This window comes from Indicator indicator, chromosome 7, assembly GCF_027791375.1.
Source record: "Indicator indicator isolate 239-I01 chromosome 7, UM_Iind_1.1, whole genome shotgun sequence".
In the NCBI taxonomy this organism is placed as follows: domain Eukaryota; kingdom Metazoa; phylum Chordata; class Aves; order Piciformes; family Indicatoridae; genus Indicator; species Indicator indicator.
This window is the reverse complement of record NC_072016.1, coordinates 14,078,440-14,340,581: the sequence shown is the minus strand read 5'-3', so window position 1 is coordinate 14,340,581 and position 262,142 is coordinate 14,078,440. Positions and strand designations below refer to the sequence as shown.

At 37.3% G+C, this 262,142-nt stretch overlaps 4 protein-coding genes across 11 annotated transcripts; 2 read left to right on the top strand and 2 right to left on the bottom strand.

Annotated features, from left to right (window-relative positions):
* The first annotated feature begins 1,112 nt into the window (after positions 1-1,112).
* IDE (insulin degrading enzyme) lies at positions 1,113-51,395 on the top strand. 3 transcript variants are annotated; one of them, XM_054382663.1, is made up of 24 exons: positions 1,113-1,290; positions 2,205-2,412; positions 3,232-3,401; positions 6,727-6,732; positions 8,103-8,215; positions 8,641-8,803; positions 9,609-9,701; positions 10,217-10,308; positions 12,154-12,234; positions 15,041-15,144; positions 24,648-24,750; positions 25,938-26,060; positions 28,328-28,410; positions 30,982-31,126; positions 33,950-34,060; positions 36,079-36,199; positions 38,582-38,673; positions 39,595-39,706; positions 40,756-40,923; positions 43,636-43,908; positions 45,178-45,239; positions 47,611-47,683; positions 49,534-49,601; positions 50,750-51,395. In XM_054382663.1, the coding sequence occupies exons 1-24, from the start codon at positions 1,131-1,133 to the stop codon at positions 50,843-50,845; spliced, it is 2,820 nt and encodes a 939-aa protein (XP_054238638.1). In that variant the 5' UTR covers positions 1,113-1,130; the 3' UTR covers positions 50,846-51,395. The 3 variants fall into 3 exon arrangements, with proteins under 3 accessions (XP_054238638.1, XP_054238637.1, XP_054238636.1); XM_054382662.1 differs by lacking the exon at positions 30,982-31,126 and adding an exon at positions 31,632-31,776 and having other exon boundaries at positions 1,116-1,290; positions 6,610-6,732; XM_054382661.1 differs by having other exon boundaries at positions 1,116-1,290; positions 6,610-6,732.
* A 20,403-nt stretch (positions 51,396-71,798) lies between these two features.
* Positions 71,799-100,726, bottom strand: MARCHF5 (membrane associated ring-CH-type finger 5). 3 transcript variants are annotated; one of them, XR_008489132.1, is made up of 7 exons: positions 100,435-100,726; positions 83,044-83,246; positions 78,296-78,426; positions 75,913-76,096; positions 75,312-75,478; positions 73,417-74,149; positions 72,617-72,630 (listed from the first exon to the last, which is right to left on the bottom strand). XR_008489132.1 is itself a non-coding variant. In XM_054382178.1 (6 exons), the coding sequence occupies exons 1-6, from the start codon at positions 100,476-100,478 to the stop codon at positions 74,033-74,035; spliced, it is 846 nt and encodes a 281-aa protein (XP_054238153.1). In that variant the 5' UTR covers positions 100,479-100,726; the 3' UTR covers positions 71,799-74,032. The 3 variants fall into 3 exon arrangements, 2 of the variants coding, with proteins under 2 accessions (XP_054238153.1, XP_054238154.1); XM_054382178.1 differs by having other exon boundaries at positions 71,799-74,149; XM_054382179.1 differs by having other exon boundaries at positions 71,799-74,149; positions 78,296-78,396.
* An 8,290-nt stretch (positions 100,727-109,016) lies between these two features.
* CPEB3 (cytoplasmic polyadenylation element binding protein 3) lies at positions 109,017-188,419 on the top strand. Of its 4 annotated transcripts, XM_054382177.1 has the most exons (11): positions 109,028-109,166; positions 109,215-109,924; positions 132,067-132,157; positions 143,623-143,679; positions 158,158-158,181; positions 162,717-162,884; positions 164,748-164,837; positions 181,707-181,825; positions 183,078-183,192; positions 185,095-185,276; positions 188,192-188,419. In XM_054382177.1, exons 1-11 carry the CDS (start codon positions 109,028-109,030, stop codon positions 188,417-188,419), a joined length of 1,923 nt encoding a protein of 640 aa, XP_054238152.1. The 4 variants fall into 4 exon arrangements, with proteins under 4 accessions (XP_054238149.1, XP_054238152.1, XP_054238151.1 ...); XM_054382174.1 differs by having other exon boundaries at positions 109,017-109,924; positions 132,067-132,226; XM_054382176.1 differs by lacking the exon at positions 158,158-158,181 and having other exon boundaries at positions 109,028-109,924.
* Positions 188,420-218,553: 30,134 nt separating this feature from the next.
* Positions 218,554-261,914, bottom strand: BTAF1 (B-TFIID TATA-box binding protein associated factor 1). The gene is made up of 38 exons (XM_054382112.1): positions 261,890-261,914; positions 252,375-252,498; positions 251,258-251,372; positions 248,649-248,795; positions 246,484-246,647; positions 246,062-246,198; positions 245,293-245,404; positions 243,928-243,996; positions 241,801-241,890; positions 240,698-240,793; positions 239,877-240,053; positions 239,202-239,342; positions 238,936-239,060; positions 237,785-237,905; positions 237,604-237,708; positions 237,225-237,374; positions 236,452-236,594; positions 236,103-236,277; positions 235,420-235,623; positions 232,894-233,320; positions 231,501-231,691; positions 230,420-230,573; positions 230,222-230,331; positions 228,989-229,190; positions 228,441-228,589; positions 226,310-226,462; positions 225,637-225,758; positions 225,277-225,444; positions 225,023-225,100; positions 224,816-224,945; positions 224,036-224,177; positions 223,731-223,861; positions 223,179-223,304; positions 222,294-222,446; positions 221,666-221,877; positions 221,346-221,505; positions 220,620-220,790; positions 218,554-220,384 (listed from the first exon to the last, which is right to left on the bottom strand). The coding sequence occupies exons 1-38, from the start codon at positions 261,901-261,903 to the stop codon at positions 220,238-220,240; spliced, it is 5,535 nt and encodes a 1,844-aa protein (XP_054238087.1). The 5' UTR covers positions 261,904-261,914; the 3' UTR covers positions 218,554-220,237.
* Between the last annotated feature and the right edge of the window lie 228 nt (positions 261,915-262,142).

The window sequence follows — 262,142 nt, the reverse complement described above, 5'->3', positions numbered from 1 at the left end:
GGCAATCAACACTTCAATTCAGGAAGAGATTGAGTTTGGTTGGTACCATATAACAGACCCTGTTCTAAACCTCTACTTGTAAACCAGGCTAAGAATTCAGGAATATGCCACGATTGGCTCAGAGCATAACTCTGATTTGCTGTTTCTGGGGTTTGCTTATTTTTTCTGTGTGTGGTTTGTTTGGTTGATTTTTTTGTTGTTGTTTTTGTTGTGTTGCAGGGTTTTTTTTAACATGCAGCCAAGTTATTCTACTCTACCTTCTCAAATATCCAAGTCTGAATATCTTACTTTTTCACATGGCGTTTGAAAAAAATTGAATAACGTCCCTGGGCAACCTGTTCCAATGCCTCACTACGCTCTCCATAACGAAGGTTTTCCTAATGTCCAATCTAAATCTTGCCTGGCACAACATAAACCCATTTCCTCTTGTCCTACTGCTAGTTACTTGGGAGAAGAGACTATATAAGTTCAGAACCACAGTATTTCAAAATTGTGCCATTAAAGAAGCATGTCTTAGAACATGTCTGTTAAAGTAATAGTAGAAGTTTAAACAGGTGAGACAGTGTGTTCCTCCTTCCCATGGCAGTTCTGCAGTGTGTTCGTATTTTTATGGCATTATTATACATGATGTCACATTTTCTTGCTTGCGTGTACAAATTCAGTAGTTTGTCAGATAAAATTTTACTAATAATTGTGAAGTTACAGCATTCATAATAAAAACACCAATTCAAACACATGAAGTACTTTCCTGAAGTTTGAAACTGTACTTGAGATAGCAATGTATGCTTCATTTAAATTAATTTTTACCATAATTGGAAGAGGGTTGATATTTCTTTACTGAGGTGTTTTTTTTTTAATTACCATTAATATGAATCTTGAAACATTCAACTAAAATTTTATCATACTGCTTGGTCTTTGGACTGTTCTGTTGTGTTTTAACAATTTCTCTTGGGATGCGAACTATAGTTTTAGGCCAATTGTGTGCGTTTTGTGAAGAATTAAATTTCTTGCTGTCAGTGTCACTCAGTATTCACTAATGTAATATTAAAATATTAGCAGGGCATAAGTAAAAATAGTAAGTGAAATTTCTTCTTTTTTCTTCAAGGTTTCAGAAAGAGACAAGCAACAAAATGAACAATCCAGCTATTAAGAGAATAACAAATGAAATTATCAAATCACCTGAGGATAAACGAGAATATCGTGGACTGGAATTGGCAAATGGCATTAAAGCTCTTCTCATTAGTGACCCCACCACAGATAAGTCTTCGGCGGCACTTGATGTACACATAGGTATTTAATGCATCTTGTGTTTGTTATGTCACATATAAAATTTCTTTATATTTGGGTATCCTAATGCAAATAAACTGACAGGAGCAGTATCCAGTTGGCAGCCTAGCTTTTTATTGTGACTTAAAGTTTGTTTAGTTCTTTGACACAGCAAGTTAAAAGTTATTAGAGCTAATTAAATTGTCATTTTGCTCTCTGTGTTTACTCAGGTGTAGCTCAGTCAGTGGAGAGTTTTAACCATTAAGTTTTGTGTTATGAAAGATCTTTTGTAAGCAGGAAAGGGGCGGGTGTGAGTGCAATTATTTCAGACAGCTCTGTCTGTCACGTCAGATTTTTTTGTTGTTGATGTGTAGAAATCAGAAAATGCTGTAGGAGTTGGAGAGGCACTCCCTAACTCCCAATTATACTTGTGTGCAAACAGAAATACTAGAAATAGAATAGAAATCTCTTGGCACATACTAGGTGGTCATCAATATCTGTTTGTGTTCAGGCGATTAAAGGTTATCAGTTGTCCTATAAACCGCAGGATAAATGCCTCCTTATAAATACCTCCTTAATTGTGGTTGGAAATTGCTGTGGTTTCTGAAGGTAAGGTATAGAAGTCAGACTATTGTGATCTGCCAGGTCTTTAAAATTATGAGTCATGGACTTAGGCTGAAAAATTGTCTCTATAAGGCAACACAGGCTGATCTGGAGAGGCAGTTTGAGACACTAATTAGTTCAGTTATTCATTCTAATTTTTTGGTTTTTTTGGTTTTTTTAAGACTGAATTTAGTTGACTATAGCTGCATGAGTGTCTGCTTACATATACAGACTTGATATACTTGCCCAAGGCAACACACTGTAGTATAAAGGACTTTAAAGGACTTAGTACTACTTTTTTATGAATGGTTATGTGAATTTTTTTACTTCTGCAGGATCCTTGTCTGATCCCCCCAACATTGCTGGACTTAGTCATTTTTGTGAGCATATGCTGTTCTTGGGAACCAAGAAATACCCAAAAGAGAATGAGTATAGCCAATTTCTTAGTGAACATGCTGGAAGCTCAAATGCTTTCACAAGTGGAGAACATACCAACTATTACTTTGATGTGTCACATGAACATCTAGAAGGTGCACTGGACAGGTAAATGCTTTTAATACTTCATTTTTTTTGTTTATATAGGTGCTGTTTGAAACTGTGTAAAAGTTTTTTGGTAGTTTCATAATCATGATATTAAAGAAAGGGTTGAGAGCACTGTCATCTGTTAAAACTGATATCAGACATTTTTCATTTCAAAAGCTTTGCTTGTATTTTTTTCAACTAGCAGAGCTCTTCACTGAGGCAGAATTTTTGACCTTCAAAGGTTATATTTACACTGAATGCTTTTGGAAGTGTGGGGCACAGAACATTACCATGAACTTACATGTTGTGCAAATACTCTCAATGTATAATCAAATACTACACTTCCTGTTGGATTTCTATTTAATTGATAGCAAAAGAAGGATGAACTCTAGAAATACATTGGGATGCCTTTTAGTAGGGGTGACTAACTTACTGAAATCTCTGCCTTTAGTGGGAAGGGCCAGAAATGGAAAGGTTTGTAGTCAGTGAGGTAAAGACAGGATTTTCCCTGAATTTTCTCTGGATGTCGAACAAGACAGATTTAATTCATGAGGTTAATGGCCTCTTGCAGCTAAACTTCAAACCAGTAGAAGTTTTCAGTGTATAAATTATGATGCAAGGTCTTTGATCTTATAGTACTTTGTATGATGAAAATACTGTTTTCTCCATGTAAAGGTAAAGAAGTAATGATAACAAATCAGTGTCAAAATTGTTACAGACTTTGAGTTCTGCATTAAAAAATAACATACTCAGCTGTTTTCAGGAGGTACCAAGCTTCATACTTTTCTGTTGCTATTTATGTACACTACTCTTGACTTGAATTAAAAATTTTCTGTTTAGATTTGCCCAGTTTTTCCTGTGCCCTTTGTTTGATGAAAGCTGCAAAGACAGGGAAGTGAATGCTGTTGATTCTGAGCATGAGAAGAATTTGATGAATGATGCCTGGAGGTTGTTTCAGTTGGAGAAGGCTACTGGAAACCCCAATCATCCCTTCAGTAAATTTGGAACAGGTTTGCCAGAATCTAATCATCCATTAGAGTTCTTTGTAACATACAAAGTATTACTGTTTATATAAAATTGTCAAAGACAGACAGAAACAATTGCCTTTTATCCTCTCCACACATGTTTATTGTGGTGTTTTATCACATTTTCCACATCATAAACCATATAGAGCTGGACAAAACATAGGAAACAGGGTGATCCAAGACTTGCAATAGAGTGATGAAGCATCCTTTATGATTCTGATAATTACTGCATGAACACTGTTTTCCAGTTACTGGATTTGTCGTAATTGGTACTCTTAAGTCTTTGTGCGTAACATAATGAATGAACTGTATTTATATCATTACTAACCATATACTCTCTTTGTTAAGTAGTACTGAATTAGGACTAGATGACAGTGACTAGGTCAAACTGGAAAGGTCAGCAAAGTAATGTGAAAATTACTGAGTAAAAGTACAAAACCAAATTCTTAAGCATAAAATGTGGTGGTAATAGATGAATAGATAGAACATGCTTGAACAAATCCCTATCTTACCACTGTAGGATTTTTTCAGGGTTTATTATTTATAGAATGCTTAGTAACAATTCAAAATAAATATCTCAAGACTCCAATTTAAAAAACGTTAAAATAAGATACCATAGTTATGGTCAGAATCACAATGTTTTATGTTTTGGCAGGTTTGCTGTTGTTGTTTTTGTTTTTGTTTTTTTAATGAAAGTTATTTTTTACGTTAATTCTTTTTTGAAACTATCAGTAATACAGCTATAAGCTTAGGCACTGCACTGTTTAATCTTGAGAGTGAACGTGTTTTGTGTCTAAGTCAGTTTGCTGGATGAATAGCTGATGAAAATATTTGGTACAGTAGGATGGCAGGAGGGCAGATAATAGGCTTTAAGGACTCTTTTTCCTCAGTCTCAAGAAAGAAGAATATTTTTACACCTGTTGATTAAGGGCATAGTTGAGGGGCTGGTAGCCAACTGCTGCAAGTACGTGTATTGCTTTGTCAATAGAGGCTGTCTTGATAGGGATGCTATAGAGGGCATTCTTCGAACAGTTAAACTTGAAAATAAAATCTTGGGAACTACATATTGATAGAGAGGCAAACATCCAAAGTGCATTCTGTCATTTCTACCACTGAAGAGTTAATATTTAATTTTTATATAGCACTCAGAAAATCTAAATGGAGGTTGCAGAAACAGTTTTCTGTAGTTTGTAATGTTTTATAGCTGACATAAATGAAGTGTTTGCATGGGAGAATACCCAAAAGGTGCACAAATTCAGTAACAGTAATCACATTCACCTCTTCTTAAATTAAGCTCTGATTCTGAAATTAAATTACAGCATTTAGTGTTCCTGTAGACCTGACTTTGCAGAAGCAGAGCCTAGCTTTGATGGCCTTTATTTACTAAAAGAGGTGACAACTGTAATATGGTTTTCACGACAGTTGCAGTTGTCATCTGTCTTACTGCTGCTGCCTTTTGATCAGCCGAGATTACGTTAGTCTAACAGAATACAAGAATGCTTCCATTTGATGCTTGAGGTCATTCCTTGTTGCTCTGAAGCCTGTTTAGGCAGCAAACTTTCTATTACTTTGCCCAGAAAATTGTACCTTAATCTTAGTTTTCTTATTAGGGTCTACATTTTATCCCCTGATAAATTCAGGATCTCCCTGAATAATGGTAATTCTCCATCTGTACCTGCAGTAGTGTCAAGTACTTTTCCAGACACCTTTTCACTGTCCAGTGTCATTTTTCTTACTTCTACAAGGTGTCTTCTGATTCTTGATGTACTCCAGTTCCGTAACAGCATAGTTACTGAGCTAAAGCATTTATTTTATTTTTGGTATTGATTCTGTGGGAATAAACACAATACTGTGTCTAAAACTTCCATGTTTCCTTTGTCTGCAGACAGTGAAGAATGTAGACACGTTTTAAATGTAATACCCTCATTTCCAGGTGTCATTTAGAGCTGTTGGGTTTATTCACATTTGAACTTTGAAACTTACAGCAATATATTACTTCAGACAGCCTCTCTATGATGATTTTTTTATTGTTGCAGTTGTAACTAGACTTGTAGCTAATCACCAAACATCTGAACAATATACTTCCTTTATTATTTATGTAGGTAATTTTGCCTCATTGATTTGTATTAATTTATGCCTGGGATTGATTGTAGGATTTGTTCACTGCTCATGCAGGCTTACAAAGCATGCTGTACCAGCATTTGCTCTCTTTCTTGCTATTTTTCCTATAAACACACAAGTCAACTTTCCTGCTACAATCTCTTAATCTTCTCTTCTGTACCTGGTCTGATTGTGGCTTAAGGAGTTACTGATCTCAAAATTATAAGATATAGTATGAGTTGGTCTGTATTCTGTTGTCCAGTTTGTGTATCCATGTGGTGAAGGAAAGTTGATTAAAATCCAGTGTGCTCTTAGTAGACTTTTAATTTTTCTGTTTCAACTTCTTATATTTACTAAACATGAGTTCTGCTTTAACTGTACATGTGGAGTATGGGTAAATGATTGAAAGCCTGATGTAGATGCAAAGATGGAACGAATTAACAGGAGGATAACAGTGTAGCAAATTCAGTATCTTCTGCTTATGGGCTTATTCAGGGAGAATTTGTAGTTCTTTTCCTCTCTAGTCCTGTTTTACTTTATCAGCAGCTCAGCTGTTATGAGGGAGAAGCTGAATGGTCACAATTTACAAATCATGTTTGTAAATTAGTAATTATTTATTTAGTTTAGTATACTAGGCTGTAATCTGTGGCACATAATGCCACAAATAATTTCAGGCAGTGATTTCCATGACAAAAATGTGTATGTGGGAGTAAAATATACTCAAAATGTGCCAATGAAATCCCCTCTTTTTTTTCTCTCTCTTTTTTTTTTCCTCTTTGTCCTTGTGAATTAGAGCCTGGGCTTACTTGCATTGCTTTGAAATAACCCCTTCGAATTAAAAACACTAATTTGGAAGACTAAACCATCCTCTCTTCTTCAGGAATGTGCTGGTTGAGATTGGAAGTATTTATTGTCTCTGATAAGCTGAGGCAGCGTCGATCCAATTTACTTATGATTCATAGTAATTATTTTACAATTACTATCTATCTAGAGAAAAGGAGATTTATTAGTTAATAATTTTCTTTTTGATTTCTAAACTCATAAACATCAAGTTTGTTTGTTTTGTTTTGGCTTGTTTGATTTTACATTACAGGGAACAAATTTACTCTGGAAACTAGACCAACTCAAGAAGGAATAGATGTAAGACAAGAGCTGTTGAAGTTCCATTCTACTTACTATTCATCAAATTTAATGGCTATTTGTGTCTTAGGAAGAGGTAAGTTGTGTTCTGTTCGTTGGTTAAGACTTTACATGTTTTTATGTTTGAAGAAAGTGAAGCATAGGCAAATGTCTGAAAATCTACAGAAAGGAAAAATTAAAAGTTGTATGTGATCAAACATAATTTTATGTTTAGTGGTCTCCAAAGCAACTTGCAATGTATAAATGTATGTGTGTGTGTGTTCATAAGCTTACAATAGGAAAAAAAGCAGAAAATTTAAAATCTGTTACTAAGTCACCAGCTGCTGTCATTGTATGGTTGTCTTATGAAGACTGATGCCTGTCTGTTTGCAGGTGGTGGGAGTGCTTTCAATGTTTTTTTCATATTTTAGAGTTATACTCCCATTACAAAACATTCCGTGTTATTGAAGGGTAAACCTAACCTAGCTTTTAGATAAAAATCCTTTACTTCAGTTCACTTTTAAATCTATTTAACATGAGACACCAACTGCTTAAAATCTTCCACAGTGAAGATGCTATTTTACATAGATTTGCAAAAAACTTAGTGTGTTGAAACTGCTTTTTGAAAATATGCTGGGAGATTGGTACCTGAATGGTGTTTTACAGTAGTGCTCAGATGGAGAGTGTGGATCGAATCGAATCAAATCAAATGAATTAGCAAAGTGAAATCTTCCTTTACAACTGTTTACAAGATCCAGAGTATGAGGCTGATTAACAAAATGTACCTGTTTAATTTCAAGTGTGGCATATACATGAATAATTTTTACAGGGGACAAACGCAGTAAGAGTTCTGCTTAATTTAATTGAAGTTCTGTGCATATACTCACTATCAAATCAGTTCCAGGGCACCTAATTCCTTTCAAACTATCACAACCTGAACAGTAAAATGCATTGCAAAATTTCTGTTTTTAAAGGTAGAGTATTAGATGTGTTACTAGTAGGTGTGTACATTCAGTGGGTACATTCAGTATACTGAAGGAGAGCTGAGGCTGAAGAAAGTCCCAAGATTTGGCAAAGATGCTTTCACTCTGGGAAACTTGCAGCTGTAATTCCATGTGCCTTAAGCTTTTGGTGGAAATTTTTGTTTTTGTTTGGTTGGCAATGTTCAATATCAGGCTTATCTTTTCTTCAGTTCCAGCTTTCATCACTTAAACTCAAAAGATGCGGTTTTCTCGTTACCAGATTTATTTTAATCATGGTTGAAGCTTTCCTTAATAAGTATGGTGAATATAGCACATTATAGTTAAAAAATTACATATTAATACAGATTTTCTTTCTGAAGCTATTAATCATCACACCATTAATACTGCTCTCTCTGTAATTCTTTCCCAAAGAAATTTACACAATCCAAATTTGCCAGAATCTTCAGATAGTGATTATACATTTTCTAATGTTTCTTTATTCTAGAGTCCTTGGATGAGTTGACTTGTTTAGTGGTAAAATTATTTTCAGAAGTAGAGAATAAAAACGTCCCTATACCAGAGTTTCCTGAACATCCTTTCCAAGAAGAACATCTCCGGGTACGTATAGAGAGACATCTTCCATCAGAAATTAACATCTTCAGTGGCATTTTTGTTACAGTAATACCTTGTGCACTTCATTACTTCCCTATGAATGTCCATGTTAAGTTCCGTATTTCTTTCTTAATTTTCCACTCACCTTTCCATGCTGAGTATAGCATAGATTTATGTTGTTTATAGTAAAGGTTGTACATTTGGTTATGGCTGTAAGCAACTGAGAGATAATTTGATTCCCTTTTTGTTTACATCATGAGTGGATAAAGTGCTGCTCTAGAGCATACCTTTCTAGAACATACCTTTACTTTTGAGATTTCATTCTGATAAACTGTGTGCATATGAAGAGAACATGATGTGTGCTCTGGAAATGAATAAAATGATGAGAGTTTCCTTTAGTTTATTATCTCCTTGTTTATTTTCCTTTGCAGCAACTTTACAAAGTGGTGCCTATTAAGGACATTAGAAATCTTTATGTCACATTTCCCATACCAGACCTTCAGAAGTACTATAAATCAAACCCTGGTCATTACCTTGGTCATCTGATTGGGCATGAAGGCCCCGGGAGTCTTCTATCGGAGCTTAAAGCCAAAGGTAAGTCCTTTGAAGGTAAAGAATCAAGAAGTAATTTATTGCACAACTTTCTAAAGCTTAGGTTCATTTCACTTAAAATTGACCCTTGTATGTTTAATTTATAGCCCCCAACTGTTCGAATTATTTGAGTTGTAAGTTGAGTTGCTTTACTTATGTTTCTGTGGAGGGTAAAAATAAATAACAGATGTTCTTGCACTCCCTTTTACCCCTGTTTTAGAGAGTTATATGAACTTGGGCATAATGATCTTGTCTCTATTCTGTCACTGACTCAAAGACTACTGTCCCTTGTTCTAAACAGAAATAAATTAGCCAGTAATCAAATAATTTTTAGTTGTCCTATCACTCTGAGCACAGTGTCAGTTAAGTCTGACTCATATTATGTTTAACTTGCACTGTTGCTTTAGGCATTAAAGAAGAAAAGAATCATAGAATAGTTTGGTTGGAAGGACCTTCAAAGGTCATCTAGTCCAACACCCCACCCCAGTCGACAGGAACATATTTAGCTAGATCAGGTTGCTCAGAGTCCTGTCCAACCTGACCTTGAATGTTTCCACCACCTCTCTGGGCAACCTCTTCCAGTGTTTCACCACTCTCCTCATAAAAAATGTCTTCCTTATATCTAGTCTGAAAGAACATGTAACGTTCTTACATCTAGAACATGTAAAGTAGTCAAAATGTTAAAAAATAAAAAGGAAAAATTGGGAAAAAAAGAGTAATGCTTCTGAAGCATTCAAAAAGTGGCATAAATTATTACAAATTTGTTTATGTAATACGTTTTCTTTTGGATTTCTTTTGGATTTCATAGGATGGGTAAATACTCTTGTTGGAGGACAGAAAGAAGGTGCTAGAGGTTTCATGTTTTTCATTATTAATGTGGACTTGACAGAAGAAGGACTTTGTAAGTGAAGCTCTGTGTCTTCATTCCATGTCATGATCTGATGAGTTTGTTTGTATCCAAAGAAAATAATTGTGTTCTTATCTTTAAAGCCAATTTATTTTAATTGTTAATTGTTTGTGTCTAGATAATCTCTAATGTGCTAACACACTTGATCTAATATAAGAACCAACGTAGTTGAGATTAAAGTATTTAGTGAAATATTTTAAAGCAAGTATCTTGAAAAGAGAAGCTGTTAAAACATTTGTGTACTAATTATTCATACTGTTTAGACCTGAATTAAATTATATTATAAATTTATATAGTAATATAAGACATATTCAATACAGTACTCAGAATTAGCTGGGGACCTAAATCTTAAATTCATATCTGAGTAAAAACATGTTTACCTTTGCTGGTGGGATTGCATGTGTGCTATATATCAGGGTGTAATTGAAAATAAAAATTCATGTGTTAGTGTTCATCAGAATTTTTTCTTTGTGCAGAACTGAGTAAATTAAGCATTTTTTTCTTTCCAGTGCATGTTGAAGATATTATTTTGCACATGTTTCAATATATTCAAAAACTACGTACGGAAGGACCTCAAGAATGGGTTTTCCAGGAGTGCAAGGTATAGTGACTGGTGCTTGAAATACGTGGTGATTGTATTTTTACAAATTTTTGGATTATAAGTAGAAGCAAATTCCTTGGCTGTGCAAATAGCCTTTAATAATTGCATGGTAATTAAATGTTTTAATTATAAAGGTGCAACATGACACAATTGACAAGTACACTCAGAATACATTGTCTTAATGTAGCTGTGAAATACTTCTATAGAATCATGGAATCTAAGACCATCAAGTTCAGCTGTTAACTGAGCACTGCTATGTCACCACTAAACCAAGTCCCTAAGTAGCATCTGGGTACACTGCTGGGTCATATTTAACAAGCTAACAACCAATACCTCCAGGTCTTTTTTCACTGGGCCATTCTTCCCTCAGCCTGTAGTATTGCTTGGGATTGTTGTGACCTAGGTGCAGAACCTGGTACTTGGCCTTGTTGAACCTCATACTACTGGCCTCAGCCCACTAATCCAGCCTTTCCAAATTCCTTTATAGAGTCTCCCTACCTTTAAGCAGCTTGACACACCCACATAACTTGGTGTCATCTGCAAATTTACTGAAGGAGCACTCAATCCTCTTGTCCAGATTACTTGGTAAAGGTATAAAAAATAGCCATCCCTCATGCTGAGCTGTGGGAACCACCACTTGTGATTTAACTCCATTCACCACCACTCTTTAGGCCCAGCCATCAAATAATGCACCAAACTGTATAGTTGAGATTTTAAATGCAGTAGGACATTCAATCTGCTGTTTGATCTCTCACCTTTTTGAGAGGTCAACTAAAACTTTCCATGGAGTATTTTTGTATACTTCAGCCTTTGCTAAACTATTAATGTCTCTTGAGTCTGTATGGCTCTGTGTGCACAGATTAAAATGTGAAGTATCCTGTTAGAATTAACTAGTACTGCACTTCCCAGTGACACTGTGAAATAAAACCAGTTTCATTTATATGTGTAGTCTGATTGGTTCACAACAATTACTTGATTAAATGTTTCTTATTTCATCTTCCAGTTGAAAACTGTTGATTCTCTTCTAAAAGTAGAAATGCTTCAGTTACTTTGTTTCTTGCATGTTCACACTGATACCTGTAAATGAAGTCTTCTTACCCTAGTGGAATAGTTTTACTGTTGTACGCAAATAGAAGATTCCATCCTCCCATCTCATCCCTGTGTCTCTTCCTGGCTCCACTTCTATCAGCCCTGGCACTCCCAAGGCTGTGGGGGAAGTCAGAAGAGCTGCTGAACTAGTTTGAAGAGAACCTTTTTTTGAATTTACTTCCAACCGCTGAACTAGCCAGACTCTGCATGTTTTCACAGACGGAAGGACTGTCCTTTTCATTGGTTTTGTAGTCTTACATCTCTTTAATTCACCCTTGCCATTGTATTCTAAGAACGACATGTTCTGTTTCTGTGGCTAAAATGGCATAAATACACTTTTTCTGGCTCTAAATTTACTTTTTGCCTGGCAGTGCGAAAGGGAGGAAAAAAGAAGAGGGAAGAGGCTTCAGTTCATTATCATGCAACAAACATTGCACTGCAACACTATTCATTTGTTGTATCAAAGTTGGTGTGTTTTCAGATTCTCCGGAAATTTAAACATGTGAGCCATGGGACAGATCTTACTATGAAGAGGATTTGCAGGAGTTGTAACATTTTGCATTGTGAGACTATGTGAAATTGCTTGTGAGTTTTATATTACTGAAAACTTTTAAATGTAGTTATGTACCAAGCATAAATGGATACAACAAAAGTCCTACCTCTTCTGAAATGATAAAAAGGAATTAACTACCCAATAATTAGTCTTAAAACAGTCTTTAATGTATGTTTTTCAACCTTTCTTGCATTGTTTCCTAGGATCTAAATGCTGTGGCGTTCAGATTTAAAGACAAAGAACGACCAAGAGGTTATACGTCAAAGCTTGGAGGAATGTTACATGTAAGTGTAGGGTTGGGGTTTTTAGTTTGTTTGGTTTGTTGGTTATTTTTGTTGCCCCCCCCTTTTTTTTAATAATATACTAATTTAGCAGTATGATTATAGTCTTAATAAAATGCAGCTATTTGCAAAGGTTCTTTGCACTTCTTGAGCTTAGGAAGCTAGTATCATACTGCATAGATCTTAGTTTTGGCAGTCAGTAAGTCACATTTCCTTCACTCTACCATTTTATACTTCTATACTTGGTAGAACTGATTTTACAGTTACTGGAGTTGCTATTTGACCTCTTCCAGTGTTTCTGAAGATGTGCTTTGTCATTCTGAGTCTACAATATAGCTGAATGTTCTCTAGGGAAATAAGGGAGAAACTAATTTTATCACAAACACAAGTACTGTGTTTCTAAACATTTCTGTAGTTAACAATATTGAAATACTTTAGTAAGCAGAAATGTTTGTATTAAGACAGCATATTAGAAATGTTTGACTCTACTAATCTAATAAAATGCTGGTGCTCAAAGAATGATGATGTAGCTTATATTTAGTCTTTGTATTTCTTGCAAAATTCAGTTACCTCATTTTGCACTGAAGGAAGATCTACACTGAAGGTTTTTGCCTAGTGAAATTCATGCAACTTTAATATGCTGCAGATGTTCTCCATTGCACAGCTTATGTCTACATGTACTCCAGAGGCATTTTTGGTTTCTTAGCAGGAATTCCTGTTAATGCCTCTACAGCATTAGTTTGTGAAGTCCAGATAGTGATCTTTAATTTTAGAGTTGTCTGTTTTCTAAAAAGATGTAACTGAAAACATTTAAGTGGATATTTTTAAGCGTTCCTATTGTCTGTCTTTTGTTCTGTTAGAGATTTTATGCGTTTGACAGACTTCTGAAACATTCTTTCAGTGGGCTATGTTTGTTGGATCATTCCTGATTACAGTTGCTGTCTCCAAAAATCAGGCCAGAAAGTTGCCAGCAGTGTTTCCAAAAGCAGAGTATTAATTCAGGACTTCTTTTTTTTCCTCCCTGCTTTTTTTCATAAGCTTGCTTTGCAGTATGAATGGTAGTTCAGGTTCTGCTGTTAGTTGCCTAAATAGTTATAGAAAAGTTACTTTTCTAGTTCTTTTTATTGCTTCTGAGTCATATAAAATTTATACTTTGAATTAACCAGGCCTAGAACTGTTGTTTGATTATTTCAGGCACTTAAAAGTACAAGCTGTTTTTTCATAACGTGGAGAAGAACCTGAGTATAAGTTAGCATGAGTAAATGTAGTGTCATAAGTTGTTACATTTACAAAAAAACATTTTTTAAACCTTTTTCTTCTGCAAAACACAAGTTCATCTTCAAAACATATTTGTGCTGTTCTAAGGAGTCACTGCTAATCTCTTGTTTTCAAATGATATTTTCTATGTCATGTGCAGGCTTGGTGATTTCTAGGTAGTTGTTCCCTGGTTTACAGTGCCCTTTTTCCTTTGTTTTGTCTCCTTAATAGTATAATTTTAAAAAATTGATTCTAATCTGATTGTTGTATCTAGATTGGTTTAGTCTATTTTGTTTTTACATGATGCTCCTGACATTGCTGAAAAGTAATCACAGAATCACAAAAAGGTTGAGGTAGGGTTGGACCTCTGGAGGTAATCTTCTCCAACTCGTGCTCAAAAAATACAAAGATAATAAAGTAAATGAGCATATTTTATGTTCAGTTCCAGTTTGTGGAAAGACTCTGGCCTGTGTGTATAGAGGAAATAAAGCGTAGACTTTAGGTCACTAAGTCTCTGTTGCCTTGGGAAATCCACATTAGAAGTGTGTAGAATACTTTAAAATCTCCCTTCAAGTTGCTTGGTCTGTTTAGCTGTTTATGCAGAATGACCGTGTGTGTGATGAATCTTTTGGATGAGACCTCTGAAATTCTGGATCTTTAGCATTCACATTTGAATTTTTTGTAACAAAGGTTTGGTTCATTGTCCTTGGTCTCCAGCTCTTTGTCCTTTCCAGAATCCTTTGTGAGGTACTCCCTGATCTGGAAATCATTTCACTGTAGTTTTTTTGTATATGTACACACTGCAGAAAGCCATTTCATAATTCTAGTCAAAGGAAGTACAAATATATGGTAAACAGCAAGCATCAGATGTTTAGGTCACCTAGTATTTTTCCTTTGTTAAATAGATGTTAATCAACAGAGTTTTCCTGTCAAACACAAAGGAATTTTAACATTGTTTTTTGCTGGACAAATTTTGCTTGTACCTTACAAGATTTTCAGTTTGATCCTAAATGCATAATTCCTAACATTTTAAAAATTTGTGTTATGCTTTTGGATAATTGAAATATACTTTCCTTTAAATCGCTATAAATAAAAAAGTAATGATTTTTTTTCTTTTATTTGTTTGCTTTTCTTGATTCTGTATTTCCCAAGTGCATTTGGTATACTCACCAGAGTATTTGGTGTTCTTTTAGCTTTAAAAATATCCTCCAGGGGTCAGCATTTACTGTGTTATTTTTTTCCTTTAGTTACTCCCAAAAAGTGTTTAAAGATGGGTTACTTTTTATATCAAGACATAAAATATCTTAAGTGAAAAGAGTGGTAATATGCAGTATAGAAAATTACCAACTGTAGCAGAAATATGATTACATTGTTAGAGTGCATTACCTTTTAGTTTTAAGATAAATATTTTAAATATTTCTAATTTGAAATTACCAAGGTAATACAGATTTAGTGAACAGATGTATATACTTTATTTCCTTTACAAAGCAGTAGCTTTTTGTGCTTTCCTTTTGTTTAATTCGTCTATATGTTTCTGGGCTCTGTTTTTCAGTATTATCCTATAGAAGAAGTATTGGCTGCTGAATATTTGCTTGAAGAATTCAGGCCTGATTTAATAGAGATGGTACTGGATAAACTGAGACCAGAAAACGTTCGGTAAGTTAAACTCCACAATAACTTGTATTTTAACCCAAACTTGGTAAGAAAGCAGATGAACTAATGTAAACACAAATTCTTAGGTGTGTCCTACAGCTCCAAAATAAATGTCACTGAAAAAGAGCTAATTGTTCTGTGTGCTAATATCTCTGCTCCCCATGGAAAATAAGCATTCTTAAATGCATGGAACTCTTGCTGCTCAGAGAGAAACATCCTTTCAGTCCTTTCTACGCAGGACGTTTTCTTCATACTGAAGTCTTTTTTAGGAACATACTTGGAATAGCTCAACTGCTACTGAGAAATAAAAACTAGTAAAATTATCCTGCCTCACTAAATTCTTAGGACATTTTATATGGAAGGCTCTTAGAACTAGGTCTGGAAATCTGTTAAGAGGATGACTTTTATCTGCTGTATATATTTTATTTTCCTTGTGGAATGCTATGAAACTTTGTAGATTAGTGGACCTTTTGAAAAAGTTATCAATTTATGTGGGCAGAAGTAATTGTGTCTTTTGCTGCTAAAATCTCTCAGACTTCCAGAACATGTCTTTGATATGAGAGTGACCAATACTGCACATGGGCTTTCTTTGCAGAATGTTCGTGCTTCAGTACAAATTTCAGGGCTCAGTAACTGACCAGACCAGATGTTGAAAGGAAAAAGGGAAGCCTCTCTTTCCTTTCTTTTGAGGAACTTGTGTTCTTACTCAAGATGGGCAGAAAAAAGGGACTGAAAGAGCAAATGTACCTAATGTCTGTTTGAATACCTAAAGACCAGCATAAGGGACATAATATTTTGCTGAGATGGTGATTTATAAGTGAAGGAATCAGGAAGCCATAGAGAAGATAATGGGGCTGGGCAAAAAAAAAAAGAGCTTATTAATAGAGGAGGAGGGAGGCCTGGCTAAAATGTTTAAGGAAGGAAAGGAGAGCCTGGGACCAAGAGAGCTGGAAAAGGAGGTCATGGAGGTAATTTAAGGGGTGTACTGATAGCTGTGGGGAGCTGGTGTCTTAGTCAAGGGTGGATAGAGAAGCTGGCTAGTGGCACTACTGGGAATGGTTAAGTCCAGGAGTAAACCTTGAGGAACCAAGCAGAAAAACCTGTGCAGACTAAATGCAGTGTAGCTCACAAAGGACAAATAAACTTTACTAAGTAGAGTTGCCTCTTTTTTTTTTTTTTTCCCCTCCCATACAAACTTCTGTTTCAGTTCTTAGAGAACAGAAATGTTGTGAAACTGCATTATAACATACCAGTGCCATGTATTGTTCTGCCTGACCTACCTGTGTAATTGGAAAATGTATAATGAAAGTAATAGGAAGTTGCAGAAAGGCAAAAAGCAGTGCTTCAAGGTTAAGCCTCTTTAATGCTGCCCAGGAGAAGTAACCTCTTCGCTTTGTCACGGGCTTCCTAAATTGCAGAAGACAAGCTCCTAAAACAGACTTACCACAGCAAACCAGTAATTACTCATTCCTTTTTGTTTTCTTGATCACACCTGAGATCGTAAAGCCTAACTTAGAGGGATTGCTGAGCATCTGAATCCACAAAAACTCAACATAATCTTTGCTTTTCATTTATGAGGTGTCATACAATGGAAATAATTAGAAAAATCTTCAAGTGAGCATCTAAAATGAATGGGTACATCATAATTTCATGGATCTCTATATGCCTCAGCTTCATATGAAAATGAATGTCTCTTACAATATCCAATGAAAGACAGGTTAGATGGGGCCTGGAGCAAGCTAGCTGAGTAGGAGGTATCCCTGTCAATGGCCAAGGGTATTGGAACTAGGTGGTCCTTAGGGTCCCCCCAACCCAAATAATTTAATGATTCTGTTTTTAAATGTGAAGTTAGTTCCTGTAACACTGAGTGCTGTGATAGGGACCTTTTAGTAATTCTGTGTCTTTAGAGGAAGTGGTGAATATTGGAAACAGAAGTCATCAGATCATGCATTGAGCAAAATATAAAATATGGAACAATGTTCTTAATTGTTCAGGGCACTGAACAAGGCAGAGATTCGGCAGGACGATATGTGAACTTGTGCATTTATACGTATGCATAATGTGCGTACAATCTTAATTACTAGAATGTTGCTTGGGCAACAGTTACAGTAGCACCTTAGAGCCTGAATTTTCTTTTCTTACTCTATTCTTTTTTTTTTTTCTTCCAATTGGTTCTTTTAATAGATCTTTGGTGTATATTGTAATAAATTGCACTATTAAATTAGTGGTGTAGAGATACTAAATGTATGGGAACACAGAACAAGCTCTTGGTTGTGATTCTGTACATCAGTCTTACTGTATTTGAACACCTACTCATCAGGGCTTTGGAAGCCAGATACATGATACAAAAAATATTTTTTGAGGGGTCTGTTTCTGAATGTGCTCCAAATTTATTTTTTCAGATAGTTTTGGATATAGAAGGCCAGAAAGGTATGCATTCATATATTTCTATATATGTTTGCATTTCACTGTTCTGAAATTACTGTGAATTACTTTGAAGTTTGAGCATGAATCTTCACTGTGTTTGTATGACAAAATCTCTCATGTTTAAGTAATTTCTGGATAAAGTAGGATAAAATTGGATTTTGAACTGTATTTGTAGATATGATGGGGTTCTGGTGTTTCCAGGGATAGACAAGTCATGATAAAATACATGGAGCTGCCTATGTCAGTGACAGTAGTTGCCATAGTAATAAATGCCCTTTAAAGAAGGGGCTTTATCTTTGTGTGTGGGTGTGCATCTGTGTGTAATGTGTGTAGGATATTGCAACTAAAGCTTAAATATTTCAAGAGATCGTATTTTGAGTAAAGAAAATTTCCAGGTTATCTTTCCTATTGTATTAAATATGTCTATTTAGAATGTACTTTCATGTTCATCTATGCCCCAGCTTCTTGAGAATTTGATACAAGAGCTTACCTTTAGCATAAAAAGACTGGTTTTACTAATTAAAAGGGAGAGTATATATTTACTTACTCACAGAAGAAATCTCAACCAAATTCCAAATAAATTCAAACTTCTAGCTGTTTTTTTAGTTGCATAGGAGCAATACATAAACCATTTTTTAATACTTATTTAATAAATGAGCTACAGATGCTTAATCAGTTCTGATGTTTATTAATGCTTCACATAGCTTTAAAATGCGGCTCTTCACATTGCAAGAAAACAATATTATCTTAGGGAAATAGAACCTTTCATAATGTAAATTGGGTGTTTGTTATCTGCCAAAGAGCTTCCAAAGCATGTGTTTATTTAAATTTTTAAAAGTTGTGAAAGAACATTAATATATGTAAATACAGTCATAGACTCTTTAAGCTTATGAGGTGCTGCTGGACACTACAGACCACTCATCAGTCTTTTGTGATACTCTTGTTGCTGGATGTGGCAGCCTTTCAACAGTCCCTTCCAGTTCACAGTAGTTCAGCACAAAATAGTCATAATTAAGCTTGTTCGAAAGTTATTAGTGTGAGAAAGGAAGACAGAGAATACAGGTAGGGGGAGAGAATTCAAGTCTGTAGAATGTGCTCAGAAGCACAGGAACAGCAGTGGCAATTTTTAGAAGAATTTAGAATGTTAAATGTGTAGTAAACAACTGTTTCTTGATGTTCTTCAGTTAATCTAAACCCATATTTGAACTTGCAGTTGTAATTCTGCATTCCGCTTTGTTCTTGGTGAAGGGCAAGAAAGAGCAAGATGAGCAAAAATCTTCTTAGAGGGAGAGAGAGGAAAAAGTAATTCTGAAAAGATACAGAATTTAGCCATAACTTATTTGAAACATTGTTGATCAAATAAAACAATTGTTTACAATTGTACATATCATTTATAGTCATTCTGTAGGATTGCATCAGTCTTCTCACTTTCGACAGTGACTTGGCTGGAGATGGAAATATTCTCTACACTTGGTAATTGTGGATTAATTTTAAATTTAAAAAAGCATTTATTTTGAACTAGAGCAAATACCAACTGAAGATGTTCAACTTCAGTATTTGAAGCAACTAGGAAGCTTTGATTCTTCAGGTAATGGAGATAGTATTTTCATCTCAGCTTTTCAAACACAGCCTGTTTTGAATGCTATTTTAGGTGACTTTTCAAATAGGAAAGTTTAGTATATTTAGACTGGAGAGTCACAGTGGTAGGAGTGTTTTGGAAACTAAATTTGACAGAATAGGTTTGCTTTTCTGTAGAGGAAGGTGTCAAAAGTTTTCATAGTGGAAGAGTAATGATGACTAAATCAAGAAAGCTTGTGATCAGAGAGGGATGGTCATCTAGTAACTTCTGTATATTTGACTCTTCAAGTAATCTTGGAATATAAATGTCTTAGGTCTCACCCCACTTTCTTCTAAGTTGTTTTTACTGTGCCTTTTTTTTTTTTTTTGGAGGCTGGAAGAAATGTTGCATTTGATCTTCCTGCAGGAATAATCACATTATCTCTTTGTTTCCCTTAGCTTAAGAAGTAGGTTACAATCAATACATAATTTTAAGCATTTTGATAAAAAAAGGGAGATAGAGACTTTCAAAACTAGAATATAATTATTTTATAGCTTCTTCAGCTTACCATTAAAGCAATTATATATTCTTTCTGTGGCAGAGATTTTAGTAGTGTTTCAAGATAGCAAATACAAGAAGGTTAGTTCTCTTAAATAATGCACAGCTATGCCTACAGCTGTCCTGTTAAGGCTTAAATATAAGTACATACAAACTAGAGATTGAGCAAAGACTGATTAAATGCAGTTTTGATATCAGAATTCAGCAAAACATCTATTTTAACATAGATTGAATGAGTCCTGCAGGAGTCTCATAGTGCTGCAGCAGCAGGCTTACCTGGAGTTTGAATGGTATGTGGCCAGAGGAATGATGGATCTACTGCTTATTATGTGTAGACTAAAACCATGCTAGCATTTGCTATTGCCCTCCAACCATACATTCACATCTTTGTTCTCTTTATGTTCAGACTATTTGTCTTCTCCAAAATTATTAAAAAAACCCCAAAACATCAAACCAAGTTGAAGATTCCTAAGTGTCGTGTGTTCTGGTTATCCACCATTTACTGCTGTTTATGCTTATGTATACCTTAGTATTATCCTTTTTATAAAAGGATTAGTATCCTAGCTTTATCGGTTGTTGGTTTGGGGTTTTTTTTCTTCTCTGTTTCCTTTTTCTTTCTTTTCCTCTTCATTTTTTTATCTTTTTGCTCTCTTTTGCTCTCTTCATAACTTGTGTGTTGTGGCAGTTTAGTTTCCATTGATCTGACTTTTTCCTTTTTATCATGTTTTTATTTATAATTTCTTCTTTGCAACTCTATTGGAATTCACCTGTACTAAGGACTTTTCTTGGCATCAATGTTGGGGTAGCTGCATTCCCAGTTAGATGATATTGTTCAGTGTCCTTCTTAAAAGTTTAGCTTTTCAAATGTTATTTTCTTAACAAACTGTGTTTTTAAAAAGTATGGAAAAATATCCATACTCACAGATGGTAGCAAGTATCCATATGTGCTTCTGTTTGACTGAACCATAACAGGAATTTTTCATATTCTCCTCCTCCCTCCCACCCCTGCACACTACTTGTTGCATTCAGTAGCTTGATTTCCCTGAGAGAGAAACCTTTTTAAGATGTAAGTATCATTTTTTACTTGTTTAAACTGCATTGGGTTTTGCCAGCCATCTGTGAAGATAAGGGAATAGACTTGGCATGTTTTGCAGTCTTAACTGAAAAGTGAAATATTCCCATCATTTCCAGTACAAATTTTCCCCTTCGTCATCTGCAGAATAAATGCTTTTATTAAAATTTAAGAAGCTAGTGACTCATCGGATTAAGCAACTAAAGAACATTTTCCCCTAGATAGCAAATGACCTTTTTTTTTTCTCTTGATAGCTGAAGTGCAGTGCTAGTACTATTCTAGAGGAAAGAAAAATAAAATGAGTGCCAAAAATGTTGATAGAGAAATTTCTAAGGCATAGAATTTCACAGATACTGAGCAGCTACTTCAATGCAGTCGGTGATGCTCATCCCCGATGTTAAACATGATACAAATATAGAACGTATGGTTTTTTTAATTGCTTCGTATTTGATTGAAGATCTTGAAAATCACTACTTTTTTTCACTGATTTCTCTCTACAAACCAGTGTGTTTATAGAAACTTAGTTTTGTTGAACCCTAACAAGTAACTTTTGTTTCTACAGAATGATTAGGATGCTGCACTCCCGCATTATCTCTCCACATGGAGTTCACCCTCTTACTCTGTGTCCTAATGAGATTTGTGTGGACGTGGCTTTGCATAGCCTATATTGCTTCACATCAGTTTACTGAGGATTTTGAAGGAAGTTATATGAAGGAAAACAGAACTAGGCTTTTGCTGGTTTTGTCTCGGTCACGTTGTTTTACACATTTGAATAAGATAATGTTTCATTTTTTCCCATTATGTGGCGTCATTTGGAAGAGAAAAGTTTAAATTAGTTCCTAAAACCCACAATTGTTTCTTAAGTATAATTTTTTTTTTTTTGGCTTTGACACATCTGTTACTAATACCACAAAGTCTGTTACTTTTTCACCCTTAGAAGCCTGGGTTTTGTTATGTAAATCTGGAATAGAACAGTTCATAATTTTTCCTGAAAGTACATTAATTTTAAAGCATGATTTCTCTTCCGATTAACATTCTTCTGTGGATCTGTCACTTGTAGTTCCATGTCAGATTTCAAGAAGGTCAAAACCAAGATGATACCAAGTAAATACATATCACGTTATAGAAATTGTGCTTCTTTTTGAAAATTGACCCTAACTGGGGACTACAGCTTGCATGTCCAAGAATACACATATAGAATTAAACTGCATTTATAATTTCAGCTGTGTTCCATGTTGATGAATGGCTTGGATGCTTAATTGCATTGGTTAAGTTTAAATATGATATAGACAGATCCTATTAAAGATCGTCTCTCTTGCTTTTCCAGTGCATTTCAGTGCTGTCTTAAACCATGTGGCTATTCATAGTGCTATACAGCACAACACAGAAATGAAAAGCAAAAGTAACATTATATAATTGGTAAATTGAAAGATGCATCATGGTGCATTTAAATAACTGCATGGCATTGTATTTCTGCCTGTGGCGCTCCTTTTCTCCTCTTTTCTGTCTTTGTGGTCATTGCAGTTGGTCATTGCTTGTGCCTTGGTTTAGGTTGTAATTCTCAGGCAGATGAGATGCCTTTTGGGTTGTTACTGCGCTTGTGGGCAGGTTTCTGAGTGCTCAAAATGTAAGTAATGATTCCAGTAGTAAATCGAAGTATAGGGAGGGCAGTAGGATCCCTTGAAGCAGAACTGCTTGAAGACTTGCAATCACAATTTCCACAATTTCCACAATTTCATATTTTTTATGTGTTGAGCAGACAGAATTATTTTTAGCTCTCTAATTTTAGTATGTTCTCACTGCAAATGTTTGGGTGCTTGGGTTGTCACTACTGCTTGAGCATTGGTGTATTGAAGAAGGGTAGGAGGAGGAAATGTTGAAGAACAGATGCCTGTATATTATAACATAAAACACCTTTGTCTTGCTGCTCAGATCACATGATTATTGGAATTTTATCAGGATAATCTTTTAGGTTAATCCTTTTTAAAATTATCTTTATTTTTTATTTAATTGATGGAAGGGCCTGGTGGGTTGCTCTGAAATTCTAGTAGACTTTGATTTTTATAGTCTCTTAGCAACTTCATCTGTACATGACAGAGCTTTTGCTCACCAGCTGTCCCAAGTTAAAATGCAAAACATGATAGCATATTACTATGGCTCATTTTAACATGAATGACAGACTGTCCAATAGATTTCACCCTGTTGACCAAGCTTAGTGTCTGCTGTGTTGCAAGAACAAATATTTTGTAGCATTGAAGTGCTTAGTTATTAGCTGAATATTCATTTAGTATTGTTCCTTTTGTATAAAAAGTGAACTAGCTGTAACATGTAAATAGATACAAAACCACAATAAAGTCACAATAAAAAATTTAACGATTTCTACTGCCATTTGCAATAAGAGATTAAATAATGTAGCCCAAAGGCAAATGTTTTCATTCTGGTTTGGATATTACTTCTGCAGAGAGAACAGGGGTTTTGTGCATGCACGTATGTGTTCATGGTAATCACGTGGATCTTTCAAAGGTAGGGAGTAAAAAGTTTTCCCTCCTCCAACCCAAGAAAGTCTGCATCCCTCAAAAGTGAGATTTGATTGCCCCTCTTTTTGTGTATGATTTAAAATACAGTCTCATGGTGCAAGTCCTGCTTCAGCTTTTTAATCTGTTGCCAGAGAATGTGTCTTCACAGTCCCTTGTGGCTCTTGAGATCTATTTGTCATTATTTAAATGCATCTGATGCTAGTTATTTAGCCCACTGCTCTCCAACTGTAATGCACAGATTTGAAAATCCTCATAATAGAGTAATTTAAAACTAAATACAGCAGAATCTTGTTTTCTCCAATTTTCTTAGATGTGAGTGATTTATTTGAAATGAAAGAGAAGGGATGGGGACATAGGCATTTACAATATTAGTAGTTCATGTATGTAAACTTTTCAGGGCTTTGCAGAATTCATCCCAGGTGTATTCTCCAGTACCATATTTGCTGTCCTGGTTTGAGTTAGAATAAAACTAATTCTGTGATTTTACTTTGCATCAGTCTTCTAAGTACTTGAATTTATTGGCTGGCCCAGTCCTAATCCTTGACATTTGTAAAGTAAAATATTATAGTTTCAGGCAAATTCATATGCCTGTTTTGATTTGTGCCACACTTTTCCATACACATTAGAAATACACAACAGAACGTTCCTGGCGTGAAAATACTGTGATTTAAAAAAGAATGCTTACATTTCATATAGTTTGATGTTTTAATGTTCGTTTTAGCCATCTGCACAAGATTTGATAAAGTTCATTACTGTGCTACTGAGCATCTGGTGATTGTCTAAATATACATAGGAGGTGATTGCACTAACTTCGACCATTTCAGAATTCTGAAATGAGAATATGAGAATGATTTAAAAAATGAAGAAATTCTCTTGTTGTCAGATTGCGTAGAAGAGTGACACTGCAGTAATGTAATTTAAAAAGCTAGGTCCAGAATAAATTTTCTATAGTCAATATTTTTATGTACCTTGAGTACTGATACAATTGGTATGAAAAATGTTGTTGTCACTTCAGTAATTCTGTAGAAGATCTTAAGAACCGCTTTCTCTGTTTTCTGGAACAAGTACTTAACCTAAAAAACAGAAGTTGCATGCAACAATAACTGTGTGTAACTCAGTTTTATCACTTCAGAAAAACAGTGAAAGTAAAGGATGCTGATAACCTGATTTCATGATTAATCTTAGTGTGAAGTTCAGCATACATATACTTGCTATCCAGATATACTCTAATTGTCCACGTACCATTTGCATAAATAAATACGTTCTAGTGATGGAACAGAAACAGTGTTCTGACTAATTTCTCAGTCTTCTCTTAGATACATTCATGACAAAATGCTTTGCTTCTTTTTTTCAGAGTTGCAATAGTTTCCAAGTCTTTTGAAGGAAAGACTGACCGAACAGAAGACTGGTATGGAACACAGTACAAGCAAGAAGCAATTTCTGATGAAGTTATTAAGGCATGTTAAAACTTTTAATGTATTCTAATATATTCAAGTGAAAGACAGTGGTAAATTCTTTGTCTGGTTTTCCATTTAGCTGAAGGGAGAAGTTAAATCTCCTGCTCTATATGGTACGAAAATTGCACAATAAGTCTGTTTAATATTATGAAAAGCATCTTATATTAGTCTTTAGATTGCAAATATTTATTGCATAGGACAGATACATTCTAATGATTTTAAACCATGCTAAGTACAGGGAATGCTATGCCATTTTTGCTATAAAAGATCATAATATGCAGCTGCTACTTAAAAATGTAAGCATTAATTTTTTTAGAACTTAGAGGTCTCTATTAAATGTTAATGAACTAATCTATTCTTAAGAAAGGAATATTTTTATGACTGCTCTATGTCACTGTGTTTCTGAAACTGATCAGAAAAGCATCTTAACTGTAAGGGTGACAGAGCACTGAAACAGGCTGCCCGGAGAGGTTGTGGAGTCTCCCTTCTCTGGAGACTTGCCAAACTGCTTGGATGTATTCCTGTGTAACCTGCCCCAGCTGATCCTGCTTTGGCAGGGAGGTTGGACTTGATCTCCAGAGGTCCCTTGCAACCCCTGACGTTCTATGATTGTATGACTTTCGCGAGTTAGAAAATTAGTACATTTTGCCAATTAAATAAGCTTCTAAAAATCAAAACTCCGAAAAAGAAGGTAGGCAGGTCCTTATTGAAATTGGTTTATTGATCTATTATTTTAAGAAGAGGTGGCTGTAAAATACACCCTAGAGCTAAACTGGACCAGCCAAACATACTTTGAACCAACACGGCATAGGAACACTTCAATTTCTTTAGCTTGTCCATGCCTATGGTCTTGAATAGTATTCTTGCTTATGTATATTGTTTTAATACCTTCATTTAGAATTCACAGTAGCAGAAAGTAGGAGACACAGAACCACCTTCTATTATACTGTAAACTTTTCAAAATAATTTTTATCTTTCATCTTCCTTCTTGGAGCCATACCATCCTGTTGATGACATACTTCAAGATGGATTCCTGGATATTTTTCTTTCCCTGTTATCCTAATAGCATTTATACATAAGTTAGTACTACATGTTCTAAAATACTTTGTTGTAGTATAAGATAAATAAGTATGTATCCGTTAGTCAGAAATTCTACTTAGCTTCATTGTTTTCTTCTACTTATCTAGAAATGGCAAAATGCTGACCTGAATGGGAAATTCAAGCTTCCAATGAAGAATGAGTTCATTCCTACTAACTTTGAGATTTTGCCATTGGAAAAAGATGCAACACAGTACCCTGCCCTTGTCAAGGTATGTTATATATATTTGTTCTACAGCTAACCTTCTGGGAAGTTAGAAGTAAATTCTAATGTGTTTTTAAAATGTAGATCATGTCATGATCCAAAGTGCAATAAACAAAGACATAGACAGCTTTGCAAGGTATTGCTAGAAAGGACAGTAGAGGGTCCATTCTTGCTAAACATTTAATTATGACTATTTGGGTTCCTACAAAAATGAATATACAAACACCTTGAATTCTGTTGTTTTCTAAGTGTGTTAACAATTCATAGAAATAGTATTAAAGCTGTTCGTTCAGCAGAAGGGTGGCTGCTGCTCTTAACATTTTTTTGGGCAGTTTTCAGTAAGGTGTGGATGTAGACAAGGCTATTCTTTCTTAACTATGTATGGAAAAAGCTTGTGATGACATGCAAAAAGTTAGAGATTTAAACTTGTAAATAAACATCACTGTCCAGTCTTCTGGAAGCATCATTTAATGATCTCAATATGTTTAACAAATCTCAGTTATCTTTGACAATGCCTGTCTCTGTTCTAGGCTTATTTGGAGGATAAGTAAGAAAAATGTTTGTCAGTTACATGTTGTTCTTCAGCATGAATATTCAATTCAGGGATACTTTTTGCATGCTGGAGTAATATGTCTAGTGCAGAGACAACCTTCAGGAAAACATTTATTTTTCTGCACATGGCATTTTAGGTATATACTTGAAGCAGTATCATTAATAGAGGACTTGGAGCACATGTTTGTGCTTGTCATGAACTAAAACCCTAAAGCTCAGCAGGGACACGTATTACAGCTGTATTCAGGAACACTAATTGGTTTGCTACAGAAACTTGATGGTTTTTCAGTGTCTCTGTAGCTAGGTAATTGCTCTACACAAAAACTTTAAGGCATGATTGCTTTGGAAATGTATTTGCTTTCAGTTTTTCCTTTTCACTTGTTTTCTGAAGGAATTTTTTTTTTTTTATCTTCTGTACCTGAGGAAAATAGATACTATTTTGCTTGCATGTTTTCTTCCCATCAGTACCATTTTTGCATTTGCCAGACTTCACAGCAAAACATTTCAATAACTAAATCAATAGAGATTAGCTGGAAAAAAAAAAACAAACAAAAGAAACCCCAAAACAAACAAACAAAAAACCCCAACAAAACCCAAACCAAACCAACCAAACCAAAAACCCAAACAACCCAAACCCAAGAAAACGCCACTATGAACTGGACCAGTGTTATTGTTGGTAATGTAGGTGCAGCATCGGGATGTCCGTTTTCACTGGCAGCATGCCACTAGAGTCACCTCTGTTGTAATAGCACATCTTGCCCTGAAAAAATCCTCAGGAAAGAGGGCGTTTAAGAGATGGGCTTTGGTCTGAGAGCCAGACTGCAGCTATTGATCTCCAGCCATTGGATCATGTCTCCAGTTACTACTGTTTCCAGCTCTACCATACAGTTATGTCTATGATGTGAGATGTATTCTAATCTGTACAGTAGCAATTTAACAGAAGAAAAAACTTTGTTATTTCAGGGAGAACAGTGATTTGGCTTTTTTAGTATGCATCAAATATTGTGTAGAGGGTATGGTGCAAGAGACAAGACTTACTTATATTATGCAAGAAAGGAGGAGAAAAGTATAATGCCAAATCCCTGATAAGCAATAAGCATCTGCTCAAAAACATGAGAAAGAGAAATAATTTTGCATTTACAAGTTCTTTCCAGTGTATAGCAATTTGAAGATGGATGTGGAGGGTTAAATGTAACTAGAATTGAAACAATCTATTTCACAGCTTTTGTGGGAGAAAAAGCAAAAGAGGATTGTTTTGATTCTGTATGAGGATATTACTCTAAAAAATGATTGTACGGATCCTTTAACTTCCAACTAGTTTTTACTACTTCATCTAAGTGTTTGTGGGTTTTGTTACTAATGTTACTTGAAAACAACATAAAATGAATTAATTGTTTTACTAAAAGCATTAAATACACCATTATATTCTTAGTCTAAAAGATGTAGCTGTAATGCTGCATAACGGAAAAGTAGTTGCCATTTGGATGAGAAGTTCAGTTCCAATGCTGAAGCCATTCAACTGCATGTTAAGGTGTTGTGATAAGAAGAGAGTCTCAACAAGGATAGATCAATGTATACACAAACGTATATAGCAAGAATATGAGTTCTATAATTCAAGGGGACAAGACTAAATTGAGATTTGAAGTGGTGAGGAGACTTTTAAAACAAATATGATATATTACAGTTAAAAGTTAGGTGACTTAACCTTTTTTCTTGACACAGGACACTGCTATGAGCAAACTATGGTTCAAGCAAGATGACAAATTTTTTTTGCCAAAAGCTTGTCTCAACTTTGAATTTTTCAGGTATGCAATATTAAGTATATAATAAATTGCTCTCCAAAAGTTTCTTGTTTGTTGAGGATCTGCTTTTCTGTGGCAAAAACTTCCTTGCACGTATTGAGGCTTTAAAAGGTTTGTCATTGGGAATATATTATAAGATCTAAATAGCAGAAAGGCTTCTGTAAGTTACATGATAGTGGAGTAGCAAGCAGTTTGAGGTGCTCCAGTTATATATTAACAGGAAAAGATTGTCTAAAAAGACTTTCTAAACAAACTTTCTTCTCTGTTTTATTTTCTATACCTGAAATATTCCTATGAATAGCACATACTACATATTGCAATATATCTCTTTGAAAACGGGTGTGTGTTATTTAAAGATAGTGCTTTCTTTATAAAATGCTGTTCTTGTAGTGGTTTTATGTTCCAATTATTTTTTTTTCAATTTGCATAATTACAAAATGTTAAGTGCTTAAAATTGTGAGATTTTATCTAACTGACACTAACAACTGATTTTTTTTTTTTAGAAGAACATTCTATTATCAATGAATGTGTGATTCTCACCACAAGATGCATGATAAAGTGCTGTAATGTTAGTTCTCATCTTGTGTTATTTTTGTCAGAGGAAAATTACTTTTTTTAAAGTGAGCATGATGAAGTACCTTCTTAGCATTTCTTTCAAGTGATAATTTTTGGCTTTTGAATTTGAAAAAATACTGCTGTCTTTAGAGTGCAGCTATTTCTGTGCAGGACTACTGAGAGTGGTGTAATTAAATGATTCAGTGATATCTGTGGAAAGACTGTTCTGTGGGCTCCATTAGATGCTCCTACACACAGTGTCGAGTCCTTGTTTGAATTGAATTATTTCTTGAGGATTTCAGAGAATTTATCAGAGAGCATCAGATCTTGGTTCTCATGTTGGTACTAGTTTGGGAAAATAGCTGTCGTCTTTATTTTTGCTTTTTGAAACCACAGGGCAAACACGACAACTGTTCTAACTTCAGTGTGTAATGAAATGGAAGAACTAAATGGTAACTGCCCATCTCTTATTCAGAGGACAACAGTTGCAATTCTTTGCTGTCTTTGTTTGTACTTGATGGCTTTCCCTTGTACTGTGTTTGTCCAAAATCCAGAATAAGAAGTTATGGATGGACACTGAATTTGTTATGGGTTGCCTGTTTTTGCCTTTTTTTAATCAATTCCAAACTGAGTGATCCAGTCTCTATGCCAGTGTATGAATGATTAAAAGGTAACGATTTTATGTAGAGCACACAAAGGTATGTGCACAGTATCACAGAGTTACAGAATGATTTGGTTTGGAAGGGTCCTTTAAAGGTCATCTAGTGCATCTAGAAGTTACTATCAGATTTGTCTGGTTTTGGTGCTTAATGAAGATTCTTAGTTTATCTCTCTCGAGAGTGGCGATGCTGTCATTGCTGGTCATGGGAGACACTGGTGAAATATGTAGTGTTTAGTCATAAGACTTGATAAAATCACCCATAGTTTTTGTGGCCAAGTGAACTGGTGAATAAAACCATTTTTATAACATGGGGTTTAATACAAGGTTTTAGCCCCAATTCTAGATTGAATTATGATAGCTATGCTGCCTTGTAGCAGATTCTTGTAATCTGCATGTCAGCATGTGTGTTGTGGCAATCTCATCTTCATTTTACTAAATTAATATTGGTATACACTATGCACTACAATGCTGTATAACTATAAACATATACATATTAGCAGGTGAATGTGACCGTTAGTGACTGCTTAGAAAAACAAATGCAAATAGTGTGGTTTTGAATTGCAGTCCATATCCTGCCAAATAATTGGTTTAGATACTGCTAATTTATTTCTGTGAAATTGACAATAAATTTATGTGCACTTCAGAAGTTTTAGAAATAAATATTCAGTTATGGTGCACATAACTTGTCTTTGCAAATCTGTAAAATACACAGGTATTTAACAATTAGCACCACTGAAACTTGGCTTGAGTCTTTGAGTTGTCTTTCTCTTTTTGTGACATTTTTGACAGTATTATTTGCGGTCGTACAACACTGGAGCTTGTGCAGTGGTTGCTATTAAAAAATCATTGCAATGGTATGAAAATGGATATGCCAGACTTTGTTCTGAGCTGAATGTAGCACATACTGCATATTTTTCATACCACAGATCGCTAATCATTTAATTTTCATAATAGAAACTACTTTGTTTTCTGATAGTGTGGAAGAATTAATTAGTGTTCAGTATGTGGGCTTTCATTTCAATGTACTAAATTGTTGATTATTCACAGTGTATTTAGTTTATTCTTGGTGAATTCTGACAGTGCAGCAAAGTAAATCTAATGTGTCTTGATTTGTGACCACAAATAATAGTATATCCCTGGAATCTTCAATATATTTCAACACCACTCAAACTGTAAGTGAGCTAAGTAACTATTTTCAGGTATGTTCATATTTGCCTTCAAAAATAGGAATTCTTCGTAATGGGATCCATCAGCATACTTGCAGTAAATATTATTTCCTTCAGATGAAACTTAAAAGGCCAAAAGAAACTGAGAAATAATTTTAAACTGCATGTTTTGCTTTCAACATTTTCTTCCAGCCCATTTGCTTACGTGGATCCCTTGCATTGTAACATGGCCTATTTGTACCTTGAACTACTCAAAGACTCCCTCAACGAGTATGCATATGCAGCAGAACTAGCTGGCTTGAACTATGATCTCCAAAATACCATCTATGGGATGTATGTAAGTACCCAAATCAAGGAAGAGCTTAGAGCCTTAAAACTACTTCCACTCATCAAGATTTTTATATTGATTTGATGGAAGGACTGCTATTTAAAAAAATGGGTCTAAGGCTGTACTCCTTTTGGTCTTGGTTATTAACCATCCTTTCTTTAATTTGAATTTTAAGTTGAATTTTATTCAAAGCCTTCAACAATTTTTCCATTCATATTAAGCAAATTTTCTTCTTTATTTTTATACCATTAATTAAATTAATTAGCTTTAAGATTTGTTCTTCCATTAAAAAAAAAGAAAGAAGAAAAAAGCAACCCTAATCCAAGCTTACATATTTATCTCAGTTTGTCAAATATTTTCATGCTGTTAAATAAAATGGTACACTTCAGCTTTCCTATTCAAGAACTACTGATCATGAGGCTGCATATACATACTCTTCAGTCATGTTTCTTCATCCATTACTTTGTCACTGCTTGAGGTATCAAAGCATTTCTTTTGTTTTTCTTTTTGTTAGTCGCTACATTTATGCTGATCCTCTCCATTGCAACATGACATACCTGTTTATCAGGTTATTGAAGGATGATTTAAAAGAGTATACATATGCAGCACGCCTCTCAGGTTTGGTCTATGGCATTGCATCAGGAATGAATGCAATACTTGTAAGTAAGAAAAAATGCAGGAGGAAATGAAACAGCTTGGGAGTTGTTGAGCTTGGAGAAAACATTCGACTTCTGCATTTCTAAATGAGATGGCTAATGTTTTTTTCCCTTGCATATAGCTCATGAATTAAAGGCAAAGCAAAACTATATTTTAATCAGTACTGAGTGATGTATTTAAAATTGCAGTGTCTTGTGGACATGTGTGCAGTGTAATGGTTGCATTCTAATTCACATTTCTCCTTGCTTGCATGATTATCTTGAACGGTAATATTGCTCATTTCTACATAAAAAGATTAACTTTTCTGTTGAGTGAATCTCAGCATTACAAATTTTGTTGTAATTCCCTAATTCTGCTGTAGTGAGCTGTGGAAATATATTGTGCATGTGTTCCTTAGAATGCAATGCTAGATACTTAATGGCTTCTTCTTATTAGTGTTTGGTTTTATTACACGTTTTATAATGTGTTTTAAAAAGCCAACAATACTTACCTGATAAGTACTAATATTATGGTAAATGGTTATTTCTTACTCAGCTTCTCCTGTGAGATTCATGATAGGTGATTTTTTAATAGTATCTCTTTAAATTCTATTAAAAGCTTTATTAAGCCTAATTTTATACCAAAATTTGTTTAAAATTTCCTATAGAATGATTATTTTTCAAAGCATCTTAGTAAAAAATATAGTATATATTGTCTTTACATTTTGTATATGAAAGAGGGTGCTGCAGTTTCTTGGTTTTGGTAATTTGTTTGTTTGTTTGTTTTTTTTAATCCAACGCAAATCTCATTTCCTGGTAGCATTCACTGAACTTACTGCAAACTTAATTATCTATTCTCAGTTTCAAAACTTGCTGATGTTTCCATGTCAAGAGTTAACTCCTTTAAAAAAATTCTAAAAAGAAAGAAAAATTAAAGAGAGGTGTGCATATGTGTAATTTTCTTCATTTTTAGTCACTGTTTAGAAGCTTAGAGTTATTTTAAGTATTAGCTGGGGGTTTCTGTAGAGTCTTTGTATTCTTTGTAAAGATTCTATTTCCACATACTAAAATAAATTTACTTGGTTTTGATAATCTGGGTACATCTTTTCTATATCATGGGAAGTTTTGTAGTCAGTAGGTGCAACTGTACAATGTTGATACTTCAAGGACAGATGCTACACTGAGAATCACTCATGATGATTGTTGGAACAGTTTGGGTTCTAATGCTATTTAGGATTCTAATGCTGTTTAGGATATCAGCCTTTGTCATAATTCCGTTTACGCTAGCTTTTTCTTCAAAGTCACGTTTCAGCTATGTTTCAGCAACTATACAAGAAAACATTATTCCTATCAGAAAGCAGGAATTCACCTGTATGTAGGTTTATGGCCTAAAATTTAGTTTTGTCCTTAATAACTAAACAGCACAGATCAATTAACTCCTGTTTCGAGGGCAAAATTTGGGTTTTTCCCCCTCCCCCCCAAAAAAGGCATTCTAATGCCTTTTTTCATTAGAATAACTTTCTATATGTTGCTGCAATCATGTAGTAATTTTTAAACTTTTGTGTTTTTTTAAATGGCCAGGTTTATTTTGTGTATACTTCGAAAAAAAATGTGCATGATCAGACCAATATTTCATTATGGTTGTAGACTAACTAACTACCTTGGTGTTTCAGCCCAGTGCCATCCTGGTTATGAATTGTGCTGCTGTTGACAGTATCCCTTTTCTTACAGTACAGCTTACTTCCATAAAGTATTTTTTGAGCCACAAGATAAATATGAATCAAGGTTAAAAGTAAATTGGAGAGAATATTTAAGAAGATGGTGCACCTAGATTTCTTTACTAAAATGAGAAACCTAGAGTAAAACAAATTCAGTACCTCAAATGTACAGTTTACTGAATGGACTGAATACTTGGTAATGATTAAAAATATGTATTCTGAATACAATTTGCTTACATTGACAGGAATTGACATGAATTCTCTACATTCATAACTCCTGAGAGTATGTGCAGTGTTACATTCATCAGTTATCTTTTGGTGGGTAAAGGGATTTTATTTCAGAATAAGTTAATGCTGAGTAATGTCGAGTGTAGAGTAAGTGTTGAAAAACATATTCTTCACTGAATTATATAAGACTTGATAATTGTTTTATTCTTTTATCTTCCACATTTAAAGCAAATTATGCATTTTTTCTATAGCTTTCTGTAAAAGGTTATAATGACAAGCAACATATCTTGCTCAAGAAGATCATTGAGAAAATGGCTACTTTTGAGATTGATGAAAAACGATTTGAAATTATCAAGGAAGCGGTAAGCTGCATGAGAAATCTACAGTTTGGAATGATTTAAAATTGAGTGCATTGACTTGAAATGAAATCTGAGGGCTGATTATCTGTGGAAATTCAGAGTGAAATTCTGCCTCATTTTGACTGCAGAAGTTTTTTCTTTTTAACTCTTGGCTTTTTTGTGCCCATGAGTTCCTTCGAGTGTTTATATTAGATCCTTTGGTTAAACATAGCTGGCCCTGAAATCATTTTCTTATGATTGATCAAGGGATTGCAACTTGCTTTGATAGGAGAGAAATCTAAGAAGGAGTCAAGGGGAAAGAAAATCTTAACTTCATAACTTTCCATTTGGAAAGGCTCCCATGGGATCTGGTCATAAAAGAAGGTGAAAATGGATGAAGAGGGAAAAGAAATGTTGAAAAGATTTTCAACATTTCTTCCCTTCACATGTGAAGAGGAGCTCTGCTCCTGGGCAAAGAACCTGTGATGCAAAACCTTGATTAAGTACATGCTGATGTTTGGAAGTCTCACTTTGTAAATATAATGGCAGATGTATATATAAATGGAACGTACATTAGATTATTTTTGTTCAGCTCCTGAGGTAAATTTATGGACAGTGATTACATTTCCTAGGCAAAAAAAAAAAAAGATAATTGTTCTTCTGGTGCTTTCTTTAGAACAAGACAGAGGTAAAACAAAGGAAATTAACAAATTAGATATTGACACTCATAGCAATGAGTTGTGGTGGAGGTATAAATGACTACACAAGGATTAGACAGTTGTAAGGGAACAGGCTGATTTCTGCCCCAGAAAGCTAGCAGATAGTCTGCAGTAGATGAGAGAGCTAAGACTGCAAGAAGGATCACTCCATGCTTGATACAATTTTATTTAATCCTCTGCTGTTGGTGATATGTGAACACATGATTGGCCTAGACAGACACCAGGGCCTTCTTGAGTTCATTACTATTTTGTAGGAAAGTTTAAGCAGATGGGACATCACATCAAACATGAGGTAGATTTATTGCAACAGCATTTTATTTAGGGCCATGTATCTGGGATACATTAATTATCTGAAAACTTTAACTGGACATGCCAAATGACAAAGTAAAAAAACCCACAACCTACATGAATGTGAAGGATCTGTTATGTATTATTTTCTTTAAGATCTTTCTCTGCTTGAACTGTTTTTCTGCATGTTTTGTCATTTCATAGACTTGTGTTACATAGGCGTTTTGTGTATATAAAATAAGGACAAAATACAAAAGTTTTTGGGAGACTGCAGTTTTCCCCCTCATGCATACATCTAACAGATAAGGGAGATAACAACTTTTGTCTTCAGTTTGGAACAGATAGAAGGTTGCACCCTTAGCAACCTCATGCTCGCTGTTTCTCACTCATGTGCCCTGAAATTAGTAACTTTTCTCCTGTATTGGAAATGATCCCAGCTTTCCAGAACTATTACCTTGCACTTTCCAGTTCCTCTGGTATAGGAGAAAGATTTTACTTATTTTTAAATGTGCAGCTGGATTCTCAAGGAGTTTCTTTGGTAGCGCTCACTGATGCTTATCTCATACCTCCTTTATCCCGGCATGGAGTGCAAAGAATTTCCCAGATGCTCCTGTATTTTTCTAATTGTCAGACAGGAAAGCAACTGAGAGAAAAATCCATTTTATGTTAGTGATATTCTCTTCACCTCCCCGGACAGTCATCATAAAATGTCTGTTTCCTTGGTTGAGCAACTCGATCTAAATGCTTACTTAGGTCTGACTGCATTAATTTAATTTCCAGTCATTAATTTTATGGAGAAGTGAGATTTCTTTCTCATTTTAACTCTCTTAATGATTACTGCTTAATCCATAGGCTCAGAAGCCCACATTATTACTAAGGTGATTTAACAATTTTTGAAGAGGTCTAACAAGCACGAGAACATTCTTGACATTTGAAGTGTATGTTTTTGACGGTACACAAAGTAAAGAGTATAAGATTAATATTTTATGTTTAGTAATAGAATTCTGTAATTTGAACTTAATTATTTTGTTTTAGTATATGAGATCACTTAACAACTTCAGAGCTGAACAGCCTCACCAGCATGCAATATATTATCTCCGACTCCTGATGACAGAAGTTGCTTGGACCAAAGATGAATTAAAAGAAGCTCTAGATGGTAATGTTCTGCCACTTTGAGACTTTATTATTTCTGGGTTTGCTTATGGAAAATGTCTTGTTACTAAACTAATTAAGGTACCTATTTTGAACTCTGATCATTATTCAAGTAAAGCCCCTGCAGTGCCAGACCTGAGCTGATGCTGGTGGGTGTCAGTGCCTTTGCAGTTGTCCTCCAGTTTCTAGAAAGAATAGTAATTCAGGCAAGTAGTTGAGTGCCCCAAAAGGCAAAAATTGCAGGTAAAAGTTCAGGCAAAACTCAAATGGGAAGTTCAGGTTGGATGTTAGGAAAAAATTATTCACAGAAAGGGTTATCAGGCATTGAAACATCCTGCCCAGGGAAGTGGTGGAGTCACAATCCCTGGAGGTATTTAAAAGATATGGATGTGGTGCTTAGGGACATGATTTAGTGGTAGTGGCTTAGCGGTGGTGGTGGGTTATGAGCCTAGTTATGGTGAATCCAGTGCTAAGCCAGAACTGCTAAAATAATTTGATTCTAGTTGACATCTTGCAGACACATTGGGAAGTACAGTGCAGATACATTTCAATGTGCATACTTGTTTTTTTCCATTATCAAGGAATCCTAACTTGGTAGAATATCCGTAGACAATAATAATAAAGAATGTTATGGTGCTTGACAAAGAGCAAGTGCCCCCTTGGGGGAAAAAGAAATTTCAGACTAAGATATTGAACTGATTTAAGCAAGAGCAGAAGTACTCTTCCCTACCTTTGTCTTGCTGTGTTACAACAAAAGGCAGTTACTGGGGCGATTTACAAAATATCTTGTAATACCTTTTCTGAATGCACCAAGACATTCTTTTCAAGAAGAATATCTGCTTTTGTATTTATTTGTATTTATTTGAGGGGGTGGATTCAGAATACGTATGCATAGTTGTGAAAGCCTGCTACTGCTTCATTAAGGTTGCCTCCTTAGATGCCTTGGGTGCACACAGGGCTTTGGTTTTTTTTCTGCAGGATTGCTCCAGGATAAAAGTTCAGTTGAATGGTTGCAGGTATCCCTGAGATTAGCAGTCATGCCAGTTTTTCCTGTGAAGTCAGTGACAGAACTAATGCTGATTTTCGTGGCAGTGGGTTCACCTATATGTAGGTCATTCCTGTTTTAATGACTACTGGATTTTGAAAAAATACAAGATTTTCTGTCCCGTGTGTAATTTGTCTTTATAAGATTAGTACTACTGTAGTCAGCATAAGGGTGACTAAAAATGGAATTCTGGAAAGGAATGCTGTCTACTTAGCACTGCTGGAAATCTGCTTGAAGTACAGGAAGTTTCCATGATTTCATTTTTTCTCTTTCCATCTCTTGCACTCAGTGTGATTGTAGTCTTTTGCACTATTAATAATTCATTCTTGAGGTAAAAATTCAGGTTAGGAGTATATAACAATAAAAAGTTGATTAGGAATTGGAAAAATATGGAAATGAATTTTTTACTGGTGGTCAGTTACCTCTTTTAAGAAAAAGAAAGACTGATAAGCACAGTATATATATATATATATATATATATATTATATATATATATATATATATATATATATATCACAAATCTGTGGGATATGTATGTATCCCCCACTGAATAACCAAGTGATCTCATAGTTCTGATTGCATTTGTCTTTTCAAAACACTTGTGAAATACACCACTATTGTTTTTATTTTAGTTGAGAAAATGACAAAAAGATATATTAATAGATTTGGTGATATAGTGTTGGTATTCTTGTAGAGTAAGGGAATTAATAATAGAGATAAGAACTGCTTCCATTCAACCATCCTTCCTCTCTTACTCCATTGATTCCATGCGTTAAATTATACTTTGCATTATATATGAAATCTGCTTTGCAAAGACAGACTAGCATACGATGTGTGTGTATGTGTACTCTGGAAAACATTGCAAAATGTTTTTCTTGTATATTGTTTGTTACAAAGATCCAATCAAAACACCATATTTGAGTTGACATTCTTTTTTCAGTTTGATGGTAAACGCACAGTGTAATTCTTGAGTGCTGCTTGTTTAGTTAATAACTAAGGCTTTGTCTTGGAACACCACCTGAATGATTGCAGCTGTTTTCTCTGCAGAATGAATATTTGTTCAGCATGATTGGGAAAAAGGCTTTTTTCTTTCCTCTTTTTTTTTCTTTTTAACTTTTCCTTTTGGAACTCATATCAGACTTTATGTGGAACGAACTGTGATGGGCACTGCTATTAAGACCTGGATGCTTTCCAATGTTGTATTTTTAAGGAGAGATTAATTTTTTTCATGATGATGAGTTTGTCCTCCTCTAAGGAATACAGCATATCTAACGATAAGTTAGGTATTTCTTAATGTTAAAATGTGTGTAATTGATTTAACTGTGTAAATATCTATTCTAGATGTCACTCTTCCCCGTCTCAAGGCCTTTATAGCTCAGTTGTTGTCACGGTTACATATTGAAGCTCTCGTCCATGGCAATATAACAAAACAGGTTGGTGTGATGCTTCTTTTTAATAAAACAATTTTTTATTCAAAAGCAGCAATAGAAAATGGAAGACTAGTTTAATCCCAGACGTTAAAGCAGTTTGATCATGTGATTTCATTATTCGACTTCATATTTTATTTTTATATGTGTGTCATAGTGTCATTTTTTTCTACTTCACATTTATGAGGCTAATTGCTGCCTTGTTTTGGTCTTCCAGGCTAAGTAACAAAGACTAGCCTTTTGCATGTTTTTGATAAAATCACTTGCGTCATGAGTTTGTGGAAGTACAGACTGAGAGATTTTGGCTTTCAGACAGAACTATTTTGTAGCAAATTGTTGTAATTTCCCATATGTAGGCTAGAAGAGCACCTAATCCTTAACAAATAAAGCTTTTGAAGTTAAAGCATGTTAAATTAAGGTATGATTGTTAATTACTGTTTTAATCCATCAAATAAAAGAAAGTAGGGCAGTGAATCCTAGTACTACTGGTACGTCAAAGGAATGCATGTTTGAACTTAACCATTAATTTATTTTCTTAAATTTCATCTGCTTAGATATCCTTTGTTTTGCAAATATACATTGTAGGTATCTCATTTTCAAACTCTGAGAGATGAGTACATCAAAGTGTTGAAGGGAAAGGAAAAAGAAGTTCATTGAACTTTAATTTCTGAAGGGTTGGAGAGGAGTAGTAGTAGTTAAACATGTAGGCAAGATAAATGTAAAAGAAAAATCCACAAAACCCTTGGCCCCCAGGCCACTACTTCCTGTCATCTACTTCTGTGTTTACACTAAATTACAGTATCCCTACTTCATATTCCTGGCTTAATTTTTTTCTTTTCTCTCATGTCACCATCAAAAATTGGAAAATGTTGCCCTGCTGTTAGGTACAGAATGAATGACTGTTGGAAATCCTCTTCTGTTTTTCAGGCTGCATTAGGAATTATGCAGATGGTTGAAGACACTCTCATTGAACATGCTCATACAAAGCCACTCCTTCCCAGTCAGCTAGTGAGATACAGAGAAGTGCAACTTCCTGACAGTAAGTCAAATTATTTTCTTTAACGCTTTTTAATGCATATTAAATTGAGATTCTCTGTTTGCTAATGAATTGAAACTATTACTCTGTTGCTAGGAGTTTGTTTGCAAAATCAGATTTTTTAAACTTTAACAAAGCCACCTCCTAATTATATCTTTATATTTAATAAAATTCTGTATTAATTTATGATCTTTCTGATATACTGGAAAATTAATTTTACTTCATTTTCAATCCATGGGTGTAAATGGGACTTCTTGGGGGTTGGGACTAAGTGATTGTTAAGGTCCCTTCCAAACCAAACCATTCTATGATTATGTGATTCAATCCTAATTCAGTTGGTGTGATTTGTGTCCCACTCCCTGTAACAAATAGCATACATGTTTGGATAAGCACCGTTTGAGCAGTTCAAGTGTTAATTGACCATTCAGTGAAGGATTATCCTAAATGACTGCATTTTGAGAAAACTAAAAGCTCTTACACAAGTAACTTCTTTGTTTTCTAAGATATTAATTATTTTGGTCTCATAGTGTCTATATATGATTTTACTAATACTATGCAAAAGAAATCATATGTAAGAAAGTCACTTTAAGGAATTGATGGGAATTTCACAGGAGTGATAACACATGTAGCTACAGCCAAAGCCTATTACATATATTTGATCATCAGCCTATGGAAACTACCATATATCAAAGAAGTTACTGGTATTAAACGCTGAATTATTTTTAATGTTCATAAGCGTTTCTGACAAATTGTCTTTTGTAACTATTTACACAATAGAGACAGTGCAGAATTCCAGTCCAATTCCAAAAATATTTGTTTGAGGAGAAACAGACAGTTTGAGTTTACTTGGTGATGTGTTCAAGCTGTGACATTTCATTGTGTTAATCTTTTCTTTACTTGTTTCATGAAAAGTATGCTGTAAGCAGAAATTCTGCTTTAACACTCCTAACCCATTTGTTATAATTTCCTTCCACAAGTGATAGACCACTTTTTTTTTTAATTGTGGACAATAAGAATGTATATATTTATAAACTGAAAACTTTGTCTTCTAGGAGGTTGGTTTGTATATCAACAGAGAAATGAAGTTCACAACAATTGTGGAATTGAAATATATTACCAAACAGACATGCAGAGCACTTCTGAGAATATGTTTCTGGAGCTCTTCTGTCAAATTATCTCAGAACCGTGCTTCAATACTCTTCGCACCAAGGAACAATTAGGTAAGTTTGCCCCTAGTGATTATGTGTCTGCATACAGACATGCAGGCATATTCATACACTTAAATGAGACATGTTGGGGTGTTCTTTCCCTGCTTAGTGAATGCCATTTAAAGGGCACTTAGTAAATCGTTTTGACTGCTGATGACTCAAAGGGATGTTACTGTTCACACACTCTAAATTGAGAAGAAGCAAGCCTGAACTATCTGAAACCAACTCTGGTTTATAAAAAAGTTTGATCACTGTACAGAAAATTTCCTATTTAGAATTTTTGCCACAAGGAGATTAGATCAGTTTCCTATATTTTAGATCTTCTTAAAACTTCAGTTCCATTAGTTTGGTCTTTCTGCTTCTAATCCTACTTTGAGGTGCACTTGATGGTTCATGAGCCCTGTCTCAGCAATACTGCTGTGAGGTTAATTGTAAGCTGCCACGTTGGTGAAGACCTAAATGCACTCCAGGCTTTTAAGAGTGCAGTGGTTTACCAATAAATACAAATAATTATTGCCTGAACCAGTAAGACTAAGAACAGGGTAACTTGCAAAAACAGGGACATTGCATGGGTGTTTTCATATTTGAAGCACTGATGAGGAGGAAGGAGTACTGTTTTCCTAGTGGTGAGAAGCAGGTGAATGTCTCAGTGTCATGACTACCCAGGATATCACCAAGATTAGACTTTTTTGAGAGCAACTAGCAGACCCAGCCAACATCATAGGGATTTTAACTGTTTAGGTAGCTGCTGAAAATAGGACAGAATCCTGGTTACTTAGCAGATTTTTGGAATATGCTGGTGTCAGGCTTTGTATAGAAATTGGAAGAAATGGCTAAAGAGGAGGTGAGGAACCAGTAAGGAAGAACTGGGTGAGTTTGTCCAGCACTAACTGACAAATGAGTTCACAAGACATAGGAGGGAAGACAGTAGAAATCTAGAAAAAATGAGTAAACTTCATCAACTATCAGTACAGTCTCTGAGACAGTAAAGGGAAGAAGAAGTTAATGAGTTACAAGTTTGCTAAACGGTAGAAGCAGTGACAAGAACTCATGCAATAAATGCTTTAGCAGTATGAAAAAGAGGAAAGGTTGTCTGTGATGGGGGAAGAAAAAAGTCAAGATGTTTTATGGTGGCTTTGTTAGTTTTCACTTCACATGTCAACTGTGACCAGATGACTTCCAAAATAAATACCAGTGATCAAAGTCCAAGGCTTACCTTTGAACAGGAAAATAACAGGTTAGAGGTTGTTCAGGTAAATTAGAAGCTTTTGAAGAGTTTGAGCATGATGAACTCTATATTACATTATATTTTTAAAAAACCAACAACATTAGGAAATTCTGAAATTAGAAGTCTTATAACTGAGAATTTGTGGGTTATAGGTGAGGTACTGGAAAAATAAACATGGATAAATGCTATATGTTTCCTTAAAGGAAGGAGGGAGGCAGGGAAATTACAGATCAGTCAGCTTAATTCTAATTCCTGGAAAATACAGCCTAAGTTATCAAACAAGTTCCAAATTCACAGAACGTAACTAAAAAACCATTACTTGGACAAACTCAAGTCAAACCGGTTTTTACGTACGAACAGTTTGGCTGGCTGGCTGGAAATGGTGATGTCATATATTTCTTCTTGAGAGTATGAAAGACATAGAATGGTCACAAACAGGCTAGAATGTGGTCATGAAGAAGTGCTACACATTTGCATGCACGACTATTTGGAAAGTCATGACTGCAAGAATTCGATAAGAATAGTTCATTTGAAAAATAGTGTTCTGTAGAGCTCTGGTGTGATCCAGCAAAACTCTGGAAGATAGAGTGGATATACTTACTAAATCTTCAGATAATACTAAGCTGGGAGAGGCTGCAAGTGTGTGGGAAGATAGAATTCAAAATTAGTTTGACATTTTGGAAACATGACTTGAGTAAAGATGAGGATGCAGTTTGATAGGAATAATTTGGCAGGAATAATCAGTGACACAGGTACAAGCTTGTAAGCACCTGGCAAGGTAGCATTTATGTAGAAAACAAATCTACAGGTTACAGTGGATCAGTAGAATGCAAATCAGTAGTGTCATGCTGCTGTTTCACATGCTGAGATATTTAAATAGGAGCTCCCAAGATGCACACACAATAGTACTCCTATATTGTTTAGGTCAGGACTTTGAGATGCTGTATCCAGTTTTGACATGAGCATCAAGGAATGGTTAGAGAGCCATAAAACAACATTTACAAGACTGAAAGGTGACAGATTTGTTGTTAGGAGATGGAGACTGAAGAAAAGCGTAGTGGTTCAGATAAGTAAACCTGCAACAAAAAGGAAGGCAATAATATTTTCTTTGTGTCTAGTTGACGAGAATTACTGGTCTTACATTGCAGCAAAGAGAAGTCAGACTAGATGCTATGAAAAAATAGTAATAAGTTTGTAGTGTTGAGTCTAATGAAGCACTGGAGTACAGCTTAATTTTTGGTTACCTAGTACTGATGGCAGAATTCCTTTTGTCTGCCTCATCTCCTCACCCCTCCCATGTACTGATACTAAGTGAAGTGAAACTGTTTTAAAAAAAACTATAGAGTGGCATATTTTGAAAATCTGCACTATGTGATTTACAATACAGAATTAAACTTAGCATAAAGTTGCATTCCTGTCAAACATGCCACATTTGACAAACTTAATTCTGGAACAGGGGATTGAATTTAATTTTTGACTACTGTTATTTTGCCAAGGTTACATTGTGTTCAGTGGTCCTCGTCGGGCAAATGGCATACAAGGACTAAGATTTATTATCCAATCTGAAAAGCCACCACACTATTTAGAAAGTAGAGTTGAAGCATTCTTGAAAACTATGGAGAAATGCATAGAAGATATGACAGAAGAGGCCTTCCAAAAACACATCCAAGCTTTAGCAATTCGTCGTCTAGACAAACCAAAGAAACTGTCTGCAGAGTGTGCTAAATACTGGGGAGAAATCATTTCCCAGCAGTATAACTTTGACAGAGGTAAGATAAGTTATAAATCCTTTAAAATAGAATGTCTACAATTCTGACTGTTGAGTGTCATATCGATTTGGGAATCATAGAATAGTTTTCGTTGGAAAAGACCTCTAAGATCGTTGAATCCAACCATTGATCTAGCATCACCATGGCCATTGAACTCTGTCCCGAACAACTTGAATTTTTAAATAAATTGTGCATATATTTTTTTTTCCTGGTGTTTTGTCCTTAAGTTGTATTTATTCCTTCTGCCCTGAGAAAATACATTTTTTCAGAGCTACTGACAAGGTTTCATGCCTGAGTATGAGGAGTACTGTGGAAACCTTATTCCCTCAAGTACTGTTTTTGTGTCTGATGAAACAGTTTAATTTTTCTTTGCCTTAAGTGTTCCTCTTTTTACCGTACTTGGATTTGTATTACCTCTCTGGAGTTTCTTGCTGGTAGCTGTAGGCTTATCTTTCATATCTACATCCCACTCAACTTATTATTTCCCTTGACTTTTGTATCTTTAATTCCCCTCTACCCACTGGTAATTTTATTTCATTAATGATTCTAATGTGACTAGAATTGTCAAAATCAGAAATTCACATTCCAGCCTTAAGAAGTGAGAGGGGTTTTTTTCAAGTTTTAACATTTTTATTTTTAGTTGGTTTACTTCATTTGAAATGTTTCTCCCAAATGTCATCCATTTTCCAAACTCTGTTCTGATGATTCCCCCTGCTCCCCATATAAGAACTTAATTACTTACAGCCTGCCCCACGGACACAGCTGCATATTTGTTCTCTTGCGTGCATTTCTTTTTGATCTTCCTGCTCTAGCCCAAAGAAGAGCAAGCAGGCCTCAACCAAAAACCTTCTGCCTCTGCAGCAATATTACATGATTAGTTCATGTGTGATGTAAGCTCCGGTAAAAGTATATTCTGCTGAAGTATGTCCTCTTAAAAGCCATTTAAGTTGGTCTGCATTAAAAATGTGTAATGTTGATTTGAAGAAGATAAAGAGAAGCAGACATATTTCTTTTTTAGCTACTGAATAACATAAGAATGCATTCAGTATTCTTCAAACATGCATTTTTTAGGAAATCAAATCAAATAGACTTATGAAAGTGCAATTTTCTCCAGGCTTCCAATGCCACTTTTAGTGATACAACCGTGAAAGTTAACAATAGAAAGCATATTATTTGCAGTAAATTACAGGGTATGAATTTGAAAAAGTAGTGTGCTAATAACCAGCTAAGAGTTGCAGACTTGTTTTATTTTTTACTGTTGTTGTACAGATAACATTGAAGTGGCTTATCTAAAGACCCTGACCAAGGATGATATTATTCAGTTCTACAAGGTAAGTTAGTTACGTAGTTAACATGTTACTTGGAAAGAGATGTAGATACAACTGGATGTTATTTGTGTGAATTACGAAAGCATATGCTTATGTCTGGTTTAGGCATATAATAAATGTATAAACATTGGAGGATTGCTTTTTGGTGTGGGTGGGTTTTTTCTTTTTGTTAGTTTGTGGGGTTTGTTTTGTTTTGTTTTGTTTTGTTTTTTCGTACCAGCTCTTACTCTCATTTATCCTTTCTTTATAAATTAAAAATATGCTACTGTATGACCAAGCTTGGCCAAAATTATAGATTTGTGCTTTTAATTCTTTTTCTTCAACCAGTAAATGATTAATTTTTTTTGCGTGCATGAATTGTGAATGAAACAGAAACTTTTAAAGCTTCCTTCACTGTAAATATATACTCATTTTTTATCGTCCCCCTGCTTCGGAGGGCTGTGGTAGTCGTAGGAGTAGCCCCTGATAACGGGATGCCGTTGGGTGACAAATGTAGGGACGTGAACCCTGCCACTGCTGAAAGCAGAATTCCAGAAATGCAGAGAGTAGAGAATCTCAGAAATCCTCTTAGAATTCCTTTATTATATAATTGTAGAATCCCCAGCATTACAGAGTTTGAGTCCCACTTACAGAAGAAGTCCTGGAAGCCCTTAACAGAAGTAGCTAACAGAGGTCCTGAGTATATCTCTAGCAGCATTCCTAAACCGAAGCCCTAGCTGAATTCCCGATCCAAAAATGCCTAGAAAAGCCCTAACCCCACAATGTCCCTACCCAAATATCTATTGCCCAAAGTACAATGCTTTTTTATATGCTTTATCTCTCACATTGACCCATCTAACCAGTAGGATTCAGCCATGTGTGTAAACTAAAGCCTGTTCTAATCAAAGGTGCCAACATGTAAGGAGGAATAAAACTGCCGCATTTATAAAGTAAATGCATTCTTCCAGTGAAAGGAGCCAGCATGTAAGGGGGCTGGTTTCTGCAGTATGCTGTTCTTGGCTCACATGAAATGTTACTGTTTTTCTCTTCATGGCATGCAATTGGTCAGCTAGAAAGCATTTTGCAATCCCATGCACTCTGCACGTGTCCCAGTTCTTGTTTGCAGAACAGTGGCTGCAACGTTTTTCTTCTTCCTTTCATAGCTAGGTAGGACAAAGGAACAGCTTACTGATACAATAATTGTGTACTGCAACTCAGCATAAAGTTGCTAGATAGATACCTAATAGAAACAATACTAGAGTAGTCCATCCCTCCCTCCCCCCCACCCCCCAGTAAATTTGGTCTCATTCTTTCTGGTTTGTGATAAATTTAATAGGCAGTGATAGTTCAGTATACTGCAAAGCATACATGTTGTTTATTACTTACAGAACAGTAATAGCTAATGGAATGCTTTGAAAAAATTATGCAGAGCTGTCTCTTTGGAACTTACTATTGGATGAAAAAAAATCTGACTATATGTATATTCTGAGTCTATTTCAGGCATTGGAATGGTCTGCCCAGGGAGGTGGTTGAGTGTTTAAAGGTTGTGTGGATGTGGTACTTGGGGATATGGTTTAGGGATGAACTTTGCAGAGTAGGGTTATCAGTTGGACTTGGTGATCCCGAGGGTCTTTTCCAACCTGAATGTTTCTGACTCCATCTGTGTGTTTGTTCTTGCTTCCTTGGTGCGAGGGTCCCTTTTCACTATCCAAGGGAAGTTTTACATTACTGTCTATTTTTCTGAGATTTAGTCCTAATGCTTAAAACTGCTGAGTATTTGCATGGCAGAGTGAACAATAAAAATCTTTGTTTTGTGGGTTTGGGTTTTTTTTAACTGTATGATAGAATGGGTGAAAATATGCAGCAAATACAAACTGAGTAAATGGGATTTCAGCAGCTGTTGTTTAATAAGCGATAACTGGAACAAGTATCCACGTTTTGTTTTTGTAGGAATCTGTACTCTTTTGCTTACATTAATGCTCATTACATGATTATCCATTATTCCAGAGCAGAATTAACTGTCTAGATTGGTGAGCTAGTCCAGCTGAGTTTAATAATTGTGTTCAGGGTGATGTACTTCCAGAAAGCTGCTAGGGATTGAAAATTCTGCAGGGATTTTAGGTTGCATTCCCGATACCATGATAGATACTGACTGAATTTCTATTATTTCCAGTTTTTCTGAGTCTCAAAACAATACGTTAATTCCTTGATTGTTAAATAATTCAAAGTACTGCATGGATTACTTTCAATAATTTTGGAAGGGACATCCCAAAATTCATCCCACATTATAAAGATTAAATTAAATTTAAATCCTCTTATTCTTTTCCTGTTTTAATAAACATAATGTCTGAGTCATATTTCCCATACCTGAAGGACTTGATGTTTTTTACTGTAGGTGTTGTTGGCAGTAGATGCTCCTAGGAGACATAAGGTATCAGTACATGTCCTTGCAAGAGAAATGGATTCCTGTAAGTATTGTGCTAAATATAGTATGTAATAAATTCCCATTCAGGCAAGTCCTAACTAAAGGCAGCCATGTTATATAGTACAAATGCACTATAAGAACAACTGAATTCTGGAGATTACATACCTTTCAGAGGAAAAAGTATTTGTTTTTATAGGTTTTCCTCACATGGATGCTTCAGATTTTCTGATTGTGACCAAGTTCTTCATCCACCCTGAAGTATATTGACACTAAAACAATATATCTTAAAATAGCACTTATTTTTTTAAGTGAGGTATTTTAAAACAAACCTGAAACTCTGTAATAGTCCTGCAGGGAAAAACAAAACTAGGATTTGCAGTTAGCACAACGTGGTGGGGTTTTTTCCGAACAAGCAATGAATGTATACAATTTTATTCAAGCGCCCTCAGAGGTAAAAATCAAACATCAACAGTAAACAAACAATGGGCAGCCCTCTGGGAAGGCCAAACATTACATTTGAACTTGGGAAAGAACAAAGTTTATTTAGATTTTATTTTCAACTAGTCTGGATTATTTGTGCATTGTAAACTGTGTTGTTCAATTTTATAATTTAATCAGGAAAATGTTCAAAGTGTTTCTGGGTAATATAAATAAACCAAGAGGAAAAACTTCTGTGTTGTTTTGTGTAGGTTTTTTACCAGTTTATACTGGACTTAAAGTCTAACATGTAACTGGTTGTAAAATCAAGAATATTCAAGTCTGGTCTGCACAACAGAACAAAGCAGGTAGCTGTGTGCCTGTCGTGAAACTCCTCCCAGACTCAGAATTTTTTTTTTTTTTATATATGGTACTGTGGAAATTACAACAACTCTGCAGCTGAATAAGGAAAACTTGCTTCAAACATTTTTTTTTCAGGTTTTGTGACTAATCATTGCTAAACAGAAATAGCTCTATACGTTTCCGATCCTATTCTAGTGTGTAGTAACTTCATTGCCAGAACAGTTTATTACTTGCTTGGAATGGTATCTTCCCAAGACAAGAGTGAGCATGGGAGACAACCTGACAAGTGTTTATTCTTAGAAGGATCATAGCAAGGTATTTTCTCCACATGCTCTGAGTCCTAAACCATTTAATTTGTCATGTGGCTTACTGTCTATCATGAAAGAAAAATTGAGATTTTAATGCAGTTCCCATAAGTCCAAGCGAGCATTCCTCCAACTCTAGGCTCCCGTCCAGTGTAAGACAAAGGAGGAAGGCCAAAAAGCTTCCCAGAGAGAACCCTTTCTCGCAGAGACAGACATCCAGTTTTCTCTGAGAACAGAAAAGAATATGAAGCAGTAGAGACAGGAGTATGGAGGTGGAAGGGAAGTTTAAGGAATTTAAGACTAGTTCTTACAGACAAGTGGATTGGATGCAGTAAGAATTTTCAAGGGGACTCAAGTAGAGCATGCCTGGGCACAGGCCGGGAAAACTTGGGGTTGCTAGCCAGAATTTTGGTACATGGAGTAAACCCAACACTTCCATAGGCATATCCTTACTAATGATGTGCTATTGTTGCATATGCCACTGATACTTACTCCTGTTCTCATAAATTGTACTGAAAAACAGTTTGAAGTATTCATTGAACAGCAGATTAGCAAATTTTATTCCTAAATTCTGTTTATGTGTGTTAGATGAATAAAAGCACATATTCGCAAGTCAGATCATGGATTAAGCTCTTGGTATTTCTAAAAGCAGGCCTGGAGTGAGTATAAAAGCAAAATATTCAGAAAAGGTTATTTAAAGATAAATTAATGACCTGTGATTTATATAGATACATTTCTTATAAGAGAAAACATTTTATTATGTAAGAACTACTAAGTGTGGTCCTGAATTAATTTTGATGTTAAATAGGCCCTGTTGTTGGAGAATTTCCATGCCAAAATGATGTGAACCTGGCACCAGCACCACCATTACCACAGGTAAAAGACATCAGATATAAAATCCCAGGCTGTATTCTTAATATGGATGTTTGGTATCAATAAAACTTCTTGAAATTCATGCTGTTGTGAGGCTAATATTTCAGCTCCTTTCTACATGCATTGTCATCCTCAGTAACAACAGGGATTTTCCTGGCATTTTTTTTTTCACAGTCTCTTCTGTTACCTTTGTTACTTTTCTTCCATTGAAATGAAAGCTAATAGTAGGAGTAAACTCCACTGAGTATCTATGGAGTAAACACAGCTTGCTACTGGCTGAAAATACTGATTGTGTAGTATTAGATGTGTCAGGTGTCAAGAGAAGAATGCATATGCATCAACAAATTTACCCTATTTCTTTTTAAAAAAAACAACAGAACAACCCAATCTCAAACTACCACAAAGTCTGCTCCTTATTTTAAACCCTAGAATTCCCCTAGGGAACCCTAGACATGTGCATTCCTGTCAATGTGTAGCCTGTGGAGGAAGCAATTTAACAGATTTTGTTCATGCAGATGTTGCAGATTTCACTGTATGGTTAGATATGATAGGACTGGGCCTTACTGCACCTTAAATGATTTTTCTTGAAGAAGGATGGTATTGTTTGTCTAACAGAGAATTTACTTTTCACAATGTGGTAGTAGATCTCTGTTCTTACTCAGTTGTTAAGGTAAAGTCATCATCATGGGTGGCAATTTCTGTATAAATTATAGGTGCATATATTAACCATTATGACTGAAGTATTAAAAAGTTTCTTTGTTCCTGCAACTCAAAGTAATAGCTCATTGAATTGCTGTTGTTCCTATGATCTCACCTCTGATAATCAAAGGACAGGTGGAACATTCTGAAGCAGAATTTTTAAATGAAAAGACAAGCTCTGCATTTATTTAAAGTTTCTGCTATTATTAGTAATGCAATTACTGCCTCATAGCTACTGTATTAAATTATCTAGAGTAAATATGAAACCATTTATTTTGTAAGAAGTTTTGGGGGAGATCCTGTAATAATGAAGTGTCAATTACTAATATTGTAGAAAAGAGCAGGAAATGTTTGTTTCTATGTAGCTGTAGCAGGTGTTAAAAGCAAGGGATGTCTCACTTCTCTGATGAGAGATACTGAGCAGGCTTTTTCTTGCGTATGCTTCTTTGCAGCCAAGCGTGATTGAAAACATGACAGAATTCAAGCGCAGTCTGCCACTCTTTCCACTGGTGAAACCACATATCAATTTCATGGCTGCAAAACTGTGAAGAACCCCAGTTGGATGAAGAAATGCAAATGATGAGTACTGACATGGTTTCAGGGGACTTCATGAGGAACATAAGGATAACTGGTTCTGTCTGTTATGAAAGTCCCAAATTCCTTCTCGGTTCATTTGACATTAGCTGTGTGTTAGGGATAGAGAGTATATAAAAATCAGTTGTGGTCATGTGTCATTTATACTTCAGACAACCTGTTGAAAACCAAAATCAATCAAAACAATAAAAAACTTGTAGATGCAATATATTTTTCAAATAGTATATCCCTTCAAATTTTCATTTTGATAAAATAACCCTCCAGAGCAAACAAAATTGCTTGAAATACCCTTGTTACTCCTGAAAAACGTTATTTAGTATCCTAATAATTCTCTTACTGGGGGCTGGAGGGGGTGAAAATGGCAGGTCCCTTTTGGGATGAAGTCAACAATTTTTCTTAAAAATAGAGACTTTAACATTTTTTGGAAGTGATGTGTTGAATGATATTTTTAATTGAACCTTAATGTAGCCAACATATTTTCTATTTAAGTTTTATGAAGACCAGTGTGGGTGGAAAATGAAAAAAAAAAAAAAAATAAGGAAATTTGAAAACATGATAGTAAATAAGAGAATTGTCTTAATGAGAATAATTGAAGATGTGGGCATGATTTTAATCTTTCTATACGAATTTGAGGACATTTTATATTAAAACTAGTAAAATGCTGGAAACACTTTAATAGGGCATCTTATTTTTGTTACCAAAAGCGTTGTCCCAGTCTCTTGATACTGTCAGCACCATGTTCATTTTTTCAGTGTTACTGTGAATTTTTTCTGTGTGGTACATAAAGTACTTTATTTGGTGCCATTTTTTTTGGTTTTAGTTGTGCATGTACTGATGGAGAACTCAAGTCTGTTTTGCCTGATGTGTTATGTCTCAGTCCAGGAGAGGACTTACTAGTGCAAATAACTTTAAGCACATGGTAGTTCCTGAGCCATCCTTGAGGTAAAAGTCAAATAGGGGCCCTATACTGAAACAGAAACATCATTGTTCTGATATATCTGTGTGGGTCGTCTTTGTCCTTGAGGAAGGCATTTGGGACGGTGCAGTAGTGGGTGTTCAGTACTGCTACAGCACAAGGTGTGGTTCAGGTTACATCACAACATGTGGGTTCCTACTTCTTTTAAGAAGGCTGTGCAAACCCTGGAAAGATCAAGAATTACACTCAAATACTATATGTAAATATATTCCATAATTTAGTAAAAGAATAAAACAATATATGGTGTTTAATCTTCACCAAGTTTACTGGCTTCTGCAGAGTGGTTTTGTGTTTGGGATAGCCCCCAAATAGGAAAAGGTAAGGAAGCATCTTATTAATTGCTAAGTTCTCCTACCTGTTTAATGAACAGAACTGATGGCAGTTACTCATACAGGATTAGAGTATGCAAGGCACAGAAGAGATACAGAATCTGATCATCAGGGGTGTTACTGTGAGTTTGCTTATTAAAAGAACCTGAAACTAAGGCTCTGATGTGACACACGTCATGTCAGAATCCTGGGATATTTGATAGGGTTATCCTGTCATTAAATCCATCTTCTTAGAGTGGCTCTGAAACCACATTAAATGAATGCTTGACAGGGTAAGGGCCATAAGCTGTGTTTATCTGAGAGTCTTTTCTAACTGAATAAACACAGTGTACTTAAAAGTTGTTTTAAAAGTTGACAGTACACGTTTCAACATCTTTTTAATAAATTTGCTGGTAGTTGGTGATCTAACCTGTTGCCAAAGAAGGCCGCTGACAGTTTTTTGTAGCCTCAGGAGAAAAAAAATTAAACATAAGCAAAACCCCAGTAAAGGTGTCTCTGTTCAAAACATTTTCATGGATCCTTCAGATCAAATGAGCTTTTTAGCTCTTACATTTAGCTTTTGTTTATAGTTTTCTTTAGTATAATATTTGTATTATATATATTAAAAGTTTTGACAACATATTATAAAAAGATATATTTTGGGATTTAGTATTTAAACATACCACTCTTACGGTAAATAAAATGAAACGGCTTCTATCATGGTTAAAAAATAAATATATATTCATGGAAGCACTATCGACTCTAAATCTAAATTATATAAATAAATTGGAATAACAGTGTATTTAACACAAGCTCACAAATCATGTTTTTCAGAAGGAAAAAAGACAGGATTTTAAAGTTCTGTGACTGGATGTGGAAACCCATGTCATTTTCCAGCAACTCTTAATTGCTTTAAGTGTTCTCCAGCATTTTACAGTTTCTGAGTTTGATATAGCAGTAAATTTTTATAAACTCAGGCATACTAATGGGTTCATTTTAATGGATCCAAAGCTGCAGTGTCTACAAGCAATAAAAAACTACCTAGAATACACTGTAATTCAATTTTAGTGCTTGTTAATTAGTTTATGTAAGAAACCATAAATTATTATTACATAACTGTAATTTTTGCAAGTGCTATTTTAAGCAGTTGATGTGGAATTGGGTGCATGTGACACAGCCAGTATGACAGAGTGCTAGAGTTATCCTGTTTACAATAAACAATCTGAATTTAATGTTTGGAGTTCTTAATTTGTTTCATTTTAAGTTTTTGCATACTAGTAATGCTATATCTGTCAGTCTGTGTGTGTATTTTGTTATAGGTTAATTGTGATTTTTTTTTTTTGCTATCCAGTTGCTTGGACTACGTAGGCTGAATAGTATTGCTGGGGAGGTGTTCCAGTCACACTAGGGAAGTTGTAGAAGACTTCCCCATATGGCATCCCACACCTTTTAGGTAGATTCACCTCTATTACTCTCTGAGTATATGAAAACTTAATAATATAAAGGTAGAAATACTTGCACAAGACAGGATTTTAATTATAAAATCTTAAATTGTAAATTCAGGGCATTGCTGCAGCCAGAATAAATGGTGCCTACTGCAGTTTTACAGTGTTGCTTGAGGAATTACTTTCCCTGGTCATTTTCTTTGTCTTAAGCACGCCAAAAGATTATGTTTGGAAAGGTTAGATGTAAATGTGACTATTAGAACAGCAAATAATGGCAGTTCTGAATTCTGACAATGCAGAGGCAGCCTAAATGGCACTCTTGTTGTTCTAATGGGACTTCTTGATAGTCAACAATGTTTTAAAAAGACAAATTTTGTCCTTGGCAGTGAGAAGAGTGGTTGGTACTTACAGCAAAGAAATAAAATGTCTGCAACCCACCTGGAAAATTATTTGTTCCTAGCATCAGGGTTCTCTTTTCTCCACTCCCAGCTGTTAGTGATTGTCATAAATCTTCACTCATTTGCTTTATTGTCTTTTGTTAAAAATGAAGCCATCTAAATGTTCTTAGGCCATTGCTGTTAGTCATATCAAAGTGTTTGAGCTTTGTCACAATACTGTTTAAGCACCTGGACACGAACAGCCTTTATTGGCAATGCGTAATCATAATGTGGGGAGAAAGCATTACACATCTCTTTAACTTCAGTTATTATTTTCTAGCTCTTGTTTTAACACAAGGTCAGCAAAATGAATTTTTTTCTACACCTTTCTTCATACACTTTTCCTATGCTTTTTCAGTAGCTGACCGTCAAACCGATGTGGTCGTCTACAGTGACACCTGGGTCCTTCCCTTGAGCTGATATCTAATTTTATATGCAAATCCAACTGAAATACTTCATTTTCAAGTCAGTTTTTTAATATTGTTGCTGCATGGTGCACAATGCAACGAGCTCTCTGTGCTAATTTTAAAGACATCAGAAACTCAGACACCTTTCTTTTCTTTAATGTAATTTCAAAAGAAGCCTGGCCTGGGCATAGACTTCTGAAAAGGTTTTATTTGAAACATTTCAGAGTCTATTTGCAATTCAAAGAATATACTTACAATTTACAGGATGTGGTGGAATATAACGCTAATAATATGTGAAATCTGAAGTGCAATTCAAAGGAAAAATGTGTGTTAAGGCCAAAGGCACAGCAGAGTGGGAAATGTCACAATTAAACCAACTTATTTAAACTCAAAGCATCTGAACTGAATTTAAGATTGAAAACATTTATGGCTTCTTAAACCAGTATTTCTCAGCCACCTCAAGGCTGTTAACTTAAAAGTGCAGCATTAAAGGATGTAGACACCCCACTGATGAACATTTGCTGCTGTTAACTTACAGGACATCCTCTTCAGTGATGCAATGCAAAATTCTGAATTAAATTTTTTGACAGCTTTTGCAATGGGGACTGGGAAAGATACAACAGCTCCGAGTAGACTTCAGGTTACTGTTGCACTGAGTGAGGAAGTGTGGCTAGGCTTAGCCAGTAGGAAACTCTAGTGAGAAGCACCCAAGTTTAAATCCTACATCTTTCTGAGGATTCATCACCACCTTTCTGTGTGTTGGATGTGCTTCCTTCTGTTGCAGATGCACATTGCAGCTCTTCACTGCCTGTTCCACTTCCCTTTCAAGAAGGGAAGTAGGGATTGGTGGTACTTTCCTAGTGACTGTCAAAGATAGTAAATTTCACTGGAGCTGCAGCTGGAATGAAGGGCTGCCTTCCATCCCTCCCCTCCACCCATACACAGAACTGGGTGTCCCATGGTACATGTGGGCTCATAAATGCATGTGCACTACATATTCTGGTGCTGAATGCTTGCTCTGCAAAATTAGAACAAGTTCAGCAAAAAGGATGTTATCAGCCTGCTGGGAAGTAGGAAAAATAGGCTACAGAAAATTTTGATAGAAGGTGGAAATGAAACTGATTTTGGTAACTTGCACTAACTGTTGACTTGTGGCATAGAGGAACATGCTTTTTAGATTAAGTCTTTCCTAAAGGGTGATCTGATGGGAGAGCTAGAAAAGAACTTGTTTGTGAATCCCAGGGAGATGCAGGGGTTCAGTACCAATGCATTTTACATGGTTAAGGTTTAGTCATTTCAGAGAATGCACAGAAATGGCATTTTAGGATATTAAATGTAGAAAATGTGGGTATGCACAAATGTTAGTGAAAGCTGAGACTGGGCTTTGAAGATCCAGAGTTTGGATGTGATACCTTTTAGTGGATCTTAATAGTCTTAAATTTGCTGAATAGTATGGAAGTGGTGCACTTGATAAAGCAACATTGGAACTGCTTTAAAACACCAGAAACGTGTAAACATTTCACAGCATTAGTGCTCAAAAATGGTTCACTTGGTAATTTTCAAACTTTTCAGCTTAGTTTGCAATGAAGTTTAGTAGGACAGGTTTTAACCCAAATTATTATTTGCATGTGTATGTGTAAAAGCCAGGGAAGTTCACAACAGATTAGTGCCCATCAGTGCTCTGGAATCAGTAAGCTGTCAAACAATTCAACTTTTGCCCACTTTTTTTTTTTTTTGGTTATTGCAATAACTTTTAGCCTGCCAATACTTGTGCATTCCAAGCCTTCTGTGTTTCAACTGTGAGACAACCAGTGCCATTCACTGGCATGTACCTGCTAATAGTGAAGCTTTGGGAATTTGAAAAACATCTATGCAGATTATTCTCCTGTTCATGGATTTCCAGATCAAATTATAGAAAGAGAAAGTAATTGTGACAATGCAACAGCATTAAGTATAGTTTGGGAAGACAGGAATCTGTATGTATAACTGGATCTGGTATCTCCACAAGCTGATTGTATAGGTTTGATACTCCATGCATCATCTACAATGGCAGAGACATCTGCTGTTCATCTTGCATTGCATCATGTCTTTCTGACCAAGGTGAGGTGACCAGATGCTCCCATTGTCACATAAGCCAAAAATGTTACTGATGTCCCTTTAGCATTGGCATGCACCATGGTCTGTGTGGGCTGCATGCATGTTCTGTGATACTTATTTCTATGATTAGAACTTACCCTCTAATTCTGGCAATTTTATACATAAAAAGATGCTATCTGCAGTATATCTAAACCTTGAGAGCCACACGTGGGCTGCTGCTGAAGTTCAGCAAAGTGGGAGATTAAAGGAAATAGAAATAATTTGAAAGCAGGTGCTCCTCAGCCTCAGCAGGAGACTGATCTGCTGTTGTATCCACAATATGATTTTATTGCTGTGAGTAGTCTAGTAAAAATGTACTTGATGCAGCCTTTTGCTGGAAGGTGATGTATTTAAGAGTGGAATAGCTTATAGGCTTTGTGTAACTTGAAGAATGCAGATACAAAGAATGCTTGTAGTTTGGGTTTTCTACTTTAAATGTCAGTATTCATTAGTTTAAAGATGTTATGAATGTGAAAATACAGAAGATTGTGTTAAATGTATACAAAATGTAAGTGTGAGCTGGGATACATGCCCACACTTAATAGAAACAGTGTTGAAATGGAAGATAATGCATATAAAATTGAAAGCAACTAGCTGCATGCCATTTTGCACTTCTTGTCTGATAATCATGTGTGTCTCTCATGTCATTGTGTATAAATTACAAATTCCTGTGAAAGGAGGTCATGTGTTGTGTCTGTAGACTACCAATGCACAACTGTGGTGTGTATAGCTAATACATGTTAAATCTTCTAAAATGTTGATTTGAGAAACTGAGAGTAAATACAAGACCTTATTTGCAGGACAGTTTGTAGTGTCTGAAAAGTAAGTTTATTTGAGCTTTGAAAGCAAGAGAATAAACATAGCAGAATCTTTCATTACTTTTCTCACATTAATTTGCTATACATTCTTTACCATACACACACACAAAAAAAGGCCCTTTTGAGATAATTAATAACTAAATACTTAATCTGGCCTGACAACTGGAGTAAATGTGTTGTCATGTAGGATATTGATAGCCCTAGATTATAAAATATGTATATTTCAACAATTCTTTTGGCATAAACTCTTGACCAGTTATTTAAAATAACCTTAAATATTGTTGGAATAAACTTAATAGTCCTGCATGTCTTGTTCCCTCTTTAATTGAGACCCAGATACAGGGTCTTCATCTTCTGTAGAAATAAACAAGGATCCTATCATTTGCTAGTTTATTGGCATGAGCTTTAATTTCACCATGCTGTTACAGAGATCTTCTGTGGCAGATATTTGTTAGAAATGTGCCAGAGGAGCTGCCTTATGTTCCCCAGGAGTCACTATATGCCATGCAAGCAAAAAGATAAATCCCAAGATAATGTATATCTACGTTTGTAAGGTATGCATTTGCAATTCTCAAAGCTGTGTGGGAAGATTAAATATATCTAGTTGTCCAGCAAGTCAGGAGGAGGTAACTGTCAGAAAATGGACTGCAACACAAAGTCAAAAGCGAGTGTAGATTTATGTGTACGATTAAGTATGACTATAAAGGATAGCACAGTCAGTAAGCTTAAACTGTTTTACTTACTCTGTTGGTAATTTCTGGTTAATTGAACATGCTGAGGAGCCCTGTTAAGTGAGACTACTGGTAACAATGTGCACAGTCCTGGTAGATGGCTATTGCAGCAAAGAGAGAGCATGATTTGGAGAGATGTAGTGAGAGTGGTCAGCACTACAGTATCCACAGGCAGCAGCTCATTGATAGAAAAAGCTGAATTCCTAATGTTTTGTCCTGGAAGTATGAACAGGTAAAGATATTGGGATGCATGAGTGAGCCTGTCTTTATTGGCTTCTTGCAATCTTGGATGACTTGGACAAAGATTAAAGTTCTGTGCTTGAGCAGCAGCCACATTGAATCTCCTTACTCACCAGGTCTTTACTTCAGTTCGATTTATTATTAAATGTTACTACCTTCTTGCCAGAAAGAAGTGTATTAGTCTCCTCTTGCAGTGCACTACCTATAGTGTGCTATTTAGTGCTATTTCAAACCAGTTGCCTGTGCCTCTGGGTAATGGCTATGCATATGTATTGGAAATTACCTGTCACATCTAATCCTTCATCTCTGGAATGAAAAGAACTGGGTGTTTTATTTATGGTGATGCAAAAGAATGAAAGACTTGAAGTTTCATATTTTTCCCCCCCCCCTTGTTGGGTCAGTAGAGCTGTTGTTTAGCAAACTTTTTTTTTTTAACCTGAGAAGTCAAAGCAGAAGGGACTTTAATTGACAGTAGATACTGAACTCTTCAGTACCACTTTTTGCAGTAATAAATTTAAGACTAGGATTCTGTGTATAATTTGCAGTGGAATGTTTTGGTTCAAGATGTAGTCATGCATATTCAGTAATGATTTCCTGCTCTTTGACCAGGATGGGGTAAGGGAAGACCAGGAAAAGAAGAATTATTTTTTTTAAGAAATCAAATTTCATAGTTTAATTTGTAGAAAATGTCAAATTTGTAACAGGTTTGGTTTTGTTTTAATGTAAAGTTTCCTTTGCATTGCTTGGAAAACAAAATCTACTTCAGAATAAAAGTATCAGCTTAAATGGATCACCATGAAACAAGGATCTTTCACAGCCTCTTCCTTTCACACTGTAATTAAAATTATTCTTGGTGCTATACAATGCAATGTTTGCTGTTATTCCCTGTAACAATGTGAAGAGCTGTGCACCTCATCTTTAAGCATGAAAATTATTTTGTTCATCTGCTGAGGAAAACTGTATGATTCTACAGATATAAAGAGAACTTTAAATGCTTAACTGGAGAAAATAAATCACTTCTAAATCGCAGAAACGGTCCGGATGTGTATTTTATAGGGAGCAAGACTGCACGAAGTCATAGAATCAGTCAGGGTTGGAAGGCACCACGAGGATCATCTAGTTCCAACCCCTCTGCCATGGGCAGGGACACCTCACACTAGATCAGGCTGGCCAGAGCCTCATCCAGCCTGGCCTTAAACACCTCCAGGGATGGGGCCTCAACCACCTCCCTGGACAACCCATTCCAGGGTCTTACCACTCAAATGGTGAAGAACTTCTTCCTCACATCCAGCCTCAATCTCCCCACTTCCAGCATTATTCCATTCCCCCCAGTCCTGTCACTACCTGATATCCTAAAAAGTCCCTCCCCAGCTTTCTTGTAGGTCCCCTTCAGCTACTGGAAGGCCACAATAAGGTCACCTCGGAGCCTTCTCTTCTCCAGACTGAACAGCCCCAACTCTCTCAGTCTGTCCTCATAGGAGAGGTGCTCCAGCCCCCTGATCATCCTGGTGGCCCTCCTCTGGACATGTTCCAGCATGTCCAGATCCCTCTTGTAATAGGGGCTCCAGAACTGGATGGAGTACTCCAGGTGGGGGTCTCACCAGAGCTGAGTAGAGGGGGAGAATCACCTCTCTTGACCTGCTGGCCACACTTCTCTTGATGCATCCCAGGCTCTGGTTGGCTTTCTGGGCTGCAAGTGCACATTGACAGCTCATGTTGAGCTTCTCTTCCACCAGCACCCCCAAATCCCTCTCCTCAGGGCTGCTTTCTAGCCAGTCCCTGCCCAGCCTGTGTTTGTGCTTGGGATTGCCTCGACCCAGATGCAGGACCCTGCACTTGGGCTTGTTGAACCTCATGAGGTTGGCTTGTGCCCACCTCTCCAGCCTGTCAAGGTCCCCCTGGATGGCATTCCTTCCCTCCAGTGTGTCTGCTGCACCACACAGCTTGGTGTCATCAGCAAACTTGCTGAGGGTGCACTCAATGCCACTGTCCATGTCACCAACAAAGATGTTGAACAAGACTGGTCCCAGGACTGATCCCTGAGCGACTCTGCTTGTCATTGGCCTCCACTGGGACATGGAGCCATTAACAGCCACTCTTTGGGTGCGGCCATCAAGCCAGTTCTTTATCCATCTCGTGGGCCAGCCATCAAACCCATGTGTCACCAGTTTTGGAGACCAGGATGTGGTGTGGGACAGTGTCGAAGGCTTTGCTCAGGTCCAGGTAAATGACATCAGTTGCTCTCCCCTCATCTATTAATGTTGTCACTTATTCATAGAAGGCCACCAGGTTTGTCAGGCAGGATGTGCCCTTGGTGAAGCCATGCTGACCGTACCCAATCACCTCTTCACTATTCTTCTGTCTCAGTAGTGCCTCCAGGAGAATCTGCTCCATGATCTTACCAGGCACAGAGGTGAGACTGACTGGCCTGTAGTTCCCTGGTTCTTCCTTCTTCCCCTTTTTGAAAATGGGAGTAATGTTTCCCCTTTTCCAGTCAGTGGGGAGTTCCCCAGACTGCCAGGACTTTTGGAATATAATAGAGAGGGGTTTAGCAACCTCATCTGCCAGTTTTCTCAGTACCCGTGGGCGTATCCCGTCGGGTCCCATGGACTTGAACACTTTCAGGTTCTTCAGGTGATTACGAACCTGAAGTCCTTGTCCTCACAAGTTTAGCATCTCGTTAGGCGCCCTAACCAGGTTGCTTTCTCAGGGCTTTCGAAGCGGGCGGCGCTTGCAGTTGGCCCTGGGACTCCCTTCTCGCGGCTGCCCTCAGCCGGCGGGGGCGCGCCTGCGGTAGGTGCCGCCATGCGGAGGCGCCGCGAGGCGGCGCCATGCTTATGCGGCGGGTAGGTGGGCGCCGGCCCGGCTGGGAGGGATGAGAAGGAGCTCGGTGAGGGAAAAGGGGCGGGGAATGCGGTCGGGAGCGTGTGTGCAGTTGGCCGGGGTCCGTATGGGAGGCACGGCTGGGCTGGGGCCAGGGGTCGCCGCTTGGCCTGCAACTGGGGGAGGGGGAAACACCGGGGGCAAGGTATGGGCTGGTGACCGGCGGCCTCTGGGCGGCTTCTGCGGGCGGAGAGGTGCTGCAGGCTCCGATTTATCTCACAGCCGCCTCTGTTTTTTTAAATGGGCTCTTGGGGCGTCCGTGAATTAAACGGGAATTAATTTGCAGCAGCCCCAAGCGGAGCCGCTTTTGCTGTGCATTGAACGTGTGGCTGACGCCATGCGCGTTACTCTGAGGGGAAAAAATTGCATCAGCCCATGCATGCCATGAGTGAGATTCTCCAAATGCGTCGGCACTGCAGACCTCTGGCGCTGCCCGCTTCCCACTCAGGTCGTACTTGTGGAGCACTTGGCACTGTAACAGCCACCACTGAGAAACTCATGGACACAGCCGCAGTTTCGCCTGGAGAGCATGCAGGGGGCTAGGGAAAAGAACGAACGGTCACATCACAGATCCTCTCACAAAAGAGGGCAGGTATAAGGTTTGTGACGGCCGTCACGGTTCTGCCTTGCACTTGAGATAATGGGGAGCTTGCCAGTAGAGCGTTGGTAGCACAGACCTGGGAGAGTAATTGCCGTGTTAAAAAGGAAACTGAAGGGGGAGAGGGTAGCTTTTGTTATGTGTTACCTTAGTGACACAGACAGAAGTTATCTCCTGGGGGAGGGACACAGAATCCAGCAGGCGCTGGATGTGCCAGCAGTGAGGACGCGTGTGTCTGTGCGATAAGCCCACGTCACTGGCATTTCCAGGTGCTGGAGAGCAGCAAAGCAGCTGAGACAGGCACTCAGCTTCAACTGAGTCTTCCTTCCGACCATGCCCTTCCCTGATTCTGGATCCACATCCTTCTCCCTTGGCCAGTCTCAGTCTTCATTTCCTCACCCATTTGTCACCTGTCTCTTTCACCCAATCTGTGATTCACAGCCTCCACACCCTCCTGCAGATCCTGAGCTCTGTGACACAAATTAATGCCCACAATCTCTTACCTGTTTTTGTCAGTGATTGCTCAGTCTCCAAGCTTCTTGTCCTTCATTCACTACACTTGTTGCTGAATCCACATAATACCTTTGCCTTTGAGCAGGACAGACTAAGCAAGGAAAACACTGAGAACTCTGGAGGACAGGTTTTCTGCTTTCAGGTCCAGCACTGCAGGTAGCATTAAGATCCATTTATTCTCCTATTGTGGCCCTTATACAAAACCCCCTTGGGAAATTCCAGTGCAGTTTCATCAAGTCCTAACTCAGTTAGCTTCTGCCTTTAGTTGTTCAATGTGTTTTGGAAGATTCCCCATACAGGTCCCAAAAGCTACCAACTCAACCACCAATCTGAAGGCCTCCCTATACTACCTTATTTTCAATTCCCTGCTTCAAACTTCAGGACTGTCAGAGACCTGCCATAATTTCCTGTTAAGTGAACAGACTATTACAGAAGAAATCTTCCATAGTTACTCACATGGTATTTAAAGTTTGATAAGGTTCTTAGAATTGGAAACATGGGCTTGTTAAATATCAGACAACCTGGTGAGGGTAACAGCCTTCCTCTGTCAGCTAGGAGTGGAGTAGGAGGAAACATTTCCTTGCAGAGATCTGTGACCTAAGGCTGGCATATCCTTGAACAGACATGGCCTTGTACATTAGTCTTCCAACCCTGTGTACTAATAGTTTCCTCTTGTCTCTAAATTTCCTAGTTCATGGAAGCTCTGCACCCACAGGGATGAGCATGCATGAGTGCTGGGGAAAGAGAACGAGCCTCCATTACAGAGCACCAGAAGAGAAATTGCTTTGGCAGCAGTAGGTAACTTTCATTAACTCCATACTTTGCATAGTGAATGAAGAACAGAATTACACAGCAATGCAGGAATTGTCTGCCCTTTTCTGTTCTTTGCTGTGCCGTCAGAGCTTCCTTTTTCCTTGAGTCAGGCTCACCACTGGGTGTGAGCAGCACCTGGCTGTGAGGGCTCACTAATACATCTGCCTGGAAGAGATGCCTGGTTTGCACATTGAAAGGATAAACTGCTTATCCTGTTTTCTGTAATTCTGTCACAAAAAGTCTCATCTGACTGGTTTAACGTAAGGGTAAATCAAAGGCAATGTGGTTGAAGGAGATACAAAATGGAGAGGGGACTCTGAGTCAGCTGATGTGTATTTTAAGGCTTTATTCTGCTTGCTCTCTTTCTAAAAATACTTCTTTTCTGGTTTGAAGAAATAAGATAAAAATGATACCCTGGCAAGAAGTGTATGAAATCTGACAGATTATTAAATGGTCCTCTCCAGAGCTGTAAGCTTGAAAAGAACATTTCAGAGATAATGCAAGTTCTTGGCTTGAGAGGTGTCCTGTCCATAAGAAATATACCCTTCTGAAGACTGATCTGAACTTTTGAGTTTTCGATTGAATAATTGCTCTGTGAGATTTGAAATATTTTGAATTATTTAATTTCCCATTCACCAAAATTGAATAACATTGCAGTTGGTGATTTAAGATGTTGTTGAATTAATGATGAGATTTTGTTAAATTCCCTTTTGTCTTTCCTTTGTCAATTTTTTATTTCAAAGACCTCTGCTAATGCAGAGTCTCACCCCAATGCAGAGGAGAGATGAGTCAGAGATTTGTCAGCTTGAATGGCCTTAGACCTACTAACCACTGTGATGCAAGTCTGAAGTGATGCAACTTGCATATTAAAGAGCAAGACTGAGAAAGCTAAAGCTTCCTTGCTAAGCTGTGCTCTTCTGACTGTCTCCACTGCAGCCTTTCATGGGGAACAGGTCATACTCACACTCACAGAGATGTAGTAAATTATCTAAATCTCAGAGCAAGGAAAAAGGTGAATTCAGGTAGGCAAATGGGTGTGAGTTTGAAAGTGAATTTTATGAGATGACTGCATCAGTCTCATGGCTGTTTTGAAAGGAGCAGGTGTGTCTCCACCCTTCACAGCCACCCAACTTGTTGTTGGGCCACTGTCAGGAGCTGGGAGCTGAAACAATTCCTGCCAGTAAAGATCGCACGAGCCATTACACTGGCTCGATTTAAGCTGTGCCCTTGGCCTACACAGATTTCTAGAAAATCAAATATGATATTACACAGCATGAAAAGAACAGATGAATCTTTTATTCCAGCATCTTCATTCACTTTCAAATTCTCCTTGAATTTGAATTTTAGGAATTACTTAAGTAAGACCAATATTTGAATAACAGCGTTTAGCCATGAATGTAGACCTCACACGTGACTTAGAACACGAGTGAACTCTGTACACAAACAGATGCTTTTGAAGCTGGACTACAAGGCTGCCTGAGTCAGGACTTTGACAGACAGCCTTGCACTCCTGCTGTCTGCTATACGTGCTCTCCAAGCAGAGTGGGTGCTGCCACCCCCTACCCTTTCTCATAGGACGCACCACGTCAGCTTAAGTGCAGCATTTTTAAGCTGGTACAAATATTGATGCCTCAGACCACAGGCAGTGTAAATGCCTACGGTCTGCCTCATCTCCAAGCTGCAAAAGCAAACTTGCCACCCCTATTAAAAGAAGAAAGGCCTGCAGCTGTGACTCAGAGAAAAAGAAAATTACACCCTTGCTGATGACAGTCCTGTCAGAAGCATTTATGTTGCAGCATCTTAGTCTGTAACATTTCAAATTTCAGCTACAGACAACTTTCTCCCTTGTCTCTAGCTTATTTTTGTGTCATTCCTCCAATTTTAATTTTCTCTGGTATGACTTAGAGCAAGCTATTTATGGGACTAGAATAACTGTCAGCTTGGAGAAGGGACATGGTTCCTCCTGTAACAGTGCAGGTTAGAAGGTTCCTGTCCCCAAATGGGTAGAGGTTCACCTGTACCTGAAAGGAGAAAAGATTTGCTTCATACTCCAGTTTCTTGCCACCCCCTACACTCTTGTACTGAATAGTCTTTAATTTAACTTTAGGATTACGCATCCTCTTTCTGGTTTAGGTATGCTATGCTGTATATTAACATCATCATCAATATAGCAAACATGCTCCTTTTTACTTGGATTTTCTCTGCCTAATGTTACAGTTGATTATTTTTAGATCATGAGAGAGTTAATTGCCCTTGTATAGCTCTCCCAGAAACACTGGTTTTCATTTAAGAAGGCAGGTGCATTTGTTTTGTTACTGCACTTATGCCTGCACTTCACTGGAGCAAATTTTTTTTCAAGACAAATGGTTCTTACATACTTTTATTTATATAAAAGGTTATCCTTTTATACACTTTTCACTAACTTGAAACATCTTTTGATGAGAGCAAATCAACAGGCTAAACAATAATTATCTCCCACAAATCAACTCTTCTTGATTGTAAATATGCCTTATTCTGTCTATTCACCAGTGTTTGGTGGCAACCACTTGATGATAAACCAGAGTGCTGTTTTTCTGTGTTACAATCCAAAGATAAGCTGTTACCAAGACAGGACTCCAAGATCATGATATGAAAATTTTAAACAAAAAGTGAATATATTTTGGGCTTTAAAAAAAAAAGTGAAGGTAGAAATCAGCATAATTAGAAACATCTATTGAAAAAGCACATATTTATCACCTTGATGCTTGCAGGTAGATTCAAGAAGTTCTCAGCTCAACAGCATGAGGGAAAAAAAGCAATGTTGCTCCAGGATTCAGGACTAAGCACCACCTGCTGTTTTTTGAGAGAAGAGTTATCCCTGGAACACGGCATTTGCATTGTGTTTGCAGATGTCAAGGCTTAGCACAGGACAAAACCATCATGAATTTAGCAGAACCACCAATTCAGATAAGTACAGGCTCAGCTGTTGCTAAATTGGCAATTATAACTAGATAGTCTCTGCTCCCCCACCACCATCATTGTACTGGAAGTTTTGTCTCAGTTCAGCGAGTATTCTATTTTGTAAGCTCTCATTTGTCTTCTGTTTGACAGCTTACAGTGATTTTGTTTAGCTGTAGCGATGAACTGCTGTCAGTGGAAAAACCTCCAACCACCAGAGGCATACAAGAAGGATTAGCCAAAAACTCCAATTCCTACACAGTTGGAAAATGGGGAGATTAACTATAAAACGCCTGAACCAGAATATGAGATCAGATCATCTTCCCAAATACTGCATGTGCTCTGGACTGCAAATCCATACCCAAGTACCTTTATCTCTGACCTTTACAAGTCATTTTTCAGCACAACCATAACTGCTGTCAGGACCAGTGGAAGCAGGGAAAGGCAAAATAAAGGAATGGTGGCAAGTTCTAGCATTTTACCTGCTGGGGGCCTAGATCTGCTTTTAGATAATGCAGAACTTTAGAATTCCAGCATCTGCTCTCGGTTTACATTGCAACCACAGCTGTGATAAGGAGGGATGGCCTTTTCCTAGACATGATATGAAATCTGTCTCTCTTTCTGCCAAGCAGTTGATACAGTTCCAGAATCCTCCCACAGTGCTCTCATTTATATGTTTTGTTATTTTGCAGACTCCAAGGCTAACCTGGTGGCTGTAAAACTGTTGTACTGTGGTCTGTCTCTATTTTTTTGTTGTCAGAGCCATAAAACGTATCACTAAAGACAGGGGATTTAAAAATAAAAATACTGTACCTGATGGGGGAAAGTAACTGCATTGAGCTTGTTCAGTAGAGCAGAGCAGTCTCAGCCCATCCTTACTTGAAGCAAGTTAACAGCGAACCCAGCTACTGCCTTTAGGCTACGCTTCCACTGTATGGTGATGGCAGAGGGCACCCTGTGCCCTTTGTGCCTTTGAGTCACTGGCCCTTTCTATGTCCTAGAACTGGACTTGGCTTCCTTCCCAGAGGACAAGAGGGCTACTATTCTGCTAGCTTGGTTCCAGTACAAATAACTTTCGGGTCAGCCTGAAGCTCAGTAGTTGCCTGGTGCCCCAAGAACAGACCTCCAGTGCAGGTATACAATAAGCTGTCACCCACCTCTGGTCTACAGATCCATTAAGTGCAAGGGAAAGAGTGTCTCAGCCCAGCTCTGAGCTTTCTCCCAGCAGTCTTCATACCTATCCTGCTGCTTGAGATGGGAGCAAGGTCACCCTGGCTGCCTGGATGAGCAGTGAGTCATGGTCAGGCCCCAGAACAGGGGCATCTGCTGTGCACTACAGGTACTTTCTGTGGAGGCAACTGAGGCTGAAGGCAGGAGCATGAGAGTCTCACCCAAAAGAATCCCACTAGCATCCAGCAATTGTAGGAAGCAGGAGCGGGCTGGATGCTGTATAACTTGAAAGATCAGGTGGCATATTCATGGATCATTCCATCACAACGTTGCTCTGTGTGCATCTGCCCATCCAGCAAAGAACATGCCCAAGCTGTGTAACAGCACTTCAAACCATCTGTGACAAATTTGTCAGCTATGCTCAAGATCCCCCACTCCTCCACTGGGACCACAGGTTATGTTGTCAAGCAGTTGCTTTGTTTTTATAGACAGAAATGAGTATTTGTTTGTAGAACTCCTGGGACTAAAAAATCAGATTGTACAGATAAAAGTGACCCTGCAGTCATTGCCTGTACCTTCCCACACACCTCAGTCACTAACTGATTTTGTTTCAAGTAATTCTTCACATCCTCTAGCTTTTTAGCATGCGCTGTTACCTCCAACCAGGGTGAGACCTTTGCACAAGACAAAGAGAATCCACAGCTGAATGAAGAAACACAAGCACCTGTACTTTTTGAAATCAGTTGTGAATTTACTCCTTAGGTTAGTTTGCATTTTCTTTCATCTTTTAAATGAGACGGGAAAACAAGCCTAGTTACCAGTAAGGTGATATGCAACTGAAATACATAGCACAATTCTGCCTCATAGAGACAGAGCTTGGTAATGTGGGAAGGTCAGTTGCATTACAGGAGATTTAATTTATGCTAAGTGGAAAGAACTTTCATTTTTATAGTACCTTGAAACTAAACAACACTCTGGGGTAGAGAAACCTGCAGTTAAAACAAACTGATTTGCTTTTTCAGAAGAAACCACTAAGATAACAAAACAAAACACGAAACCAACCAAAAAAACCAGAACAACCCCACTGCTTTGCATTTAAAAGGTATCAAATTACTTAATAAGAAATAGGAAAATTTTGTTTGATGAGGTTCAGTCTGAATATTTTCTGTGCCACTCTCAGCAAAAGAATTGCTATTGTGTTGGTTATGGAAGGCCTGCTAGCCATTCATAGCTTGATACTCAGGGAATGTGGTCCAAGTCAGATTCACTATGCCAAAAAGGTTTTTTTTTCCTGCCTCCAAAATGATCCTAAGTTTTATTTTTCCTTCAATACCCCCCCACCTCCAAAAGGCTTTCACTGTGTAACTTGTGTTCCATAAAGCTTCTGCAATGCTTCTCATCCAGAGGGAGTTATTACAATGTACATTTAACCAACATCTGTCTTGGGTTAAAATAAAATGTAAGTATCTGTAGCTGAAGTGCACATGTAAAGGAGAAGCAGGACCCTCTCCTGCACTGTGGGGGTGTTTGAAACAGAGTAATACAAGCAGCTCAGGCAAGAGTAATGCCACAAGTTGGGACTAGCAACAAACTCAGAATTACCCATGGGCTCTTAACCTATAACTGTGAAGGAGGTAAGGTGGTAAAGATTTTCTTCTATCTAGTCACATACTTCTGAACTACCTACCATTTTGCTTCAGAGAGAAAAAACCACAAAAAAAAAAAAAAAAAAAAAAAAACAACCCCAAGCAAACAGAAAACCCAACCCAAAACCCAGTCTTGGTTTTCATAAAACTATTTTTGATTCTGTGCTATCTTACGTACTCTACCTTCCATGCATAAGTATCTGATAGGCAGAGGCTCCTCCAGAGGCAGCGAATAGGGGCATTAGCTTCTTGTAATGATTCATGGCAGAGACGTGACAATTACTCACAAAATAGTCCTTAGGCACATTTGTGTGTTTCTTTCTCAGCTCCCATTAGATACAGGAAAGTGTTACTGAGATGGACCCGGAGTGAAGGAGCGATTGGAAAAGACAACACACTGAAAACATCAAGCTGTGCATGCTGTAGCACAGAGTCAGCTCAAGCTACAAGTTGTGCATTTTATATTTTTTATTCAAAAAAGCATAGTCCTTCCTATGGATGCCCACTGCTTAGGCAATTGCTTTTCCATGGCCTAGTCATCCAGCAACCAATGAGGTGACTGCAAGATGTGTTTTGACAGGTGCTGCTGAGCTGTTGAGTTGAGGCAGTTTCAAGTCATGCCTGCTATTTGCTTTTAGTGGTTCTGGAATGGAACTTTTCTACTGAATTACTTAGTATAGTACAACCAGAAATAACTGCTTTATGCTTGCAACAGTCAGAGGTGCAAAAGCAATTAAGTGCCCAGAGCATGTGAGTAACTACCTGGTAAAAGTGGACAAAAGAGACCACAGATCTTCAAGCTTTCTTGAAGGATGACCTAATGGAGATAGTCTACCCCTACTTACAGAACAGAACTTCTTTTCCACTCACAGTAATATTCTCTTTGCATATCTTGTGGCTGTTACCTTCCTGGAAAGTGAGGGTTTGAATGTCATCTTCAAATTAATTTAAAAAGCCTGTCTTGGACTTCTGTAAATTTGTAGAGCGGAAAGAAGCACACCACACCACCCCTGCCCCCAAAAACCCAGGCCAAAACAGTGAGAACAAATTTTAAGTCACAGTAAACCACAGAAAGGTAAGGGGTTGGAAGGGACCCCTAGGGATCATTTAGTCCAACACCCCCTGTTGAACCATTATGTTCTCCTCCACCCAACTCCAGCCTGTGGAGGTCCCACTGAATGGCAGCCCAGAATCACAGAAAACAAAAGAGCATCCAGTCCAACCTTCGACCCAGTTTAGGATCAATCCTAAACCATGTCCCTAAACAACAGATCCACATGCTGCTTAAACACCTTGAGGGACAGTGACTCCACCACTGCCGTGGGCAGACCATTCCAATGTCTGATAAGCATCTCTGTGAAGAATTATTTCCTAGCATCCAACCTGAACCTCCCCTGATATAGCTTGAAACCATTTCTTCTAGTCCTGTCCCTTGATAGTGAAAAGAAGGTGCCCCTTCCTGACTCCAACATCCCTTCAGCTAGTTGTAGAGAGTGATGAGGTCTCCCCTCAGCCTTCTCTTCTCCAGACTGAACAACCCCAGCTCACTGAGACACTCCTCATAGGCCATGTGCTCCAGGCCCTTCGCCTGCCTCACTGTCGTGCCCTAGACACACTCCAGAACCTCAATGTGAGGGGCCCAGAAATGAACACAGTACGAGGTGTGGCCTCACCAGTGCTGAGTACAAGAGGATGATCACCTCCCTGTTCCTGCTGGCCACCATGTTTCTAATAGAAGCCAGGATGCTACTGGCTTTCTTGGCCACCTGGGCACACTGCTGACTCATGTTTAATTGACAGAGAGGAACCGATACCACCAGGTCCCTCTCTGAGTCACAGCTTTCCAACCACACATCCCCAAGTCCATAGCTTACCATGGGGTTATGACCCAGGTGGAGGACCTGGCACTTGGTCTTGTTAAACTTCACCCAAGTTTCACAGTATGCCTTAAAAAAGAAAAAAATCCCCTCACAGCTGCCATACTAAACTTTATGCAGCTGAAATTCTAGTGAAAAATTGTCTTCACTTAAAATAGGTAATTGTGACTGAAGTCATAGTACCTAAGCATATCTTCTTACAAGCACAGAACTACTCTAGGTACTGGAGAGGTTTTTGACAGCTACATATTTGGATCCTTCTCTTGTAACCCAGGGAGACAATTAACCTTTGAGAAACAACTCTAGATGAGGAGGGAAGTAACACACTTCAAACCAGGCAACTGATGCATATTGTTACAAAGAAAACCTTTTGGGTGGCAAAGAGGATGCAGGGAAGACTCAAACGAAAAACTGAAAAAGTATAGTGGGGCTCCATCCAAATCTCATGATTTGAGATAGAAAGTGCTAGAAGGGGAGAAGTATCTCATGTATTTACATAATCACAGCTCAGATAATTTGTGCCTTTATGTTGACATAACAGAAGGCTAAGAGGGACCCAGTTACATGTAAAGCACACTGACAAATGCTGGATAATATTTCATATTCCTTGTTCTGAAAGTAATGAATGGGACATAAATTAGCCATTAGTGAAAAAAAATACTTCCTACAGTCAGCATTATCTTTTTCAGTGAAGAAGGGTCAGTGTATTCCAAGTAAATGCTGCACACCAGCCAGCACAGAGAGGTGTAGTAATCCCAACCCTGGTTGAGTATTCACCAGAAGTTGTTCATGTTGCAACAGCTTTTTTGCTTGCAACGTCTGAATAATGCATTCCTCCATATAATTTATTGATCACTAGAGAGGAAGAAATTAAGTGCAAACGTAAGTTTAAAATGTTATGGTAATTTTTCATTCATCTCCAAGGTATTTATTTAGGTTATCAACTTCTAATTTATTATATAAACCCTTAGATATGCATTAAAACAAAACATTTTTAATTCAGAAGTTCTGCTACAGGCTTTTGTTCAACTGACAAAATACACCAGGGAGTGTAAAAAATATTTATTCAACCTAATTGAACATAACTATAATTTGCAATACTTAAAAACAAGATTTACAACAGAGTAAAGACCTGCCACTCAGGTGAAATAATTTGATAATCTATACAGAATTTTTATAATTGTGTTTTTTTACAAGAGCTTTAACTTTCCAGAGGAGACAATGAGCTTTCCCAGGGAACAAGTTTCAAATCTACTAAGTGGCATCATTCAATTCTTCACAACACTTCAAAAATAGTTGGAAATATATACAGTGAAGACTACTGAAAAGCTGTTTTCTCAAAATGAAGAATTCTGTAAGAAATATGTATTATATTGTTTCAAGACTATCTTACAGAAAGCAGCAACTTTCAGTGGTTGCTATATAGTTTGTAGTTTTATATAAAAGTGAGCACACTAAGACAAATATAATCAGCAGACTCACAAGATTATAGTAACTGTTCAGTTACAGCAAGAACCTCAAAAGTATTCAATATCGCTTGAATGTATAATTTTTCAATACCTGTATAGTTTTTGAATACTAGCTGGCCATTATATACATTTTTGTACAGTTCTAAAATATTACATCTCAGTAATTAACATACTATAGAAAAGGTACCATATTTTTAATTTCTCTAACATACATTATTGCAGTCAAATGTGAAGTCCAGTCTTCACTCAATTTCTGGTGAAAAGAAATCTTTACTTATGAATACTTCCAGTGAAAGATTTTTTTTTTTAAAACCTTTCTCCAGGCATTTGACATACTAATATGAAGAAGGAAAAAAAAAAAACAAATTTGAGGAAAACAAATTGTTAATAAAACTTCTTGCTGAGTCTAAGTTAGGTCTGGTATGAATTGCAAATGGCCGTATTACGTTTGTCAAAATTTTACTTCACAAAACAGTTAATTTCTGTTGAAAGTATGTTTATAAACAGATCAGTAACTGAAGTGCTACTGTCTCCTTCAGATGGCTACTTTGAACACGCTGCAACAGTAAAGCTTACTGTGTAAACTAACTTAAATGACACATTTAAGTTTTATCCTCTAATCCTTTACAGAACAGATCCAAGTTGCCTTAAGAGTGTCTAGCCTACTGGTATGTACCACACGTTAGGTACCCAAAGTGTAGTGTCACACCCTTCAAGCCAGTCCTTCCACTAGGATCCATCCACTGCAGCTGGTATGGGCAGGAAAAGCCTAGTCCTGGCACAGAGATGAGTTATGCTCCCAGGTCTGGAAGTTCAGAAGGATGCCCCAGTCTGTCAGTTTATATATAGCCTTAGTGTCCAATGTTGTTTCCTCACACTTGTACTGCTCTTTTTACTTGCATGAATATTTACATAATCTAAAGGGACATGAAAATTAAACAAAGTGCTCTAATACTTAATTACAAAATAAGCAACTGAAATTGACTCCCCCATGTAATTATTTTAACTTGGGAGGAAGAAAGTGCTATCCAGCACCAGTTAAAAAGAACCATGAGAAGTAACGCTAGACACTGCAGAAGATACAACAGGACAGTAAAAACTATCAATAATAAAACAGTCACCTGGAAGCCATGCTGATTTCAACTTAGGTGGCTAGAGCTGACACACAAGTCCTGTAAGAGAACAGTCTGTCTTCTGCTGTCTCTGACCAGTCTTTTGAGTATTTTACACTTCCTGTTTAATACCAGCAAAAAACAAGAAAATCTTTATTGATTGCTGTCTTACAATTACTTCTTTGTAACAACTCATATTTTCTTTCTAAATGTCCCTTCCTTGTGTGAAATGAACAGGATGGTAGTGTGGGTATGAGAACACATAGAAAAGCCATTTGGATATAGCCTACATGAACTACACAATTTAAGTTTTCTTTTTTCGTTCTGTTGTTTATTTTTTTTGTCCTGTTCAGCATATTGGCTCAAATCCAATAATTCAGAAGCCTGTTGCACAACAAATACCCCAAAATAATGAAGGTCAAGACACATTCTTCAGTTTGGTGGTTGCTGAAAGGATTTACCCTGCTGTGATACAGTGCTTTATTAGGTTTAAAGGAAAAAAAACAAAAACAAAAAACAGGAGCAGCAACTTATCTCAATTCTCTACTACTGTGCAATAATGATGGAACCAATACAACAAGGAAACCTGTTAGGTGAGGCTGTATGACGTCTGGAGACCTCAGCCTTATGCTCCTTCTTGCTCAGGATAATTTAAAATTTTTCGGTGAGCTTGGCGCAAATACTGCTGCTGTTTGAAGTAAACCTTAAAAGCTCCTTTTATAGCAACAAAAGCAATTCCACCCTGAAATAAAAAGATAATTTGAAAACATGCACCATTCAGCACAACATTGCTGCAAATGTTCTTTAAAAAAAAATTCTGTTCAAAGAAGGTTTTCCAATTGTATGGCATTTTCTTTTAAGTTTAGCTAATTAGGACAACTAAATGAGTACCTCAAAGTTTTCTGTCACAATGCACCATTACAGAAGTTGATGCTACTTAAAAGGATTACACACTATCTATAAAACCTTTTGAAAGATTTTATCTGCTTTTAAGTCTAAAAAACTTTCTTTAAATCCATATCAAAATATATCCTATTTAAATAACAAAGTGAAATGCAGGTATGTATCTGATTTCCTCCCTTCTCTGAATATATACTCTACATGGCATAGGGAATTACACTAATTACCATTACGTAATCACAGTCAAATAGGCCACTTGGGGCTTTTTGTAAAACCTTTTTTCCAGAAAGTTTTACAATATGTTTATCTCAATTCTTTGAAAGAAGAGACACTGAGGAAAGTGTAGACTGTGTAAATAGTTATAACATCACAGTTTCTTCCCTATGAAAGGGGGCTTCATGAACATGCTAGAACTGAAAACAGAAGCTGAAATAAGTCAGATGTCCAGGGATACTGTTGTATGAAACTCAAGAGTGCCTCCCCTTGAAAGGCTGCAAGCCAGAGAGGTCATTCACAAAGGAGGAGATTGTCTCCTCTTTGTCCTCCGCCCCTCATTCACCTTCTACGGAGAGTTCACTTTTTTCTCTCTTTATTTTAATAAGTAACACAGATTCTTTCAAAAAACGAGTAAACGGAAGCTAATGTGACAAGGTTGATGTTATCAGGTCCTGTCAGCCCCTGCAGAGATTGCTCTTAGAAGATGCTGTTTCTCATCTTTCTTATGACCCTTAATTACTGCTAAGGTTTGCCTAGTACAGTACCAGATACAAGGTGTTGGCCTTGTCTTCAATTGAGATTAGTTTCAGCCATAAGGACAAAATCTCTCATAAACATGATGCCAGTCGACTGCCAAGATAGCCAACTTCAAAAAAACCCTTCCCTTAATCAAATGCTATCTTTAAGTTCTAGATCTATTTATGTTCCTTGTAACTTTTCTTCCTTCCACCCACAACACTTCTTTTTCCCATATTACAGTTGTTTATGAAGTAAACAGTGAATCTTACCAAGATGGTCCTTTGTAAATTTGAGTTCACACTGCTGAACATCAGCTTGCCAACTATCGTGGCAATAGTAGGGAAAACTAGAGCTCCACACAGAATACGTGTAGCAGAGACATGATCTGCCAAAGGGTTGGCCTCTGCTGGAATACGAGGAACAGGACACCCAATGCCTAAAGGGATGAGTTGGAGAAGAAAAGGTTACATAGCCCATAGCCACTGCTTCAAATAGAACTTGGAAAGCACATTAGTACCCACCCCCAACTCCCTGACAAAACTAGAGCCTGATTACTTTAAGAATCATCCCTTCTCTCAGGGAATATCCTTTTTCCATTAAATGACTATTCATTTTTACTCTCAAATAAGACCCATGATTTTCAGTAGCTTGTTTTGTTACTAAGGCTTTAATTGAAACCATGCTTCTGCTCCTCTTGCCCTACCTTTCTCACAAGGTACTACACAAACACTATCGAAACAGACTGAACATCAAATAGAAGAAAGGTGTTATAATCACCTTACTTAGGAACGGTGACAACTCCTCCCCTATCCCAATCTCCTAAGCTAACTATTCGAGTTTGATATTGCCTTTCAAATGAAATCACATTACCTGGAAATATGCTGTTCAAGATTTGTAGTTTATTAGAATATTTGCGCCACAGTCTGAGCACATAGTCCTCCCAACGAATCATCTTGCCCAGTATTAGCATGACTGGGATAGTGGGAAGCCCAATCAAAAGAAATAAAGGATCAGCTCTCTCCATGACATCAAGACCTTCTTTGTGACCCACAACCTGGTAAATACAAATATAGTTTACAAACGTAACAAAGGTCACAACTGAACAAAGAATACAGCTTCTTAAAAACTCTATAGTTTGTTTGGAGCGGCCCACACATTTTAAGTTAAAGAAAACAAAGAATACTGTTTCACCTAATGTACTCTGCTTTCGCTTTGCATCCTTGATTGCTTATCAAGTGTAACATAGGCCAGCTACCAGGCCTAGTTTGCAAGTCATTAATCTTGCAGAGAGCTGCAACAACTCTTTACTATCTTGAGAAGCTTGATGAGCTTCTGTGTAAACATCAAAACCATTCCATTTTATTCTTCTAGAAGTTATGTTACATACCACAGCCTCAAAAAGGCATAAAATCAATAATTTTGCCACCAAAAGTTTATTCCTAAAAAAAAGATTTCACATTTGTCTTCCAGCTTCTTCACTATCTTCCACCTAAACTGTGATGTCTGATGCTATCCTTGTCCCCTATAGTCCTTGTCCATCAAAAAAAAGCCACAGTACTCTGTCTCTTCTGCTTCAGATTACTGTCTCTCTCTTTTTTCAGTAAGCCCATATGATCTGTTACTTTTCTACCACTCGGAGTAACAATGTCAACTGTGTATTGAATATTTTTCTCCATCTGAAGCCTAACCTTTAAAAATAGCTTTTGTGCTTCTCTCTGGCCCTTCAATTGAAGGAGTTTGAAATGCAGCAGTTTCCATTCACTCCCAGTTTCATCTCCTCATTTTTCTCTTACCCATTGTGCCATCAATAGGATCAAGAAACACTGAATCAGAGGAAAACAGCTAACTCTTTATACCTGAGTATGAAGGAGGAAGCTAATTCTTCATTCTTGACCAGCTGTCTAAACTAATTCCAAAAGCAGAGCAGCTACAGAAAGGAGCTAAACAAGTCATGTAAGTCCCTATGGAAAAAGGCTCAGGGTAGCAGTGAGCAAGGAGATAAAGACTGGTACACTTCACAAAATGTAGTTGTATTACAGATGGTTGCAATGTTCCTGTAAGGGCCACAACACGAACAAAGTATCAGACAAGGAAATTAAGTGTACCACTCTGGAATTCAGAGATTCATCTAGTGGAATGGAAGAGATACTGCAAACCATTATAATCACATACGCAGCTGCTTGATCCTGCCCACACTGGTACCTGGGAGCCTGCATCCACTTATCTGGGCTCCACCAGAAGCAGCTGTCATACCTTTCTGCTATGAGTTCATGCACAAACAGACCTAAACTAGCACACAGCCTTGAGATTGAGTGACTTGTACAACTGCAGAACAGTACCACACAGCTAAAGCAGAAGTAGTAGCATGTGACTTACATGGATAAGGATATTAAAAATTAGAACTGCGTAGAGGAATACTTACAAGCATGTGGATTTGCTCATTTTGCCTACAACTGAATTAGCATTCTAATGTTTTGAGGCAAAACACAGGCTATGGGCTTGATATAAGAATCAACAACTGAAATCGTAATGAAGGTCCTTCTGTTCACACAAAAATCTATGAAAAAAACTCTTGTCGTGTAGATGAACTAGGACAGCCATGAACAAATCTCTCCATAGTTTATAGTCTACCACCTGTCAACATTATATTTAAACAACAAGTTCACAAGAACAGAAGTAGGAAAAGTAAGGTTTTCTCCCTTTTCAACTAACCATAAAGTAATTTAAAGAACATAACATTAATATGTAAATGTTCGGCATCTGTTGTTTATGAACAAATTGCACCATTCAGAGCATACATTTCCCTTTATACAGTAAGTGGCAGGATTGAAAACGTCACCATGTCTCAATTCTCGAATGTCACCAGGAGAAGTTTTCTACAGGTAAATAGAGGAGGTTAGTCTCAGGTCTTTTCTGAAGAATCAGCTATCTGTTATTAGCAGTTGGGTGGTAATGGCACTTTTTCTGTAAGAATTGAAGTGGGTTCACCAGGCTGCCATACAAGGGGCAGACAGCCAGAATAGCAGCGAATTTTCCTTAGCTGCACACTGAACCACACTGGAACAGGTATACTTGGCTTTATGCAGTATGATCAGTCAAAAGTGATCCACCCATCTGCCCATCTTGAATTCACTTGTTAACTATACAGAAAATGATAAAGCAGCTAAAGCATGTCTTAAGGCAAGGAAAGAGAAGTCTTAATTGACTTTTGTTTAGAAGACTTGCTTTCGAGCTGGTAAGAGGAGATCTGTACCTGCATCACTGTCACAGCTCCATATGTAACAGCTGTCCAGTATATAGAGCCCACCATTATTCCAGCTGCAGCAAATGGACAAGCCTTTGAGATCAGGCGATCTGCAAGATCCAAAACGTAAACAACTGGACCTATGATAGAGGAAAAGTAAGGTTTCAAGATATATATTTTTATATATATCTATAAGCATAGTGAAGAAAGCTTTCTGCATCTGTCACTGATAAGAAAGAATGAACATAGCAAAATACAAGTCTGATATCCCACACACTGTTTAAACGAAAATGTGCAATTAAAAAGTGATGAAGCTGAACTTTCAACTTATTTCTACCTACCATTTAATTCAACACATCCTTTCGAGAGATTAATATTCTAGTGAAAGCACTGACTAATTTACTCACCAAACCGGACAATCAGAATTGTTCTGTTACATTAAAAAAAATTGGCTAAGGGGCTTTGTTAGATACTTATTTTCAAATGGAAGAAAGACTCACTAGTTGTAATGTACTTCATATGCTTATCTTGACCAAAACCTGAGAATTTTGTCATCAAACTATCCTGCTCGACAGGAACAAGTAGCACAGTCTGTATGAAAGTCTCCTTCAGCTGGAAGAGACTGCATTCAACATCTTCAGAGGACCACCTCCCAAATGTTAGAGGGAAAAACCTGCTATTCAGGTTATTTTGTGCCTTTGACAGCAAGGCATCACTACAGAGTTCCAACTGTTCTGTCTGTGGATAACTGCATTTTCTGGACTTACCCATAGCAAGAAGTTACCCTGGCCAACTTTGGTGAGGTAAACAAGGGCGTGCTTGCATCTTTTCCTTCAAAGGCTGCAAGAGCACCAACAAGGCTCACAGGCACTCTTCAAGTAACTAATCCTCTGTGTCTCATCACAGCTTACCCAGTCCAGCCTGCAATTATTGTACTACTTCCTAATTGTAGGAGGATAGCAAACCTTGTTTGGTTGGTTTTTTGTTTGGTAGGATCAGGGTAGGGAAGGAGGGATCTCTTGGGCAATGGTGCTAAGTGACTTACTGAATTGCTAACACACTAGATATACAGGACTTTCCCTAGTTGAATTACCAGGCTAGTGAGCATGCTCTTGGTTTTGTACACCACTCCCAAGCCGTATGCCATTTTCCCCCTGATACCGAATTAACTGAAACTTGTTCTGGACTTGACAGAATTGATCCAATTAGGTGCCAAGGGTGTTTTTCTTTCTTACTTTTCTAAAGGTAAAGGTGTTAATAGATCGTTGCATTCTCCAAATATACAAAAATCACTTGCAGTTCAATTACTAGCTTGAATACTTCTAGCACACAACAATTCCATACTTTAATGTTTTTGGGGGGGTGACAAATTAGCCCATTACCAGAAAGATTGTTTCTGAACTACCAAATTTACACCAATTTTTTTTAAAAGTTGTGCATGTACAATCAAAACTTGAAAATCACATCAAAAAGTCTGCTAAGCCTTTATTTCCATTAGCCACACTGAAAACTGTGACTCCTATTCCATGACTTGGTTCTTCTCTTTCAAGCACACAGCTCTAGTGTGAATCCTTTCAAAATAACCACTTCCACAAGGTTCAAGTCAGCCAAAAAACAAGGAACAGGAGCATCTAATAGAACTCGTTCACTCATATGTTTGCTCAGCACTGTTATTCTCCTAAAGCACTCCCAAAAACATCTGCTTTGTGGTGCTGTTTTGGGATTTTGTTTGTATTTTTCCCTCTCTTTCTTCCTTTTTTTTTTTAGAGGGTAAAATCTTTACATCCAGAGATCCTGGAGAAGGATTGCAATTTTTTTCCATACACAGGTGTGTGTCAGAATACCATACTGAAGAGTGGCAATGTAAACACATTTAGCATTTCAACTGTGTTGATAGAAGTCACTCTATAAATATTGCCAAGTTATGTATCAAACTAGCATGCAGTCCTAACCAACCTGGGCAGAATACTGCTTAAAGCAGTCTCTAGCTTTGCTGGACCTTCAACTTCTTAACTTACTACTCATGCACTTCAAATTGGTTACCTTTGTGTGCCTCTCCTAGTACAACATGCATTGTTTTAGTACTAAGCTCTAGTTTTACAGGTAGAAGAATCTTCCTGTGTGGCTTGTAAGACAGTAAACACCTCACCAGCACCCTGCTTCAAATACACCAACTGATGTCAATTAGTTCTTAAGCAGCTAACAAACTAACTACAGAGTTAATTAATTATCAAGCTGGGCATCCTGTTATTGATTAGGTACCAAAATTAAAAGGTTTCTAAAGAAGGAACACTATGCTCAAAATACAAAATGGAACAAGCAGTTCAACTGTAATTAACAGTTATGTTTAATTTTCCAGGACAGACTTAAAGTGCCAGGATGTCTGTCTATGTGCTGAAAGTAGTAACAAGGTCATAGCTGCAGGTACACAGTAATTTACACATCTTGACTGTTTCCCACAGTCACTGAAAAAGTTGTTTAGTTGGAACCATTTTGAAAACTTATGTTTGTTTGAAGATGGTGAAGACAAAAGACCCATGCCCCCTATCTGGAGCTTCCTAAAGGGTGACAGAAAGAACTAAAGCTTGCCCTACTCAACCTGACAAGATGATATGGCAAGGTAGGCCTAACACTAAAAATACTAATAAAATGCACCTACTGATAATTATTAAAATAAGCAACCTACAGAATTAGGTATAGAATCTTAAGACTAGAAAACCATTGTTTCAATATTTTAAACCTTTTTTTTTTCATTAGCCCTTTTTAGGAAGGAACACACTGTTTCTTTTAAGATTCTATCTTAAGGAAGAAGCAAGATATTAAATATTGCTGACATACAAATTAAAAAGAAAATACAGAATGCAACAATATTTTTCATTTTGTAAAAGCTATCATGCTTTAATCACAGAATGGCAGAGCCTGGAAGAGGCCTCTGGAGAGCTTCATCTATCAAATTCTCTTTTCTATTTATTAAACTGAAACAATTACCTAAAAGATACTTTGGTTACTTGCAAAGTGGCAGTAATATTTTCCTAATATAGCTCCCACAAGAGAGGAAAGCAACTAGTACAAAAATAGTTACTACCAATCTCTAAAACTGATCTGCACTATCAAATCTGAAATAGCATTCTAATTTTGCATACTGAATTGCTCAATACCTAAAAAGATACCCACTGGTACTTATAACGATATTTGTTGGTGTCTCCAAGTTGGTATTACTTCAAAACTATAATTGTAACTAAAAGAAGTTGTGTTAGGGAGTGCCCATTCACCTAAATTTGTTTTTAGAAATAAAGCTTACAGCAGTACATTAGAGAAGTCTCCATGTAATTAAGTTTCTGAACTATGACACCTCAAAGAAACTTTAGTTGTCACTACTTCCCTGCTCAAGTCCTTTTAGCTTCTTGAACAGTATGACTAGTAATGTCTTAAAAAAATTCCTGCTGCAGCAGAGATGGGGCTGCTGGCAAGCCAGCGTGAAATCATCTCACTGTCCTAACTCTGCTGGCTGTGACCCTAACAGACTATAGCTGACTTGTGATACAACAGTTGTGGGTTACTAAAAAGAGATACAAAATGGTAAGGCTGTCTCATTTCAAAGCACTTCAGGCTCACAATTGAAGTTTGATGGACCCAAATTAATTTCTTTGCTGTACTATCAAGGTCTTATGCACTGTCATGCAATTCTAATTTTTTTTAATGGCCTTTTCATCTTCAAAACTGGAAAAGAGATGGTATTATGAGGGAAAAATACATCAAAAGATTCCTGCATGCCTGCATGCAAGAGCTGAATAATCTTATGCAATAATTTCAGGCCAGCAGTTAGGAATCCTAGCTGTCAAATAACATATGCCACAAATTGCAAGAACAAATGAAAACGCCTGTTGTTGTTTACATGCACATATCATCGCCACACTGTAGTTGCTTCCCCTTTTTCCCATTGCCAAAATAAAGTGAAAACACAACTCACATTACCATTTCATCATTCAAGATATAAACAAGAATTTTAAACAGCTTCAGGTTTTGGTACATAGTCCATGTCCAGATATAAAACCATTTTTTCCCCTCAAAGCCAATGCCAAATGTTATTATTTGAGCCTTCTTTATGATGATTAAGATTCCATCTCTACCCTACAGCAAAACTGAACTGTGGTTGATATATGAATACCCTGGTAGTAAGTTTCATGCTGGTTTATGTTTTATTGAATATTAACAATAGACTAGTCTATATCTTCTTTCCCATTTCTCAGTATTCTATCATGAAAATAAATGTCATCGCACACAAAATTCTCTTCACCATTTTGTCAGCGCTTATACTAACAGAAAAGAGGTCCTGTTCCAGAACTGACATTGCAAGTTATTTTCAACCATTTAATTACAGAAATAAGATACTTAGGGAAAAAAAAAATAAACCAAACAAAACCCCAAAACCTCCACCCTTCTTTAAAATCCTCTCAATGCCCATACTCACATGCTATACCAGCATATCTTCAACAAGCAGCTCTACTTTTCAACAAAATTTAAGTTTCCATGGCAACGTTTCATTTTCTTGCCCTACTTAATATACTCCATAGAATATATGAGCATAGAGGACATAAGAAGAATATAAAGTTACTTTCTGTCTGGAAAAGGAAATAGACAAGTTTTCAACAGAACTGATGCTCCAAGCACAAGAAAGGGAAAAAAAGTAAATAGAAACAATAGAAAGAAACAATTCATTAAATTATGTTTAAAAATTTAAATGATACATATCTTACCTAGCTTTGGAAATACTATTAAATATTCTGCATTGCACTGAGGACAAGCAACTCTAGCAGTACTGTTTCCTCTTTGCTTTTCATCCACCCAGCGCTGCAGACAAGTCTGATGAACCCATTTCGTAGAGCCCCTGCACCTGCAAGGTCTCACCCACTCTGCTGTCCGATCATCCTCATCAGTAGCAAAACAAACCCAGCAGCTTCTGTAATCACAGGAAGGAAAAAAAGAAGATTTTTTTTTTCTATTTTTACATGCTTAAAATAAACTTCCACATATGAAAGCATTTAGTTTTACCAAATGTGCACCTAGAGGAGATGATACTTGCTGTTTAATTCTTAATCACCAGAGAACTAAGTATTTTGTACCACAGTTTTGTTCTGGTATTAACATACAGCTTAAACATAACATTGCAGACAGCTAAACAAGTGCTTTTGATGCATTCTGAATTACTACTTTAACTTTCATATAATTTATGAATTAAAAAGCTTTGAGACTGTAGTTCATTCTGAATAATTCAACACATGAAAAATCCATCTATTTTTTAATGCATTGTCATCTCCTTCTACAGCAGACATTTTGGTAAGTTTTTTAAAAGTAAAAATAAGATCAATACAGTAATCTGTTACTTGGGCAAGTAACTCCAATCCACTTAAATGACAAACAACACATATATATCACAAAACCTAAATCATATTCCATTCATTTCTTCCCTTTGAAAAGGGAAAACATTTAACTCAGATATATCAATTTTGTGCAATACAAATTGTTACAAAGTACTTCAAGGATACGACTATCTCTAGAGGAAGAAATTTCTGCACTGAAGAACTATCTGGATATATAGAATTCAAACCTATTAATTCTATTAGAAGAAAACACAAGACTGGCAGGCTCTGTGACCTGACCTGAAGAGAGCACACATCCTAATAATCATCAGATCAGATATCTGGGATTTAGGCCAGACCCTTGGACACCTTACAACTCACAAGAGAAAGTAAAATATGAACCTAAACAAGGAAATTATCAGATATATCAACCCAGTAATTTAGTTTTTACTGTAAAATAGCTCACTAATTCCCCTACTGAAAATATTGAAGTTTAGATAATAAACCATAATATAATAAAATAAACATCTCATCACAATTATGATCTGCTTTGGTATTTAAAAATACATATTTTTCACAAGCCATTCCATTTAAAGCTCATGATTGAATTGAACATATGACAATGATAGAATGCTATTTTGGATGGTACTCTATTTGTAAACTGAAAATGTCTCTTTACAGGAAATAACTATGCTTTTTAAAATAGGAATCACAGTGCCTATAAAATATTTGCAAGAGATTCCCTTAGAGCATTAAATCTCTTTCTGCTTTATAGCAGTAGAAGTATGCCAGAATTAAGCTTTGAGTGTGTTAAGAGCAAAGCATAGCCTGTAGCAATTTACTAGTGGCATACTTGTGAAAGGCATCACAATCTGATATGCAGATTCTAGGGAAGACTGCAGGAAAAGGTATTTAATACTGAAAAAAACCTACTGTCACATCCACCTGTCCAGTTTTAAGTACAGAACATATTATAGTATGTAGAGATGTAAATGTTTAATATTGGTGCTGTAAAACTAGAGCTGCATACATTTATATTCAAGACTGTACAGCTCAAAGACTGACATCCTGAATCACTAATGCAATTTCTTCTGTTCTTGCTAATGGAAAGGTAAAAGCAAAGTCTCACTTAGCTTCTTTCTGTCCTTCACTATATCTGTTGAAATCGTCATTTTATTCACTCTTGTAACACCATCCCTCTTTTCACCTTCATGCTCTAGATTGGTGCCAATAGCAGGCCAAAATAAAACATTAACTTTCCTCAGCAGGAGAAGGAAAGGCAGCCAAGCCACAAATCAGTAAAAATCTACATGAAAATGGTGAGATCACAAAGGTTTGAAAGTATTACAAAGCATGGCAGACACTGTGATTCACTGCACTTGCTATCAAGGTGTTTTTTAAGGAACACAAGTCCTTGCAATGTTTATTCATTTTTTTAATTTGCACCAAGAAACCCCAAAATCACAGTAAAAATCCAAAACAACCCAAACCAATATAACAGTGATGATAATTGTACCTTTTTTTTTTTTGCTGCATTAAACATTTGCTCATCCATTCTAAACCCTATTTAGGCCTACAACTGCTCTATATTTGTAACTTACATTTTTATTTTTAAACAAAAGGCATCACAAGAGAGCTAGTTAGACCTGTGCGCGCCAGTATGGTCAAATGCTACAGCACCACTGAAGCCTATTCAAATAGCAACAGACTTAAGCACGAATATAACCTTGCTATCCAGAAATTTTAACTAGTGAATTTGTCCATGAATGCTCTAATGATAAAATTCTGTGCATGTTTTCTGCTGAAGTCAAGAAAGTTTTCTGTAAGTCACGAAAAACACAAATCCTTTCCTTAATTGCTTCATCCAATTTCTTGCCAGGCAATCTTATCTGAAAACCTGGAAGACCCGTGAAAACAACAAAACCCTTTACAGACTTCAACCTTTAGCAAGTCATGAATAATGAAGAGCAAATTCCTTGAACTCTGTCACCAGCTTTATCTCTTTCCATTGATAGCAGCTGTAGCAGAAAGGGCTAAATAAAACCATTTCAAAGCAAGTACCTTGGCTCTTGCCAGATTTTCCATTTTCTTGTACTGAATAAAATATGACCTTGATTCTTACCACTGAATCAGGTTGCTACTCAGATAACCCGAAATAGAAAAGGTTGACAAGGTGGAACAGTATTGTTTCTGAAAGAAACTTAAACCCTTTTCCTTGATGACTTTCTACAGAGCCAAATCAATAACACTAATGTAATGCTTCCTTGACTTAAAAAAAAAGCAAAACACAAAACATAACAAAATTCAGGTCAATATAATTATTTCAGCTTTGAATATATGGTCAGAAATGCCTTTTAGACTCAGCTCCCCTGCAGCTAAAGCTTTCCAGTCTCAATTCTGACTCTGAGAATAATATTACCTAACATTCAGTGGCACACACACGAACCTCATGCACACCTAGAAAGCTTCGGACAAAATTCTTGCAAGACTTTTAGCAGGACCTAACTCTTACTATGGAAATACAAATTTGAACATGTATGAAAGCACTTTTCCTCTCATTACAGATCATTCATGTAGTCTAAGAAATATCTTTAAGAGAACTTGCGCATTCTTCCCACATTATAAAACACACCACTTGCCCTTAAAGCAGCAGGAATTTGCTGGTACCTTGCTATCATAGTCAAGTACACTTGTTCTGCTAAGCAGTGACTGACTGGCTTATTGCAACTAGGTTCACATCTGAAAATTAAGAACTGAAAAGGCTGGTTAGCAATGATAGCACAGAGCCAATGCAGTGGTGGGTGAAAATGTGTTTTGGAAGAAATGACTGAAAGCACTCCAGTAACTGGCAATTGAAAGGCATTGTTCCAAAAGATGACCCAAGAATCAGCTGTTTGAAAGAGGCAATTTTTCACAAGCTTCTGAAACAAATTTTTATACATCTTTACCGACATAAAACATCTTTGAATAAGAATAGTGGTGAGCTTCCACTAATCCTTCCAACTACACTCATAAGTACTGTAAGATAATGTTTAAGTGGGAGGACTAGGATGTTGGAAAAAATCAAGGGAGTTACCTAGTAGCATACAACACCACTAGGCTTTGGAGCTGGCTAGAGTTTTAGTAGGGGAACACAACAAACTGTTCTGTCCAACAGCAAGAGAAACAATGTATTGCAAATGTTACTGCTAAGCACTTCCTTTTCCTGAAATGGACAGAACCATCAGGAATAAGATTCTTGTGCTGGAAGCTGCTACCTGGTCATAACAGAATGCAAGCCTAGCCTACATATTCCTGATAAAGGCTACAAAGTAGGCAGTACTACTTAACCTGAGAAATGCTACTTTATGTCATGTTTCACTGTGGAGATTAACTGCTGGAAGAAAATTAACTCAGCTGCAAAGCCTAAAGCATCATGAAGACTTCAAAGCAGGGGTAGAAGTTTGCTAGCAGAGGAAGACTGCAACAGGATTATCGATGGAGCACTATTCTTTCCCCAGTACTTTCCTGGCCACCACAAACAGCATAAAATCCTTTTATCTTCAACCCAAGCTCTATCAAACTAAAAAAAAAAAATAAAATTGTTACATTATCCTAAGGGGAAAAACACACACACAGAGAGCAAGGAACAAAAATACTAGTACCAAAATAGTCTTAGATGCTCCACCTGACTTCTGTAGATCCTTTTGAAAGCAAAATGGCACGCCACTCTGGCTTGTTCATCTTGAAAACATGCTGTCACCTCAGAACAAAGCCAAAATCTTCAAAGGAAGTTCCTGACAGTCTTCTGGCTAATACCCCATTCTGCTCTGCTCAGACATCAAGGATCGGGTGTAATCATAGAATGGGCCAGGCCGGAAGGGACCTCCAAAGGTCATCTAGTCTGACCTCCCCACAGTCAGCAGGAACATCTTCAACTAGACCAGGTTGCCCAGGGCCTCACTGAGCCTTACCTTGAATATCTCCAGGCAATGGGCCTCAATCACCTCCTTGGGCAACCTGTTCCAGTGTTCCACCACCCTCACAAAAATGAACTCGTTCCTGATATCCAATCTAAATCTGCCCTTCTCTAGTTTGAAGCCATAGCCCCTTGTCCTGTCAGTGCAGGCCCCCTTCAGGCACTGGAAGGCTCCTATTAGGTCTTCTCAGAGCCTCCTCTTCTCCAGGCTGAACATCCCCAGCTTCCTCAGCCTGTTCTCATAGCAGAAGTGTTCCAATCCCCTCAATTTTCATGGCCCTCCTCTGGACCCTTTCCATCAGGTCCACGTCCTTCCTATATTGAGGACTCCAAATCTGTACACAGTACTCCAGGTGAGGTATCACCAGAGCAAAGTGGTAGAATCACCTTTCTGGATCTGCTGGCAACACATCTTTTGATGCAGCCCAGGATGTGATTTGCCTTTCGGGCTGAGTAAAGGAGATGCTGACGAAAATCTGGAACAATAGTATTTAGACTTCACTACAAAAGTAGTGCTTTCATTGGAAACAGCAGGGAAACATTAAACAGAGTATTACACCAATACTGGTGTGAACAAATAGCCACACAAGTGGCATCCATATATAGGATCTGACTTCTTCTAACTACAGGATGGCATTGTTTACACTAAATTTTAAAAAGCTTTTATTAAAAGCCCATGAATGCCTAAAATCCAATAAACAGTCAAACATACTAAAGCAAAACACAATGATTAACCAGAAAATGTACCAAGAATATCTAGTGATTACCAGAGGTTCAACTTAAAATTACTCATGTATTCTCAATTATGGCTCCAATTAAGGAGAGATATTTTACACTTAACCACACTATATAAAGAGAGAAATATGAGTAAATGATAGCTCATAGAATCCTGCTGACAACTTTCTAGCTTGCAGATAAAATTAAACCTCTGGCTCCCAGTCACCACCTATTGTGCTTGAGTCATGCCTTGTGGCCTTTACTTCTACTCAACCTGGAATAAGAAATCCCCCCCCCCAAGATTTAGCTGTCTCATTGGCATGAAGTCTCTAGTTTGTCAAAGACAATCTAGACTCGGTAAAAAAATTACCTTTAAGTCTGGGCAAATTAAACTTTTGCAACCAGTTATTCAGGCATATTCTTTTTGAAGAGGCTTCAAAATTCAGTTCTCCTTAAGGCTTTGTTTAATATTACCATACTGTAATTTTTGGAAAAGGAAAATTTGAGAAGTCACCAAGGCTGAGCCTTGCTGTGAGCCTCTAAATAAACAAAGAGCTTTGCTGTTGCAAACATTTATTTATTCAGGGAGGGAGGGAAAACAGGGCTCTCCTAAAAAACTGCAAAAGACAGATCAGGCAAAACTATTACTCAACCAATAGGCACCTTATTACTAAAATATGACACCTTTTGCTAATTAAACTGTTGTTATTATATATTAGCAGCCAGGCATTACAACCCTCACAATTTAAGCTACTAAGTGCCTGCTAGGGGGCAGGAACACTGATTCTTACCATCATGTTGAGAAAGAAAAATAACAGTATAACAAACAAGTATCTCTGTTTCAACCATTTGAGGCCTTCTGGAAAAAAGTATTTTGAACTATACCCTTGATTACTGTTATTATGAGCTGCTATTACAATTATTATTTCCTTTTTGAGAAGGAAAAAAAATAACACTAGCATCACTGTTTTCAGTAGTTCAGTCAACACACTCTTCAGTTAGAGGCAATTTAAACCAAGGCATACAAAATGATGGGGAAAAAAACCAAGAATATTTAATCAAGAACAGTACAGAAAATTACTCAATTGACACTCCAACTTAAGTAGAGAATAGAAGGAAGATTTGTGTGAAGAAGATCTATGCAGGCAGCAGGAAAATTGATCTGAAGCTCTAGAACAAAGGAGGTTGTTTCTTAGTGAAAAAGAGGTTCTAAGTATGCTATGATACCTTAAGATACTGCTATAAATTAATTACATAAGCAAAAGATTCCCCAGTAAATGTTCCCAGAAAAAAAACTTCCAAACATTATTGAAGAATTCAACAATACTAGCACTGTGGCTAACCTTGACAATTCTACTTTGAGTGTACCGCTTGCTTGAAAATGCTGCCCATGGACCAAGGCTAGGAATCACTTCACAACTGCTTCATTGTTTTGTCATAATTCTGTAATTAGTTGTGCCACTTGATACGCAAAACTATATCCCTTTTTTCCTCTATTAGCCACAATGTAAGTTAAAGCAAGTGCTTGGTCAAAGTAATTTAACCTTCATTCATTCAAGTTCTGTGACAAGGAATAAGAAACTTGAGTCCTTCGTATCTCCTGGAAGATTTACTTTTCCATAGCAGAAGGTTATCATGTACTTATTAGCTTCCTTAATTGAACACTAACTGTATCTGTGTTTTCAAAGATGGCTATCAAAATGTTTTTAACCTGCTGTTTCAAACTGGAATGTTAAATATAACTCTCAGTTTTCAAGAAGATAAAAATATGTATTTTCTATTAAACTATTCTATCAGCATTAAACAGTATTACTTTGCATTGGGAGAAAGGGAAGGTGTTGCATGAGAAAAATACCAATACTAGTATACATGTGATATGTGTACAGAGTTGATAAGACATTACAAATATGAGAAGTGATACAGAATAGAGCAACTTTGACATGTCTAAAAAAGTAACCACACCGACATTAAAGACTGCTGCTGTGACTAGCAAAAGATAAAAGAAATGCAAAGTTATGTTCCCTTCAGAGCCTACATGAGCTCAATCTTGTGCAGCAATTTTCCATTATCACCCACGTAATGTAAAAACAAATTAATTTTTTGGCACAAGATCTTTTAGTTACAGAAGAAAACACATTAGCATAGACTTGAGCTAGACAAACCTAACTTAGGACTACTCACTATTTCATTCTTAGGCAAGGTAATTGTGAAACAAGTCCAATTTTTCTATGACGTGCCTACGGAGTTTCACGGTTAAACTGACCATACTAGGTAAGCAATGTTTCTGTTCTTCCAAAGAAAACTGCAGAAAAATAGGCAGTGTAGTCCTCAAGCTGCAAAAACTGGCAGGAAGACTCCAAAGCAAGCAAACTGCTTTGAACTTCAGAGTTGATGTAAGAGACACTATTACTGAAGCTATTCTCAGCTGATAAGTTCTATTTTTTATCAGATATTTAACAGTGTAAGAGAGTAAACAAAAAAGGTCTGCTCAAGTCAGTCATCTTACATCTTCCTAATATATGCAGTAAGAACCAAACTATTTGAAACCTAGAAATTATCCCCAAAAAATGAAATGCCAGAAACACAATTCTTTGGACACTAACACCTCAAGAACAACGAAATGGGACCCCACTCAAATGTGGCAGGCATTGAAAATTTGGGAATGTCTTTAGTCTGAATAAATGTTAATAAAACTCCAAGGTGTGTGATCATTACATTAACAAACCCTCCTCACCATTCTGCAAAACAGACTGCATGACTCACTGATAGAAGTCACAAGCACTCAGCACATGGCCTTCTGTAATTATATCCTCCACAGAAAGCTAGCTTGTGTCGGCATATTTTAGTCAAATACAAAATACTCACTTCTAAACAAAAGTATTCAAGATCCCAGGAGGAGGCATTTATAACAGGAGAAACAAATGAGGAGAAATCAGGAAGGTATATAAAGACAACATTACATCTTTAAAATAAAGGGTCTAATATTTTATTTCCTAGAACAATTACAGAGAAATAATGACCATATTGAAAACCATCACTGACCTCTCTTGTCCATAAGAACTCTATTATTCACTAACTTCACACTCTTAATACAACCATTCTTAAAGAAAAGGTGCATGACCAGAGGGAAAAACAGGCACAGATACATAAACTGAGAACACTAAATGCTCATCAGCAATCACGTAACAGCATACAGACACCGACTACACTTATCCAAAAATTTTGCTTCCTGTGAGAGATGTTTCCAAACATAAGCATACAAGATTCCACAGCTGGCTTTAAATCAACTGGTGCTTACTTTTTACAGAGAAACTGTAACATAGCAAGCCAGTTTAATTTTTATCCTAATCAGTGAAGATAATTAAGATTTAAAATTATAAACAAATTAAGAGCCAGTTCCCAATTTAATACAACTTCAGTACAATTTTTTTTGAGAGCTAGCATTTAAAAGTGGAGATTTTGATTGGAATTTTTCTTATCCTATATTGTATTAGGCAGGAGATGTATAATCCTTCTCCCAGAATCAATGACACAAGAATCTCAAGCCTAGGCACTTTCAGTGAACAGTAGAAAGCTAACAACGAAAAGCACTCATATCATCATTAAGACAACAAAAGGTAAGAAAAATAAAATCTTTGAGAAAAGGAAAAAAACATTATCCCAATCCAACTAGACAAGATGTGATCTAAACTTTTACATACAGATTTCAAAGCAGATACTACAGAAGTCTAAGTGCAGATTTGTGAGACAGTATTAGTGGACTGCATCTCTGGACTGGCATAGTCATGTCATGCAGTGCAAACACTATTACTGTTTCCCTAATCAAATTGGAGGTGCATCTAGACCTGGTATCATAGAATTATTTGGACTGGAAGAGACCACAGGAGGTCTCTAGTCCTCAAGTCTCAAGGCAGAAGCAACACTGTGAATTCAGACCAGACTGTCAGAGCTTTCTCCAGATGGGTCTTAAAAAGCCCATAAACAGGGATCCACAGCTGCCAAGAGCAACATGTTCCAACACCTGACTGCACTGCTACTCATCCCCACACGCTGACATCCTCTCTGTTCAAATTTATGGTTGTTGTTTCTCATGATGCTGCCAGGAACCTGTGAAAATGAACCAGACTGTCTTCTGAACAACCTCAGAAGGTTATTCGGCCTCCCCAGGCCATCTGTTCTTCACACTACGCATGCCCAGTTCCTAGCCTTTCCTACTGTGTCATGTTCTTCAGTCTCTTGACCATCTTGTGTAACCTTAATAATAGTTTCACTTCGAAAACATCAGCCAGGAGTAGCTTGCTTTGAACAACCACTTCAGATTGGATCATCTCAATCTTCTGTACTGAAGAGATTTGCTACTTGTGGTAAATCAGAAGTGCCAGTAAAAAAAGAGCAACTCATGCACTCTTTTGATAAAAATAAGTACTACATTCCTCACCCAACTTGTTCTGACAGGAGAAAAATAAGGTGCATCAGAAAGCTCTTAGCACTTTCGCACAAGGAATCTCTCACCCACTCTGTAGTATGGTAAGACAATAGGCAGGTTAAGATGTCAGCAGCACCAAGCATACAAGTGCTGAACAGCTGACATTCATTACCACTTTAAGTTTTACTTAAAAAGATGTTATAAAATGAATACCTGAACCTTTTAATTGGTTCTTTTGTGTAAATTATTGTATATGTAAGATACATATTCAAAATATTTACATTTTTATGAGCATTGTTGTGTGGAAGATAGTAAAACAATATGGTTTTGTATAGCTTTTTTAAATTAAGCAGATAAAACATCTGAAAACATTACCTGAATGCCTTGATATTATGTGAAATTCTAAGACTTTTAGTACCAAAATTAATGAATATTTTCTCAGGAATTTCCCCCCCCACTTAACAGGTAGAATAATTGCCTACTGTCTGGAGGAAGAAGTTAACAGTTAAGCAGCAATCAAAACATATATGCATGTTCCTAAGCATTATCAAAGCAGATGTCAAAGATGGGAATATAATGCACATGAGATAAGAATCAAAAGGTTAAGGTAGTTTATAAATAACACACTGACATTTGTATACAGATGGGTAAAAGACTCTATAGGTCTGCAGTAAGTCTTCACTAATCATCTTTACTGATAAGACATGGGAAGAACTGAATCTATGCAGAACCTTTGGCATAAAGAGAACGGGAACAGCAAGAGATGAAAAAAGTCAAGCTATTAGAAAGTTACTACTGTTTCAAACTTTCATTCTTCAAACCCACTCTAAGATATACATAATTTTGCTTTTTCCTTCCTTTATCAGCATCAGCTTCAAATTAGTTGAGGTAAAGACAGGAAAGAAAACTTTGTTTCCTTTCTGGTAGAGCTTAATCTACCCAGTACAACCCAGCCTTTATTCTGACACCCTCTTCTCTCCAAGCATGTATAACCTAGTCTAGAGGAACAACTAAAAGTCCTCTTTCAAAAAAAAAAAATTTAACAGTACTGTGTAGAAAGAAAACAATTGTTTCAGGTAAGGCAATGAAGACAGATATGCTTAATCAGGACAAGTAAAACAAACAGTCTGAATAACCACAAACATAGCAAGCAGTTTAAGAAAGTAAAAACATTACATAAATCCAGGTTTATGTTGTTTATTACTCTGTATCTTACCCAGTTGAACATGACTCCTACAAAGATGTACTCATACGTACTCATACGTCAACTTTAGTGAGATTATCCACAGTGCACATCATCCAGTTTAAGGAGTTCAGAATGAGTCCACAATGCACTAGTTAAATTGTCTAGGTTGTAGCATTATAGTATTAAATGTAAACCTGGGTCTTTGGTTACTAAAGTAGCAACAGTTGATTGTGAAAATAAACCACCATCAGTGCCCACACTTCCAAAGAGAAAAATTCATACCAACAAATACCACACGTGCTAACTGGAATGAAAGGAGCAACTGAAAAATAGGTACAAAGCCATTGCACATTTTTCTTTAAAAAAAGAAATTTACCACAGAATTAGAGAACAGTTCAGAAAACTAAAATAAACCCCCCATGAATTTACTAGTTTGCCACTTTTGAACCTCAGTTGCTAGTATTTTTCCTGACAACTCAGTGTGCTGGCAAAAAGAAAATTAAGTTGAAATTGGCCTAAGAAATTACTTAGGCTATCAAAAGAGGTATACTGTTGCAATCTTGCATTTTAACTTTTAATCACTTTGAAATATAATAGCAATTTTGACTCTATTGTCTCCTCTAAATCAGGAATGACAAGGGTAGAAAACAAAACAAGTCAAATGATGTTGCTCTGCTTTCTGCAAAGGAGGACTGCTTATTCTCCACAATTGAACCAACTACTATCTATTCAGAAAATAAAGCATGCTAGTTAAAAAGTTAAACCATGCTAAAACCACCACTATGCTGATTCTTCAGCATGTACCTGCACATAAGCCTTCAACAGATTATCACATTTTGCCTAACATTTCTGAATACCAAAAAATTGCAGAAAGTAAAAGTGACCATGTTCTGGTCACCAGCCACAAGGGCAATCCAACTGAATTCAAGAAAATAAAGCTTAGGAATATGAGTACATTTTAACATTACAGATCACATTAAGATAACTACAGGCAATGACATAGCTAGCAAAAAGTTGGTGTGTAGCTAACCATATGAGGTTTTTTAAGATGGCAGACTGACTACATTATCTTCACAAATGAATCAGAGGTCACCCATTAGAAAGTAACTTCTTAAAGTGACCACATGGAAGACTTTTTTTTTTTTTGTAATCACTCATGTTTAGATTGCCTAGGCTTTCTATCAACATGGGCTTGTCACTGACTTGCCACTTCATTATAGCAAGTACATGATTAACAACTCTTTCGCCAATCTTGTCACTTCAGAAAGGGACTGCGCAATCAACACAGTAAAAAGACCACATAGTGAAATAAATACTTCATAATTTTCTTTTCTCATATGTATTCTAACATCAAGTCTGGTAAGACCCAGTCAAGTGTTCCGTAAGAAGGCTAAGTAGTCAGGATCACAGTCAACTGATGTCCTGGCAATAACATGCAAGCTATTACAGAGAAGTACAGAATAGCAAAGTGACATGATGGAGCTATAGACATAACTTAAAAACAAACTGAATTTCATGTTAGTTCCACTTAAAACCATAGCTATAAAAAAACTAGTCAAATTGTACTTGACAAGCAGCTGAAACGAGAAAAATTCTAAGTATTTAAAGGACCAAATAGAGCATGCAAATCTGCCAAACAGATCAACATCTTATCCTCAAAGTTATCCAGAATGAAAATGTTTGAAAAATTCATTAAGAAGCCAGAATACCTATTATGACAGGTGCTACACAGGGCAGCTAGAAGAAACTATTAAATGGGTCCAACTGGAAGAAGTGTTGTAAAACAGTCCTGAAAGAAAATCTATAGCCCTTAACTGAATAGGAAACATGAGGGGGTGAAAAAAAAGCCAAACCATAAAAGACTTAAGGAGTTCTGTGCATTTTCAAAACTATATTTGAAAGCACAAGAACTGACTCAGTTCATGATCATGGCATGCTAGACCTGTAAAGGTTCAACAGCCTAATACCATACACAATATTCCTGGGTATTTCCCTTTAAAAATGCCTTTATAATATACTTTAACAACAATAAAAAAAAAACATACAGTGCATCAAGCAGCCTCTGCCTGTTAAAATTTAGCAAATGTATTAGAACTAACTTTCAAGTAAAGTTTGCCCTGTGCACTCAATAGAGTAATAGCTATAAATTCCAAGACATTTTTAGGTAATCTAGCATTCTGTAATTTATGTATTAAAACAACATCAATAAAGGGATTAAAAATAATTGAACCTCACCATTTCAGCAGACCACTAACCACTACCTTCGAGTATACCCATTAGTCCAGGAATATGGTCCTTTACCACAGACTGCAAAGATTTCTGCATGCAGAATATTTTAAGACTACTACCTAGGGCTGTTATTTAAACATGAGTTAGAAGAAAATAAAATTACTTCACAAGGGTGATGGAAATCAGAATTTTGAGGCCAGAAAGGATCATGATAATCATCTGGATTAGTTTCCTAAATGATACAGCTGAGAGAAGTCCAGAATGTACTGTCACTTCACAGCCATGTTTACTTCTCCTATGTCTTTATGCTGCAGCCAATCCTTCAGGCAAATGTAAAAACCAGTGGAAAAACTTCAGGTAACAAGCTCCTTAAACACTAACAGCTATTTAGCCTCTTTGTTAAAAATGCATGGTTTGCTTCCAGACTGAAACTATGTATGGAAATTAAAAGAGGACAGACCACAAAATACATATAAAGAAGACAAATCCCAAATGACAATGCTGAGATGCTACCAAAATATTCCTTACACTGGAGAATTCCAAATTGCTTTAAGAAAAATAAACCTGTAAGTCATGCAGATATACAATCTAAGAGTCAAGAGAAACAGCCAGCTGTTTTCTCTCACAAATAAAGAACTTGTTATAAGAGCTCCAACCCTTGTATACAAAGCAGTGCCCATTCAAATCTGCAGCACCTCCTTACTAACAATACAAAAGTACATCACTACTCTCAGCGTGACCATGTAGGTATGGGAAACTAAAGGAAACCCTATTTTTTTACTCCTTAACTATTAGAATAAAACAAACCTCTTTTTCACTGAAAAGCTATTTTCTGCATCCTTCATTAAGATATCTAAATTTGATTTAAAAGTATGCCATTTGTGTTAAGTTACAATACATATGATAGCATGGGAGCTTGACTAACCTCAGCTCCTTCTACGACCAGATGACACACTTAGTGGATGAGGGGAAAACGGTGGATGTTGTCTGCCTGGACTTTTACTAAAGCCTTTGACACAGTTTCCCACAGCATTCTCCTGGAAAAACAGGCTTCTTACGGCTTGGATGGGTAGATGCTTCACTGGGTTAAAAACTGTCTGGCTAGGCCCAATGAGTGGGGATGAATCAAGTTAGATTTAGCTGGCTGCAGGTCACAAGTGGTGTACCCCAAGGCTCAGTATTAGGGTATGGTCTCTTTAACATCTTCATTAATGGTCTGGAAGAGGGAATTGAGCACACCTTCAGCAAATTTGCAGACAAGACCAAGTTGGGTGGGAATGTTGATTTGCTTAAGGGTAGTGAGGCTTCACAGAGGGATCAGGGATTCAGGCAGGGCGGATTGACAGGCTGAGGCCAGTGGCACATCATTCAACAAGGGCAAGTGCTGGATCCTGTTTTGGGTCACAGCAACCCCATGACAACAATGCTACTTATATGGGGGAAGAGCAGCTGGGAAGCTGCCTGCCAGAAAAGGACTTGGGAATGCTGGCTGACAGCAGGCTGAATGTGAGCCAGCAGTGTGCTCAAGTGATCAAGGTGGCCAACAGCATCCTGGCCTCTATCAGAAATAGAGTGGCCAGCAGGACTATGGAAGCAACTGTCCCTCAGTACTCAGCACTGGTGAGGCTACACCTTGAATACCATCCCCTCACTACAACACATTGAGGTGCTGGACCATGTCCAAAGAAGGGCACCAAAGCTGGTTAGAGGTCTAGAGCACAAGTCTTATGAGGAGCAGCTGAGGAAACTGACATTGTTTATCCTGGAAAAAGAGCTCAGGAGGGTAGACCTTACTGCTCTTGGCAACCACCTGAACAGCAGTTCTGGAAAGGTGGGGGTTGGTCTCTCTCCACTTTTCCCAAGTTGCAAGTGATAAGGATGAGAGGAAACAGGCTTATGCTGTGCCACAGGAGGTTTGGACTGGGTATTACAAAACTTTTATTCACTGAAAGAGTTGTTAAGCACTGAAATGGGCTGCCCAGGTGTCCAGATTTCAGGCAAGTGGTTGAATCATATTACATGGAAGTATTTTAAAAGGCATACCAAGAGGCATGGTTCAGTGGTGGACTTGGCAGTGGCAGGTTAATGGTTGGGTTTAATGACCTTAAAGGTCTTTTCCAACCTAAAAAATACTATGATTCTATCAATGATAATGCATTAACAGTTACTGTTAAGCTTTTGTATTTGCATTTTTTTCTCTTACCCAAGAAAGCAACTGTCTGTAATTAGCAATAAAGGTAACAGGATAGAAGAGGCATTTCACTACAGTGAAATATTGAAGATTTATCTTGACCCTCACAACATGCAACATAAGAACAGTTATGTTTAACCTGGGAAAATACCATATGAATTAAAATTGGTTTCTTCCAAAATAAACCTGCTCCATAAACCTTATATGTGACTTAAAAATTACTTAAACTGAATGCATTTTCAGCTCTTAGTTACTCAAAAATCCTTCTATTAACATTGTATCACAGTCAATTAAATTCGATCCTAAGTACTTCACTCCTTCTTAACACTCCATTTACCACTTCTCTCACTACTGTTTCTAGTTTCCCGTATTCCTGAGCCAAATACATTTTTATAGGAGTGCCACAGTCTCTTCATACCTCCTTTTGCACTACCTAAATACTTTATAAAGCTTTTTCTCCAGTTGTCCTTGTTATTCAGGAAGTCAGTGACAATTTCCAATTACTTTACACAGTACCAACTCTGTTACTCCAAGTTTACTAGAAAAAGACTTAAAGGGTTAAAGACACAAATTACAACTTCACAGAGATGAAGAAAAAAATTAAATGTACATTAAATCCCACGTATCCATTACATGTAACAACTGAAGAACAATAAACTGGCTTGGTTACTAGTTAACTGAAACAAGGGAAAGCAGTTAACTGCTGTTCACAACAATCACCTTACAGCCATTTCCCAAAAGGGTGAACTGGGACTTCATGGTTATAACAGCTATAGACAATAGGGCATTTACTCAGAATATCATGGTTTTCTAGAACTCAGAAAAATATTCCTCGAAATGAGACGTTTGTTTGGGGCTTTTTTCAGTATCAGAGGAGCTGATTCTACACCAATCTTCCTGAGCTTTTCTTTTTCTTCCCCCCACTCCTACACAGTAGTTTTATCATCCTCCTCACAGTTCTTTTTGTCTTCTTACCTCTTTCCCTTTTATTCACTACATTCACTGGAAGTGTATCAAAAGGAATTATTTTCCTCATAGCAACTTTCCGTCCCTCTTCAACTCACTTCTATGCTCTTTCTACACCAAGCTGAAAGTTTTCATCTTCACCTCTTAAGCTACACAAGTTCTGCCTCAGACTCACGTAATTTAGATCTCTGCCACTTGCCTGTGACAGCCTATATTTCACTAACTCTTTTTTTTCTTTAGGGGTGTTGAAGAAGGGATAAAAACACCAGGGTGCTTTGGCTTTGGGGTTGTTTTTTTTCCCCTCCCTTTTCTTCCTTATAATTAAAGCTTGACAGGTTAATCAACAGAAGCCCGATTCCTTTTTGGGTCCCCACCTTCGGCAATAACAGGCTATGGATGCTTTTTTGTTGTTTACAAGGGTGGGTCTCAAGGGTTTCCTGAATGACTCAAAATGATACCTAATGAATCTTAAGCACTCAATGGCACCGGATGAAAGTGCTATATAAACAAATAAAAGCATGAAGAGAAAATAAGTATAATACAAGCAATTTAAGAGTCAGTGTCTTATCATCTACGTTAAGCCAAAGTACGTTTTAATTTTTACTTTTTAGCACACCAAAAAACAGTTGTATGCTTTCTTCAAAGCCTAAACTATACAAAGCCAGTTAAGCTTTGGGCTTCTTTTATTGCCTTATTTTATGCACAAATCAACGTTTTCAGTAACTACTATATATCCTAGACCCGCAGAAATCGGACCTCCGCCACGTTTCAGCCCAGACACACCTCCTGACGAAACGCTGCATAACTATCCTCAGCGCACCCGACGCTACGCTGGGGCCTGCGGTACCTTGCGCTGATTTACCACCGAGTTTGCACTACTTCCCCCGGACCACCAAAACTTCCAAAAGCCAGTAAGTGAAATCGGGCCCACGCCATCGGCCCAGGGCCTGCCCCTCCGTCATCGCGCATCGGTCACCCTTCAGCAGCGGCTGAGGGGACCCCGCACTGAAATGACCCACCCCAACTCCCCTCGCGGCTCGCCGGCCAGAAACACACCACAGGCCCACCCTTAGGATTCTTTCCTGGTGTGGCCCAGCGCCGGGCTCTCGCCGTACCTGTCCATGGTTTGCGGCACGGCCAAGCCCGTCTGCTCGGACATGGCTCCCTGAAGGAGAAACGGGCCTAGCTGAGGGCCCGGAGCCTGACAAAAAATGCCCCGGGGCAACGAAGGCGCGCGTCACGCGTGCGACGGTGGAGAAAGCGAGAGGAAAGACAACGAAGTCGTCCCTGCAAGGCAGCTAAAGCAGTCCCTCCTTCAACAGGCGGGGACGAAGCGGAGAACCGGTCGCCGAGGCGGGACAGAGCCGCACACCCAAGCTGCGCGGCCTAAGCCGCCGCGCTCGCGGGGTAAGACGCTACGGCAGCGACACCTCCGTGAGGTCACTGCCGAGCGCAGCCACGAATGCACGTACCCAACACGCACTAGTTGAACTGCGCCAGCGTCGCGAAACGGGCATGACCGCGCGGCATGCTGGGAATCGTAGGCCTGACGCCGCTGAGCGGTTAAAGGTCTCGCCGGGCATGCCCCTCCCTCTTCCCCGCGGCACTGCTCTCTACCCCAGCCTGTGTCTTTCCTCGCCACCCAGAATCCCCTGAGGTTTAGAAAGGGTCAGGGAGTGAAAAGGGCATCCGTGCAACTGCCGTCCTCCTTCTCCCGCAACGACCGTTGACCTTCACGGCGGGTGAGGGGAGCGGGGCAACCCCGTTCTTGCTGCCGGCCGTCCCTCTTCACTGGTGAGGGGAAGGAAAAGGTTGTCTCTTCTGTCCCCTCTCTGCTCACTCAAGGGCGTGGGGATCCCTACACGGAAAGAGCACCCTCTTCCGCACCCCTCGTCATTCCCTTGCCTAACGAGCAGGTGCAGACAGCTCCCTGGCCAGCTGGCTTCCCTGGGACCTACCCTTGGGGTGGAGAGGCCTGAGGGAAGAGGGCACCTTGCCTGCTGTCTACCCCGGCTGAGTTCCCGAGGAGGGCGGTGTCTGGCACGGCTGTAAGGAAATTAATCCATTTGTATGGGCTTGTTGGCAATGACAAGGACATGCACCTGGCGCCCTTGTAAGTGGCCATTTGTGCTGGCTAAAGGCCCGGTGGCCACTAGCTTCTGAGAGCAAGTGGGGTGAGCTGTGGAATGGCTGGTGGTAATGACAGTTTGTAGGTATGCTTCCTAATAAGAAAATAGGCTTCTAGAGTGCTTTTAAAAGTTCTTATGTGTTTTGAAGTTGATACAGATCATTTCAGTCGCTGAAACTGGAAATTTAGAAGCTGACAAGATTTTACAGAACAGAGATGGATAGCACCTGGGGAGAGATCATCTCCACGGTGCATGTACATCTCCCACTCAGTCCAAGTGTATGTATATTTGCATACATGTAAACATTCTGCATAATACCATGTTCCCCAAGTGAAGGAAGAGATCTTACTTTTCAGATGCAGTTACGGCATTGATTCTTGTGGATGTTTGTTAGTAAAGATCAGCTTTGAATTTTCCTTTTCAGGTTATATATATTACATAAATTATATTTTTAATAAATAGCTCTTGTAAAAAGTTTTGTTACATGTAGCTAATCCCTGATATCTTGTGTCAATTGCAATTTTGTTATACTGAAGTAACTGTACAAGGTAGTAATTTCCAGGGCCAACCCCACAATTGTGCAGCTGCATCTACCTACATCTGTTCTTGATTGAGACAAGTAGCATTTGTGTGGTGAATATATCTGACTATATAGATCAAGTAGAATAGGAAAGAGATTTTAGTGAATGTACTGGATTCTTGACTGTGCTGCCTTAGTCAGAGAAAAATCAGTGTATTTTTAAGAGTCTTTGTTGAGAGAAAAGTATTGTAAAAATGTGTGTAAAATATCCAGACATGGACTTCAGAGGTATTACATAGAGAAGGAAGGGTGTTGTTTATTTTCTAATTGCTACGAATATCATACACAGGAATGCTAAAGTAGTTATGGTGATGTAAAATGTTCTTTACAATCGGCATGCATAGAATCAAGTAGGAAGAACGTGTTGTGCTGACATCCTGTCACAGAAAATCTATTTTGTGTTTATTATTTGGAGAGTAAATTTCAGTTTTGATTGCACTGCTGAGAAGTCCTGGACGTACAGTGGCCTGAGTAAACCATGTGGACATGACTTCCTGGAGGAGAGCCTGATACAGACTGCCCCAATTACAGCTGTTTATGAAACATAAGAGCAATATTAGATGTCAGAGTTTCTGGTTGCTTGTCTTGGTCTGGAATAAGGGCATTGTCTATTGGCCAGAGCACAGATTAGCTAGACTACCAATATGCTTTGGTTTTATATATTTATTCTCAAATATTACAAAGGGAAAGAGGGAGGCTATCTTTATTCCTAGCCCTGGAGAAAAGGACTTGGGGATGCAGTTGGATGAGAAGCTCAAAATGAGCAACCAGTGTGCACTTACAGCCCAGAAAGCCAATTGTATCCTGGGCTGCATCAAGAGAAGCATAGCCAGCAGGTTGAGGGAGGTGATTCTCCCCTTCTACTCAGCTCTGGTGAGACCCCACCTGGAGTACTACATCCAGTTCTGGAGCCCCTATTACAAGAAGGATCTGGATGTGCTGGAACGTGTTCAGAGAAGGGCCATGAGAATGATCAGAGGGCTGGAGCACCTCTCCTATGAGGACAGACTGAAAGAGTTGGGGCTGTTCAGTTTGGAGAAGAGAAGGCTCCGAGGTGACCTCATTGTGGCCTTTCAGTATCTGAAGGGGACCTACAAGAAAGGGAGGGACTTTTTAGGATATCAGGTAGTGATAGTACTAGGGGGAATGGAATAAAGCTGGAAGTGGGGAGATTGAGGCTGGAAGTGAGGAAGAAGTTCTTCACCATGAGAGTGGTGAGACCCTGGAATGGGTTGTCCAGGGAGGTGGTTGAGGCCCCATCCCTGGAGGTGTTTAAGGCCAGGCTGGATGAGTCTCTGGCCAGCCTGATGTAGTGTGAGGTGTCCCTGCCCATGGCAGGGGGGTTGGAACTAGATGATCCTTGAGGTCCCTTCCAACCCTAATGATTCTATGATTCTATGATTATGTGATTGTGCAACATCTTTAATTTGCTTTGGAGTGTGAAGGATATGCTTGCTGTCTGTTATTGAGGATAAAGTTCTGAGGGCACGGTAAGTAATAATGGCTGTGAACCATACTTACCTGAAGAAATTTAACTAGAATCCAGCATCACTTGCTTGCCACTTAAGGATGAAGAACAGTCTGTGACAAAAGCAGCTGCTTTGCTCTACTTCTGGCACAGAGAGGGATAACAAGTCTGGACAAAACTTAAACAGCAGGTCAATTAATAAATACTTTGTAGGTTTATAGAATCATAGAATAGTTTTGGTTGGAAAAAACCTTTAAGATCATTGAATCCAACTATTATCTAACTTTACCGCTAAACCAGGTCCTTTAGCACCACATCTATACATGAAATATAAAAACATGATAGGGTACATAAAAAACATGGTGGGGAAAATAGTTAATGGGTTTAAACTGAAAGAGGGTAGATTTGGACTGGTCATGAGGAAGAAACTTTTTATGAGGAGCGTGGTGAAACATTGTAACAGGTTGTTCAGAGTGGTGGTAGAAGCCCCATCCCTGGAAACATTCAGGGTCAGATTGGACAGGGTTCTGAGCATCCTGATGTACTTGAAGATGTCCTTGTGCATTGCAGGGGAGTTTGACTAGATGACCTTTAAAGATCTTTTCCACACTAAACTATTCAGTGATTCTATAATGGCAGACTTCATGACATCCCATAAATATCTTAAAGGTCCTGAAATCTGAAACTGATTTGTGCCTTTTTTATTGTTCAGGATTATTTTTCTGCTTTTCCCAGAATTGAAGTGTGATTCTAAAATATACATATCCTAAAATACCTATATATTATGTATTTAATTGTTACTAAATTTGAGAAAAAAACTTACTCCCTGACAGAGCAAGAGTTGTCATTCCATCCTCATCTTTTCCCCTTAACCAGACTAGATATACAGCTGCTTTTTTCACGTTTACTTTATTTTCCTATCAGTTTCCTCCTTCAATCCTCTCTCATCTTCTTTTTCTCTCCATTTTATTTCCCCATTTTATTCTTTATGCGTTCTTTTTTGCATTGGAAATTTCTACTGTCAATCTCGGGTTATTTCTTGGATTATTTTATTTTCCCCATTTTAAAAAACCGTTGTTACACAAATCATGCCTCAATAGGTTCTTCTTAGTTCTTTATGTCTCCATGACATTCATTGCACTGTCTTGCTTTGTCCTCTCTTGCCTTCACCTGGTAGTAGCTGCATTTGAGCCCAAAGAGAACTCTCCTGAGAACAGGCTCCCCTTCACCAATGCAAAGTGAGGGAAAATGATTGCCACACATTGAGATCTGGCTGAGTTTGGCCTCACTGATATTAACGAGATGGCAGTCATCTTGAATTAAATAAAACTGACAATTTGAATGAAAAGCACCAAAACGTATAAAAGCCCTAAATTTGGCTATCACATTCATCAAAAGATCAATTCTTAAAATACTAAACTGTTTGATAACAAATTTATGCAGATTTAAGCTTAATAAAGATAGCAACCAATTACTGCAAGAATAATATGCAGGTATATTAAATCTTTATCTGACTATTTCAACAAGGCCTGAAAAAGAGGCCAAATAATGAAGGAGCAGTACCTTAGTGTAGTGATCTTGGTTTGACAAATTTGAGACACTCTGTTTTCAACAAAGCTGAGCAGCCTGGCAATATGGAAGTATTCTATTTTGGCAAAATTGCATTTTAACTGCTATGATAGTAATATGTAAAGTTCCATTAGAGGATCAGTTAGGGATTTTTAATCTACTTGATTTCATCTTTAAAAAAAAAAACCAATGAGCCCTCATTTAAGCTAAAATGAAACAAATCTCAACTGAGAAAAATGTTTCTACAATAAAACTATTTTTTTTCAGTAATATAATACTTCATTTTAACCTTCAAGTTAGCTGGAATATTCACTTTCTGTCAAAAAGACTAGCATGGTTTCATAGTCATTGTATATTTAAATTGCTTCATAATGAATTTCGTAAAATAAAAATAAACTCAATACAATGTTAATTGAGTTAGATAGGCTTATTTGGGCATTTCTTACATTTCTTTCTTTGGATCCGGCCCAGGTCAAGTAATTCAGATACCAAAGTGTGTTCTGATACAGCTGTTTTTATATAATTTCCAGTTACAAAAGAGTTGGCTGGCAGAAACAAAATAATGTTTTTCTTCTATTGGCTAGTTGATGAAAAAGTCCTGTCTTTACATTCTGATTTTCTTTGTTTCTGGAGTGCTGCTCCATTTGCGACTATCATAATGAACACTCTCCCTATCTTAATAATTGATCTACAAAATGCAGCTGTCACCTGGGAAGAACTGACCATAAGGGTGCAGTTTCTTCCAAGTGAATCCTCAAATCATCTGAAAAGCAATAATCCTGAATTAAACAGGCATATAAAGGAGGGTACAGAATGATTTGAGCCAGCCCTGTGACAGCTGGGATATTTCATCAAATGAATGCTGTAAGAGAGCAGTTTTCTTACCCTTAATGAGACAGAGTAGCACAAACAGGTTAGAGTTAAGAAACTCTTGATTACAGCGTTGATTTAAGGCAGGCCCACCATGCAATCCAACATAGATTGCAGAAAGCAGACATAAGTGTTTTAACAAACACTTATGCTTAATAAACATTTTAAGTCTTATTTAGTTGCTCACTTTCAGCTCTATCTGAATGATACTTATTTTCTCAGAGATGGTGATACAGATTGCAGCAATTTTTCTGTGAAAGAGGGAGTGTGCATGGGTTGGTTTGTTTGTTTGTTTTTTCAAGTCCTCTTCCTTTCAGGATAGGCAGCAGTGGAATGCCATCTATAGATAAGACTTCAAACCCCATGATTCCTTGGGAGAGCATGCGCTGAAAGCTCACAGTTGTCAAAGTGCTCTTGCCAGAGTGGTTGACTATTTGTCACGTACCAAACCCGAAAGAAGAAAATAAGTATACTGTCATTTTGTTGATCTTTAAATATTGAAAATCCAAAGGTAACTGTGTTGACTGTGTGGATTACTGCATGCAAATGTAGCTGGTATTGCTATGGGGCTTATATATTTCTTCTACTGGGTTGCAAATTTGTATAAATATTCACACCAGCAAATAATCAAGAGATATTGCATGTTAGTCCAGCATTAGACATTGGCTGGCCTGTCTTTCAAAGCAGTTTATTATCCAGTGTTTTTCCATTCAGGCTGGCTTCATTCATTAAAGGTAGGTCTTGACCTTGACAAAAGGGTTGAGTTGTGCAGTGATTTCTACCTTTAAGAAGCAATACAAGAATGAATGTGGGTTACAGTCCCTAGGATAAAGTTCAAAAGCAGCTAACTAAGTCAAGGTACATATTTGAAGCAACTGTTGCGCTAGCCACTATAGATAACCTGGTGACTAACTGACTTAAATATACTTTATTGACGATAGAATTTTAACATTTCAGTTGCTATGTTTTTCTCTCTAAATATATTTTTATACTGATAGCTCAGAATCAGAGGAAGGATATACATAACTTTTTTTTCCTCCCTGATGTGGAATCATTAGTAATTTTATGTAGCCTTGGGAGTAATAGTGATTTTGATCAAAATTAAGCTAATGGGAAGCTATGTAGAGCTCTGTAGCTTACAGCAGTATTGCTTTAAACTGCCTCACAAGGTTTTCTGCACCCTGTGCACCAGCAGCAGAGCTGCCTGTTTACTCCATGCACTAGTTTACTCCATGCACTAGTTTACTCCATGCACTAGTTTACTCCATGCACTAGTTTACTCCATGCACTAGTTTACTCCATTTTTTTTTTTAGGAAGTTGCCTTGATGTTGCATATTCTGTTCATGAACCCTCACTGTTCAGTTTACATATTGAACAGGTAAATAAGAGGGAGCATGAGTAGTAACTTAACTGATAGCAGAAACCTGGCCTGACATTTATTTTGACTAAAAAGAGAGTGTATTGTTTTGAAGGGATTTAAAAGAAAGAAAAAAAAAAGAAACAAAAGATGTTAAAAGATACACATGGACTATTTGAAAACTGTTTACATCAGAGAGGAGAGGGTCATCAATTTCACTCTTTGTCACCTTTCTTAAACAGTTAATTGATTTGGTTTAAATTGTTACATTACAACAACAATCCTAAAAAAATTTGCAATCTTAGGAATTTGCATGTTATATGATTAACTCAATAGAAATGCTGTTCAGCAGTGTCCATCTTTTATGTAGTTACTGTAAGTGATTTTTTACTCATTTATAATACTTTTGAGGGTTAGGATGATCTCTTCAATTGGCTATGTCTGCAAAATACGGGGGTTCCTATTCTAGTTTTATACAATTGCTGTTTGTTGTCTGTATGTGCAGTAGTACTATTGTGATTTTAAATAATAATAAAATTATATGTTCTATTCTAGTTTATATGAAGTGCCTTTTCTAGCAGATATGACTCAGGCATTCTACATACATTTACTTTTTAAAGTCTAAACTTGTGTACTGATTTAGCAAATAATTTGCATCACTAGACTTTGTGCATATAAAGATGGCTTTTAAAACATAGCATGGTTCTATTTTAAGTATTTCGATTTAACCTTTTTTTTTTTAACTGTGAAAGCATCAGAAACATAACCCAATAGTACCTCCCCGATCTGCTCATTTTGACCTTGTTTTGTTTTGCTTTTCAAATTAACAGATTACTGATGATTTCATATTAAAAATATAGCAAGTAGAAATACCTGTAAGCAAAGGACTGCTTTGATGTAAAACAGCGTTTTACGTAAAGATCGTAAGGTCACTGAAGGCAAATATAACGCCCATCGGTGTCTTTGTACATGAAGTGCCTCCATATCCAATCCACACCCCCCACACCCCCGCTACCCCCCCAGCATTGCGAGTGCTTCTCCTGCCCAAGCAAGCAGCGAGTTGTGCGGCAGAAAAAGGGCAGAAAGCGACTGTGCAGCTAAGACCCGCTCCAATGTCAATGCGAGATTTCGTGTGTGCTTTCTCTCTGATAAATTGAAATAATTGAAAGCTCGTTTGTTAATTAAGGAAAATCGGTACCCGGCTCCTTTAAAGGTCCCTTAATAGAAAAGGGGGTGGAGAAGAGTGAAGACTGGTGTCTTTTTAACCTTGCTGAAGGACGCAGCAGTATTTATTGACGTATGCAAATAACCAGGGGGAGGAGGTGGAGGAGGAGGAGGGTGCTTGGAAAAACAGGAACCAGAATCAGTTTCTCATTGCAGGGTGAGAGCTCTGAGTTCCGGTGTAAGAGAAAAGAGACGTGGCGAAATTGCTGTATATCTCTGCCCTATAAGCACATCTCTCATTTAGACTGAAGGGAAACAAGGCATCAAAAAGGGTGAAGCATCTTAAAAAATATTTTAGAGTCAATCTAGCACGATCAAAGGTTGCATATTCCTAAATGGGGGAGGGGGAAGATTACGCGTTTGCCTTGCAATTTGCTGTAGTATAGCACTAGGAATAGGAGGAGATTTTTGGCCAGCAAATGATTAAAACAGCCTGGTTTGTGGTACGAATGACAATGTTAATAATCTGTCTTTGTGGTTTTTTCCCCTACTGTTTCAGCTGCGCAAACCATGCAGGATGATTTACTGATGGACAAAAGCAAAGCCCAGCCCCAGCAGCAACGGCAGCAACAGCAGCAGCAAGATCCAAACTCAGCAGAAGCCCCCTCTACGCCCATATCGTCGGAGACACCCAAACCAGAAGACAGCAGTTCAGTGACTAGTATCGGCACATCGGCTCCTTCCCAAAATAGCAAAGAGAAGATGCAGATGGAGTCTCCCATTTTGCCTGGTTTGAGCTTTCACCAGCCTCAACAAGAACCTGCAGCCGGCACCTCCTTGTCTCCCTCCTTCGGCAGCACCTGGTCTACAGGGACCACAAACACGGTGGATGATAGCTTTTTTCAAGGGATTACTCCAGTCAATGGGACAATGCTTTTCCAGAATTTTCCACATCATGTCAATCCTGTATTTGGTGGCACTTTCTCGCCTCAGATTGGCCTAGCTCAGACTCAACACCACCAACATCAGCAGCAGCAGCAGCAAGCTCAGCAGCAGCAGCAGCGGAGGTCACCTGTAAGCCCTAATCAGGCACCTTTTGCACAGAGAAATGCTGCTTACAGCCATCAGCCCATCATGACCAGCAAACCGTCTTCCTCCTCTGCCTCTTCTTCTTCCTCCTCCAGCTGGAATAACCATCAAAATGCAGCTTGGAGTACACCTTCCAACCCTTGGGGTGGGCTGCAGGCTGGTAGGGACCCTCGAAGGGCAGTTGGAGTAGGGGTCGGTGTGGGAGTGGGAGTTGGTGTACCCTCCCCCCTCAATCCCATTTCACCCCTTAAAAAACCATTCTCCAGCAATGTCATTGCCCCTCCGAAGTTCCCACGGGCTGCACCCTTAACCCCCAAATCCTGGATGGAAGACAACGCATTCAGGACGGACAATGGCAACAATCTGTTGCCTTTTCAGGTAAATGACTACATGCACCTTCTACATGGTGACAGCTATCACAAAGCTGTATTTTTTGCAGGGATGTGTATCATGTTACTGTTCTATCTGAGAGGCATCTCCGTAACTCATATTTGCATTCAACCGTATATGAAAAAAGTGGGGTTTGATCCTAGGGAGTGCATACACAAAGATTCTCAATTCTGGTTTAAGGTTTATAGTTTTATTTTTCTTGTAACTTGTTCTTAAACGTGACAGGACTTTTGGGTGTTGGGGGTTTGTTTTATGTTGTTGTTTTTTGTTTTATTTTGGCTTCTGAAAGGTAGTAGCCTTCCTTAATGAAAAGCAGGTTTGGCAGATGTATAGTCTCTTGGTGCTTTCTTTTAAGATTTCTTTTTTTTTTGTTTTTTTCGTATTTTCCCATATGTGAAAAATGTGATGTTGAAACTGCTGGCTTCAGTTCTCTAACTGGCCTGTTGATTTTAACCAAAGATGCTTCATGACCTGAAATCCAGTTAATTGTTTTATCACCATTGAAATAACTAATTGTCCTTATGTTGTGGTGGGATTTAACAGGGAGCTTATTCATAAGGTATACATATGAAAAGCTGTGTATGTCTGATATACGCACCCTGCTGTTATATTCACATTGGCCGTTTTGAGTACATCTAGAAGCAGCGTGGGTGTGTATGGAAAGAGTGTCGTATCTGTCCTTTCCAGTAAGGAAGTGCCTAATACAATTGACGTGGTTTAGAAATGGCAGGGAGGTATTGTATAAAATAAACTATTTTATACTGTTCAAAAATATTTGCAAGGAAAAGAGACAATAGGACACGACCTTCAGAGCCATATTGCAATGGAGGCTATTTACTAGCTACATAGCTCTGAAATACTTAAAGCTGCAGTGCCCTTTACTGTTGTTTTTTTGTTTGGTGTTTTTTGTTGTGTTTTGGTTTTTTTTACCTCTGACGGCAAAGCAGATCAATCACAGCTGAAACTGGGCCACATAGAAGATTTGCAATTTTAACGCAGAATGAAACCTGTCATGGTGTGAAATCCATTTTAAGTCAGGAAAAAAAAAAAACAGAGCATGCACTTGCAGTTAGATCTATACAAGGTGAAGTGAATCTCACATTTCTTCTAGGTTAGCTTTTAGCCTCAGACAAATTGAAATTTTCTGTTTTGAAATATAGTGAAATCATTCATATATGCTTTCTCTTTGGGTAATAATTTTTTCAACAAAATATGAACTCTCAAACATCTGTAACTTACCAGTGTGGTAAGAATAGCATCTAGATAGACACTTAAACATCAGAAACAAAGTTAAAAAAAGAAAAAAAAAAAATCCCCTCTCCCCCATTACTTTAAGAGATTATTGAAGTAAAATATATGCATTCCTATGCACTTTCCATTCCCATTTAAAGAGAGCACCATATAGTCAGCCCTGAAATTTCATTTTGCTGCTTCATTCTGTTTAAAGGGAGAGTTGCTGATTTTTTATTGGCTACCCTAAATGAAGGCGGAGTGGCTTCTAGGGAACTGCTGGTCAATGTCTGTGAAGCACTGAAGTCGGTGGAAAGATTGTTTCAGACACAATATGCTTGGTGAAACTACTATGTTGCACAAAGCACAGCAATACAAAAGCTAATTAATATATAGCTCCCAGTCATTTTTTAGGAGTGGGAAATGTGTTTCAATTTGCAATTATTCTTTTATTTAACTCATCTATATGTAAGGCATTACAAAATCTGATAAATTTGAATTAGTAGGCAAACCAACAGTAAATGGTCTTACTTCTGTGGTTTGGTGAGATACATCTTTAATGAATACACAACATTATTATTGTGCCTATAAATTGTCACAAATTAAACTGGCAGATATTTATTCACTTGGAGGGAAACAAAGAGTAGATAAATGGTTTAAAAAAATAAAGGGATAATTTTTTTTTTTAATTAAGTTTTGTAAAGCTAAGGTATTAGTCGATATGTACATTTGGAAACTTGTTTTCTTGTCTGTGAGTTTGACCTGGTGTTTTCCTGTTCATATGAAAGCAAATACTTAAACTACTCTCAGTCATAGCTGGAATAGCCATCTCATTTCAGAGACTCAGGTGACTTCTCTTTTTTTGCATTAGGTTCTTTTCAATATAAGCTGTAGAATTCTGCATTCGAGATTGTAGACTGGGTTAGTGTTGGTTGTTCCTGTATATAATAAATTGCCAAAGGTCTCTTGAAACCATACTATTGGTTGCTTTTTTTCCTTCTCTCTCTTTTTTTTTTTTTTCCCCTTCTGTTTTTCCCTCTCAGAAACTGGGCAATATGTTGACACAGTAAGTTCTGCTTGTCAGCACTATCAAGTAATTTTGGCAGATTTATCTGTGTACATCTGCCACCCTTCATGAGTGAGCCTTTTTGATCTGCTTCAGAAATATCTTTCAGTAAGCTTGCCTGGAATACATTAATGCACATTAGCAGGTCGTTTATGCTAACCTGTTCTTATATGTTGAGATTGTAAGACTTTTTAAACTTTGTGGGTTATATTTAAGTAACTCCTTAATAATATATAAAGCTCAAGATGTTCTAAGTAAAAAGGAAAATATTAATGTGTTAACCAGTTGAACTGACATGAATGATAGCTGTTTTTAAAATTCGTGTCTTTGCCATGATGAACAATTTTAAGCGGAAGACTATTACAGATTTGTGTTCTGAGTCTGTAATATTTGAGTACTGCTAATACTCAGCTACTGATGTATCTATTTATAGAAGAAAATATTGAATTTGAACATGTTTTTCTTAAGCACATGCATATAAAGCAAGATGGTAGATGTCTTCATCTGCAAGTTTGAGTAATACGTTAGTGCACCTTGTGTCAAAATCAATTGGTGTCTGTCCTAAGGAGCCAAGCATTTAAAATATCAATTGGTAGGGATTCTGTTAGCATGTACTTTGTGAGTGATATTGAAAGACAACTGAAAATGCTTTGAAGGACATTGTTTCATATACTTAGGAAAACTGATCACACTGTATGCATATATACGTGTGTGTAAAAAAAAAAAAATACAAAGCTGATAGTTGAAAGGGGAAAGAAGCAATCGATCTGGAATGAAATGTAATGTAGCAAATAAGAGTTGAAGGTAAGATCATGGGAGTAGATGTGGAACAGGGCCAGTTATGAAATGCAAAAATGTGGCCAGTTTGTTCTTCTGCAGCTTCTGAGTGAAGAGTGAAGGTTGTCATGCGACAAGCGCTAGTGTTGTGCTGCTAGGTGACCTGCATTTCTGGCATTTGAAGCTGACGTTAACTGATTGTCCCTGCGACCTGAGCAACAGTTCAGTTCCTTTTTACAGCAGAGTAATGAGGCTTGAAGAGAGATATTGTCATCTTGTTCTTCTGATCTACTCCCAGAATTCTTTGCTCTTTCACTTCTCTCAGGTAAAGAGTCTATTTCCTTTGGCTTTTGGCCACATGAAGATACTGGGACACAGCTTGTGAGGTTAGGAGGATTGATGGTGCCTGAAATAGACACTTGGAAGCATAGATAAGAAATTCTTATGGTGCAAAAGACAGGGAAGGAATTAAATGTTTGGAAACCAGTATGCTATTAAGGGAGTCTATCCTGCGAGGTTTTAATAATACCAACACGATAATAACAATTTCTCAGAAACTGTTCCAAGTTTTGCTGCTTTCTGGGTAATGTTCTTCAGAAACAGTCAAAAAAATCTATAGTTGCAAGTTTTACGTTTAAAATACACGGCAATCTGGTGCTCTGAAGATTCTGACATAGATCAAGTAATTCTTGGCAGCTTTACTGATAAATACTTCTCTAGCAGAAATAAATAATGTGATATTTATTGTGGAGAAAGGTAGTTTTAGCATGTAGTCTTTTGCAGAGAGACTGAGAGGTGTTTGGGGAGGTATTTTGGTGTTCAGTATTTTACCTCCTTGATTTCAATAGTAATTAGTCTGTCCCAGATAAAATTATAAGCTAAGTTTGTAAATTATATACTACTTAAATATTTCATATTTGAAGTGCAAATCCAAACATGCAGTGAGCTTGTGTATAATTATATAAGTATATGTTTGTATGCATGTATATTAATACATTTAGATATAGATACTCTTAAGTAGTAATACATGAGCAGGCACAAGTACTTTGTGTTGTATTAAGCACACTGTAGTCTTTTAAGTGGAATGAAGGGCAAGAGAACAGCCACTGCATAATGTTTATAATTCTAGTGTGATGGGGTTTTTTGCTTTCTTTAAACATTTGAAGTTCATCAGGCCTTTGATATTAGCCCATACTTAGCTTCTCCCATGTCAATACAGACAGATACTCAAATGATGTGTATACACATACATACATATGCATACACATGCTTATGCAGTAAATGAATGTGGAGTAAATTCTCAAGCCCCACGGAAAAGAATATTAGATACACCATTAACTTAAATTTTATAATGTTTGTGCTGACTTCTTCACAGGCAATGAATTTGCTGTAGCTTATTTGTCATAGTTGTGTTTCTTAACACTACAGTAACCTTGAAGTATATTAGAACAAATAGTTTCATACTTATAAGCAAAGGAGCTTTACTTACTAATACACTCTGATGACTGTTATTTTAAAGCCTTTTTAAAATCTAGATTTACTTTTTTCAACCAGAAATAGTTGAATGCAATAAGTCTATTTGAAGATTAACTTTTACAACGTGGTATTTATTTAGTCTAAATTTGACATTCTGGGCTCTGGCTTGCTGACAGTTCAGTAGATAACCATACCTAATAGCATTATGGGTAGATTGAAAATTTTATTAACAAGTAGTCTAATCTTAGTTTTGCTTAGACAATTACACGTTAAGTACTGGCAGCCTGCAACTGTATTAACAACAACAACAATAAAAAAAAGTGCCTGGTTGTTACGGAAATAACTTAGTGCAGTTTTTTTCCCCCTTCCCTTCTCGTTTCTTAATATGCTTCTGTTGTTACTATTAGCTGCCATAGTAAGTAGCCTGGTTCTGAATGTTAAAATGTCATGGTAGAATCATAGAATTGTTAGGGCTGGAAGGGACCACAAGGATCATCTGGTTCCAACCCCCCGGCCATGGGCAGGGATACCTCACACTAGAGCAGGTTCCTCAGAACCACATTCAGCCTGGCCTTAAAAACCTCCAGGGATGGGTCTTCTGCCACCTCCCTGGACAGCCTGTTCCAGTGTGTCGTAGGAAAGAACTTCTTTCTAACATCCAATCTGAATCTACGTCTTTCTATTTTTGTTCCGTTCCCCCTAGTCCTATCACTACCTGACACCCTAAAGAGTCCCTCAACATCTTTCTTGTAGACTCCTTTAAGATACTGGAAGGCCACAGTAAGGTCTCTTCGGAGCCTTCTCTTCTCCAGACTGGACAATCCCAACTCTCAGTCTGCCTTCATAGGTGAGGTGCTCCATCCCTCTGATCATCCTCATGGCCCTTCTCTGGACACATTCTAGCACGTCCATATTCTTCTTGTTCTGATACTCTTTCAGTGTAACAGATACATGACATTCTAGCCTTAGCACTTGGGAAATACTTTACAATGTTATTTATATTTTAAATTTTATTGAGTTCTAAATGCCTGCATTTTCAAATGAATTGAAATATTCATATTTCAAGTATGATGGTTTGAAACCTAATTACTTGTTGATTTTAAGTAATCAGTTGAATCGTAGATAAGCTGTTGAAGTTACTGAAGGTAGAGCAAAGGTGTGAGTTGAGTATGGATATTTGGAGGAACTCCATATATAGGCAGAGCTTCCTTAAGAATATTAAAGTTATTAATATATACCAATAAACCAATATTTTTGACTTAACAAAGCATACCAAAGGGATTCTAACAAGATAGCACTGTTAAAAGCTATATAGCGATGTTAAATGGCATATGTCTGAAATTTTCTTGGACTGGGTAGACTACTGTGCTTTCTAAACTTTTTAAATTGCAATGATGAGAAAAGCATCACAGCAAAACTATCCAGTTTAGGACCTTTGAGAGGATCTAAGGTTGTCTGGCCTCTGTTTTTCTTTCTCCTACTGATCACTTGATAGTGTTAGACGTTTGAAAACACTATGCATAAATAAAGAAATTAAATCAAAACATTTTCCCATATTGTGGCAAAAGCCTCCACAGGAAATAAAGGCTTTTTACAAACTTCACTGGCTTTCCCAAAGCAAGTGTGCTGCTTTGATTTTGCCATTATTTTATCATAGTAATGTGTAATATGTTAAGGAAAGTGGTTCAAGACTTTTAGTATAATGGCAGTTAGTAGACTCTACATTTCCTGCATTTCCTGACTTTTTGTGTGTGTGTGGCTTTTGCAGAATTTGCAAGAATTGCAGTATTCCTAGAAAATGAAAAGTCTTTTCATCAATTCTACAGTTTGTTCTTGGTTTAACAAAGTTAGTGAAAGTGATGCATACAGAGCACATACTGTCAATGGGTTTCAGTTTGGGGTGAAGCATAATTTTGTGGCCTTTTGTTTGTTGTTGTGTTAACAGCTTTGAACTGTTCACTCCTTTCAAGCTTCCCTTCTACTTCTTTCTGTTGCTGCATTTTGATCTCCCTTTTTACTGAAGGTTCTCCTTTGAGTTGTCCTTCCTTTTTCTGCTTTCTATGTCAAAGCTTCAAGTTGGAGGGGAAGGCCAGATAAACTCCTGTAGTCATCAGCTGAATCATGTTCAATTACTCTGTGGGAATTACTCCTGTGAAACCTTAATAACATGAGAGTGTTTAAGTAGGTTTAAAAAAATTCAAGGAGAATGGAGTTCTCAGAAGTATTAGGTAGAAGTTAAAAATTTTAGAAATTCAGAAATTGTAACCAAGTGACAATTTAGTCTGAATGTGCTGAACTTATTGTTTTTTGTTGTTGTTCCACATCCGTGCTTTCCAGAATGTGTGCTTGGGATGGATTTTCACACAGATTTACAGAAAAACACTTCTGACATAAAATGAGAAAAGCATTGTGTCTTTAACATGGACATTTTTAGTATCAGTAGTTTTCCTTTATGTCATTGTAAGTGGATGTACTGGTAAAATTAATCTTTCCTATGTAGAAAAATTATTGCGAAGGTGCTTATCTTAAAAAGATGCACACAAAAACGTTATTTATGGCAACACTGTAAGCAATTTAAAGCTGACCTTTTAATGAGAAATGTCAGGCAACTTTAGAAAGCAATGCTATCTATAATGTATTATGTCTCTAAATTAATCTCTTCTATATATGAATGGCTCTTCAAAACACAGAAAATCACCTACTGAAGCTTTCTTGATTTTTGTTCTCAGGGTGTAAAGACTTTATTTTCTGAGTACTATTTATTTCATAAAAGAAGACTTTGAAATTATGGCTTCTCATGGAAGTTGCTAGAAAAAAAAACATAACATTTTATTTTAAAACACTTGAATAGTAAAATATTCTTTTGGATTAAATGAAAATGTATAATTCCTTGTTGGAAGTTGTTCCTTCATTCTGCTTGAAGCAATGGAAATGTTTTAGGCTGCTAACATTGTGTGTGTGTGTGTGTTGAAGTGTGAATTACAGGGGTTTTACAAAGTCTTTCTTAAAATCCTAAAATTTTTTCTGGATATTCTTCAATTTTAATGTCACTAATCTCTTCCACTAACCTCAGATTTCTTCTGCCTCTGTTGACAGTTTTTTGTTCCCGGTTTTTACCGTGCTGGTAATATCAGTAATCGTCACGTTTTACTAAAATGTTCTTACCAGCCTCTAACTGCAAAATGCTGTTTAATTTAGTTACATGTCATACAATGTGTTTAATGAACAGTTCTTACCCTGAAAGCATTTAGACCACTAAACAAAAAAAGGCATGCAGTGCGCTAATAATTTTGCAGCTTACGCCAAGTGTTGTTGGACTGTCTTCTCAGCTCGGTTGTGCTGTTATCTGTTTTATATACTTCTACCAAGAATGATGTTAGTTCATGGAATTTTAGATTTAGCTTTTTTATGCCCTATTTGTACAATTGCTTTTTCCTGATGATATTTAAAATAGTATTTTAAACCTGTATTTATTTAGGCTTACAATGTTGCTCTATTAAATTAGAATATCTAAGAACAAGATGTTCTATGTTAGATCATCTCAGTTTTTCATTCCTGCTGTGTTTCAGTATGACTGTCATCATAGTCATTCCTTTTCTTTTTTCTAACATTCAAATTTTTTCTTTCTCATTAACTTAAAAGACTGAGAAGAAACAATTGATCTTTCTAGACTACCTAATTAAGTATCGAACAGGCAATGTTAAGCTGAAAAAAAATTTGACTGGAACATTTAACCCTTATTTATAAGAAAGTATTTGTGCTTTATTTCAATAATATTTATTTTTTTAAAATCTCTTATGCAGGTATGGCAAGCTCTTCATGAATTGCCCTGAGAAATTCTTGTTTGAGTATTACTGTTAGTGCATTGATTGAGGTTCAAGAGAACTTACATCTGCTTACTTTATCAGGCAGACACCTAGAATGTAAAAGACAGAAATCTGAACTTTTGTAAAGCTTATCATGTGTTAAGCAGGTGGAAATAAGGTAGAGAATTAGACAATCATGAAATGTTATATGATGGTAAAGCAGTCAGACTTCAGAAACCTTAAATCTAATATACTAAACTTCTATATTCTCTATGGTCTCAAAAGGAAGTGTTTACTAGAGTACTACTCAGAGCTTCTTTTTAGGCAGATCCTTTAATGCAGTATTTATTTTTGTGAAGATTTGTGGAAAGCATTAATGAATTAATGGGTAGGTAGTTAGTGGTAATACCATTTTACTACATAACCTTTACAGTAACCATATCTTTGTAAAGGGTTAAAAAATGATTCCTGTATTAGCCAATTGCTAGGATCCAGCATGTTGACATATGACTTATAACCAGATCTAATACCATCTATTGATGTTCTTAGTAACCATTAAGATGTGTAATAACCAAGTCTGTCAAGTGTTTATAATATGCCTTATGGTTTAGAAATTTTTCTTCACGCTATTTATAAAGCCACCTTTTTCTTTTAGATTAGGATTCCATAATATTTCCTCTTGTTAAATAATTTTCCTATTCAGATATCCTTTCTAGGATCATACTGTTTCTTGCTACAACAAATAAATCAAAAACAGGGAAACCTTTCACAGTAGCCAAAAAGGGCTTTTCTTAAAACTCACAAAGCCCTTAGTGCAGTAGGAAGGCTAAAGCAGAACAAGAAGGTGAAGCAAACAAAAATCAGGGATAAGAAGAAGTAGGAATTTTATAGTACAAAATGGAAGTAAGCCTTTTTCATATGTAGTAATCCAAGTTCATACTGTACCTATTCACTTTCTGTGGATGAGAATTTCTGAAGATAATATCTTGCAAGCCTTAGGCTGGGTTCAGCATTTCAGTGGTAAGGATCCTCAGCTTGGTGGCTTCTGCTATGCTTAGCTGCTAGTAAGTGATGCTGTACCAGTACCTTCTGAGTAATAAAATCAGGCTTAGTTGTCAGCAGACTTTACAAGCAATGTTTTGATGCAAGCTTCTGCAGACAGTTTTGTCTCCACTGTCTAAACAGGAACACGCTTTTCTGACATGGTTTTGAAAAGTAGAAATAGTAAATGACTTAGGTAACTTTATTTTTTCCTTGTTAGGCAAGGAAAAAGTAACTGACATTGCGTGCGCTGTTTAAAACTTCTTGAAAATGGATTGTAGTAAATGTTTACGTTTTGTTTGGAATGCTTTGCTTTCTAGAGAAACTGGGAAGTTTCCTTGTTATTTCACTTACATAGTAGCCTTGTTTGTGTATAAACTTGAACTGGTCAATTTTTCAAAATATGGCTGAGTCTTCAGCTTCATTTGACATACAGAATAAGCAGAATAATTTGAAAGAACAAATAAAATGAGAGTAGCGTATTTATTTATTTGTTTATTTTAAATTAATACCGATGTGGATAGAAGGCAACCTTACTCTACCATTTTTCATGCAGTCTGCAGTTTTGTTTATGTTTTCACACTTAATGTTTATATTAATGGTTTATAATTGTCCAGAAATTAACTATTTAACTCTTGTCTTCCTCTTTTCTATCTCCTTCTTTTTGGTTGATTAGATCCCAGTTTATAGTGAAAACTGAGTCCTTAAGGTCATGATTTTGTAGGTAGTGCTGTTAAATATCATCTTACTGTGCTGCAGTTCTTCAAATAAAATCAGTTATTTCTGTAGAATGAGCTGATTTCCTCTGTACTGATGATATCTTCTAAATATTATTAGCTTGCTCCTGCTCTAATAGCCAGCATTATTGATAAAATTGATTTAAAGAATTAGCTTTAAAAACCTCTTATTAGTAACTTTTCTTCAGCAGATTCCTTTGTTTACCACTATCAGTCTTTCCCTTTTTTGTGACTTACTTTCTTACTTCAATTGCACTAATTAATTTTTTTTTCACCCATTTCTGTCTTTACCTTGTTTGTAGCACCATATGAAATGCTGGATTGAAGTCCTTGTTGGAACAGCTATAACATACTCTTTCAAGAACCAGAAAACATACTTATTAGGATGTTACATCATTAATATGTGATGCTACATTATATGTGCTTTGTAGTTAATGAAGAGATCCTTAAGTTTGAATCACAAAAACTAGAAACAGAGTTTGTCATCTGTATTTTCATATCCTGCTTCAGCTGTTGCAATTCTTTTTATTTTGCTGGTTAGATATACATAGTACTGACATTCTTACTTGGACTAGTTTTAGTCATTTCATTAACCGTGTCTTGCCACCTCTGGCTTCTTCTGAATAGAGTGTTCAGATGCATCTGATGTCTGTCATAGAATTGGACGGATGACACGCTTTGTTATTACCTGTTTTCCTGCTTTTACTCTTGGTTACTTGATTTTCCCCTCTGTCTGGGAAGCCCAGTTATGGAAGCTGCCTTATGTCCTCCTGACTTCTTCCAGTATGTTCCCTGAATGTATTTAAATGACTGAACATCTTGGTTCTTCCCATCTAGCAACATTTCTTAAAGTGCCTGTCAATATTTACTTGTACAAAAAAGACGAATCAAGTAGGCTTTTATCTCAAGACATTTTCCTTGTCTAGAGCATTCTACACTAAATTTGCCCTGTGCTAATCAGTTTAGCTCATGTAATGTAAAAGAAAAGTGTTTTTCTTGCTCCTGAGTATGCTTCCCAATTTTCTTGAGGAGTTAACATAAAGAAGGTCTCCTTTTGGGTAATTGCCTATTAATACATGTACTTGTATATCTTGTACGTGATTTCTGAACTACTTTAATTCATTAAATCCAAATGTGCAGAAGTAATTTGAATGTGTATCACCTAAGTAACAATGCAAAAAATGCTTATGACTTTTTCTCTTTGAAGAGGAAGAAATATCTGCTCTGGTTCTTTTTAAGATAAGTATTCAGGCACTTTGTACATGAGACAGCTGCTTCTTTTCTTCATATCCTGTATGTGTTTACACTTCTTAGGTAATAAAAGATGCAGCTATGCATACTGTGATTCAGTTAATTTTAATGTATTTATTACATGAAACAATATATTGTTATTAAATAAAATTTTTTCATACATGGGAGGATTCAGTACTTGCAACTAGAAAAAAAAAATCCTTTTTTTTGCAAATTCAATCTGAAACTAAATTGCTTGTGTATATATGTTCTAATTAAAACATAATTTTCGGCTGGTTGTTTTTTTCTCTCCACTTTTGCCCTTCCATTCCCTTAGTGGAGCTTAATGCTCCCAGTCTTGTGATTGCTACTCTCTTGTTTCCCACATGGTTGGTATATAGGCAGTCTTTGGTAACTTTGAAGCTGATCAAACAGTTAACAGCAAATATTCTTCAATTAAAATTTCTAACATAATGATGCTTCAGGAAAAGGCTTGCCTTATCCTAGTGGGTATACAGCAGTTTTCAACTCATGTTTAGAAGCAAGTGCATAGTCTGAGAGAGCTGTGACAGCTTGGGATTCTATGATACATCATGTCCTTCATAAGGTCCCAGCTGCTAAACTATTCTCAATCCCTATTAAGAAGAAGGTGGCAGAGTGGATTTTTTACATGTACCTCTTTAAAGTACTTTTAAAATTCTTGTGCTGCGATTTGTCATGCATATTAGTCATGCTATAATAATATAAAGTTGGGACTTGGACAAGTTACAGAGTAATTTCAGTAATTAAGAGTATATGGCAGCGAATATATTAAACGTTTTCTTTAAATCCTGCTGGATGCAGAGTGACGTCACACTGAAAAAGTCACCTTGTTGTCTCTTGGAGCTGTTTTACATTGAAAGTGTTTGTGGCCTGGTTTAGTCATGTGCATAAATATTAGTCAGTGACTCTACTCCCTTTCCCCAAACAACTATTCCTACTAAGCATTTTCTTGTTTTCTCTTTAGAAGTAGTGGTCTGTATTGGCGTTCAAATGGCGAAATATCTTCCTTTTCTTGTGGTAGTTCTCCAAACCAGGAGGTGAAGACCTTGTCCTTCATGAACAGATGAAATGTCTTACCCCTTTTTTGTTGAACTATCTGTCTGGAGTTCTGGGATTTACAAGGTTTTTTTGCTCAGGTTTTTTTGCTATTTCCTGAGCACAACAGAAATGGAACAGGAGCCTACCTTGAAATATGCTGGCTAGGTATTATTCTAGTGACACTGTTCCACTGTTTTACAGAAATCTTTGGGGTTCCTGTAGTGTGGTGGCCATAGGGAAGAAGCCAATCAGCAAAGATGCTCAGACATCTGACAGTTATTACTTCTGTTCTTTTCAATCCTCCATTTTGTCTCATCCTGTAATACCATGAGACAGATTGCTCATGCTGTAAATTGTTGTGAGACAGCAGCTTCCTTATACAATATGTCTGTACTGTCTTTCACATTATGTGGTCCAGACTGTGAAGCATGATCTTTCAGACCCTGTCATGCTGTAGCATCCCTAATACTGTCTTCTCCTGTTTGTGGTATTTGCATCTTTCATAGTGCTTTCATCTTGTTTGAGGTTTGCACTAAATTGGTGCTGATTTAACTGATGAGGTGTTAGACCAGTGTTAGTTTTCCCTTGTTATGGGACATGAATATCATTCTACTGAACAGAATGGTAGAAGCCGAAAGGTAACTTATCAGTGTTGAACTCTTGCACAGCAGAACGATAAACCAGTTAAATTATGTCATTTTAATAGCTCAGGGGTATAATGAATGGCCTTGTAAATTCTGTTGCTGAATTTTTTTTTTCCCCCCACTTGCTTGTTTTTCTGAATTGATGATCATCTTGGTCTAACTACTTTAATCCTATATTTTGCAAGTGTTAGAACCATTTGTTACTGGAATCACAAACTATAATAGAAAGTGGATACATCAGCTTTTTGAAATGCGTTCAACAGCAGGACTGATGAGCAGATTTTTATCTAAAGTATCACATATGACTAAACACAAATCCTGTCAGTGAGTGCTCGGTCAGTTGTAATGTCTGCAGATCATTCCCTACAGTGGTCTTATGGGTGTAAGAATAATAGCAGTTTTGCAGAGTCCTTTGTTTTTTTGGTTGTTGTGAAGTTCTTGTTTGATTTTTTTTTTTTTAAACACATTGTCTAATTGTTTTGATGGCAAAAGGAAACATTAAATGTTTCTGTTTGCTGGCAATGAACAGCATTCCCTATTGGAGCATTAGGTTAGCATTTATCTAGGTGCTTTACTGCTTTTCAATCTGAGGTGGAAAAATAGCACTAGTGATCAGGTAAGCAGTTTGGCATAAAGGATCCCTTGTAGCTAAGGGTGCTTCAAAGAAAAGAATAAGTAGGCTGTTGTTTAACATAAAGCTCTGATTGTGTAGAAACACATATATGTGTGTGTGTATATAATTTTGTATCCAGTAGGGCCATATTGTGGTTTCTTTCCTGCAACCCCAAAACATGGGAAAAATGTTCACGTATTCCTTGCAGTCTGCCCTATAGCTACCATATCTGCTTAGGAAAAGGCAGGGTAAATTCTGTTCCTTTCCTTCCTGCATTTTGCAAATAAATATTGAATATTCAGTAATATGTCAGAATATTCTGTTTAAGTGACAGTGATGCCAAGTCTTATGGCTATGAAGCCTGAATATTTTCATATATATTTTGAGCATGTATTAGGTGTGTGAAAGGGAATTTCAGCTGCAAAGCAAAATGACAATGACCTTTAAACTGAATAATATAATTTGTAATTCTGTATAATGCCTGTCATATTTCTTCCTATTTCTGTGCTTTTTTTGTTTCATTTGAAATAAGGTTGCAAATGTTTCGTGGAAAGGTTTTCATTTTCTTGTAACATTTTAGAACTCAGAATTTATAACAGGGTCAAGTTTGGATACAACCTTTACTTTTTTTTGTGGAAAATTTGCTTGAGTAGGTCAAACTTTGAAGGCTTTTAGATTCAATCTGAGTCCTCTCAAGTTATCTCTAGAAATATATACAAGAAACACAAGATGATCAGATATTGTCAACTAGAGTTCTGGAATCTTATTTTTCAAATTATTTTAGAATATTTCCATAATTTGTATATGATACAGTTTTATATTTCTATTAAGTGTCTTTATTTTCCTTAGATGCTTTTTGAACAAGCTTTTAAAAAATTCACCTTTTGCCTAGTGAACTTTTGAATACCTGTAAAAGCAAAATGTGCTACAGTTGATAGTAAGAAAAAACAAGTGTATGAGAAGCTCATGTGTTTCTTCATTGGGCATTCCAATGGGCAATAATAACATAAGAAAGCATTCTCTTTTTTTTTCCCTGTTCCAGTAAAGGAACATAATAATCCAGGTTGGTTTAATGTTATCAAAAAATAATTCAAGAGGTCAAAAAACAAAGAGGAATTAAAATAAAATTGCATTAAGACAGTGCTAGTAGCTCCCTTGAAATGTTCTTTATCATGAATATACATTTACCCTATTTCCCACCCCCCCTCCGCATTTTATGTCATCTTATTTATTTTGTATTTTTTTTATAAAATCCAGTATATAAAAAAAATTACTGAAATTTCTTGTTATTCTTGTTCTGCATGCATCTGTGTTGTCAGTCATGTTGTTACTGGCAGCATTCCAACACCAAGCTGCAAAAGGAAGTGACACTTGATATTCACAGGTTTTGATTCTTTTGCAAAGTGCTCATCTTACTTTACCATGTGACCATATTTCTCAGATTCCCTATTTTTTTCAAAGCTGTACATTTTAAAAATCTTTACTGCGAATGTGAGGTTGCCTCACAGCTGAAACTGCTAGAAGCTAAAGACTGCTCAGTGATTATTTAGAGCTTGCTATATGTGATCATTCATGTGCACCATCGTGGCAGATTGAGCATGTCCCAAGATGAACTTCCGTAATACTGGGGGTTTTTGCAGCTTTGGATTCTGGAGCAAGACAGACTTCTTTTCCTTCTGTTCTAAGCCCTGCTGTGGGTGCTAGAACAGAGCAAGCAAGTCCAGTTTAAAACAGTGCTGGCATTTTACCCTGTATTTATTCAAAGCAGTGCTTCCATTGACTTCGGCTTCAGTTGGCAATGCTTAGCAATCCTGTGCAGCTAAATCCAGGCTTATGTCAGTCACAGAAGAATGAAACACAGCTGTGACCACAGTGAGGAAGTTTGCATTGATAAGAAGGTTCTTTAAGCTATAAGAATTTTAGATGTTCCCCAGGATCTCACTTCCTTCTGATCAAAATGCTAGAAACAATGTCCCAGAATCTGGTAAGTAAAAATGCTGAGACTTCTGTGAGCCTAACTGGAGCTTGGGTATTCTGTTGGAAACAGTTAATAATTCAGTGAGTGGAGGCCATCTTGTTGCTCGTCAGAGTTGGGCGGTGTTGTGCCACATACTGGTGCAGGAAGCTTGCAAATCTAGGGCAGCATAGAAATGTAGAACACTGAAATAAATTACTGACAGTGAGGTATTTTTCAGAATGTAGGAAGCTTGGAAGTTTAACAGAAAGTTTGTTAGCAGGTGAATTGAAATATGTAGACACAGGGAACTGCATCTTCGGAAGTGTCTAGGTACCTGAGGTTTTGCTGCTTGCATATTAAAAAAATAGACAGATCAGATGCATCTCTCAGCTCATTGTGCATGCCGTGCTACAGGTGCAGATGACCATTCCAACAAGGATTCAATGCATTGGAAATAGAGAGTTGAGGATTTTTAGTGTGGATGATCGCTAGGCTTGGGCAGTGTGTTAGTTTTCATGATGTGCTTTCTCAGGGCGAAACTTTTCGCTTTGTGACTGTCGTTGAATCAGCTCAATGGTCAAATGTCCCTGCTGCCATAATCCTCTGCAGAGACAGAAGTAAAAGGTGCAGCTTCAGGGTTGTTTTTGAGCAAGGAGCATGTTCTCAATGTCTCTGCCATGGGATATGTTGGTCATTTCCATTTTTAGTTCATTAGCTCCAATTACTTTGTGCTACCTGTTCAAGCTGAAAGAGGTAGTGAGATAGGTTATATTAAGGTCTACTTAATGCCTATTGTAGCCCTAGCTATAGATCTGGTCTTGGCTTTGTCATCCATAATGTCATCTATTCTTTGCCTTTCCCTTTTATCAGTAAAGACGCAGTCTGTACATCTACTGGGAGGAACCTGAAGTAGTACCTGGGTATGCCTTGCCCTTACATGCCCATGCTCTGAGTTTGAAGGAGGCAGGACAAAAGGACACCACATTACAGGGTATGACAAAGGGGAAAGGTTCTTTTGATTTCAGGTGATGGAGATACATGTCAATTACATGTACCACTAAGTCACTAAGTGGTACCACAAGTACCACTAAGTAGTCTTTGTTTCATAATCAAGGTAACTTAAAGGATGTCTTTTCCCCTCCTGGAATTTGCTGACATACTGATTACACATTAGCCTTCTCCTGGAATAAGCAATACAGGCATCTGTCCTAGAGATAAACAGACCTCTTCAAAGCACTCTTTTGATTATGTGATTATGTGTACTGGATGGAGACGGGAGACCTCTGGAAAATTATGGTGGTATAATTAAAGGCTATCATAATACTGATGCACACAAGTGTAAAATGCATTCTTATTTTATTTTAGTGTCTTGACTCTGCAGTTATTTTTTTTTCCAAAGTTACTGGCCTTTGATAGGTGTGTTTTTTTTTTTGTTGTTGTTGGTTTATGTATTGTTTTTTTAATTGACAAATGATAGACACTGTATTTTGTGACATTTTTTTATCATGCTTGCAAGTAAGACATTTAAAGGTAGGCAGTTGACACCCAACTGAAGGTCTGTCTCACTTTGTATCCTTCAAAACTTGGGTCCTGCACCTGCATTTGTAATTTCTCACTGTGCTTAACGTGTACATTTTGAGGGAGTCTGTTTCAGGGATGAACACATAGAAAAGAGCAAAGGGCTGAGAATGTATGTTCTGAGACCCCTATCTTTAATAGTTCTTATTAGTAAGCTATTTTTCTTTCTTTCAAGACGAGTGTATTGAAAGAACTGAAATATGTTGCTGCATACACTATCAGCTGGCAAGGAAGCAGTTGCTGCCTGTACACATCAAAAGTACAATCCAACATGGGCAGGCTGGACTTTAATCTAACTTAATGATTGCTGCTTAGCCCAAGACAGTGACTTTTAGCTGTAGATTTCATTTATCCATAACATGGTATATCTAAGTAGGTTTTAGGATCTTCATCTTCTCTAGAAGATGTCAGCAGATTTTCCAGGCTTGTTGGATTTTCAATTTTCTTTTCCAAAAAATTTTTTTTAAAAATCTGCTTTATCATTCTGTATTTTATATTTTGGTTTCCGTTCTTAGTCCTAGTACCAGAACTTCCCTGCAAAATTCTCATGTACTACTGAGGACCTTTATGAATGTTTCCATTGTTGGGATTGTTTGGCAGTAGATACAATGTTTTGAAACAATGCAAAAGGCAAATCCGGGAGATGGAACAGTATCAGTTTTCAGAGACCCAGGTGGACTTGTTCATGCTGAGAAATAAGGGAGCATCATCTTGTGTGTGTGCAATGTTCCAGGCCTCCTGAAGGAAACTGTATTTAGGAAACAATCTCCAAATCTATGGAGCACAACTGAGTTACTGCTGAAGTGAAAGCTACTAAGGAAAAATGGTAGTAGCCAGATGGCAGGAACCAGGTAGGAATTAGAATGTTAACCCTGACTTGTTTGTTTTATCACCTACGCTACCGAGTCTGTAGTCACTGTGCACTATGCTTATGCGCATGCCAGAACATACTTGTAAAAATCTGTTGTGCCTCGAGTTCCTTTACTTGATTTAGCTTGCTGAAGTACTGTAATGGGAAGTGTTATAATTCCTAGGCAAAGGGTTTTGATTTAAGTTGATCTTTCTGCATCCAGTGTAGGTCTGATTTAATCTTGAAAATATATTGCAGGTTTGTGTGTGTCCTGAAAGGTTAGGAAGATCCTGCGTTCTAGCAAACACACCCTGTGTAGCCTTGCCTTTGATGCTATGAATTTTTTTTCTCCCTGTTTTTCTACACGTGTCCCTGTGCACAGTTCCTTAGGAAGTTGTAGAACAAAGTAGGACCTCCCAGAAATTTGTTGCTATAGTAGCATACTTAAAATATAACACACATATGTTAATAAAGGACAATTAAGTTCCATTTGTAGGCTGCGTCCTCTTGTGAACTCTCTGCTTCTGACCTCTAAGACTGTAATCTCAGGAATGTTTAAAGCTGGAAAAAAAAATATTGTGGCAAAAGCAACAGTCCTGCCCTTTTGCTCTCCTGCTGGTGTTGGTTTTGCCAGCTCAGCTTTGCTACAGCTGTAAGACAAATCAGGGGACTGAATAGAATGAAAAATAGAAGTCAACAAAAATTCTTGCTTTAAGGGAATAATACGGATCCTGTTTAATAAGGTTACTAATATATCACAGAAATGGATTCTTGTGGTGCTTTTTGGTTTTGTTTGGGTTTTTTTTTTTTTCAGTGTTCCGGTTTTGGTGTGGGGTTTTTTACACTGAAATTACACTTTTTCTTTTTTGTCTAGCTTTGCATTTCTCTGAAGAAAGTGAATGAAACAAACTTCTCCTACTACATTTTACAAGTGGGTTGTTTTAACAAAAAGAAAATTCTGTTTAGAAAAAAGTTATCTTAGAGTTTTGTTTTGTTTAACGGGGGTGTATGGGGTTTTTGTGTGTGTGGGCGTGTGTTTTGTTTGGGGTTTTTGTTTGTTTGTTTTTCCCATGTGTGGTTTTGTTTGTTGTTTTGTTTGTGGGTGGTTGGTGGGTTGGTTTGGTTGGTTTTGGTTGGTTGGTTTTGGTTGGTTTTATCCCATCCTCCCCTCACACCCTAAGATCTATTTCAAATATCCTGGGCATAAATTTGGGTTTATATTCCGTATGTGTTGATCCGCTTGGATAGGTGAGCAAGTACTCTTTTGTAGGAAGATAGCAAACCTTTGAACAACTTTTGAGAAGGCTATGTTTTGTCTTTGAGTTGGAAAGAATGTAAACACCTTGCAACTGAAGAGAAAGACTAGGAAGAAGTTGACTGGATATGGTGAGAAGCTTGTTTGTCAATATTAACCTATTGTATGCTCTGCTTGGACCCATGTCAGTGAAAGGATAGCCAATGGGGATGTGGCAGCTCTGTATCAGAAAAGTATATAAGTTGACTATGTAACAGAGAAGCAGGCTTTGTTTTATGCTTAAGCTCTTGGTTTGCTTAGGCTTTTGCTTGTACTTAGTGCTTTGCTTAGTTGCTTAGGCAATAAATGCTTTTGCCTTTCACAATAAGATTCTTCTCATCTTGGCGTCACCTGGAAACGCCATAACACGCAGCCTATGAGAAGAACACTGCAGATACAATTATACTCTTTTAAATACAGTGTAAATGTTGGTGTACTAAGCAGCTGTAGAAGACAAAAATAGTCAACTATGAAAAGTGAAAATCAGTGAGCTCATTTGAACTTTAGTGCTTAGTATAGCTTCTAACATAAATCAAGTATTCTTTGGATTTCATGTTTGACTGCCAAAAAGTGCTCAATAGATTACATAAATGTGTGAAGAAAATAATGCCAGTCCACTTTTAGAAAATACAACATCAGCATGTTGGAGAAGGGAAGTTAGATCTTCAGTTTAGGGTAGGCAGAATGTGGGAACATGAGATTTTTGGCAGCAAGAAGATCTGTATTTCAGAGCTTTTCGTAACAGCAAACTTGCAATAACGTATGTTTACTTGAATTCCAGAACAGGGATATTAAAGTAAAGCTTAATTATACCAGCAAACTCATTCTCTCTTTTAGTTTTATGTAAAGACAGTGTAAGAAAAAGAGGGTTAAAGAAAAATAATAATTACCAAGACAAAATTTTCATTACATTTTCTATGCATACTGCTGCTTCTTGTCTGTGCATTTTAAATTTTATTCTTTCAAGCAAGACAATTATTTTGTAATAACCAGCATGAGTAAAACATTGTTCCAGGAATTTGGGGTGGCATATTACAATGAAGGTTTCCGTTGGCACAGTACAATGTATTAAGTGTAGCATGATATAGTGAACAAATTAAAAAACGCCATCTTTTGCATACTTGTGCTTTATTTTAAGTAAAGAAAAATAAGATAGTGATGAGATTAAGAAAAATAATGTTTTTCAGAAACTGACTAACTACAAGGGACTGTTCTGTTATGCTGTCCCATACATACAGTGATTGAGATACATGGGCATTGGTAGATTGTTCCTTCCATAAAACAGTTCCTGAACTTTGAAACTGATTATTTTAATAGAGCTGCCAAAGGTTGATTGTGGGGTTTTGTCCTTCCCCCCCCAACTCCCTACTGTCTGTCTTTCCCTCTCTTACTTAAAAAAGCTCAACTACAGCAAATTAAAGATCACAGAATATTAGGAGTTGGAAGGGACCTTCACAAATCATTGAGTCCAATCCCCCTGCCAAAGCAGGATCACCTAGGGCAGGTGGCACAGGAATGCATCCGGGTGGGTTTTGAAAGTCTCCAGAGAAGGAGACTCCACAGCTTCACTGGGCAGCCTGTTCCAGTGCTCCAGCACCCTCACAGTAGAGAAGTGCCTCCTCATGTTGAGGTGGAACCTTCTGTCTTCTAGCATGTACCCATTGTTCCTTTTTCTATCACTGGGCACCACTGAAGAGACTAGCATCTTCATCTTGACACCCATCTCTCAGATATTTATACATGTTGGTAAGATCCCCTCTAAGCCTTCTCAAGGCTAAACAGCCCCGGGTGTCTCAGTCTTTCTTCATAGGAGAGATGTTGAAATCTCACAGTCATCCTCATAGCTCTCCATTGGAGTCTCTCCAGTTGATCCCAGTCTCTCTTGAATTGGGGAGCCCAAAACTGGACACAGTATTCCAGGTGTGTCTCACCAGGGTAGAGCAGAGGGGAAGGAGAATCTTTCTAGACCTGCTGGACATACATTTTGAAACGCACCCTAGGATGCCATTGCAAAGAGAAGCACTGAGCGATGTCAGACAGAAACAGGAAGGGCTGCCATTCTCCATCATCAGACTGAGAACCCTTCTGAAACCAAGACTCACTTTTACTTGCAAGTACAATGTAGTTTGTTTGAAAATACATTGCACTTTTACATAGCACCCTTAATGTTTCTTATTCAAATGAGAGATTCAAACAATACAAACCAACCCTTGTTCAGGTTTTTGAGTGCCCTTGTGTGAAAGTGTTGCTTTTTTTCGTGTCTTGCATCTAGTACAATTTCCTTAAACCTGTGAGATTCATGTTAGATGTTTTTAGACTTGCTTGGTATTTGCAGGAACAAATGTATTTGCTGGCATCTTGAGCACTGCTTGCTTTGATGACAGAAGGTAGTTGAAGAAACTGTAAAGCAAAAATCTCTAAAGTTTGAAACAATTTCACTTCTCTCATGTCAACATTAATATTGCTTTATTTCTAACTCATTATTTAAGTGATAATGTTTAGAATTAACTTTGTGTATTTTTAGAAGTATTGCAAAGCCTCTCTCTGTAAAAGTATTGGTGAGAAGACCAGGTGCAAAATGGAGGATATAATTTTGACAACTTATATTCATAAAGTTCTGTAAAGAAAAAATGTAGAGTTGGATATTGGAGTTTTACTAAATAATAAATGAACCTATGTTGGAAAATGATTTTTTTTTTTTCTCTAACAGCCTTTCTTTCCTCTTTTTCTTTCCTTTTTCTTTTCTTTTAGGACCGGAATAGGCCCTATGACACTTTTAACTTGCACTCTTTGGAAAATTCCTTAATGGATATGATAAGGACTGATCATGAGCCTCTGAAAGGTAAACACTACCCTCCCAGTGGCCCACCAATGAGTTTCGCTGATATAATGTGGAGGAATCATTTTACAGGTTAGGAATATTCATATGTCCATGCTTGCTTGGTGTTTAAACAAAAATCAGCTTTTCAGTATTGCTATAAACTTTTTGCTAATGAATGAGTTGTCAGTTATGTAAAACTTCTGTTTTCCCATCATGAGATAATCATCTTTACTGTAGGAAGATAAGGTGAAATATTTATTTAATTATTCTGAGTGCATAATTGTAGTAATATCCAACTGGCACTTCCAAAACTTGGTTTTATATGTCTGCAAATTGCTCAGCTGCAGATCACCTGCTGCAGTTGCTCAGTTCAGAGAGTGTGTAGTGCAACTGGAGTCCACTTCTTATGTCCAACATCTTATTTGAAGTTAATACTACTCTTATTTTTAGATTATCTGTTAGTGTTCAGGATTCTAAACCAACTACTGTATCAAGCTTTCTCTCTACAGTTGTTTCATGTTTCTTTTTAAGAAAAAATGTACCTTGATTTGGATTTCAGTTGAGGGGAATGCTGGGGGGAGAAGCTATGAAATGTTTTAAGTGTCAGGAGAGCTTTAATTATTTGTGTTACTAAACTAACAGGTGTAGGTCTGGAAATGGAACCATTTCTTATACTTGGCTTATACTGCAACAGTGAAAGGTTGTGGCAACATTTTGATAACTAAATATTCCTGATAAGGCTGCACAGTCTTCTGTCTTAATCTTTATGGGTTCAGTTTGAAATACACGTTTTTGCTCACATGCATTCTTATCAACTTTGAACACTGAAACTAGTAAGCAAGCCATAGACAATGAAAGTATTGAAGTGATTTCCAAGCTCTAAGAAGTTGAGACAGAGAACTAACAGAAAAGGAACATTGTTACAGAAGAAATATACTTATGTATGGTACTTCCTGTGCTAATGCTTATATGCATACTTTTCTGATACCAGAACTGCCTCATTGGTTTCCCTCTCCGTTTATATACTACCTGTGGAAAAGTAGTTATCTTGGTCTAAGGTCTTCTGCCTTTTTCACCATCTCTCTGGGTACAGAGTTTTTTTCACAGCCATACCAAACTGGGTTCTATACTTTCAGCATTTTAATCTCTGCTTTCCACTTCTATCTTGAAATTTGCTGTGCTGTAGTCTTCATGTGCCCATGGCCATCATTCAGCTGCCTACAATGGCACAAAATGCAGTTTCATGTCTATACTGATCACAGTCCTCCAAAATAAGTGTTAAAAACAAGCTCAACAAAATTGAGATTTCTGTGGATATGCATTATGTATGGCTGATATTAAAAAACTAAATGAAACCCCTCTCCAAATTAGTAGTAAGTAAAATATTTATTTTATCTTATTAAATGTATTATAACCTAGGTAAAACTTGCCTTTTTTTTTTTTCAAATCAGTACTTATATATACACAGTGAAACTAATTTTTAAACATGGAATTTACATATGAACCTGAGCATGGAAAATAACTGAGAAAGGTTGTTAGCCTAGGAAAAAAAGATTTATAAGTGCAATTTTGCTTATGCTTCTGTTGTCTCTATTTTTTCATTGGAGTATTAGCACATAAAATAATTTTTGTTGCTTGATCATTCTATCAGCAATAGTTTCCAATACTCAGCTGAGCTAGTCTATGTAAGTGTTGGATCATATTCCACAGCTGAGTGTCATAATGCTATTTAGTGTTTGTGTTTTGCATGAGATAGAAATTAAATTCTTGGTTCCATTAAGTAGCTTTGTACTTTTAAAGAAAACTAACCTTTCCCAAACAAACTTCATGTTTTAGTCTCTACCAAGTTGTCAGTTCACAATGGAGACTGACTAATTTAAATGGACATTCGAAAGCAGTAGGAACTGTTAACTTTCTTTTCAAAAAGAGTTGGATATTGATTATAAAGTGTGAGTTGGTCTTTCCCATTCACCAGTGGGACTGTTAGCTTTACTTTTTGTCCAGCAAATATTTGTCACTTACTGGATGTACTTTCTATCCTGTTTTCTCAGTCAGTGCTGCTCATCTATTTGTCTTTGCTGTCTCCTTGCTTAGCTTCCAGTCCAGTAACTGTTGGAGAAATCTTGTTTACTATTAGTTATCTCTCTGTCTCTGCCACATGTTTGTTTGTTTTTTTTTTTCCATTTATATACTTATTTCCTTGTCACCCTTTCTTTTCATCCTCCCTCTGACTGTAGGGCTTGCTTTGCTAACCTCCAGCCTTGGTTTGACCTAGTGTGCACTTTCCACAGAATTGCAGGACGATAGGGTTTGGAAGGGACCTCTGGGGATCATCCAGCCCAAGCTCCTCGCTCAAGCAGATTTGCCTAGATCAAGTTGCACAGGAATGTGTCCAGACGGGTTTTGAAAGTCTCCAGAGAAGGAAACTTTCCTCTACTCCTGTTTTCACACTATGCAGCATGACTGGCAGTATTCACAGGAGTGGCTTTTTCAGGGCTCCTTTTCATTCTCCTTTGCAATAAGTTTTGTATTCCTCTGTGTCAAACTGATCTATGTTACTATTTTAACTGAATCATTTTCATGAAAACCTAACTAGTTTTCTACCAATATTGATCCACTCCTCAAATCACTTTCCTATTTTTGTTGCGTTTTCTGTGAACATTTGTCTTGACTGTTACCCTGTATCCTCTACCAAAGATGCGGATTTTCAGCTGCTGTCCTTCTCTGTACATTCCTCAGAGTTTACTTAATCTTGTCCTCTAAACTCACTTTTTTTTTCTTTATTTAACCCACTCTCTTGTGGCTCTCTCTTTTAAAGTAGGGGAGCACATTTTAGTCTGTAATGCTCTTGAGAAAGTGATGTGCTCTGCTTGCTTTTGGTTGTTTTCTAAGTCAATGTCATGTTTTCATTTATTATGAACTTGACTTTTTTTTTTAATACTAGTTATGTGGCTTGATTTTTCACTTCTTCACAGACATTCCTGTGTGAATGCCTCTTGTGCAGAATTTTGACTTCTGTTTCTTGAGTCTTATTAACTTAACCAAATCTCAGAGCAAAAGGAATAAAAGAATGAGTACCAAAAGCCTCTGATTTTGAAAATACAGAAATACTTAATTCTAGAAAAACTATAAGAATCTTGGAGCCTCTACTACATATTATAAAGCCACTGCCAGTATTTTGGGATCATTTCAGTCTGCCACTGGAAGCAATGTCTTCAGCAAATGTGCATTTTTAGAAGTACTGCATGTATTTCTTAATAAAATATTGCAGGTGCTTTATCTAAAGTTTGAAACTTTGCTTAGAACATAGCGAAGTCATATACTTGAAATAAAAAATAATTATCTGTGATATAGGAGCTAGGACTCTAAAATGTGGAAGGGGGGATTAACCATAACAGATTCAGATGTAAAGACAAAATTGAATTTGGGATACTTCATTCTCATTCAGGGGTTCAAATTCCTCATACTCTACATTGTTCAGTAGAGGTAGTGGAGAAGCTTAGGGGATGAGAAAGAAGAGAGTCTTTCCTCTTGTTTGTAGTAGCTGAATCTTTATACCTTCTCTGAATCTGAGATATGATCAGACTTTGTCCTGGAGGCCATGGAATTTGAGTTTCTTTCAAGGTCACCAAAGCAGAACAGTTTTTTAAAAACCATGATCCACTTGGCCTTGAGAGGGTGTGTGCTTAAGTGACTTTTTTTTTGGGGGGGGGGGGTATTGCTTTCAAGTGTGGAACACAAGAAAAGGCTGAAAGATTGTTAATACAGCATAAAGTAACTGATCCTTGGTCTTACAATGCTGAATTATTTTTGTTGAGTGAATGCTATCTTAGTCTAATTGGTAGGCTGACTTAGTGCTTTCCACCTAGGAGAGTTAGGGTCACTAAGTTCTTTTTCAGTGTTTCTTGCTCCAAGAGAGATTTGATACCTACCTCTGATGTTTCTGGGCTTGGATAAATTACCAACTTATCCATCTATGTTAAGTTGCCAGTCACCATGGGTTCATGAAGGGCAGGTCCTGCTTGACTAACTTGATCTCCTTCTATGACAAGGTGACCTACTTAGTGGATGAGGTAAAGGCTGTGGGTGTTGTTTACCTGAACTTAAATTAAAATGTTTGGCAGCGTCTCCCACAGTTATCCTTCTGGAGAAACTTGCTGCTCGTGGCTTGGATGGGTGGATGCTTTGCTGGGTAAAATAATGTCTGGATGGCCAATTCCCTAGAGTGGTGGTGAATGGAGCTAAATCCAGTTGGCAGCCAGTCACAAGTTGTGTTCCCCACGGCTCAGTACTGCAGCCAGTTCTCTTGCATATCTTTATCAATGATCTGAATAAGGGAATTGAGTGCACCCTCAAAATTTTGCAGATGATGCTAAGATGGGAGGGTGTGTTGATCTGCTTGAGGGTAAGAAGGCTCTGCAGAGTGACCTGGAGAGGCTGGATTGATGATTCAAGAAGGCTAAGTGCTACATCCTGCACTTAGACAACAACCCCATGCAGTGTTACAGGCTTGGGGGTGAGTGGCTAGAAATTTACCCAGTAGAAAAAGACCTGGGAGTGATTGACAGCTGTCGGAGTGTGAGCCAACAGCGTGCATGGGTGGCCAGAAGGCCAACAGTGTCCTGGCCTATATCAGGAAGAGTGTGTGAAGTAAGACCAGGGAAGCGATCGTCCTCTTGTGCTTGGCACTGGTGAGGCCACACCTTGAGTACTGCATTCAGCTTTGAGGTCCTCACTGCTTGAAAGGGCAGCAAAGCTGGTGAAGGATTTGGAGAACAGATCTTACAAGGAGTGACTGAGGGAACTGGGGTTGTTTGGTCTGGAAAAGTGAAGGTTGAGGGGAGACCTCATTGCTCTCTACAACTACCTGAAAGAAGGTTGTAGTGAGGTGGGTGTTGGTCTCTTCTTCCTAGTTAACGAGTGTTTGGATGAGAGGAAATGGCCTCAAGTTGTACCCAGGAAGTTTAGATTGGACAGTGGACAAAACTTGTGTCCTGAAAGGCTTCTCAAATACTGAATAGGCTCCCCAAGAAGGTGATTGAATCCCCATTCCTGGTGGTGTTTAAAAATGCAGAGGTGTGATGCCAAGGGACATGGTTTATCACCAGACTTGGTGGAGTTACAGAATTACTGTCTGTGGCTGAGGGTATCTGGGTGTTCCCTGTGTCAGTTAGAACAAGGCCTACATGACAGAAGTGTGCAATGGATGTTTTTCCTGAACTGACTTTCGTAGAATCATAGAATGGTCTGGGCAGGAAGGGACCTTCAAAGGTCATCTAGTCTGACCTCCCTGCAGTGAGCAGGGACATCCTCAACTAGATCAGGTTGCCCAGGGCCTCGTTGAGTTGCCAATAAAAGATATTATATGCTACGAAAGCGTGGGAGAGAGTTTTGCTTAAACGAGGAAAGGATATATTTGCAGTATTTTATAACCTGTGAGTATTCACATGCTGCTGCTTATCACTGACTAAAACATTTCTCTCCTCCATCAGTGTCTTTGTGTCTCCTGACTGTGGTGCAATATGTCACTGTTGCAATATGTTTGTCTGTGTCAAACTATTGCATTACAACACAGAGGCATTCTGATCTATAAAATATATTTTCATCAGTGGTAACTAGCAGCTGCCCTTATTCTGTTTTTAAATAATTGAAGTATTTAATCTGTATTGGATCATATGCTATGCATATGTACTGCTGACAGGTCATGAAACTGAATCAAAATATAAAATTGAGAGGAGAAATCCTGTCCCTATGAAATACTTTAAGTTTACTGTTAAGTGTGATATTTGGGTTTGATTCTGAATCAGGATGGAAATGAACATTGTAATGTGCAAATCCTGAACTAACAGAAGTTCTGAAGTTCTTTATAAAGTATCATTGTGATACATCTTAAGGAATGAGTCTTTGGAGACCACACATGTACAGGGAGAAGTTCAAAAGAAGACTTCATTAAAAATTATTTTAATAGATATCACACTGTAGAAAGATGTATAGAATATGTGTTGGTATGTTGTAGTATTTCAGTGGAATGTTCATGCTCCCTGACTATCTTGGAATTTGTTCTGAGATTGGTGGAGAATGAATACGAATGTACAAGAGTACAGAGACAGAAACAGAAACTGCAGGGAAACTTTTTTGCCTCCTTTTTTTCAATACTTAATGTGAATTACACCCACATATCTTCACAACAGAAAAGTGAAGTTACTTGGGTTACTACCTTTTAACTGTTGTAAAGAGTGTATCAGCTCATATGAAAACCAAGTGAAAGTTAAGATTTCCTGTGTTTAACTTTGTTTGAGACTTGACAACATAGTTTGAAGATTATACGGTACGTAGACAATATTGTAATACATATGGACCTTTACTTGTTCTTCAGTTAATTCCAATGCATGCAGCTAGATTGTTTTTAGCTCTAATTGTTCATAACTTTTTTGTAAGCAAGGCAATAAGTTTGCCTCATGACCTGAGAGACTGAAGGTGAATGGATCATATTTGTGTTTGCAGTCAGCAGCTGAACACAAAGGTCATGCAAATAGAACAGATGTCATCTGAGTCCTAGAAATGGTGCCACCCAGTTAGAGCTTTTTGCAACACTTTCTTTAGAAAAAAGTGCACCGTAAGAGCTGATACTTTTAATAGAAACAGCATTTCTTTTCCATTTGAAACTCTGCTTATTTAAGAAAATCCTCTTTAGTTTTTTATTTCAGTACAGAATATGACTATTAAACAGTTGATATTGCTTAAACTAGGAGCTTTCTTCAGTGATCCTGTTGGATGATCATGCTTTCTAATATTCTGCTAGCATCTAGCATGTGCTTTTCTTTGACCAGATGGATGTGTTTTGGGCAGGACTGGTCTATTTTTTTGTTATTGTTTTGCTTGATTTAGTGTAAGGAGTGGTGATACAGATATCTGGTTTTCCTTCTCTTTATTATTATTTTTTTTTAATTCATTCATTATTGAAGACTGGCATCACAGAATTGGTTTTTTCTTTTATTTTCTTCTTTTTTCTTTATAACTTCTCTTCCTCTTTTGAGCATTTTGTATATTTCAGCATAGATTGCTAATGGAAAAATTGATTTTCACATTGGTTTGTTCCTCCCAAACTCACCAGTAGTATCAATATTGCTCTTCTGAGTACAATTCTAGAACTACTACATGTGCACATACACTTACTGATCCCTTGTAAGTAAAGCCAGATTTCTTTTTGTGTACATCAGGTCTTGCTTTTAAAGTGCAAACATGGGCATGTATTTGGAATTAAGAACTCAGCTGTAGCATTAGGTTCAGGTATCTGTGTTTTTGGGTAAGAGGGAGAGAGAATGGTCTGGAGACTACTTAGGTAAAAATTAGGACAATTCTTACATACACACACACATACTTAGTGATTTTGGGCTGGTTGTGAATAACAGGGCAGACTCAAAACTGAGCTGCAATATAGGGATGTGTGTGAGTATATGTTAGGTTGTGCTCTAGGCTCCTGAGTGTATATGGGTCAAGATAATCTTGTTTCAGGTGTTTGAGGGAATATTGGTCTTGCTTTGAGTTTCACACTTCTCAGCTTTGCTCTACCCCACTTGCTATCTCTCTATCCATCAAAATACCTATTGCTGGTTTTTAGTGCCTTTCATTGGCACTACCTTTGACAGAGGAGATAAGAATGATAAAGGAGGTTTTATTACTAAGGAAGTATAGCAGACCTAGTTCTGCTGCCACTTTCATTTAACCTTGCCACTGGAACCTCTGGTCATAACGTTTAATTGATATCAACCATGATCTTTAGAACTATCTGAGAGGAAGTTCAGGACAGGTCAAAAGCAGGCCAGCTTTGCTATTTTCCAGCAAATCTTATGCCAAATACCAATTACTGAATTGGTATATCTTGTCAATCTTGGTGAAAATCATGAGGTATATAGACCAGGGAAAGAAGTTTTACTCAATATATAACCAATGAACATTATTTCTTAGAATGTTGCTGGTAACATGAAAACAACAATAGGTAACTGTAATCTTAAAAATTCTTAACTGAATGAGTATTAATTTCCAGAGGCTGATTAGGATTTCACAAGTTCAAAAAAAAAACAAAAAACAAACCATAGAGCACTTAGGAAGCGAAAAATGACTACAAAGATAAAACTAATTCAGAACTCTCTTAAAGACAGTAATGTTACATCTGTAACCGATTAATCACTGGTGTTTGTTTCAGAGATGGGAAAATAATGGTAATGCCAGCACCTATGTACAAAGATGATATCAAAGATCAGTTTTGCACTGAGTTGTAAAAAGATTGAGCTCATCAGCCTGAATATCAGCTAAGTGGATTTTAAAGCTGAGATTAAGAGACTGCTATATGCAAGCCTGGCACCTAGACAGTGTCAAAATAACTGCCATAGTGGTAAAACTGTGCCTGATATTCAGGTTTGTTATTTCTGGAACAATGTTCTTTCTGAAAAATCTTAATGTAACTTGGAATTATCTAGACAAAGGATTAAACTCCATGTATTTGCAAAGCATTTAATAAAGAGATTTATATGGGGGAAGGATATACGTCCTTAAGATATTGGAAAGATTTCAGAACTGTTTCAAAATCATGACTGTTTTTGACAAAGAATGCTGTGAAGTTCAATTCTATTTAATATCTTATTTCTGATATAGTACAGTGAGAAGATGCACATACTTGAGAGTCCAGCCAGAAAAGTCTTTCTAAATATTGTTATGCGAGAGAATCTAAGGAATTCCATGATACAGAGTATGCAGAAGTGCAGCTTGGGTTATACAAGAGTCATTAAATCCTTATTTATACTCTGAAAATGTTTAAAGAGCAAGTAATATACAACTGAGATTTATTTTTTAAATCAGGAATTGAAAATACTTACATAAAAGAGTTATTATTGTTGTAGCCTAACTGCTAAGTGTGTGTCATAAAAGTACATAATGGAATATACAACCAGTAGATAGTCATGAAACCAAGACAGGCAAACTGAAAATGGCAGATGTACACTGAATACAAATACTGGGGATGTTGTTACTGGAAGGGTTTCTGGTTTTTTTTTTGGGTTTTTTTTTTTTTTTTTTTTAATTTAGTGAACTGCTGGTTCAGGTAGCATACATGTGCTTTTCTTAAGTGATTAAATTTCAGTTTTGCATTGCATCTTGAAATGAATAAATTTGTAATTTCTTTTTTGTGCCTTAGTTATGCAGTTTTGTAATCTGCAGATGGCCTCTTTTTTGTCCAGATGAAGTATTTGCTTCAAAGAGCAAGATATTCAAATGTAGTTAAGGCTATATAATTATTGGTAGCTAATTTTTCTTATGGTTAGTGCATTACCAGTCTGTTTTGAATGCTTTTTATACAGGTGTGTTTCAAAAATATTCCATGAATTTGTTTCTATAGAATTGCATTTGGGAATCTCTGAAGATACACAGAATTATCCCACACTGTTGCTTAGCTCAGTATGAGAACATGTCCTTCTGCTTGTGCTGCTCTGTATTTTCTGCTCCTCTTAAAAGAGAGCTGACAAGAACTGTTTAAAAATAGCAGGCCAAGGGCAGGTGACAAAATGTCACACAAGCAGCACCTGGTCCAGTGACAGCTTGGAGAGAGGAAAAAAACAAACCCAGATGTCACAGATATGATCCTATTTCTGAAGCTGGTCAAACAGCAGAATTTCAGCTTCAGCCAGGGAAAAGAGTAGGGCCCATTCAAGCATTATACATTCAAATTTTACTTGATTTTTTTTTTTTTAATAGCAGGATTGGGGTTTTTTGTTTGTTTGTTTTCTATTACAAGTTTACAAGTATAGATTATAACATAGACCCTTTCTCTTTACAAGTAATGCCTGTAACCTGAGGCTGTTAAGGAAAAGAGAATGTCAATCTGGCAAGATTTCAGAAATATTTTAGCACAAGCTTCTAACTGAAAAAAGAGCAGCTTTAATGTTTCTGCAGTGCTAGATCAATGTGAAAATGTGTAGGAGAATTACATCTGTAATTAGGAAATTTGAAGTAGTTAATGAAGATCTCTTTGCTCAAAGAGTTGGCAAGTAAAAATGGAAATTTTATTTACCTTCCTTCTGCCCCCAGTTATTCCTGGAGGTGCTGTTTGCTTCGTAGTCTTGCTGTGGCAGCACATTCTTCTGAAAGAGTGAAAAAATTACAATGTGAAGAAAATATATATTTGCTTAAACTGCTTCTGACTTGGTTTCAGAAAGTGAACTCAAACTTCCATGTTGCATCTATGCAGAAAGAATATTAATTACAGCACAGCAGTCTCTGTGGAAATAGAAGGCTTTAACTTACTAATAGGAACTGAAAATGTTGGAAAAGGTTGGCTTTAGCTCTGCTTTGTCAAAGCTTATTTATTAAAACTTGGTTTTGCAGAAGTACAGGAACTTAATGGTTATGTTGGTTCTTCAGTGTAGTGAGTGGGTCTTGAGCTCCTATATTTGAGTGCCATTGCAGTAAACATAAGCTGCCTTCGTGGCTCCTAAACTTCACCATAAATCTAGAGGTATGAAGAACATATGAAATGGATTACACCACTTGTAAGTAACTTAAGTTACTTACATTACTTAATAAAAATAACTCTTTATGTGACTATAACAATCCTTTTGTATCTTTTTCCACACAGAAGCTTTGATATTCATTTGGGGTTGGGGTGGGGGGAATGGTAGTTAAAGTTCTGTTACAGTTTCTTCAGGGTGTTTTCAATACTTCAGCTTAGCTAAATAGTATCTAAAATGAAAACTAATCTGAACAATAGTTGAGTTGGCTCATTTCTTGCTTTAGTGATAAAAGCAGATTTCTGTGGAGTAGTCTTCTTTGAAACAAAGTAACAGCATGTGAATTTATTCCCACTTGCTGTTCCTGAAGTCATCAGAGATCTTCTTAAATCAATCTTTCAGTTGTTAAATCTCACCAAGAACTGGTACTATATTGTATCTCCCTAGCTTCCTGGAAACTGGCACCAGCAGAGTTCATTTGAATATGGGTCAAGAGATAATAGATTTTTCAGTACATATGAATGTATTCCATGGCAACACTGTTTCCTCTAACTCAGTATCTGATCTCCAGTAGTAAGTGATGGCAGATTCTTAGAGAAGAATGCAAAGTCAGGGTAAGCACTCATGTCTTCAGTGAGAGCTTCTGGTTACACAGGTAGTATGGAAAACAGAGATTTATTTTTACTAATTAAGTGTAAATATTTGTAGATTTTCATGTATTCATTATTTCAAGTCTGCTATCTGCAGCAAGGTTGAACTTTGAGGCCATCTATTTATTTTTTGTTTTTTTTTTCTCTTTTTTGCATAATGGTAAAGGTAATATGGTGGTAAATATTATAAATGTATATTCTTGGGAAGTTGTCTTCAGCAGATGGATGATTTGGCTACCTTGGCTGTTCACTCCCTTTAGCAACTTTTCATATTAATTAATTTAATTCAGTTTTTAAATAAAAACATTTAAAATAGCTTTTATTTACATTGCAGGACGTATGGGAATAAACTTTCATCATCCAGGAACAGACAATATTATGGCTCTTAATAGTAAGTTGTTAATATCTAGTGACTAATATTGTCATTGTTTTCTTATATTTATTGTGTATATAGCTGTACAGTCAGTCATAAATGTGTAATAATATTTGCATAGAAGTTTGTGCATTAATTTAGAATAATTTTCATACTTCAATCATCTGATTTTTATTGCTACAGTTGGTGATTCTTTATATTAGCTTAATAATGACTTTGTGTCTTCCATTGAAAGCTTTATAATGCCTGCTTAGATAATACTTCAAGCCAATTTCTGTTGTTCCCTCTTTTGTGAGTGTGTGTATGTGCTAAATCTGTAAGTTTAATTTCTGATACCTCTTCTGATGTATTCAGGATGAGTAGTTACAAGTTTTGCATGTAATTGAATTGACTGATGGAGTTTACTTTGATTTCCCTAAATTGTTATGTAGACAGGCCTGGAGACAATGTTTAGAAACCTAAAGAATGAGGAAAAAATGCGGGGTTGCAATTCACTGAAAGATTATTGCTTTTCTTTGTGTTGGAAAAGAAAATAATTTTTTCAAAAATCCACTCATGAACATATATTTTGGGAGACCTTATTGCTCTCTATCTGATCGAAAGGAGGTTGTAGTGAGGTGAGGGTTGGCCTCTTCTCCCAAGTAGGAAGCAACAGAACAAAAGGAAATGGACTCAAGTTGCACTGGGGAAGGTTTGGATTAGGTCTTACAAAAAATTTATTTCCCAAAAGGGTTGTCAAGCCCTGGAAAAGAAGGAAGTGGTGGAGTTCTCATCAGAGGCATTTATAAGACATGTAGCTTAGCTTAATGATATGGTTTGGTGATGGACTTGGCAGTGCCTGATAAATGGTTTAAGTCACTTTTAAAAGTCTTCTGCAACATAAACGTTTCTGTGACTCTATGATATGCATTCCAAAAACCTGCCAAAATGGGTCTAGAAGCACTAGAGACGGCCTCGTATCATGTAGAGATGGGATGTTAGGCACCACCAGAGTAATGTAGACCTGAACTATGCAAATCAAAACATAGTTTTTGTCCATTTAATCCTAAGAATTGCTCACTGTTTGAAATGTCCTGTTTTCTTCTTACAATATAAGATAATACAGGTGTCAAGATTAATTTTGTTTTGCCTTTTTACTGCCTGTATAAATTATACTATGTCTAATTGAAAACTGTAGTTTATTGTGTAGTACAACACAATATAAAAACAATTTATACACATGAAGAATTGAAAGATGGTAGTAGATAAAATGCGAGGGCTTCAGCATTTGATTTAAGCACCAGCTTTTGGAATTTACAAGGCTCTGCTTGTGCTCTTTTTCTTAGTTTTACACTGTGGATGATAAGGTGATATTTTATAGACTTTCTGTTGTCATAGCATGTGTCCCACTTTTCTTGTGGGCACATGACATTATGTGAAATCAAGTAATTAACTGAGAGAAATACTCCATTTAATTAAGGAGTTTGTTTAAAAGCTTCGTTCATGCGGGGGTATGTATGTGTAAGTACTGCACAGGACAGGCTGCTGCTGTTGGAGGTGAATTCTGGTCTTGGAATGTATTTTTTGTTCTAACATGGGCATTTCAACAAGCTGGTTGCAGTAGTAATATAATTGTAAGGATAGAAGATTATAATTGAATTACTGAGTTATTTTTTATAAATTGGGAGTTCCTGTGGAATGTACAGCAGTATTTCTTACAAAGCCATATGGAGATTTTTAAAAGACTGGAATGAAAATCTGATACAAAAAACCTCTCCTGTATACTGTACTATATAAAATTGGAGTAGTTTTGGTTTGGACAACTCGGTTTTATCCTAGATGGATGAATATATTGTATTCTGATTTCTGTCACTGCTAGATAAACTTTTTTTTAAACAAGTTGCCTCTTTAATGGAACTATACAGGAAGAAATATTTTCTTAAATATTAATTCCTTTGGAATTTTTACAGGAACTATAAAATTGTTTGTAGAAAATAATGATCCCTTTCAGCTGTAGTCCTGGTGTATTGCTAAAATATTAGTATAGCTTATTGAGGGACCTAAAAAAATATATTTATGCATTTCCAGTATTTAAAATATTATGACATTATTGAAGTATTGTCTGTTTACAGGCTTATATAAACCTGGAATCATAAATATGTAATTTATATGAAATAGTTGTGATTGTTCTTTTGAATGAAATTCAGTGCAAATCAGAAGTCTGTATAAGTTCTCACATATTTCCCTCTCCTGCATCTCTTCTCCCTCCCATTCTTTACTAGGCAAGGCCATACTATTTTTGCTATTACTAAAAGCCTAGAAGATAGAGTTATTGTAGTGTGAAACCTGCCAGTTTTTACTCTCAAGTGTTTGAAGAGTTGACAGTAAAAGCAAGTATTCAAGTATAAAAACATTTAAGTTACTTTCAGTGACTTAAATCCTCTTGTTTGCAGCTGAAACTGAGAAATTTGGAGCTAAGCAATTCCTATATAATCCATTACCTTTGTTGTGGGGAAATATGCTAAGGAAAGTTAGTCAAATATTCTTTCCTGTGCTGGAATGGTTGTGGTTTGAGTTTCAAACAATAAAATAAGTAAAGCAAAATAAAAATTCCTGAAAGATACATACTTCCAGTACTTTTTGGAACAGTTTGGAGAACTTACATAACTTCTTTCAATTGTAATACTTGTAATATTTAGGTATAATTTCTGAAACCAAACACTGTCTGCTGAGTCTTCAAATCCAGCCTTCACATTTTATTTATAGTCATTGCTCCATAAGCATTTTTCCCTTTCCCTGCAAAGGCACAGTAATAATCTTTACAAGTTATTACTTAATGCTCAATTTCTCACTGGCAATGTACTTTGAAGCTGAAAGATGACACAGGCTTGTGCCAACAGCAATGCAAAAACCTTACTTGATGTGTTGTAGGGAAATCGAAATTTTTTTCTGAGGAGTTTTCACCTCTCTTCTCATTCCTGATGGCAATACTGTACTTCAGCTGGGGTTCTTACTTAGTGATTGCAGTAAACTCCTCCTTGAAACTGGGGATTTTCCTTACTGTCTTGAGCTGCTGTCTGTAAATGCTGAAGGGATTGATTGGTTTGTTCCTTGCTTAGTTGGCAGGGCTTAGTGTAGAGCATGCTACCACCATGCTACCATCATTGCGCAAAGATAGATATCATCATCGTCACAAAGCATTGAGCTTTTGATTAATGAAATCAGTGAGACAGAAGAAATTACTTCTAAATGTATAATTATTATGAATCACTTCTTGTCATTAATGGTGTAATGGTGTACACACACAAGCAGTTACCTGTGTATAATAAGCATGTTTGCATTGTGGAGGTACATGAAGTTCTCTAGAACTAGGCTTCTGTTGAGGAATGTTCAAATAATCATGAAGATCTGAGGATAATCCTAAAGAGCATTTAAATAAAAGGAAGGTGCAAATATGTAGAGGTGGAACATTCTGCAAATGGAAAAAGCTATAGCTTTTGTCTCTGCTAGCTCTAATTGAAATTTCTGTAATTGAAAGAGTGTTTCTAATCAAGTAGCAACATCAGTTTGTGAACTTTTTAATTATGTCATTCCTGCTGAGCTAAGCACTAGAAGAATGTTATTAACCTTCATCTACAGCATCTTATTAAATACAATTGATATTTTTCTAGGGGAAGTGTGGCATAAACTGAACTATTTGTGTTATTTACTAATAGTTTAAGTTCACGTATGAACTTAAAGAGGAACAATCTATTGACAATACTTTTAGAAGATGTTTACAGTACCAATTAAAAGTTACGTGTAGTTAGCAAAACCTGAAAATAAGTTAATTTGCCTTGCCAAAATTAACTCAAAGGTGTCCTTCATCCCCTTCTCTGGCTAATATTCACTCCCACCTGCAGTGATACATTTCTGCGGCATTTGCTTCTGTTTGGGGGATGATGGATGTTCTCGAGTTAGTATGTTCTCCTTTTTAATCAGCTGTACAAAAAGGACTAAATGGTTAGCATGAATACACAGTCAGCTATTGGCTAGGTAGTGAGCTATCTTTAATGCTTCTTGTGAACTCTAGTAAGCTAACAATGAACTTTAGTGGGAAAGAAATGTAGAAGATGAAAATGAGAGACGAGAAATAAACCAGAGTATGCAATCTTTCTAAGGAAGCATGCAGCTGTGTTGTTGGGATCCCAAATGAACTTTTGTATAATTTTAGACTAAAGGTAGTTTAACTCAAAAATGAGAGGAAAAAAAAACAAAACAAAACTTTGTAAAATGCTGAAATTCTATTTTTATTAAAGCTCCTCTGTACAGTGACTTTGCACTGCTGTTGAGCTTCAAATGTTTCATCTACTTCCAGTATTCATTCTTGTCTATATTAAAATGTGTATAATCTGTGAGGTATGGTACTATTTGCTCTCCATCTGACTGTCTTTCCTGCTTTTTGTTAGTGTCATTTAGTTCTGTTTGTTCTGAGTAAAATACTTCCAAAATAGATCAAGGCAAGGGTTTGGGACATCTTTTCAAATGTTTCTGTAAAGCTTTTCATTTTGTTTTATCAATAGAGACAATAATTATGTAGGGAAGTTGTCATGTCATGACAGAAACTGTAACGGGAACAAAACAATTTCAATTTCTATTTTCATGCTTCTGTTGGTTTTTAAACTGCTTTTTCTCCTTTAAGAGCTGTGCTACTTGGCTCTTCCTATGTTCTGATGTATTGTTTCCACATACATGTCGTGTTTAGATATAGCTGATAGTCAATTGGGACACCTTGAAATGAACCACTCTGAATAGAAGGTTTACTGAATGATTTTTTTTTTTTTCTTGCAGAATCTTGGGCTGGCAGTTTAATGCCTAATAAAAACTTGGGGTTTGTAGTGATACTATCCTGGGGCTAAATTTTAAAGAGATATCAGTCTCTTCTAATAGTTTGATACCTGCCTATAGGAATTTATGGAACTCATTAGCCCTTTTGCAACTCAGGTTGCTAATGTATTACTACCTTACTAATGTATAAGGAATAATAGAAAGGAATAGAATGCACTGAGTGAGCAAATAAGTTTGCAAAACTAGACCTAATTTCAGTTGTGAAGAGATCAGAGTTGATTTAGTTGAAAGGAAAAAATGAATGATGTGAAGCATGGAACAGAAAAGGTAACAGGATTCTGAAGCGTCTGAGAGTATGTGAATTGTCACTTTACACAATCTTGTTAAGTTTTTCAGAACCACCTGTACAAACAGTGTTGATGAGGCCTTGGGGGCTGTGAAACAGGCTAGCTGGTATCTCAGTCCCTCCTATACCTGTTTGATAAATAAATTCTTTAAAAGTGGAGAAATAAAGGCTGGAGAGCAATAAAACATGCTTTTTCTTCTATCTTCCCTTCATTTCTTTATAATAGCATCTGAAATTTCTGAGGTCTGATTTGGCTGTTGCTGAAGGCAATGTCTCTCATCAGTGACTGCTAAAGTCTTTCTAGTGGAGGTAGATTTCTGAAATTATCTTCCTTTTAATCCAACTTTGTAGTCCTTTACTCTTTCTTGTTTGTTTTATTTCCCACCACTTTTCCAGACTCATCACCTCACCAATGTGCTTTCCTTTCATCTATGTTATCCTCTCTATCGTGAGTGAGTGCCATCTGTTTCTGTAGAATTTTAAGAACAAGGTTTGCCAGCCCTACTCCAAAGCATTATGTATGATGCTAGAAGATGTGAGTAGTCCAGGATTAGGTAAATTTAGTATCTTACAAGCAGTATGAAGTTCAAGCAGGCTGTTAGAAATGTGAGTTATATCATCATAATTTTTTTAAGCTAAAACAAAGAAGTGAAAATAGATAAGCCTTCCCTCCTTGCTTAGATGCTTGGCTACTCAATAGGACTAAGGGAAGAAAACCTAAGCTATTTAAACTATAGTTTTGAGTATCAAATGTAGCTCCCATGTTTGACGAAGTGTTTGAGGTCCAATGTGTGGACCTTAACAGCACACAGCTTGCATGTCAATTGTGTTTTTCTGATGACAGGATTATATTGTACGTAAACATACGTTATCAGGGAGGTTGTTGTAACGCTTGCATTGCTGGCATTAGGGAAAAGTGAATCAGAAGGGCCTGTTGAGGCTAGTATCACCATATTATTGCAGTGCCCATCTTTACATCCAGCCCATAGATTAGTGGAAATTGAGAACCACCTTTTGAACCACTCAGATATGCAATAATCCATCCCCAAACCTAAATTATTTGTATTTAATGTTTTCTGTCAAAGATCTCTTTAAAGACCGAAGGTTGGAAGTTTTGTTCTTTGTGAACAGGTTTTTTCAACTATAGAAAAAGGGGAAGAATGAGCATTATTTTCTTCAATAAGCTGTACTGTTGCATTGCTCATCATGAAAAACAACCCCTCAAATCCCAAAGGCTGAAGTAAAGATCATTTCAAATCCTATCCCTGAAAAAGTAGAGTGAGTGTTCAACGAATAAAAGATTAAAGTATAGAAAGCAAATAAATTTCTGAGCACATAAAGTTCAGTACAAACACTATGACAAACAACACAAGAATTAATCTAGTGAACTAAATTTAATTATTTATTTTCTCAAATAGAATTCCTATTTTCCTCCTGACTTTTTATGTACATGATATACTGAGTCATGTCATATTCATTTATAGACTTGTTTTCTTATCTAGATAAAATCCAGACTTCCCCCACCCCTCCAAGGAATAGTATTTTATATGCAGTAAATTTGTGCTGCATCAAGCACTGGCCTCATTTTTGTATGCAAGCCATTCTTGTCAACCTTGACCCCTACTTTATTTAGTAAAAATGTTAAATCTAAACTACATTTAGGTGTATGTAATTTGTTTGCTACAAATTAAGTTACTCAAACTGCTTCCCCATCAGCTATTGCCTTTCATCTGCCTCCAACTTTTAAAAAGAAAATGTTCCTTACCTTGCTCTTATTCAGTTCGTTCTTTCTTCTCTGTTCTGACAGATTGATAACCTTGACCATTCAGAGTAGCATGGACTTGACAGAGTGATCAGTAAAAGAACTCCTGATTTGTCTTGCTGGCATTGCTACTATGATTTTTTTTTTTTTATGTGGCTAATTCAAGACAGGTTAGAGAACGGTAGATGTTTCAAATCAGTTGACAAAAATTTGACTGTTGTTGCATCTGTTTCTTGCTATCTACATTTTGTGTTATGCACACACAGTATCACCATAAGGGACCTCAAGAGATCGAGTGCAAGCCCCCTGCCAGAGCAGGATCACTTAGGGTAGTCCACACAGGAATGCATCCAGGTGGGTTTTGAAAGTCTCCAGAGAAGGAGACTCCACAACCCCCCTGGGCAGACTGTTCCAGTGCTCCATCACCCTCACTGTAACGAAGTTTCTCCTCATGTTGAGGTGAAATCTTCTATGTTCAAGTTTGACCTCATTGTTCCTTGTCTTATCACTTCCTTAGACCTGCTGGACACACCTTTCTTGATGCATCCCAGGATCCCATTGGCTCTCTTGGCCACAAGAGCACATTGTTGTTCCATGGAGAACTTGCTGTCCACCAGCACTCCAAGGTCTTTCTCTGTGGAGCTGCTTCCCAGCAGGGCAGCCCCTAACCTGTAGTGGTGCTTGTTGTTATTTCTGCCCAGATGTAGGACCCTGCACTTGTCCTTATTAAACTTCATGTGGTTTGCCTGCACCCATAGAAATACTTGATCTCAATCTTTGTATTTTAGTGACTTAAACGTAGATTTCCTAAACAATTTTTTTTTTTTTTGGAGCAGGGGACACACAAACAACATTTTAACAAAATAAGTTCTTAAGCAAATTCAAGGTATGTGCTAGAAAGATGATATTCACTAGCAGTGTAATTCACTTGTAAATTTCCAGAATTCTTAAGAGCTTCAAAGACCCATTATTCAAAAGAAAAGGTTTTGAAGTGTTTTTCTTTCTGGTCTTAAAAAATTATTGGAGAAGTCATAATATCCTAAAGCAAGAATTGTTCTGAACTGCTGACTGCCTCAAGATTACAAATCAATTTTCTAAGACAGAAAGATTCTGGTACCTTACAAATCAAGTAGATTCCAGAAGTGTGTCAAATAAACTTTCTTTAGCACTTCTAACTCCAAAACTTCAAATCTGGAAATGCTGATTTTATTTTTTTTTTCCTTCCATAGAGATAGTGTTCTTTTAGGTCAATTTAAGAAGTGCTTTTAAGAAAAGTACCATCAGTGAAGAAAGAATGTTTTTAAAAGTCTCAAAATACTTTCATTAACTCTTCTATAAAATGCAATAATAAAAATAAATGGTGTCACTTATTTAAGTGTGGGTTGGTTGGTTTGTTTTTTAATCAGATTCACCTTTAGTTATGGTTTGAAAATAATGTAGATCTAGCTCTTTTTTTGTTTAATGGCTTCACAAATTTATTATTTTCTTGAAATGCTGTTTGATCTGTATACAATGTGTAGATCTAATCCTGTTATAATTAAGGAATGAGAAAAAAAAAATAAGAAAGTCTTGCTGAGATCACGTCAGTAATTTGCAAGTCACATTCTTATTTGGCATCTAGAATGTTAGATTTAGACATTTTAGCTCATCTTAAATAAATAAAAAATGTTGAGGGATATGTCTGACCAGTAGAGGTTATTTTAATGGTCCAACATAATTTAATAGCACTATGATAAATGTGTTTTCAATTCCTTCATTATACAGAGTTCCAGTAAGGAGCACCATGCAATCTTCAGGCTCTAGCACAAATTGGTCCTGTCCATACCTTGCTGAAATGTGTAAGGAAGGATCTTTCACAGCTTGTCAGTTTTATGTTGCTCTTAGAATCTGATTTAAAAGACAAGTTAACAAATGAACTCGGCATTATCTCTTGTATGAACATACTGAAAGTACATCAGCTTGTCTGTAAGACAAGACTCTGGAGTTACTAGAGTTTTAAATAAGTTTTGATGCGTTTGGAGGGGATCTCCAAAAAAGTTCTTTCTCACAAGTTATTAATTAATCCATAATGAAGCTGCTGAAAGCTTTTGATCTCTTTGACGTAGGTGAGCAATGCTCAAGTTTCTATACAGAACATTTTCTTGATGCTAGTGATGATAACATGTTGAATAAATACCAGCATTTGGTTGATTGGCTTCATTAAAAAAAAAAATGTTTTAAGAAAGCAATTGTGTTTTGATCAAGCTTCTTTAATTGTTCTACTGACTTTCTCCCTTGTGTAGCCAGCTATCTTCCCAGGAGAACTTTTCCCCACAGCTCCTGATCCATAAAAATTGAACTCTTAACTAGTGATTAAGCTGCTAGAGTGGATACTCATTGTTTCACATGACTAATATCTATTGTCTCCAGGAGATGATGTAAGATGGGTTTTGTTTTTGCAAGTGTTTTGTAACTTTACGTGGATATTGAACTGTAAGTTGTTATTATGCCTTCTTGTACTTATGTGTTGTGTCATCATTTAATTTAATCATGTCAGATGACATGTTTCTAGGTTGAGTATTTGTGTAGTCATCACTGATACCTTCTTTTCCCACGTGTTACCAGTTTTGTAAATTTTCTGTTCTTATAACTGAAGTGTATTGTAAGCAGCACATACTACAAGCCTTGTATGAACATAGCCAGTTCAGTTACAAGTGTGATTTGAGATGAGAAGAGTAAACCAGTATGGATCCTAAAGCATGCACAGTTTCTGTGGAAAAGTGTTCTCATGGTCTTAAACCACAGACAGCACATAACTGTTTAAAAGTTTTAAAACTTTTTATCTTTGCAGCCTTGGCTAAAGCTGATGAGGCTGATAATGAACATCAGTTTCATTTATCCATTTCAAGTTTCTCCATCTCCTTTGGAAGTTTAATTTGTTTGTTTGTTCATTTCTTTGGTTTAGTTTGGTTTTGTTCTGGGTTGTGGTTTTGTTTTTTTTTTTTTGTTTTGGTTGATTGTGGGGTTTTATTTGCTTTGGGTTGTTGGTTTTGTTTGTTTTGTTAGCTATGTATTTTCTTATTTTTCCTTATCCAAATATCTAATTACTAGAATTTTCTCTGGATCCTATAATTGTTCTTATAGTCTATATCTATTGTGACTGTACCAAGAGATTAAGGAAGCTGAAACACTTCAGTTTGGGGAGGAAAAGGCTGAAGGTGAATGTGATGGAGCCTTAGAAAAACTATCAGGGAATGCAAAACTGCTGTTCTCCATAGAACTAGAACTAATGGGGAAATTGGTGAAACTTATAGTAGATCCCTTTAAAACCCACAAAAAGAATTGCTTCTGTGGTTTACAGTTGGAACTTGCTGCCACAGGAATTTGTGGAAGCAGATAGTATCATCAGGCTCAAAAAAGCATTAGAAAAACAAACAAAAGGCCTCCAGGCAGGTATTAGAAGTAGCTGAGAGTGTGCCTCCTAATGTGCTTCATACAATAATTATGAATGCTGTTTTAATAGGAGAGAAACAAATCATTGATAGTGGCCAGTCTAACATGCTCTTCCTGGTGTTACTATTGAAAACTGAATAGTTGTCTGAATGGTTCATTGGCCTTACTCAGCAGGGCACTCCATGTGAGCTCTCGTGGGCATTCTAGCTGAGCTATGTGGTCCATGTCTACATTTTTACATCAAAAGTAAGTTTGTAATACATTTTAGTCAAAGCCCTTCCTTTTCTGTAGGTTTTCACTTGGTTTCACCTCTTTCAGATGAATTGCAGAACACCTGCCTTACCAATAATAATTCTCAGAAATAGTTTGTGCAATTCTGGTATTTATTTACATGGTTTGCTTTTAGCACACAAATTACACAATGTCCTTTTTTTTTTTCCCCCCCCCCTAACCTTCCAACACAAACAACAGGGCAAAACAAAACATATTCCCAGCGTAAGTAATGAGCTGAAGAAGGAAGGTGGATTAGATCTCAATATACAATAAGCAACATTGTGTTGCTTGATTATGTTCTTGGGGTTTAGTACATACATCCAGTAAGTGAGATTGATTTCCCTTGTACATATAACCTTTTTGCTCTTGCCAGCAGTCACACTGTGGATGTTCTGGTCCTCTGCCTTTCCAGGACCAAAGGCAAGGGTTGCTGAGTCATGCCTTTCTTCGAACCCCTTAAGGGCTGTCTTGTGTGAATGTGTGCTTCTGTGTGCCACACAGTTATGGTCACCTCATAAACCAGGTTATGTCAAGAGTTTGTGAGTCTTCATAAAATTTTGCAAGTGTGTTGTTCTGCTGCTAGTAGATCTTTTCCCCTTTGACTTGCGAAGTGCAAGCCTTTAAAGTTCTTTTTCATTAGTTTCATACAGCTTTCTTTGAGAAATAGTTAAAATTAGAGCATTTCAGTTGAGTGTGTTTTGGTTTGTTGCAACAATAGGTAATCTTAGCTGCAGGCTTTGGGGGATTCCACTATCATTCACACTGAGTTTACTTAATTGCATTGCAAGATTTGAGTTTGGGGGTTTGTTTATTAAAAACTTAGAATTCAGTTCTTCAACATACAGTTTCACATTTGTAAAAAATATATTCAGCTTCTGAAATGGGGTGAGTTTCAGGAGAGTTATCAGGAGGTTAAAAAGAATGAGTTGTTCCTTTGTGTTTGAGTACATCCAATCTGGGACATAGTGGTTGTGTAACTTTCTACCTGTCAGTTAAAGAAAGCTGGTGAAGGAATGGAGAAACACTACCACGGTGGTGATCCTTTTGGGAGTTGCACAACTGATGAGTGCCTGCTTGCAACAGTTTCACATTTTACACGGGGAAAATGCACTAATGGCTTCTTAAAGTAGCCATCGATGTTCTACAAGGTATCTAGGAAAGAACCACTTTTGTGTTGTATTTTGCAACCTTTCAGGAGATGGCTTTCTGTGCAAAATGGCATGTGGCAACAAAAACAGTATATGGGAGGTACAATTTTGGAAGCTCCCAGTCTCTCTTCTTCTGTTGGAATTGCTCAAGAGAGAAAGTAACCTCATATATATAACACTGCTGATTTCAGTCTTTGTGATAATGCAATACTTTCCTTATTGGCTTCTAGATGTTTTAATTCAAGAATAAATTCTAAATTATTTACTAAAGTATTTGCTCAAACTAGAGGCATTACAAAATGCTTCACCTGATGAACCATTCCTTCTATTAATCTCTTGTGCTCTGAGCTCTGATTTAGGAACAAGATGGGTATTTTTAAGTAACCTATGTAAGCAACATAATAGAATGTGTTGACATTCCTAAGTTGCCATGCAGAATAACTGTCAACTTGTTGGAAAAGTAGCATTATGAAGTAAATCTTGGATAAATTTGAGTTAATTTTCAAATTGTGTGTGTGTGTATATATAAAAAAATACAGTTAACAATAGTGAGACTTCATCTTTGTTAAATATGGTGAAATGCTTTTAAATAATCAAGAGCTCATTAGACTGACTGGCCTCCTCTTTAAGTGAATTGCACTATTTCCCCCCTAGAATTTATAGGCAATTGTAAGCATACCTTCAGAAAAAATTTTTAAGGACATAGAGATTACGTATGTGAGTGCATATATAAGATTAAAGTAATATGCAGGAATTTGTAGAACTCTGTGGTGGATTTCTGCTATCATGTACTGTTGTATTGCTCAGAGCCTAAATGACTACATTAAGTATCTAAAGTTTTCTTTTCTTAAAAAGAAACGTAGAGGCTTTTCCCATCTCATACCAAAGTAGTGCTTTTATATTTAATTTTTGGATTGGTAGTATTGTCTTTGAGAAACCTCTTTTGAATGAAGTACTCTGAAAATGTGTTCACAGCTATACCTTGATACATGCTGTTTTTTTGGCATATAGGCATTTGTCAAGACAAGGACTTGATGCATGAGCTCAGGCAGAGACTCTTTGCCATCATAATAAGTAAAGAAATATGCTTTAGCAGAAACTGGAAAGAAAGAGGATTGATTTTGTTGCTGCAAAGGCAACTCTAGTATTAATTCTCCCTGTTGCTTTCCTGTGCAAGTAGCAGAGTTTGTTTCAGAGCTTACCAATGACCTCACTGTGGTTGAATAGTTGCCCACACAAACAGCTTTTACTGTCTGTATGTTAAACATAAATTTCGAAGCAGCTTTCATCATAGTCCTTGAAATATTTTAATCCTCCTAGTGAAGTACTCATGTGGTTGCTCTTCTGTTGCCTTGGTAATGGCAGAAGAAAAAGGCATAAGTGTGTGGTTTCTGATAACTGTTTCTTCAGGGCTTGGAAGAGGAAGCTACTTGGATAGAAGAGAGGTTAGTAGTGTCTGTGCAGGAGGTTCAGTCTTGCTCTGGGTAGCCCCTGGGTCCACTCAGGTGACAGCCAGGGAACCAGTCAGCAGATGAGTAGCTCCCAACTATCCACAACTTATCTGTCATGTGTGTAATTGCTGACCAAATAAAGTAGCTACCTACTGAAATCGGTAGCAGAGGGTATGGTGGGACACTTCAGGATGTGTATTTGAATATGGAAATAGAAAGCAGGGAAGAATGGAAGGTTTTATGGTAGAGGACATGGGATAGGAGAGGGAAGGGAGTGGGAATTAGATTGTGTGCTAAGGGGGATTGTAGGGGAGAGCTAAAGGAATCACACCTAAAATCTGAGTGTATAGGGTAGGTCTGAAAGACATTGTGTTAGTTTTGCAAAGAAGTGGGGTTGGGAAGGAGGCAGAATATAAATAGGATTGCAATGAAGAGGGAAAGAAACAAAACAGGACTCATTTATCACTTAAGGTCACTTTCTGTTGAAAAACTAGCTGATCTCTAGCTTTCCACATCTGATTACCTTGGAAGACCACAGATATCTTTGGTGTCAGATTGAAGTCCCTGTGTAGAAGACACTGTTTTCCAGGCGAATTTCTGGTATTCTAAAATTTCATCTCAAAAAATGCATTTTGCATTTCCTATTATATCACAAAATACACTTCAGACATGTAGAACATTGTGGATTTTGCTATTGATGCATGTCTCCTTGAAATGCACTGTTAATTCTGGGAGTTATAAAGACATTTTGTCAATCTGTTTTTATTCAGCTGAACATACTGGCTACTGAGTTAGTTCGTTTTTTTGTGATTTTTTTTTTTTCTTTTTTAGTAGGATTTTAACATTTGCAGACAGTTAATGATTTAAACTGAAACATAAACATGGTCTCCACAACTGATCAATTATTTTAGTTAGGATTACTGTTGATGATGTTTATGATGTTTCTTTCCTCTTAAAACCATAACCATTATTTGATAGTACTGTAAGTCTGATATGCCTGATTTTTTAAAGTTATGTAGCAAAACTTGCACTGGAGGTATGTTACTTTTTTCCCCTCTTTTTTTTTTTTTCTTTCCCCCAACTCCCCTTCTCCCAGGCTGTGTCATGATCAAACTTTTTCTCTTGTCTTGGGTTGTTTGAATTTTCTTACACTTTTTGAATGTCTTTTCCTTCTTTATGGTGGGAGGGGGAAAAGAGAAGAGATAGAAGCAACATTTTCTTTGCTTTTGGAGCTCAATGACAGCTGTACCGACAATTTTCTTCTGTGTTTACATGCAGCCAGGAGCTATGGGCGGAGAAGAGGTAAAAGTATTTACTAAATGTTTTGTTTGCTGAATAGTAGGAGAAATAAATATTTAGTTCTTTTATGGTAAGATGATGTCACCTATTTTAACAATATTTGATTGATAAATTGCTTCATATAAATCAATCTCATATTCTTCATTTGCAAAACATCTCCCATTTAATTGCAGCTTAAAATGATGATGATCTTGAGCTGGTGATTTCAAGTGTGTCCCTAATGCTAGCAAACTGGAGGATGACTGAATGGAAATACTCTTTCGTGGCATATATTTATGACTTTAAGTGCATAGCATTCAAAAAAAAAAAAAAAAAAAACCCAACCAAAAAACCTCAAACTTTTTGTTTTTTTTCTTTCTTATGTGAAACACTTTTGATTAAATATTACAATGAATATGACATTGGATTGCCTTGAGTAGAATATTGTGAATACTAATAACTGTCTTCAGCAGTGAATATTGATAATAATGAAAATAGACACAACATTTGAGCACATTTAACTTTGTTTCTTCATAGGCAACCCGTAAAAAAACCAAAAGCATGCTGAAAACACTTTGCAGATTTGTAGTGCTGCATATAAGTTTATTCTGAGAGATTAATGAACACTGATAATAGCAAGCTCCCTGACTACCAAAAAAGCTACTGGTGTAGCTTGCAGTTATGTACAGTGCTGTAGCTCATTGCAGTGAAGACTGCAGCTTTTAACAGTCAGAGTTGGGCAGTGCCATCTGCTTTGGGGTACTTTGGCATTAAACTTCATTTTAATCTTTTTTCATGTATGTTCTGTGACAGCTATGCATGTGACATCGCTTCCTTTTGAAAATGTAGAACTTGCATCATCTTTAAGAAGCTTGGAGACAAATCTAGACATACAAGCAAGCTGATGAAGTATAAATAACATTCAGTTTGCACTTACGTCTGCATTGAGGTAGTAGGCCATAATAACACAGTTAATATTACAGAGTTTGAGCTGATTTGCTCAAAGTTGGCTGATTTTAGTGCTTTTTTTGACAGCTAAACCAAAATTAAAATATTTTAAGTCTTCCCTACAAACTTACCTTCCTGTTTTTTTCTCTACTTCCAGAGAATAGGCTGTTTTTAACAGATGTTGAAGGCATCGTAATGCTTACACTTTTTTCAGTGCTATTATGGTACAGAAACAAATTGGAAAGTATGCAGAGGGTATCCTCTATGTGCTTGTGAACAACATTTAATTTTATTTTAAGATTGTGGCAACTATTTCAAGGTTGATCAAGTGGCACCAAAGTAGGGAAGGAGTGGGAATCAGTTGCAATTAACTATTAACTTCTTGCAATTCATATTTACTTGTAGAAGTAAAATATAGTAGTGTGACGGTAATCATGATGAGTACAGTGCAGGCTGCTTCATGCAAATTGTAGTGATGACAAAACAGGGCAAACAAGTTCTGAATGTGCTGGACTTTCAGATTTTTTTTTTTCTCTACCAGAAGGCATGATTCAGTCCATAGTAATTGTTTCCTGTGTGAAATGCAGGCTTTTCTGTAGTAATAAGTGGATTTGTGTGTGTGAGCGTCTTGTCGTTAATGTTAGGGATTTTGTGACTTGCGTTATTCATAGTACATTAAAATCTGTAATATTCATGCTTTTTCATTACCTTAAATTTTATAATGTTGTTTTGAGCTTTCGTAACCTTAAGAAGCATGAAATTCTACAATAGTCTCTGGTGTTTATTAAATGTTCTCATATATCCCTCTCTACTGCTGTTTTTACCATTTGCGTTGGGGTAATATGCAGAGTACCCAGAGTTGAATCTGTGCAGGGACACATTTCATTTTTATTATTGCATATCTTAAAATGCTTGATTCTGTCACTGTGGCTAATCATCTTTAGTGAGAAGAGGGGTTTTTTGAAACTTTTTCTTTTTAGGGCATGTCATAATCTATCAGTTCTCTACTTGATCTTTCAGATTTGTTGAGTAAAGAGGCAAATGTTTCCCTGTATCACACTTACAGCTGTTGAGTCATGTTCCTTTAGGTCCTTTGGTTTTAACTTTCACGACCATTTTTTTCAGGTACATGTGTAAGCACAGCTATGGGAAATCAGCCCAAAATCTATTTTTCTGCACTGACAGCTCAGGACATGCCAGATGAGGGGTGCAGGAGTATAAAAATACAACATTTAATGATATTTTCCTCATAGCACGCTCCCAGAGATTTGTCATACTTACTGCTTCAGAATGAGTTTTTCTCCTGTTCTTGCGCATTCCCTTTTCTGAACCCAAATCAACTTTTCAGCACCTTTAAAAAGCCTGTGTCAAAAGTTTCCACAGTTTGACTTGCTTTCAGCCTTGTCGTGTACTACTGATTGTGTTCAGTGCGGTTTAGCTTCCCCTTACTGGAAGAGTCAGTGAACCATTGTTCCATATTCCCTTGTCTGTATGCTGTCCATTATTTTAAATGCATACTTGATACATTTAACTCTTACTTATCTATAGAGGTGTAGGTCATCTTTTGCATTTACTTGAGTGTAATCCTTGTAGACTTTCGACGGGTATAAGAGGTGGTATCTTGCTTTTTAAGTTGATGTGCACATATTCAGCCTCCTTGCTAGACCTGTATTTTAACTGAATGCCTTGTTCTAGTATCTGTTCGTTTGACAGATCAGCTTCCACTAATGACTCACATTTGTTGCTTGCTTTATTTTTTACAAGAAAGTAGTTTGGAGGGGGTAGGAATTAAAAGATTACCTAGCTTATTAGTAATGTCAGTCTCTCATGGATACTTTCAGATTTTCCTCTTTTTTTCAGTGGCTCTACTGATTTGATATTTTCACACAGTTTTAGCCTTCATAATTATTATTTCTGTCATCCATGTGTTCTCTTTTATGCTGAAAAGCACATGTTTAATAGACAGACAAGAATGCCTATCTGTAATGGAATACTCATCAGTACTCTTCTCTGTTTTATGCTCTAAATCCATCATATCTAACAACCAGTTTTACTGGATTTGAAAGAGTTGCGTATCTGACTCCTTTTCTGTTGGTGCTTAAAAGCACAAAAGGATTTTTGCTTCAGTGGATTTTCGTGTATATTCTTTTTCATCAAGACTTTTCTAGTGCTTGAAAGTCAGCACTGTTCTGAGTCAGTCAGAACATCTTTCCTGGTGTGGTTTGTGGTTTTTTTTTTCTGTTTGCCTGTTTGGTTTTTTGTGAAGTCATGTTCCATACATATGATTTCTTCTTCTCTTTCTAACCTGTCCTTTACTACTGGAGCTTCCGTGGCTGGTATTTTCAGTGTATATGTTTTTCTGACTGGTGTTCCTCTGCACGTCTTGAATTTCCTCCTTGCCCCTGTTTTTATTTCCTGTACTTTTCTATGCTGTTAATACCAGGTTGTATTAATTCTTCCTTAAGTCTTGCTGGAAGTCAGTTACATGTGATCCATTACCTTTGAATTTAATTATGTGCCCTGCTATTTATGTTTGTAGTTACCTCCTCTATGAGCTGTTTGTATCAATTAATTATTGATTCCATCCCTATGGGCAATCCTCCATGATATAAGGGGACAATTAGCCTTTTCAGAGTTGAGATGGGGTTCCTCTTTACACATCTGTCTGCATTTCAGGATTTATTTTTTGACTTGGGTATATGGAATTATTAAATTCTAAAAGTTGGTATGTTTTCTAGTGTTGCTTACATGCAGAGTTTGAAGATGTTTTTATCTTCTGGGATAAGAAATCTGTTTTAAAGATAATGTATGTATAATTGGGTATCAGTAGCAACAAGTTGATTGGATCGGATGATGACAAATACATTCTTTACCTTTATTAGACCAAGCAGCAGCCATTTATGTTGGGTTTTGCTGATTCATTACTGAAAGGGTGTTTTAACACTGCATAACAGCTTGAAAGGCTGTCTAGCTAACAACTTTTTTGTTATTTACTTAATAGGATTTTAAAGATTTTTTTTTTTCCTTGTTAGCTAAGTTTCTTTTTTCACCTACATGCTTAATAGCCACGATAAAAAACTTTCCTGTGTCTGTTTTGCTATTTGCCCTCCTCCTTGGGTTGACCCTCAATTGACTCCAGGAGGAAGTCATGGAGTCCTTGCGGTTAAGATCCTGTAAAGCACTCTGAAAGTGGCTGTCTTGCTCTGCAGTGCAGTGACTTGAGTGATCTGCTCTTTAAGGTCATTCCTTCAAGACCTGTTATGGAAGATTTAACTCTCTAAGAATCTATCTGAAATGCAAATCTTATAAAAGTTCTTTCTATAGCTATGCCACAATTTCGTCATATAATTTGTTTGTCATTGCTAGCCATTTACAAGGGTTTGTTTTAAGGCTAAGTTAAGTTTATTGTCTTGTAAGAATAATATAATCTTGGAAAAATAGAAACAATAGTAATGAACATAATTTGGGTAACTGGATCACTTAGCTAGGCCCTTTAATGTAAATTCTGACAAAGTAAAACAGTAAAAAAGAAAATATAGTGGGTTCTTTACTGAAATACATAGTTCTCCAGGAAATAGTGTTAACTATAGATACTGCAAAATCTTTTACAGGTCGGTCTTCACTCTTTCCTTTTGAAGATGGCTTCCTAGACGACAGTCATGGTGATCAGTCTTTATCATCGGGGCTCAGCTCTCCGACACGCTGTCAGAACGGTGAAAGAGTGGAACGCTATTCTAGAAAGGTGTTTGTTGGAGGTCTTCCTCCAGACATTGATGAAGGTACTGTGAATAAGCTACATTGGTGAGATGTGGGTAACTGGCTTTCATAGAATTACTTTTAAAAGGTCAGATTTTGATAAAAACAAATGTGTTTTCCCAGATATGTCACTTGTAGTGCTTGTGGCGTTATTTAAAACAAACACCACCACCCCTTGCAGCACCTGAGAATTTACTTGACAATCTTTTGTACTGTAGATAGAAGAAATAGAGACAGAAATGCCTGCATAGCAGGTATTCTAATCTGCAATAGCAGCATGTGTTCCCACATATGTAAAGTGGGAAAACTGAAAAAGGGAACTTACTGGGTACTGTCACTCCACTGTAGTTTTCCTTTGTTCTTTTTAAAAGATGGGGTTGACTTTAAGGGCTATGTTAACATAGTCCTTGCCCAAATAAACCAGACTTTAATTAATCAGCTCTTATATCCAACATATATGCATCGTTGAGTTGACAAATTTAGGGAAATTGATATGGTTACAAAATAGTAACCAAGTTAGTAGGGAAAATCATGTTTTTTTTTTTCTCAGTCTTCATCAATATCTGATCTTGTTTGTGCTCCCAACACAATCTGATGCCCCCAAAAAAATTGTGGCAGTTTTGATGTATTTTTCATATTATATCTGGAATCCAGCACTATCTAGCTTCAACTGGCATACATAAGGAATTTGAGAATACTTCATCATGAGAAGAGAGAGGTCTCTGAATCTGAGCTATTAAGTTGAAGTCTACACTGTGTGAAGCCTACAAAAGGGAATAGTATGAGTTCCCAATGTATGGTTTACAGACAGCTCAAATGAAGTTTCCATGTCACATGATGAGCTGCAGGACTGTTGATACAGGAACTGTTGGGTAATCTGAATCCCCAGTTGTAAGAAGCAGCAAGGCAACAGGTACAAAACAGTGAACACTGCTGGTCCTTCAGAATCAAAATGTATGCCTAGCCTATCCTGTAAGGGAGTAACATGGTCACTTGGGAGCTGATACCATGAGAGGTCTGCTCCTTTAACACTTTCTTCTTTTAGCTCCTGAGTTATTCAGTATGTGTTTTGTGGTTCTAGTGGCCTGAAATATCTGATGTGCAGCTCATGGGGTCAGATAAACTGAGCATGTCTCAAACAACAATAAAAAAAATGGGAAACCCACTGCCTTTATCTTCACACTTTTCTCCTGATGGATTGTTGGTCTGATCTATCTAGCACCATATTAGACACAATTTTAAACTAATTATTTCTTTAAAGTACATAAATAAATGCATTGGGGGAAAAAATGTTAAAGAACAACTTGAAAGACATTTTTCTGAAGCATTTGCATGTAAACCGAAACTGTCCTAGAAAATAGTTTGAGATGTGTGTTCCACAGAGTTTTGAAATGGATGCTTAAAAAGTGAAGAAATAACTTGGTAATTCAAGGCAGATTTCCAGAGAGGACTCAGGAAGGTGAAACCCCCACAGTCGCATGACCCGATGCAGCCTGCTTTTTAGGGCATGCTACAAGGAGTGGCTATGCTGACATGTAGCTCCTCCGTCAGTCCCATGTGGCTGCATCTGACCCTGCTTTGTGGCTATAATTAGAACTAGACTGCAGCTGAAGCGTATTCACTTCTGATAGATCATGTTTAGTCCTGCTGCAAATTTGCATTAGTGGAATGTAAAATTACTTTTTTTTTTTAAGCAACCGTGTATAGCATAGAGGTGAAAGAATATTGAGGCATTCTCTATGTGCATTATTGCAGTTTTCACTATTTTTAATAGACACAGAAAATAGTTGGGTTTGGGTTTTTAAAGTAAGAATTCTTACCTTGCCACTGTCAGTCTTCAGATTCTCTCTAAGGTGCCTCTTTTTTTTTTTTTTTTTTTTTTGTAGATGAGATCACTGCCAGCTTTCGTAGGTTTGGACCTCTTGTGGTGGACTGGCCTCACAAAGCTGAAAGCAAGTCATATTTTCCACCTAAAGGTAATTAGTTTAAAATACATTTATACAGCCTGTTCTGGTAAAAGGAAACTACATCCGCAGTGTGGCAATCCATTACAAAGAAAAGATTGGACTCTTTATGACAGGTTTTGTCTTTCAACAAGCATATTGTCATCAGTTGTGATGCAAAAAAACCCCAGGAATCAGTAACTGAAATATGGTCCTGTGTGTGCACTTCTTCAGCAAGCCTGGAGTCCTTGATTCACGTGCTAGTTTATACCAAACTTACTTCAGAATGCAAGTTGAAGAAATTTCCTACTGCCAATTCTGTTTCACTTTGCATATTGTAGAAACTGTAGGAGTAGGAGCTGGAAGTCACTGGTGTACACAGTATTTGTAGAGAAGCATGAGTCAGCTTTATGTGTCTTCTGACCCAAGAAGCTGTGAACCACAGCTCAGAACCACAAGGTCTGTGTCAGGTACTGAATTGCAGAGAGGGCTGACTGGCATCAGGCAGAACACTCACAGAGTTTCTAGGCTGGAGCTCGTTTGTTTCAGGGTGATTTAGAGTGCTTGCAAGTGGGGCAGTTGCATATCTGTCAACAAAATGTTATGCTGACCTGTTTTGGTTGATAAAGAACAGTTTATGGGAAATCTGTTTGGGAGAGCTGCTTGGCTAAATCAAGATGCTTTTATTGTATCTTAGTCCCTCCTGTGGTTTTTGTTTTATACTATATGCATTCTATTCTTAGTCATATGTGCCTCTTGCATGTAGTTCAGAACTGAAACAGTAGCATGAAATTATATAGAATTTCTGATCTATCTGTTAAGATTTTCTGTTCTCACTGCCCCTGAAAGCTTTTAATTGCTCATTAAGGCCACTGATTATTTTGGCAGAACAATGGACCGTTCAGTCAGTGAACTACCTAATCCTATGCTATTTTGATAGACATATCTGGACTGTAAAAAAACACCACAAATAAAAGCCAACCTCATTTATCAGGAAGCTTACATGCTGGAGGCAGGATAACTCTGTGACAAATGCTTGCCCTCTAAAAAAGTATTTGGGGCACTTAAAAACAGAACAAAAGCCCTCTGCATGCTCCTTCTTTCCTGTTCCATTCTCACAACTCAGCCTTGCTGTCAATAGTTATTACGCAGCATCTGTTCTGGGATATAAAACCAAACCAAAGCCCCCAAACCGGCAACAAAACACTTCAAACCTCAAGAAACCCCCATATATTCCAAAGGACAGATGGCAAAATATATGATTTCCCTTTTTTAATTATGTTTTTAAAGGTCTTTAGGGTCCATCTAGCTAGTGAATTCTGATTTGTACCTTCATTTACATTTAAAAATACCCCAAAAGTAGTAAAACCAGCTCCTCCGTGTTCCTAGTACGTCCTAATGCTCTCCACTTACTTTTAGGATTATTTTCTTTTCTTTCTTATTAATTCACTAAGTAACTATTCCTAGTAAATCAGCATGGGACTTCCAGTTATCGTTTCGTTCTGTATCTGACAGTGGACTAGTTATGCATCACCAAACTTGTAAAAATGTTTTTGAGTAAGATCTATTTTAGCAGAAGACAAGGGAATGCAGCCTCACTTCTATTTTTGTCATGGTTCTAATACAGGAAACAGCTTTCAAAGCCCCTGCCAGTTGCCCTGAACGTCTGTCTGAAAGTGCTACACAAGAGTCAATCCCAACTGTTCCGCATGTATTTATAACTGACTGCTTAGTTGTCAATCAGGGCTGCAGCACTGTGTGTCTTGCATTGCTGTCTTTGAGATTCGCTTACAGTCGTGGTCAGCTTGGTAGGTCAAATGTGTATGATCCACCATGATCCCATGTAGGCAGCATCTGCATGGAAGACAGAATGTTACTGCTAGGAGTCAGAGTGTAAAGTTTGACTCTGCATTATAATTTTTTTGAACAGCTTTTTAGTCTATTCCTAAAGAATACTTCTTTTCCAAAGTTATTATGGAGCCATTGACAGAAGTACCACAATAAAATGTATTCCACTGCTGTTTTTCACTAGAAGTTCCTTTGGAACTAAAATTATCTTCTTTTTTAAAAAACCTCATTTTCTTATTTGAAGCTGTTTTTATGCATTATCAGGCTTTTCTTTAAAGAATACAATTAAATGAAAAGAGATATTTGAAATTATGCTTAATGCAAAATTCAGTGATGTGACTTATTCATCTGTCAAATACTCATAATTTCAAATGTGTTCTCCCTTCATTTTTCTAGCTATCTTTTCTTCCATGGTGCATTGATAGTCTGTAAATTCTCTGATTATGAATATGAGTCTTTCAGATAGTTTTGGGGTGGTTTTTTAACATATTTGCTAAAGAATGAATTGGGGAGGTTATGCTAGCAAACTCAAAGGAAAACAAGAAAAAAGGGATTGCTGGAATGCGGTGGGGATCATGTGTAGGCTAATCTTTGTTCACATGTTTATAAAGACTGACCTTGAAGGCTTCTCCTACCTACTTGCATGCACCCCATTAGCAGTGAAATGGAACCCTGCTCTTTCTGAAAATATGCCACTACCTCCAGACAGACTTTTGATGGAATAGCCTTTTTCATTATTCTTTCATGTCTGCAGAGTCAGACCAGTGGGCAGTGTCTGGACTTCCAACAAAGCTCAGTATTTGTTTGTTTGTTTGCTTTGATAACTATTTAGTTTGAGGTTTGGAGTAGTCAGCATCAGGAGTCAATGCCAATGGTCAGCATAAGTTTTACACTGGAGATGTTTTACATCACAGTTTTCTCTCTTCATAGTTGTGTCACGGTGTCCTGAGTGTATTAATACAGATATCCAGTAACTACTTATTGATATAACATATTGAATTTGTGGACTCTCTGCTGTGTTGGTGCAATATATGAATTCCCTCTAGTCTGAAGGATTAAAATAAAACATTGCTTACCATCTAGAGACCTCCTCCACCACTGCCACCCTTTGAGGGATTTATCTGCTTAGTTTAGTGAGCAATTCAGGCCATAGATGTGTAGTCAGTTCTAGCAAGCCTTATTAGCTTATTTGTTGGTTGGTATGGTTGATTACCTTAGGTGAAGTGGTGTATAAGCTCTTTTCAGGACTAGCAGGATGCCAGAAACATTCCTGGAATTATGGGTTAAACAGAGATGGTTTTCCTGAGTTAGGCATCCTGAGCAGGGTGGTGTCATCACAGGTCCCGCTCAGACACATTACCTCAGATTTAGTGCCAGACCTGATGGACATAAATGATGGTGTGTGAAATATACTGGACTGCAGTCACCAGCATAGTTAAGTTACACAAGGCTTGTCTCAGAGCAGGAGCAACATTATTATTTTGGAACTCAGAGAATCACAGATCAACACAGATATGTTTGCACCATATTCTTCAAGCGCCTCTGTACTACCTGTATTATGTAGGGTTTCCTGTTTTCCCTTGTTTTCTAGGGTTTTGTTACCATGTAACAAATGTATTTTAGAAAGCCATCTGGCTTGGTCAGTGGTTGAGTTTTGGTTATTGTAATAACCAAAATCATCTGACAGATCAAACAGTCCTTACAGGATGCAATGGTTGCCAGTGAGTTCCATATTTAGGTTGCTGAGATCAGGACCAGTGGTACCCAGCTGTTTTTCACTGGAAGAGTATATATTGCACTTGGGCAAGAGAAGCTGGAAGCAGCTAACACGACGTGTATAAGAGGTTCCTATTTTGCATTCTGAGCATCTCTGTCTTACCATTTCTCTTTACCACTCCTATTCATTGTAAAGCTTAGCACCACGTTTTTATGTTAGTGTCATCCAGGAGGTGATTTTAATGCTTTGCCTCTGAATAAGGCCAATTCATTCCTGTTGCCTGAAAATTCTTTGGATTACTTCCTTTGACATGCCTTTGAATATGTTAGTAGTGAAACTGGCAAAGCTATAAATGCCATGTGTTAGTCTTGGGTAAGCAGATGCCCAGGTCGTAATGTGTTTATTTGACTTTCAGCAGAGAGTTTTGGGAAGTAAATGTGGTTTGTGGTAAACTATTTTTGGAGTACTAATGAGATGCTGAGAAATAACGAAATATTCACTGAAGAATATTATCAAATGTAGTTACACATTCCTATGATACAGTCTATTTCTGTATTGCAAAATCCAGGTAATTCATATTTTATTGAAATAGAACTCTTTTTTTTTTTTTTTTTGCTTATTTGCTGCCCTGCTGAGTTAAGCAATGCTTATGTTAGCTACATTTTTTTATTTATTAAACAGATGGTGCTGTTCCAAAACCTTTTTTTCCTTTCCCTTGATTGCTAGATTTAAACCAACTTTTAAAAAAGTCTTTACAGATTACCCAAAAATCACAAAGAAAAAAAAATAAAGATGAGATTGAGTTAGGAAATGAAACATGGAGATAGGACAAGTTTGAAACAGGAGAAAAGCTTTGGGTTTACAGAGTGAGATCTGTGGTGCAGCAATCCGATTCTCTTACGTTTTCCCTGTTCTTCAATAGTTATTCTGTTGTTTTATAAAAATAAACACACTTGTCTCTGTTGCTCCACAAAGGACACTAAAGCTGAACAAGATCTCATGAAGAAAAAAGTGTATGCAAAGTTGCACACAGTAGCATTGTGAAGTGATTCTCATGCTTTAATTTAAAATAGCTGGTGAGACTGTATGAGCCTTCTTGATGATCTCTAAGGTGATGTTAGATGGGAGCACTGTTGTTGTGAGGCTGCTGGCTCATCTTGATTTCATGGAGGAGGACCATTTGCAAGGTTAATGCCATTGCCACTGCAGTGGCATTAGTAGCTTCGGCCCGAGGAGCAAAAATGAACGGTTGCAAGGAAGAAGTATGGCATCATAATGCTGATTTGCTCAGCCATATTCACCAGAAGGTGTCTGGTTTGTCTGAATATTGCAATCATCGATTGTACCAAAACCGATTGCATTGGCTTACTGCTCTAATACCATAGTACCAATGTCCTGCATAAAATGTCTAGTAAGTTTTTGTATTTTAAAAGCTGAAATCAGCTATCATTATTTTTGCTAGAATGGAAACTGAGGTTCATTATCCAGAAATACATCATATGGCAAATGGTGATTAAAGATCTTTTTAAAGCTTTATTGACGTATGTTCTGACACACAGGTGCACAATATCAGTCTTTTACCCATTGACATCTCAGGCCATATTTTATATTTACATTTATATATACATATAAATTTGTAGTCCCTGTGTCTTCCCACAGCAGACAGCATAATCCTGTATCAATGCAATTCTCAAAATGTGTGGCAGCAAAATGCAATGTGTATGAATCTGCTTTTCTGTAGCTGTGTAACTCAAGGTTCTTTTTGTGTAGAATTTTCTTTTTAGGATTTCGATGACTTTTTTTTTTTTTTTGTTTAAGCCTCCCTTTGTAAAGCTCTTCAAACTGTTTCCTGTCTTCTCCTCAGTGTTTCAGTATTCTTGGTAGTAGTATTGATTGTGATGGTTGGTATTATGTATATATTATTGATAGTGATGATTGATTTCAAAATCTCTTTGATAACTGGCACGGCAGACTCAAAGAGCATCCAAGGAGTTTGCTTCATATAAGAGAATCTCTGTCCCTAAAACTATGCCATTTTTAAACTCTTTTTCTAGCAGTAAATGAGAATCTTCTATCTTCCTTGCTACTGTGAACCACTTGTTCCCTGATTTCTCCCTTTCTGCCTACTCCTATCTTTGTTCTTACACTGAAAGCTTCTTACAATCAAGCCCACAACTACTGGATCAGTTCCTTCCCCCTCTCCTTCCCCCTCTCCTTCCCCCTCTCCTTCCCCCTCTCCTTCCCCCTCTCCTTCCCCCTCTCCTTCCCCCTCTCCTTCCCCCTCTCCTTCCCCCTCTCCTTCCCCCTCTCCTTCCCCCTCTCCTTCCCCCTCTCCTTCCCCCTCTCCTTCCCCCTCTCCTTCCCCCTCTCCTTCCCCCTCTCCTTCCCCCTCTCCTTCCCCCTCTCCTTCCCCCTCTCCTTCCCCCTCTCCTTCCCCCTCTCCTTCCCCCTCTCCTTCCCCCTCTCCTTCCCCTCTCCTTCCCCCTCTCCTTCCCCCTCTCCTTCCCCCTCTCCTTCCCCCTCTCCTTCCCCCTCTCCTTCCCCCTCTCCTTCCCCCTCTCCTTCCCCCTCTCCTTCCCCCTCTCCTTCCCCCTCTCCTTCCCCCTCTCCTTCCCCCTCTCCTTCCCCCTCTCCTTCCCCCTCTCCTTCCCCCTCTCCTTCCCCCTCTCCTTCCCCCTCTCCTTCCCCCTCTCCTTCCCCCTCTCCTTCCCCCTCTCCTTCCCCCTCTCCTTCCCCCTCTCCTTCCCCCTCTCCTTCCCCCTCTCCTTCCCCCTCTCCTTCCCCCTCTCCTTCCCCCTCTCCTTTTTTCCTCCAAGAACTTTGGTATCTGAAAATGAATACAAGTCTCCACTTTCTCATGACTGCACTTCTGATTTTCTAGAGAAACAACTTTTTTTTTATAGTCTTCTTCACTAATGTACTAGTTCTCCGAGCTTCCAGATGGACACGCAGTCCATCATTACAATTTCAGGCTCGCTGTGCATCTGTCCACCAGCCTCTTTCATATCTGAACCTATTGGAAAGTGTTTTATATAATCAGGGGGTTAAATACAATTAACCATGTAACTTAAATTTACCATGTGAATAATAAATTTTTCTAGAAGAGTTTTGTAATCATGACTGTTCAGAGGCTCTTCAGGAGGTTTTGAGAGAGGCGAAATACCTTTTTTTTTTTTTTTTTTTTTTTTTTTTTTTTTTTTGCTACACAAGTCAATATGAGAGATCATTTTGCTATATTCAAAACTGTATTAAATTCTAGACTTCTCCTGTTGGACTATGTGATTATTGGAAGAAGATGGGTTGTCTCATCCAAAGGCTTTGAATTTCCCACAGAAACAAAATAATCAGGCTTCTAAAAGACCTAAGAGATTTGTTGGTAGCAGTTAAAGGAGGCCTAATTGGGGCACCACATCATGGTCTGCAGTTTAGATATCACTTTTGTATTGTATCCAATGGTGTTCAGTTTTGTTTTCCCTGATGAGCTAGGTTACATGAGGAGAGAAACTCAGGCCACATCCATTGCTTCCAGCAAAGCCAGTTTTGAAGTTCATACACATCACACCTGCACCTCCTGATAGAGTTTTTTCATAAGTCTTCTGACTTTTTAGGGAAAATTAAAGGTCATGTGCTGCAGTTGCATAATATTCTCTTTCCAGAAGAGTCTTTCCATAAATCATCTATATGCTTTTCTCTTGGTCATATACCAAAGATTCAGGCTGTTTTCTCTTGCTCATGGCTGGGAAGGATTAAGATTGCAATGGCATTTCTTATACTTTACACCAACTATCTATTTTGTTAGAGTACATTGACTAAAATCAAAGTTGTTATTTAAGGCTTGTCTCAAGGGGATTGCTGCTTCCAAAATCTAAAGAGCAGCTGATTGAAGTCTGTTTCATGCACTGACTAATCACCACTTGTCATCACAAGTTTTCAATCAAATGCTCTATTCGGTGGGTTTTGTTTAAATAGCAATTTCAGGCATCTACTTTCTGAGTAACTGTTGCAGTAAATTTGTTTGGGCTAGGATGTTTTTCAATGAGACCTAGTGTCTAGTGTCCATATTTTTGTTCTTCATTGTTGTACAGCTGTTACCTGTCATGAAATTTCTTGAAGTTTGGACTTGTTTAGACTAAATACATCTCTGAGTTAAATAGAAAATAGACAAGTGCATGGTTAAATGATAGAGTAACTGAACAATTGATGGTGGCCAGAATAAAAATCAAATTCCAGACAAGTTTATTGATATCTCTTTGTTCAGAAACAGGAAATCTTACAGATAGTTCTTATTAAGAATGCCTTCTTCTATGAGTTTTCTGAGTATTATATGTACTCTCAGATTTTTCAGGAGTAATGTCTTGGGAATTGAGTGTTCTGTAGCATATGGGTAATGACACCAACTTACATGGAAATTGAGTTTGGAGGGTTTGGTGGTGGTGGTTTTGCTTATATGTTTTGTTGTTGGTTTTAGTGTGCTTTGTTTGTTTTATTGGGCGGTTAGTTTTAGTAAAGCTAGACTTGGTTGTGATCACAGGTTTTAATTCATAATGTTCATAACGGTAATCTCAAAGAGAAAAGGGGAGCCCTATGAACTTACCTTCTAATGATTAAAGAGCATCAGCTATCCAAACCAGGATCAGGGTTAACTTCAATATTTTAACTGTTTTAGCTCTTACTTGAGCAGATGCAGATTCTTTTTAAAGAAAGCTTTGTAGTTAGTGAAACAGAAGCACATAGATCTTGATGACAGTTCCTAAATAAGAGATCTGAATCATGCATCTCTGTCCATTTCTGTGGATGATAAATACATTAAACTGTGATAGATGGTATGTATAGGATACTGCTTGTATAGAACTGAATAGCTTGCACATCACAAAATACATCTGGCATAGGTTCCCACTGGATCCATAGGTACTATAAAATGGTTGTATGGGGAAGAAAATATGAATGCTGATTGAGAAGGTCCCTATTGATGATATATTTAAGTAGCAAATGGATATTTAAGCTAAAATGAAGTATGTTAAATATAAGAATTATTCAATAGTTCTATGTAGCTACTGTTTACACTGGAGTTTTGCATGGGATAATGGTTAAAAGACTCCTAAGCAGACTGAAAATATGTTCTTTCCTCACTGTTGTCACTTCACAGGACACATGAAAGAAAATTTGCTAATTCTGATTTTAATTACTTTACAATATGTAGCTAAATTTTCTTTCAAAACTCACTAATGCCCAAGACCCTAAAGACAGATTTAAGACAGCAGAAATAGAGTGGGCTGGTGAAAGCCCTACCTGGAGTACAGAAAAAGCTTTCCATCACTTATCTGTAGGAGGTAACCAGACCACCGTTGTCACATAGAAGCAGTTCAGTGTTTATCTGATGAACCACTTCTAATGCCAAGTAGGTTTTACTGTGCTTTGTGGCCCTTGCCAGCCCTATCTAAATACTGCTGTCATTAAGTGTTGCCTTTTCTTCTGTTTTGTAAATGAAAATATGTGAATTGATCTGTATGTGTTTTGAGCTCCAGGATAAAAGCAGTCCTTTTGAATAGTGATATTGAGGGTCTGATAATATTTTGTGCTTTGCTAATAGCTTGTGCTGTGTCTTGTTTTATTAATAATTTATGAAGCACGAAATTCTTCTTTCAAATAACTGAAATAAGTTCAAGAGGGTAATTTGGTGTAGTGGTGAAGACAGAGATTCTATACTGGCACTGCAGTGTATCAACTGTTCTTGAGGGTCATCTGAAAAGTAGTTTGTTCCCTACTGATCAGTTGTAATCATTTCATGCTTTCTTTATAAATCCCTGTAGGCATTAAATTTATAATATTCTATTTTCTGTTCCCAAAATCACTGCACTGATGCACAGAATCATAGCCCTAAGATAATGATTCAAGTAACATAAAATTAGTGCAATATAATCAGAATATATAAATCAGCAATTCATTAAAGGTAATATCCCACATTACACTTCTGCTCTCTCAGAGGTTAGGGCTGGCAGTGGAAACACAGCAGGTGCTGGAATGGAAAATGTGGATGCCTCTGCCTATATGCCTCTCTCTAATTTCAAAAGTTTAGGAGCATCTGAGAACTGGTATGTGTCTCAGATATGTCAGTGCTGTGGTTGGCACTTTTAATCTACTTTATATCATGCAAGTTCTCCCTAGTTTTGAGACTGGTGATGTGTGTGACTACTGATTATATTGAAATAGTATCTCAGGATAGTCGGAGGTCTGTTGTATTTCAGTGGACGCTGTGCAGATTTCATTTAACAAAGTAAAAACAACATTTTAGAGGTTTTGATAAGCCCAGCATTTCTTTTTTTTTTCCTGGTAAAATGCATTGTTCTGGGCTCTCAGGCAAATGCATACTCTCCACTAGCCACAAATTTTAAAATTTTGTTTCTGGGAGAAATAAATTCATTCTGCAACTATGAGTAATCAAGGTTTGGGGAAACCTTCTGTTATTAAGGTATTTTGATGCTGCATCTTTTTGAAATAGGCAAAAAAGACAAGAAACGTGAGCAACTATAACCTGAATACAATCCATGTGAGTGAACATTTAAATCAGTTATTAACCAGCAACATGCCACAGCAGCAACTGACAAACTGACTATTTGATTAAAAGAAGAAAAGTCAAAGCCTATTACTGAAGCTAGAAATGTCTGACAACTTCAGTTCCTCTCCAGGCACAATTCACTCAATGCAAAGTGCAGATGGTCTGTCTGCCTGCTCAGGAGAGTTAGAATCAATGAAAATCAGGAAATATGTTGCTGGCTAGGTCTGTGTAAATGGCTTTGGGACATTACTTTGAGTAAAGCTGCTGGCCACAGCTGCAGGTGTTCTGTCTATCACAGCTCTAGTAAATGCTGTTTCCTTTTTATTCTAAAAAATAAATTTAAAAAAAACAACATAATTTTAAATGAAAAGCATGTATATGGTAAACCCCAATATCAAATTTTATTAGTTAGAAATAACTGACTTCAGCTGAAAAGTGGCCTGGATTTTTGGAACTTTCCTTCCTTATATTTCTTTTATTTCATGCTGACGTTATGCATGAAGCAGAAACTGAAATCAAGCAGATTATTTATATTTATCTAGAATTTTTTTTATATTGATGTCGTAGAATGGAAATGTAGTAGGATTGTTAATGAGTAGGGTTGGAAGATATCTTATTTGCACAGTAAAGTAACAGGCTTTGTTCAGACTTGGAAACTGATCTCTCTTCAACTATGTGTTTGGAGTAAAAGCAGCAGCAGCAGATCTAACCCTCTCCAGATGATGACAATGAGCTGCTCTGCCCCAAGAGGTCACCATTTCATAATGCCCTTGAAAACCAAAATTGAAAAATACAATTTTGCGTTTAGTTTGCTGTTGGGTTATTTGTTTATTTGTTTTTTTTTTTCTCCTTATATTTATGAATGTAAATGCACGTTTTTACTGGGTCAGCAGCATGACAACTGCACAAAGAAATCTCTTGCCTCATCAGGAGATAGTCTTTGTCATATGATTAATTCACATGACTATTCTTATAACTGCAATAAACCAAAGTGTGTTACAGTCTTTCTTTTATGTTTTTATACTCTTGAATTCTATGATTTATATCTGCTCTAGACCACGTTGCAGTCCAAAGTCTAAAGTTTTTAAATGGCTGTGACCTTTGAAAGAAGAGACAACCTTATAAATTTGTTGTTGTAATGTTTTAGAGTAGTGTAGAAGTAAAACACTAGATAGAGAGAGAGAGGCTCTAGTATGCTTTTAGAATATTTTTATTTTAAAAAAGGGCATTTCAATGTTTTTCAATACAGGTGGGTAGGACTACTTTTACTGCGGGACAAACTGAGATGGTATATGTATACTCTTTTTATTTTATTTTATTTTTATTTTTCTCCATAAGCAGTGAAAGCCTTGAAGCAGTGATGTCTAGCAAATCCTTTTTGTTTCTTGATGTGTTTTGGAATTGAAAGAACTTCATAAATCTTTAGCTGTGTATGTTCACTACAGGACAATTGAAATATTGTTCTTTCTGCACTGAAGTGCAAGGGAAACATTGTGGCACCTCTCCCATGTCCCCAAAACAATGTGTGTCTTCATGGAGCAAGCAGACATTCTGTGGGTGGGTTGTTGTGTTTTTTTGGTTTGGTGTTTTTTTTTTTTCTGTTTTGTATCTTGGTGTGTCGTGGTGGTTTGTTGTTTGTTGTTTTGGTTTTTTCCCATTTAATTCAAGATGTGGGGGAAAACTGTACCTAGCATTTATGACAACATAGGAGGGTTCCAATTTCTCTTGGTATTTGTGAAGTGGTAAGATCATTAGTTGTAAAGGTGAAATGTTAGTTTCCATTCTTTTGGTAGTCTCAGTGATGTGGGCTATTTAATGATAAAATTGGAATTAGAAAGATGTACAATTTATCGTGCAGAAGCTGCTGGTAACAGAACCTTAGTTTTCATTCAGGTCTTTTATATGATCTGCTTGCTTTTCTTCATATACATCTTGTCCTTCATTTAACTATGTATGCTTCATTTAATTGCTATTTAGATTTGGGATCCAACTGAGGATATTGAGTACAAACCTTTAATTAAAAACCAAACAAAACCTACCTTAAAATCTGTCTCTGTGGCATATGGGGAATTTCTTACGTATCAGACTACTCAGACTTAGACTGGTACTCATAGGAAAAAAAAGTAACAACGTTTGCATTTCTTAAACACCTTTTGTTTTTTAGAGAAGGGAATCAGCTGACAGGGTCATATGCTGCCATTTAAAATTAGACTGACTAAAAGAAATTGATCTTTGCAGCCCTGACTAATACATAATTTCACTCTTCTGCAGTAGCTAAGTGAGATTACAGCCCTTTCTATTTTGAGGTTTCTTAAGTATTTAAAGCCTTTGATGTTTTCAAAATCCAGTCATGTTACTGCAATGCTTAAAAAGAAAGTCTGCATTTTGTTTAACACCTCGGATTTTTATTTTTCCAAAATGAGCTCCATTTTTAATAGTCATTTTGTCTTTGGATTTAGAAACGTGTTTTATTCATGTTCAAAGCATCTACTAATAAGATTACTAAGGGTGACTTTGAGCAATGACCCTTTGTCAGCACATGAACTAATTTAGAAATTTGGTTCATACTGTTTCTAAATGTTCCTTTCCTGTACACTTCTAAAATAAATGTATTCTAAAAGTTCTAGTAAATACAACCGTAATTAAGTTCAAAACTTAATTGGGGGGGGGGGGTGTGTGTTAGGAAGAAGAAAGTGCTATTTGTATTTAATGAAAAATGAGAGTATTTAAATCTACTTTTTTGTGGTAGCCATCTTAACCATCTAAAATAAACCCAGAGATATGAGACTAGAACAGTAATTTTCTTTGCCAATTTAATTCCATCTTTTCATATAATAGTGTGAAGTGGATAGATATACTGAAAAACTTCTGTAGGAGATCTTAGGTGGATGGTAGATTTTATTGTAATCTTGGAGCCTGTAAAAACATCAAAAAAAAGCTGTCTAATTTTTTTTAAAGATAGAATGAAATAAAATGCTTTTAAAGGTAGCTTAACGTTTGGTAAGTGTAAGTAGTCTTTCCATTTTCATATGAAATCAATATATGTGACTACCCAAAGACTTCTGACTTGCTTTGCAGTATGTGAAGAGAAAGTCTTTCTCTTGTCTTAGTTCTTTCAGCCAACATCAGTGTTATAAAACTGAAGGCACATGACCCTTAGAATATGATTTCTATATCTGATTTTTGAGAATTATGGATTAGAGATCAACGGCATAGAAAATCAATAGATGATATGCAGGCTTCTGACGTATTCAAGTACTCTTTGATTTTACATACAATTCATCATTACAGATTTTTTTTCCTTTTTTAAAAAGTAGCCCTAATGCTAACAGCCAGAAATAGGTTAATCCTCCCTGTTGGTTATATAACATTGGAATGGCAAAATGCTGGCTTTGTACCAGAATATGAAGCCCATAGTTGATGTATTTGCACAGCAATTTATATATTGCTTTGCTCAAATGCATAGAACTTAACTTATAAATTGCTTTTTGTATTCAAAAGTTGAGCACAAAATTATAAACTTCAGTTAATACAAAGACATCAACCTAATTCACAATTAACTGAAATTTCTAAAGAAAAACATGACTGAATTAAATCCACTCTGGACTTCATTAAATGAGCACAGTGTAGCTACTTCATTAGCACCTTTCTGAAATATTCCTGTATCATTAAACAACTAGAGACTGTTCACACAAGCATAGGACTCATACAATTAATCACTTTCATACATAAAGGAGTGTTAAGAATTCTAGTATACCAAACTTCTTTCCTAGTACTCCTATGGGTTACAAAATACAACCAATGATTTCATTTCACTCCACCAAACATTGTGCCTAATGGTGGGGGTGTACAAGGAAGGTCTTCAGAGAAGAGCCTCCACCACCTCCCTGGGCAACCTGTTCCAGTGCTTCACCACCCTCACAGTAAACAATTTCTTCGTAATGCCCAATCTGAATCTACATTTCTTTAGTTAATAGTGTCGCCCGTGGTCCTAGTGCTACATGCCTAGGTAAGTAGTCTCCTGCAAGTACTGGAAGGCTGCTGTAAGATCTCCCCAGAGCCTTCTCTTCTCCAGGCTGAACCACCCCAACTTTCTCAGCTTGTCTTCATAGGAGAGGTGCTTCATCCCTCTTGCCATTTTTGTGATTGTCCTCTGGACCCACTCCATGAAGTCCATGTCCTTCTGTGGAGTGCCACAGAGCTGGACACATTACTGCAGGTGAGGTGCCACCAGAGCAGAGTGACAGAATCAACTCTTGATCTGCTGGACGTGCTTCTTTTGATTTATGGATTGTCTAGACCAGCAAAAATGCTTATTCCAGACTATGGCAACATTATATGGTAGTTTCAAGCGTATTTTGCATTTTAAGGAACAACTTTGTTTCAAGCTACATTTTCAAGTTTGTTCTCAGCAAGGTTAAATGAAATGAGACCAACTGGACTAAATTATCCTTTCATAGGGAATTGTGTCACTGTTTAGATGTCAGAATGGGATATATACAAAGGAACTTAGTTCTTGTACTGTTTTCCATAAAATAAGGAATCCTTGAGCTTGAGGAGTTCCTAGGCTGTGCTTCAGAATCTAGGGAAATTCATCTTCTCTTTGTCTTTTTGCCCAGATTTCTGCTAGGCAATTAAGCCGCAATAAACATTTCCCAATTTCCATTTTGATTTTATGCTAAAGAAATTTCCAATATTTTGCCGGTTGAAGATTTTGAAAACCTGAAATAGACAATATTGTAATTTTTAGAGTTCAAATCTTATGGGCTGGTCAGAAGATCAATCCTAAATGTTTTAATCTATTTAAATATATTGTAAACATTTTTTTTAATGCATAAATGTGCATATTTGAATTTCATAGTACCAGTAGAATGATCTGCACTGCATCTTCTGTGAATTTTTCTCACAAGTTATTTATATAAAAAATAAGGCAAGGATTGTGCTGAACTATAAAAGTGTGGGCTTTGGAGGTGTAGTTGCCATGGTAGCCTTTTCCAAGAATCTGGTTTTCTCACTGGGGTACTTTATAAGACTGAAAGAGCTGCTAAGCTAAAGATACTTTAATTTGTATATAGGTTTTCCTCTGACTATTGCATATAATCAGAAGGAATGGTATGGAGTGAGGAAGATACAAAAAGTGCATGAATGGAAAATAAAGCTAAAAGTGATAGTGACTGCAAGCTCATTTTTATTTTTGTACTCAGTTAATGTCATTATTTTTGTAAAGTCTGAACCTGAAACATTGAAGTGTGCTTGTATCTTTAGGGGATTGTTTTAACAGCGTTACATCTACTAGGGAGGAAACCTTTTCGGTTTTTTTTTACTGAAGAAGTTTTTATTGGGACCCGTTTGGTACCTTTAATCTACTCTAACTCTAGGTATGCAAGTTTCTTGTTTGCTAGCAAGATTGATTACCAAACTATTTTGTTTTCTTGGAAAAGTAACTATTTCTAGATGTGTTCTAGGACATAATTGTTAAACGTTTTTTCACCTCAAAACAAACAGCTGCACAGAATTTTTAATACTCTTTGTGAAATCGTACAGGGCTAGAGATAGCAGAGGAAGAGGTCATTTGGTAGATAGTAACCATACAAAGGAAAATACTTCTTTAGTGTCTATCTTCCATTTTTTTTAATCTATCAGTGTTTGCATAAAAAGGGCATGCCAAATAGTATTCACTCAATACTCAGCACAAAATTAGGATAAATCACTGCTGTGTATCAATGGCAAATAGACTATGGAAGGCTATATCAAAGGCTGTCATCATTTAAATGTGGTGTCTTGTTGCATGGGCTTTTAGTTTGTGTCAAGAGTCTTAGTTGGACAACGTCTAGCAGTCCCTGCTTAAACTCCAGCTGCTTCTAATTGCTGCAGATTTCCCAGAAAGAGGTAGCCTGTAAGACAGAGAAGGCCAAATTATGAAGGTCAAAGCGAATGTGCTCACATTCTGTGAGAAAACTCTATACTGATTATGGAGCAAAGAGCAGTGCATGCTCAATAGAAAGTTCTCTTAACCAGGCAGCTGTATTCGGGTCTAGTGGCCATTCTTTAGATGGCTTTGCTTAATGTACAGGGTGCTGTATTCGTTTCACTTCTGAGGTAGGAAAAGCATGGACTGCTTGGGTCAAATCTACATTCAAATTTAACAGCATTATGTAAAACCAAAGAGAGCTTTCCTGGCAACTGCAATCAGAAGATTTTACTGTCTGATTTAAAGTCCTAAAATTCTGAATAATTTGGAACCATTTTTACTGGACTTTCTTCTTTCTTTTTTTTCTTTGGAACTGCTTTATAGAAATATAAATAACAGCAGGCCTTTGGCACATAATAAAACACAACACATTCTCTTTTTACTCATGCTTATTTTTATTTAGGTGAGCTTTATTTTTTTTTTTCACAGTTAAGTATGTCATCATAGAAGTCTATTTATCTGTTTACTTGTCCACATTTTAGATCCTGTTGTATACAGTAACCAGAAACTCAGTGCCTCGTTTGTGGGATGATAATCACTGATACCAGCAGATACCACTGATAAGTAGCTCTTCATGTAGTTACTGGATAATATGAACCCCTTTTCACCAGCCTATACTCTCATTGCTCAAAATCATTAATTAATCAACCAACCATATGCAGTGCAGTTGTGCTGCAGTACTGCATGAGGGTATTTGGTGAATTTAATTAATGAAAACAAACTAACAGCTTTAATTATTTGTAGTTTGTATACCAACAAAAACAAAAACACACTTTATAAATTAATCTGTTCTTTTTCTTTCTTTCCAAGGTTATGCCTTTCTGCTGTTCCAGGAAGAAAGCTCTGTACAAGCTCTAATAGATGCCTGTCTGGAAGAAGATGGGAAACTTTACCTGTGTGTGTCAAGTCCTACAATCAAGGATAAACCAGTAAGCAGCTTTTGCCATGGTTGCTAACCCATTTGCTGTTTTCAGATAATAAATAAATAAATACTTAGAGTTAATTGACTTGTCTATTTCCCATTGCTGTCCGTGATGTTACACTGAGTTGACTTTCTGTATCAGCATAACGTGGTTTTAACATTTGCTTCTTTATGATAAAGTCCATATTCAACTAACTTTAATATTTGGTACTTCTGGTACTCCTTTTTACAGGAGTAAGTGCCCTTTTACAGTGTTGGCTGTCAAACAATCGGATTATAGTTTTTCCCTCTCTATTATTTGACAGAAAACTTAGCCTCCCCAAATTAAAATCCAGATCACTTCTGCATCTCCTGTACTTCTTTAGACTTCTTAATTATTAGGTTTTTTCTGCATTCAGTAGCTAGTCAATTTATAATTTAAGTCTGATTTACCTTATATAAACTGCATACAAACAAGTAATGCAGACAGCTATAGCAGAATACAAGACATACAGTAACCTGTTTATAATTGTTCACATCTCTGCATTCTTTAATGCTCATTTTTTTGTGGCTGTGGATATGTGCAGATTAGATGAAAACTACAGAAAAGTATGATTAAAAGTGTGCTGCCCTGAAAAAATACTATTAAAAAGCTTGCAGAGATAAATGAACAATCCAATGTCACAGCACAGTGAATGTGCTTTATGTGATTTCTAGGATGAAAAAAATGGGTGGATGAACAGCTTTATTCAAATAACTTCTGAGCAGGCTTTTTTCTGAGTAATCTACAAACTTCTTATCATCTCTGAGGCCTGCTTCTTAACAGAAGTGAGCATTCACACATAAAATCTCTTTTGTATCAAAGCACAGACATTACTTTTATCTCCACGCTATCAGTGCTTTGAAATTCGTGGACCAGTGTATGTCATTTCAGGAAAGCCCAAACTGAAACAGTAAATGCACATACATGATAAAATGTTCTAAAAGGCCTTTCATAGATTTCTCACTATAAAAGCGATTAGGGGCAGGGAATTGATGAGGTAGAAGTTTGCACGATGAAATTTAACTCAAGCCTGGCCTCTAGAGGTGGTAGATGAACTGTCCAACTTCTTTCAAAGGCTTAGCTAGCTATGTTCTCAAATAGTTTTGGTGCTTATACCACAAATTTACCATTTTTGCTAAGTTAAAAAAAATTATATTTTTAATTAGAGAAAGGTTTGACAGTTGTTTTTTAATTTTGAGTTGTCAAATTCCTCTACTGAGATCAATCTTTAATACAGGTGCAAATTCGACCTTGGAACCTAAGTGACAGTGACTTCGTGATGGATGGGTCTCAGCCTTTGGATCCAAGAAAAACTATCTTTGTTGGAGGAGTTCCACGGCCTCTCCGAGCTGGTGAGTAGACAAAAAATGTAGGCCATGTAGCAGAGGGTTTCAGATTATGCAGAAAAGATGAGAAAATATATATACTACATGTACAAGAACAGAACATTTTCAAAAATTCATAGCTCGCTTTCTAAGTCTGTGAGCATTGTCCTGTCTGCAAAATACAAACCATGAACATATTTGGCCTTCTAAATAGGTTACTGATTGGGATTGCCAGAAGAAACAGTTTTCCCCACATTTGTGGAATATCCTACGATTTATCTGATTTTTTTTTTTTTTTTAATAATGTATGCCATCTTAATTCTTATTTACTTGCGGAGGTCCAGATTCATTCCCTTTTCATTTGATTAGAAGACAAACTTTGTCCAGCCCCTTTCCAAAATAAATCCAATTGCAGCTCTTTCCTTTTTTTTCAACCCTAACCCTGATTTTTCCAGTGGTCAAGGCCTCTCAGCCATTGTCCAGAAGAAAAATTTCTCCCATCACAGCTGTCTTGGTGGCCCCACTGTATGCTGAAGACCACCTTCCAGGCCCAGTCGTGATGTTGCTCTTTTTGTCAATCCCTTTTCTTGACCCTTAACTCCTGTTCTTTGCTTTTATTTGCAGAGCCATAGACAAGACTCTTTAGCCTTTGAACAGATGAAAGATTTATCCCAGCCCAGATCTCCTGACAGACCCCCACTTTATTTGAAAGCCCATTTTCAGCACTCTTCCCAGCTGTAGCTTGGCACTGTTTGGTTTTTTTTGGTTTTTTTTTTTTTTTTCCCCTAAGCCTGTTATTTTTGGTGAGCCAATGACAAGGTCATGAAAACAGTTGAAACGTTTCTCTTGGATAGGTCTTCTGGCAGCTTGCACTTCCGTTTAGTAGTTCCACTTCATCCTCACTCCAAGTCAGCTGCATGGTTTCTCTTTTTCATCCTCTTAACTCTAATGCTAATGTTCCAGGGCTGTAGTAGACAAAGCTCCTCAGTCACTGTCTGTAAGAAAGACTTCTGGATCTGGTTTCCTGGTAGCCCTTACTTTCCTTTGGCAGCCACTTTCCAGCCCACTAGAACTTTAGGTCCTCACTTTACCTTTCTCCTAATCCTAACTCTTTTCAGAAGCTGTACACAAGGTCCCACAGCCATTGCTGACATCTCCCAGCCCATGTTTCTTGCCATCTTTCACTTCCCTCACCATCTTATCATAAGGCATGATTTTAAGACAGTAATTATGTAAATAGTAAGAATTAAACATTACCTCATTTCTAATTATAGCCTTTATAAAACTTTGTGGCATTGGGCCTGTTAGAGATCACACTTGAAATGCATTGCATTTGAAAACCAGGGCATTTGAATTTATCTCCAAAGCAGACGAATAGTTTGAAGTTTTTCTTGTTTGCAGCTTTAAAGATCTGATAGAGAAGTTTTCCCCAAAATATCTGAACACTGCATAGTTTCCTTACTAATGTCTTTTCAACATTAGTACTTAAGGCAAAACATCAGGTTCTAAAGACAGGAATGTCTTTAACTGATTTTATATGTAAACTAGCATTAACAATCTTGACTGGAGCAGGGATGAGATCCTGAATACCTAATCCCAAATACCACAGATTTAATTTACAATATGATAAATTCTAAGCCAGTCGATCTGATATTTCAACAATGTAACTCTGCATTTTTTTTTTTTCACCCTTCAGTTGTGACGAGTTTCTTTTTACAGAATCTGATTTTTTGCCTTTATATTTTACTGTACTTCATGTAGGGTTGATTCAGTCTGTGAAAACCAATTTGGATTTGCTGGTTTAGACCTTGTACAAGTACACAGAGGCAAATAGTGCTGCTTTTTTTTTTTTTCTCATATTGCAACAAATCCAACACAACACTATCGTTTATCTTAAACTTCTAATATTTAACAATTTACTTCTTGCAGTTGAATTGGCAATGATTATGGACCGTTTATATGGAGGTGTCTGCTATGCTGGCATTGATACAGACCCAGAGCTGAAATATCCAAAAGGTGCTGGCAGGGTGGCTTTCTCCAATCAGCAGAGCTATATTGCTGCTATCAGTGCTCGCTTTGTCCAGCTCCAACATAATGACATTGATAAACGGGTAAGTAAAACAGCATGAAACAGAATGGTTGTTACTCACAAAACTGCACCAAAATGAAAAACATCCTTATTTTAATATTATGTTGGAGAATGTTGTAACAGCTGTCCTTCGGATGACATGTGTTAATTATTTCAAAGCTTTTTTTTTTTTTAAGCAGCTAAAGCAGTATGGGGAAAAAAAAAAATCAATCATAAACATCTTAAATGACTGTTTAGCACTAAACCCAGAAAATCATTGGCTGTAAGATCATTTTTTCTTGTTTTTGCTCTGAATTCTGAAGGTCAAACACTGTAGAATTTCCCAGCTTCTTTCTCCTCCTTTAGATGTTTGCTTATTGTGCATCAACTGCTTTTAGTTGGTGACTACTTATATAGCCTCTGGCGCTTCAGCTATTATTAGGCAAAATTTTCTTTCAGCAATGTACGTCTAGACTTGAGGTTCCTAAAACACATTTTTGTCCTAACAGGCAATGCTGACCTTAAAAATCTCGATAATTATTTAACCAAACCGAAATGGCAATAGATGCTTAATGGACAAAAGGGATAGTTTGTTCAGTCCTTGTCAAATCCTGGTTTCTAAAGGGCTTGTCAAGTATAGAGTGAAGTGATGGTATTTACAGAAATCTTTAGCCGAAGACATTGAAAGAAAACATTACTTAATTTCCAGATATTTTTTTCCTTGCTTTAGACCTTCTGTCTTCACCTCTTGATTACATGTACAAATAACAGCTGTGTTTTTGAGGACTTGGCATTTAGAATGATTCAAAAGAACGTATAGCATGCACTGCAGCTGTGTATTTTCACAGTAGGAATGGCCTGTATTCTACTTAATCTAATCCAAATTATTTCTTTAGAAGTCATCTTGACAGATATTAGGTGTGTCTGTTCTGTGCAGAATACATACAAAAACACACAGCTGTGAAGCACAAAGTATATTTACTTTTTCTTAAAAAATCTAAACTGAACTTTTTTGTCAAATTAGATGAAGTAATGGAGATGTAAATCCTCAAACTATTTTTTGTGGTGCTGTTATAAATCATGATTCTAACAAGGCTGTTCCTAAATATTTCTTGTTCATTGAATTCTGAAAAGATGATGATTAATTTTGGAGTCTTAATCACAATGGTGAACCTTTTGAGATTTATATATCAGCTGTGCTTAAAACCTTGGGGTTTCTTCTAAGCTTTAGGATTGGAGTCACAAATAATGCTAGCTGGTAGTTTTTTCCATCAATCAGTACTTTTCCCAGTTGGTTGGTTGATAATTTAAGTTTACTTAATTATCTTTTATCTATTTTAAGAAGATGTTTATCTGTGAGTTTGAAAGAAGTATGAAGTCTCTTATTAGTCCTTAAATATTAGTTTTTAGATCTAATAGGTTGAAGTCTCTGGATTATACAGCATACAATCTGCACATTCTTTCACTAGTAACAAAAAACAAGCAAAGTATGGGGAAAAAACCCATCTATTTCAAACTTTCAGAATTCATGCTTTGGAAACGTTGAGTAGGTTGGAATCTAGAAATGTGCTGGACATTGGACCTGCTTTCTTCCAATTTAATTTGAGATGGTGCTGTTTTATTTTACACGATGCTTCTAATTCTAGCAGTAGGGCATCTGATATGCAGAATGGCAGTTACTGAGACTTGGTCCATGCACTACAACTAGTACAGTGTGAGGAATAAATAAATAAAGAGGCAATTCTAGCTGTTCCATAGGCAAGAAATATAATTCCCCATGTAAGTTTTACTTCGTTGAAATATGATCAAGATAAGCTGAAGTAAAATTCAGTACCAACCTTTTTTTGTATAACGTTTCTTATTTCTCAACTTATCTCGTTCTGTGTTTCTTCTATGCTGTACGTATTGAAGCATAGTTACTGGAGGCAAATTTTGCTCACAAGATACCAATTTTACCAGGCTAGCACTTGTGCACTTACAGCAAAATTACTTATAATCAAAACATAATTTTTTCCTCTTTTAGTGTACTTGACTGTACTTAAACTACTTAATAGACAATGTCATAGAGCTGTGAGAATTGCATATCCAAAAACTGATGATTTCCCCAGAATAAAGAAACACTCAAATGTGTAGGCTTGGTTCTTAAAACAGACACATGGAAGAGAACTGTTATGTTGTCAGCTTCTATGATAGTATTATTGCAAGTGCCCAGACACATCAGAATATTGCTGTATTTGGCACAAGTGCCAGTTCTAAGGTGTTTACAACTGAGCACAGGACAAAGGCTGTCCAGTCTATTTGTAATCGATCCAAAAGGCATATTTGGAACAACTATGAAATGTTCCTATTTAAGATTTAAATCTTACTGTTTCTAAAGCTACAGATGTTTAGGCAGTGATTTTTTTGCCAGCGTAACACAAAGTATTTAATACAAATGCATTTAGTCTTGTTTAATTTGGCTCTTCACTTATTAGTCTGGTCCTGCATTTTAGAGTTCACCAGGGGAAAAAAAATTAATCAAACAAAACATCAAACAAAGAAACAAAAATTTCTGGAAAAAAACCCTCTGAAACTCAACAGACCTCTGAATTTCAGAACTGTAATTTTGTTCTTTTTCTTCCTAAATGCTGCTTTCTGGCACCCTGCCCCCATAACAACTGTATTCCTGGAGGTTTCTTAGACAGCAGCAAAATCCTCAGAGATGCTATTTTTACTGTACTTCCATCTTAGCACTTTCACATACCTAACTTCTCCAAGGAACGTGGAATAGTTACCAAACCACTCACTTCTTTCTTGAGAGTTTTTGACAAGTGAAGTGCTTGGTATGAAAATTTAACTACCAGCCATTGTTGAAAACCTCTAATAGAGTCAAGAGAATTAGAATGTTGTACCTTCTGTTCATAGTTAGCAAAACTGTGCAATCTTCTAACAGTGATTTTTTTCTTCTTCCTGATGCAGGTGGAAGTGAAGCCATATGTGCTGGATGATCAGATGTGTGATGAATGCCAGGGCACTCGCTGTGGTGGAAAATTTGCTCCATTCTTTTGTGCCAACGTTACCTGTTTGCAGTATTACTGTGAATACTGCTGGGCAAGCATACACTCTCGTGCTGGGCGAGAGTTCCACAAACCACTGGTAAAGGAGGGAGGTGACCGGCCCCGCCACGTCCCGTTCCGCTGGAGCTGAACCCCAGGCCTCGCCCAGCAACAAGTACTGGAGTAAATAAAACCGAGTGAAAAGAGAGCGCTGCCTCAGGGCTTAGTGTTCTGGAAATCTGTGCATTCGTCCTCGACTTTACTGAAGATATGGGTCTCTATATTACTATTATTATTATTTACAGTCACATTACTGAACTCAGTGTCCAGTATAATACAAACCGGCAGAGTGTAACTGTACTGATTTTGCACTTTGATTCACACAAACATCTGCTTGGTACCTTAATTTCCTACACAAGACTTGTCACTAGTGACATGTAGACTGCCATTCTCATCAGCCTTCACTGGGTTGATGTGTATGTGATGAAGATTTTTTTTATTATAATTATTTTTATTTTTGAACTGGAGCATGCACTTATTTTCAGAAATTTAGACTTGCCCCTAGCAGATGACTTACCAAAGGTAATATTCACAAGTAGGTGGCAGATGTAGCAAAAACTTAAATGGATATTCAGCAATCATTAGTTTGGGTCATTTAGAGTAATAATAACCCTTAAAGAAAATAAGCCTTTAGTTGCTCTCCATTTTGACTTGTAAGGATGATACCTCATAAGCTGGATCAGACTTTTTTCCTTTTGTTTTGCTGATTTTTTTTTTATATATTTTTGTTTGTTTTGGTTCTGTTTTGGTTTTTTATTTGTTTGGTTTTATTGGGTTTTGGTTGTATTTTTTTTGTTTGGTTGGGTTTTTTTCATTTTTGTTAGGTCTTTTAGTGTTATGTAAATGTATGCTGCAATAGCTTTTGCTGCTATTAAAATGGTATTACTAATACCGTAATACTCTATTCAGGCTAGGGTATCAATTAAAAAATGAATATGTGATTAAAATAGTGATGGCTGCTGAAAGGAGATCAGTATAGCATACAGAAAAGCTTCCAAGGAAGGTCAATATTTTTTGACTGCATGTTTACTTAATCAGGTTGCTGCATGCAATAAATTTTATATATGTTTAATATAAAACCTGCCCACAATGCACAAATTATGAATCTACGTAGGCTACAAAATACTCAGTAACAAAGAAAGAGAATTGATTACTGACTGGAGGAAGGCATGCCTCAGTAAATGTAATGCTTCTGAAATTAGGATCAGCCCATTACAGAATGACCTATATTGCAACAAGTATAAAAAACTAGCTGTAGGATATTCTTAAAACAAATTTGTGGATGGTAGATGAAGTACTTTGCGGTGCTCTGTTATATATTGTGCAATTTATTTTATATAGTAAAGTGATTAAGTCTAGTACTGTGATCAAACTTAACTGTTAAAGCCTCTATATCCAACATTAACACATTTTTGACAGTTCATAACAGGTACATAAACAGAAATGAGCTCTAAGTTACAATCTCTCTCCTAATGCTTGCATCGTTTCCGTAGCTGCAGACCTTCTCCAGAAAACCAAAGAGCTCATGCTAGCACACGTACACTACCGATTAGATAGTCTGTCAAACTAATAAACTAGGCACATTTAAGGAAGGTAGGGGGAAAAAGCGGTGCTAAAGAAATGTCTGCATATAAAAGTAACATGAGATGTCTGCTCTGTGGATGTGGCGTTATCTCTCTAATACCTGGATGTATCCTGTGAAGCTTGAATACAATTGAGACCTGCTAACACAGTGGACATTTTTTTAGCATGAACTATGGGCCTGGAGATAGCATATAAATATAAACACACTTGGTATACTAATGATTGTGAGAATGTCTACACTATTTTTTTTTTCTGTTTTTCCTCTGTTTTTGCAGTTCTGGGGACAATCTGACTGGATATGACACCGCATAGTAGATTTAAACGTTCTGGGTTTTGTTTGTTGTGATGTCCTTGTTTGTGTCTAATTTAGTAAGTTGGTTTTGTTTTGGTTTGTTTTTTGGTTTGTTTTTTTTTTTTTTTTTCCCCAATGTTTACTTGCGAGTATTGGCTTTGAAAAGATTGACTTTTTTTTTTTTTCTGTTTTTGGAAAAAAGAAAAAAAAAAGAAAAAAAAGAAGAAAAATAGTTTTTTACTGGTTTAAAGTGCTTATTATAATTATCCCTTTTGAAATTACTTCTGGGCGTTTTTGTGATATTGCTTTTCCTAGCCCAGCTGTCTTTTCTGTTTGTTTTTTGTTTGTTTTGTTTCTTTCTTTATTTTTTTTCTCCTGGTTGTGGTTTTTGTTTTCATCTGTACAAGACATTTTGTTATGCACTACTTTTTGTATCTAGACAGTTTTCAACAGTCGGCTGATGATTTTTTTTAAAGAAAAAGGCATGCTTTCTGACTGACATGATCTTTTGCAATACCTCAATTTTGAAATATAGGAAAGAAAATGATATTTTCTAAGTAAGTTTATTCAGAAAAAAAATATATATTAATTTAATTCTGCAAGAAAAAATGATTTAACAGATGGGTAACTTTATTTTTTTCATGCTTATTTGAGTTTTTTTGAAAATGAAGAAGTTAGAGCTTTATAACTATAATATTAAAGATCAGAACTAACTTACAGAAATCTACCTAATTATGTGAAAGAAGTAAACCTTTTTGAAGAAATACCCCTCTTTCATGTAGAAAATTACCCCCAGAGAGAGAAAGAGAGAAGCTGGAAAAATGTACAACATAGCATAATGTTGGATTAAATCTAAAAGAAAGTCATCATAAAGAAGAGGTGTAAACACAAACTCCATTTGGTGCTGAAAGTTGTGAATAGAAAGTGGAAAAAAAAAAATCTTTTCCCTGATTTGTATATTTATAATCAAGTGTGATTATGCACGACTGACCAGAATCGTGAGAGTTCTTCTGTTTGTATTTTTTTAAAGAGAACTTTTTTTAGTTTATTAAATTATGACATGCTCCCTTTTGTTTTGTAAATGAATGTGCCCCTGAGTTGTTAATATGTTATATTAAAAGAGGGTCCTTCAAAAAAAAAAAAAAAGAATAAAAAAATTAAAAAATTTATTTTTTAAAATATGGAGTTCTGAACTGCAACTTGACTAAGAAGCCCCTGGGTACAACAGGTCCTATTGTGGCCTTTTCTGATGTGAGACTTGAACTAGTCGATTTTTTTGAAGGCTAACCTAACCTCGACTATTTGTTGTTATGTGCAATACTGTTTGTACTGTTTGTATAAAAAAAAAAAAAGAAAAATGAAAAGAAAAAAGGCATAAATCTTTATTGCAGATTTATTTTCATTGCAGACTTTAGACATTGTGATTCACTAAAATCATTTTTCTACTGTCAAATATGTACCTTTTCTTCATGCTGGTATTTTTTCAATAGTAATGTAGCCTTTGTACTGAGACAAATTTTCATTGTTATTTTTAGAAAGATTTTTTGCTAAGAAAAAAATTAAACATATTTACATATTTTTCATTTTTATTTCGTATTTTCTTTAAGGAGTGCTTTCTCAACCATTAATATAGTTGTTTCTGGGAGAGACTTTCATATCTGGTCAATGTCATTAATATTATTTTGTATTTTTACTTGGAATAAATTAATTTTATGATGCTAATTCTTTAAAAGTTTATTTTTTTCATTTTCAGTTATTTTTGAAGCTAAAAATCTTTGTAATATTGTTACTAAAGTGTCTAGTTTTTTGAAATGCAAAGCTTTATGTATTAACTTGCTGATGTGGTTTACAATAGTGTGGCAATGATGAAAAAAATGGTTGGTTATGTAAAGTGATTGGAAAATTGTAACAAAGAATTGGGCAATAAAATGACAGAATGAAGCAGAAAAAAATGTGATATTTTGGAAAGCCTTTTCCTTTATCAAAATGATTTAGGGAGATAATAGGGATGTCACAGTACCAGTTCACTGTCTAGATTTATACACCACCAGTGTTGACGAGATGCTATTGCCATTATAAGGAACTAAATCTATTGGAACAATGGGTTTTGACCCTGCCCATTCAGCATCATGCTCCATTACTTTTCTCATCATGGACTCAGACTCTCTTTTCAATGGTCTTAGATTGAACCTCCCTAAAAAAAATATATATGTATATATATTTAGCCTTCATTCTATTTTGCCACCATGTTATTTATTTAATTAAAATGACCCTTTCCTGCACAACTTCCTCCCAGCATACATTTATCAGTGGCAGCATGGAGCAGTCTGTAGGTACCCAACATCATTTTCTAAGCAAGTTATCACACAGTGTTGGTAGCTGCCTAGTTAATGCAGAATAATGTATGTCCATTTCCTGGTAGCAATGCAGTAACCCATATTGCCACCATGGCTGAATATCCATTCAGCTTCTTTGTCCTACTCCATTCTTCTCTGCCTCTCTTGTGTCTTTGTCCTTTTTTCCTTTTGTACTGGCAGTACCAAATGCCAGTATCAAAACACCTTTCACTTCATGGCCATTTACATCACCGTTGTTTCTCTCTGCAGCCAGAAGAAACCCCTTCCTGAAGCCAGTGACTCCCTGTTCTGGCACCTGAAACAATCCAGACTAAAACTGGTGTTGCGTAAACAGGGCATACAATGACTTCCTCTAGACAAAACCGTTACCTCAAGTTACTGATGACCTTTTTAGACTAACTTAAGAGAGAGTGGTGGAGTGGCTCATCTGTAACTTGTGAACAGAAACGTGTCCGGGGGTGGTCTATTGTGTATCCTCTGTGTGTTCAGTTCTGTAAGTAATGTATAGACTAGATCAAATAGTGAAGTAAAATTTAGACTCAAATTAGGTACTACTGGTTGGAATGTACACAAATTGCAAACAAAGGAGATTAAGGAATGAAGAGGGAATAAAAAAATTCCTGCTAAGTGGTACAAAGTTTATGCTTATATTTCTGCCTACATGCTTGTATTTTATAGCCTGCTAGCAAGGCATGGGCTAAAACAAACCGTATTGCAAATACGCAGTTAGCAAATAACTTTGCCGATTTCACTATCTGTTAGAGTAGTAAAAAAAAAAAAAAAAAGGAAAAAAAAAGAAAAAATAAAATAAAGGCACTTAACTGGGAAAAGCTCCCATGTTAATATTTCAGTATTGTGACATCTCTACTTGCAAGGTATGAGTGAAAGATTAGTCACAGATTTGTAGAAATGTCTCTTTTGTTTAGTCTGGCTCGTATGTAGTTGCTTTAATGCTAATTTGTGTGATGTCAGTTAACCCTTTTTTCTTTTCCTTCCTTTCTTTCAAACCAGACAAACTTCTTAATCTTTGCTGCTATAGTGTTCTATCATACCACAGAGTATTTTATATTCATGTTAGTGACTACTCTATACCCCAAATGGGTAGCTGGTCAGAAGTCACATTGGTCACACAATTCTGACACACTCAGACTTACATGAGAGAAGGTTTAGTAGTCAGTAGAAAACCAGGGCACTAATAAGAGATAATTTGGGCTCTTTCCCCCCTTTTTTTTCTTTTCTTTTTTTTTTTTTTCCCCTCCCTGGACATAGTTCTGTTGGGGTATAAAGTATTAGATATTTGTAATTTTACTGTCAAAATAATGGACATAACTTTTAGAGAATTCACAGCTAAGATCTCTGTACTTGTTTTTCAACTAATTTTAAATGTACTGTATCTTTTATTACATGTTCTCTTAGATTGTTTTTGCTAGTAATTCTAACAAGGCTTCTTCCTTTTTGGCTTGGACTAATGCTTGTATGGAACTGCAGTACTGTGACTAAACATGGAGCTCAATGCTGCTATCGCTTACAACTGCTTAAACTTTGTAGTTTGGACTTTATTTTTTTCTGTAATAACTTATTAAATATAGTTGTATGAAGTACTGATACTTGTCATCCTTTGCACATGCTAAGGAAACCTTGGGATATGCATTATGGGAAACCGTTAATACTAGGAAAGCTTAAGCAAATACACATCTTATTCACACACACACAGAGAAACCATCTTTTCTAGTTATTTTACAATACACGTATATTGTCCACTTATGCTTTCTCTCTAAAATGGAAAGGCCACCCCTTTCATAAGGTATTCGTTGTGCTAAGCCAAAAGTAAATACAGAAACATATACTGTGGAAATACTTCTGAGAATGTAGCTTTTCCCGCCAAATTCAGTGTTGAGTGCCTTGAAAAAAAAAACAAACCAACAACTATCGAATCAGTCTCTTTGAATTTAAGAAAAACTGCTGCCTGACTTGCACTTTTTTATTAGCAGTTTCAGAATGGCTCTGAGCTACAGATGAGACTGGTCAGTTTAAAAATTAAAAAGCACCACTAGCTTCTAATGGTTTCTACTTTAAAGAATAGGAGGCAATTAAAGGTCAGTGATAGAGCTGTTCAGAACTCTACACAATACTTCCTTGCTAAAATGTGAATTCTGCTGTGTCAGGGCAAATGAGGACTACAAGAGCAGTGTATGTTCTGTGTCACTGCTTTCTTTCAGTGTCTGCATAAATGCAGCTCAACAACCCTGCTGGAAGTATCAGCACTAGAAATTACATGCTGACTTCAATGTATGTGTTCCACTTAAAACAGGAACTGCCTAGGATTACCCTAGTAATTAAGTGCCCTTTGGAAACTATATTAAAAGCTGATGAGGTTATGTGTGCTAAGTATTGTGCATTCTCCCTTAGTGTTCAGAGCCCTGTGGCTTTCCTTATGCTATTTTATCCTTATGTTACCATGAAACATACACATGAAAGAAGAAAGCCTGAATGCAAGAAAACAAACAATGCTTCAGCAGGGACTTGCTTTCAAACTGGTAGTGAATAACTAACTCCCAGGAGAATTGTTCTTTCAGGAGAAGTGGTTTTACAGTGATCTGTAAGAATCAGGTAGTAAATAAATGTATGAGAACTTCAGAATTAAATTTGAGAAGGGCTTTCTTATAAACACCTTTTAATTAATGAGTGTTACACTGCTTGTAGCCTCTCACCATACACCATTCCATCTGGACAAAACAAGTCTGGATTTACCCCCATCCTCTGTAACAGAGGACGGTTGTGGGAGGAAGTGCAGCCTCTCTGGAACTGCTAATCCCCAATCCTTCCATTACTGCATTACTACTAAAAGCGAGCTGTGCCACACGTAAGGTACTGACACTGGCAATTTGCCTTGTCCAGCTCCTAGCAGCATTTAACTCAGCCAGCACTTGCATTAAAAAAAAGGAAAAAAAATAAAGGTTGCACTAATTTAAATATGTACAGAAGGCTGCACGACCTCTTCTGCTTCTGGTTTTATGTGTTACTTTTGCTAGACTTAAACTGAACTGAAATGGCTACCTCCATGACTATTGAAGCTGTTTAGGCACACCTCTAAGCAAGACATTTTTGTACTCCAGGCACCAAATCAAGGGACAGACTGACAGAAAAGCCAAAGCTTAGCTCTGAAACACCATAACCATAATTTTTTTCCACCTGCAGACCTAAACACAGAAAGCACTTGCAAATATAATTATTGCTCCAAGTTTCACATAAAGGAGAACAGAGCTGTATTTCTCCTTCTCTGTCTGGTAGTCTGACTTTGGGAATTTAAACATTTTTTTTATTTTCTTTTTCCAAATTTCCTGCACTGTGGGGCAAGGAACAAAACTTTTTTTTTTTCCCCTTCACTGCCCCCTCCCTTTTACCCCCCCGTTGTAGCAACTACTCTATTTTATAATGCATACTTTGGTCTGTAGCAAGTGTAATGATCTCTGAACAGCATAAGCACAGCCACTAAAGTGAATAATCAGAATAGCTGTTTATAAAATTACGTGTAACAAGATAGTGCCCTCTGATACACCTTCCTCCTTGCCAGCCTCAGCATGTACGACAGACACACTGAAATAAAAGTCTGAAAGAGAGGGAGAGCTGGTACAGTTCATATGCAAAATAATTCTGCAAAATACTGACAAAAATCATGGCAAATATACAAGTCATGATCTCATCCCATCTCTCCTTCAAGATCTTTGCCTTTCCAAGTTACAAAGATGCCTATAACCTTATTGTCAGACTACAGAGGATGACCTGAGTCAAATAAAAAATGCATTAAATTCTAAGAGCTCAGCAAAATCTTGTTCATCATGTACCTAATCCCTCCAACTGTGCCTTGTGCATATGTTGAAGTCAGAGCCTGCATCACAAGACTACAGCACACACATGTGCCAGACATCTGCTATGCATTCTGCCTCTACTTTTCTTGCTTCTGACAAGAGTTGCATGCTCTTTGTGGGGGTCTCCTGTAATTTTGTACATTATCATTAGTTTATGAATGGCCAAAAAGCAATGGCAATGTTTCTTTGCTCTATTTCCATAAGGTTAACCTGTCACAAAGCACCAAAGTCATATTGGCATGTAAGGAGGATGTTGTGCAATGGGGAGAATTCATTAGTAAAGGGTAAAATTTAGAGTAGTTACAATTTACTGTAGAAGGCAACTAGATTCTCACTTAAAAGACAGCGTTAGCGTGACACACAAGTATTATAGATTGTAGGTTGTTGTTTATTGGGCTTTCTACACCTGATCACTACCTGTTCTATAGTTTGTCACAGCTCAGAACTGGACAATTTTACTACTGCAAATCTACCTTTACATCACTTCATCTGCTGCTTGCAATGACAAAAAGAAAATATCAACAATGAACATAAACCAGAAGCACTTTCCTCCTTAAGAACTTGCTACATATGCCACAGAGTGTAAATAACTTTAGGCAACACACAGACAAGGTTACCTCTACAAAAAAACTCCTTACAGGCTGAACACAGGAGTGTGTCATCTCTTGGTGACACATACCTGAAAACTGTCAGCAATACGCAATATGCCAAAAGAATGCAGAGAAGGGATAGAATATTGTTCAATATTCAATATCCCTTCAATAGAATATTGTTCAAATACTAATTTGAAGTCAAAATTCTATGTTGGAGACTCCAGCGGGCTACCACTTCATCAGAAAACATTTCAACTTTCACTCAGTTCTCATCAGCTTTAGGCAAAACATTAATGTTACTTTGCTTACTTTTTTATGTTACAGTCTATCTAAACATGTTCTAACATAAGAAATGCCTAATTACTCTTTTCTACCCACTGATGAACTTACTTAATTGAACCTAATGACCTGCAAGTGCACATAGGGGTAGGGGGCAAATTTAAATAGTCCATTTTATCTCTATTTTAATTAAAGTTTTATCTTCAGTCACTCTGGCAGAAATAAGTAAGAGTATTTGATGCCCATTACAACATAAACTCAGAAATAGGCCTGAAACCAGAATGAAGAGCTCCTCCCTCACAAGTGGGTGTCCAAGCCTTTCATTCAGTGAAGGTTCTCTCTTAGTGCAGAGTCTTTATTAATTTCATCTAAAGTGGAATGACAGAAATTAAAACTCTTCCTCCATCTTAAGGCAGCATAACAGAAGCTAAGTCTACTGTCATGCACACAAAATGCTCCATGTCATAATCCACCCTGAGAAGCCACTAAAGCAACTAGATTAGCCAAAGCTAAAGCACCTTGGGTACCTCTGCACCACAGTTGCTGAGGATTATTCTCTGGCCACCACAAACTAAACAACTGGACACAGTGATGCTCAATTTCACACCACCTACATAACTTCCTGGATTTGGCTTTGTGACCTGGACCCTTTTATCCTCTTCTCAGCTGAGATTTTTTTTCATCTGCTGAAATGTTAGCGTTCAGTGTTTATATTGCTCTGTTCCAAGATGCTAAATATTAATGCTTGGCTACAGCAGAAGAAATGTACTGCAGCCAGCACTGAATGAAAGACCTGCCACAGAGGAAAATGACAGCAAAGCCTCAAAGTGCTGAAGAACCTGGCATCCTATGAGGTCAAATACAAAACAACTGATAACACAAATCACACACACAACCATAAAAAAGGACCAAAAAGCAAATCCAGAGCTAGCACATTCTAGCACTTTTCTGTCAAGACAGTTTAGAAGCAGAGAATTACCATTACTTTATAGTCATATAATGAAAGTACTAATGCCATGGTACATCAGATACAAACAGCATAAACTGCAACAATTTCTCTCATTAAAACAAAGTAAAATTCTGCAGTTGTGATTCTGGGACACATTTTCCCAAAGATCAGCCAGAAATGTGGTAATGTTTTATTCTGGGAAAATCCCTAAGCTATCAGGGAATTTAAATGCTAAAATTCCTTTAGTAATACTACTTTAGTCACTGCTCTGAAAAGAAAAAGTTTAATATAGACTATATAGCCAAAAGGCCAAAAAAACCCCCAAGTCACAAGGAGATATGACTTACTGAGTCTGCAAATCTTTACATCATTATATAACTCAGTAAATCTTGTTTCTGCTGTGTAATGGCTGTTGAGAGCTAATCCTCAGTGAAGCTATGTGGGATATGAGACAAAGAAAAAGGAATACAAATGTTAGGATATGTGGAATTCTCTGCATTTGTCAGACTATTCACACAGATATATATCACCTCCTAAATCTTAAATCCATACCACCCTGTGAATCTGGGCTCCACTATACAGAGCAACAGAGAGTAGAATAAACGTATAAAGTGAGAGGAACAGCAAAGTGTGGGGGAAGATGAATCTCTCCTGCAGCTTTACCCTTTTGTTAATACAGTGTTTGACACACACACAAAAAGGACTCTTTATAGAAATTATGGTTCAGCATGCCTTCGACAGAGCAACTGTAGCCCTGAACTAGCGACTGTTCTAACATAAGACAACAATTTCTATTTGGAAAATGATTTTAAGAAACATGATTTCTGCCTTGTTCTTGATTTCTTGTTTCGGAATGACATATGAAGTCAGATGGGTGGCAACGGCCTTTCCACTGAGGAGCGAGGCCAGAAATAGGACAACACTACATGAGATTCTCCTTTGGCTCTTTTAAATAGTATTCAAACTCGTGCTGTCCTAACCTGAGTAGAATTTAGAACTGTATTTATAGCAACTTTTCCACTTTGGAAACTGCCTTCACTTGCGGAAAATATATTCTGTAGGAATTAAGTTGTATATTATAATCTGCATTGTAGGCCCCCCCCCCCAACCATTTTGGGTTAAGCCTGCCTCCTTTAGATCCCAATTTTCATAATTATTATGGATCAACCTCCTCACTTGTGTCTGTGTCATGTGTGAAGAGTTCATGGGGATTGGTTGCGTCAGTTCTTTTTGCAGAGGAACTAAGCTGCATTCAAAATGCTGCAGGAGCTAGTGCAGAGTCAGCAAGTGGCAGTGCCTTTCTGTCAGAGTCCTCCTAAATCATGCTCTGAAGAAGGGATGTAACAGAAATAGCATTAGCCAGAAGTGAGTGCTTCATATCAAATACTCAAAATGAATTTTTGCTGAGTTCCTGAGCCAATTCCAAACACAACGCCAGATTAGAAATTCTAGGGGGAGGGGGCTGGGTCCTCTGATTCCTTGCAGAAACAGGACTGTGAGAACAGCTCTCTGGCCTCAGGAAAGGGAGTCAGTGTGCTGTAGAGTCACTCAGCTGCAATATGCACATTCTGAAATCTTTGCAGTGTCAGCTTCCTCAAGCTCAGGCTGTACAGCTGAGCCAGGGCCCATGTGACTGTGTCTGACCAGAGCCTGCTAAAATGAGTTCTCCCTGGCTATCTCCAGCACACATACTGTTCCCACAGACTGAGCCTGTCATCACCAGCTGTACCACCTGCTTGGACTCCTGGGGCCCTTCTGCAACTCCTATTACCAAGCCATTTACTCATTATAGCCTCATCTTGGAAAGGGGACAAGGCAATCAGTGAAGATGCTGCTTCACTCTGGATCTGAAGAACATGATATCCTTTCTGAGGTGTCTGATATCACCTCTCTGCCAGTTCCACCTCTCCCTGTGAGCATAGCCCTAGCCATGCTCTAGACCTTTACACATACTGCTCCTTGGATCATGCTCAGTCAGAAGTATGCACAGAAGCCTTAACTGCAGGACTGTACAGCTGAGGAAAGGAGAGAACAATGCCAGGCTGTGCTGTCTGATGCAGCCCACAGAGCTACATGTGATCCCATTTACTCTATAGTAGCCAAAACAAGCTGTCATAAACTGCACCCCACTTCTTGGTGTTTTGCTTGGTGACATTTCATAGAATCATAGAATCAGTCAGGGCTGGAAGGGACCACAAGGATCATCTAGTTCCAACCCCCCTGCCGTGGGCAGGGACACCTCACACTAGATCAGGTTGGCCAAAGCCTCATCCAGCCTGGCCTTAAACACCTCCAGGACATTTGGGCTGCACCTGGGAACAGCTCTGGATTTTTTGACAGAGAAGACAATAGTTACCTCTGAAAGAACTCCCCAGCTGCTTGTGGATTTTCCCAGTGCTTGAGGAAGAGCTGAAGATATGAGTCGGCTAGGATGTAGTGGGGAGGGTGGTACCCAAGGCTACAAAGCACTCATCTAGCCAGACCAGCTCTAATGTGAAGTTGCCTTCTATAGTTACAGACAACTGAAAGGCCCAGGAAGTACTGCAGGATCTTAGGAGCTGCCTGTACTGATCAGCCAGTGGCCCTCTAATTTCACATCCAACTTCAAACTGTTGCCAGTTGCAAATGCAAATGCTTAATCAGGAGGCCCCATAGGAGAATTATGCTGGTATATGTCAGAAGTTCCAGCAAATGAGAAAGGCTTTGATGCATGCTTACACCATGGTTTGGAAAACCTACCACTGAGCAAGACTCTTGTAAAAATGTGTCCCAAAACCTTAATGGTAAAGGTAATGTCAGTTTTAAAACCAGGAAAGAGTTAAATACATATTTAATGAAACAGCAATTAAGTTTACCTGACACACTTGGCTAATAAATGGCAAAAGTGCAACCTCACAGTAAAAAGAAGTCTATTGTTGCTTTTGCCATTCTCCCATTCTGACCTGGGCCAGGCAGGGCAGGCTGCTCTTCAAGGGATGGATGTGGTTATAAAGGAAGGGAAAGGCCTGCTCTGTACAACAGGGTCTAAGTGGCAAACAGTCTGGGGACTTTTCCTAGTACAAGTGAGTACAAAAAAACAAAACAAAACAAAACAAACCCCACAAACCAATAAATCACTGCCCAGAGGAAAGGAGAATCTCCCTCATCCATCTAGGTTAGGGTACAGTGAAGTGAAATATCGATTTATAAAAACAATCAGGACAAGGAATAGCAGCATAGATTTAAATACATTTCCCTTACTTACAGATGTCCCAAACAGTCCCTCCTCTCCCCAAAGAGTTAAGCTGCTGTATCTTCTCTTTTACAGCCCTGAACAATATTTATCTCACATATAGCATTGAACTGATGTAGCTTCAGCTTCTACTTCAACTAGTTCGAAGAAGCTTACACATTTCTTTCCTAATCCCAGTGGAAAAGCAATTCCATTTCTAACATGTCTCTTGGTTCTTATTCTGTACTGCTCTATTTAGGCTCTGTAAACTTCCAAATTTTGTGAAATAAGCACCCAACTTTATAAAAGCTTGTGTAAAATTCTTGCCAGTTGGGTAGGTTGCACTTTCATGCAAACAGCTACTGAGTATCAGCTCTAGCAACACATACTGCTTAGCCTCTCAAATTTAGGCATAGGCTGTTCATTCCCATCAAGTTATCTGCCCAAAGCATAAATGACACATCCTCACAGGATGGTAGCTAAAGCAGATTTGCTGTCTGTGCTGACAGAGCAAAGCCGACTACCACTTTTCTACCAAGAGGCAGTGAAGTAGAATTGCTGTTAAATTTGGAGGAAGACTCCCGGGAGCCAAGATCTGAACAGCTACAGGAGACAAAATCCCCAGACAATTTAAACACAAGTCTGACTGACTGCAATTACTTACTTGCTTGCTTAAAACTGCATACACACTGAAATACTTGTCAAACTGGAGCCAGTGGCTGTATGTGACATTCTGAGCCAAAATATTTCGTACCCCAGTATGTTTCTGCTGGTGAACCAGCATAAAGATACGTACCATTATCTGGGGTGGATTAGAAGGGGTGTGACCAGTAGGTCAAGAGAGGTTCTCTTCCTCCTCTACTCTGCACTGGTGAGGCCACGTCTGGAATACTGTGTCCAGTTCTGGGCTCCTCAGTTCAGGAAGGAGAGGGAGCTACTTGAGGGAGTCCAGCACAGAGCCACGAGGATGATTAAAGGAGTGGCACATCTTCTGTATGAGGAGAGACTGAGGGAGCTGGGGCTCTTTAGCTTGGAGGAGACTGAGAGGTGACCTCATCAATGTTGATAAATATGTAAAGGGTGAGTGCCAAGAGGATGGAGTTAGGTTCTTCTAGGTGATGTCCAATGACAGGACAAGGGGTAATGGGTGGAAATTAAGGCATAGGAAGTTTCATGTAAACATGAGGAAAATTTTTTTCACTGTGAGTGTGATGGAGCGCTGGAACAGACTGCCCAGGGAGGCTGTGGAGTCTCATTCTCTGGAGATATTCAAAACTCGCCTGGATGTGTTCCTGTGTAATCTGGTGCAGGTGATCCTGCTCTGGCAGGGGGGCTGGACTAGATGATCTTTCGAGGTCCCTTCCAGCCCCTGAAATTCTGTGATTAATACATAAGTAAAGCCCTTGACTGAAAGGCCATGGAGGACCTAGCACTAAACATTAAAATGGATATTTGTTGACCTAGACATAGGTCATATAGGTGCATTTGCAACACATCAAATCCATAAGTAACCTGGGAAAAAAAGAGATCTGGCCAGCAATCCTTTCAGATTTTCTGGACAGCTCTGTCTATGCTTTCACAGAATCACAGAATCAATAAGGTTGGAAAAGACCTCAAGGATCATCAAGTCCAACCTGTCACCCAAGACCTCATGACTATTAAATCATGTCACCAAGTGCCACGTCCAATCCCCTCTTGAACACCTCCAGGGATGGTGACTCCACCACTTCCCTGTGCAGCACATTCCAACGTCTAACAACTCTCTCTGTGAAGAACTTTCTCCTCACCTCAAGCCTAAACTTCCCCTGGCGCAGCTTGAGATTGTGTCCTGTTGTTCTGTCACTAATTGCCTGGGAGAAGAGACCAACCCCCTCCTGGCTACAATCTCCCTTCAGGTAGCAATGAGGTCACCTCTGAGCCTCCTCTTCTCCAGACTAAACAACCCCAGCTCCTTCAGCCTCTCCTCACAGGGCTTGTGCTCAAGGCCTCTCACCAGCCTCATTCCCCTTCTCTGGACACGTTTAAGTATCTCAATATCCTTCTTAAATTGAGGGGCCCAGAACTGGACACAGTACTCAAGGTGTGGCCTAACCAGTGCTGTGTACAGGGGTACAATGACCTCCCTGCTCCTGCTGGCCACACTATTCCTGATGCAGGCCAGGATGCCATTGGCTCTCTTGGCCACCTGGGCACACTGCTGGCTCATGTTCAGGCGGCTGTCAACCAGTACCCCCAGGTCCCTTTCTGCCTGGCTGCTCTCCAGCCACTCTGACCCCAGCCTGTAGCTCTGCATGGGGTTGTTGTGGTCGAAGTGCAGCACCCGGCACTTGGATTTGTTGAATGCCATCCTGTTGGACTCTGCCCATCTGTCCAGCCTGTCAAGGTCCCTCTGCAGAGCCCTTCTACCTTCTAACAGATCAACACCTGCTCCCAGCTTGGTGTCATCTGCAAATTTACTGATGATGGACTCAATCCCCTCATCCAGATCATCAATAAAGATATTGAACAGGATGGGGCCCAGCACTGATCCCTGGGGGACACCACTAGTGACAGGCTGCCAGCTGGATGTGGCACCATTCACCACCACTCTCTGGGCTCTGCCCTCCAGCCAGTTCCTAACCCAGCACAGTGCTGCTGTCCAAGCCACAGGCTGACAGCTTGGCCAGGAGTTTGCTGTGGGGGACAGTGTCAAAGGCCTTGCTGAAGTCCAGGTAGACTACATCCACAGCCTTTCCCACGTCCACCAGGCTGGTTACCTGATCATAGAAGGAGATCAGGTTGGTGAGGCAGGACCTGCCCTTCCTAAATCCATGTTGGCTGGGCCTGATTCCTTGGCCATCCTTCAGGTGCGCAGTGATTGCCCCCAAGACAATCTGCTCCATGATTTTCCCTGGCACTGAGGTCAGGCTGACAGGCCTGTAGTTTCCAGGTTCATCCATCCATCCCTTCTTGTGGATGGGCATCACACTGGCCAGCTTCCAGTCATCTGGGACCTCTCCAGTGAGCCAGGACTGGTGGAAAATGATGGGGACAGGCTTGGCCAGCTCATCTGCCAGCTCTTTCAGCACCCTAGGATGAATCCCATCAGGTCCCACAGACTTGTGAGTATCCAAGTGGCTCAGAAAGTCCCGAACTAATTCCTCATGGAAGTCAGGGGTACTACTACCCTCCTCCCTGACCCCATCTACCAGTTCAGGAGGCCAGTTATCCTGATGTCCTCCTGCCTTACTGTTGAAAATTGAAGCAAAGAAGTTATTTAGCCTTTTCCTCATCTTTAGTTACAATGTTTCCCTCCAGGTCCAATAATGAGTGGAGGTTCTTCTTGCCCCTCTTTTTAGTGTTAAAATATTTATTAAAATGCTTTTTATTATCTTTCACGGCAGTGGCCAGTTTATGTTCTAACTGGGTTTTTGCCTCTCTAATTTTTCTCTGACATGTTCTAACAACATCCTTAAACGTATCTCGAGTTGCCTCCCCCCCTTTCCAAAGGTAATACGCTCTCTTTTTTTCCCCTTAACTCCTTCAGGAGCTGGTTGCTCATCCAGGCCTTTTGCCTTCCCCGCCAGCTCGCCTTTCAGCACATGGGAACTGCCAGTTCCTGTGCCTTCAAGAGCTCCTGTTTGAAGTAGGTCCAACCCTCCTGTACCCCTTTGTTCTTAAGGGCTGCTACCCAGGGTACTTTCCTAATAAGTTGCTTAAAAAAGCTGAAGTTTGCTCTCCGAAAGTCCAAAGTGAGGGTTCTGTTACTGTTCCTCCCTATCTCCCTGCATATTGAAAACTCCACTATCTCATGGTCGCTGCACCCTAGACAGCCTCCGACCATCACATCTCCACTACCCTTTTCTATTTGAGAACAGCAGATCAAGCAGAGCCTGACCCCTGATAGGCTCACTTAGCAGCAGCATTAGAAAGCCGTCCTCAACACACTCCAGGAACCTTCTGGACTGCCTCCTCTCTGCTGAATTAAGTTCCCAGCAGGTGTCTGGCAGGTTAAAGTCAACTACAAGCACAAGATCTGATGATTTTGAGACATCCTCCAGTTGCCTATAGAATATTTCATCTGCCTCCTCGTCCTGGTTGGGTGGTCTATAACAGATTCCAATCAGGATGTCAGTTTTGTTAGGCCTCCCTCTGATTTTAACCCACAGGCACTCAATCCTTTCATCTGCAACCTCAAGTTCTGAGGCATCAAGAGATTCCCTAATGTACAGGGCCACCCCTCCTCTTCTTCTCCCTCACCTGTCTCTCCTAGAGAGCTTGTAACCCCTGAGTGCAGTACTCCAATTATGTGAATCATCCCACCATGTTTCTGTAACGGCAATTATATCGTAGTCTTCCTGGTGGACCAAGACTTCCAAAACATACTCAGATGACACCCAGGACAAGCAGATTCCAAATCTAAATCCTGAATGAGAACATGAACCTCAGACTGAAGAGAAGTCTTCTGGTTTGTTCTGCTGAGCATTTCATCTGCATTTGCTCCTGGCTAATGTAGTGACACCTCATCAAAATGGTTTCTAAGAATATCAATAATATGCATTACTTACTTAAGAGTGCCTTAGAGTGCCATATGGTTCAGAGCTGAGCGCTATGGCACAGGGAATTAACCTCCCATTTCTGTTTGTGGCCCTTAGAAGAAAGAGTCAGTAATTCAGCAGCTCATTTCAGAGAAAAATCTGTCTGCTCCTTTTCAAATCAGGTGAGTAAGTACAAATTCAGGGTTGGCAGATCACTTCATGCAGAGAGATTGCACATGGAGTCAGGATGTTCTCTAGCATGATCCTATTTATGAACACTAAACATGGAATCCTCCTTCTGTCAGTAGAAGAGAAAGAAGTGAAACACAGAGACAGTGTATGAGGTCACAGCTGCAAATACCTTTGAAGGTGAAATTGTTGGTGTGGAAAACCTTTAGCACTGCTTTAGTCATATTTCACTGTAAGGCCAAACTGAAAAAAATTAAAATGGATCTAATTAAAAATTAAACCCCCAAACTGTTCCTGAAAACTCCTACTCAGCTGCTGCATAACCTTGAAGCTGTCTGAACTCTCTGTCTGACTAAGTTGCCTAAAGCCAGCTCTGCACAGGTGTGGAATTGGCTGTCCTGGCAAAGCAGAGCAGGTCAATATATTGTATCTACCTGAACATTGCCAAAATCCAAAAGCAAGTGCACACTTTCATTTCCCACCACCAAGCCAGAAGCTGCATCCTCCACATTTTTTCACAAGTCATAAGAGCTTCAGTTGTATTGACACATTTAGGAAGAAAGAAAAAAAAATAGGTAATGCAGGTGTGAATTCCAAGTGACATTCCTGTATGCTGAAGAAGGGCAAGATCTCATGATTTGCTGCTGTCCACACCACTTCCTGTTAGCTAGCTCTAGTGAAATTGCATGGCTAAGTATGAAACCATCCAACTGTCCTTGACATTGTGCAGGCTGAGGATTCTTCAACTATTTAACATATATCTAACAGCCTATACAGATGCACCTCACTTACTAGAGACAGGAGGTATTACCTTCATCTATATATACTATAAGCAAGTGCACAATGAGCCTGCCTGGAGGATCAGGAGCTCTAATGACCTAGCACCAATTCTTGAATAATTACAATTACTAGGAATGCATGTTAATCAACTAGAAGGTAAATTAGAACCATGATGATACCAACAGACTATCTAAACCTGGACAATTCCCACGACAGAAATATTTTCTCTGATTACTGAGGACATTTTGGCAGCTACGAATCTTCCGAGTAAAAACACGCAACTTTTCTGTTGCATCTGTGGAATAGTGACACTATGTACCTTAAGAGCAACTTGTACAACAACAACTTTATACCCTTCTACTTAAACATAGCCTTCTATGATTACATCAGTCACTCTGTTAATTAAAAATAATTTTGGTGGGACTTCCTTTAGCTTTTAGGAAAAAAAAGAAATTAAAGGCCAGAGTAATTTCAACAGCGACTATCTTTGCAGGTGCTCCTTATCACAGCCTGGCACCAAATTAGTGGGAAGGAATTTCTGACTGAACTTATTTTCCACACCCATGCGGTAAGGGCTGTCTTAATCAGTTCATGTTCTCTTGCTGTGTCTTCTACTGCTGATCACGGTTAAGAGGTTTCCACTCCCTGAATACTTAAACCATACATCTCTGACAGTTCCACCCATTTCAGCTCTTTGTCTAATTAGTACAGAACACAATCTGACTCTACATATATAAAAAAAGTCAATTTAAAAATAAAATACTAAAAAAGTAGATCAACTGGCAGAACTGAGAAGACAGGAACTTCTGGAGAGAAAAAGGTTTATGAAATGAAGTCAGATCAGGCACCTTTTAACTTAATTTGCTCTTCTCACTGTGCCCTGAGACCAGCTGTTCCTGGGAGGAACAACAGCCTGTTTTTGTAGAAAGGTTTGTATATTTCCTTGCTCTTTATGCTGACTGAGACTCATGGGTGTCATTGTGATTAATAAAAAACAAAATAAAAGAAGGAATGGAAGATTTATATAATTCTTCAAAGTAAAGCCTGATTAGATTTGTTTGTTTTGCAGCCTAAAAATTATCACCTTGTCAAGCTCCTCTCCCTCGAGGCACTTGATGGTTAAATTTTATAAATAATCATGAGCGTCTGCTTAGGGCAGGGAGTTCTTAATTATTACTAAACCTCTCCTGGGCTTTGGGTGCTCTTGAGGCATACAGGTATTAATAAAGTGAATGTGATTTTCAGCTAAATGCAATCTAACCACACAGAATCCACACTCTTCCGAGTCTGCCATGACTGTGTATTTTTGATACTTAGAGTATTTCCAAAAAAATCCCAGTCTCCTCCTTTCCAAGATAATGTTAATCAGCAGGAGGAAGAATATTAATTCCTCTTTCTCAGGTGAGGTTGTGACTTCCCATGCAAAGTCAGGATTAATGATTGGTTTTGAGGCCTTTAAACACTGATGGAACAAGAATACTTTCCAAGTAACAGAGAGATTTGTTTGGCCTGGCATTATATAAAACAGAGAAACAGACTTTGTCCTAAACTGCTTTTAGTCTAAGTAGGCAAAACAAACAGAGCATGTAACAGAAACAGAAGGAGCAAAAATAACTGACTTGTCTGAGATCATACAGCAAGTCAGGAACATGCTGGTCTCACTTGTAGTAATCAATAAACTCAGCCCTTTTGTTCAAAAGATAAAGCTAATCAGTGTGATGATCTGTTTCTGTTCTTTCTCCACCATAGAAAGCGTTTATTGGCATCTATTAGTTCTGACACTTGACAAGGACTTAAGAAGCTTTAATTGCTGCTTCTTTCCCACTGTGTAAAGATCGGAGGTTGAAAGACTGATCCTTATTTGGAGGAGCTGGGTTGGGTAGAGAGGTTGTGCTTGTTTCACATTTAACTGGCTCCCTACCTTCAGCATTAGATTTTATTGGGTCAGTGCTTCAAAGACATGGCTATGATGCCCAATAAAGACCATGGCAGCATTCAAACCAACCTTGTACTCAGAACAGCACAATACCAGAGGCTTCTTCTCAGAAATACCCAATTACACATACACACACTCATTTTCAGCTGAGACTGAATTAGTCAAAACCTATTCAGTGTACTTATATTAACACTACAAACCCCTTTGGACTACAAATCAGATTGGCAGAAGCAAGAAGAAAAGGCTCACTCAGACATCAGGAACAATTCAGCTATCCAAGCTCACGACAGTTATGAGTCAGTCTGGCTTGATTTCTGGTAGGCAGCTTAAAATGCATTGTTTGTACCAAATAAAGCATGAATAATGATATTGCCTTTATCTGCCTCTTGCACTGCACTGCTGCTAGAGCTGCAGGAGACAATTCCCTCGCTGGTGACACTCACAAAGACTTCACCTTCAGCTTCTGGCTCATGAGATTTTTTTTGGTGGGGTAAGGCCAGGTTCAGCAATGCAGAAGACTGAGTAGCTCTCAGCTTCTGTGAGGTCAGTATGGTGAGATTGTTCATGTTCTTCAAGTTGTTTTGATCCAACCACTTTATTTAAGAAATTATACCAAAGCGGTGTTTTTATTAGCACCATTGATGAATTACATTCTAAAGGATGTAACTCTGCCCCCTGCATAACTTTTTGGTTTGCTTGATTCTTAGATAAAGAGCTAACAGGGCTGGTTTCCTCACTGCAAACCAAATCACTGTAAGAATGTTATAATTTCTTTGGCTCACTGAGCAGGATGCTGTCATCTTTTTGAAACAACAGCAATATTCTTAATTTACACTGAAAAAAAAGCTTAATAGAAATTTGTGTGATGTGATGCAATTTGGGGGAAACAAATTCTCTTCTGTTTGTTTTGTTTCTGTATTCACTAAAGAGTCAAGAGAAGATTTTCCAAGCAACTCTAAGTAGCATTACCAGGACCTTTTTTTTTTTTTTTTTTTTCCATTTTAACCAAAGGAAGCTTTGCTTAATGTGCATAAATGGAACAAACCATGATGCAGAGACACACCTAGAGCCTCTTCCACAGAGAAGCACGTTTTAGACTACAGAGAGCAGCCTGATTTCCTTACACACTTGCTGTCACACTCCCTGTTTCTTATGATACTTTATTTGGCATTGTGGCAGAGTTTCAGGGCAGAAAGAAATCCCACACACATTGACTCATAGCTTGTTCACCAGCCATAACACTGGTGAACAAGCACTTGAGTCAGTAAAACGAAAACCAGAAAGACTGACACTACCATTTCTCCTGCTCCACTCTAAAAGAAAAGGATAGCAGCTGTTATCAGGTACTCATGTCCTGCTATGCAACCAGGAAGAGCAGCATTTATTTCTGAATCCAGCTCAGGTTTAGGTGAGACAAAAATACCAAACTGCTCAGGAAGGAAAGGTACAGGCTTATGAGAAAGTAGAAATTAGATGTCTAGAAATACCAAAGCTGGCATAATGAAAGACCTCTGCCAGCATTTCCTAGCTGAGGTTAGCTCACAGGTCTGGAGCTTTGCCCTCTTCTCTAACCAAAGGGCAAGATAGAGGCTTGTGCATGGTGAATGTTGTTGCTCCCAACTATTTGTTCTCACTATCATGCTTTGTCTAGATGTATCTTGAATTAGAACTGAGTTATTTAATTACCCACTTGAACTCTTGATGAACTGCCTCAGGTTCCAGCAATATCATTCTTTTCATTTCATAAGCTATGGACTATATGTACCAAGGTGCTACTGCATGTGCAATGAGTAAAACTGCCTCCTGCCTGTGTATTTGTTACAGGGACCAAACTAGCTAGCTGAACTGCTGCTGTACTCACTGTTGTAGAGACCTGCTTTTCCCAAGCCTTGGACTGCTCTACCCTCCATTCCCCCTCCATACAGGATGCTGATAATTCTACCATCCATAACCATCTAAAACTACATCACTTCACCACACCTTCACGTAGTCATAATCTTAGATTTTCTAGCTTCCAAAGATTTATTTTAACAGGATCTACATAGCTTATTTTCTGCCCCTACTGAGGCAGTATGAACACATCACTTAGGCAATGCAAAACGTCTCTGGCAGTAACACAACACAAATGGACTACTTTGGAAAACATAATTACTGGGCTGGAGTTTTCAACACATCTCTGAAAACATAATCTCTTATAATTTGAGTCCTGACTATGCTACCACCTACTAACAGAAAGAAAGAGTCACCAAAGTGAAACAGCTCTTAAGTCTCACAATGATTAACACCTGCCACCAGAGATGTAAATTCCCTAGCAGCTGTAAGGTCAATTTTTTTTTCTAGATTTGGTTAGGTTTGGTTTCATTTTTCTGTCCAGTGAAGAGGAAAAATAAAAAGCTATAACAGACATGAAAGGCAACATTTTTTCCATGTACTCTTTTCCCATTTCTCACACACAAGGATTTTGTGCTTTGTTTTCTTTTGTTGTTGGTGGCTTGGTTTGGTGTTTGTTGCCTTTTTTTTTTTTGTTCCAGAATTTTCTTTTGATACTTTAAATGCTGATGGGAAAATTTGTTACAATAATTTTTTGGAGCAACCTCCCTTCCTTGTATTTCATGTGCTCTATCAAATATATACTACCTTAACTACAAACTCCATACCCTGCATCATTAGATACTTCCAAAAATAAAATTCACAGTTCATGAAACATTTGCTGTCGGTCTGCAGAGAACTGGCTGGTTATGCAGTTTGCTCTATGCAACTGTATGCAACTGTATGCAACCATTACTGGTTTGCAACTCAGTAACTAACCTGGACAAATATATGAAAATATTTTCTTCCTTGATACCGTATTTACCAGCAAGCAATAGCAAATGATCTACAGAAAGCAATGAGGTAGGACTCAATATTCCCAGCTCCCAAATATTTAGGGGAATGTTTCTTACTCCCCTTACCCCATTAAAGCTCTCTGCTAGAATCAACTCGTTTATAGAAAGTCCTTGCATTTCTAGCTGTAATTCTAGTCCTCATACAATAACAGTTTGAAATCACAATGCATAAAGGGATTGGGGTTTTTTTGTTTGTTTTGGTAAACTGCATTAGTTTATAACTAATATCTGATTCTGATGGAGGTATGGGTTGAGAGTATGTGGAAATAACAAAACTTTGTAAAAACCCCCTTGTATCTATGCTATAACACATTGTTCTAGATATATTAAAGTACTGAGTTATTCTACTCACAGGCTGATCTTGCTGCTTTTCAGTTACTTTGAATTTCCATGAATGCTGATAAACAAAAAGTCATAATATATAAAGCAAGTGTGCACCTGAAATCTTCCAGTATGTGAGCAAGCTACTCATCTTACTGTGACCTCAGCTTCAAATGCTCCTAATTAGCAGCTGCCTCCAATCTTTTAACAAGTCTGTAACGTTATTTAATTCTGGAGCTACATGCTGTTCAGCTGGCCCTTCAATTTTAATGTGAGTAAAATTACAGTTTAACTTTTATTCAGCTCCCAAGGTTCTCAGCTGTTAATAATCCTCACAGCTCAGTGATTTGGCTGGCATTTGTTATCTGTGTGAGGCTGCTAAATTGCTGCTACCTGTCCTAACAACAGTTGTAGGCCAGCTGACAACTGTCTAAAAACAAAATGAAAGGGAAAATAGCAACATTCTCCTAAGATTAATTGGGTGCTTGGTGTGAAAAACAGGTTACCTCATCAGCCTGTGTAATTTCAGGAATTAATTAAAGGATAATGTTTGCAGCAGAGAAGTTTATGAAGCAATAAACAGCTTTTGTGGCTGATTAAATGCCAAAGTAAAGCTGATAAAGGCATCTAATAATTGCATAAAGCCATTTAGTACCTTAAATGAGTCTCTGCCATGGATGTAAGTCTTCCTATATAATAGATGAGCAGCAGACTAATGAAACAGAGAGAAAGTTGCCTTGCCTTTTAGAGACCTTGAACAGACCAATAGATAAATCCACAAGGCGTACAACTCAGCCTTAAGTCCAGATCAACCCTCACTTGTCAGGAAACCAAACACAGATGAAGATGGTGACTGCTTTACAGACACTTCAACACACAAGCCACTCTCTTGGCCCAAGCACCATAGAATCATTTGGTTGGAAAAGACCTTTAAGATCATCAGGTCCAACCATGGTCTAACTACCAAGTTTGGTGCTAAACCACCATTTTATCAGAAAGGCTACAGGAACCCTAAAAATCCCACCAGAGTGCCCAGTGCTCCTTGGCTTCTCTAGCAGCAGCCAAGCAGTATCACAGCTATTGAGGGAGAGGACTGAGCTGGAGACTCACCATTTTGAGGCTTTTTAACCTGTTAATGTCATCATTTTATTTTGAGCAGGAGGGATGGTGAAAGTATGAAGACAGTTCTTGCTGCAGCGTCCTTCTGGCCAGTGCTGGTCTTTGGGGTCTGTATGCAAGGGCCATAACTTCTTTAGATTCTGTGCAGATGTAAGAGGCTGTGGAACCTTCTCAACTATCTGCCACTCAGGCTTGTTTGGACATCCAAGCTGGCTGGTTTGCTTTCTCCTCTGATGGTGGCATACCAGGTTCCTGTATTAGTCGTTGGAGCTACTTTTCCTGCTCAAGCAGGGAGAGGACAGGAGTGGCACCCTAGGCTCCCAGGGGTAAGGCATTAAAATCTATTTTGACTTCAGGACTTGTGACCACATCTGTTTTGGAGGTAGAAATACTGCACAGTGGGACCTTGAGAGAAATGAACCAAAGTGAGCCAGGGAAAATGGGTTGATGGCAAGTGCACCTCATGTCCCTCTCTCCTCCCTCACTTTCCCTGAACCCACACAGCCCATGTAAGCTGCCATGGCATATATATTTATTTTTCACTCTTCTTGCTTTGTTTCCTACCTTGCTCTTCAGCTGATAAATACTAAGCACAGCCAAAGAGTGATGTAACTGTGAGAACACACAGTTCTGCATTTTATAAACAATAATTAACTACTGCTGACTGCGCCGGCTGTGAGAAGCCTGAAGTGCTGATCCCATCTTGCAGCTCTTATCAGGGCAGGAAAGAAAGCAGAAATATCAACTTTGAATTCCGCCACATTGTCCTTTTCAGCTTGCAAATGAACTGGTAATTTAAAAGATATGATGCCTAAGTGGGTGAGCACTGAATTAACTGTATACAAAGACAAAAACTGTTGGGCTGGCATTGACTGTTGGCTTGGTTAGCGTGCATGGTGCTTTTCTCTGCAGTCTCTTGAAAATACATTTTCCTGACCACAAGTATGGGCAGTATTTTAACTTTACACACAGATATGAACTTCATTTATGCTTGTATAGGTATCCAAAGCTTCCAAATGAACAGGAAATGCACCTTAGTTACTTTTCATCTGGTTTGAAAGATTGTTGTGATTTGTGAGTGATAATCACAAAACATGATACTTGCAGGACAGAGGCACCAAGGATGAACAGTTGCAAGTGTCCCAGAAGTATTTTATAATCTGGACTGAGAGGAGATGTGGGCAGCATGAAGAAGTGGATCAAAATGCAGTGCAGTATTTTCCTAAAGCCACACTTAGGTTAATAGCACAGAATCAGAAGTCAGTTTTGCTTGTAAGTGTTCTGATTCATAAGAGGGTCAGGAATCAGTGTGTTGTTTTCTAGGGGTTGAAGTATTTTTAATGTCTTCCTTCTCTGACTACAGCAGAGATCATGTACAATTCAAGTGATGTTTTTTATAAGCTCTGTTTACTAACTTGCAAAAGCAGTTAGATTTGAGTATCTGCTTCAGCTCTTCCCTTATCATTACAGATTTCTGCTTGAAGTCTTTATTTCTGGGATGCTGGGCTATGATTGATAATTAAATTGCCATAAGGGCAGCATGAGTCATGAGAAACAGGGTACAGAAACGTGTATCTGGAGAGAACAGTATTTATTCAAAGAGAAGTACCACAGGAGCAGTAGCAAAAAGCATCCCAAAGCTCACTACTTGAACTGGTTGCTGCTGGCATACTGATAAGCATTCCTATTTTCTTGATGGAGTATCTAAGCAGCCAGACTGCATAAACTATGAAACAGAATTACTCTGACATATGGGAAATCTCTGGCAGGCACAGACTTGGCATGGACAAGGCAGCATCACCCTGCAAAGGCCCCTGGAACCAGAGTGTATTGGAGACATGGCCAGCATGATCTGATAGCTCTGCTGTTTCTGAGCCTCTGAATTGCAGATTAGTTCAGTTTGTGGTGTTCCTGCCACAGCCCTTTGGCAGTATGCAGCCTATTATTCTTCCTTTCTCCTCTTTTCTGCACTTCATCCTTCCCTACTTTTCCTGCTGGTTTGCACCTGAATTTATGGGCTTGAGGTTGCTGCTTTCTGGATCAGCTCTCTTCCTTCATCTAAAAAGGGAAATTGAGCAGTAAACATCCTCCTTGTGGCATGTGGAATTTTCCTCTTACAACTTGGCAAATCCTAGTCTGAATTTGACTTGAAAAGAAAATACCACAAGTCATCATGCAAACTAGAACACCTCAAATGAGGAAAAACTTCTTTACTGTAAGGGTGATGGAACACTGGAGCAGGCTGCCCAGTGAGATTGTGGCATCTCCTTCTCTAGAGACTTTTCAAGACCCATCTGGATGCATTCCTGTGTCACCTGCCCTAGGTGATTCTGCTATTGCAGGGGGGTTGGACTTGATGATCTTCAGAGGTCCCTTCCAATCCCTACCATTCTGTGATTCTATGGTCATCTATGGCCATAAGTTTGTTGACTGCTTGCAAAATTAATGACAGATACCCAATGCTGAATTAGCTATCCACATGACAGCTAGGAAAATAGCACAAGATTTGACTTTTTGGAAGTTTGGGGTGGGGAAAAAACAGCCTAACAAAGCTCCTAAATCCAAGATTGAGTTCCTCAGTGTTATCTGGTGTTAATTACTTTGTTTCTTCAGCTATCTCTTTCTTGCATTTAAAGTATTCAAGATTTGCTGTAGTTTAGCATTAGAGTTTATGGAGTCTTTCACCTATCTATATAGTAAAATGGATTTTCTAGTCAATGAAAATTCAGACTTGGCTCTGTTTGTGTAGGCAGCAGATCTGCTAATTTTCTCATAGGATTTTGGACTGCTCATCCATGCAGCAGCTTTTGGTTCTGAAAACCAGCCACTCATCCCATTCAGCTGTATGTTCCTCTGTCTTACTTGAATGACATCAGTGGTACACCAGCTTTGAGAATTACAGTAGCGTGTGAGGAATGAGAGGTTTTAAGTGATGATGGTTGAGGGTGGCACCTCACTTGGCTGGCATGGCAATGTTAGCACATGGAGAGGCAACTGGAGTCACTGAATTTGATGGGCTGCAGTTGGTAACAGAAAATGTCTCAGATTAAAGAGAAATTACAGTTCTTGCCATACTACGGATTACATCTTTCTCCTGAAAACTCAAACACTGGCATTTGAAATGTATCCTTTTTTGACAGTTGTCCTCCTTTTTCTTGGAAATAAGTGTAATTTTCAAACCTGGACTTGGTGGCTGGTATACTTGCTGCTTTATCAGGATACGAGCATCATTCCTGACTTTATGGAGGACTGAGCAAGTAGCCTGTGATGGTGGGTAAAAATCACAGGCATAGTGAAAGCACCTTACCTGTTATCTCACTTATGATGGCATCTTTGCCTGGAAAGCTCTAAGTAAAAGCTGAACTTCATGTGGCTCTCTAGTGCAAGTAACTTGACCACATGCAGTCCCTCCTTAATCTTGTTTAACAAGATCAGTGTTTCATTTTCTTATTTTGCAGAGTATGATCCCAAGCCAAACCTTTCACTGCTCAGATCTTTGCAAGTCATCAGTGTGAGGTTAGGGCTTGGTTACCCTGCTGCTGCATGGTCCTCACAGGAGCACCTCCCAGGAATGGCATCCTTGTACTGGAGAGGGATAGTTCTGTCACTCTCCCACCAATCAAATTCCCTTTATTGGGCAGAACCCCTCCTTTCAGCTAGGCTTTAACTCCAGTTTTGGCCACTAGAGTAGCAATTAAGGCTCGATTCCCAAATATGAGTTAGCCTTAAACAGTGTAACCAAAGAGATAGCTCCAACCCTGCTGTACAGAATGTTGAAGAACTAGGGAAGCCACTACAAGATAAGGAGCCAACTAATACAGTTTCAGACACAAATTTAAAGGTCATGTGTTTTACTAGGACACCAAAAGAATTCAGATGAATAATCATCTCAGTGAGCTGCCCTTGAAGTCACCTGCTTAAACATGATTTAAAAGGTGAATTAATTTTTACTATAAAGCATCTCCCTGCCTGGCCTGGATTAAAGAAAAAACTACAGCTTCTAAGCTTTTGATTACAGAGCAACTTAGCACCAGCCAGAAGTGAATTATTGCTGTGGTCATCAAAAGATTTAAAACTAGCCTTATGCCAAAGCTCTCTTGAACATGCACACACACCCATATTGAACACTGTCTCATTATTTGCTGTTTGTAAGCCAGTTAATAAAACCATATTATGTGAAAATGTTTTCATCTTGGAAGTTTTCCACAGTTTCTAACATGACTTAAGTCACCCTACTTCTGCTTGAACTGAGGCAATGAACACATATCACTACTTGTCTTAGTAACATGCAGAGCCATAGGATGGTAGTGAAGTTAGGGATACCAGTAATAGTAAGCATAAGCCTTTAAACCTGGTGATTTGAAGGCAAAAATACAAGCTGTCTAGAGATAATGAGCAATTAGTCAAAGCACTGAAGTATATGACTAAACTTGAACTAATTTGAGTTAAACTAAATTGTATCTTCAGTGTAATTTTTATTTCAGCAAGCTTAGAAAAAGACCTCCAAAAGCATTAGGGATCAAGTTTAAAAAAACCCTGCAATAGTCATAATGACATTTGCAGAAAGCAAGCATTTCCTGACTAAACAAATTCCAAAGATGACTTGCATGCTGAAAGACAAACTTGTCAGATTGAATTCTTAGTTTAATAGAGCTGTAGAGCAAAATGGTTGGTGCTAAGAATCTGACACCTTTGTAATACCTTTGAACTTTTTATTTCAGCTTCTGTTTCAGCTCAGATCCTGGACTGGTTCAGCTGATTATTTACTAAACACTCTGAGAGTGTATTTCTTGCTTGAGTTTTGCTGTAAGTGAATTCAGTTTCTGCACTGGGAACACTGCACTAACAGGCCCAGATCATGGTAAATGGTCTGATAGCTTGGAAAACACAGAAAAGCTCCTAGTTCAGTATTAAGGTAACTAAAAATGTGTTGGTATTTTATTTTTTTTTAATGTACCTCATGCAATGTTCCCACTGGTTTCCATTTTTGAAGTGCTAATCCACAGAGTACTCAAGACCAATCTGTACATATCATACTCTTGAAACAATTATTCTAGATTCTGCTCCCCCCACTTTCCAGGTGCAGGAGTCTTTTTGATGTCATATGCAAGAAAGGCATCACTAGGAGTACATGGTTGCATAGCAACCTCAATGGGATAAATAAGTGTTTTAAAGCAGTCCTTTGCTGTGCATTTACTTTCCAATAGGAGCCAAGCAGTTTCCAACTACTGCAACTAATAAAACTTCCAAAGAAAAACACACGCAGTGTTTTATGACTAAGAGGTTTCTTTATTCAAATACCTTGTTACTTCTGGGCACTATGACCAGATTACTGCACCTAGTTACCTTAAAGAACCCAGTATTCCAGCATTATAATTTCTCTGCAAACAGAACAAGCCCCATATCTCATCTCTCCCACCTGGAGTATCAGTTGCAAGAACAACAAAAATATTCTATGTATAAAGGCAGAAATGAACCAATGTAATACCAGTAATCCAATTTCCCAAAGCATTATTTTTTTACCTAGTCAGCTACAGTGGAAATCTTCTCTACAGGAAAAAAAAACCTTAAGTGTGGACATACACAACATACAAGTTAGATATTCCCAGTTTTGTTTATTTTCATGGAATGCTAATTGTTACAATATGGCAGTTCATAACTACTGAAATGTGACATTAATCTCCAATGCTGCAGAACAGTCTTGATTTATATATATTGTTTTAAAACAATCTTATTTTACATAGTTGAGGTCTCTGATGGTTTTTAAGCTCTGATGCTTAAGCACACAGCAAGCTACAAACCTTAGGTTTTATATTTTACATATACTCTATGTATCCAGACAACTGCTGTAAGTTATCTATAATTTAATATTTATAAAAAGTGCACATGCTGGTACATATGCACATCTAGAAACACACTTTTACTACTGCCTCCCTTTTATAAAAAGCTGTGTAACATACAGCCATATTATTCTCACTCACTGATATTAAAGTCCTTTACTATCTTTGTTACACAACCTCAACTACTCCCTCAAACTGAATGTAGGTATTCTATGTGTATTTTCTCCTAAAGAAAAAAGTCCTCCCTATTCCTTTAAGAAGCTTTAAGTCATGCATCCATTTAGTAAACAGTCACTTCAGCATGGATTTTAGAATCCTAGACAGTGTAAAATCTACTTCTGGAAAATGTCTGTCTGTATATTTAATTTCTTCTTTTAGTTACAAAAAATATATAGGATTGAAACATACTGAATACATGCATCTCTCAAAGTGGCTATATTCTAGCCTTATAGATAAATTAAAAAAGTGCACCCTTGCTAACAGGATGCAAACATGGCCTCAAATAGGTCATTACCTGTATTTAGTATAGCTCATTACATTTAAAAAGTTCAAGTCAGCTGTTCTCTCAAGATGGTGTCAAAAGACTGACGAGCAGAATTTATTTATACTCAATATACAAAGGGGGGGTGCACACACCTAGTGCCCTTTATTTAATGCTTTCAGGGCTTCTAGGTTTTGCCTCTGGTGATCTGAAATGATCCAAATGAAAAGTTTCAGTTGAAAACTGTTTCTTTTTAATACACCATAAAAGCAAGTTGTGTTTCAAAGAAAAAATGTACACTGAACAACCTGAAGCACTCACTGAAACAACTGTACAAAACTGTTATAGATACAGGAAGGAATAATGATGGACTTAACTTCAAACAGAAGTAACGCTTGTTAACCTATGTAAAAACTTGCTTTGTTTTATTCTACCAAATAAGAACTTGCAGCTGTTCAGAACAAGTAAAATTCAAATCACCTCACAATGTTTATATTTAAAGTTCTTTTATACAGTGCAAAGGTTTAAGACAAAGTAACTCCCCAGTGAAACATGTGACACTACTCAGTGTCAGTCTTTTCAAGATTCCTATTTCAATTAGTCTATTTACACATTAAGCTAAAGGTTCACTATATGCTTTGAAGTTTGCTGAATATCAGCAGAAAAATACGTGAACTAGCAGCAGCTGTGTTACAAATACATGATGATTATTTTAATGAATGCATAAAGTTTTCAAGACTGTATTCAGTATCATACTGTTCTTGATCCCATAATTCTCCAAGGTTTTCGAGTACTGATTTCATTGATGCTTTCCCAGAAGAGGTAGAGGTATCTGCTTTTTCAGTTTTTCCATCCTTCACAAAATGAAAAAATAAAGTAAAATTAATATATAGAAAAATGTTTTTAGCAGTACGCTAAATTCTTTGAGCCTGATGAATCTTCTGGGGAAATTTCCCTTCCTCCTGTTCAGAGACATGTCTACTATTCATCATTCCAAGTGTCTGTCTGATTAAATTTTACATTTCAAAGCAGAGCTTTTCCCTAAGCTTACTCTATTTTTAGTAGGTCTTTGTAAAAACGGTTCTTTACCTTGTCAAGAGTGAACAGATCAAGAAGCTGTTCTGTTCCCATGCTTTGTAGGCTTGCATTTTCTTGGCTGATCACTGTGTTTGCAATATTCATTTTGAACTTTTGAAGACCCATGATCTTCTCCTCCAGAGTTCCTCTAGTTATCAGGCGATATACATTAACAACACGTTTCTGGGGGAAAAAAAAAAAATAAAAAAGGTACACTTAGCTGAAAACTATCAGGTATTCACAAAAGCACAATGGTTTAGTATTCATCATGGACAGTCTGGAATCACTTTGGCTTGCAGTTAACCCTTCTGTAATTGTACTCAGTTAAGTCTGATTGACGAAAAGAGTAAGACTAAGCCAGCATACAGTAGATGCACCAGCAACTGCATCTGGACTCAGGAAGTCAAGAATTCACTGCTTTGTACCGCTGTGGAGGGAGACTAACAGCAATCACACTTTCCCTGGCTACTTGTCAGTTGCATCTCTTCCTCCACTGAAACACTGTTCTTCCCTGGCCTCTCCGCAGCAACTCAGGAAGTACTGAAGAAGAGGTATACCAAGTTGGAGGTGGGGTAAGAAAGTACATACTTCAACATCTGGCATATTTGCAAGAAAGCAAAATGAATGGAAGCTTAATGCAAACCCCCAGATGTCACTATTATATGCTACAACCTCATCCAAATTCAAAGAAACAGTTCAGCAAGAGAAAAACCTTATAGGATACTGAAGAATTTTCACCTGCCCAATGCGATGTGCCCGATCCATGGCTTGCAGGTCTCTCATTGGGTTCCAGTCATGTTCCACAAATACTACTGTATCAGCCCCTGTTAGGTTAAGTCCCAATCCACCAACATGAGTGGTAAGCAAAAGAACATCTATAGATGGGTCATTATTAAACCTGCATAAAAAAAAAAAAAGTTAAACATGGTATATTTCATTCAAATAATGAATTTATGAACCTCAACTGCTTTGAGGCAGACAAAATAATAATTTTTGCCACAGAAATGATATAGTTCATTATACTTGGTCTCATACTGGTTATGAAGGGCTATGCTTACCGTGAAACAATGGAATGCCTCTGACCAGCAGGTATGCTGCCATCTAGTCGTAAATAAGTAACTGAAGGTAACTGTGGCCTGAGAAGGTCATGCTCCACTATATCCAGCATGCTTTTAAGTTGACAGAAGATAAGTACTCTGTGCTGGGCCACAACAGCTTCTGTACCACTTTCTGAAGATCCACCATTCCCCAAACCACAGTCAAGCAGCAGCTTAAAGTAGAAGAGCATTAAAGTGTATCATCAAAATGACAGTAGATCTCATGTAAATACTGACACCGATGGACTCTCAAAACAGGAAGAGAAAAACTATAGAAAGTCGATAAGTGACAGACAAATGACACAACGTGAAGCTTGACTTCACTGTCAAACTATGCAAAATTTAAGAGCTGACAGAATCATAATTATCTTCATTTTGATTTACTTACAATAGATTAAGCATGTAATGCAACCTAACTTTATCAAGCTGACAGTCTCCTGTACAATAAGTAGCAGCAAACAGAGTAAAAGTAAGGTATGTTTTAAGATTAATAATTTTTCATATTGATGAAGCCTTAGCACTTTCTGAATTGTAACATCAGTAGAGACACATTTAGGAAATTTAAGACACAACACGGAAGTCTACTTACTTGTTTTAAAGCAGACAGCTTAGGTGCATGTTGGATGTCTCGAAGGGATGAATTATGAGCTGCAAGCTGCTCTGTAATTCTTTTATATTCTGGATGTTGGGTTGTTAACACCAATGCTGGATGGTTGCATAGCTTCCGTAAGTATTGCAATGCCTTCAATTATTCAGAAAATGGAAATTCAAAGAAAGGGTTAACAACAATGTAGTTACAATAAAAGGATGAGTGAAATTTTTGTAAGCATAGAGGCCTCTCAGTCAACATTCCACAATCCGGAGGTGTATTTTCATTAAAATCATATTAAGACAATCTGTATTTCAGACTGTAACCAATAATTGTTAGGTGCATAATGAGCTTGCTTCCCGTTACAGGAACAGTGTAGAGACGACCATTTCTCACACCTTTATGTGAGTGTGGGTTATAGTAGGTGGGTTTGGGAGCTGTTAAGAGCCTTTGAGAATTATTGTTTCCAAGTAGCCAAGACTTAATCTGCAACTGTGTAAGAACAGGAACCTTTGTAAATTCAGATCTGACCTTAAGGCAACTTTTTTGTTCATGTTGTAGAATCTTAATTTTGTAGCGCTCCCTCTCTTTCTGAGGTTTTGCACTTTTGGTGACCAGTTTTTCATAGAGAGTACTATCCAAGATCCACAGAATAGCTGAACATCAGTTGAGCAGGACGATTTAAAAATAAGATTGTTTTATATGAGTTAAGATACAAAACCATAATTTAAGCATAACAGCTGTACATCATATTCCCAGCAACCTGATCCAAACCCAGAAATTTCACTTTGATCATGTAGCCACAAATGTGTAAATTAACTATTTAAATTTTTTATTAAACCCAGAAATAAACTAAGTAGTAAAAACCACTGAAGAAATCTGTACCTGAAATACATGACCTGTAGCTTTAAGCTTTGGCTTTTCAGTTTCTTCATTCAGTGAAATTGAAGAAACAGTTTCATCAATATCACATTTGGCACGAGACTTGGCAAAATCTTCATAAAGCTGAACCTGTAAACCAGGCCCCAGACAAGAAAATGAGTATTTTTCCCTGACAGAACACAGACAAGTAATTTTTAGAATTTTGTTCTGAATTATCATAAATCGATAAAACCATTTTATATGTAGCATAAGGTCAACATTAACAGTGGAATCTCTTGCAATTTATCTTACTGTATTTCAGCTTAGAAAGCACTCAAAAAAAAAAAAAAAATCTGCAGGTGCCTAAATATTATTCTTGCGGAACCATGCCAGAAATTAAGCTACTGAAACTAGGCCAAAATCAGTTTTTAAACATGTACTGGAAAACCCTTAGTCATGTTGCCCCAGAGACTGTGAGAGCCGACATCAGACTGACCCACAAATACGGAAGTGGTTCTTTTGTGGTCTTAACAGTGCTAAAAAAACTCTAAGTTTCCAGCTGTTTTTTAAGCATACCTGTAGAGGACTGAGAATACAGTAATAATCTTGAATAATTTTGGGTGGAAGATCTTGCAGTACATCCTCTTTCATTCTTCTTAGTAGGAATGGCAGAACTTGACGATGCAGTGCTTCCATTGCAAGAACCCCTAACGAAGACAACAAGAGGAGTATTTAAAATAAAATGATAGAAGTTTCCAAACATTCAGCCCTGCTGCACCCCAGTCTTATGCTGGAACTGACCACACCTTCTCTTCTCATTACCGGGTCTCATTTAAAAGAAGCAAAACAAGAAAACCAAGACTAAACATTTAGATTCTTACCAGCCTCTTGTTCTCTGCTTGAGCTTCGGGCATCTCTACTTGCCAGTATTGGTTTGCCGTAACGAGCTGCAAATTGGCGTTCAGTACCCAAAAATCCTGGCATAAGGAAGTCAAACAACGACCACAACTCTAAGACGTTGTTCTGAGCATAAAAGAAACACTTGTTAAATTATTTTCAAAAGTAATGATTTGCTAGAAGTAATCAGAAACATTTCTGAACATATTTAATGCTCCTTATAAAATACTACAAATATAACACTTCAACATACTTCTGAGCTACTGGAACTTGTTGACTCTTGCACATCCACCTCAGTTACAGGAAGACCCGTACATGCACTTTAACACAAACACGTCTGATGTCTTAAGCCACATTCTGGGTTATTCTGGGCAGCAAAACCCAGGAGATGGTGGGCTTAGTCCTCTATCAGAGATATTCCAGACAAGTCACTAAGGATGAAGCCCAAAATCTGGAGTTCTCAGAGTTGTTTCTTGCTAATTTCACTAGAGGCATAAGAAAATGCTCTCTCCCCTTTCTTGCCTGCTACTTAAAGAACAAGTAGTAGACAAAGCCTCCTTGTGAACTTTCAAGCCCTGTTAGTACTATGGATCCTGCACCCATTCCCCTATGCATGGGAAAGGAAAAAGACGTAGGAGGTTCAAGCCTTTAGCAATGAATTTTCACAATGTATGCACTTTGAATAAAACAGACTGTAAATTAGATCTCTTTTGCTTGTTTTCTACTACTAACCAAACTCCATGGCAAAAAAGAAAAGCAGTTACCTGGATTGGTGTCCCAGAAAGAATTATCCTGTAGTTAGCAGTCAGCTGTTTTACTGCTTTTGAAAGCTTTGTTTTTCCATTTTTTATTACATGTCCTTCATCGAGAATGCAGTAATTAAACTTAATATTTCTAGAAAAGAACAGCATAGACTGAAGTACCATTTAAAACTCTAAGCTATAAGCCTCAGAAAACAAACCAATTCTTACCTGAAGAAGTCAATGTCATTTCTCACAACATCATATGAAGCCACTATGAGATTGTGTCTTTTCACCTGGTGTTGTAATCTTAAGAAAAAACAGAGGGGATCATAACTAAAGTGCTCCTTACACGTTAACACCTTCAGCCTCTAAAGGTACTATGTCTGGTTTTACCAGGACCATAAACTATGCTTCAGTAGTAGTAGTACAGTGAATTGCAAAATTCTGTGTGACACTTCACTCAAATCACAAATGCAAATTACCTTGCTCTCTCAGTGGGAGGTCCTGTATAGTGCAAGGGATTAAGATACTCCTTTGAGCAAAATTTGCCCACTTCATCTACCCAGTGTCCTGTGAGTGTAGGAGGGCACACCACCAAGGAGGGAAGAGGAACACTGTCCACCAGTTTTGTTCTTGCATATTCCTGAGCCCTTTCAGAATAAAAAAAAAAAAAAGTTTAAAAAAAATTAAACCTAAAGTTGGAAGGGGCCTCTGGAGGTACACTAGTCCAGCTCAAGAAGAACCACCTATAGCTGGTTGCCCAAACCCATGTCTACAGACACTAGCACAGAAAAAAAACCCTTTCATGACAGTCCTTAGAACAGAATGCTAGCTAAGCTCACCTGAGGCAATGATCACCTGCAAGAATGCAAATGGATTGTAAAGTTTTTCCCAAGCCCATGTCATCACAAAGAATTCCATGAAGTTTGTATTTATTGAGAAATGCCAGCCAGTTCACTCCATCCTGAAATCAGAAATTGAAGAGACTGTCTTAGAAGTCAAAACTGTCTTTTGCTAGTTAAGCTTCAGTTCAAACATCTGTATGTTCTATCATGCATCACTGCCAAACTATGAGCTTGTTTCCCACCATCTGCTACAGCCCATTCACTCAAAGCAGAAGGGAATAAAGACAGGAACATAAATGGCCAAACAGTACAACAAGGCCTGGCATTGCAGTGGTGAGCTGCCAGCCAGCCTGAGCAAGGCACAGCCTGCTGGCCATTCTCTGAGAAAAATGACAGAATCTAGAGCAGTGAAAAAAAAAAAAAAATCAATCATTAAAAGAAAACCAGTATAAATGTTATATATTACTTAATTTGTTCTAATTACCCAAGAGTCTGTGATACATACTGCACAGCTAAAAACAGAACAAACCAAACCCCAACAAAAAAAATCACATCAAACAAAAAATTCACAAGTAGGAAAACCTCAAAACTTGAGCAACTCCTACCCTTCCACAAAATCCTATGAGACTGAAACTTACTGTTCTTCTAAAATGAAAGTATAAGCTATTACCTGCTGATATTTCCTGAGCTCTGCTTTGATTGGTACTGGAATTTTGTAGTTTTCCAGTTTTTTTCCATCCAATAATTGCTCCAGAAAGTGACGTTCTTTAGCTTTCATTCGGATTAGTTCTTCAGACATGTTCGGTGGATCTGGGATACCAGCCTGGGATAATGTTTATACAGAAGCAATGTAAGGGCTGCAGCACTTAATTCTCACAGGCAGTAAGAAATAAAGCCCTACCCTAGTATAGATGTTTTAAATGAATGTCAAAGATCTGCAATCTTCTCAACTGTATAAATCCAAACTCAGTGCTACATACTTGTTCGATACCTTGCAAATCAGCTCACCCAGGGTGGTAGGGTGAAGACAACAAAATCTATCCTGGAAGACACACTGAAAAGCTATATACAATTGCATAAAGGAGGGGAAATCCTGATCATGCTCCCAAAATTTCACAAAGACTGAGCTATTCTGTCTCTAGTCAGAGGTTTATCTGACACTCATTTCTCCTTAGCTGCAATCTACAATCTAAAATCCAGAGGTAGCTGGATTCTTCTCTTAGAGATGTTAGTAGAATTAGATCTGAAGTAAAACTGAAATCCACAGGATAACTCCAAGCAGATGGAAAAAGAAAAACCTATACCACTCCTCCAGGTTTATAGCAGCAGATTGTGGCATCCTAGGTACTTCTCATACTAAGCAGAAGCCCAAAGAAGCTATAGGAGGCCCAAATATACTCAGACATTCTTGCTTGCTAGGAATACACATTAGCAAAAGAGGCACTGATATTTTCCATCATCTCACTTGTCTTTTGGGTCACCACCATCTTTAATTAGCTTTACTTCAAAGCCCACAAAACATTTATTTTCCTAGTTCTACCAATCTACCCCCCACTTTTTCCAACCCCTCTTTCGCTATCAATTTAAATTCTTTGTTTGGCCTAACATTTAAAACTGCTAGCATTCAAAAGATTGTCCCACATCAGTACTGGTATTTTATCCAATTTTTTATCTACTTCACTCTAATTCTGCATATTTCTAAATTTGCATATTTAATATAGTTCAGTATCTGATGGTATGGAACCTCTTTAAATGGAGAAGAAACTCAAGAACTCTCTTGGGACTAACTACAGAAAAAAGAAGCATGAACTGATCATGCATGTGTATAAAATTAGTAAAGTTATATTCTAGATTTTAAAGAGATGCTCACTAAATTCTATTAAAATAGCCTTAAAAAAAAAAAAACCCAAAAAACCAACCAAACAAACAAAAAACCCAAAACAAACTCTAAGCTGCATGTATTCCACAGGACTGTATTTAGATGCATATGAAGAAAGGCACTGGTGCAAATGTCACTGGAATAAACAGCGGCATGCCAGAAAGTTATTTCTACTTTGCTCACCTTCCACTCTTTCAACATTTCAGTGTAAGCATACAGAAATTCAGTGCTCCAGTTAAAGCAGATTGCTACTTAATCAGATTCTAAGGTTCCATTATAATCAATAAAAAAATTCAGACAAAAGATACCAAAACCATTAAACTGTTGTTTTTTGGTTGGTTGGTTTTCCCTTTTTTAAAAATTACAAATATGCAAACAAATGCCAACATTATCTTCTGTTACCATCTGCTGGTGAAAAATACGTTACTTAGAAGCCCTGCAGTCCTTGAAGTGCAATATTAGCAACTGAGGTATGTGAGTTGTAGTAGGAGTGAAAAACTGAAGGCAATCTGCGCTGAATAAACACTACTGGATCATAATACATACAGTATTTTTTCCAAAGCTGTAGGGTGAGGTGTTTTGATTTTAAGAATTAGGAATAAGTAACTATCCTTATCTCCACAGTATTTTTATTGTTTTTTTTTCCCTTTTTAATTAGTATTATTTAATGTATTTCTCTTAACCCCACACACAACACCATACATACCTAGGGAGACCACACATGTAACTCCGAAGACTTTTGAGCCAAAACAAGCAAAAGCAGCATTGCACACAAAATTCTTGAATATACACTAACTTCATCTACACAATTGAAATGGGTTTCTCATAAAGAAATTTTCAATTTAACATTGGACTTCATAGCTGGTGAAAAGATGGCTACATAACAGTGAACATACTCTGTATACTTACAACTTGAACTTACCTCAAGAGGCATTAGTCTAATCAGAGTTGCAAAGCACTGAGTAGCCATGAAACGTACACTGTTTGTCTGATCACTCATTCTACCCAGAACTGGAACCACTAGAAGAACAATGTATGGAACAATACCAACATCCAACTGCTCCATTACACCTGGACCAGTTATTAAGGAAATAGATCTTACCAGTTCAGAATTGTGTGACATCAATATATAGCTCAAGTAAAAGTAATTAATATATTACCTTCAGATGAACAAGATTTCTTCTAACAAAGCAAGGTGGAGGGGAGAAAAGTTTGAATGTACCCAGTCACATCTAGCCTAGTGAATTCCATGGATTGAGAAAATCAGTTAACTCTGCCAGAACTTCATTTATCAGATAAAACCAAGGCAACAGAAATGAAAGTTTCTTCTACTTCTGTTCTACAGCAGGAAAAGAGCTTAATGTATTATTTAATTCCTCCTCCCCATTTTTTCAGGTAACAGTGTTTGTTCTCCCAAATTACATAACTGCAAAGAAGTTCCTACATTTCTGAATGCTCAAATAAGGATACATGCAAGTGCTTCAATTGCACCTTCTTGCTTGGTGTTGTCATCTATTGCTCCCAACCATGGCAGAACTTTCTCTAGAAAGATATTCATTGTTTCCATGGTAGCTATTTTGCTCATAACACCTACACAACGAGCAGCCATGTGTCTCACTGCAGTGCTGGGATGTTGAAGGCACATATAAAGATGAGGCAAATGCTGTATTAACTGAATGGAAGAGGAGGGGAAAGGTTAATATGAATTATAAACAAATTACTGAGGTATTTTGAAGTAAACTGTTTTTTACGTCACTGTTACCTCCCAAAGAATGCTTGAAATGGCTCCTTCACAAGATCTAATTTGCTCAAAACTGAGACATCATTTCAGAAAAAAAAGGTAACTGAAATTTGAAAAAGTATACTCCCCAATACAGTTAAAATCCAGAGTAACGAAACATTTAGCATTTTAGTCAAAATGAAAATTAAAGAAGTCCTTGGTAATTAAGGAAGTGTTTCACACTGGTAACATATAGTACTAAGTATTTGAAACCTTAAAAAAAAAAAGAAATTCCTTAAATACAGATACAAAGGTAAAAGACAGCAGCTTTAACAGCTAATCAAATCCAGTCTACTTGGGAGTGAACTGAAGTCTCCCACAGTTCTTGCATTCCCTGAACAGGAAGCCTGACAACCTCCTTCAGCCTGACACATGGTAGTCAGGCAGTAAACTGTACAGTCTTTAATATCATCTCTCTCTCTCTGTGGCCACACACACATCACTCTATCAGAAGTGGACCCATTTCAGTCAGCCACATAATGCAGCATAACAACATTTTTTATCTCTGCTTAAGTAACAAACAGAAGGCACTGTATTATCAGCCTTATTATCAGTCTGTTTTCCAGGTTTAGGAAATCTGGACTTAAAGGAGAGATGAGACGCCGATTTCAGTGTAATGAAATAGCAGAAATGTTGGTGTTTGCTTTTGTGGTTTATTCCACAGCTTATATAAGCAAATACAGAATTTAACATCAGATAGGACACAGGAAAAAAAGGGCTTTAAAATCTAACAGCTTAACTGCAGAAGACAGAAGCCTATGTCTTCACTTTATCAAGACTAGGACACGGGACTTGAACAGGCAGGCTAGCAAGTGAATAAAAAAACCAGTTGAGCAAAACTAGAGCAACATATAAAAAAAAAAAAAAAAGCCCTACAAAAGAAAGGCTTAAAACAGTAGCAAAGAACAGACTGAAATGATTACCAGAGGATGTAGCTGAATATCCATTGAAGCTGCTGTTGTTTCAAACACCTGCAAAGAATTTACTAGCTCCTGGGCAGGAGCATCTCCTTTTTCCAGTAAGGACTTCCGATCTGTTAAAGCACAAAAGGATTCAGTTTAAGAATGACATACTGCCCCCACCCGACCAGCCCCTCCAGCTTAAATCAGAAGTGTAATTACCAAAATTATTTATGTGAATGTTGTTCTTTAATGAACCAACCATAGCATCCCAGAGATGTGGCAATCCCGTCGCCATTTCAGCACCAAAATGTTTAGCTATAGTAGATAAGGCAAATTCAGCTCCTCTTCTCTGTACAACATATGGTTTCTGAGCCTAGAATTAAACAATTTAAAGTAGTAAGGAGACATTTAAGAATAACTATTTTCAAAGAGACTCCCATTGTTATATAGGCATTCAATTCTGACTGTGTTAATAGCTACCTACAATGTATTTACTGGCTAATTCTTCTCTAAGTTATGTACTTTGTACAGGGGAAAAATGAAAACATTTCATAACAGATTATTTAAATTCTATAAATTTGGAAATTTGTCTTTTGGTGACACAGGCCTATTTCTGCAAGAGGTTTTTCCAAGTGGTTCCCATTTCAGAAACTCAGGTATTGCCAATATAGGGACACCAAGAACAGAAACACGCTAGCAAGGCTTCCCAAATGCATTTATTATTAAGCCATCCCTTTGCTCTCACTCTCTTCTGAAAGTGGAATTGATAAAAATCACTTTAACAATTAAGAACAAAATCCATAACCCTTTTTAGGAATCAGTCCTGCCTAGGATCTTACTAAAGCATGCTTAAGTTTTATATGAACATAAAAAAAACCAAACATAAAAAACCCCAAAAAGTAGTATATCAAGTGTGGAAGCCACATGTACATCCTGAAGTCAGTCATATTTCAAATACTTTTTCCAACACTTTAGAATATCTATTGTGCATCAAGAAGACCAACACTAACATGAGTAATGGGACATGACAACACAGTTTTGGGATTTATATTAAGATACTAACAATCTGTACTAAACATAAAACATTTCAGAAGTTCATTTGCTTAATGACACATTAAAGAATTAAAACATCACCATCAGTGAACATATGATGCTTGCATCACAAAATTCTAGTCAACTCTGTTCTCTCACGAAAAGATCCAGGACATCTCTATTGTAATACTATCAACTGCTGTGAATTCAAAGTAATGGAAGGGAGGGGCAGTTGTGTAAGTTGCAAACATCAGCTTTTGCAGTTTACCTCATCAAGTTCTGTAGGAATGCTTCCACTACTGCCAGTAGGGAGATCTGCAATTGGGGCTTTTGGAGCTTTTGGAGTGGGACCTCGTCGACTTGTGATGGCAAAAGCAGCTTTCTGATGTCTGTACAACGTAATTATTCCCCTGTGCTTAGTAACTGTATGATGCATCCCATCTTTATCAGAGTTGGGCCCTAAAGGAAAAGAAAGAATAGCCAACAACAAGTTGCAGTTTAAAACATATTCAGAAGTGAAAGCTACCTAAAAGGGATCTGCAGATCCCAACATGCTTTTAAAAAAACATGTTATTGGCCTCAAGTAAAAAAAAAAATTAAAGTACAGAGTTACACTGTTAAGAGCACATTACAAACTTGCCATTAAAATCGAAGTGTACAAACTGCTCCGAAAAGTCTTCTTCAACACAAGTAACAAAACTTCATCAATATGAAAAGCTTGCAGAAGTGTTCTTGCCCTTTTTTCTTTTGTATAAACCAACACTATGTTCAAAGCTGAAACACTTATACTGCATGTCCTTTACAAACAGTTCAAGACTCCTACCATGATACAACAGCAGAATCCATCAGTGTTTTTGGATTTGTTGATGTTTCCTCTTTACCTAATCAGCTTAATTGTTATTCTACTTCAAGATGGAGGAGGACACGTTCATTAACAAAAGAAAATAAATGTATCATGATCAAACCTTGAAGCAGTCTAGAATCTTTGAGAGTATTAAGGTTTTAATTTGTGTTGTTCTTCCAGTCTATACATTTCTAGCAAGGGACAGACATTTAAAGAAAAAACATGACCACAGTGTGGCACAGGGTTATTTGCTCATTCATTAAGGATTTTCTGGGCTGCAAGTGCACCTTACTGGCTCATGTCCAACTTTTCATTTAGCAGTATCCCCAAGTCCTTCTCTACACAGCTGCTCTCAATCCCATCATCCCCCCAGCCTGTACTGAAATCAGGGATTGCCCTGACCCATGTGCCCGGACCTTGCTGTTGAGCTTCATGAGGTTCACACAAGCGCACTTCTTGGCCATGTCCAGGTCTAACATACTACTCTAATTTCCATACTTATTCAATTTCAATTACAAACTTTGTAACAAAAGTAAATGAAACATGATCATAAGTGATTAACAATTGAACCACAGTATATAACTGAAAATTGGAAATAAGGTCCTTTATACGTGAATTTTCCTGAAAACTCTACACAATTATTAGTCCCACATAGCGTGTAGTTCAAGATACCTAAATGAAATAATTACTAAGAAATGAAGACTCAGTTGCTGGCATTTTAAAAACACTGAAAACGAGATTGACTCAGACACATTTTAACAGTTCAGAGACAAATACAGCCATGTTTTAAGAATCCTGTCAGTCTTAGATATCATACCTTTTGAGTTTTCACTGCTGCTCTGAGGCTGTGCAGGACATGCTGCTAGTGGGGTGAGATGCGGATCCACACAGAGGGAGTTGCAGAGATTTTTTATAATCTTTGAGTTAGGACAAGGAGACCTTGTTGTACACTGCTGAAGTAACTTTGCTATACATGAAGCCACATAGTTTTGTACAAGTGTATTCTCCTCTTTTTTGATAGCTTCCATTAAGGGTTTTATAACAGGATTTAGTTTTTCTGGAAGTTGCTGCAAATTCACAACTGCACATGCAGCAAATGTATGGACTCGCAGATGCAGCACTTGCCATTCTTGATTAGTTTCTGTAACAGTCATTTGGACTTGCTGTCGTTTGCTGTCCAACTGTTGTAGAGTTTTAGGATTCAAAGTGAAGGATGATGTCACTTCATTGAAAACCGAAGTAACCTAATAAAAACAAATATGTTTCATTTACTGTAAAATGGGGCATCCTATGAAAAACATGATTTTCATGGCAGAAATGTCACTTGACAACGTATTAGCATCTTCATTTTTCCAGCAAACAGCAGGAAAAGGTCTGAAAGGCAGTTTCTGGAATCTTGAACTGCAGCTTAAGGGAAAATGTCAAGTCTAAATTCCAAAAGCTAAAAGAGGAGTTTACATACTCCTCCAAATTTAGTTTGTTCTGTATCTGCCAAATATTTCCAAATAGTTTGGCAATATGTAAGCATGTGACAGACAAGCAACGGAGAACATGCTATGAATACAAGAGACCAGAAAGCAACTACGTGCAAGGTCCTATATAGGAAGAAGTTGTTTCTAAGCTGATTTTCTTCTGAGGAAAGAGACTGGGATAAAAAACAAACAAACAAACAAACAAACAAAAAATACCTGAGTCAGAAAAAGACAGTAGTTGCAGGACTTACCATATCCTCCCCCACCTACAAGTAGCTAGCGACTATTGCTTAAATCTTAGCACAAGAAACAGATTAAAAGCAATGTGTAATCATGGAAATGTTGAATCTATTCTACTGCCAGGACAGCTACACTCCTAACTACAGGAATGATGATGGCTGTTGAAAGTATTAGTCTGATGTGGGGCAGGTATTTTTCTGTTGGGTTTTGCTTTTCACTTTCAAATGTTTAGGTGAAGTCTTTCAACTATCAGACTGCTGCATTGCATAGATACCTCAAGTTTACTTTGTATGACCTTGATGACTGGAATGGCGAAAGGATGCAAAAAATATGAATAATAGGGAGAAGCACAGGGGTTTGCTATGTATGAAGACCCATATTACAATGCAGAGTAGGTTTGGTGTCTATTTCAAGAAAACAAAGAGTTGAAAAGAGTGCAGAAGACAGCCATAGAAAATAGCAAATAGTTACGGAATCAGTCTTTTAATCCAAAATGGCTCTTTTGAAAAAAAGAAAAAAAACATTGGTCAAGCAGCCCTATTAGTAGACTTAAGAGTCAGCAGCTAAGGTATATGAAAATTGTACTTAAGACTATAAACTCACTTGATTCATGTGGCTTTACCTTGGGATTTTATCCCATTTTCGATTGTAGCCACAATCAGACTGGCTGTCAAAATCCCCTCAGCCTATAACTTCAAAGATATGTCCAGATTTCCAAGTTAAACTACTGCATATTCCTACATAAATGCTACCATCTGAGAATTTCAAGATCCATCATGTTCTAGTCATCATGGTCATAATCATACAGACTTAAGTCTTGACTTACTCCTTATTCTCAGCATCCCAGTTGCATACACAAATACATCCAGGACCCTAATCCCCTTCCCCCCCGAACCCAAGTTGCACCACATGTATTACCATTCCAAATCTACACATTTGTCCCATCCCACATTCATAGCATATTTGCCATCATTTCTCTGTCACATGTTAATGTGTTGTTAAAATATCTGGATATATCTGGCAGACACAGGACAAACTAAAGCCCCTTTTATTCTGTAGGCTCTCAAATCCACAAGCACTTCATTTACATCCTACCTCTGCCTATACTCATCTTTCTCACTGCCTAAGAGATCAGTTTGGGGTTGGAAGAAAAAACCTTTAAGTTGTTGACTTCAACATTATTAGCTCTGCTTTTGCGTAGAGAGCTTTTCATATCAAAAGCTACCTTTTATTAGCACATCTAATACTGATGTTTTCAGATTTAAATATATAGAACAGTTGAACAGACAGCAAAAACACATGCTGGGGGACCAAGAAGGGAATGAAGGTCTAGAATTTACACAGTTCATTTACTAGTCTTTTGACAGTGATTTTGAAGGAGTTCCAGCATGAATTTACACCTGGAGTAAAAACACTGTTATCTTTCCTCTTCTAAGTATGTACCTTACATATCACTCAATTTTTGTCAGTCTAAACACTGCAAAAGTAACTACCTATTACAGAACTTATGTCAAAAGATGTGTAAAGTCACTACGTTATTTCTGAAGTTACTATTTGTGTAATAATTATGAAGATGTAATTCAAGACAATGAGAACAGATTTGGAAGAAGGGCAGGCATGCCTCTACTTACCAGCTCATTAGCTTGATCTATTGTAAATACACTACAGTTTACTCTGTTTCCAATGTCAATGTGTGCATCAGCTAGCAATGAGATGAGTTGTTTACATTCATTCTGCATTCGTGTAAAGGGAACAGCAATTTCATCGTAATAGAGATGTTCAGAAAGAACCCCAAGTAAACGAGGCTGCACACAAATGGCCACAGTTCTACACTCCTGAAAGAGGAAAAGACAGAATTTGTGTTTCTGAGTAATCACAATTTCTTTTGTTTTCCTTTGGGCACTAAACAGCACAATTGAGCTACAAAAATCCAGTTTCCAGACCATTAACATTTGTAATCCAGAATATTAAAGATTGTGAACAAAACCTTCAGTCTGGCACTAGCACAGTAGTGATAATGAATACAGGGAAGACAATAATGTTAAAAGAAAGCACTGACCTTAGATAGCATGCATCTTGAGAACAGACATTTGTAGAAGAAATGTGATTATATTTGCTGATTCATAGTTCTGACAGTTGGCATTTAGCTGCCAAGCAATGTATTCCTCCCTGGTCCAACAGCCCAGAAGTATTTAGATATATAAATATTATTTTACCTTATCAACTGACATTTTATTTCAAGCTAAATAGCAGACGACAAGCTGTGGATTAAGATAGTAAGTAAAATTTATTTTTTGCTGCAGAAACATCCTACCTTTTGCAAGGCTGCCCACTCACAGATTACTAGTGCAACACTAATCCTCTGCAAGGCAGATTTAGAATTCAAGTGGAAGAGCAGTAGCTGAGCTAATGATTCAGCTGGCTTTATTTCTTGAGTAACAGTATTTACACCCGGGTCACAAATGCAGCAACAAAGTGCTCCCAGCAACCTGACAAAATGAAAAAGAACAGTCACTTCAACGCTACCAATCACTCTGTACTTCATGATTTGAAATGAAGATGCAAAAGAAAAAAAAGTCTACATAGTAAGATTTTGGCAAAACCACTATACAACAAAAGAGATAAATTGCTTAAAAATATTTTAAGATTTCCAGTAAACTGACTTTGCTGCCATCATCCGAGCTCGCATGACAACGTAATCCCTTGTTGCTGGATCTTCTGCAATGCTGTCTGCCCCAGCAATATATTCCTGAATCACTTCCTTATTCTGGGTTTGACCTTGACGCAGTTTAGCACCTGCCTTTTCCTAGGGAAAGAAGTTATAAGAGGTTGAAAGTTAATGTGCTTGTAATGTAAAAGATGAATTAATATTCAGTAACATTTACAGCAACCATCATACCCTGCAAAAATAGGACTAACTCAGAACATTTCTTGGTTAACACTTTCAGGAGTACTTAATCACTGTAAATCAGCTCTCTGCTATTAGTATTCTATGATCCTATTAAAATGTATGATATTATGATATTAAATGTACGGCGATTATCAAATTAAATGTATGATATTATAACTACAATGTTAAAACCAATACTCAATGTAGCTGATAAACTGAGTCCACACAGAAGAAAAAGGAAACCTCTTTCAGCATGTTTTCACGAATAATGCAGTGCTTTTAGACTTAACTGAGTCCTGCAAGCAGATGTCTTTGGAACCATGTAAATAAAGACTTTACACAAATATTCACAGGGAGCATGCTACATGACAGAACTTTGAATTTTCATGGATAACCTTACAAGAACTATTTTGCTCTACAGACTTGAGGTTTGTAAAACAGGTAAGAGTTATAGAAAGGCACCACCACTCCCCTCTAGTGCCTTTAGAAAGCATCTTTATACACAGTTCATCATTCTCCTGCTTTCCCCACAATGGTTTCACTTACTTTTGATCTGGGTTTTACTTCTAGCAACATGTTTAAGTCAATGGGCAAATGAGATGGCTGCATCATTAAGCAGAGCCAGGCTCCCATCCATGGACAAGCAGCTGCAACCACATACTGTACAGATGCCTTGTTTAACAGTTCCAGCCATACCTTGGGAGAGAAACATAGGGGAGACCATGTATGTGGTCTATGTAAGATCATATATGTGCTGATGGATTGTAGGAACCATCCTTCTCTCTACAGTAAAGCATCACATAGGCTAACTACAAAATAACTACCATGAACACTATTATCCATCTTCACAGAAGTAAATAGGATATGACAGAATAGGACACAAAACCACCATAGATCTTATCTTGGTGATTAGCCATGCAAATACCTTATGAATAAGATCCAGAATTTCTTGGTTGCTTTCCAAGATACAAAATTGAAATATGTGCCTCAACATGTCTTGCAGAATTGGAGTTAGCCATGTTGAAGAGCTCTGAAACAAGGATATCATATGATGAAGCAGGTTCCAATATGCATCATGGTAATACATTATTAGCTCTAATTCTTACCTGGTCTTGGGTAGATAGCAGTGTGAATAATGTTTCCAGTGCTGCTTTTCTCACAGAAGATATAGTATGATGCAAGAACGGCCACACACGTGGGACTAAAACTGTGAGGGACTGCTGAATACTAGTACGTGAAGGTGAGATGTAGAGGCAGTGATAGGGAAAAAAAAAAAACAAAACAACACACAAAGCTAAGTTAATTTTATTCCCAGTTACAAAACTTTAGTTAAAAGAAAGCTTTTAAAAAATGAAAGTATTATTGGATAGTGCTTGGTGGTTTTAAGTGAAGGATCGAGTTACTACAGCTTAAAAACAGTTTGAGCTAGTATCTTCTGTCAGGAAAACATAACATTAAAAAAAGAACAGTAACAAACTAGTTGACTCAAGCATATACTTTTATTGCATTGTTTCCCAGATTATACTTTGGGTTTTGTTCCAACTGTTCGGAAAAAAGCAAAGGTTTTATTTTGAATTTACTATTAGGCATTTTGGACTCAATATGATCTTAAAGGTCTTTTCCAACCAAAATTATTCTATGATTTATCAGTTTAGAAATAATTAAAACCAAGCTTGGATCTTATGTGTTTGAACTTGCACATCAACTGATGCAAGTAAGTACACTTTAGTGTAGTACTTTTAAGTAAGTACAATTAAAGATGGCGCTAGTTAATTTCAGATTTGGGCAAAAACCAGCTTCAGCAGTGACAGTCATATAGGATGAGAAAGATTAGGATGTGGAAAGCATCTACTGTAAGTGCAGATATAGGTACATGCATGTGCTTTAACAGATAGTTTGCTCTCTTGTTTGGAGTTTGTCAACCAAGTGCAGAGAAACAAGGAGTTTGTGGGTGGGCCACCATATAAATGGAACCAATAACCTTCACTAAGATGCCCAAGATGAATGAAGGTGGGGGTCGTGTGGAAATAATATACAAACAATATCTAGTACCTTCTAATTTTTTTGTTGCCTTTTACTAATGTAATTAAATTAGAAGACCTGTCTTAACCACTTTAAGGAAAAGCAAGAGTAAAATTAAAATTTAAATTGAGTATCTCCTTGGCATATGTTTTGAAAGCAACTGTAATTATTTCAATTTGAAAATAACTGGACAGTCAAACCTGCAATATTGAAGTAATAGTAATTAAAAAGTTACCTGCATTTGCGGACCTGAGGATAAGTCAGAAGGGAAGATAGAAGGATCATGATACTGTTTGTGGAAGCTGTCAAGTCATCCAACTCCAGAAGTGCATCCCACAATGTATTAAGAATAAAAGGCACCTACACAAATAAAGAAAAGAGGTTATCATTGAAGCAAAAAAAAAAAAGGGGTGGGGGGAAGAAAGCCAAGTATTACTTTCTTTACTCTGACCAAAAGTGAACTTTTCAATCAAAACTGATTTAAAACAACAATTCAATCACCTTCTGAGACTGAAGTTGGACCAGACTTTCTACTACTGGTACTAAAGATGCTGCAGCAACAGCTCGGACATCATCATCCAGGTCTTGGAGACCTTCAATTATTGCAGGCAACACTTTAGGCAGTAAAGTGTTGATCATGTCCTGCCAAAAAGACCAAAAGCATTTTTAAACTTAAAAAGCATATAATATTCCAAACCAAAGAATTCTAAGTGTGTGAGGAAATCTGTTATATAAAACAGAAGCTACAGGTCCAAGACTATAATCTAAATATTTTAAGTACCATTCATGAAGTAAAACCTAAGTTACAGATTTGAAAGAACTGCAGCTCTGCTCAGTTTTGGTGTAAACAAAACTCAAGTGTTTGCAAAAAACCACCAACAGACTAAACCTCTTGCAGTACTCAGCTCTGCTAACCTCACACATGAAAGCATCAAAACCAAGCAAGTACAGTCTTGATTTAAAATACTTTGTGCAAGTAACTTACCAAGTTACAACAGTGCGACTTTGCTATATACTAGCAAATTTCTGCAGCCTATAAAATGCAGTCACATATCTTGTATCCCACATGAAAGCAAGCTTGCTTTATCATACCCATCTGATGTTCAGTCACATCCTCTATTTTGAACAGAGCTTCTCCTTCTAAAGCTCTCTGCAGTTTGTCATGAGGATTATTACCTGACGTACGGCCAAAGCATACTTTATTCCTAGAAGACCACCATGTCTCACTTCCCACTGCTCCTGTGTAAGCAGCTTCAGGAGAACATCCACTGTTTTATGAACTCCAGTCTCATTCATATGTTTCAGTACCACTCCCAAAGTCTGAGCACAAGTCTCACGTACTGGTGCCACCACCTAGAATAAAGTAAATGATAAAACCACAGTACCAGAGTATATCAGAAGTTGGAAGGGACCTCAAGAGATCATCAGGTCCAACCCCCCTGTCAAAGCACGATCACTTAGCAGAGTCTGCACAGGAACACAGCCAGGTGGGTTTTGAAAGTCTCCAGAGAAGAAGACTCCACAACCTTACTGGGCAGCCTGTCCCAGTGCTCTGTCACCCTCACTGTAAAGAAGTTTCTCCTCATGTTGAGGTGAAATCTTCTGTGTTCAAGTTTGAACCCATTGCTCCTTGTCTTATCACTGTGAACCACCGAAAAGAGCCTGGCCCCCTCCATTTGACACCCACCCCTCAGATATTTATAGACATGGATCAGATCCCCCTCTCAGTCTTCTCTTCTCAAGACTAAACAGCCTCAAGGGAGCTGTTACACAGCAGATACTCCTGAATGAAATTTGACTTAGAAACCAGTACAAGTAGAGTCAGATGACCAAAACTGCTATAGAAGGTGAAATTCACATATTGGCAACTTCACAATAAGCATCTGTGAGCACATACAAAAGGCACATGCAGTAGCACTGTACAAAGCATAGCAGATCTGCTGCGGTATTTCCTGCAGAAGCCTGCTGATGTACCTGTTCACTCAGAGATGACTTACTTCATCTGAAACAAAGTCTCCGAATCTGTCTAATGCAAACACACAAAGAAGTCTAATAACCAAGTCTTCCAGCCACTCCTGATGCTGCTGAATCATCTGCGAAAAGGGAAAAAGTAAACATCTTGACTAGGTATTCATAAAGACTTTCTGACATGCCTGCTTTAGCTAAAATTTACAAGAGCTAAACCAACATGTTTTAACCAAGATCCTACACAGACAGTCTAGGCAAAATAGCCACACAACTTTTCTTTAAACAAAGCCACCTTTATTAAAAGGCTAGAGAACACCTAAGATAAGCAGATCTTTTTATTTTATCTCTACAAAGTACATAAGGTTAAGATCATTCAGATAATCTATACTGACTAATGTCAGCACATCCTAGGCAAAACAATTAATACATTTGAAGAATATTTACAAATAAACTATAAAGTAAAGCAAGCAGTACTTCACCATGGAAGACACAGTGAAAGAAACTTGCTTTTCAGCCACATCTCCACATTTAGTAAAGCAATTTCGACCAAGCTTGTCTTGAAGCTCTGATTATTAGAGACCTAAAAACTCTGTAACCCAGTCTCAGAGCCCCATAAAACCAACTTGCTCAGACATCATCTTTCTCACTGCCACTATCCTGAAGGTCTAGAAAGAACAAAATTTTCATTGTATTATGGATTTCATACTCCACACATGTCAAAGCATTATAGCTTTGAATGTAGCCTGGAGCACTTGCACGCTATCTATAAATAGTTAAACTGTTTAAAGTATCTTATCGTGGCAGCAGGTGTTACTATTACTTTGCAATCTCCATCAAACAGATACTACTCCACATAAATGCAAGGAATGATCGCAGCTTTTGCTATCCCTATATACAAAGCATGCTGAAGTAGCTTGTTTCACATTTGATAAATGGCTCTCCTCTTTCTTCAACACTCTGTATTTTATCAGTGCATACACTGATTTCTTCCAGATTATTTTAAGCTGACAAATGTCACCGTTTATATTCCCCCCAGATCATCCACATCCTGTAAAACCTGAGTATTTTAAAGAAGTTTGATTTATAAATTTCCTTTAAGTAATGTGGTAAGTGTACAGGACTGGAAACTTACCTCTTCTAAAGAGCTATCTCCCATTTTACCACCACTTTTACCATGAGCTTTAAGTATCTCTCTCAGACCAGTACCTGCACCATGTCGAACCTAGAAATTGAAATAAATAGTCAAATTTTAAATATTTAGGAATAAAAGATAAAAATCACACTGGGTAACTACAAAACAATACTTCTTGATTCTTAATAGTCATTTCAAGTGCTGCAGAGTTAGCTGTACCTAGTCCTGTGGGGAAGGGTAATATTTTATTGGATCAAATCATATACTTAAACTGTCCAAAAAACAACCTTATTTTACTAAGTATTTGCCAGTTTATAGACAACAGCAATGAAGAATTGCTTCTATCATATTGTTATTGTATTTGTAGTAATGTGGCCAACAAAGAATTTTCATTTAGTTTTACCTCACTATGTTAAAAAGACACTGGTTTTCAGAGAAAGAGCAACTAGAAGGCATTATTGTTGTTTTTTTCAAAAGTAAGTTTATAAGCTAAATAACAGTGATATTCTTGTATTTCTTGTATTTCTTAAATACCTTATATCAATTTTTACATCATTTATTTCTCTAAAATTTATTTCTTAAACAGTGCTTGGGTTTTCACTGAGTTGTTTTGGGGTTTGCAAAATAAATTTCTGAGAATTACTGTTCTGCATAGCTTACAAACTTCTTTTGTTTGGCTAAATGTTAAAAAAATAAGTGAGCAAATGATACAGAAAAGCCAGTTATAGGCACTTGCATGTTCCCACCAAATAGAAACGCACTAGGATGAGTTCTGGAAATTACAGGAGACCAGTAGAAAGATGTGCTACAGACACCTGTTTCTGGTATTTCTGGTATGTATTTGGAGTAGTAATGGGCTATAATGAAAAACCTACTCAACAGATAACGTTGCAAAACTGATTCTGCACAGCTTTCATCAAAGAGTCTTTACACAGGAAAACAAGGGGAGAACAACAGCAAGACAGACAAACGCATAAAGGAAATACCAGTAATAAGATTCATCTTGCCTGACTTCAGCTGCCTATAACCTAAGCAAGTGGGCTACAGTAGTCATCCAGGTTGCCTCTCGACATTCTAAGAAGATGCCAGAGGGCCACTTTATAAATATATATTTTGAGGTAGTTTAACCTGTTTTTCATCTAGAACATACCATAATAACGATTCGGTATTGAAATACTACCTTAATTATGATATATGCGCCCTGTGTTCAAATGTACTCACAAAGCTATGAGAATGTCTGCATTCCAGAACAGAAGTGGACTTTGGTGACAACTGCAAGCAGCAGTGAAGCTTATTAGCTCAGATACAGTGATGTGCCACACAAACGTAATCACCCTTTTTCTAGGCTGGAAATAACTATTCTGGCTGCCGATGATCTGTCTCTGTGTTTCCAAGTTTGAAGCTGTGGCACTGAAACTGCTACAGACCTAAGTATGTTATAGTTGGTGTTAACATTTAATCTTTCAAAAGACCACATTCATTATTTAAAAAACCCTCAAGTTAGTTGACAACAGTTATTTCTGTCTTCAGCTCAAGGAAGACAGACCATTATCACCTGCTTTCTTTGAACGGATGTCAAAGTTTGTGGAAAATAGTATTAAGATTGAATGAAAGAGGGAGCAGAACATGTTTTGAATCTTGAAAGTAAGTTGTCTTGGCACATCAAATATAAAAATTTTGTAGTGGGTATTTACTATCCTTCTAAAAAAAAGAAAGGTTAAAGATTTCCTTTTAATAAATAAAGAGAACAACTAATGATTAATAGCCTATCTCCATCCCCTGTTACTGAAGAAGTGATTTCCCCCCTACCCTCCCATTTTCTGCTAGCTTAGTATTAAACAAACTTGCCGTTGTTGTCAACAACAGACTCAAAGAATATTCCTCAAACTCTCGATGAATCCAAGTTTGGTTTATTTGCTTTATCTTTTTGGCCACAGGTTTACATGTCTTTATTTAGCTTGAATTTCCATACTACCAGAGTGCTCACCAATAATTACTGCTTTCCTTATCTTTCCCAGTCTCCACTTGAGTGTAAATGCTCTGAAGTCCTACGCATATTTTTGTGCTTCTGTTGAAGCCTTTTTAAAGTATGTAGTTACACCTTTAGATATTGCACACAGATCTTACCTCCCAAGAAGGGTTAAACAGATCATTGCACACCTCTTCACAAAAGCTTTCCAAAGGCCATTCATTTCCCTAAATTCATAAAAATTTAAGTATGAGATAAAAGAGAGGACTGGATTATACAAACACTTCTTATATTGTACACCAGTTAGCTACATGATGACACCAAAGACCTCTAAAAAGCTTAGCGTATTTTTATTTGTTACTGCATAGAACTGAAAAGAAAAGCCATGAAACAACAAACAAAACAAAAACCCCACAAACCCACCAAATAACCTTTTCCCACACTTCAGAAAACTGATTAGCACTGGATCTTTTACAAAGCTTATGAAGTTTGTCTGTTAGTAATGTAACCTGTCCTCTATGGGAATTAATTTTGATGTTCTAGACTTCAGCCTCCCTTTAGGAACCACAGTAAGGCAGAAAATCAAGCAAAATTACTTATCCCCCTCAGTGATTCTCTAAATGTATAAACTTCGCCTTTAAAGAACATAATAGGGAAGTCTCAGTTTGAGGGTACACTATATAATCACATTGCATCAATTAATTCAGTAATATACATCCCCTTTTCAAAATACATTCCACACTTTTGAAAACCAGGAGCATATCTGCAATTCCAAAATTTCCTACAAGGAAACTGCTATGGCTGTGTAAAGGAAGTTATAGTACTAACATTTGTACACACCATCACAAACACAAAGCATTGGAAAGGCTAGCAACCAGCAGCTATTGAGATTATTATTAATTATTTGTATCTCTCAAATTAATTTCCAAATTATCATTTCGCAAACAAGGAATTAATTACTAAGCTATGTCTGGAGAAATGTAATTTTTGTAGAATTCAGTCTAATCAAGATAAAGTCTCTTCAAATAAACTTCTCAGTATTCGGGTATAGCATTTCTTATAACTTTTTACCTTTTCTGCCTACTGAAACAACTGCAAGTTTTTTTAAGACCAAAGTAATGGTTTAAATCTTCAACTACTGGAGATAGAACTTAATTCTAAATTAAGCCTAATTAAAAGTGAGGCAAAGGTTAAATAATGAACACTTAGATCAAATTATATATGGCTCAGTGTAATCTTATCATTTAAATGTTTAGTACAGTTTTACCGTTTAATACCCAGGTCTGACACCTGCAATCCATCCACTCAAGTTCATTTGGATCACAAACTGCTAACAACAATTAAATATTTTTCTTCTCCCATTGCAATACACAATTTGAAGTTCATTTGCTTCATTACATATGAAAGTAAGCTGGCAACAGCATTCTGTATTCCATTTCTCTTAATGCTAAAATGACCAGAGAATTTGGAAACAAGAAGGAGTTCTGAATGCTCATTCCTGCTAACAACAGAATAAATCATACCTCTTCTGGAGCATTTTCTACCAACGCTTTTGATTCTGTGGCAGGCTGGCTAATGACAACATTTGCAACTTTCCTTCTCTTTTCTTCTGGTTCCCCATCAGTGCTATCATTGCTGAGAAGGGACAAGTACAAGTTTATGAACTGAAAATACACTTCAGGGAAAGTAATTACTGTACCTGAACACTTCAGTTGCAGCAATAAAGTGTAGCAAAAATACAAAGAGGTTTAACACTGAAATATGCAAACCAGGTAAGCTTACATGTAAAATAAACTTAGTGAAGAGAGAGCAGAATGCTGTCCCAAATTGCCATCCCTCTCAGCCTTTTCCAAGAAATACAGAAACTCTTAAATAAAAAGCAACACATTTTAATTTTCTGTAGTGCTTGTCATAAAATCAGCAGTTACAATAACATGCCATTTGCAAACTACAGTGAGGACACAGCATACACCAGAAAGTTCTATCTTAAATTTTTAGTTATTACTTATCTTTTTAAATCCTCCATTTTCATCCACTATTCTCATGCCATATTTAAAAACAGGGACAAAACAAATTTTAACTGTAGCATCCTATTATTCCTAAAGCTCTGTGAAGTGAAATCCTTAAACGAAGCTCTACTGAAATAAGTATCACACACAGGGCTTCTACCATCAGCAGAACTAGAACATGAAACATTAATATGCAAAGATTGTAGGAAGCTTTTCATTAGATAAAAATCAAATCACAATACCATCTTAAATGAAGTAAAAGAAAACCAGTTCACTATTATACCTCTTCTCATTAGTTTCCACTGCGTCTCTGGATCTTTGCTTTGCAAATAGCTTAGCCATTCTTTTGGCTTTATTCTTTTGTCTACTGCTCATACCAGCTCGAAATTCTGAGTCAATTAACTCGGCAGCCTGAAGAGTCTGAAAGAAAAGTAACTTGTCAATTCTTGTTACAATGTAGCTCCTGAAAAAAAAGGTCAAACCCGCATCGCTTTCCACTTCCCCAACCCTCCACTTCAAACTTAGAGCAGCAGTTTGACATCGAATAATACTAACATGCAACTACGGGCCATAAGAATTCAGGAAGCCATAGCATGCCACATTAGTCATTGATCATCATACTTTGAAGGCTGTAACTGCATAGGCACAAATAAAGCAAACCCACTGTACTATTCCTTGCAGTCAAACAGCCCACAGTTTACCTACAGGTTGTTTGTTTAGTTGTGAAACTGAAGAAGGAGAATAGTCCAGATCTTCATCATTGAACAGATCTTCAGTATTCATCCCAATTGCAGCACCCATATCTAAGCCAAGCTTCTTTTGTAACAGTTTCCTCTGCCGTGCTATCCTCTCTTTAGGATCAATTTCACCTTAAAATTATTTTTTAAAAAAGAGAAGACATGTCAGGTTTCCAGTTAGATAGATGTATTATTGAAGATTTGCTCAAAGTAACATAAGAAAGCCAAAAGCTACAGAATTAAGTTCTACTTGGCTAATACATCAATAAATCTTTTGAACCAAATAAAATTGGTTCCCAGGAAGATCCTAGGCAGAAAGCAGCTCCCTGAAATTCCCTAAATTACATTTGGACTACAGAAAACAAAACAAAACAAAAACAACAAACCAAACCACTCAAGTTTTCCCTGAATTTAGGAAAGTGCACTTTGAAAGAAGAGAATTAACACCCTAAATAAAACAAATCCAGATAAGAACTATCATTTTTTTATTGAGCACATGCATTCTTTTGGAATCTGTTGATTTTGGCAGTCTAGGTTGTTTGTTTAGGGTTCTGTTCATTTGTTTCTCTTTTTTTGGTTGTTGTTTGGAGTTGTTCTCCCCACCCTCAAATTTCTTTTCCTCCTAAACTTTACCTTCTGTTGTGAAACACAGTCCTAAGAAGTAAGAACCACCAAAAAAAAACCCCATATAATGATATTCAATCCAATGCCCTTAGTAAAATGGATTAAATCTGAACCTAGCTCCTTGTAAAATACAGCATACCAAGGTGTGTCCTCCTGCCCAAATTAACTCCAGATGGCAATGCAGACTGACACATAATCACAATTTTCTCAGAGTGCTGGAGTCTGTTAACAATCTTATTTTCAATCTTTGTGTGTCAAGCAAGATTTAGTTAGGAAGTTAATAGAAGAATGTTGTGAAGCCGCAATACTTTAATTACCGAACACCTAGACTTTGGCAGTACCCACATTTACATAAAAACACAGTGCCCAGGTAGAGTGAACTCTCAAAGTACAGAGCTCTCAAAGTGAAGACTGAATTATCTTTTTACGAGCGTGGTATGGAAATCAATCAAGAGACTGGGCTTTTTGGTCAAATACCTGCACATAAACTTGCAAATAGGTGAACAACATTGGCAGAATTTTGGGTTCTACACTAGATTGGGTAGTAATTAGTAATCAATTTTATCTATACCAATACGCTGCTCTAAAAAAAAAAAAAAAAAAAAAAAAGATGCGGTTGGTGCGGTTTTACTGGAAGAGATTGAACTTGTACAACACCTTATTACCCTAGCATAAAAGACGGCAAGCAATAAAATAGCAGCCAGGCTTAACAGACAGTATACTGCTTAAGCACTGGCAGCCATAGGTTCTGCTCCTTGCTGAGCTAGTGATATTCTGTGTACAATGCACAAAACACATCACATAGCAGGAACAATTGAGTCAATGCAGTCAGAGCAGATTCTAATCTACAGTACCTATACAATTTTATGCAGAAACTGGAAGATGGCCTGGACTTAGAGCAGGAAAAACTACAGTAATAGCAAAACCATATAATCTTAGATTATAAAAATTCAATGCCATTACACTGATATAAACAACTCTGTCAACCACAAAGTTGCAGAAAGGTATCAGATAAGTCACTTGAAACAAAAGACATCACACCGGCACTGGTATTTGACCTTCCAACTTGACAGTTTTATCACTTTCTAATGTAATCATTCCATATTTGAAACCTTCAAGCTTTCACATAAACTATATCCAACTACATTTAGGGACTGTTCCAATGAAGAACAAGTGGTGATAGTTCCTGCACCTCCTAAAAAGAGTCAAGGAAATTTTCCAGAAGCCTGTAATACTGATTTTTCTGCTCACTCTTTCAGGTTTCCACTCTCCTCTTCTCTCCCATACACAAACTAATTCTGATAAGAGAAAAGTCAAACAAATGATGTGCATCCTCTAAAAAACTGTTTAACTCGAGAAAGAGAATAAAATCAATTATGTTAGGCACTACCTTCTTCTGTTATTTCCTAGCATTCTGAGAAACCATGGGTGATTACAGACTCCTAACACAGCCACATCTAACTTTTTCAAATGAGTTTTCTTTTCTGCAAGTAAAATATAAAGATATACCTGATTTATCATCTTGGACTTCAAATTCTGCACCAGCAGATCCAAGAAGAGATGCACCATGTTTTAACAATCGACATATATCAAATCTGTCAAAACGCAACCGATCTGTTGAAGGTGAATCTTCAATAGGGCTTTCTGAGCCTGGTTCTAGATAGAACATTGAAAGTAAAATTAAGGACAATGCAGTGAAATTTTTGTTTAAAGTTCTGGCAGATGTTTAAGTGAGAAAAAGCAGAAGAAATAATGTCTCTTCTCCAAAGAAATCATCAGACATACAGCATTTTGATTCACCAGGTGTAAAAGCTCCATTTCACAATGACAGACTGAAAAAACTCAATCGAGTAGAAAAAAGATTTTAATATTTTTCCCTTAATAAATTTAGTTTTAAAATCCTGGACACTGACCTACCACCAGGTCTTCTCCGTCCACATACAGCCAACTTGCAGTTTGAACTACATACAGCTCACAAATAATTCAAACAAGTATCATAGCATTACTACATAATATCACCAAGAGACAAACACCCATCATATGGAAGCTAGAGAGTAATCTTGATAGATATGGGAGCAAGTCAGCTACCAGGCCTGCTGAAGACTAGTTAATCAGCTCTTCTCAAATTCAGCTGCTGGAACTGCACAGTTCAATAATCATACAGAACAGATTTGCTCCTCACCAAGTGTCCTATTTTCTGATTATGAATTCATTTCCAAAGTATTCCCTCTCCTCAACACTCAAAAGATGAGTGTTTTGTGGCTCCTAGGCATGTGCAGCTTAATATCCAAAACGATTGGCTATTCCTACATAATCCACATCCTGAATTAGAACCAGCAGTATAAATAACAATTATTGCCTACAAGAAATAGAGCACTTAGTTTGGTGTTTCATCCAACACTCACACTTATTTATAAAAGCTTCTTTATTTACAGTAGAATGAGTCTAAGTGCACAAAACTCTGTACAAAATAAATACCACCTACATTTCTTTAGACCTGAAAAGAGTTAACATTTCATCCATATACAAAAAGAGAAAAGTGATTTTTAAGAGGAGTAAGAACCTAAAGGCAACCAGACTATTGTAAAATGTGTATTTGGCTACAGCAGCAAACAATTTAACTTAAATAAAAGAAATATATCTGCATAGGCAGTTGGCACTGTTAAATAGTACTTTTTTTTTTTCCTCAAACACATTTCAAATTCTTATCTAATAGGCATGCAAGAACTGGACAATGCATTTGAAAACTGCTGTACTTGAAGACTGACAGGTTGTCCAATATCCATGTATAAAAAGAGAGGTGCAAGTAATTCTTGGAAGCAGTCTAATGAAATTAACTTCCATCTTCAGTAAGATAGAGTCTATAAATAATTAAGTATATGGATACACATGATTTATTGGGAGAATGGCCTCTGAAAAAATCCCTCTCATTAATCCAATTATCAATGTCCTTAAAGAGCTCCAACAAGTGGATAGAGGAGATGTAGAGAACATATTCAAGAACTTTTGCCAAGTTTTCATACAAAAAATAGAAGGAACTAAGTTACCACAAAACTAGGTAATATATCCTTTTACAAATCAAAATGTTAATCTGTTAGACATAAAAGCTAGCCCTGGAGTCCTTCAGGGATCAGTGTTTGAACAAGCTATCAGTCTTTAAGCAATGGGAAGATTTCACTACCCTCTCTTGTCCAAGCATGAGAATGACAGTAAGCTCTTTTCAGTAAGCAAAAGTCCAAAATAGCACTAAGGAATCCAAAGAGCATTCTCAGGACAGACAAATAAGCAGAGGGAGATATGGTGCAAAATCAATAACCTAAACCATGCCTACAGCACATTGAATTCAGAACTAACAGTTAACACTCAGAGATCTTAGAGGCACCTGATAGTTTTCTGTATTCACCAGCTTATTAGGCAGTGACAGCTGAAACAGCCACATAAGCACTGGGTATCATCAAGAAGGACACCAAAAATACAACAAAGTACATCATTTTGCCCCTACATATAAAAAGGAGAACATGAGCAAGAGGAACTGGAGATGGACAAATAAAGTTATCTAAAAGACAATACAACTGTCCTGGGTGGAACGACTGAAGAGATGGTAGCTCTTCAATCTAGAGCTGTTGGCAAGCAAATATGATGATTTACAAAAGTCATAAAGAAATTTGCTTGACAAATTCTGTAAAAACAGAACCATAAGGCACACAATGAAACAAATACAAGAAAAATCCCAAACAGAACAGACTTCAACAAGATGCCACGTCACCTCCCTCAGAAATGTGCTTTGAGCACATGAGGAAAAAAAAAAGCGTCTGCAAAATATCATCACAAATTTGATTTTTAAAAACTGTTACAATTTTACTAGTTCTTGTTAATTTTAATTATAAAAGCTTTATGTGGGTACAGAACATAAGCATGTGAATTTTGGAAGGAACAAGGGAATTTTGAAAGAAACAAAGGTCAGGCACATCACTGTAACTGAGTATGAACACCTAAAGTTAAAGAGGTTTACAACAGTCCATGCATAAAAAAAGTCTGTGCTTATAAAACCAGAATGACACAGTCGTATCATAGTTTGCATCAAATGAACAATGAATTCTATATAATTTAAGAACCACCTTGTTTTGATCTTGGAGTTGGATTCCACTCAGGTACATTTTTCACTATTGCTTCAACAGCCTGGCCAGCTGCAATACGAGTATCCCAATTCGTACTTCTTAAATAGACTAACACCTTTAGGGAGAGATTAATAAATAAATATATACTTTAAATGTACTTTCAGAAAATCCATTATCTGTTGTGCTCTATTAAAACACGCTTTTAATGCTATGGATTAGGACAACATTCAAAATTATGAAGGACAAGAAAAAACAAAGAAATGCAATCAGACCTCTCTCTACACTGCTCACTGAGAGCAGACCTCTTGCCATAACACACATCAAAAATCTGTAAGGTATGTTTAGTTCCATCAAACCCAACCTTGATTTCCTCTAGGTACTGAATAAATCTTGAGACTTCTGGGGTTTTTTGCCTTTTAAAAGGAAGTGTTCAAAAGAGATTAATTAGACCCTAGAAGTCCGAAGTCATTTAACCCAGAAAACGTGGGTCACTTAAAGCAACAATATGCTCTTCTAAACTAATTTACCACTATGTCTTGCATCTGGAAAAACTATTTCTTTCTCTTGGAAGTGGGTTGGTATTCATTATTCTTTGCCCACTCTACTGATACTATCAACTGCAGTAGGGGCACCTGCTCAATAAGAGCAGAATTGAGGTCATTCAGCCACCTCCAGCTGTGTGATACAGACTATTTTTGGTGGTTTTACTAGACTTGGACAGATTGAAGTTTCAAGTAAATATAAATCTCTTTCCACTTTTCAGCCCTTTTAAAGACAGGCAGCCTCCTATATTTTTAATGCTGTATCACACAGGTAATCTTCGAAGGCAGGAGCAGAAATTTCTGTAAGGCAGTAAAGCACCTCTTTATACATGAAAATCTAAAAGCAAACATTGAATATCAATACCAAATACAAAGTGAAACCTCACTTATGTAAAAATTTCAGAAGTTGAACAAAAGAGTGGTCTTAACGGAAGTGATCCACTAATTTTCAGAGAACACAAGACTACTACGCTTTTAGTTCTTCTCACAGAATCTACGCCCCTTTAAACTAGCTTTATTCTCACCACCGAAGTACTGAGAGGGGAAAAAAAAAAAAAAAAAAGAAAAATACTTACTTTAGACAAGAGATTATTCAGTTCATGAGGATGCAGTTTCACTACTTCCCCTAGTTGCTGTGCAGCGGCTTTTCTTGTTACTGGTGTTGTACCGGTGTCCAGTAAAATAAAGAGACGATCAAGCCTAAATGTGATTGACAAAACACAAAAATGTTAAGCTATTCACAGGTCAGCTGCCCATTTCTATTAATATTCCCCCACATTTTTCAGTTTATCTAATGTGAACAAAAGAAATGTTTGAGACAAAGACTCTCAATTGACAGGGTGACAAATCTACATTTCAAATAGTAAGCATAGTTATTCAAAAACCACATTTAATTTGTTAAACAAAAAGATAAATTATTAGAAACATCAGTTAAAAAAATCCACAGTTACAAGAAAAAAAATTTAATTGTTCCCTTCTTTGTTCAGTGATAGAACATTTTCAATCTTGAAAAATAAATACTGTTGTGAATTATCATCTTCAAATTCTGACAGAGAAAGAAAAAAGCTCAACTGCTTGTATTGTTCATTATAGGTTTTCTTCAGGACACAGCCTGTCATCTGTAATATCAAACTCTTGCTTTTCCAGAATACTACAATTTTTTACTACTCACGTATTTTCCCCCTAACTACCTGGAATATAAAACCAAACCTGCTGTTGTATTTACAGCTTTGAAATAATCCAGTATTTCTGACCTCACCATGAAATACAGGAATTTAACCAGCAGATCTGGTTTTGCAGTAACTCTACATTTAATGAAAGAGACCCAAATCATCTATTTTTAGAATAGTTATCTTGTATTCTTGTTTAGAGTTACTGAATGAGAAAACGTCATCATGTAAGATACAGACTACCTAGATAATGAAATCAATGATGGAAGTAACTAATGTTCCTTATTCCCTCCACTCTAAGTGAGGCAGATACAACAGGGTGCCTAGCTTATCCATTAGTTACTGGGCAATAGAAGGTTATTACTGAAGGCAAGTCTAGAATCTATGTAGTTCAGTCACAACAGTTCCTTCTAGTTTTAATCATAAAAATACTCTTCCAAACACTGCAACAATATGAAGCTGGAATTTACACAGCAGTGAAAGTCACTTAGACCAGCCTAATGATAGGTAAGACAGGAAACTTAAGGATATAGGTACCCTGAATGACTCTCCTTCAAACATGTACACTATGTTTGAGCAAATATAGGAAAAGACAAATGTTTTGCCTAGTCCCTTGCTACTTATCACATTTAACAAAAAAATGCCTTTAACATTAGTTCCAATAATTTAAAACAAAACAAAAAACACCCCACAAGAAAAATCTCTTTCTAATACCATTGAAATTTGTATTTTGACTTGCTTAAACCACACTTACTCCTGAGAATCTCTTCTAATGTGTCACAGTAGGAACTGCAGTACTACAGTCAGGATAGTAATGTCACAGTGCAGTTCGAAAACCTAAACGAACTTGCTCTGACTTGCTTGTTCTCTTCCTTAAACTCACCCATTTCATTTTTCATCTCAGTGAAACTTCAGTGTTCCATACTCAAGAGGTCTGTCACCTACCACCACCCACTATCAAAGTATCTTTTTTTTTCATCTCCAAGGTCAAACAGAATGTGCAACTGAGATCACTTCCTCAGCTAGAAACCTTGTTCAAATGCGCATGTGTTAAAACAGGGAAAAACTACTAAGACAGCCTACCCTCAAAAACCTCAAGTTTTATTCCAGTCTTACACTACTAGATCTTCACTTGCAAAACCCACAACTTTTTGAAGTTGTATTACCTACAAAAATGCAATTGGTAGGTTGGTTGAGTTTTTTTTAACCTGCAGTATGCTTGATTTGTAATTGGTGATTTTAAACTGTGATATGCCTAACTTACATGAAAACACAAAATAAAGCAAAAAAAAAAATCTCACATCAGTATAAGAAGGTTTTAGTGTTCAAATGCAACAAAATAAACACGATTAGCAACTACAGCTAACAGTATCTGACTAACCACACTCCCAGGCATGCTAACCATTCTTCCTTTCCCTCCCCCAGATGTACAACCATCAAACAATATTTTGGGAGTATTAAGATTCTTAAGTTTTGGTGATGTTGCAGCAGAATACAGAACAGCCTGAATTATTCTGCTCTAGCTGGAAGGGTACCACTGAGAAAGTTGCCACTGATCAGCAGTGCCTGGATTTTTTAAAATTGAAGTCTTAATTCCTAGTTTCATTAAGAATGAAAAAATACTAAAAATTCTAAGCAAATTAATTTTGAGGAAAGAAATTTCCCAAGTTCTGACAAAGCTTTTATTCTCAGAACAAATTAACATTCTCTCAACTGGTTATTAAAGCCAAAGAGAACTGAAGAGTTTTCTAATGGCATGCGGTCCTCTGCCTCTCATCCTAGACCGTGCTGGAAACAGAGCACGTTGTGACTCACATCATTCCCAAATGTTACACAGAAGTCCAAATCACTGTGGTAGAGTGGAATGCTCTACAATGCAGATACAATTTTTAACTATTTTGTGAAAGAGCTCAACACAGGCTGTTTCTAAACATACAGAAAACACAAGCAAACAAGAGGAATACAGTGAGTACTTAGGGAAAGAGATTCATCAATTTACCCTTAATACCAATGAATGCCAAAAATTAAATGCTCTGTTTCTCCTGCATGTTAACTACTGCAATTAGAACTTAAATAGAAGGTCCTTCACATTTAACTCTACATAAGCAACTATTTAGATAGTCCTTCTGACTGTCGTCTGACTGAATCAACTGCCTCTCCATAGGATAGCAACCATACACCACCTCTATGTGAACTCATGCTGTATGGTCTCACTAAGTGGTAGATATCTCCTTCCTCTCACTTGAGAGCTTTGAGACTTTCTAATCATTGCTGCATTGTATCAGCAAAACAGACCTTGGAGCAAAAATTGTAAGTTCTTACAAACAGCAATTGCATTTAAATAAAGTTATTTTTTTCTTCCAAGAAATACCATCTGAACTTTTACAGTAACGCAGAATTCATTAGAAATGTTTCTGATACAAAGACATCAATTCAGGTGCACCCAGTAGCGCTTGACACTTCAGAATGAGTCAACCACAAAGCAGTATGCAGGACAGTCCCATCATTCTGAAGTGGCAAGGACACATACCATCTAAACTGTCATCAGACACCTAAATAAGGCAAGCAAATTCTCCCCACATAAATATTCCAAGTCATCAGAGAATTTAATGAAAGCATGCTAGTTTTGAAAACACTAAACTTTGAATTCTTACTTTCAGAACAAAACCACCTGAGAGATACTCAAAAATAACCTGCAGGTCTCTGATCAGGATACCAACAAGAACAGCCATCCCAAGCTGGATCAGATTCCTCCATCACTAGACCACTATCACTCAATTTTACCTGGCAACCTCACCCTCCCTGCATGAAAAAAACCACAACAAAACAAAAAAGATCTCTTACAGAAAGTTTTCAGGCAAGAATAATTCTAAGAATTTCATTTAAACCCCCAGTAATCAGAACAGCATGACTGGCTGTCATAAAGGGGAACATCATCTCTGTAATCAATGTTGCTATGTGGAATGACTATGCATGCACACTTAATTCAGTTAACTAAAGCAGATTTTGTGAAAAAAAGTACATAGAAACTATTATTGATCTCCAGTCCTAAACATAACAAGTCTTTTTGTGCTTCCACCACATTATCACAGCAAAAACTATAAATAAAAAAAAAATAAAAAGGAACAAAGGACAGACATGAAAACAAATAGTTTGACAAGAGCCAATACAACTAACTCAGTGCCACCCTCCAGGTAGCATGGTGTAGTCACAGCTTTCCATCAGTTTTGCATATTCAGCATTAAACTGAGTTACATGATTATACCAAGGCACAGTAGGCAAACGTTGCAACAAATTACTTGTTCTGTTCTTCAGGCTAATCTTCAGTTCTTTGGTGTCTAAAACTGCCTCCAAAGAGAGGCCTGATCTCTATTTAACAGGACAATTACCAAAATATTTAACATGAACCTTATAGGCACTCCTGCGAAAAACCAGATGATGTGGATTTGAAAGTTTTTGACTACAGAGACATTAGAAAGCTACCAGTAGGATAATTAACGACCAGACCAAAATACAGAGTTGAACAAGAGTATCTCAAAAACGTTTCCATGAGAAGAGATATGCAGCTGAATTGTATAAAGATCTTTACCACCCCAGTGTAAGCAATCTGACAAGATTGGGTCCCCACAGGATTTCAGTCAAGAAAATTTCTCTTTTCTTGATTTCAGTGAGTTGATGCTTGGAAGGGACAGCGAACTGATCACTGCTGCCAATGAAGTGATCTATCTGGACTCTACACATCTGTGTGCATCAGTACATGTAGCTGGCCAGGGTGCAGTTTCTGACAGTAAAGGCCAACTGGTACAGAACAGCTCGTAACTATCCCAGCATATCATCCAACTCATTTAAACTGTGTGACTGCACAAAAACACCAAACACCTTAGTGGTGCCACAGAACACTCTTGGTATCAAACTCAAGCCTGGAGTTCTTTGGAAAACAGATAGCTAGCACCCATGAGAATGCAAGGGAATACTTGAAAGTTTACAGTATGATTCATATTTCAATACCCAAGAGCTTCCTTCCAGGCACTTTCTTAGATGGAAAATGCCCAGAAACCTAGAAAATATCATTAAACTGAAGCTTACACTTGACAATGGTTGACACTCACCATAAAATTTAATCTAACTCTAACAAAGACGCTTTAGTTTTTCTTGTTGACCTAATAATCCTTTGGTGGTATTTTATCATCTGGGCAAATCCCAGCTCGATTAGCTTCACAACTCAAAACACACAGCTCCCTATTAAAGCACACATGAACAGTTAAATAATAAAATGAGTAACTTTCCACTACACAATCAGCAAGCAAGAAAAAGAAATCACTGAGCAGAACTCAGAACATAAAAAGTGTGATGATGCACAGAAGAATGGGCTGCAGTTTTACTTCTCATAGGTAGGAGCCTGTGGACAACAGAGGAATCTTGTTTCCAGGCAGGGCAGTGAAAGTGATACCTGGAATGAAACAAGAATTCCACGACCACACTGGTAACAGCATTATATACTGCACACATGTGGCCACACACATGGACACCAACTGATTGCTAGAACTAGCATAATTAATTGGATATGGAATGTATATTTTGTATAATATACAACCCTAGTGTTAATTTGTACAAGTTTCATTTGTAAAGTAACACATTATCTACACCACACCCAGCAATGCTGCCCAAAAATGTGTGACACTAGAAATATTATGAGAAAGACTAGGAAATGTAGGAAATTAAAATGGCTGTAGACATACTAATAAAAAGAGACATATCAACAAGGTTACATAGGGAGTACCTTGGTGAGAAATCAAGTTCTAGCTGCTGGAGCAAGTCAGAATTGTTATCCAAGTGTGATCCTGACTTTCCACTTTCAGTCTGTTAGGTGCCTCAGAAATTTCACAGTTCTCTCTCCTTTGGGCCGTAGTGTGTATGCTACTGTCCACAGTTTCAGTCTCTAAGTTAACCCTCATCAACAAGGGAAAATACTATGTTTTTTCCTTCTTTTGAGCCAGAACTCCTTTAATAACATTGGTTATAGCACACCTGCCTATTCTGAGAGTACAGGCACACCTTTCAGTAGTTGTGAAAATATACTTGTTCACTTTAACTCCTGCTTTCCGTGCAGAAGTAGCCATAAAGAAGCTAGAAATTAAATAATTTCTTCTGAAATTTTGTGGTAACTCTAAAGGAACGTTTCTAAAAGGTACATAGATCCTATAAAAGATTCTGGACAATTTTGGTATCTCGTAAGAACCTTGATCTCCCAATGAGGCAGTATTAAACTTGAAATGTTGCCCAAGTAATGATGTCACTCAGCGCAACTATTTGTTTCTTTAGAAGTCACAGCTCTACACTTCAAAAGTCAAAAGCAACATATGAAGCCTGCTTATTTTCAAAAAACTTCTCTCCTAGCATTCTGACATTATTTATTGTAACATAAAAACTCAGTCCTAATCTACATATTACCAGTTACACACAAATCCAAGTAAATGAAAACACTGAGAACTCTAGAAACTAGTACTAAACATTTATGGACCAAATCAAGAATGGCTTGCAAGAGCCATACACTCTCCTATACTTCCATAAGGAAGTACCTTAAAAATACCCTGAAGAGGTTGTCTGAAGTATTTCAGGATGAACTTAAAGATTTATCTCTTAAAACAGAAGTGATTTTTCTGGATGCATCCTACCAGCTGCATGCATTTCATCACATTTTAAAAGCATATTTGTTCTCCTTTGAACTGCAAGTGCCTCAAAAATAGGACTAAGCCATTAACAACCTTGGTGTTGGTGTCTTTGAACATATGAAAGGAACTCAAATGAATTTTTATTAGATATTGATACTATCAACGTTTTATTATCTACTGAAACTCAATCACTCTGAGTAATTTATGGGTCTTGTCATTTTCCATAAATGGGCAATAGTGTTTTTTTTTTTTCTCAAGTACCTCAAAAGATCACTGGTGAGCCATTGTATTTATTCACTCAGATCATACACTTTGTAGGAATGAAGCTGAAGTCTTCACTTCTCTTTTTCCTTCTCAGTTCCACTATCAAGATTTTTATTTTTTTTATTAGCTATGCAAACATTATGCTATTTCACACATTTTTAAGACTGGAGACAGAAAATGAAGTCTACCAAAGTACCTTGCACATTCACAGAAAGAGCATCAACATTCCCAACCACCTATACATATTCCGCAGGACTCTTCATTATTCAGTTGTTTCAGCACAGAGTTATGAGTGGAGAGCATATACAAACCAACTGTTCTGCACCATCTTTTGGTGTGAGCTATCTACTGTTATTCTTTTAGATCTGCTTTCTAGTGTAACATCACAGAAGTTTTATGCAGAAGCAGGTCTTCAATCCATATAACAGGAGAATATGGCAAAACAAGCATGCATGTAGCACAGAACGAAGTATTTGTAATTTAAATTTAGGCAGGCGACAATTATTTTTAAGATGACCTTATGATGCAAAGCTGCAAATTCTCACTTCAATTTTGAGGTATTTTGAAACCCTACATTTCTGAGATACCTTAAACTTCCCCATATTTGTTTCGATCTGCCTGAACAAACTATGGTCTTGAGACAGCAGAAACTAAACTTTATGGGGAACTCGACTACTTGATGATTTTTGAGAATGCAAAAAACGCCCCTACCCCCATCTCCAAAAATGGTTATTTTCTAAAAGATGGTTTCAATACAGAACTAACCCAAGTGAAATTTTTTTGTTAATGCTAATGTTTGGTACGCACTGAGCAAAGAATATGATCCTTGGAGAAAGACTAATTTGAATAAACTCCTCTCTAATGCTCCACACTTGTATATTGAAAATCATTCAGCAATGGAGTATTATGTTGGTTTTTTCAAAAAACAAACAAACAAACCCCATGTAACTGCTACTACCTAGAGAAAAAGTGCCACTCTCTACAATTAAATGGAGCTGGTAGAGAAGCTGGAATAAGTACACTCTTTACAGAAACAGAATCATGGGGTATGTAAGTCTACAAAATTATTTGCAATACAACTAAAAGGAAAAGACCTCAGAAACTCAATGTTCTGAAGTAAAAGGTGAAGACTTCTTTATTTACAAAAGTAACGATGACATTGTATCATCATCTTCTGTAGTCCAGCAACCAAAAAGTTCATTTGTCAAGAGTTTCTGTTTAACTTCAAAGGATTATGAACAGATTTTGCTGTATCCATTAAAAAACATGCACAAGGCCAGATCTACACAGTATCATTTCTTACACTTGTAGAAACACCAGTTTGCCAGGAATAACAGAGATGTTACAACACTCCAAAATGTGCAATTCTTTTAGCTAGTTTACATGTGGAACAATTCGATAGTGACTCAGAAGTATTACAGAACCTTTATTAAAGCTCTATACCTTACATTCAACTTATTTAACATTTTGATCTTAATACTGTGCTCTGAAGCAATGTATTATGTGACATTATTAGCATACCAACTTCTTAGTGCTCCACCTTGAAGCTTAGAATGAACCTTACCAAACCCAGATTTTTCTTTCCTGTCAGTTACCAGACCAAGCAGGTGTTAACTAAATCTTTGCATACAGCACTACTGCTTTTCACGAAAGCCTCGTGATTTCACAGAAATAAACACTGGCAATTGAATTTGAAACCCACCTTTACAGTAGCCAATCCCAGCATACAGCTGTAAAGCTGTATCTTGATATTCCAGTTAGCCCTCACATCACCTGTACATTAACAGAGTTATTTAAGCACTCTGCCCTAGCCCTGCTGTAATTAGAATACTGATCTATTTTACACGATGGCTTACAGAAGTATTTTAACATACACTGCAGTCTCACTACAGCAGTCTTTACTACTTCGAGATTCATATGGCTAGCCTTGGAAAGAACCCAACACCAGCCGAATACATAACAAGTTGATAAAAAAATACAAGTATAATAAGATAAAGGGTACTGCGTAGGAACTACAAAGCTCAAACGAAACCACCCACTAAGTCTTAAAAGGTGTAGTGCTATTATAAGTTTTGCCTAATAATGGAGTTCCATTTTAAATGTACACACCTTCTCTTTGCTCACAGAACTACAAACTTACTCACATACAGTTTCAGAAAAAAAATTTACTTTTGACAGAGCGCTTTGGTAGCACAGAAATACTACCAACACATGACTTGAAGCTAATCTATCACAAGGTTAATTTGGATTTATGGTTTCCTTTCAACTATCCTGCCAGGCAGCTTAACATACCTATTTCACACACACGGGAGACAAAAAAAAAATTAAAAAAAAAAAATTGTGCTCTGTGCTTTTTATAAAACAGCTTCATTAAGGCATGCCTCTGTATCTGTGAATGCTTTAAAGGCTGGCACACCCCAGCTCACATGTGTGTAAGCAGATACTACCTAACATCTTGAGGCAGAGCCAGAACCCACTAATCACTTTTCTCCATGGAAGCCTGTTTTGTTTCTCTTGCTTTACAAGTAAGGCCTCTGAAAGGCAAAAAGGTTTCTTACCAGTTTTTGAGACTCATAAGTATCATTATCCCCTATTCCCTAACAGTTTAACTCTGGGAAGGGCTGGCCAACAGAACTAAAGTGTCGAATTCAGGAGGCAGCCCAAGACACCCCAAGAAGAGTTCCTGCGGCCCAAGGAAGGGAGGGGGCTTCTCTATGCGCCAGACACGGGAGTTACCCCAGACCAGGAACCAAACCCAGACGCCAGAGCACGCAGCCACCCCTTAACTCCACCGAGGCGGCCCATGCCGCCAAGGAGTGCGGAGATCCCGGGAAGGCCTTCGCAGGCTCCCGAGGCGAGAGGAGACGGAAACCGGACACCCCTCTTCATCACCGCACCCCTCGAAGCCAAGCCACACGGAAGGCCAGGAACTCCGGGCCGCCGCTACCAGCCCTCCTTTCCCCACCCTTCCCGGCTCCTACCGACCTGGAGACGGCCATTGCCGCCTGGAGCTGGGCCTCGTTAGAGGCGAGCGGCGGGACAACAGGCGGGGAGGGGGCCGGCGCCGCTCTCCCAGGAAGGAGGGCGCAAGGCCTAGCTCGGGCCTCTCGGGCGCCGCACCCGGCCTCGGCCCCGCCGGCGATCCCCGGGGAGCGGCTGAGCGCAGCTGTGACCTGCAACGGTCAGAGTTTCGCCCCTCCTGGGGACACAGCAGTAAAGCGGACAGACGAAATACACA

Coding starts and splice junctions, on each gene's coding strand:
- IDE (XM_054382662.1), top strand. CDS start 1,131: ATGAACAATCCAGCTATTAAGAGAATAACAAATGAAATTATCAAATCA. Junction 6,733..8,102: donor TATTTGTGTCTTAGGAAGAG/GTAAGTTGTGTT, acceptor TCTTTATTCTAG/AGTCCTTGGATGAGTTGACT. Junction 47,684..49,533: donor TGCAAGAGAAATGGATTCCT/GTAAGTATTGTG, acceptor GATGTTAAATAG/GCCCTGTTGTTGGAGAATTT.
- MARCHF5 (XM_054382178.1), bottom strand. CDS start 100,478: ATGTCCGAGCAGACGGGCTTGGCCGTGCCGCAAACCATGGACAG. Junction 75,479..75,912: donor CTTGAACAGCATATTTCCAG/GTAATGTGATTT, acceptor TCATCCCTTTAG/GCATTGGGTGTCCTGTTCCT. Junction 74,150..75,311: donor ATTTACAAAGGACCATCTTG/GTAAGATTCACT, acceptor TTTTTATTTCAG/GGTGGAATTGCTTTTGTTGC.
- CPEB3 (XM_054382174.1), top strand. CDS start 109,028: ATGCAGGATGATTTACTGATGGACAAAAGCAAAGCCCAGCCCCAGCAG. Junction 158,182..162,716: donor GAGCTATGGGCGGAGAAGAG/GTAAAAGTATTT, acceptor AATCTTTTACAG/GTCGGTCTTCACTCTTTCCT. Junction 162,885..164,747: donor TCCTCCAGACATTGATGAAG/GTACTGTGAATA, acceptor TTTTTTTTGTAG/ATGAGATCACTGCCAGCTTT.
- BTAF1 (XM_054382112.1), bottom strand. Junction 239,343..239,876: donor ATGCTTTGGCCGTACGTCAG/GTAATAATCCTC, acceptor TCTTTTTGGCAG/GACATGATCAACACTTTACT. Junction 237,375..237,603: donor TTCTGGATCTTATTCATAAG/GTATTTGCATGG, acceptor TTCTCTCCCAAG/GTATGGCTGGAACTGTTAAA.